This window comes from Dromiciops gliroides, chromosome 6 (assembly GCF_019393635.1).
Source record: "Dromiciops gliroides isolate mDroGli1 chromosome 6, mDroGli1.pri, whole genome shotgun sequence".
In the NCBI taxonomy this organism is placed as follows: domain Eukaryota; kingdom Metazoa; phylum Chordata; class Mammalia; order Microbiotheria; family Microbiotheriidae; genus Dromiciops; species Dromiciops gliroides.
In genome coordinates this window covers 158,815,693-159,058,375 of record NC_057866.1, presented here as the reverse complement: position 1 = coordinate 159,058,375, position 242,683 = coordinate 158,815,693, and the positions used below count along the sequence as shown (strand labels likewise).

General features: G+C 37.4%; 2 protein-coding genes across 2 annotated transcripts; one reads left to right on the top strand and one right to left on the bottom strand.

Annotated features, from left to right (window-relative positions):
- Positions 1 to 15,538: 15,538 nt before the first annotated feature.
- On the bottom strand, positions 15,539 to 43,383 carry ABCE1 (ATP binding cassette subfamily E member 1). The gene is made up of 18 exons (XM_043970905.1): positions 43,215 to 43,383; positions 34,951 to 35,126; positions 33,744 to 33,829; positions 29,062 to 29,159; positions 27,894 to 28,011; positions 27,158 to 27,295; positions 26,701 to 26,770; positions 26,158 to 26,254; positions 25,008 to 25,097; positions 22,095 to 22,216; positions 20,002 to 20,223; positions 18,790 to 18,849; positions 18,648 to 18,706; positions 18,401 to 18,511; positions 18,176 to 18,318; positions 17,913 to 18,035; positions 16,856 to 16,967; positions 15,539 to 16,072 (listed from the first exon to the last, which is right to left on the bottom strand). Exons 2-18 carry the CDS (start codon positions 35,051 to 35,053, stop codon positions 16,025 to 16,027), a joined length of 1,800 nt encoding a protein of 599 aa, XP_043826840.1. The 5' UTR covers positions 35,054 to 35,126; positions 43,215 to 43,383; the 3' UTR covers positions 15,539 to 16,024.
- Positions 43,384 to 49,314: 5,931 nt separating this feature from the next.
- Positions 49,315 to 161,831, top strand: ANAPC10 (anaphase promoting complex subunit 10). Its single transcript, XM_043970906.1, is given in 7 exon segments — positions 49,315 to 49,431; positions 50,421 to 50,465; positions 52,941 to 53,066; positions 58,953 to 58,963; positions 58,965 to 59,044; positions 79,957 to 80,077; positions 161,470 to 161,831. Coding segments are annotated over 5 exon segments (558 nt in total). The 5' UTR covers positions 49,315 to 49,431; positions 50,421 to 50,465; positions 52,941 to 52,951; the 3' UTR covers positions 161,701 to 161,831.
- Positions 161,832 to 242,683: the final 80,852 nt, after the last annotated feature.

The following is a 242,683-nucleotide window of genomic DNA, read 5'->3' as shown; positions in this document are numbered from 1 at the left end:
TTTGACATGATTTAGATTCTAAAAAGATAACATTGCACCAAATAGAAATGTATATTTTATTATGCAATGCCTTAGTCATAAACTGGGCTAAAAAATTCTCAGCCTACAACACTGTTGTCTTTGATATGCTTCCAACCCAAAGGCCTTTCATCTCAATATCTGTCAAACTTGAATAATGTTTTCTCTTTAATATTTCATATAAGGCAGCCGATTAACCTGTGTCTTAGAAATGTTGTACATAGTTCTTTTAATATTCATAGGGTATATTTTTGAATTTTAGAGCGATTTGTTGAACTTGAGATTGCAGGCAAGAATAGATATTTGTGGAAAAAAAAATAGGAAATTCAGTGATATGGCTGTTCCCACCAAGAATTCTTAGCACTGGTGTAAATATCATGGTGCCTACTCGAACGAAATGTAGATGCTATGCATTTTGAAAATAATTCTGCACCTGTTAGAACCGCAGAAATTTTTTAATGCCACTTTAACACTAATGCACTGACAGATACTAAATATTTTGTGAGAAGAGACATGTAAACATGAATATTTTTTTTTTAGCTTGACAAGTTTATATGGAGAGCTACTGGGTTTTTTTCATTTATTTTTTGTTTTGTTTTGTTTTTGGTTCTTCATGCACTGTCAGTTTTGTTTATCATTCTCCATATGCATATTCAGATAATTGGCTCTATTCTATAAAAAAGATGACTGTGACTTCAGTCCTTTTCTAGAGGATGCTGCTAGAAGATGGGTTTTGCTTTGTATTTTAAAACCAACTTGTTACCTTAGGTAGCATTTGTGAATGTGTGATAAGAATGTGTGGTTTTTGTTTGTTAATTTTAACCTTTCACTGGTCCCTCCAGTATTCCCATTTATCCCCTTTGCATGTTGCACTCTGTCCTCATTTGGAGATTTGACTCTGAATAACACAGTATTAGTCATCTGTGTTTCTTTGTAAAAAATAACTGTAGTTTATATTTTATATCTGTATATACCAATGTGAAACATACCCTCTTTTTTCATGTTTAAGAGATTATCTACTTTTTGATCAGGAAGCTTGAGTGAGACCATGCTATGCAAATAACATAGTGATTTCTCTTTGCATGCCATGTATAATGCCTAGCCAAAAAATTAATATAGTGGCTTTTTTTTCTTTATTAGAAAATACTTTTAAAAACAAGTGTAATTTATTTGAATTTGGTAACCTGAAACAGATCAGTTTTTTTTTCTTTTTTTTTTTAATAATTTTCTTCTGGTAACCTTCAGAAAAGTTCAGATGCTAGCTGGGCTTAGTGAATCTCTACTGTACTGTATTAATGGTTATTTACCTCTGTGCTATTTTAATTAGCCAAATTTCTTAAGTTTGGGTACTACCAATCTGAGTAGTGATTACATTTTATCTGTTATCTAGAATTTTGAGAGCACTTTGAAAGATAGCATTTTATTATTGACGGTGCTAGGTAAAAATCTTTAATGACAAATTGTTTTATGCTCCCAAAAATGCTTTATAGAAGCTGGTGGTGACTTCATCAGCCATTTTGTGAGCTAGAACAGTTGCTGAAGGTAATCCTAAAGTCTTTTTCCTTTAGTGTGTTGCGTGTATGGTTGAATTATGGAAGCAAAGTTAAAGCTAGAAAAATCATACCTTTATAGCCCATGCTAGTTAATTGACTACAGGTAATCTTCATGAAAGCCACATTTGTAGATAGGTTTAGATTGTTAGGTTTAAATAAAGCTAAAAGTTCCGATCTCAGGAGGCAAGGAAATGTCGTTTTTCATCCAGTCTTCTTCTGGAAATGCTTAAAAATTGGCTATAAAAGAATATTGTTCGTTTTTACACAATCACTAGCTGCCTTACAACACTTGAGTGATAGAATAGACTAGGTTGTAGTTTCTGAAGAAAACAGAACAACTATTTTCCATGCCCCATTTTGAAAGTATAGAATTGAAACCGTGTTGAAAGGGATTTTTTAGGAGACGGTACTTTGCTCAGTAACCTCTGGAATAAAGAAACTCTGCTTTAAAAAAAAAATGCTTTTATGATTTAACAATCCTTACAAGATGGAGATTTTTTTAAGATTTAGGGACTTTTTTCTTAAGCTGAGGTCAGATTAGAGTCAAGTATATAATTTCCTTCCTTTATTTCAACTTTTTTTTGTCTTGTAGTCACACACAAGTTTTTATGTGTGGTGGCACAACGTTACAGTGGTCTTGGGTGAGCAAGTTTGTGTGTAGGAGAATGGATTCTTTTATACTAACAGCTGGAAATTATGAGACTTCTCCATGTTATAGAAGTCTGTATCTTAAAGCAAAATTATTGAAGTACTGACCAAAGTTTGCCTATGAGCTTTTATTAAGTTAGGCATTGTCTCTGTGACTTGTTTTCCTACCCTCATTCCTTTTAGTATTACAGAGCTTTCCGCTATCCTCAGCAAGTTTCTGACCTGGGGTGAATTGGCTGTTTTTCATTCTAGTTCTTTTCTAACCAGCATATTGTTGGTGTCTTAGGAATCCTGTGCACTGCTTCTTCGCATCTACGTTGATTCATTTGGCATGACAGACCCAAGCTTGTGGTTTGCTGTGAACTACAGAGTTTGCCAGACCCCACCAACTGTGATAGAGCTTATGTGGCTGAATCTCCCTTTTCTCTTTCTCACTAGTGTATTAGTTGCTTTTCTGACTTAAGGTGGTTGTATTAAAATACCTATGAACTTCTAACTTGTTTCAGACTGGTGCAATAAAAGTTCCTTTCTAACCCTTTCTGGCTTAGAAACTTGATCAGCCATCTCATAAACTAGCAATATTTATTACTGCATCTTTTTTTGTTTTGCCTTCAGTTTCTGATAAAGTAAACTTTCTGACTTTCTCTTAGGGTACTAAGAAAGGTCCATAAAGAGTGTAGCCCAAGAGTACACATTTGGCTACACTACATTATCTTTGTTTACTGTATTTTGCCCCGGATTTTATGTCTAAATACTACTGTGTGTCTGTTTGCTTCAGTTGAAGTGATAGATGGTCCATATGTCAATTCAGTGAACTAAGTAATTTTGCCAGGTAGTAACAGCCATTTATTTTTCACTAATTGGGACATTTTCCCAAAGATAGATTTTTCAGAAACACCAGTTATAGAGTATCCTAGATGAGGGGTGGGTGCATGTCTTTTTGTGGGGCAACAGCAACTTTGGGGTTGAATTTACTTGAATGGAATAGAAATTGCATTGTTACAGAACTAGAAAAAAAAATCTTATATGTATGGAAAAATGATAATAGCCTTACACTGAAAAATAATACTTTAAGCATGTGAAGATGTGATCCTTTGTGATGTTACTTGTATAGAAATACACACACACACACACACACACACACACACACATATCTTTTGAAGTGTTGAAAGGAAAATAGTACTTTATATTCTTTATCATATCACTTTTTTGTAAGTGTTCAATATATTCCTGTTTATTTTTCTATGTTCTGTTTTGTAGCCTTAAGAAGTGTTTCAAAAGTATCTGAATGTATAAAATAATAGTAAATGCCCTACATGGTGTGATGCTGCATTGTACATAAAACTGTGCATATATTAAATTTTGTTTGTCTCAAAAGCTGCTTGAAAATGCTTTGATTTAGAAGTTTTAGCAGATAGTGTAGCAGAGCATGTCAGTACATTTTAAAAGGAATTTGACCTCTAGGAAAGGTTTTATAGTATTTAACTGGCTAAAGAGAAGTATGTGAAGATTTAAAAATGTATGGCTAGAAAAATGATTTTAATTTTATTTAGCTTTCTATTCAACTACATCTCTCCCAGAGGGCTTAAAAATTAGTTGGAAAACTAATTTTTTTTGCCATTTCTTTTTTGCCTGTATTTGTACTTTCTCGTGTTGGGGTTTTGTGTGTGATATTTTGTAAAGCTATTTTAAAATATAGTAACATGTTAAGAGAATCACACCCTCATTTCACATGTAAAAATTTGTCCTGTAACCAACTCCCCCTGGTTCCTCAAATTTGCTTTGTTCTCACCAACATCTTCAGTGTTGTCAGTTTCTACCTGTTCTTGCCTTTCTTATCCTTTGTTTGCAGTATAGAATTTGCGTAAAACAGATCTATATGCTAAAGAGCACCACCTAGAGAATGGGGAGTAAATTGTTTAAAGTTACTTTTAAACAATTATCTGTATAAGCAAATTATATATTAGAAGAGTAACTTAAGAATTTATAGGAGGGAAAAGTGGGTATTGAGTAGTGTATTGAGAATAAATCAGTGTGGTGATAAAGAACTTGAAACTTTTTCTCTGGAGGAAATGTTTTAAATAATCACTTTTTTCTTTAAGATCTATCACTATTTCTATATGTCCCTGAAGTCATGTACTTCTTTACTATTCTGATATTGTAAAATCACAACATTTTAGAACCAGAAATGACTATTTTTTTCTGTTTTAAGTTGTTGTTTGAAACTCACCTAAAAAGAGTTTCAAATTTTTCATCATTTATGAGTCAATTCCATTTTCAAAGTATGGAAAGATTTGCTGTAATGAATAAATTTTTATATACTGGGCTTAAATGCCTCAATTACTTTTTTGTATCTAGATAATCTATAAAATCAAACTAATACCTGGTTGCCTTTGTTGTACTTGGTATGACTGAGTAAGATTTTGAAAGGTTAAGGTGGTATTCTGCTCTGTTCAATTTGTCAGCATTATAAAGTCCTTAAACTTAAATATTTATATTACTTACTGGTCTGGCTTAACCATTTACCCCAAATATTGGGAAGAGCCTAGGATTCTGAGTCAGAAATTTCTGTACATATGAAGTAGAAGTGGTGATGATACTGCCTGAAAGAGTAATGTAAATGTGATAAAGTAGTGGTGATTATAGATTACACACCTGAGGGTACCATCTTTCAACTGATGTATTTTTGGGGGGGGAGGTCCAGGTGGGGTTGAGAATCTAACTGCTGTAGCCTTTAAATATATAGAGTAACTAGTCAGATCATGAATCACATGGCTTCTGGATCAGTGAAAGAAGTAAGTCATATCATACAATAGCTCTTTTTAAGTATGTTTACCTTTGCCTGGAATGTTACAAATCTTTTTCTCTGCCTACCATTCAATCAGTTGCCAAGTCCTGTCCTCCTCATTTGTCTACCCCTTTCCATTTCTGCCACTAGTCTTGTGCAGGCCCTTGTTAGCATCGTTTTTTGAAAGAGCTGTCTGTCCGGTTGGTCTTATACATGCTCTGCTCTCTTTCCCTCTTGCCAGTGTCTACTGTACGGTACTTTTATATTTCTAAATGGCACTTGGATCAGTTGTTTAAAAACGGTAAGCTCTGTTTCAACTGCCTGTCATTGCCTTCCATAGTCTGGACCCACCTGTTGAGCCAACCTTATTTCCCACTATTCACTGTCCTCTGAATACATCTTACAATCTGTTTCTTTACTTTGGCTAAGAAGCAACTAACTTGGCTGCTGTTTCTTCCACTTTCTCCCCCTGTCCCCTGCCCCCCTTCTCACCATTTTCAGCTCAAGTTCCTTTCCCTCTATGAAACTATTGATTTAAGCTTACAGAAAATTTTCTTGGTTCCTCTAGTGTTTTTCTGTAGTGGTCATTTGAAAAGATGCTGCCTTAAAAAACAAACACCAAAATCCTTTTTAATGCTTGTCAATAATTTTCAATTAAATCATAAAATTCTTGTAAACCAGTACTATTTTACAGATGCTTGCCACAGTGCCTGGCACATTATTAAACATGTAATAGATTTTTAGTGAAATGAGTTACATGGAAAAAGTGAAAAGTCACTGACTAGAGCTACATGTTTCCAGCAATACCTAGGGTAATAAATGAATGAAGATTAAGTCATGTCTTCTCTTTTGAGCATGGCTGGACCATTTCTGAATGGCGAGTTCAACATGAGATTGGTTAATTTGCTTTAAGTAGCGTAAGTATAACTGCAGCAAACTATGTGATTTTTTTTTTTATATACACCTAGGTAATCTATGCATACATAAAAAAATTACATAGTTTGCTGCAGTTATACTTTAATGAAGGGAAAAAACTTGTGGGAATTTGGAGAAGACTACATATATACTATCTGGTCCCCCTATTTCTGTGATTAAGGTCTGCAGGTAGAATATGGTTTTAATAAATAAGGAAATAAGTATAGAGAGGTTTTTACTTTCCTGTATTGCCATACCATCCACGGGGGAGGAAGATTTGACTCTTGTCGATCCATACTCATCATTTTTTCAACTGTCTCTCTTTATCCAATTTGCTGACAATGAAAGGTGAAGGAGAAGTATTACTCCTATAGAATTTGACCAGAGGTCTTTTAGTATTCCTTCAGTTAGGATGTGGACCTAAGGATGGCCTTAAAGCTGAATTCCTTTTCCATGCCATCTGGACTCTATCTGGGACTTTCATGCTTCCCTGAAACCTCCAGATAGCTCTTTCATCTTCCAACCCATTGTCAGGTCCCCTGGGCTCCAGGCTTGTAGATTGTCCTACAAAGATGTACAAAAGTAGCAAAACCAGATAGTTTTTAGTAAATGTTATAAAGTGATGAGTTTATTTTTTAACATTTATTCATGTATTTTTAATATTTTAGCAACAGCTCAACTTGAAGATTACAAATTCTTTTGAATCCTAAAAATACGTATTAGAGATTTTAAAAGTTGCATATATGGTGCTAATAGCAATATCACAACACTATGTACTCTCATACAAGTTAGTGTACCAAAGGCTCAGGCTGTTGACACCATGCCCTGGGTGCCATTCTTAGTGACTTACCTGATAGACCATGATGGGTAGCTGGAGACCAGGGAATTTACTTTAGCTGAATCAATTTCCAAATTATTGACACACATTTTTGTTGAATATCCTTGCCCTCCTATGGTTAAGTAAGTCTGTCGACTGCTGGATGACGTGAGTTTCTTGTTTTGTTCCAATGTTGAACTTAGACTCTCGGGACAGATCTCAGGCCATGACCATTGGAATGGTCGTGGAGGATTGTTATTTGGGGTCTAAGCAGGGAAATGGCCTTAAAAGACTGAACTGACCTCTGCTTTGGGTGGTACCTCTAGAGGTAATCATTCCCAAACTTTCAGAGATAGTAAATTAGCCCTTCAGCAAGGGGTGACCAATGTGAATATGCTCTTTGATTAAGAAATGTATCCAGGAGAAACTGGCAAACTGTCGGAGGCTGAATTTTAAGTTCTTGTATTTGAAGAGTGTGGTGGTCTCCAGGCCCATCACCAGTTGGTCTAGGTTCACTTTCCCCATACCACAGTCTAATTTTTAGTGTGACAAATTGTGCTGAAGATCTGCATGGAACTGTTCTGTGGCCTTTGGGGTGTGTAGTGCTTGGATTTTATTGAGAAGTGAATATTAATTTTAAAGGAAATTACCTAGTTCTCCCTAGGGCCTCAGACTATTCTGGAAATGGGGATAAGGACAAATGTACCAATTGCAACTCCAGCCAGTTGGCTAAGGATGGAGCACTGCATTGATGAAGGGGTTGTGTGACATTGAAGTTTCTCTGAGACTTCAAGGGAGGACCCCTCTAGAGTGAATGCCCCAGACACCCTTGAACACACCCTGGCAGAAATGGCTGCTTTGCCCTGGTATGTGGAAAGGGGTATAATGCTTGTTTCTGTTCCGGTAGCTAGTACCCTTAGTGCTCCGTGTTCCAGCTTGGGAGGAGGGGGTAGGACACATGATAATATAGAGACCCCATGGTGAAACTGCTCAGGAATGCAATGCAAGTTAGACTGGACAGAAGAGAGCAATATTCGATTCAGAATAGGGAACCCATTTGACTCTAGTTGTCCAAGCATGGACTCCTGTGGGCGCAATTGCCTTATCCCAATATAGGCAGACAGTGGTAGCATCCAAGATGCTTCAGGCCCTAGCACAGGAGAGGCACAACAGGTGGGCCTGCATGGCAAAATGGGAAGTGTTGAGGGCCATATTGGCAGGGTGCAGTGGAGCAAGCCCCAGCAGCAATGGAAGCCCAACAGTAGCAGAGTGGGCCCTGCAAAAGTAGGCCCAGTATATCCCCTTGCTTACTATAATGTTAAAACTGCCACCTCTACCGGTATCACACCCATTGGTCATTAGACAACTCATGCCCAGGTAGCACTAGAAAGACAAAAAAGTAGTATTGTGAGATGGTTCAGTTTCTGGCAACAAGAGTCCTTAGTGGCTGGCCTCCCACTTTGGGCATCCCTGGAAGAGAAGTCCTAGCTGCTGGGCCTGGGAGCATTAATTCAGTACTGGTACAGGGCAATTCTCCCTGATCTGTGGTGAATAGAGGTGACTTCAGGAAATATTCCCTGAAGCCCTAATGCTACCTTTTTTTTTTTTTTTTTAAGTTTCTCCCTTTGCATTAAGAGACCTACTGTGATTGGCAAAGATGTGTCAGATTGTTTAGAGCTGGGATTTGGTCTTTTTCAAGGGGGGGGGGTGCAAAGGTTGGAATTTCTGCTTGTCATTCTGCCATATGCAGTTAGCCCCTTCAGGGGACTATTCTGTTATTTTGTTTTTGCTTTGTTAGTTTTTCTTTCTCTCCAGGGGGTCAGGGTTGTTGTGTAATGGTCCTTAAACCACTTGAGTGGTGGGAGCTCCTCTAGATCTGAAGGACTTCACCACCAACTAAAGTGTCTGGTGTGTTCGGAGCCATCACCAGTCGTCCTGACCGATGTCTTGCTACTGGACTCTGATGACTGGAGGAGAAAGAGGCTGATGACTTTACAGGGCTCTGCCTCACTCAAATCCAATTCACTTGCAAGTCAAGACATCACCCTCCTGATGTCATTGGCCCCTTTCCAGAAGCAAGGGCAAACAACAGTCAGGTGCGGTGGGGAAACACCCTCAGTCTCCAAATTAGGCTATTTTTTCCTGGAAAGGTACTGAAGATACGATTGGCCCAGGGAACTAAACGCTCAGGCTGTTAAGGGCATTTCTTGGTTGCTTGATTTCAAAACAACCGTTAGAAATTCTAGCTGCTCTGGGATCTTGTTTGACAGACTGGTGGACAGCCCAAGAGAAAGGCTCCTGAATCAGTAGTTTTCTCCTGCTATGGGCAAGTAAATATTTTTGTTAATTGTTGATTCACCTATCAGTGTTTTGTTTTATTCCAATGTGGAACACCAGGGAACTGTCCTGGGTTGTCCCGAGACATATCACATGTTTAATATTGCCAGTGTCATATTGGAAAGGTATCAATACTCTAAGGGTCTACTACTTGCGGTATTTAAACGCTGGGTATATTTTCATCTGAGCCAGTGGTTTCTTGAGTAGTTTCTCTGCTAGGTTTCCTGACTCAGCAGGCTGTACGGTAATTCACTTGTCTCTGGAGGTGCATGTCAGCTTTAGATTAGCCCATTGACAAGGCCAGTCTGTGTAGATGGACTAGTGATTATTAATTGGATTGGATCACTGTGTAGTTGAGGCCATAGCACTTATCAGTCCTTAGAAACAATGGGGTTTTGGGGGGGCAGCTAGGTGGTGCAGTGGATAAAGCACTGGCCCTGGATTCAGGAGGACCTGAGTTCAAATCTGGGCTGTCACTTGACACTAGCTGTGTGACCCTGGGCAAGTCACCTAACTCATTGCCCTGCCCCCCCCCCAAATTAAAAAGTGGGTTTTACCTATTTTTGATGCAACTCATGCCATGTTTTTAAAAATATTCTGATAAATGATAACATTCAGCTGAAATCCTAATGAAAACCTCAAACTACCAAACAGGAGGGGGAAATTCCAGGTGGAATTCCCCTACTGGCCAAATTAAATATTTAAATTGTATAAGCACAATCACATGAACTTTAAAAAAAAATAAGTTTTCAGATGTGTTTATCCAGCCAGTGTCCAGTTTGTTTCAGGATAATTCACTAAACCATAAAGCAAACAGTGTAATTTAGTAAACTTTAATAGCATACCAAAATGCTTCACGATCAGTACTTCCTTACAAAAGTTAGAATTGCTTCAAAGATGGGTGGCTTGATTAAATATAGGTTCTTCTGTCCCAGCACATTCCATGCTGTAATAGATCTTCATCAAGTCCTGTGGCCGGAAAGAAGGTTGTCACCTGCTGTTCATCTTTCAGGGTGAAAAGCATGTTCTGACTTAGACTGATATAAAGAAGCATGCCCCAAATCTCAATGGGCCCATGGTCAAAGCCTTTCAGGATTAAGTCTTACTAGTGCCTTCTCTTGAGTGGCAGTCTTCAAGGACCCTCTGTCATGTGGTATTTAAAAGCTGGATCTATTTTCATCTGAGCCAATGATTTCTTAAGTGGTTCTCTGCTAGGTTTCCTGAATAAGCATGCTGTACTGTATATCACTTTCCTGGGGGGTAAAATGTCAGCTTTAGATCAATCCATTAACAAGGCTGGACTTGGCACTGGAGGAAGACTATACTGGAGAATACAAAATGAACAAAGTGAAAGGCTGGATGGACATACCTGAGATTCTCTTTGTGTTGTCCCAGTGCAGTGGGACAGGAAAAAGTAGTTAGAGGTGCAATGGTTCCCAATCTCAGGTTGCAACCTAGATTGGTCTACAGAAAAGATGGACAAGGGAAACTGTTTACTATATTTAGCAAAAACCCTGAAACTCTGAACATGATGCAGTATTACTGTGCTGTAAGAAACAAATACCCAAAAGCATGGGGGGACTCAACTGCTGCCTGAATATGAAAGTATGAAGAACCAGGAAAAAAACCAGATACAGCATGTAGAGGAGAAAAACCACCACCAAGACATGAACCAGTGCTGCAAGATAATGACCAAGATTAACTTCGGAAGAAAGATAGGAGCAAGCATCTTCTCCACTTCTTTGTAGGGTTGGGAGACCATGGCTGTGGAACACTGGATATAGCAAATGTTTTTATGTTTTGCTGAGTTCTTTCCCGGGGGTCTCCCTCAAATCCCCCCCCCCCAACCAGTTTAAGGAAGAGCTCTCTTGGAAGGGGAAAGCAACATTAGGAAATATGGGTGATGTTGGGGAAAAAAAAATTTTTTAAATAGAAGGAAAGAAAAAACATGTCCCAAAGTCTTGTCCAAACAGTGGAATAGTTATTTTTTTGGTGGGGAGGGAAGGATTGGCTGGAGGAATCCTTTCCCTTGGCCACTCCATTAACAATAGTGGTGGCCTACCTTTGCCAATTAATCCTGTTATCCACTGTCCCCGACAAATTGGATTATTTTCAAAGCCAATTTCTGGTACCGGTTTGCCTCAGTGTCTGACAGCTAAAGAGATACTTTTGTATTGTGATATAGGCCTGAGAAACTTTCAGTCAGATAATAACAAATATATATGGTGTCTTAAGGTTCAATTTGCTTCAACTTTAGTACCAGCCCTGGGTAATATGGTGGACATATAAAGACAATATTGGAGCAGTCCTTGTCTTCAAAGAACTGATGGGATAGAGAGATACAACCATGCACCAATGAATAAATAAGTACCAAAGAATATACAAAAGAACTGGGGAGATGAAAGGTGGTATGCAGGAGGTGGCTGCCTATTGAACTGCACTGTCAAAGAAGGCTAAGGAGCCTGAGATGAGGAATGAATTCTAAGGATGGAGTGCCACTTAAGCAAAAGCAGGGAAGTGGGAGACAGAATATTGTATGTAGGGAACATGAGCCCTGTTTGAGAGTAACAGTCATGTGATTGTCACTATGACATGACAGGAAGGATAGCTGGCAGCCAGACTGAAGGAATGTAAATGACAAATGCCCAGGTTTGTAAAACTTGCTTCATCATAGTTCTGTGGGACACCTAGTTTAAGTATAATTATCTCCATCATACAAATGCTGAGGCTAGCTGGAGTTTATAGTTCAAAGCCTGTTTCCTTATTCCACATTCTTAGCTTTCCCCATCTACACCACAGTCCGGTGACAATTTGTAAGTTGATGGTACTGTACTGACTTCCTTTAAGTGTCAGCATGTTAGAGTTTTGGCTAATTAGTGCTCCTTGGGAGCAGGGGCCAGTTGACTTTTCGATCTGTATCCCCAGTGATTGGTTAAGCATATTGCTTGGCATAGACAAAGTTCCTTAAAATGATTCTTAATCATTTTAGCTTTTAAGTTCGCCATGAATAAAGTTTGGAGTTCTAAATTTGATGAGAAAATCCAGAGTTATAGCAAACTATACTTTCAGTGCTCATCACTTTTTTAAAAAATTGTGTATTTTAGTAGTACTGGCTGCATCTCAGCTAGCTTAAAATGCTTTGAATATACCATTGAAATAAAACTCTGAACCTTTGTTCTCAAACAGAATTGTAAGTGCAAATCTCATGTACCTAAAAATATAATCATTACTTCCTTCTCCATTGTATCTCCACAGCTGTTAAAGATTCCTGATAAACAGGTCTAACCATGTCACAAAATAAAAATTTCTCAGCCCAGTGCTTAAAAGCCCTCTATGAGTGGGCTCTAGTCTTACCTTTCCAGATCAAATAGGATGTGTAAAACACTTTGTAAACTTTAAATGCTAGTTGTTATTACTTAGCTTAACATGCTGTTTCAGCCAAGCCTCCTAGCTGTTGTCCTGAACTCAACGCCTCTGTGCCTTGAGGAAGTCTCTTCTCTGTACCCAGAATGCACATCCCTAGCTTCCTTCAAGCTTATTAAATCATCTGTGTGTGTTGTCCCAGGATGACTTAAGCTGCTTGGGAGCAGGGCCATTTTGCTTTTCTATCACTGATACCCATCAGTGTCATACACAGTAAGTACTTGATATGTTGCCTTCCCATGTTCCTTTTTCATCAGTTTCAGTGCTGCACAGCTTTATTGGCATCTAATTTGTCACTGTGATAAAAGGCTAGGGAAGCACTGGAAAAATTTATACCATGGAAAGATTTACAAGTGTATAGTATAAATGAGAACAGTGTAATCGGAGGCTAGAGCTAGAATATGAATTATGAAACTTTTTAAAAGCTTTATTACATATACCAGTACATAAAATAAAATTAGGCTCATGACACATCCTAGAAGAGATCCTAATAAACCGCTTTATTTTAGTTGCACACAATTCATTAACGTCTTTAAAGTATTTGAGGGTGCCAGAAGTTAATTTTTTTTTATCCCTTGGCCAATTTCATTTACACCATTTGGTGAACATAAGAGGTCCAATTAAATTCTTCATGAAAAGCAAACTTTTTAAAGAATGGGATCAATCAGGCTTATTGCTTCCCATTCCTCTTTTCCCTTTATCCCCAATTACGTGTTTTGTGAATTAGAGCAATACTTGGTGTTACTGATATATAGGCATATATTATTAATTTAAAGCAAGTGTAGTTCTAATCTAGTTAGTAAAATGGTGATACTTGTACACAGGGTTGATATTAGGAAAATAACCAAATAATCTTTTAAGTGCTATAGACAGTTAAAAAAGACAATCACATGCTACTTCCAAATATACTGTATCAAAAATGTTAAATACATGTGTAAAAGCACTATGCTAGGCACTTGGCTAAATTTTGATGACCACATGAGGTTTATAGTTGAATATGGGGGTAAGACCCAGCAGCTAGAATACAGAGCTCTATTTGATAAATTTAATAGAATTTAAAGAGAGTGCTGTGTGAAGTGTGAAAGATTTTAAAAACAATTATAAAGGGATTTTGAGTTGGCTTTTAAAGAATTTCTAAGGCATCTGGAGGGAAGAGATAAGAGCCTATTGAGTCCAAGGCATGTTAAAGGAGTAGAGGTTGTGGAAATAAATCTGGAAAGGTTACGGTGGTGCCAAATTCTTGGGCTTTTAAAGCTGGACAGAAGTTTGAACTTTATTCAGGAGGCAATAAGCTGCTTAATATTTTTGTGCAATTATATGACCAGCTGTATTCCTAAGAAAGATCATCTTGACAATAACAGGATGGAGGTTGGAAGTCTACTGTATTAAAGTCCAAGCAACATTACACTATTGTAATTGAGAAGGGATGAATTTCAGATACGGAAATGAGAACAGTGGTTGAATAAACATTAATAGAAAGAAGAACAAGGCTTGAAAAAAAGTATTAGGCTACATTTTGGACCCTGGAATCTGAGGTGGTGAGGTCCTAACTGAAGCTGGAATTGCCGATTTGGAGTTCAGAAGAGTTGGGACATCTGCAACATGTTATTTCCACTCTCATTTTACAGCTGGGAAAAATGAAGCCCAGAAAGGGGAAGTAACATTATCTAGGACCACATCTGATAGGTGGGTGTAGAGTTGGGAATGGACTTCAGTTCCATTAACCACAAATTTAGGGCTCTTCTCAGGGTACCACACTATCACAGAGAGACTGCCCAGGAGAGGGCCAAGCACAAACCTTTCAAATACCCAAATAAGAGGTTGGGAAGAGGGTGAGAAGCCAAGAGATGAACAATTAAAAAAACAGGAATATGGGGCACCTCTGAAGAGTAGCTCTACCTCATCAGCAAACAGTATCAAACTTCAAAGGGTAAGAACTTAAGAAATGCAATTTAATTTGGTCATCAGGTCATTGGCAACCTTAAAGGAAAGTTTAGGAGACTAGAAGCCCAGGTTATAAGGGGCTTACAGGCATTTCAGTTATCTTATGCCTCCACTCATTATATTGGATTTCCTAGACTAAAACACGCTCCAGTTATCACTGCTGTTTTCTCCCCCATTAGAATGTAAGGTTTTTGGGGGCAGGGCCCTCCCAAGTACTTAGCAAACTACCAGGCATTTAGTTACAGCTTAATAAATGCTTTTTATTCATTTATTTAACAGAATTTTAAAAAGGGAAAAAAGTCTAGCAAAAGTAATGAAAACATCAAATAAATCTTGTGGTCAAGAGTGAAATGGAGAAGACAGAATGGTAGGCAAGTAGGCTAGGTGGATGAAGGCCTTTTAAAAACATACTAAAAGGGCAGCTAGGTGGCGCAGTGGATAGAGCACCGGCCCTAGAGTCAGGAGTACCTGAGTTCAAATCCCGCCTCAGACACTTAACACTTACTAGCTGTGTGACCCTGGGCAAGTCACTTACCCCCCCCCCCCCAATATATATATACTAGAGAAAAGGTGACAAAAGTTCTGGAGGAGGTTAAGAGGGTGGAGTTTTTGAAGTGAGAGATGGGGGGGGGTATCTAAGAAAATTCATAGGAAAGGACCTCTATTTCTTACTGAAATGGAAAGCTGGGTCATCTATTATGATTCTGGGCACAGAAGTATTGTAGGCAGCACAAGTGAAGCAAAGTTGCTGAGATAAAAGTTACACCATTGATAAATGTACAGAAGTGTCAAGCAACAAAGCCCAGCTAAAGTTATGTGTCATGGACTTGCAACATATGAATTCAGTCTTAAAAAAATTAAATTATTAGATGGCATCTATTATTCAGGAGTGTGTATTTGATCTTTGGATTCAGAATGATTGTTGTTTTGCAGGGTTTTTGGATCAATATAAATCAAATTATAAAAGCCTCACCAGAAAAGTTTTAGTAAACAATGTCTGGGTTGATAAACTGACCTATTTCCCCCCTAGAATATTCTTTCCTGGAATTTATAAAGGCATATTAACTGTATTCAGTGAAGACAAGACATACTCTCTACTTCTGATGGATGTTTATTTATCAAATCCTCACCTTAAGAGTCTTTGACTGGCTTTTTAAAATAAGAGCAGCTTCTATATTTTGACACACGTGGGTAAACCATATTGTACAGAAAACAGTTCTTAAAGATTTTTAAAATTGGAAACACTGGTCAGCATTTGGTACATGAATAAATTACACATATATTGAAAATCTCCCCATAAGTTTTGAAAATCTGGAGGTAATGCATATAACTTGAAATGTCTTCATCTTAGCACATTACAACACAAAGAATGGCTTTGTCAATGAGTACAGAAAAGTGGTAGTGTCTGATGTTTAGAGTCTAATAATATACAACTCTACTAGTTTCTGATGTTAGATAAAGTAAATCATATTTCAAACTCCAGATTATGTGGGGCATTCTAAAACCTGATTAAAGTTTTATACACCAAAAATTCTAATTATATTTAGTTGTAGAAATGTATTATCAATATTCTTAGTCAGCTTAATCATCCAGGAAAAAGTAGTTTCCACTCTTCTTTTGTTCAACATCCTATCGGAAAAAGAAAAACAAGAATCAATTTTATGTCTTGTACTTCATGAAACCTATCCCCCCACCAACACTTGTAGATGAACTCTTCTCATGGGGATGTTTATGGCTTATAGACTTAGATGGAACTTTTCTCTCTGGGAATCTCTCTCCAGTTGTGTCCTCTGGTCCCTCCCAACTACACTGTACAATCCCACCCTCTGCCTAGGTCTTTAAAAGAAAATGTTATGTAATATTTTAAAAAACTGGTCATCACTTTGCCTTTTTGACTGATTTGTATATGCCTTCATTAAGTTTTACACTACACATTAATTCAACATAGTTACTGATCAAATGTACAAGACAGTGATGCTAAGCATGATGGATCTAAAGACAAGCCACCATCTTCCAAGAAGCTCAAAATCAAACACCAAGTATCAGGACTTCTATTGCCCTTCCTTTCATCCTGTATCATCTTTTCAGTAAGTTCCATAATGACTATGTATTTTCCCAGTAATGTTCATATATTTGCCATGGTGCATTCATTCAATAAGTTTTCCCAAATGGAACCTGAAACTATAATCCTATCCTTAATAGGGAAGTGGATGGAGACATACATAAAAGGCTCAATGCCTAATGATATAAATGATAGAGTTGAACTAAAGTGCTTCAAGGGGCAGTAATTTTTTTTTAAAGAAAGTAGATAATTTTGTTGGGTTTAAATTTTTCCCCCCATTTAATTCTAAGTATTAAGAGCTCAAAGATAATTATATATAATTACCCCTCCAAGACAACGTTCCCACATACCTTGATTGAATTAAGTTTATTTATTCTTGGCCTATAGTTGTTTGGATCTCTTCTGAAAGTGATTTCAAGCTGAGACAAAAATTTATTCATACCGGCCAAAAGGGTTTGAGGACTGGGGAAAAAAAATTCATGACAAAATTTTACACGCATGAAGATGCCTAAATATTGACTTTTACTGAAATACAACTGCATCTTTGAGGTTCAAAAAAACTGAGAATATATGCTAAAGTCACGGCCGAATGGCAAATTTATATATATTTTTCAACTGATATAATCATTTATTATTTAATATAATCATGACCTGTGTTGTTCATCAAGATATAGACATATAAGATGCAACTACTTTTATTATTAAAGTATTTCAAATAAGAGATGTCAGAGCTTCAAATTCAACAATTTGTTTTAGGAGAAAAAGACAATATGATAGAAAAAAGGTAATAGAATTATTAACCTGGTTAATAACAAAACAGTTTTCTATTATCCCTGCCAACATGGTGGTTTTTCATGTTTTAATTTAGTCAACTTTAAAGTAAAACCCTTTAGAAATTTAATAGGTACTATGTAAATTGTTTTAATTTTAACATATTTGTTTCCTTGTAAGAAAACCCATTTCTTGAACTTAGCTCCTACAAATGACTTTTCTGAACTTTCATTAAGCTGAACAGGAATTGCAAAGATAGGGATGAGCATAGCTGAAACTTGATCCTGGTTGACACTAGAATATTCAACTAGAAGTTAAGAGACCTAGCTATATCAACAACTCACTCTGCAAACTCATGTAACTCCGGGTCTGTAAAAACAGACCTCGGGGTTTGCAAAATGGTCTTTTCTAGGCCCACAACTCTAGAATTTTAACTGGGCTGATTTGATCTTACACTGGTAAAACCTGGCATTTCTAGATGTGCCCAAGCACCTCCATTATTTTAACGAATGACCAACTAATCAAATTCAGAGACCCCGCAGGACTGATACGCTTTATCAATTTCTGGGAAGGTGTTAGTATTAGTCATCCACTCATATTTACAATAACTTAACTCATAAGCGTCCAACACTTTACCTGTTTGCAAGTGTGTTCTTAGATGGAATTCCATCAAAAACAATAACCCGATCCGCTAGGTAGGTGGCCATGATAAAGTCATGCTCTACCACAAAGGCTGTCTTTTTTGCATGGAGAATGAAACTAAAACAAAAAAAAATTGAAATTTTTTCAACATGGCTTCAGAAGAGGCACCAACGAAGCATATTCAAAGTTTTATTAAGCACTTTTGTGGATGAGTACACATACCCGCAAATCACACTCTAATGGGCAAGACAATTTACCGTTTGACAACTCTGGCTGCCATTAGACGCTGTTCAGAATCCAGATATGCAGACGGTTCATCAATTAAATAGACATCAGCAGGTTTGCCCAGACAAAGAGCTAAAGCAACTCGCTGTAACTCACCGCCAGATAATGTCTGCACCTATGTGGAGAGTTTAGTAAATGTGGCAACATGAGTATAAAAAAACAAAAACAAAAAACAAAACAGCTTCAGGGCTCAGTACCTCTTGATCTATGATGTTTTCAATCTGCAGAGGCTTCATTACATCAGTGACAAATTGTGGGTGAGTATAAGCATCTCGTATCTTCTCATGTAGTAACTGGCGTACACTTCCCTGTTTTAATCGTAAAGAAAAATATACATTTAAAGTCTATTTAACTCAAAATGGCCAAGAAAACACAAATCTGTAAGTAAGATTAATATCCCTAATGATTTTCTCTAATCATCAGAAAACAAAAAAAATAACTCACTGTTGATTTGGGACTGATCTTCTGTGGCTTATAGCTGACATTTAGAACTGGTACCTCTCCTAAAATAGAGAAAGTAAGTAATAAAAACGGTCCTGTTGACCAATTTTGAAATTGGGATAAATGGAAAAGATTTAAACATTACCTCCTTCATCTGGTTTAAGTCGGCCAGCAAGCATTCTGATGAATGTAGTTTTACCAGTACCTGGCAAAAATGAAAGCGAGGAAGATAATATAACATGTAAATAGGAATTTTATGACAAATAAGTTTTTAGTGAATTACTAATAAATTTACATTGGGCATTTCAAGTCAGACATTTGGTAATTTTTTAAAATAGGCAACATATACAGACATGTATAGGGTTTGTGGGTTACAGAAAAAAAAATACACTTAAATTTGTACTGTTCTCCATTGTCAGAAAGAACCACTGAATTTCAATCCTGATTACAAAACATTTTAATCTAATTGGGAACACCACAGGTTGAGCTTTGATTGTTTCAGACCAAAATATGAGTTTAAAAATATCTACTATAAACTTCTAGTTTTCTCAGGACTATTTCTTCAGGATTTTCATGCAGGGAATAAACTGTCATCTTCATAAAAATTCACTTCCATTTTCTGTAATTTAATAACTATTTAATAACATTATAATTCCTTTGATAGGAATCCAAATACCTACATTAAGTGGAGCTTTTAAATAAGTGTACTAAATTTCTTTTGCAACAAGAGAAATTTGATTTTTTGGGAAATTGTAAGATACATTTAAAAAGTCTGTGCTTTTTCCCCCCCAATCATAAAGGCAATAGAAAACATGTCTGTCAGCCAATTAATTTCATAGCTCCCCTCTCAAAATGGCAATCTAATGCTATAAATGTTGTCAATAAAACTGTCTACAGTGGTAGACTCACCTGAATTTCACATAAGGAATGCTCCAAATGGAGATGAACATGGAGTTTTTTTAAGCTGGGTTGCCTCTGAACAACCAATTTATCCATAATTTCCTAGTCAGTATCCAAGATGAATAACTTCCCTATCAATTTATACACAGAAAACTCAGCTCAGGAAAAGTATTTTCTTTTTAATGAAGAGGTTTCTTTCTTAAACGTGAATAGAAACTGGGTTCAGTGACAAAGATGTTACGTGAGAAGTTACACCGTCACAAAAAATGTGTAGCCAAAACAAGGTGATGAGATCAAGCCAACCCCCCATGCCCACATACCTCTGACCCAGCAATTAAGAGTATTTCTTATTAGAAGACTTTAAGAAGCATAAGCCTGTTGTGTGCGCGCACACACACACACACACACACACACACACACACACACACTCTAAATGATCATAAATTATAACACTTACCATTTTCTCCTAGCATCACCATGATTTCAGAGTCTGTGAATTCTCCAGCAATGATTGCGAGCTCAAACTCGCCCATCTTTTTCTTCATTCCTGGATATTTATACATACACATCTTTTTAACTTCTTCTTCATTTGCTGTCTCAGCCACTTTAAAAACCAGTGATGCATCTCTGAATCGTAAGTTTTCCGTAGGGACATAACCATCTAAGAAAATATTTATACCTGTTGGGGAAAAATAGTTATCAATAAAAGGAGTGAACTAATAAATCAAAATGCTATAAAGCCTTTTAAATTATAGGTGATAATTCTGCATGATTGAGAGGACTAAATCACTATGAGAGCATCAATTTCCAGTATATAGATAATATAAAGAATAAATAACACTAATTTTTTTGTTCACATTCTTATTAGAATTACTAGATAAGTAGTCTTAAAGTGAGGGAATTTTCTAATCTTAGTTTTTTTTAAAAACAGAAAGTTAAATAAAATTTGGGAAAAGGCATCTGCCAATCAACATTTCAGTAGCTTTCAGTTTCTAATTAGATATGATTAGGTAGGGATGGCATTAAGAAGGAATTAGTTTAGTACTGAACAAATTCATTAAGGATTTGTGCTGACTTGTGAGGTGAACTCAAGAGCAAGGGAAATCTTTCTACGTGTAATGCTCATAATACATCATATAAATGGGTTAAGTGACTTGCCCAGGGTCACACAGTAGATACCAGAGGAAGGGTCTGAACCCACATCTCTAAGACTCTAAATGAAATAACTCTCCACTACACAACACAGCCTCTATTCAAAATGATAACTCAGCAAAATTAAACTCGAGTCATTTTGGGAGAAATGGATGGGTCTGCATGTATGACAGGAACATCCAACTGATAAAATCATAGATCTATGACTGTTTGTGTATATATGCGTGTGTGTATTCATCACACACAGAGGCAAGCTTAATTAAGAAAAAGAGGACACAAGCCATGCATTTTAAAGTAGTGATTTTATATATGTAGTTTAAATATTTAAATATGTAATATTTTAAAGACCATTTTTAGCTAAATTTAAAAGTGAAAGATGTTTTATTTACCAAAGAGAAAAAATAACATGCATATAAAACTATTGATAAATTAACAGTTTTAATAACTGCCACTGTATACCAAGAATAACCATTAATCCAAATACCAGAAATTTAAATGGTTAATAAACACAATACCCTTATCAACAGATAAGCATATTTTCTTTGTGTATATTAACTTTTGAATTTTAAACCAGGTTAGTTCTAAATGAAATCAAATTATTTCAGTGATACCAAACTGAGAATCTGAATTCTTTAATGTCCCTCCTAATATTTTATGAATATAGAGTTCTATGTCTTTGCCTTCTTCCACGTATCAGAAAAGCTGTTTAATTTGTCAAAAATTCTTAAATTAGAACTCAGTTCACACTTACTAGCTGTGTGACCCTGGGCAAGTCACTTAACCCCAATTGCCTCACCAAAAAAAAAAAAAAAAAGAATGCTAGAACTCAGTTCAAAGGATGAAAAAAATGCTCTATACTTGTCTATTGTAGCCAATGCTTAATTAAGGCCTGATCTGGCTGCTATGCATTAATAAGAATACTGGTAGAAAATGAACCCAAGAGTAGTAACTGGCCTCTTATGATGTATTTATTAAAAAAAAATTACCTGGAAACTAAAATTAAATTTTGTGATTTTCCAAATCATTCAAAAAGCAAGTATGAAATTATATATCACATTTACCTACTCAGCCAAACAAAAACACTATACAGAGACAAGAGAATTTGAGGTCAAGATATCTTTTTCTATTGTCCTCTCAAACTAAGAACCTTAATATCAAGCCATTTACCCATCTGATGAAAGGTCAATTTTGTTAACAGATAAATTTTCACCAATTTCATTTCAGGTGAAAAATGTTACTGAGTTATTACCCCCCCCACACACACAAAGGAAATGGGTTAGAATATGAAGAATAACAAAACTGTTTTCTAATAGCTATAGTTATAATGCTAGAATCTTTATATTTTCTATCTTAATGGAAGACATCACTGGATACAAACAAGGAATTTTTGAAACTTACCTTCTCTTACGCTAAAAGGCATAGTGACTACACCATAAGCACTTGGCACCCCATACAAACAGCAGATGAAGTCAGAGAGATAATCTAATACACTTAGATCATGCTCCACAACAATGATATATCTGAAAATCAAAACCACAAAACATTTTAAGTTTTCTAACAACAAAATTTTTCTCTATAATATTTTGAAAATCATATTAAAATGAACATCTTTGTCAAGTCTCTTTAGACTAGGACCATCACTAGGAGAGAAATCTGAAACTTCTCTTTGAAAGGGACTTCAAGGAGCATAATCCAACCAGATTCATCAAATATCCATGAGTATATCATTTAGCTATATTTTCTAAATAGATGTATCATGTTGAAACGATGCTACCAGAGTCAGTCAGATGTGGCCTAAATTATGTGTACTATCTTAAAAACTTTTATTTGTGCTTTAAAAATATTACTGTTACTGACTCACCCTCTCCACTGAAGTCCTCCCTTGTAACCAAAAAGCTGAGTCAAGCCAAACAAATCAACAAATTGGCTATGTCCTAAAAAGAAATCCTTTAACTCTCCTTCACCTCTTTGCTGAGATGGACAACATGCTTTTACCAGTTTTCCTTTTACATTTTTGTCATGTATCACATAATGCATTATTTTTCAATGTCCATACTGAGCTCTATACTACGTGTATGACTTAATCTTCCCAGGTGTCATTTCCCTCATCTGAGGAGTGCTGTGCTAAATGCCTCTGAGGGCTTTCCCTACTCCAAACCCGTAATTCTACACTCCCAGCATTGGGGAAAGTACTGCAAAAGAAAGATTTATATGAATAAAACAACTAAAGGACAGAAAAAGACAGTATCTGCCAGGGTTTCTCTAAGGAGCTGCTTTCATTAAAAGTGACGTTGGAACTACCACCTCAATTTTTGAAGGGCTCTATGATGGAATGGAAATGAACATTTAAGGTGATGAAGCCTAGAAGACTGGACCAAATAAATCCATAAGAAATCTGTGGTGGCAGTAGCATGGTTTTAAATGCATGATTATTTAGAATATCAATATTCAGAAGTGCTAAAAGTAAGATTCCACAAGGAAGGAATTAGAGATGGGTATTGGCCACAAAAAGTGGTGGCATGATTTAGTGGATGCAACTAGTTATTAAAGTCAAAAGACCTGGTTCTAAGACCCACTTTTAAGACCTATGGGCCATGTGAGCTCAGGCAAGTAGCTCAACGCAGCGCCACCAGGCAATTGTACAAGAACGCAAACTGCTGAGGTGTCAGTCTGTATTGGTAGAGGGATTTTTCTCATTGGGAGTTCCCTATGCTAGCAAAATCACAGGTCCAGTTCCATCTAATTACCTACAAAAAACGTAGAATGAAAAGATACTAGAAATTGACATGAGAAAGGGTGGATGGGCTACAACTTATATCAGTGAAGTTAAAGAATTGAAGAAGAAGAATCTAATTATCAAAACGTATAATATAGAAAATATAGTGGAAATTAGGAAGTAGTACTGGTTAAAGCTAACAGAAAAAAATAAAGCTAATAGGATTCAAGAAGTTAAGAGGATTCAACAAATTTGTCTTATAGGACATAAAGAAAGAATAAGAACATGTAGTACAAAATAAACAGTGACATAGACCCATTCACACAGACCCTCAAGTTTAATCACCCAAACTTCAGGCTTGTTTGTGTGCACCCCAACTCCTTTCCAACTGGGTTAATCTCTTACTGTATAGACCATCATCACATAAAACTGTGCCAATTAGACATTTGTATCTCCCAGTGTTTTGTCATCCCAGTCCCCAAAATGGTGATGTTGTTCTAAGACTGGCACTGGCACCTAGAATTTACATTTAATTACGTTAATTACATTAACGACAGGGTATGACAGTCTCCAAAGTCTGTTCTAATCTTCCCTCTAGGGGGTGAATTTAAATCCTGGCTACTCCACTGATCCATCTTCACCCTAATCCCCCCGACCCGGTATGTATGCACACACAGATATAACTCTGACACTATCTTACAGCTTTGGGTAATAGAGAATAATAAATCGCTATAATATACGGTTCTGAGCTCTTCTTGCCTGGCACAAAACATCTATCGGCGAGACAGGTACAGTGGGGTTAGATTATAGAAGGATTAAGTAAAATAAAGAAGAATTTCAATTTGATCAGACATGCAACATAGAACCATTATTAAAGGAAAATGGTGTAATCGAAAGAGCACTAGACATAGAAGCAAAGGTCCTGGGCCCAAATCCCAGTTTCTACATTTAACTATGACAAAGAAAAAATTAGCTTATCTTAGCTTCCACATTTGCAAAAGAGGGACAAAAGTAATCACATTACATATCTTAGAGGGCCACAGTAAGCAAAATGTTTTGTAAATCTGAAAGGGAGCTACATAAATGCATTTTTGTTATTCTTCAATAAAGGAATAATATGAAAGTAGCATTTTAGTAGGTAGGACAGAGTGGATTAGGGATAGATGAGAAGGTAACTAGACCAGTGAAGAAGTCAATTATGAAGCTATAGGGTCTGGACTAGAATGATATGTTCTCCAAGTTACAAAATACTCAGGCTGACTGGAAATTGTTTAGTTAGGCCATAAAATAAATTGTTTATCTCTATAGCCTACAAAATTTAAGATTAGTATTAAACTAGAAGCTGGGAATAAAATACCATTTATGAGAAAAACAATGGCCTTCTCTTCTACTTTCTTTACTTGTACACATAGGGTACCCACATGTATGTGGTACTTTGATGGGCATGTGCTCGATGGCAGTTGTTAAGTGAATTCTATACACATGGAACTCTTAATGTGGAAGCATCCTTCCCTGATACAAACAGATCTTTAGGAGCTTAGAATTTAAAAAATAACTGAAAAATGTTTAAGTGCCTGTAAAAAATAGGTACTTACCTATCAGGATTTATTAGTGATCGTATAGTGATGGCAGCCTTTAGCCGCTGCTTAACATCTAAGTAGCTAGAAGGTTCATCAAACATGAAACTACAAATGAAAGAAAAAAACATACAACATTTTTGAAGGATAAAAATTATAAATCACATAAACCAAGATAGCTATTTCTCCACCTCTGCCTACCCAGTACTATCTTGAAAGCTACTGAAGAAAAAAAGGGATGTTTTTAGAGACTCTGTGGGATTCAGAAGTTGAAAAAAGATAAAAAGCAAAGAACAAATTAGGTGGAATTTTTTTTCTTTACTTTTTATATACTTTCCAAAATCCCAACAATTAGAGATTAACTGGGGTTAATAAACATCTTTTTTGAAACATCTGATTACCCTAATAGGAAGATCAGTACACTAATATGAATTAATTCAATCAGACCGTTGTTTTCTTTCTAATATTTAGTGGAGGCAAAAAATGGCAATACTTATGGGATTGTGGGAAGAAAAGGGTGTGTGTATAAGTGTAATTTCTTTAAGCATAAAATCCTTTAAAGCCTGAGTTGGATACTTAAAGGGAAAGAAGACAGAAGCATGATGGCAATGTAAAAGGGGATTTTGGAGACTGCTAAAACAAACTCCATGCCATGAAAAGAGGACATTCATTCCTAAATAGAATATTCTTCTGTTTACAACTTTAAGCTATACTCCAGTGTAACTACATTATGGTTTGTTAAACAGCTTTTGGGAGATTAGCTTCATTAGTGAAACAATAATTATAACATAGTTTTTCTGGGAAAAGGTATTCCCAGTACCAAACAACTGACTTGGAAATGAAATTCTAGAACACAAAGTATTAGTAAATTAGTGGCTGCATTAGGGGTGTCATATGTGAAATCTTGAAATTTCTTCCTACTTGAAGACAAACATCTGTCAAATGAGTAAATTTTATGCAAATGGGTATCTAAGTACTTCAACATTTCACCCAATGCAGAACTTTTAACACTCTTTTCTCTCATTTGTTTCTTAAAAAATACTGTAGTAATATGAAGCTTACATTTATGTAGGGCTTTCACATACATGATTTCATTTGATATTAAGCAAAATATAAATTCTCAAAATAGCTTAAGAATTAAGGTACAAGAAATGCTAAATTAACATACATATCTGCTTTCTGTATGCAAACAACAGCACAAGCAAATCTTTGCAACTCCCCTCCTGAGAGGTCCTCAACATTTCGTTCTTTGAGATGGGTTAAATCTATAACAGAAGAACAATGAATCACTACATTTAATATAATAATGGGATGGTTAACACACATAGTTTTATCTTGTTTGGAATTTATAAATGTATTTTTCACACATCGCTGTGAACTAGGGGGTACAAATATTATTTTGCCATTTGAAAGATGATGAAACTACAGCTTGGAAAAGATAAATGATTTATATGCAGTCATAGAGCTAGTGAATGGCAGGGGCAGGAATCAAACCCAAGGTCTTTCTGATTCCAAGGCATTGACCTCTATGCTCTTGAGGTAAATTCATATCTGGTTTTGAGTCTCTTATGTTTTAAATATATTAAAATATACAAAATTAATTCAGAGTTTTTAATTAGTATAGGCAATCCAATATTGTCTATTGAACACACTATTTTCTGTATGTGTTAATGCTCCAGATATATTTAAAAAAACGAAACAAAACACTTACCAAGCTGCTGACATACAATAGCTTGTGTTTTTGTTTCATCCTTCCGGTCCAAAATAGAACCCACAGTGCCCTGTGGGAAAGTATTAAAAATATGTATACAAACATACATACAGATTTGTTGTTTTAATAGCATGTGCAATACAATCACATATTTATAAAATTTCAGCTATATAACAAAGAAAAAAAATGAGAAGCAATAGTCCTTGTCCTCAAGAAGCTTACAATCTAACAGGGGAGATATCTTCTTCCTTGCCCCCAACACTATAAATAAGACTATAATAAAGTCAACAGTAAGGATGAGCATGGCATGAAAATGGTGGGTGTGTGGAGGACATCCTTGAGGTGGGTGGGTGGTGACACCTAAAGGGTTAAACAAACTTTCCCATAAAGCATATAGTGGTACTTTATTTATGAAACAATAATTATAGGACCCACATTCTTCCAATAAATGACTGACCTTTGCAGCTTTGGGAATCTGGTCCACATATTGAGGCTTGATAATTGCTTTTAGGTCATCTTCTAGAATCTTGGTGAAATAGTTTTGCAACTCAGATCCTCGAAAATAAGTCAAGATTTCCTGCCAATCTGGTGGATCCTTGAAAAGTAAGATAGAAAATGACTAAATCCTGAAATTAAAACTGTAAAGCACAATTGTTGGGAAAGGATTTGACTAATGCAGCAGCAAATAGATACAAAAGTCTCTTCAGAGTAAAGTATTTAAAGGAGTCTCACCAATGCAGAATACTTAAAAAAGGGAAGTTTGTCTTCTCTCTTCAGGGAGTGTGATATAATGGAAAGGGCCGTGGCTTTAAACTCAAAGGACCCAGATTTAAATCACGGCATTGCTAATTACTGTGCAACTCTGGGCAACCTGTCCCTGACTCAGTATCCTCATCTGTAAAATTGGGGTGAATGTCGGTTAGATGTTTGAGGTCCCTTCCAGTTCTAGATCTATCACCTCTAAAGCACAACCCAGCTCTAAATTCTACACCTTTAGAATGGGGAGAGAACTGATATGAAAGCAATGGTTAATAAGCTGATGACTTAGGCTCATGAGTCCCTGAAATACTAAGATGATTAGAAAAACATTAAGTACATAAAACTTGGAATTCTCTTGAATATTACAGACACTACATCAAAAGGCTAACAAAATGACCTTTAAGCTTTAATGTTCACAAAGAATCAATACCTACATCATATTTTCCAAGGTTTGGTTTTTGCTTTCCTGCTAAAATTTTCAAGGCAGTTGATTTTCCAATACCATTTGTTCCAACTAATCCCAAAACTTCACCTGGACGAGGGATAGGCAACCTGTGTATGTAAATAAAAATGCTAATACCAAAAAGCACAGATGCGGTCATGAGAAAGCTATAAGCTATTTCTGGATCACCTACTACTTTAAAGCATTTGTACCACACACACACGTGTCTAGTAACAAGCGAAAAGGTAAACTAGACATAAATGCCAGCTATTATTGGCAATTAGAAAATACAGCCAAGATTAACTTTAACTGTTAATTGTTAGCAATGCCTCCGTGACCAGCATAATTCCTAATTTTGCTTCATCAACTCTCTTTTAGAGATCACACTGGAACAATATACTTTATCCTAACATATAAGGCTCATTAATAACATGAAAAAAGCAAAATACTTTTATATAGAAAAATGTTATATGGCTGCTCCCGCCCCCCCCCCCCCCCCCCTTTCTGGCCTGCCACTTTACTTACAAGGAGGAAGTGCCACATCAATGAGACATTCCACCTCCTTCCCCCTGCAGCAGTGGGTCCTTAGAACTGGCAGGTTGAGAAATGGCTTTTCATTAGCAAATCTATACTACCATATTCAAAATATAAGTGCCAATCAGAAAAAAAATTGCATTAAGAACAGCATACTTTTTTGGTATGATTCAGTTTGTTTTATGTTTACTCTATAACTAAGCCTCTTGGATAAATACAATCAAGACCAATTTCAAAAAGGGATATCCCAATACTAGTATGACCATAAGCTGCTCCTAAATTTAATGGTCAAATCCCTTGTTTGAGATCTCTTTGAAAGATACGTACACTATAAATAACATCGATTATAGGCTGCACATATTCATGGAAGTCGTATTTCAGGTAAAAAAAAGAGCTGGCTATATTTAAATCAATATGGCATATTTTGGAAAGCATACTATATACTCAATGAAATGAATTTTCAGAAAGTTCCAATACTGTACTTCTACTTAGTATAATTAACAAACCTTTTTTCCATTTCCTCCTACCTGAGTATCTGAAAGGCACACAAATTTAATCAAATACATTTTATTTTAAAATATTTATGGTACATCAAAGTAAAAAAGAAAGCAAGCTTGGAAATATACCTGTGAAGTTTGAAGGCATTGGCACAGTATCGATGTGTTGTTTCTTTTTCAAGGTTGCTAGGTAAATTGACAATTGACAAAGCGCCAAAAGGGCATTTCTGTAATTTTAAAGTAAAAGATTCACTTATAAAATACATTATCACCAAATCAAATACAATTTAGCAACTTTCTTTCACATAGAGACGAAAGAATTATTGGATGTTCTTGGATTTATCCTTGCTTGGCACCTTAAAAGAAAGATCTGCCCTGAGGCACTTCTCTGATTGGTGACTCCCTTAAGGCACCACCATTTTAGGAAGACCCTCCAGCCATCCATCACTTCATTCAAGCCTGGACCCTCACCTGCCACTTAGAAGAAATTGCCTAATAAATGCCTGTTGACAGGCTGACTTCACAATTGGCAATTCCTTCCCTGAGAGTATTTTCAGAAAGACCCCATGTTCCACCCATACCTGGACTCCTGTTCACCTGCTGCCTTACCCATGTCTCTCCTCACCTTTTTTCTAGTTCTCCTTTATGTGTTGCCTTCCCTTATCAGAATGTAAGCTCCTTGAAGGTGGAAACACTTACCTACTATTTTTTGTATCCCCAGCTTAGCATGTCCAGGACACAAGTGCTTAAGAAATACTTTCTTTGTATCTTATCTATAACTTTTGGATGTCAGATCTTGGGAAAAATGTACCATATTTGGATCAAATATGGTACTGAAAGAATAGTTTCAGCAGTCTTAAGGCCCAGAATGAATTGAAGCTGGAGGGGAAAGCAAAGGGAATTTTTTTTTAAGGTACACTGGAGAACCATGGAACAAATAAGAGTATCTATTTGCTCCTTTTACTAATCACCTGGGCTGGATGAATTACATTCTCTGGTACTGAGGTAATCCAGGGTTGTGAATACAGAGTCATTTTCAGTGTTATCTGAAAGACCATGGAGAAGGAAAAGGTACAATTCTAGAGAAAAGAATGGTAAATAAAGCCCTTCTAGAGGGCTATAGAAGGTACTGATAAGAGATTAAACAGGTTGGTACAGGATGTGCAGAGTCTTACTGAAGTAAGGTATTCCTTGAAAATTAAATTGGACCTGATATTGATCAATGACAATGACAAGAGAAAAGAAAAGGTACCACATGACCAGAGAAGAATAAATATAATTCCAGTTTTCAAAAAGGGGGAGAGAAGAGAGTTCATGAATTATAAGCTAGTGAGCTTGACTTTTGGTTGCTAGGTGGCACAGTAGAAAGAGCACTGGCCCTGGATTCAGGAGTACCTGAGTTCAAATCCGACCTCAGACACTTAACACTTACTAGCTGAGAGAACCCTGGGCAAGTCACTTAACCCCAATTGCCTCCCCCCACCCCCCCCAAAAAGAACTTACTGAACATTTAGGAAAAGGAAACAGTAAGCACATTAAGAGTTAACATGGGGGCAGCTAGGTGGCGCAGTGGATAGAGCACTGGCCCTGGAGTCAGGAGGACCTGAGTTCAAATCCAGCCTGAGACACTTAACACTTACTAGCTGTGTGACCTTGGGCAAGTCACTTAATCCCAATTGCCTCACTAAAAAAAAAAAAAGAGTTAACATGACTTTAAGAATAAGAGATATGTCAGACTATTTCCTTTTTGACAGGGTCATAGAAAAGTTCTATAAATGCAGTTTAACTAGATGATAGAAAAGCATTAGATAAAGCATTTCATGCTATTTTTGTAGAGAACAGGGAGATATAGAGATGAGAAGATATGATTAGATGGATTTGGGAACTGGTTTGATGGCCAGCCTCTGAGAGTAGTCATTAATGGCCTGATGTCAACTTGGAACAAATTCTGCAATGGAGCACTGAGATCTCTGCTATCTTTGTGCTGCTGAATATCTTAAATCGACGGTTTGGAATAATTTTATTCATTCAATGATTTGGAAGAAGGCATAAATTTGTATGAAATTTGAAGATAATACAAAGTTAAGATGAATATCCAATAACATTAGACAAGAGTTAGGATCTCAAAATATACTGACAGGCTAGAACTGAGTTGAATCTAAGATGGCATTTAATAGGTATAAATCTAAAATCTTACTCCTGGGTTAAAAAAAAAACAACACTTCACAAACATAAGACGGGGGAAGGAATGATTAGACAGCACTTTCTCTGATTTAGTGGACTGAAGCTTAATAAGTCAGCAGTGTGACATGGCAGCCAAATACACTTTAAAACAATATTGTACTATATTAACAGTCAAGTTTCCAGGAATAAGAAGTTATTAGTTTTGATATATACTCTGTCCAAGTCAGGCCATACCTGCTTCAGTACTTCATTCAATTTTGGGCACCATATTATGAAGAGCATTGATAAAATGGAGAGTGTCCAGAGAGGGCAAGGAGAATGATGAGGTGGTCTTAAATCCCTGCTATCTAAGTATCAGTTGAAAGAACCGGAAAGGTCTAGTGTGAAGAAAATCCAGAATATGATAAGTGGCTGTCAAGAGGAAGAGGGATTGGTCTTGTTCTGTTTGACTTGAAAACAGAGCTAGGAGCAAGGGCAGAAGTTACAGGGAATGAATTTAGGTTTGATGTCAGGAAAAATTTCTCAACAAGATAGTCATTCCTTAAACAACAAAGAATAAAGATATACTGACAAATCATCTTTTCAAGCTTTACTATTTGAACAGGGCAGTGATTTTTTAGGCTGTTTTATCTAACTGCAAACATCCTATGAATCAGATTCTAGAGAAAAATATAGTTGTAGCAGATAGACTTATCTGGAGTTCACTTCATTGCCTTGCTACCTAAAAATGATTTCATCTTCATTGTATGAAAAAAAATGCAATTTTCATTAAGTTGAAAAACTTAAAAAAATATGAGAATGCTTAATCATTTGATAGTTATTGATTTAGACAATTTCTATTCCTGGCTTTTATATTAACATGAGAACAAATGCTTGGTATGGACTCATCATTTCATCAGTGTTAGGAGTTTTTTCTTCCAAGGCAGATCAATTACATTTACAGTCTTAAGACAATTGTCAGAGGCTCGGAGAAGTTAAGTGCCTTCCTCAGGGTGAGGCAGTCTTTATCAAAGGTGGGACTTGAACTCAGGTTATGCTGATTGTGAAGCCAGTTCTCTTATCTACCATATCCCACAGTGCCCTTCCCATAACAAATGCTATTGATTTCTCTATCCACCCAACTCCCAAGAAAAAGGAGAGGAAAGAAGGGAAGAATGGACTGATTATACTCCTTTGGCCTTTCTCTATTAACATAGATGCAGATACCCAGGTTTTATTAAATCCTTTCTCCTTTTAATCCCCTCATTTATAAACATCCTTCTGAAGTTTATTTTACTCGAGACTCTTCCATTTTCAGTTCCACTCTCTCCACCCCCATCCAGCCTCATTTCTCTGGTGAGTTTTATGCATTTCTAACTAAACAAACCTCTTTTTGAGTATGTTAAATTTTCATTTATTCAGTTAAGATTAGGGTTCACAAAATGCTCACTTCCTTCCTACCTGATGTTAGCATATCTTTCTTCTAATGTGCCCCAAAGATGAGTATTTTAAAGATTTCTCATTTCCATTCCCTTTTGTCCCAATACCAAGAGTACTGTAACTTAAATAATGAAAGATTACATTAAAAAATTTCAAAACTCAATAAGGATGAAAACATTAAAATATTGCTTGCTAAGAGTTTACCATCATCAAACATGCTGTTTATATGAGGAAACCAAGAGTATTAGTCATTTTGGCAGTCAGGGAAGTTACAAGGCAAAAAAAAATTGTACTCTCTGATCCCTATCAGAGATAGAGACCTTCTTAATTCTTCCCAAATACATACCTAAGGATCTAAAGACATACTATATATAGCTAAGTTCCCAACTTCTTAAGTTTTTCTGCTCAGGTTTTTGAAAATAAAGTAACAAGTTTTCAAATCCTTTATGAAACTGTAAAAGCATATTTAAGCCAATGTAAAATGAAGTATGTCATTAATTTGAACCAACACGTATGGTAGTTGTCATTAAAAAAAAAAAAAGCAGGTATATAGTTCCAAACAAAATCTTAATATTAAAGCCTTATATATTGATTTCTAGTATGTTTACAGAACATCAATCTTAAGGGAAAACTGTAATATTCACATGTAAAAATTTTGTAACATTCATATGTAAATGAAAAAAAAAATCAACAATTTGTTCCATTAATTCCATGGAGGTTAAGTTGATTTTTTGCTGCTCTAAGAAATTCACACTTTAAAAGAAAAACTACCAGTATTTCAAACTTTTATAATTCAATTTTATATTTACAGTCAACTCAGAATTGTAACATGTCCAAAAATTCTAGAGCACTCCCAAAGGAGATCCCTTTTCTCCATACTGTCCCCTCCCAAGATTAATAAAATTAAGACCATATATATATATAAACCAATAAAAGTTTATAATAGAAACGGTTTCATAGACGTATACGTGCATGTGTCTATACATATAACATCTAAATCTAGAAATAGTTTTCCCCATATATAATGAATACATTTCATACATGATTATTATATATGTGATTATCTTATAATGGAAGAAAACTATTACTATTATTCTGATGCTATCCTTTTTATTTTACTTCTTAAAAAGTGATATTATTCACAAGCTTTGACTTATTTTTGAACTTAAAGTTGCCATTGTAATAAGAACAAAGGAAAAATCATTTACCTTAATACATATACCACAACCAATGCAAAGTGTTTCAGAAATCCATGCAATTTTGCTTTGTGGTGTGACCTCTATACATAGTTTTCCTGGTAAAAGAAACAAAGCACAAAATATGTATGACTAGTATGACTACGATTGTACTTACTTATTCTGACTGAGACAATATGATACCAATTTAGATCTTAACTTTTAAATTTTGGGCAGAACTGGCTGGTGAGAAGTTCAGACATTGACATAATTGTCAAATAAAAGATTTACCACAACCAGGCTTCCAATGTATAACATTGCACATTGAGAACTCTGTGCTAGCCAAAGTAGTCTGCTAGTTGTTTTCCTATTTTATCTGATCTTTTCTTGCCTCTTCAGATTTCTTCTACAATTCTACCTCTGAAATCCTTTTGTTGACATAAGATCCCCTTCAATAGTCACATTCTTCATTTTGATTCTACCCCAGTAAAAAGTGATGCCTTCATCAACCCTCCCAATTTTTATTTTTATTCCCTATTTTCTCCCATGCCCTTATCACATCCCAATTTCTACTAGTTATTTATGTACAAATCACAAAATCTGATTGCTGAAAGGGACTTTAGTGGTCATCTTATCCAACTCATACATTTTTATCTTTTTATTAATCTGTGCTTTAGGTTTATTAAATTCTAAATGTATGCAGTATGTTGTAAATCTGCCTTGGAAATAACAGAACTAGGAAGGCTCTTTTTAATAATCTATTAAGTAGGTTATTCAACCTAACATCTACCTTATTTCTCCCTGCCTACTACTCTAATTTAACCAAACCTGGCAAGCAAAACTATTCTCAGAAATCTTGACCTAGAGGACAAGATGGGATTTCTCAGCATTTCAATAATTATAGACATGATAGGATTTGAACGTTTGCTTAAAAGTATTTATTGCACAATAAAACTGATTGTGCTTGCTGAATTTTAAAATGTAGATTTTTTTTCATTAGGCCAGAAAAGGGTTTTCTTTCCTATTAATCTGAATTCAAGCCGATTTATCCATTTTAATGAAAAACAATTTTTCTCTCAGAAAAGTAGGAAAAAACCAACTGATGAGGGTATTCCCTTATGTGAGAGTAAAACAATTAGAACAAAAATGTCAAGTCTGCACTCAAAAAAATCTACCCCAAATTATTAAGCTAAATTCTTTTATTTAAACTCTTCCTGAAATAACCTACAGAATAACTTACCCATTCGCACTACTGGACAACTCTTTTTGCACTCCTGTCGACATTTCTTTGGCTTACATTTGTCATGATTGACAATAGCAATTCTTGTTAATTTGTCGGCCATATTCGTCAGTGCAGGCTTATAATACAGCAATAAAGATGACTTTGTAAGCAACAGAAGCAGGAACCCAGGTCGTCTTGATTAAAAAAGGAAAAAAAAATACTGATTAAAAATGAATTTTGTTTGACAAAGAACTGTGAATGACTTTATTATTTGCAGTAATTCAATGATCTAAGACAATCTCACAGGACAAATGATGAAACATACTATCCACCTCCAAAGAACTAATATTGACTGAACAGATAGAAGCATGCTACTTTTCACCTTCTTCTTTTATTCAAGTTTTCTTATACAAAATGACTAATATGGTAATGCTTTACATAACTGCACATGTTTAACCCACATCTGATTGTTTATTTTATTTTATTTTTGTGAGGCAACTGGGGTTAAGTGACTTGCCCAGGGTCACACAGCTAGTGTTAAGTGTATGAGGACAGATTTGAACTCAGGTACTCCTGACTCCAGGGCCAGTGCTCTATCCACCGTGCCACCTAGCTGCCCCCACATCTGATTGTTTATTGCCTCAGGGAGGGGGGGAAGAGAGGGAGAGGAGGGATAAAATTTGGAACTGAAAACTATAAATAAAAGTTTATTATTGGAAAGAAATATGACAAACTACTTATTTGTCAAAATGTTAACATTAAGTATTCATATCTTCATATGAATCTTGTCATATCAAAAAGTCTGAGTGGGTCAAAGGTCCAACAAAGAAAAATACAGTGTGAAATACAGAATTAATAAAGGGGAATAAATAATTTAAATGAATTTTCTATAGCATCATTATCTACAGTGGACAAATTATGAAGCATTATGTCTGAATATGAGGATTCAGTTTCTGCAAAAGAAAGTAGGTAATATTCTTATTCATAATTGTAAAATAAAATATTTGAAGATATACTTAAATTCATGTTACTTACGGAATCAAAAACATAGCACTGTTAAATGCAGCTTCATTATATTTATCATATACTTTTTTATCTATCATAATACAGGTTAAAATAAAAGAGGGGTTTTTTTTTGTTGTTATTTTTTTTACCATTTCCAAGAGGACTTATCTGGGTAAAAATTAGGGGGACCTCATTATAACACTACTCACCAATAATAATTTTATGTTGGTATCATCAACCTAACTTCTAATTAAGTTCAAACACTTTGCTACACTGAAAAAAATTACTTATTAAAAACACATGGCACAGTGGATAGAGCACCGGCCCTGGAGTCAGGAGTACCTGAGTTCAAATCCGACCTCAGACACTTAACACTTACTAGCTGTGTGACCCTGGGCAAGTCACTTAACCCCAATTGCCTCACACACACAAAAAAAACCACAACAACAACAACAAAAAACACATGGGAGGGGCAGCTAGATGGTGCAGTGGATAGAGCACAGGCCCTGGAGTCAGGAGTACCTGAGTATAAATCCGGCCTCAGACACTTAACACTTACTGGCTGTGTGACCCTGGGCAAGTCACTTAACCCCAACTGCCTCAAAAAAACCCAAACCAAACCAAACCAAAAACCTCATGAGGCAGCTAGGTGGTACAGTAGATAAAGCACCAGCCCTGGATTCAGGAGGACATGAGTTCAAATCTGGCCTCAGACACTTGACACTTACTAGCTGTGTGACCCTGGGCAAGTCACTTAACCCCAATTGCCTCACAAAAACAAACAAAAACACATGAAAGTACCTACCAGTACTTCAACAAAAACAACAACAACAACAGGAACAAGGACTGAAAGATCAGGGTAATAAAACCCTACATAATGAACATAGATATTAAATATTGTTGAGGATGTATTCCTGAGATGCTCAACTGTGAACTTAACATTTTTTTGTTTGTTTGTTTGTTTTTGCAGGGCAATGAGGGTTAAGTGACTTTCCCAGGGTCACACAGCTAGTTAAAGTGTCAAGTGTCTGAGGTCAGATTTGAACTCAGGTCCTCCTGAATCCACTGCGTCACCTAGCTCCCCCCAAACTTAACATTTAAAAAATCTTGAACACTGAAATACAGTAAATGTTTAAAGATTTATACAAGGAAGAAAAATATTACATTATAGAATTTTGAAATACTGGACGTTATGGAAAAATAAATGACTATTGAATTGAAAAGGATACATGGTACATAAAAAAGGACCTGACATTTTGATATATTTAAGTAACAACAGATTCAAATATATAGTATCAGTATCAATGTAATAAAATACTAATACATTAAAGTTTAATGTATTAAGGCAGATATAAGGGATATTTTTAGAATGGTGACTAAATTGAACTATTCTGGCACCCCAAACCTGAGGGTGAACCATATCTCAAAATACCTGTGCAATAGAAATAGGATCCTAAAACTAGGTTTTTCTTATTGTCTGTATCAATAATCCCTGATCAATTGGTAGAATTGAATGAGTGCAGTCCAGGATATTTCCAATTATTTAAAAGAAATTCTCTAAATGCTTCAATATATTTTTTCATTTAAAAAAAATCTTGAAGTAGAGTGTTGAGGTCCCTTTTAGTTTTAAAAGCTGGGATCTCACTGCTTTTTAGTATTTGTTCAATACCTGTAACATCCAAAAAGGGGACTTGGTGATCTCTAAATTCCCTTTCAGCTCCAAATAGGATTTACTTGTTAATAAATCTTTTAAGCAGAAGCACTGTAATTAAGCCTTTTCCTTTTTGTCTTGTTCTAGCCTTTTGGTTTTTTTTTATTACCAGTTTTATCATTACTAACAATCTTTTCCATACCCTGAATTAGCCATAAGTACCTGAAACTCAACAAGTCTAAAATAACTCTTTTCCTCTCAAAATCCTCCCTTCTTCTCAACTTGCCAATTACTATCAAAGATTCCACTATCCTTCCAGTCACTCAGACACCAACCTTGAGGTTATTTTCAATTTTAGCTGTACTCTTATCCAATTTGTTTATCAAGTCTGGTCATTTCTATCTTCACAACATCTCTCCTATGTGTCCACTTATACAGCCACATCCAGTTCAGGTCCGTAATACCTCAGCCCTTGACAATAGCCTTCTGGTTGGCTTCCCTGCCTTAAGTATCTTCCCCATTTTAATCTGTCTTGGTAAATTCTTTACCAAGGTTAAATAATCTATAAAACTGATGACACTTAATTGCCAGGAATCTTGCCTACAAATTATATTGCAAATAAACCTACACTAAGAAGTAAAACTCAGTTGTCAAACTGATTTTCCTAACCATGGTACACACATCCTTCCCAACTAAAACCACTGGACTCCCTGTTATCTCCAAGATCAAATATAAAATTCTGTCTGGCCCTTTACAACCAGACCCTGATTAACTTTCCAGTAACATACTTATCTCCCCTCCACACCAAAGCAATTCTAGCTTACTTGCTATTTCTCATACACAAGTCTATTTCCTAATTCTGTGCCTTTTGAACAGTGGCCCTCATGCCTGAAATGTTGTCTCCTGGCTTTAAGACTCAGCTCAAATCCCACTGGCTGCAGATCTTTCCCTGATGCCCCCTTTGCTGGTGTCTCCCCTCTAAGATTATCTTCCATTTACTCTGTATGTCCATAGTTATTTTCATGCTGTCCTCTCCATTAGAATATGATTACCCTGAGGGCAGGAACCATGTTTTTGCACACTTTGCATCCCCAGTACACAGCACCATGGCTGGCACATAATAAAAACTCAATAAATGCTTGGTGACTGTTTCAGAACCTAAACTTCTGGAGGGCTGGTATTGGTCTCATTTGTGCTTTGTATATAGATGAGAAATGCTAGTTAAAGTCTGATACCTACTGTGATTACTTTAATTTTGTTTAAGCCTTAAAATACTAGATGTTGAGTAAATAAAATTTCTCTTCAGTGAATTTTTATTTTTTATGACATAACAGACTAAGGACTAGAGAAGGTATTCAGAGAATAGCACAATCACAGAAATTATATTTATAATGAGTATTTGTTAGTGTTATTTTACCTGAATGAAATTCTTAACCAAGCTTAAATATTCTATAAAATTGATGATACTTGATTGCTAAAAGTCTTTCCTATAAATTGTATTGCAAATAAACCTAAAATAAGCAGTATAAATGATAAATGTATGCTAATAGAGTCACTTTCCATGAAATGGTAATATTATGAAACTACTTGATCATCTGAACTGTACTCAAACAATATTCCTATTTTTTCAGGTTCAATAAAATGTTTCAAAACTTATATATATATATTAGTGAGGCAATTCGGGGTAAGTGACTTGCCCAGGGTCACACAGCTACTAAGAGTCAAGTGTCCGAGGCTGGATTTGAACTCAGGTCCTCCTGAATCCAGGGCTGGTGCTCTATCCACTGCGCCACCTAGCTGCCCCTAAAATTTCAATCTATGTAACAATACAGAAACAGAATTTGGAGGTGGTAAGAGGTATAAGCAGCAGCACGGGAGACTGGAAAATGATTTATGTACTCAAATAATAAAATGTGGCAGAATTTGGGCTAACAATTTTTAAAAATCTGTATTATTTCCACAGATCTGACAATTCAGTTGTGTGAACACTGTCAACTCATTCTTCTAAGCCTTCTGTGACTAACAAGCATTATTAAAACACCTGATATGTGCCAGGACCTGTTTAAGGTGCTTGGGATATAAATACAAAAATGAGACAGTCCCTGCCTTCAAGGGAGGCACTTACATTTTTATTTGGCAGATACAACACACTCACAGATAAGTTAATACAGGATATATACAAAACAAATGTTCGTGTAATTTGAAGAGGGGCTTTATCAAATGGAGGAATGAGTAAAAACCTCTTAAAGTAGGTAGCACATGAGCTGAGGTTTAAAGTAAACTAGGGGTTCCAAAAGGTAGAGGAGAAAAAGGCATTCCAGGAATAGGGTACAGCTGGGCAAAGGCCTCTGGGCTGGAGATAGAATATAGTATCGGGGCACAGGAAGTCCCAGTTTGGTTAGAAATGAGAGTGGAAGTGATGGAGAGTAAAGTGTTATCCAACCTAGAAAGATAGGCTAGAGCCTATGTGAAAAGGTGTAACTTGGGCAATCAACCTCAAGGAGCATAAAAGAGAGGGATCTAAACTATGTTTGATAAAGCAAGCAGAGTAGAAGGGAAGTACAAAGCCTATCATTCCCATAGCTGACATGAAAATGCAGACAAGTGGAAGCTGGATGCCAATACTACACACCAGCTAATACTAACAAGGGCAGAAAAAAATTAAAGGTTTTTTTTTTTTGGGTAAACACACCCACACACCCACCCCTCTTACATAATAACTACTGACATTTATATTGGCTGTTTTACAAAATGCTTTTACATAAGTTCTATCATAAAATTTATGATTATAGCTTTAGAGCTAGAAGGGACTTCAAAAAGACACCTAGTCCAACCCCCTAATTTATGGCACAAGACGATTTACACTGAGGAGCAGACCTGCTCCCAAGTTACACACGGGTAGTGACAGAGGCAAGACCCAGCAGTCTTTTCACTGCACCTCATTTGTTAATTCTCCATGCTTCAGTAAATAAGGAAGGTTGGTTATTATCCTCATTTTAATAGTTGATGAAACAGGTCAGAAAGGGGAAGTGATTTGTCCAGTGTCAGGGAGATCAAAAGAATGAGAGCCTGGATTCAAATCCAAGTCTTTCTGATTCTAAATCCAGTTTGGTCATCAAGTTATGAAAAAAAATTCAACAAAACTGATTCATCAAAGCAATTAGTAGTTTGGTAGCAGCCAATAAATATTTAATAATATTACACAAAAATCCACATATATCTATACGTAGCTAGTTATCACTCCAATAAAAGCATGTAACAAGGTGGGAGTGGTGTACAACTTTCAAAGAGTAAACTTTAGACATTTGTAGTGCCATGCCTATTTTGCGGGGTTTGGGTAAGTAGGGATTTCACAGATGTAGCTGCCAGTGTGGAAATTCCCTCTGAAGATGCAGATTGGCAACTCTGTAATTTACAGAGTTGCAGAGTGAACTCCAATTGAATCTAAGTTTCTTGACAGCAGGGTTTCATTTGTCTTTGTATTCCTAGTAGCTAGCATACAGTAGGCACTAAATAAATGCTTGATTAAAAGTGACTGTCATACAATTGAATGTTATCAGAGGCAGGACTCCTCATGCTATATAGCCCACATTTCTGTCCATTAAACCAGGCTGCCAATGGAAATGCACATAGTACAGGCTTAATTAAATGTTCACTGAATTTTAATAAAGAATACAAAAAATATTTTTAAGAAATGTCTTTCCCTTTAATTTCATAGTCATTTACAAATTAGGTCTTTCTTCAAAAATAATGTTTTATTCTGGGGTTGGTAAAGGAGGAGTCTTTCAGTCCAAATGTAACTCAAGATAATGACCAATCCTTGTTAACACGTGACTGTTTGGTGGATGGAAAGTGGTGCTTATCTCAGTATACACAGGTTCCCTCCCAAAGGGCAAGCAGTCAGAACCCAAAAGCCAGGATTGTGATTGCCTGGCAGTCAATGTGGCCTATGTGAAAGAATTTTGAAAAACAACAGTCTTGTAAGGAGAAGCTCCATGGCTTCTAAAGATATTTTCAGTTCATAATAAAAACTAAGTTCAAGTAACGAAACCCATTACTATTATGCCCACCACCATCCTCCTATTCATCCGGACTCAAAACCTAGGTGTCATCTTCGACTCCTGCCTCCTCATCCTCACACCCAATCTGTTGCCAAGTCCTGTTGTTTCTACCTTCACAACATCTGCCCCCTTTCTTCTCTGGCACGACTGCCATCCTGGTATAGGTCCTTGTCACTTCATGCCTGGACCACTGCAGTGACCTACTGCTTGTTCTCCCTGCCTGAAAGAAGCCTTTCTCCACTACAATCCATTCTAGACTCAGCTGTCAAAACACACAGTTCCGACCATACCAAGCCCTTATTCCATAAGCCAGCAGCTTCTTATCCCCCTCCAGGATCAAACATAAAACGTACTGTCTTTTAAAACCCTTCATAACCTGGCCTCTTACTGCCCCTTTCCAGTCTTATTCCCCTCCATTCGCTACAAATCCTATGCTGTTCCTTGAACAAGAACACCTGCCAATTCTGGGAATTTTCATTGGCCGGAGTTCTCTGCCTTCTCATCTCCCCTACTAGATTTTGAGCTCCACGGGGGCAGAGACTGGTTCTGAATTTCTTTGTACCCCCGAGCTTACCAGAGTGCCTAGCCCATAGTAGGCGCTTAATAAATACTTGGTTGCGTGACTTGAAGGAACTGTTAGAAGAGTGGGGGTGGGGAGGAGAGGACAGCTGTGCTAGATAGCTGTCTTCAAGCATCTGAATGGCTGACACATAGAGGAATCACACTGATTCTGCTCTACCCCAATGAGCAAAACCGGGAGCAAGTGGGTGGGTAGGGGAAAAGAGTAACAAAAAGGAAGATTAGTCCAAACGTAAGGAATGGCTTCCTTCACCATAAAGAACTACTCAAAGAGGGATAAGCAGCCTCAGAGGGGGGAGTGGGCGCCCCATCCCACGGAGAAGTTGGACCCACACGGGTAGAGTAAGAAGTGGAGAGGACGCCAGGAAGCGGGGAAGGAGACCAGCACCCCACCACGGCCCGCTGCGTGGGGAGAAAAACTCTTTCGATACCCGGGCACAGACTTTTGTACAAAGGGCCGCCGAGAGGTGGGGGTGCCGTGACTCATCCTCCGGACGTCGGAGCGCCAGCTGACTTGGGGAGGCCTGCTTTCCCAACATTCCCGGGTGGGGGATGGGGAGGATGGTCGTGGACTCTCGGGTAGTCTTTATTCGGGGCTGGGAGGGGGTTCCCATCGCGATCCTTATTAGAGTTGGGGCAGGGAGTTAGGTAAGCGCCCTGCCCAAGGAGACATGGAGGAGATTCGAACACGCGGCTGCCGGGCTGCGGGGAGGCCAGCGCTGGCAGGCGCGGGCGCGCGAGTCCAGCGGTGCCCCCTCCCCATCCCTCACGCTCCAGCCCCTTCCCCGACCTCCCAGTCTCGCGCCCCGGCGGTTCCAGCTGCGCTGCCGCGAGCCCGCCAGACACGAGCCGACATCGCCTGCCCCTGCCTCCCGGCCTACCCCTCGGACCCGCTCTTGCTTCCTCCCTCCGAGGACGGCATCTTTTTCCATCTCCGCTCGGCTCCGGATAGGGCAGCGGCCCCGCGCCCCGGCCGCCAACCTTACCTGGAGGAAAACGACCGCCCCGGGAGCGGGGAGGGCGGCGGCAGCTATGACCTAGGATCCGGCCTCAGGCTGTGGGCCGCACAACGTGTTCCTGCGGCCACCGGCCAAAATGGCGGTGCCCAGCCGCCGCCTCGCGCGCACCGTAGAGACCGGAGTGCGCATGCGCAAAAGAGCCAGCGGGGGCCCCCGGACGGACCGGCCCCGCCTGCGAGGAAGGAGGAAGGCTTAGGTGGACAAGAAGAGCGGTTGACGTCATCGATGTGCGCCACGAAGTGGCGTATGGAGGGCGGCGCCGGGGCTGTTGGGAGCCCGCGTAGGTCTGAAGACTGGAGACTAGTTACTCGGGCTCTGCTGTGCTGGGGCATCCGCTATCCACGCTCCGGCCTGGAGAACCGTAAGTGTGCGGTGTCAAGGAGGAACACATCCTGCCTACCCTTCCCGCTCCACGCCCAGATCTCCTTCTCTGGATCCTCGGGGACTCGGGAGCCGACCCCCGGCCGACTTGTGCCTCAGTATCCTACTGGCTTCGTGGTCCGCACCCTGGCGGAGCAACCTCTCAGAGAGAGAGGACCTGAGGTCTGGTCTAAGTGAAGCCAGGTCTGGGCTTGGAGTTAGGAGGACGTTGGTTCAAGTCTGGCTTATGACATGAGCCGTGTGACTGTAGGCATCACTTAACCTTCCTTACTTCGGTTGCCTCACCTATAAAATGGGAATAAATCTAGCCTACTCCTCCGGCTGTAAGGGGATCAGATAAGATAAATCATTGTAAAATGATTGGCAAATCCGGCTTCCTGGGTGCCCACTGGTACGCGATAATTAGGAATTGAGATGAATTCCATCTCATAGAAGAGATGGACTTTCCTTGTTTGTAGAGTAGTTAAAATAATCCCTGCCGGACGCCACCCTAATTTAAAAAAAAATAAACTTCATGCTCTCTTCTCTTTGTTGGTTGATTGTTCCTGATGCTATGGGAAGAGCCTGTGTGGCAGCGTGGTGGGGCTTCAGGGTGGGGATCCTGAACCGGCTACTTGGCACCTCACCCCTCTATGTTGGGAGGTGGCATCTCTTGTAGTTTAGATCCGAATTGGATTTTGTTTTTGTTTTTGCCGGGCAATGAGGATTAAGTGACTTGCCAAAGGTCACACAGCTAGTAAGTGTCAAATGTCTGAACTCGGATTTGAATTCAGGTCCTCCTGAATCCAGGGACGATGCTTTATCCACTGCGCCACCTAGCTGCCCCCACGAATTAGGATTTTTTAAAAAAATTCACTTTCTTGGTGATGTGGTAAATTGCCTATGAGTTAATGGAATTGAACAGGGTAGTAATTGCAGTTATATGTGAGATGCAGATCTTGAGCAGCACGATCAGTTAAGTGGCAGTGGTGTCAAGCTCAAATAGAAATGGATTCTTGCAGTCACATATTGACTTACAAAACTACAAATCGATATTATCTGTTTTATTATATTTTTATTTATTTTGTTAAACATTTCCCAATTACTTTTTTTTTTTTGCGGGGCTACTTGCCCGGAGTCACATAGTTAGTGTCAAGTGTCTGAGGCCGGATTTGAACTCAGGTACTCCTGAATCCAGGGCTCTATCCACTGTGCCACCTAGCTGCCCCCAATTACATTTTAATGTAGCTTAAAGGTACTGGGTGGTTTGCAGCCTGCAGAGGCAAGTTTATTGTGAGGAAACATATTTGGCTGGAGTACTATTTTGTTTTTATGAGAGAATTTTAACACATTATATTTTCTTTTCTTTGTAAATTCTTGGCTTCTGTCAGCCTGACTTCTTAATTTTGTGTTTAGATTAAAGATGAATCTCTTTAAAACTTAATTTTTATTTTTTTCAATCAAGCATCTATTTTCTTTTCACACTTCTGCCCTCCTTGAAAAAAGAAAAAAAGCCTTTGTAAAATATGCGGTCAAACAAAACAAATGTCCGCATTGGCTTTGTTTAGTATCTTGTTTTTCCCCAATTACATGTAAAAACAATTTTTAATATTCATTTTAAAACCTTTTAAGTTCCAAATTCTCTCCTTTCCTCCTTTGCTCTCCCCCCCTCCCTATTTGAGGAAAGCAGTTCCATATGTATTATACATGTGTAGTCATGCAAAACATTTCCATATTACTTACATTGTAAAAAAAACATAGACAAAAAACTCAACAAAAATAAAGCTATTCTTAGCAATACAATGATCCATGAGAACTCTGAAAGACTTATGAAATGCTAACCATCTCCAGAGAAAGAACTGATTGTGTTTGAACATAGATTAAAGTATAATTTTTTTAAACTTAATTTTTGTTGAGTTTTTCATATTCAACTCACACCTGTGCCCTCTGTCTATATATACTCCTTCCAACTTCCCTACCCTGTGTTTTTCCTCAGTCTGTATTCTGAGTCCATAATTTCTTAAGAAGTTGGTAGCATATTATTTCATTATTAGTTCTCTGATACTGTGGTTAGTGTAGATCAGTTTTCCCACCTGCTCTTTATAAAGAAGAAGTTGGTGAGAGGAGTGTGCCTAGCATCAGTGCTCTAGATCTGATGGAGTCTACTACTGCTTCCTCGCTCCTCTTTCCCTCATCTGGAGCTGGCTCACAAGTTCTTATCCTTTCTTTCCTTTTAAATAAATTCCTTTTCCAACCCACTGTCTGTAGTTAGTTTATTTTGCTTATGACCATTCCCTCCCATAATCCACTTTCTCTCTCTTATTTTCTTCTCTTCCTTCCCTTTCCTTGTTTTTGTTATTGTTCAGTCATTTCAGTTGTGTCCAACTCTTTGTGCCCCCATTTGATATTTTCTTGGCAAAGATACTAGAGGGGTTTGAAATTTCCTTCTCCAGCTCATTTTACAGATGTGGAAACTGAGGCAAGCAACTTCCTCAGGGTTACACAGTTGGTAAATGTCTGAGATCAAATTTGAACTCAGTTCTTCCCTGACTCCCAACCCTGTCCTCTCTATCCACTAGTTGGTCCCTTCCTCTTTCCCTACTGTTTCCATATTTAGTAAAATGTATTTCTGTATCCACCTGTGTATGCATAGTCCCTACCCTTTTCTCCATGTTAATATGGTTTTCTACTTAGTTACTCCAATTATATGAGATAAATTTCCCCACCCTTTCTCTCTTTGACTACTTCAAAGTATTCCTTTTCCCTTCCTTTTCTTCTTTTAAAATCATCAGAGCATAAAAAAGTAAAAAAAAAACATGCCCAGCCTCTCTTGTATAATTAGACTTCTTTGATAACCCATTATGATACAGTTCTGAAGGGACATGTATCATCTCCCCATAATAGAATGTAAAAAATTTGGGGGCAGCTGGGTGGTGCGGTGGATAAAGCGCCAGCCCTGGATTCAGGAGGACTTGAATTCAAATCTGGCCTCAGACACTTGACACTAGCTGTGTGGCCCTGGGCAAGTCACTTAACCCTCATTGCCCTGCTTCCCCCTCACCCCCAAAAAAGAATATAAACAATTCATCCTTGTTTAGCCCTTTGTGATTGTTCCATCATATTTCTTTTTTACATTTTTCTTAACTCCTGTGTTTATGTTTCAAAGTCTCTATACCGCTTCCGTCTTTAGGAATGATTCAGTGTGTTCTCCATTTCACTAAAAGTTCATTTCCCCCCATAGTTTCTCCAACAATTCACTCAATTCCTTATTTTCCTTTTGGTTTATCTTCCAGTTTGTTATTTGTGGCTCCTTTCAGCATAATGTAGTTGTTTTATCTACTTTTATGTTGTGAATTTTTGTTTTTGCTTTGTCCGACAGCCTGATTATAACTTCTGTTTTTTTTGAGTCACCTGATGTATAGTAAATTTTGTTCCAGGAATTCCTTTTTTTTCTGTGTATATCTTGGATTTTAAGATATTTTTCTTGTAAATAACAGATTGTATAGTTTTGTTTTGTTAGCCAACTTGTCACCCTTTTTCTGTTTTATTGGATTTAAAAAAATTCATTTGTATTTAAAGTGATGAGAGTTAGGTTTATATTTTTTCCCATTACTCTCATATATATATATTTTTTTCCCATTACTCTCATATATATATGTATGTATGTATGTATGTATGTATGTATATATGGTTTTTTTCCAAGTTAGGATTCCCCCCTCATTCTTTGTAAGCACTGTATTTTGTTTGTTAACCTATTTTAAAGCAACTCTATTTCCATAGACTCTCTTCCCATTCCCCACTGACCGCGCCACCCCTCTTAATAAATTAAGTTTTGGTTGACTTAAGTTTCTTTTTCTTTCTTTTTTCTACTCATGTAATTCTTCCCCTCATTTTTTCCTCTCAGTTAGTAGTTAAGTAAATTCCGCTTTTCAACTTCTGTTTATTAGGAGGCCTTTATTTCTTCATTTTTTTCTGTACCCTTTTTAAAAAAGGATTTCTTTCTGTCATGCTCTTCCTTTTATATTTTAGACTTCTATTATTTGATTATTCTTATGCTTGTTTATTCCTTCTTTAGTATCTGTATTCCTCATGGAATTAAAGTTTCTAATGTATCTATTTTGAGTTGCCTCTTCTAAACTGTTTCTATGTTACTGTCTTTCTAGATATTTTCTCCTCCCTGCTTCCCCCTCCCCCCCGCCTTGTGCTCTTCATTCTTTCAAGTGCTTGAAGGAGATAGCAAGGATGGAAGTATTGCTTAGTGGTAGAAATTTTCCTTTATATCTACTTACAAAGTTCATTATTATATCCTGCCTTCTCCATGATCCTTTTCCCCACATTTGTCATGAAATCTCTTCTCTGTGTCTATGCCTTCTCACGCTTGTGGGTATTTGTTAACCTCAAGAGCTATGATTCCCTTCTCTTGAAGCAGGATTCTGTCTTTGGAGGCATAGCACTCTCTTCAGGGTAGTGAGTGGTCTCTTTAAGCACCAAATCCCTTTAGATTATATTAATTTTAAGTTCCCATTTCCTGTCAATATCTCTTTCCCCACCTCGAAATGTTCTTCAGTATTGCTCCTTCCAAACACTGAATCAAGTTTTCCCTTTTCTTTACCCCTGTTTTAATCACATTTTTTTCTACCTCATCCATTCTCCTGTAGCCTGTCTTCGATTTCAGAGACTACATGAGTTATTATTGCTTTACTTAGGGTACATAACACAATCCCCTCTATCCTCTTCCATTTACCCATTTATGCTCATTCTTATCCTGCAGTTTTGTTCTGCAAAAGAGGATGTAAGGCAGGGCATGATGAATTTTAGTTTTAGTCCAAGATGGTTCAGGTCTATTCTTCCATCTTCTCTTTATTTAAGTTGTCTCTATGTATTTTGGGGGGGGGGGGACCAACCCTCTTAATGGTTCCTTTTGTTATTTTGTTGTTGCTGTTAACCCCATAGATAACTTTGTCTTTCTAAATTTTTTCCTCTTCTCTCTTACAGGTGTGTGTGGGGGGGCAGTTTATTTCAGTTACTTGTGCCTTTCTTGATTGCTTTATTTATCTTTTTTATGTTTCTCTTCTCTGGAGTGTTTGCAAAGTAATAAAGGCATACCTTACACACTGAAGGTTTGCAGCATCTCTGCCTCAAGCAAGTTTATTGGTGCCATTTTTCCAACAACACATACTGATAACTTGTTTGTGTCACATTTGGGTAATTCTTGCAATATTTCAAACTTTTTCATTATTATTATATCTGTTACAGTGATCTTCGATGTTACTATTATAATTGTTTTGGGACACCATGAATCCCGCCCATATAATACTGTGAACTTAATTGATAAATGTTATCTGTGTTCTGACTGGTCCACCACTGACCTTTCAGGGCCTCCCTATTTCCTGAGGCACACCAATGTTGAAATCAGGCCAATTAATAACTGTACAATGGCCTCTAAGAGTTCAAGTGAAAGGGAGAGTCAATCAATGCAGCAAACTTCACTGTTTTCTCATTTTAAGGAATTGCTACAGCTACCTCTCTGATCAGTCAGCAGCCATCAACATTGAGAGGAGATCTTCTACCAGTAAAAAGATTATAACTTGATGAAGTTGTAATGAAGATGACTAGCATTTTTAAGCAATAAAGTGTTTTTTAATTAAGGTATATACTTTTTGTTTTTTTTACATAATACTGTTTGCACACTTAATAGACTACAGTATCATATAAACACAACTTTTATGTGCACTGGGAAACCAAAAAATTCATGTGACTCGATTTCTTGTGATATTCATTTTGCCCTGTGGTGGGCTGGAATTGAACCTGCAGAATCTCTGAGGTATGTGTATAATTTATTTATGTTTCTTTTTTTCTTTAAAGCTGTTCTTTTATTTTTAGGAATGCTTACTTGTATTGAATGTCCATTTTTTGGATGATTAAGCTTAGGCTTACAGGGTATGTCAATTTGTGTTGCTGCTTGAATTCTTTTGCTTTTTGTAATACTTTCTACTCCACTTTGCAGTTTCTGGTGGGTCCAGAATAGTCTTATGTTATTCGAATTTCCTTTCCTTTATGTTTGAAAGATTCTCCTGATCCCTTGCAGAATTTGTTGTCTTTCATTTGTCTTGTTAAATTTAACTACTTTGTGTATATCTTGGAGTTTTCAGCATATTTTCTTTTCCTTTTCTGGTAGTATCCATATATTCTTTTAATAATGCTTTATTTTCGGAGTCTAGGAGAGCTCAACAGTTATCTTTTATTATTTCTTGCAATGTAGTGTTCAGATTTATTGACTTGTGTTTTTTATTTTTGTTATTTTAGTTATCTTCAAGAGCAGTATTTTTTCTTGTACTGTATAGAGATCTTATTTTATTTTTCACATTGTTGCTTTTTGCTTTTCTTTCTCTAGATTGTCCTTCTCTTTTGTGTCTGTATTCCCAATAATTTATTCTACCTTATATTAATTTGGAGAGTTTTGCCATTGTATATTTGTTTTTCTTTTCTGCCAATTATTTATGCTGTACAGGCCATAATTTATGCTTTCACAATTTTCAATTCTCTCTAGAATCAATCAGTAACATCCTTTTGTGGTTCCATGCTCACTTAGCAATTCACAGAACTCTCTTCCTCATCAGATATTGATTGATGTTACTTTTGTTTTGTAATATTCATAGATTTTTGGACTGATTTAGGGGTTCTGGAGGCCATCTTCCTTTTGGTTGTTAGTATTTTCCCAGTTGATTTGTCCGCTTGTCCTCATGGTCTTAAACTTCATTTTTTTCCTCTTGAAGTTACTCTTTTTCTAATCCCTCTCCCCTCTTATGGCAGGACCCCCAAGGGCCACACTTAGACCTGCCACTGCCTCCTTCCGTGGTGAGCATTTCACTTTTCATCACTTTTCACTTGTCTTTCCTATGCTTCTATGCACTCCTAAAAGCTGTGTCTGTGTGTTTTTGTGTATACAAAGTTAAGTTCTATTGTTAGTTGCCACAGAATGGTGGGGTGAGGAAAAGGGCCGGGGGATGTGCTGGTAGAGACTGCCAGCTGCAGCAAGAGAATTTGAAAGCACAAGCCTAATAGGTCTTGTGTAGTCCTGCCAGAGTGTGGAGGAGGGGATTAGATATTAGTATTCTCTTCTGTTATTTCATCAGATTGTTACCTACTTAAGGTTCTTGGGATCATAGCTGGTGGACATAGCTATAATGGTTTTAAATCTTAGATAAAATTCTTAGTTTGGAGAGGTCTTTTCTTCCATTTCATTGAAATAGCACTCAGGTTGTTAATCTGTTTGTTCTCATTCAAGTTACATGACTGGACTACATCCTTTCTAAGCCACACATTTCATGATATCATAATTTAGTGTACACTTAGGTCTGCATCATTTGCTCTTATTTCCTTCATTATTATTTTATTACTTTATGGTCTATAAAAGATACATTATTATTATTTTCTTTTGTTTATGATATCTATATTTCCTCAGTACATGATCAGTTTTTTTCCTTGTTCCATGTTTTTATTTTATTTTTTTAAAATAAAAATATTTTATTATTTTCCAGTTACATGTAAAGATAGCTTTTAGCATTTGTTTACATAAGATTTCCAATTTCAAATTTTTCTCCCTCCCTCCCCTCCTCCCCTAGACAGCAGGCAATCTGATATAGGTTATAAATACACACACACAGACACACACACACACACACACACATATACACACAGATACACATACATAACAACATTAAACATATTTCTGCATCAGTTATGCTATAAGAGAAGAATCAGAGCAATAAGGAAAAACCTCAAAATAGAAAAACAACAGGACCAAAAACAAAAGAAATAGTATAGTTCAATCAGCATCCACATTCCACAGTTTTTTTTTTTTTCTGGATTTGGAGAGCCCTTTCCATACAGAGTCCTCTGGAACTCTCCCTGTACCATTGCATTGGTGAGAAGAATCCAGTCCATCACAGTTGATCAACACATAATGTTGATGATACTGTGTATAGTGTTCTTCTGGTTCTCCTCATCTCACTCATCATCAGTCCATGCAAGTCCTTCCAGGCTTCTCCGAACTTCTGCTCATCGCCTCTTGAAGCACAATAGAATTCCATTACATTCATAAACCACAACTTGTTCAGCCATTCCCCAACTGATGGACAACCCCTCAATTTCCAATTCCTTGCCACCACAAAAAGAGCAGCTCTAAGTATTTTTGAGCATGTGGGTCCTTTTCCCTTTTCTATGATCTCCTTGGGAAAAAGACCCCAAAGTGGTATTGCTGAGTCAAAGGGTATGCACAGCTTTATAGACCTTTGGGCATAATTCCAAATTGCTCTCCAGAATGGTTGGATCAGTTCACAGCTCCACCAACAATGCATTAGTGTTCCAATTTTTCCACAGCTTCTCCAACATTTATTATTTTCCTTTTTTGTCATATTAGCCAATCTGACAAGTGTCAGGTGATACCTCAGAGTTGTTTTAATTTGCATCTCTCTAATCAATAGTGATTTAGAGCATTTTTTCATATGGAATAGAGAGCTTTGATTTCTTCATCAGAAAACTGCCTGTCATGATCAGTTTTTGTAAGGTACCATAATACGCTAAGAAATATGTATATTCTTTAATATTCCATATTCTGTTTGAATATAGTCTCAATTATAACAGTTATTTACAAAATGCATAGATGGAATTCCCAAGGTTTTTTGCTCTTGGAGTAAGATATTGTTAACTATATTTCAAATGTTTATGATAAGTTTTTCTTTTTTTTTCTTTTTCTTTTTGTGGGGGGCACTGAGGGTTAACGTGACTTGCCCATAGTCACACAGCTAGTGTCAAGAGTCTGAGGTCGGATTTGAACTCAGGTCCTCCTGAATCCAGGGCCAGTGTTCTATCCATTGTGCCACCGAGCTGCCCCCACGACAAGTTTTTAAGCTAGGCATGGACAGTCATCAAATCTAACCCTTTTATTTTGTAGGTAAAGAAACAGGCCAGGAGAATCATAGAAATTTTAGAAAGTTTGAGCTGGATGCTACATTAGAGGTTATCTAATCAAAGCCTTTATTCTAGAGAAAAGTAGACTGCTACTAGGGAGATGAGTGATGCAGGTAAAGCTGCACACCCCATTTAGTGACTAGAGCCTCGACTTTATATTCTGTTTCCTTACTTATCGTTCCCATGTTACCAGGATGTGGGTGCATTTCCAGTTATGAGGAATTTAAGCAACTATTTATTATGGTTTCCTATAAACTAACAGTAAAAAGATGTAAGTAAAGATTCTAATTTTTTCTTCTTTATTAAACCTGAAAAGGTATTTAGGTCTCTTTGTAATCTGTCCCTATTCTTTCTTTTTAGAATAGTGAAAAATGACCACACCAAACAAGACACCACCTGGTGCTGACCCTAAACAGTTGGAAAGGACTGGGACAGTACGTGAAATAGGTTCACAGGCTGTTTGGTCACTTTCATCTTGTAAGCCAGGTAAAATAATAATATTGTTTTGCAACATTAATACTTTTCTTTCTATACTGAGTTTAAAACTTGTTTGATCATCAATGAGAATGACATTCATTATATGGGTAGCTAAGGTGCTATATAGGTAGCTTAGGATATGCCATAGAGAAAAGTCTTCATTGTGTTGTTTGAATACTTTGGGGAATTTATGAAAATGTGAGTGGCAATTGCACAGACTGTGAAAACATTAAAAGGTTGTTGATACACACAGTGGATAAAATAGCCACTTGGGTCAGATTGAGGATCTATATAAGTATGACATCAAGCCCTCCTGTAAAATTTACATCGTGTTTATAGTGCTTTAGGAATGTGAGGAGGTCCATGATGTTCTTGTTGTTCCCACCTCAACTGTATTGGTGTTAATGTTATTATTGGGGGAATTAGACAAAAGTGTCCATAGACCTAGGGGTATTGTACCCTTTGCTATTAGGGAGATACCAAAAACATAACAGCTTTGTCCTTATAAATCATGACATGGTCACTTGGAGATATTGCACTAGAGAGAAAATAGACAAGATTCACTATTACTTTGCCAAATACCTAGCTTCATGTAATAGTGAATTCTGACATACAATGGATGGTGCTCCCATTTTTTATATAAGTTCTGCTGTTAGTAAAAAAAGCTTAGTAGAATGAAATATATAATTACCATCATCTTTAATTACTAAGAGTTTGGGGAGGGGGGATGTCAAACCTGTAATTGGTATCGAAAACTGCCAATGAGGAAACTCCTCCTACCAAAATAGATCAGAATCTGTTCTTCAGCTTACAGTCTTAAATTTTTCTTATCGCAGGGACAAGCACCTAGAGCTTAAGTGACTTCCACATGGTCATATTGTCAGCATGGTCAGAGGTGGACTTGAATTTGGATGTACCTGACACTAAGATTGGTTCTCTGGCCACTATTGCCATGCTACCTCATATTAAGGATAATAAACATTACATTAATATATCAAATTTGTTAAGCCATCAATTAATAAATAATCCCCTGTCTCCAGTTATTTGCCACTACAAAAAGAGCATGTATAAATATTTTTTAAAGGATCCTTTTATCTTTCTTTGATCTTTTTTTGGGGGAATAGACTCAGTCTGTAATATAAGGACTTATTGGTTCCAAAGAGTGTACACAACTGAATAATTTTTTTAGCATATTTTCATATTGTTATCCAGTATAAAAAATAAGACCACATAATTTTAAAAATTATTATTTTTTCAAATGAACAAAAAAAAATCTATTTTCTCTCCCTTTCAACTCCTCTGCTCCCATTGAGGAAAAAAGGAAAACAAAACCATTATAACAAATCACAGAAAACAAATTCCTACACTGGGTAAGGCCCCAAAAAGCATATGTCTCATTCTGCACTCAGTTCAGCACCTAAGAGACGGTAGCATGTTTCATCCTCAAATCTTCTTGAATTGGGGTTAGCCAGTGAATTTATTAGAATTCTTAAGTCTTTCAAAGTTGTTTTTACATATGTTATTATTATTGTATATGCTGTTCTATTCTACTTTTTTTGCTTTCCATCAATTTGTACATATCTTCCCAAGTTTTTTCTGAAACCATCGCTTTTTTTGTTCTTTGGAGTTCAATAGTATTTCATTACATATATACCATAATTGATTCAGCTTTTACCCATTTGATGGTTTGTCCTTTATTTTTTCTTTCTGTCTTTTTTTTAAGGCAAGGACACTTATCATACTTAATATTTTGTGAAGAGGGAAGTAGGGATGTCAATGTGCTTGCACAATTGTGACTTGGTTTCAGTGTTGATATGTTCAAAAATCCTAAGTAGAATAACTGAAAAAAAGAAAACAATTATTAAGAAAAATTTTGGACTAATATTTCATTTTTCCCACTTATATGTAAAGGCAAATTTTAATATTCATTTTTAAAAATTTGAATGACTAATTCTCTCTCATCCTTTATTACCCCCTCCCCTCCCTAAGACAATAGGCAATTTGTTATAGGTTATACATGTGTCTTCATGCAAAACATATTTCTATATTGGTCATGTTGTGAAGGAAAACACAGACAAAAAAAAAATCAGCCATGAAAAAAATAAAGTGAAAAGTAATAAGCTTCAATCTTCATTCAAAATCCATCACTTGTTTCTCTGGAGGTGGATAGAATTTTTCATTATGAATCCTTTGCGTCATTGTATTGCTGAGAAAGAGCAAAGTCAGTCACAGTCAAGCATTATACAGTATTACTGTTACTGTGTACAGTGTCTCCTGCTTCTGCTTATTTCACATTCCTTCCCCCCCCTTTTTTGAGTTCTTTGCCTCTACAAAAAGAGCTATCATAAATATTTTTGTACATATGAGTTCCTTTCTCTTTGATTTCTTTGGGGAATAGTTTAGGAACTATTTACTTATTGTTCCAAATGTTTTCCAAAATAGTTGGACCAACTCATGGTTCTAGCAGTGCATTAATGTGCCCGTTTTCCTACATCTCCAACATTTGTCATTTTTCTTTTTTGTCAACTTTATCTATCTGATGGGTGTGTGGTGGAAACTTAGAATTGCTTTAATGAGCATTTTTCTAATTATTAGTGATTTTATCATTTTTTCAAATGATTGTTGATATTTATTCACTTGAAAACTACCTATTCAAATCCTTTGACCATTTATTAATTGAGGAATGGCTCTTATTCTTAGAAATTTGAATCACTTCCTTATATCCTTGGAGATATGTTCCCTTATCAGACAAACTTGCTGCAAGGATTCCATGCCTGGCCCTCCCCACCACAACCCCTAATTAACTAGCTTCCCTTTTAATTTTAGCTACATTGGTTTTGTTTGTGCAAAAACTTAAAACGTTGTAATAAAAACTGTCCGTTTTATCAGATGATCCTCTTTTTCCTCTGGTTTCTTCATGAGTTGTTACCTTATCCATAAATCTGGAAGGTGAATTTCTTCCTTGCTCCCTAATGTGTTTATGATGTTAAATTATATATCTATATGGAAAGCTCCATATATATATATATATCCATCTTGATACATGGTATGAGATGTTGGTCTTTAATTTCTGCCAGTCTGTTTACAAGTGTTCTCAACAGTTTTTGTCCAATAGCGCATTTCTACCTGTTAGCTGGAGTCTTGGTTTATCAAACATTATGCTGCTAATGTTTGTTTTCTTCTGCATATTGTGTATTTAATCTGTTCCTCTGATTGACCCCTTGATTTCTTAACCAGTATCAAATTGTTTTGAAGTTACTGCTTTGTAGTATAATTTGAGACCTGATAATTCTAGGTCCCCTTTTCATTTTTTGGTGACTTTATTCTTTAATATTTTATCTCTTCCCAATTATATGTAAAAACAATTTTTAACATTCATTTTTCAGTGACTCACTGCACTCATAATTGGTGCCTCCAGTAGAGATGTCCTCTATGTACACTTGTTCTTATCTAGCTGCTTTTCCCAACTTTGTTTTCTTTATCACAGATTCCATCTACTGCTTCTATAAAGTACATATGATGATATAGTCCAATTGTGGTGACTGCTGCCAATAGTGAAAAAAATTTGTTTTAAATATCTTTGCAAATCTCATCAATTCTGTTTCTAATTCTCTTTCCATTTCTTCCTTAATATCTTCAGGGTGACTTCATATAATTGGATCTCCTGCGAATTTTATTAAACTGGTTTTACCTTCCAATGCTTGCCTATTTTATTCTCATGGTTTTCCATCATGCTTTTCCCTAGATTTTACATATGAGGTTTTTTTTTAACCAATGTTGCCTTAGGCTTCCATTTTTTATGTTTGAAAAGCCAGTACATGTTTTTTTTGTTTTTTGTTTTTTGTGGGGTTTTTTTTGGTGAGGCAATTGGGGTTAAGTGACTTGCCCAGGGTCACACAGCTAGTAAGTGTCAAGTGTCTGAGGTCAGATTTGAACTAAGGTCCTCCTGAATCCAGGGCCGGTGCTTTATCCACTGTGCCAATCTAGCTGCCTGCCATATACTTTTTATTGTTGCTCTTACAACTTCATGGTCTAAAACCGCAGTAAGCTGATTCAGGAATGACTTCTCCTTTAGCAATGAATTGTTTCCTGTCAAAATGCAATTAATTTCCTTTTTTGTTGTGTTATTTGGTATTCACTGTCTGATACCTTTTGTTTCTTTTAATGAATAAAATAAACACTAAGAATGGCAAAGAAGGCTTCTTTACCCTAGCCAAAAATCAATCTCACGCACTTTGGATGGGGAATTCCCTCAGGGTTTCTCAGTAAGGAAGCAAAAGGTGTTAAGCAGGTGTTAGAACTGTGATGAAATAATGAAATTAGCAGATACTCAAAGACCCCACCTGGAGATTAATCTAGACTGATTGAATCAAGTGAGAGTGATTAAACTGCTGATTAGCCTACTTCAAATTAACTGCATTGTAATCACACCTTGAGAACACCTTCAGAACCAATGTATTTGGATGATGCCAACCAATCAGCTTGAAGCAGTGTGTAAGGCCCGCCTCTGTTCCAGACCTATAAAAAGTCTTCCACAATCAGTTTGCTGGAGAGAGTTTGTGACTGAAGCAGGCTTGTGGCAGAGGACTTGAGGAAGAAGAACCAGTCCAGACCAGCCTGGAACTCTAGGCTAAATAGGCTTTTTTCTTAACTTTCTGAACTCCATGGGAATATCTGTATGCTTTAATAAATGTTTAATGCCCAAGAACTGGTGCTAAAGCTTCTAATTTAAGGTGACCACAAATTTAGATTTTAAACATCACAGAACCATAAGAATGAGAAGGATCAGGAACAGCCTTACTTCGGATATGGCCCTTGACTTGAGCCATGAGGGGATGTAGAGTTCTAAGATGCATAGGTGAAGAGAGTTAAGAGTGTACATTTGAGTTTTGTGAGACAATCTGTAAAAAGGCAGCGTTATGTTCAAGGAATAGAGATTATAGTGAGACGTAGTACACACACTTCAGAAGCTATAAGAACTACTCAGGAATATTTCTTAGGGGTTTATTAACTTAATCTAATGGGAAGTAAAAGGATACACCAAAGTTCATAGTTGTACTTTGTAAATTGATATTATGTTCAAGATATTAGTATACCATTATAGGAAACTTATCTACCATTGGTAGCTTTGGAGCATTAGTTTTCTCCTATTTATTTTACAAGCATTTTTATAAATTAAAAATAATTCAGACTAGTTTATGATTCATGGGAATTGATAGGGTTTTCCTCTGTGATAGAATATAGTAGTATTGCTAACTGAAAGCTCAGGAAAAATGGGATTCTAGTCAATTCAATTTTCTGAATAAGTAGCAATTACATTTTGGAGTTTTCCTTGCATTTTCGAAAATCTTTTAAAATAAATGATTGCTTATATATTGAGCAAAATTGGTTGTCTTTGATTAAAGATATTGATGGAGCTTGTCATCGTTATTGATTTCAATTATCATTGCATAATACTTTATAAAAAACTGATGTTCAGCGGTTAAATATGTTGTCCGGTGTTATAGGCAGCTAGTGGCATAGCTGTGGCTAGAACCTAGGCTTCCTAATTGACAATCCACTATTCTCTGTCCATTATCAGGCTAGCCTCAGTTTGGACTGAATGTTTACTGACTCTAGTACGTCTTGAAGGTGTGGGCTTTTCTTTAGTAGTGTTGATAATGGTGATTTGGGGGAAATTGTGTTTTAAATTCCTTATGGATTCATTTTTCTCTTATATGTCTATTTCTCCTAAAAGTTGAATGCTGGAAGATATTGGAGGGAGTTTTAGATATGGGAGGGTTCTTTTTAGTCTACATTTTACTATATTGGTGTCCAATTGACTATCATATTTCTGATTCTCTTTTGGAAATTTCCATTTTGAGATTATAGTCCTGTTGTTGTCTTCTTTATTAGGATTTGGAGTGGGATCAATTACGAGATGATAATCTGGAAACTTATTGGCAGTCAGATGGTTCACAGCCTCATTTGGTGAACATCCAATTTAGGTAATTTTTTGTTTTTCAATTTTTATGGGGTATTTAAGGAAAATGGTTATGATTTTAGTCACATTAAGTATAAAGATAAAAAATTTAAACTTAAACACTGAACATCATTCTTTTGAAAGCCTTGGGGTCTCTTCTGGTTATCTAGAGTGTAAATATCATGAAGGCATAAATACTGTTGTTTATCAAATGCCTCAAACTGGCAGTGCTTAGTAAATATTGGTTAGTTAATTTCTGGAAGTTAGTAAATCTCAAAAAGTGTGTTTTGCTCATGGCATAATACTTAGATTATTACTTCAAGCAGATCTGTAAGAATGGCAGCACATTCTTTAGGTGTTTACAAATCTTTGATTTGAAAAGGAAATGTTTACTTGGGATTTCTAACAGTTTTTTTTTTTTTTAGTGAGGCAATTGGGGTTAAGTGACTTGCCCAGGGTCACACAGCTAGTAAGTGTTAAGTGTCTGAGGCCGGATTTGAACTCAGGTACTCCTGACTCCAGGGCCGGTGCTCTATCCACTGCGCCACCTAGCTGCCCCTTCTAACAGTTTTAAGTATTGATATCTTCATGAGATTGGCTATAGTTCTGATCTGAACATGCATAGACAACTAAATTACTCATTTTATATTTTTAAAAAATCCCAGCATACTGATTTTAGTGTAGTAAAAACATATTTTAAATCTGTAAAACCAAGGCTATTGTTTAAGTTGCTATACTCTTAACATCATGAGTTCAGTTATTTTTTCCTTTGTAAAACTGATAACTTTTATTTTTATATCAATCATTGTGAGGAGACTCCCCTCCTTCCTTCCTTCCTTCCTTCCTTTATGTTTATATCCTTTGACTATCTATTGGGGAATGGCTCTTATTCTTATAATTTTTAATCAGTTCCTTATATATCTTGGAGATGAGAACTATCAGAAAATACTTGCCATAGCGATTTTTTCCAGTTTCTTGCTTCTTTTCTCATTTTAACTATATTAATTTTGCCTTTGCAGTGACTTTTAAGTTGAATGTATCACAATTGTTTTTTATTTTCTTTGATCCTGTTTGTAATTTGATCATGTACTCATCCTCTGTGCACAATTGTAAGAGGTATTTGCTTCCTTTTCTCTCTAATTTGTTTGGCCTTTTATGTCTAAGTTATATATTCATTTGGAACTTATCTTTGTATATGATGTGAGATGTTAGTCTAAATCTAATTTCTGCCAAACCATAGTTTCTCTGGCATTTCTTGTTGCTAGTGGGTTCTTGCCTCAGAAATTAGAGTCTTTGATCAGATACTATGCTACAATTTCCTTTTGCTCTGGTATATTATGTACCTAATCTCTTTCACTGATCTGATCTTTTTATTTATTTTTTTATCCAGGACCAAATAGTTTTGTTGATCACTGTCATGTAGTATAGTTTTAGATTTGATACGTCTAGGCCTCCTTCCTTTTCTACCTTTTTTTCATTATTTCCTTGAAATTTTTGACCTTTTGTTCCTTCAGATGAATTGTTACTATTTTTCTACTCCTATGATATCTGATGGTAGATTTTTATGGCACTGAATAAATACGTTAGTTTATGTAGAATTATAATTTTTATTATATTGGTTCAGCCTACCAATAGCAATTCATTTTTCTTCAATTATTCTAGCATGTCCTTATTTCTATAAGGATTGTTTAATAGTTGTATTCAGATAGCCCCTGTGTTGAGGTTCAGGTTTATGTGTGCCTTTTTATTTTGACTCCCAAATATTTATACATTTTATAGTTATAGTGAGTGGAATTTCTCTTTTTATCTCTTCCTTGGCTTTATTGGAAATATAAATCAAGGCGAATGACTTGTGTGGGTTTATTTATATCCTGTTACTTTGCTTGTTATTGTTTTAATTTATTTTAATTGACTCTCCAGTATTCTCTAAGTCATCTCTAAGCATCATGCCATATGCAAAAAGTAAGAATTTGTTTTTTAAAAAATCTATTCTCAATTTCTTTTTCTTATCTTATTGCTATAACTGGCATTTCTGTTACTATAATAGTGGTGATAATAGATATTCTTGCTTTACCCCTGGTTTTATTGGTGAGGCCTCTGGTTTATCCTTATTTCAAATAATACTGGCTCTTGATTTAAATAGATATTATTTACCATGTTAAGAAAAGGGCCATTTATTCCTATGCTTTTGGGGTGTTTTTAATGAAAATGGGCAGAGCAGCTAGTTGGTGCAGTGGATAGAGCACTGACTCTGGAGTCAGGAGGACTTTAGTTCAACTCAGGCCTCAGACACTTGACACTTACCTAGGAGTGTGATCCTGGGCAAATCACTTAACCCTGATTGCCTCAGACATCCTGGGCCATCTCTAGTCGTCCTGATCTATATCTTGCACTGGATCCAGATGGCTCTGGAGGAGAGAGTGAAGCTGGTGACTTTGCACAGTCCTCCCTCACTTTTATCCAATTGACTGCAAGTCATGACATCATTTCCTGATGTCATGGTCCTCTTTGATTATGAAGGAAAAACAATAATAAACAATAACAGTGGAAATGGGCATTGCTTTTTGTCAAAAGCTTTTTCTGATATAAATTCTACCTGATCATAGTGTATAATCTGTTTGTTTTATTTCTATAGTCACAATGTTTTTTATTTTATTTTATTTAAAAATTCTCTTTGTATTCAATAGGATATTGATTTGATCATTCATTTTTAATCCTTCCTTTATGGCCTTTTCATGGAATGATTTCTATTTCATTGTAGTCAGTCAAAGGATGTGCTTAATATTTCTATTTTTCTGAATTTATTTTTGAGGTTTTATGACTTAATAATCTCATTTTTAGTAAAAATGCCATGTACTACTGAGAAATATGTATTCCATTTTCCTCCTATTTTTCTGTTGAGTTGGATGTATTTCCAAATTGTGTGTGTGTGTGTGTGTTTGTTTTCTATCCTCCTTTGACCTGGTCAATGAAAGTGAGGATCAAGATATACTTGTACTCCTTATCCCTTTCTCCATGTTTGTATAGTGTTTGTCTGGGGGGAGGGGGTACTGTGATTATATAATATAGTAATTTTCTACCTTCTTCCCAGTTTTTTTCCCTCTTGTATTCATTTTCTCCCCCTACCCCCCCTTTTAAGATCATTAGACATAATAAGAATCACTCCTAGGCCTTCAGTCTTATTTAGTACTTTCCATTGTCCCAGATGACAATAGGATTCTGGAAGAATACTTGTCTTTACCTCATTGGAATATACACACTTCATTCCTGTATGATCCCTTCCTTTGCTTAATGGTATTTGCCTTTTTATATTTCTCTTGAATCCTGCATTTATCTTTCAGACGTTTCTGCTTTAGCTCTGTTTTTTTCATGAGGAGTACATGGAAAACTTCTTTCACTGAAGGGCCATTTTTTTTTTCTCCTGCAAGATTATACTCAGTTTTGCTATGTATGTTATTCGTGGTTATAAGACTCCATCTTTTACTTTTTGGATTAAGAGGCACTCAGAGGCTTGGCTAGGAGATAACAATAGGTAACATAGACAAAGGAGCTTCTCTCAGTTTAGTTAAATTTGACATTAACAGTTATCCTGTATAACTATTATAGGACAGTGGCTTCATGATAATCATAGACATTCTTTACCAAGTATGGAGAACAAAGTTACATATCAGCCTCAGCCTGGAAAATCCTTCCATCCCTGTAATTTCTTTGGCCACTGGTGAGTTCTTCTTGGAACTTCCATTTTGAGGACGTGCCTAAACTAGCCACGATCATTTCCTGCCCATCTCTGTACACTTTTCAGCTCCCTTTTATGTATTGTTTTCCTTTGTTAGATGTACGTTTGTTGAGGGCAGGGACTTTCTAACTGCATGTATTTGGATTACCAATGCTTAACACAGGATCTGACACAGTATGTTTTAATAAATTCTTTTTGATTTGACTTGGAATATTAAATTTCAATCTCTTCGCAATTTTATAATGTCACCTGCCAAATCAAGTGTGATTCTTCAGTATTTGATCCGTGCCGCGACATGGCCCCTGCCCCACCCCCCCCCACCCCCCCCCCCCCCCCCCAGCTCAGGATTTTGGTTATAATGTTCCCAAGAATTTTCATTTTTTAGTTTCAAGAGGTAATCAGGGATTTCTTTTTGTTTGTACTTTGCCTTTTGGTTCTAATAGATGTGGCTAGTTTTTATTCATGATTTCTTGGAATCTGGTATCCAGATTCCTTTTTTGGTTGTGGCTTTTAGATAATCCAATGAATCTTAGATTTTTTTTTCCCTCCTTTATCTTTTTCCAATTTGTTTTTGATATTAGAGTTAGCCAACAATAGAATGGAGAGTCTTAGAGAGGGCATTTGCCTCTAATTAACTGGAGGTTTACTACCTAAGTCAGATGGGATGACCACTTGTTTATGAGGTTGTAGGGAGGGGATTCCTGCATAGTTCTAGACTGGAGTAGATTTCCTTTTTTAATGTTCCTTCCAATTCTGAGATTCTGTGTTAACCCCAAAGTCTTAAGCTGTGGTTTAGATAAACTGCTGTTAGTTGTTTGGTGGTATCTTGGTGTGTCTCATAGTCTAAACAGGTTTCTAATGGACAATGGGTAACTTAGAGACTTAGATAAGCTTGCTCTTTATATTTACTGATGCTTTTTAAAATATATTAAGTTTTCAAAAGACTGTGAGTGGTTATTCTATTTCTGTCCCTATCCCCACCCAATGCAAGGTATTCATTCCTTATTCATCGCCTCATAGAACTCTTCTTTGTTTAAGACAGTTAGTTCAAGCACTGGTTTCCTTCTTTCTTCTCTCTTTCTTTTTTTAAATAAAATTTGATTCATATGTTCTGTTTTATATTGCCTAAATTGCTATTTGTCCTTTCATAGAGAACTATCCCTTATAATATAGAATTTTTAAAGAAAAAGAAAAAATTTTAAAAGTCATCAAAGTGATCAGTATATTAAAAAAATTCAACAGTATAGGCAATGTTCCACAAATATACACCTCTCACCTCTGCAAAGGAGTTGGGGAAGATGCATTCTGAGGTCTCTTCTTTGGGGTTAAGCTTGTTCTTTAGAATTTGGAACATTAACTTTTAGTGTCTTGTGGTTGTGCTTTCCATTGTTATAGTCATTGTGTATGTTGTTTCTTGGATCTGCTTACTTTAGTTCATATCATAGTTCATATGTCTTTCCACACAGCTCAGAATATAACCTAGCCTAGAGGCATAATGTCTCTTACTATCTTGTTTTAAGAGCTGTAACACTTTCTTGAAGAAGAGGAACAAGATTGCAGTGATGGAGGCAATTGTGGTTGTAACAGATGGAAACTGTGAGTGTGGATCAAAGACAGGCAATAGAATAATGACATGTTGCTTAACCAAAAAGAATCATTACTGGGCCAAGCAGTATGCTACAGGAATATAGCTGGCAGCTGCTACAGCAGAGGGATGTGCTCTTCCTTAGTCTTCTTGCTAAATCTTTGTCCAGGTCACTCCTGCTAACTTTGAGCGTGCCCCAAGGCTCTTTTTCCTCTATGATATTTCATTTGATGAATCTTATCAGATCTCATGGATTCATTTTTCTTCTCTCTGTAGATAATACTCAAATATATTTAACCTTAACCTCTCTCACTCCCAGCTGACTATTGAACATTTCAAATTTGATGTCTTATAGACATCTTAACATGTCCCAAATTGAACTTATCTTTCCCCCCAAACCTTTTTCTCTCTTCTTAACATCCTTATTACTGTTACTCTTCTCATGTAATACTCCAATCTCCTAACACTTGGTGATTTAACTGGCTGTCACCTATGCCTGAAATTCTTCATCTCTGCCTCCTGAGTTCTTGGGCTTTCTTCAGGTTTCAGCTATAGTTATACTTTCTACAGAGAGCCTTTTCTAGTCTCCTTAATATTAGTGTCTTCCCTCTGACATTATCCCAAATTTATCCTGTGTGGATCTTATTGATTTCTCATCCCCAGCTTTAGCACAGTTCCTCTCACACAAAAATGTTTAATAAGGGGCAGCTAGGTGGCGTAGTGGATAGAGCACCGGCCCTGGAGTCAGGAGTACCTGAGTTCAAATCCGGCCTCATACACTTACCCCAATTGCCTCACTTAAAAAAAAATAAATGTTTACTAGAACTTAGACTAGTTGATTGGTTTAAAGGAATATAGACTCCCAGATAATAGCTGGGCATTTTTCTACTCTAATGCTAATTTTCCTCCATCATTAAGGAGGTCTACCTCATCTTAAATGTCTAAACTTGAGATGTACCTGAACCTTCTGAGACTTATTCATGGTTCTTTTACTTTTGTGGATTTTTAAAAATTGTCAAATTTTAAAAATCAAATTTAAAGTTTAATTGTCATCTTATAAGGGTTGTTTTATCCCACTTTAAATATAGCTGAAAAGATCTTTCTTTAACTATCTGATTATCTTCCTATACTTTTTCTCATCTGTTTTGTGGTTTAGTGAAAGAGAAAAAACCTCAGGTAAACAGTGAGGTAACAACATCTTGTGTGAAAACTATATGGTGCCCTTTGACCAAATAGGCTTTCTTTGTGTTATCTACTCAAGTCTGAGTCTTTCATTTCTGTTTGCAAAGGACAAAATCACTTATTCTGCATTAGCTTGGTGAAGCTGTATGTTCTCTAGAACTGTTTATGGCCAGGCCTGTGGCCCACTGCTTCTGATTGAGAAGCTTCTATCCTGTATGGGAATTTTTTTATGTGAACTACAGCATCATTAATCAACATGGATATTTTCAAATCCAAGAAAGACAGAAAATGGGGATTGAGTATGGAATTATGAGTCCATCACCTACCATTGTTTACTTTTAAACTATATATTATATTATATATATTATATAATTTCAAAACAACTTATGAAATATTTAGACAGCATTTGACAGGACTATTAAGTAGAAACATAAAAAGTGTTTCCTTACACTTAGTATATGTATGCCATTTTTTTCTTTTATGCATATATATGCCTTTTCATTCTCCACGTGGTCAGGCTATTTAATGATAACAGGAATTTATGTAATAAAGTAGTAAAAAAAAAATTGCGCTTGATGCATATATGAAGAACTTTATATTTTTGTCATTCATTTGATAACCATTTATCAAATGTTTACTCTGTGCCAACATTATAAACCAGAGCTGACCAAGGCCAGTCTGTTGGTTTATAGCTACATTCCAGTTTTTAAGATTGGCATGAAATGAAACACTTGTGGAACATTTAACAATTAATAAAAGGAGGTTTCCTTAGCCATTGCATAGAAAGACTACTCAATAAGGATTCAGCACTCAACTTGGCCTTCATCATCTCCTTGCAATCTGTTCCACGAGGTAGTTTCTTATGACCTCTGTGACTGGGAGCCATCTGCCAAGTTTGAAAAGCTCTGACTTCTTTTGGGACCAGGCTCTTTTATTTTTTTAGGTGACCGGGGTACTGAGTGAGGGGGTTGAGTCTTAGTCCTCTGGGCTAGTTAGGTCTGGAGGTCCTTTTCCTTGGATTTTAGGAAGAAAAAACACTAGCCACATTTACTTGGTGGGGCCCCAACAGATGACATTATTTTCTTTCCCAGGCAGTGTGATAGAATTGTTCGGGGACAAAAGCTTACGAAAGAATCTGTACCTGCCCTAATGAAACTTGTATTCTATTGACAGTAAATAGCATGTACGTAGAAAAATAAATACAAAACATTTGTCTGTACAAAGTCAGCCACTTATACTGTCAGTCTAAGTGACTCTACGTTTAAATCTTGCTTAGACTTTGTGTAGTGCACAATCAGCCTGCAGGAGATGCAGGTTAGGAAATAATCTTGTGAATGTGCACTTAGACATAGAGAAGAGCTGACGGGGCAAAAAACCCTCATCTCCCTCTTGATACCCATATCAATCAACATATACTTTTGCCCTTATTTGGAAGTTGTGTACTCCTGTCTATAAAGTAGGAGTCCTACTGCTTGCTGCCTTAGTGTGCTAAATAAAATACTTTTGGCCTTTTCTTTTCCTTGAGTTTGCTCATTGACTGGGGGAGGTTCAAAATAGGGTTTTTTGGGGGTTTTTTTGGGTGAGGCAATTGGGGTTAAGTGACTGTGTTAAGTGTCTGAAGCCAGATTTGAACTCAGGTCCTCCTGAGTCCAAGGCCAGTGCTCTATCCACTGTGTCACCTAGCTGCCCCCAGATTTATTTATTTAAAATTTTTTTTTTTTGGGTGGGGCAATGGGGGTTAAGTGACTTGCCCAGGGTCACACAGCTAGTGAGTGTCAAGTGTCTGAGGCCGGATTTGAACTCAGGTACTCTCCTGAATCCAGGGCCGGTGCTTTATCCACTGTGCTATCTAGTCGCCCCACCTCCCCCATTTATTTTTAACATGTCTGTCATTGAAAAGCTTAAGTGAAATAATTTATGTTCTCATTTTGGCAATTGTTAGTTCTTAATAATAGGGTAGTATTTTCCCCTATGTTGCTCTATCTAAATTCTGTTCTGGACATGAGGAAAAGTATATTTCTCTGTTTATTCCCTGAAGTTTATCCATCTTTTCAAGTTTCATAGCAAGAAGATCATTTCATACCTAAGGAGACAAATTGATTTTGATTTATGACTTGTGTCTTCTGTAAACTTAGAGAGAAAATTAGATTCAGGATTACCCCTCAGTATGTTATGTAAACTTCTAATTTTTTTATTTGCATATATATTTATATATACACATATAATGTACATATACATGTAATTACTTTAAATATATATAATTACACATAGATGAGATTGGCTATGAAGCAGTCAGTAAGTTACATGTGTATAGGTATTGTTGAGAAGTGAGGTGTTCCATATAAGGGAATTTTCTAGATAATTGCAGCTTATTCCTTTAAGGACCAAAATAATTTTTTTTATTTAAGCTTTTCTAAAATGCATTATTTATTTTCTTGCCTTCTTAAACAGTATATGGCACAGTCATGACTTAAAACTGATGATGAAACATGTTTTATTCCTCAGTAGAGAGGTAGTAAACTATTGTAGAATATTACCAAACAAGGCAATATGTTGATTTATTTGACTTAATTGTATTTCTTTGTTTGGGAAAGGGTTCTGTTTGGGGGTTGGGAGCAGTCATTGGTGAATGACAGCAATACTTTAAAAAATATAATCATACTATTTTTTATCTTTTTTGGGGGGGCAGGGCAATGAGGCTTAAGTGATTTGCCCAAGGTCCCACAGCTAGTAAGTGTCAAGTGTCTGAGGCCAGATTTGAACTCAGGTTCTCCTGAATCCAGGGCCAGTGCTTATCTACTGTGCCACCTAGCTGCTCCCAATCATACTGTTTTTTAAAGAAAAAAATATGTGGGACATTTTTTTTTCACAATCCAGAAATTTTCATTATTGCTTAGTACTTTGATATAGTGATAGGTTTCTTGAGGTGTTTAGGTAGGTCTATTCCCCTCTACAGTAAATTGTCCCAGATTGCTGTGCTTTTAAAATTTTACCTCCTTTTTTTTTTTTTTTTAGTGAGGCAATTGGGGTTAAATGACTTGTCCAGGGTCACACAGCTAGTAAGTGTGAAGTGTCTGAGGCTGGATTTGAACTCAGGTACTCCTGACTCCAGGGCCGGTGCTCTATCCACTGCGCCATCTAGCTGTCCCACCTACTTTTTATAGATTTCTTTTTAAACATAATTTTTATTGATATGTTTTGTTTTTACCTGACTCTAATTTCCTCATTGTAACCTTCTCTCTCCTCTCTGCACAGCTTTCCCTTATAACAAAGAATAAAAAGGAGGGGGGAGGGGAAGCTTTGTTAAATTACCCAACAATATAAAAGTCTGACATTGTCTGCAATTCCATAGTTTTACCTTTAGCTCCTTCACTGTCAGACTTGTCACTTCTTACTGCTGTCAACATATCTGTTCCTCAAACTTCTAATTAGAATTTGCTTCATATGTGGATTGGGAAATCAGCCAGCTTAGCATTTAAATGATATTTAAAATGAGAGTAAATGAAGATTTGAGGATCTTTGCCAAGAAAAATATACATGAATTTAATGGCATCTATTTTGGCCACTTAGAGAATTTTTTTGCATTCTTTTATCCCCTTTCACTTCTATTAATTGAATCAAATTTTATTATAAGAATGTATAGGGCATCCCTGCATAAATGAGGCATGTTGTCAAAGAAAAGAGCGTTGAACGAAGTGTCAGGAAGATTCCAGTTTAGATACCAACTCTTGCACCAGCTGTGTGACTGTGGGTAAGTCCCTTAACCTTTTAGAGTCTCAGAAGAAATACAGTTCCAGAGGCAGAGCCAAAATGGAGAAGTGAAACCAGGAAGTTGCTTGAGCTCTCCCAAATTTCCCTCAGAAACATTAAATTAAGCCTCTCAATAGATTCTCAAGCTGCAAAGCCTGAAAAAAAACAACAAAAAACCCTAAACCAGAGCAAAACAATTTTCCGACTTAAGATAACCTAGAAGATCTTTAGGACAGGTCTGTTTCATCTGGGTAAAAGGGGAGCACAGCTCAGCACAGAGGGTGTCTGGGCCAGCCAGAAAAAGGCTCTTAGTCACACCACAGATCAGCAGCTAAGGACCCACGGTCCTAGCCCAGCAAGCTAGTGGCACAGTAGACCAGTTGTGAGGCCTCCAACCCAATGAAGAAGGCAATCTGCAAGCTGGGGTATTGGCTGCCCAACAAGCCCTAAGCTGGGCCACTCTAGTGCAGTGAGAAGTCACAAGCTGCTGATGCCTCAGAGCAGAGAGCTGGTGACTTGGCCTGCCAGCACCCAGCAAAAGAAGCTCTAGACAGTCCATGCTGTATCCCAGGAGCAGAACTCAACTTTAAAAGGCTCATAAGAGGCTAAAATAAAAATAAAAATATGAATAAGAAACAAAAAAGAAGACTCACCATTGACAGTTACAATGGTGATAGGGAGGATCAAAACATAAACTCAGAGGAAGACAAAAATGATAAAACAACTACATGTGAAGCCTAAAAGGGGAAGAAGACTTGGTCTCGAGGCCAAAAAGCCCTCCTGGAAGAGCTCAAAAAGAATTTATAAACCAAATAAGAGAGGCAGAAGAAAAATTGGGAAAAGAAATGAGAGTTATACAAGAGAAAATCAATAGCTTAGAAAAAAAAATAATGCCTTAATAATACAATTGGAAAAGGAGAATAATACCCTGAGAAGCAGAACTGAGAGATGGAAGCTAATGACCCAATGAGACAACAGGAAGAAGTAAAGCAGAATATAAAGAATATAAAAGTAGGGGGCAGCTAGGTGGCCCAGTGGATAAAGCACTGTTCCTGGATTCAGGAGGACCTGAGTTCAAATCTGGCCTCAGACACTTGACACTAGCTGTGTGACCCTGGGCAAGTCGTTTAACCCTCATTGGCCCCCCCCCCCCCCCGCAATTTATATATATGAAAATTGTAAAATTCCTCTTCAGAAAAACAGTAGACCTGGAAAATAGATCCAGGAGGGACAATATAAGACTAATTGGACTATCAGCAGGACCATGGTCAAAAAAAGAGACTAGACGGCATATTCAGGACATTATCAAAGAGGAATTGCCCCCAATGACTTAAACAGAGGAAAAATTAGTCATTAAAAGAATCCACAGATCACCTCCTGAAGAGAACCCAAAAGGAAAACTCCAAAGAATAGCTTAGCTAAATTGCAGAACTATCAAATAAGGAGAAAATACTGCAAACAGCCAGAAAGAACAATTTAAGTATCAAGAAATCAACAATCAGAATTACACAGGACCTGGCAGCTTCAACATTAAAGGATGGAGGACTTGGAATATGATATCCCAGAGGGCAAAGGAACTGGAATCACAACCAAGGGTGTACTACCCAGCAAAATTAAGCATACTTCTTTTTTTTTTTTTTTTTTTGGTGAGGCAATTGGGGTTAATTGACTTGCCCAGGGTCACACAGCTAGTAAGTGTCAAGTGTCTGAGGCCAGATTTGAACTCAGGTCCTCCTGAATCCAGGGCCAGTGCTCTATCCACTGTGCCACCTAGCTGCCCCATCATACTCTTCAGGAGAAAAGATGGGCATTCAATGAAATAGGGACTTTAAAACTTTCTTAATGAAAAGCCCAGAACTGAACAGAAAAATTCAATCTACAAATACAAGACTCAAGAGACACATGAACAGATTAAAAACATATTACTCAATAAGGTTAAAATGTTTGCATCCATACATGGGAAGAAGATACTTGTAACTCTTGAGAACTGTATCTTTATTAAGGCAGATAGGAGGAGTACACACAGACAGAAGGTGTGGGTGTAAGTTCATTCTGATATGACAATATTTTAAAAAATCTTAAGGGTAACAAAAAAGGATTATACTGGGAGAAAAGGAAAGAGAGGCAAAATGGGGTGTAAATCACGTTGCACAAAGAGGCACAAAAGACAGAGGGAAAAGAAGGAAGGGGTAAGCATTATTTGACCTTACCTCTTTCATGATTGGGCTCAAAGAGGGAATAACATACACACTCTGTTGGATATAGAATTTTATTTTATGGTATAAGGACGTGAAAGGAGAAAGAAAAGGCTGGGGTACTGATAGAAGGGAAGGTAAAACTAGGAGGGGAAAGGGGAAAGGACAAAAAGGAGGTGTGGGGATGATAGAAATGAGGCAAAACTAGGACGTTGAAAGGGGAAAGAACAAAAGGGGTGGGGGCCGATAGAGAACATTATAAAATGCAGCATGGATTGTTATGACTACATTAAAAGTTTTTTGCATAAATAAAACCAATGCAAACAAGATGAAAGGAAAGCAGAAAAATCAAAAACAATCTTTACAGCCAGTCTTTCTCCCCCACCCCCTTTTTTTCTATAGCCAGTGTTTCTGATAAAGGCTTCATATATAGAACCACATCAAGTAATATAAGAATACAAGTTATTCCCCAGTTGAGAAATGGTCAAAGGATAGGAACAGGCAGTTTTCAGATGGCAAAATGAAAGCTATCTACAGCCATATGAAAAACTGTTCTTAATCACTACTGATTAGAGAAATGCAAATTAAAACTACTCTGATGTACCACCTCCCACCTATCCAATTGGCTAATATGACAAAAAAGGGAAATGATAAATGTTGGAGAAGATGTAGGAAAATTGTAACACTGATGCACTGCTGGTGGAGCTGTGGAACTGATCCAACCATTCTGGAGAGCAATTGTAACCATGCCAAAAGGCTATAAAATTTTGCATAACCCTTGATCCAGCAATACCACTACTAGGTCTGTATCCCAAAGAGATCATAAAAAAGGGAAAAAGAACTGCATGTACAAAATATTTATAGCTGCTCTTTCTGTAGTAGCAAATAATTGGAAATTGAGGGATGCCTATGAATGGGGAATGGCTAACAACAACTTGTAGTATATGAATGTAATGGAATACTGTTGTTCTTTAAGAGTAAGAAATGATAAACAGATGGATTTCAGAAATTGATGCTGTGTGAAATGAGCAGAACCAAAAGAACATTGTGCACAGTATCAACATCATTGTGTTGATATTGACTATGATAAACTTAACTCTTCTCAGCATGCAATGATCCAAGACAATGCTAAAAGATTTATGATGGAAGGATGCTGCCCTCATTCAGAAAAAGAACTATGGATTCTGAATGCAGATTGAAGCATACTATTTTCACTTTTGTTGTTACGTTTTTTGTTATTGGTTCTTGCCTATTCTTTCTTACTTTTTTTTTCCTTTCTGATTCTTTTCTTACAACGTGACTAATGTGGAAATATGTTTAACATGATTGTAATCTATAACCTATATCAGATTGCGTGCTGTCCTCAGGAGGGGGAAGGAAAGGGGGGTAGGGAAAATATGTGAACTCAAAAAATCTTACATGGGATTGGAAAAATAATTAAATGAATAAAAATAGAAGGGAAAAAAACACCTTTTAGAGTCTCACTTTCTTCATCTGAACATGAAGATAGTAGTGCTTACCTCACAAGAATGTTATTAGGATTATAGTGACAATATATTTAAAAGTGGTTTGCAAAATTCAAAGCCATATGTAAAATATTGACTACTGTTTAAAAATTATTGTTAACAGAGATTGCTGGTCAATTACAGTAATATCAATCTGTAAGTTTTTATTGTCTACCTTCATGATCATGACTATTGTATACTTTGAAGAATATAGAAATATATCATGTGGCCCCTGCCCTTATGGAGTTTACACATGGGAAAAAAAAGATTCAGATACAAGAAGTAACACTGAAGTAGTATGATATAGTCTATAATCTTGCTAAAATTATGTAGTACATAGAATGAAATGCTGTTGAGCGTTAATAGAAGGGGCATCACTATGGGCAGGACAGTGAGTCAGGAAAATGCCATGGAAAATGGAATTGAAAGGAGGAATAGTTTGCTCAGTTCTCATTTATCTATGAAAGTAGGGGATTAGGATGTGTGAGATTCAAAATTGGATATATGACATTAAACCTCCCCCTTTTAACTTTCCCATATATATCTCAGACCACTAAGAAAAAGAAGCCTCTGGGTTTTAATCTGTGAGAGATAGTTTTTATTGCTTTTTATTTATTTAGTACCATAGAGAAGGGGGAAAAGTAGGAAGGTGTGGCAGTATGTCAACCTGTGAGAAATGAGTCCAAGATGAATAACAGTGAGTTCTGTTCATGAGGGCAGGTGACTAGAAGGTACAGGATCTTCTTAGGTGTTGGCTTTAAGATCTAGAGATAAGAAGTGACTGACATAATTAGGAGGTGAATGTGTGTTTCTGCTCAGAAGGCTGTCATGCATGTCTTGTGCATAATTAAAAACAAAATTCAATCAATAAAAGTCTACCTTCTTGTCCTCCCTTCATTGAGAATGCAAGAAAACAAAACCCTTTTACAAATATGTGTGTCATCAAGCAAAACAGATTTCCACAGTGGCTATGTCCAAAAAAACTTGTGCTTCATTCAGTATGTTTCATCATTAGCCTTGTAGAGTCGTGGTTAGTGGTTACACTGATCAGAATTCCTAATTCCTTCAAAGTTGGCTTGCTTTTGCCACATTTTATTATTGTATAAATTATTCTTCTAGCTCTGTTCACTTCATTTTGTATCAGTTCATGTAAGTCTTTTCACGTTTCTCTGAAACCATTTGCTTCATCATTTCTTAGAGCATATTAGTATTCTGTCTCATTTATTTGCCATAATTTAGCCATTCCCCCACATTGATGGGTACCACTTCAGATTCCCTTCTTGCCACCTTAAAAAGAGCTACAAATAGTTTTGTATATTTTTAGAGTTGTTCTGCCTTAGGACTAATCTCCTACTTAATCTGTCCTTCCTCTAATTCCTTCTTCCTTTCCCCTTTCCCTATTTCTCTGTTGAGTGAAATGTGTTTCTGTATCTAACTTTGTGTGTGTTATCCTTTCTTTGATGACTTCAGATGAGAGTGAGTCTTAGTTGTCAGCTGCTCCCTCCTCACCCCTCTGACTTGTTTTTATACATATCTGCTCTGATAAGAAAAATTTCCCCAAAACTCCCTCCCTGCTTCTCTTCTCTGTTCTTTCCATTCTTTTCTTGAAGATCATCAAGACAAAACCATGCCTGATGTCCTGGGAATAATTTGGGGAGCTCAGGAGGTGATTTGGGCCTGGCCCTGTGTCCTAGGGAGGTTGGGAAACCTAGGAAGTGACCAGAGATAGTTTGTGCTACTCCACTCACTTTATCCAACATTTTCTGATTTTGTTCTTGAAGAAACTATCATTGATCTATAGGCACAATTCTCTTATTTAGTTTACAGTTCTGGACTTTGTTATTCCTCACTCTTGATCCATTATCTTCCACTTTTTTTTGCCATCTTTTACCTATGCCTCCCTTCCCTTGGGAGTCACAAGAGTACCAAAGTATGTGTTGATTTAATTTGGAGATCTTAACAAGTCCTTTATACAATTTCTCTACCACCTTTACAGCAAATATTGACATTTAAACTGTATTTCTTTTCAATGGTCATCTTTTTTGCAAATGCTTATTGTGAGCACTGCAATTCGAAATGACCAAAACGTCCCACAAAGTATTGTCTTTGGACATATAACTGTTTCTTGTATTTAAATCATGTATCATTAGGTTCAAAATAAAAACTCTACCTGGTGGAGCCAAGATGGCAGAGGAAAGACATGAAATGCACAGAGCTCTTGACACAATTATCCCCAAAAAAGTAATAAAAGAACCCCTGAAGCAGCATAACCCACAAAAGACAGGCTGAGATTATTTTCCAGCCAAAGACAGATTAAAGGGGCCCAACACAGACCCCAGGCACACTGTGCCAGAGGAACTTACCCCCAGGCCTCCAAATCAGCTGCAGCACCAGCGTCTTCTGGAACTAAGGTTATGGTCGGGTGAGAGGGCTGAATGACTGGCTGGGGTGGGGGTGGGGGAATACAGGGGTGTCTGCAGGACCCAAGGAGGAATTCGGCTATCCGACCCCAGTGGGGAACCAGGAAGAAATTGTGAGTGGTCGGAGGCCCAGGTGGGGGAGGGGTACAGGCTTTTCTGAGCTAAGAAGCCCCACAGCACTCTGCTGGCTGGTTAATTAGCAAGTCGGCTTGAAGTTATCTTAAAACCAGAGAATAGGCCAGGTGAGAGAAAAACCTACTCTTCCTCAAACCAAAACACCTGGGACCTTCTGAAGTTTGGGACAGTGTACTTGAAGTAGGCTCCCCCTGTAAGAGGGAGTTAAAAGTCAAGTAAAAGGGCCAGCTAGGTGGCACAGTGGATAAAGCACCGGTCCTGGATTCAGGAGGACCTGAGTTCAAATCCAGCCTCAGACACCTAGTTGTATGACCCTGGGCAAGTCACTTAACCCTCATTGCCCTGCAGAAACAAAAAACAAAAAACAAACAAAAAACAAAACAAAAGTCAAGTAAAAGACAGTCAAGATGAACAAGCAAAGAAAGTTGCACATAATAGAAAGTTTCTTCAGTGACAAGGAAGATCGAGGTACACCCTCAGAAGAGGATAGCAACCTCAGGGCCCAGACATCCAAAGCTTCCAAGAAAAATATGAATTGGTCTCAGGCCATGGAAGTGCTCAAAAAGGACTTTGAAGAGAAAGTAGGAGAGATAGAAGGAAGATTTAGAGGTGGAGGGAAGAATGGAAAAGAAATGAGAGCAATGCAGGAGAGTCATGAAAAAAAGTCAAGAGCTTGAAAAGCAAATGGAAAAGGAGATACAAAAGCTCTCTGAAGAAAATAATAGCCTAAGAATTAGGATTGAACAAATGGAAGCTAGTGACTTATGAGAAACCAAGACACAGTAAAGCAAATCCAAATGAATATAAAGAAATTAGAGGAAATATGAATATCTCTTTGGAAAAACAGCTGATGTGGAAAATAGATCCAGGAGAGATAATTTGAAAATCATTGGACTACCTGAAAACCATGACCAAAATAAAAGTTTAGCAACTTCTTCCAGGAGATTGTCAGGGAAATTGCCCTGATATTCCAGAAGCATAAGGTAAAATAGAAATGGAAAGAATCCACCGATCACCTCCTGAAAGAGATCCCCAAAGGAAAACCTCCAGGAATATTATAGCCATATTCCAGAGCTCCCAGATCCAAGGAGAAAATATTATAAGGCAGCTAGAAAAAAGGAATTCAAATACTGTGGAGCTCTAATAAGTATAAAACAAGATCTAGCAGCATCTACATTAAAGGAATGGAGGGCATGGAATATGATATTCCAGAGGGGGAAGGAACTGGGACTACAGCCAAGATTCACATACCCCAACAAAGTTGAGTATGTAGTCTTTCAGAGGAAAAAATGGCACTTCAATGAAAAAGAGGACTTTCAGGCATTTGTGATGAAAAGACCTGAACTGGATAGAAAATTTGATTTCAAATACAAGACCCTAGAGAAGCATAAAAAGGTAAACAGGAAAAAGAATCATGAGGATATTAAAAGATTAAACTGTTTACATTCCTACATGGGAAGATAGTACTTCCAACTCATAAGAACTTTCTCAGTGTAACGATTGGAATGATGCCACCTGCTGGAGACTTACTGTAGAAGAGTTCCGCCCATGGAAGCGAAGGTCTTTGAGGGCAAGACCAGGAGTCTTTTCTTTGGCATCAGGAAGTGACGTGGGCTGGTGGGAGGAAGAAGGAAGAGACTGGCGGCTCAGTCACACTCTCTTCCCTTTGGACTCTGGTGGAGAGCAGAGCTAGAAATGTGCTGTCCCCTTTAATAGATAGGAATCTAGGCCTTTCTCTCTCTTTACCAAATTCTTATTCTCCTTAATAAATGCTTAAAAGTCTAACTCTTGCTAAAGTTTATAATTTATTGGTGACCACTCATTAGATATTTTAGACAGACTAGCTAGAAATTTAGCCTTTAACATCAGTATTAGGGTAGCATGAAAGGAATACACTTAGAGGACACAGGTCTGAACTGAAATATGAAGTGATGATATCTGTAAACATTTATTTTTTGTTTATCCTCATTCTTTGTGGGGCAAGCAGGATGGAGTATCTTATGTCTTGGGCAGATTTGGGCTCAGGACCTCTGGGTCCAGAGCTGGTGCTTGTCCACTGTGCCATCTAGCTAACCCATGAATGACATCTTTAAATAGGGTTGAGGGTAGGAGGAATAGACTGGGGAAGGGGGAAGGGGAGAGGTGGACTGGAGAGAGGTAGCTCACATGAAGGAAACAAGAAAAAAGCTTAAGGAGGGGAGGGGAAGAGGGGGAAGGAGTGGGGGAGTGAGTAAATCTAACTATCATCAGAATTAGCTCAAAGAGGGAATAACATACAAACTCAAGTGGGTATAGTAATATATTTTTGCCGTAATAGAAAGTGGGAGCGGGGGAGAGAGAAGAGGGGAAGGAGGGAAGGGCAGATTGTGGGAGGGAGCAATAAAAAGCAAAACACATTCAAGGAAGGTGAAGATGTTCTGCATAACTGCACATATATGACTTATATTGAATTGCTTGATTTCATAGGGAGGGTTGAGGAGGGAGGGAGGAAGAAAAATTTAGAGCACAGAATTAGCTCAAAGACCATAACCTCATCAGAGTGGAATCAAGGAGGGAATAACATACACACCCAGTTGGGAGGAACAATCTATTTAACCCTACAGGAAAGTAGGAGGGGAAGAGGATAAGGAGGGAAGGGTGAAAGAAGGGAGGGCAGAGCAAGGGAGAGGGTAGTCAGAAGTAAAATACTTTTGGGGGGCAGCTAGGTGGTGCAGTGGATAGAATACCGGTCCTGGATTCAGGAGTTCCTGAGTTCAAATCCGGCCTCAGACACTTGACACTTACTAGCTGTGTGACCCTGGGCAAGTCACTTAACCCCAATTGTCTCACCAAAAAACCAAAAAAAACCAAAAACCCCACACTTTTGTGGAGGAATAGGGTGAAAAAAGATAGAAAATAGAGTAAATATCATGGGAAAGGAATAGGATCAAGGGAAATAGTTATGATGATTGACTATAATGGCAAAATGTATGATAGTTACTCTGCTGAGCTATTGTGGAGAAAATTCTTTGTCAAGTTTAAGGTACTATATAAAAGTTATGATGAACAGGATGCTATCAGAAAAACCTGGAAAGACCTACATGAACTGAAGCAGAGTGAAATGTACTGTATACAAAATAACGGCAATAGTGTAAGATGATCTGTTGGGAAGCACATGGTTATTCTCAACAAGGCATTGGTCCAATATAACTCTGAAGGACTTATGACACTTGCAATCCGTCTACAGAGAAAGAACTGATGGTATCTGAAAACAGATTGAAACGCATTTTTTTTTTTTGACAATTCCTTAATCTGAAGTTTTGTTTTTATCTGTTTTCTCTCACAGCCTAGCTAATGTGGAGTTGTTTTCCATGACTACTCATGTATAATTTATATTGAATTGCTTGAGTTCTTGGGGTGGGGGGGGTGGGAGGGGAGGGAGGAAGAGAAGTTGGACACAAAGTTTAAAAAAAAAACTGATGTCAAAATTTGTTTTTACATGTAATTTGGAAAATAGAATTCTAAATAGAAAAAAAAGACTACCTGCGCTCATAAGCTCCAGTGAATTTTATTACAATCTACATGTATATCATTCTCAGATCTATTTATGCAGCCCTGACTTTTCTTCTGATTTTCAATTTCATATCTTTAATTGCCTATTAAGACATCTAGAGCTGGATGTTCTGTGGATATTTTAAAATACATGTCTTCTCTCCTTGGACATTACTACCACTCTGGGACAGGCCCTAGTCACCTCTCTGTTTCAATGTCCTGGTGGTTGGTCTTCCTGCTTCAGGTTGCCCTCTGCTTCAGTTCATCTTCCACTCAGCTGTCCAAGTAATCTTTCTAAATTTCGCTTAGGACTGACCATGTCAACACTGCTCCTATTCAGTAAACTCTAGTGGCTCCCTAATACCTCCAAGGTCAAATATAAAATGTTTTCTTTGGCTTTTAAAGTTTTTCATAATCTGACCCTTCCCTATCTTTCTCATCATTCAAATTGTGCCCCCTCCATGTCCTCTAAGATACCAGCTCCCTTGCTGTTCCTTCCACAAGACACTTTATCTCCCAACTCTGCATTTTTCATTGGCTGTAAACCCCGTGCTTGGAATGTTCTTCTTTCTCATCTCCATCTCCTGGCTGTCCTGGCTTCCTTCATGTCTCAGCTAAAGTCTTCCTTTTTACAAGAAGGTTTTTAGTCCTTAATCTTAGTGTTTCTCTCTGACATTATTCTCATTTTAGCCAGTGTATATCTTGTTTGTACCTTGTTGTTTACTTGTTATCCCCCATTCTATTGTCCTTGAGAACAGGGACTGTTTTTGCATTTCTTGTATCCCTAGCACTTAGCCAATGTCTGCCACATGATAAGTGTTTAGCAGTGCTTCTTGACTTGACTCTTTATTAGACTTTTTTCTTATACTGTTAATTTTTTAAACTTTATTATTCATAGAAGAAAAACAACAGTGAAGACATTATGTATTTATGCAGACTACAAATCAGATGAAAGCTATACTCCAAGCAAGATCTCCGTCAGAGTAGGAAATAATTTTCACAACCTTCAAGAAATCAGAGTAAGTCAATTACAGCTTTTCAATGTACCATATTTTCTTCAGTAAAGTATTTATAATGGTTATTTGATAGCCATTATAATAAGGAAATTTTAAAGTACTTTTAAAGATGCAAGTTTCTGCATGCTTTTCTTTCGGGCTGCTTTAGAAATATTTGTTTTCCTTTATTTTTTTATTTTACTTGATGATTTATGAGGCTTTTTTCAGAAAGACTATACTTTGAAAATATAAAATCAACAAGTTCATCATTCGCATTTTTGCTAATAAAAATAAACTAACTTTTATAAGTGCTTTACAAATATTATCTCATGTTATCTTCACAGAAACACTGGCAGGTAGGTGCTGTTATTACCCCCATTTTACATTTGAGCAAATGGAGACAGACACAAATAAGTGATTTGCCCAAGTCGCCACAGCCGATACGTGTCTGAAACTGGATTTGAATTCAGGTTTTCCTGACTCCAGTTTCCATTCTCCAACCAATGTGCCCTCACTGACTTTTCTTAGAAGGGAATTTGTTCTGTTTGAACAACCAAAATTCCATTTTCATTGAAGAAGCTTGCTACTCACCTGCACATAGAGAGTTCATTAACTCAGTTACAGATTGAGGATTATGGGTTTGGTTTTATTTTGTTTTGTTTTTGAACATAGCTAATATACATATAGGTTATTTTCTTCTTTGATTTATTTCTATAGAGAATTATGTATATATTTAACCCGTCTTTGATCATTTCCAAATAAGAATGAGGCCTATCTGGTACACACGTTCTCTCACTATTTCTTCCATTGTTTGTTGTATGCTTTTCACATACCCCAATTATGAGAAATCATGAGTTACACTCCCTTCTTCCTCATGTCTACACTAGTTATTATTTCTTTTACCCCTCCCTTCTCTTTCCTCTCTTAAAACCCTCAGAACAGCAACAATTCATTTCCCAAACCTGTTTTTCTTATTTAATTCTCTCAATATCCTTTGAAGACATTAAAGTTGAGATGGTTTCCTGTTACACTGTTAGCCTTATATCTGCATACATCTCCTTACATTACTCAAATTTGAAGTAAACCTTTCTACTCCATTAAAAGTCAGTTTTTTTCCTTATAGTTTTATATTCAATTTTACAGGAATAGTTATTCTGTAACATCTAGGTAGTTTTTATTTAAGATTTCTTGAAATATCCTGTCCAGGATGTTGTCATAGTTTTTAGAGAATCCAGGAATTCTTTTTTTTTTTTTTTTTAGTGAGGCAATTGGGGTTAAGTGACTTGCCCAGGGTCACACAGCTAGTAAGTGTTAAGTGTCTGAGGCTGGATTTGAACTCAGGTCCTCCTGAATCCAGGGCCGGTGCTCTATCCACTGCGCCATCTAGCTGTCCCGAATCGAGTAATTCTTAAATGATCTCTCCTTGACCTGTTTTCCAGGTTAGTTGTTTTTTTATGTCATGTAGTTTACATTTCTTTTTCTTTTTTTTTGGTAGGGCAATGAGGGTTAAGTGACTTGCTCAGGGTCACACAGCTAATAAGTGTTCAAGTGCCTGATGGCCGGATTTGAACTCAGGTCCTCCTGAATCTAAGGCCAATGCTTTATCCATTTACGCCACCTAGCTGCCCCTTCATTTTCTTTTTCAATCTTCTGATTTTGTTCTAGAATTTCTTACTATCTCAGAGTCCATTGATGTTTTCTCTTTTCTCATTTTTAGAGTATGTTGAGTACACTTTGCCACTTTGTTTTATACTGTTCTTTCACTTCTTTCCCCAGAGCTTTCATTTCATTTTAAAAAATGTTCACTTTTTTCCTCCTAGGCATTCTTGTAGTTTTTGTGGAATATCTATTTTTTTTTCTTTGAGTCTTTTATTGGCAGTCATTAATGTGACACTTGCTCTTGGTTTGCATTTTGGGGCCGCTCTGGATATAATTCCTTGTACAAGTAGATATTTTCTTTGATTTATTCATCTCACTTTGCTTAATTTTTAATTAGTACTTCATGTCAGGGCCAATTTCTGCTCCCTGTTGTGCTTTAGGTGGAGTAATTACCTTTGCTTGGTCTCTTCCTGAGTCACCTACATATCTACTCTGACCTCTTGCTCTCATTATTAAATGTGCCTGGATTTCTGAGGTTCAGTTTGCTTGAATCTTTAGGGCCGTCTCAGGACAGAATGCTACAGAACTCAGAATCCTGTGGTATCCTGAAACTCCTAGTACCTTCCAGTGCCCCTAATATGGATTCCTAACTGTCCCAGGATTTTTTGGTAGAGCCTTCTTTTTTCTGTTGCCATCAGATTAGAATCCTACAGGTTACACATGTCTCTGGCATCTCTGCTAGGGCTGGGAGGCTGCAGGCATAATTGCTGGAGATGCCAATGGCTTTGTGACCTCCTACTTTTCTGTTATCCTTGACATTCTTCATGGCTTTTTGTGTAGTTTTAGCATGTAAGAAGTCATTTATTGAAGTTTCTCATTAGACTTATTGATCTTTTCAGCATGATGGGATTTTAGGTTTTTGCCGGAGGAATTGTGAGATAATTTGTTTGTTTAGAAACCTATGTTAGCTAAAGACCCTGAGATGATTTTAATCTCTTTTTTGTTTGGATCTCATGTAGCATGTAGGCTTTTTTTTTCAGTTGTTGTTGTTCAGAGCGCTGTTACAATTGTCATTTAGTGGTGATTTATGAATAGTGAAAATAAACCAATTTTGAGTCATTTAGAGAGTTAAGCATGGACTTTTTGAAATGTCCACTAGATGTCATTGTTGTCCTTAATTGCTAGGCTTATGTCTTATTTCTAATAATCATTTTCAGTGGCAATGTTCTTATTTCACACTGGTTTGTTGTTTGTTTTTACACACACACACACACACACACACTCTTACTGTATGTGTATATACACGTATACTCACACATATAGTTTGTATATTTATGAATATGTATATATATGTATTTATGTACACCCATAAACATACAAACTTATAGACACCTATATTACTCATGTAATTTTTTAAAAAGAAATTTTAAGTATATCCCTGTGTAGGGTTTCTAGTTTCATGTATTAGAGAAAAGATTTTTGAACTCTTAAAAGCATTAGGTAACTTTTGATAGTAACTCAGTAATTCAAATAGTTTAAAACTACATTTTTGATACAGTTGTGAGAGGCAGCCTTGTTTTTATACAGTTTTAAATGATAAAAATAAAGTATAAAAAATTCAGAAAGCTATAGAAGAAAATTATTCTTTTTGGTAATTTCCTTAATTTTACCTTAAGTATGGCAGTACAAGTACACCACACACACACACAACACAACACACACATATATATGAACATGCCCATATGAATATCTCCACCATTTTCCTGAGAAGCAATAACACTAAACATACTAGATGGTTATAGAATTTTGTGTCCCTGCAGAGTTGGAAGAGCACACGCAGCCTGCTTGCCACTAATAGACCAGAACCATTGACTGCTGCCTACAGTGCTATCACTGAATGCTTTGGAGCTCAGGACCTTGTAGAGAATTTGGCTGGTATTTAAATGGCTTCCTTTGATGAAGTTGTTTCACCACTTCCCTGCTTTTATAAGTTAGGGAAGGAGAAGAAACAGCACTGTTTTCTTTTAAAAGCCAAGGTGAGGAGGGTACTAGGCTTATTTTCAAATTCTTCCACTCAAAGTTCTACATTATTTTGCTCTATTGCTGGTTGTTTTGACTCAGAGGCTAAGACAGGTCATTAAATTGGTGTGAACTGTTACAAGATCTTTTGAGCAAAGCTATGTAGAATCATTCAATTGGTTGTATGTAGGACTGATTAAACTGAATGGAAAATCCAACTAAATTTTTTTTATTAAAAAAAAAAATTTTCACCCACAAATACCTCCCAGTACACAAAATTTAGAGTGCATTATAGGTTGCTTTGAGTTATTTTCTCATCTAAGTCAAACCAAGAATTATTTATTTATCACCTACTATGTGCCTGAGCTTGGCTAAGCAATCACAAAAAAACCAGTCATCTTCTCTCAAGGGATTCGCAGGGTAATGCAGAAGTCAGCATGCAAACTATGTACAAACAAGCCATCTGTAGGATAAATTAGAGATAACCAACACAGGGAAAACATAAGCTTTAAGTGTAACGATGGAATGATGCCACCTGCTGGAGACTTACTGTAGAAAAGCTCTGCCATGAGGTGAAGGTCTCTGAGGGCAAGGCCATGTGTCTTTTCTTTGGTGTCAGGAAGTGACATTTGCTTGTGGGAGGAAGAGGGGGAGCCTAGCGCTCTGACTCTCGCTCTCTCCTGAGGATTCCGGTGGAGGAGGGAGCTAGAAATGCACTCTCCCTTTAATAGATAGATGAATGTAGGCCTTTTTCTTTCTCTTACCAAGATTCTTATTCTCCTTAATAAATGCTTAAAAGTCTAACTCTTGCTAAAGCTTATAATTTATTGGCGACCACTCATTAGATATTTTAGACAGTTAGCTATGAATTTTAGCCCTTACAAAGGGGAACTCAGAAAGGCTTCTTCTTCTTCTTCTTCTTTTTTTTTTTTTGCAGGGCAATGAGGGTTAAGTGACTTGCCCAGGGTCACACGGCTAGTAAGTGTCAAGTGTCTGAGGTCAGATTTGAATTCAGGTCCTCCCGAATTCAGGGCTGGTGCTTTATCCACTGCACCACCTAGCTGCCCCTAGAAAGGCTTCTTGGAGAAGTGAGATTTTAACTGGGACTTGAAGGAAGCCAGGAGTTAGAGATGGGAGGGAGAGAATTCCAAGCATGGTAAAGGGCCAGTGAAATGAATGGAAGCAGAAGATGAAGTGTCGTCTGTGAGGAGCAGCAAGAAGGCTCACCGTACTAGATTGCAGTGTGAGGAGACTGGAAAGGTAGGAAGAGGCCAGCTTAATTTGGACTGTAAAAGCCAAAGGGAAGATTTAAAATTTGATTTTGGAGGTATTAGAGAACCACCAGAGTGTGCTGAATGGGAGAGAGGGCGGTGACGTGGCCAGACCTGCACCAAGTGATGGGAGATGGATTAGAGGAAGGAGAGACTTGGGGCAAGGAGACCAACCAGCAGGTGATCACAGTCGTCCAGGAGGGGGGGGGGGGGATGAGGGCTTGTGGGATACTGATAGCAGTGTTAGAAGAGAGAAGGAAGTATAGAGGAGAAATCTCAGAAGGTCTTTGCAACAAATTAGATATGGGCGAGTAGAGAGTCAGTCAAGGATGATACCCAATTTGTCAGCCTTAGTGACTGGGAGGTTGGTCAGTCAGTAAACGTTTATTAATCGTCTGCTATGTGCGAGGCAGTGTGCCAAACTCTGGGGATACTAATACGAAAAAGAAAGGCAGTGCTTTCCCTCAAGAGACTTATAATCTAATGAGGGTTGACAGTATACAAAGAGGCTAGGAAGGCTCAGGATCCATCAGAGGGTACCCGAGTTCAAATCAAGCAAAGCAGCTGATGAAAAATGAAGTCACTGGAAAGTTTTGAGCACTCCATAAAGGGAGGCTTTGGGAGAAGTTTATTGCTTCTCCTGGGAGCTCTCCAATCAGAGGGAAGAGGCACCTGAGAGTGCTTAGGAAGTGTTAGTATCCAAGCTGAACCAGTTCCATGATGATGATATTTCAGGTGATGAGCTTATTTGGGGGCAGCCATGATGTTCCTGAAGATGAGCCAAGTAGAGTAGCTAATGGAAAAAAAGGATGGTGGTATCCTCAAACTGAATTGAAAAGTTAGGAAGAAGGGAAGTTTGAGGGCAAAGATGATGATTTCAATTTTGGATGTGCTGTTTACAATAGTCTACAAGACATCCACTTCAAGATGTCTCATAGGCATTGGAGATGTGAAATTGCAAGTCAGAAGAGAGGTTAGGGCTGGATAAATAAATCTGAGAATCATCTGCATAAATAATATGGGAGCTTTTGAGATGACCGGTAAAATGGCAGAGAAGAGAATAAGGAGTAGGGTAGAGTGATAGGGTATATTCACAGTGAGCAGGAACCACCTGGATGAAGATTCAACAAAGGAAACTGAGATTGAGCAGTAAAATAGGTCAAAGGAGAACCAAGAGAGAGTAGTGTCACAAAAAATCCTAGCTAGATGAGAGTATCAAGGGAAAGAGTGAGGTCAACACTAGAGGCATCAGGAAGGATGAGGATGGAGCAAAGTCATTACGTGTTTTTGGTCGTAATAAGTGTAGGTTCATATATGTAATATGAAATAAAAATTATCTTAGTTTTACTATTCATTGGCAATATTAATTTTTAAAATTTGTGGTCGGAGAAGAAAAAATTACTACCTATTTTTCCAACTCTATTTTTTGTCTAAAACAATTTCAACATAGTAAAACTAAAATATCTAGTATTCATTCTGCATTTTTTCCAGCATCCATGAAAGATTACTGCTCGAAGATCAAGCTATTCCATTGACAATCAAAAAACTGTGATGTCTCCCAGTGTTCCTTTCCAGATAACTTTAGAGATGGACTTAAAATGAACCTGAAGTCACAGATTTCCTTCACATTAATAGAAAGTTCTGTGAACTTTGCTAGCCCAAGTAGAGTGTTTTGAAGCAGTAGCTAACATGAGCATATTACATTCTTCTTCTTCCATCATTTTCAGTCATGATCCCTTTTGGAGTTTTCTTGGTGTGAGAATCAGGGTGCCACCCCACTACATTAGCAGAGATACTGGAGTGCTTTGCCATTTTCTTCTCCAGCTCATTTTACAGATGACGAACTGAGGCAGAACGGGTTAAGTGACTCCCCCAGGGTCACACAGCTAGTAAGTGTCTAAGGCCAGATTTGAATTCACCAAGATTAGTCTTCCTGACTCCATGTCTGGCCCTTTGTGCACTGTACCACCTGGCTACCCATGTTACATCTACTTCTGGTTTTCCAATTAACTTTTCCCATAAAGACCTTAGCTTAGAAAGGCCAAGGTCTCCCAACTGCATCCAGCGCCATCTCCAGTCATCCTGATCTATATCTTGCCATTGGACCCAGATGGGTCCAAAGGAGAGAGTGGGGCTGGTGACTTTGCATATAGTCCTGCCTCCCTTAAATCAATTTACTTGCAAGTTATGACATCACTTCCTGATGTCATTGGTTCTCTTTGAGAATGGACGACAAACAATGACAGCTTTCTCATAAGACATAGAAGTTAATGACTCAGGAATATCGTAAATGATATGACTGATATGTCTTGCTTGCTCATACTTCGAGTGTGAGCCTGGCCCTTCTAAGTGTATTTATCCAATTGACCCTTCAGAATATGTGATAGGGTTAGCTTTTGGCAAGTTACTTTGCTTTATCAGAGTTATCAAATAAAATACCCTTCTTTGAATTTTTAAATCCCTAATGTTTTAGTGATATCCTAGAGTTTCATTTTACATTTTAGAAGTTTGTGGTTTTTGTTCCTAGAAAGCAATACAAATGCGGGGAATAGTTTCACATTAAGAGTTAATATATGTCTTTAGTCAGAAAAGTCTGGATCTTTTAAAGGAAATTTTCCTCAGCAAACATCTATGGCTTCTTAAACTTCAGTCAAAATTGGCAGTCTTAAATGTGAATTTTTAAAAAAAGTCTTTGTGATTTTAAATCATAGGATCAAAGACTTAGAGCTTGAAGGGAAATGATATGGAAGAGAAAAAACTGTTGCCCAGATAGTCCAAGGGACTTGCTCAGGGCCACATGAAGAGTAAGTAGCAGAGCCAGGGTTTGAAATCAAGTCCCTTAATTCCAAACCTCTCACCTTTTCCCTGTTCCAGGCTACTTTCAGAATTCAGCATGTCATCAACACACTCTTTTTTTTTTTTTTTTTTTGCGGGGCAATGGGGGTTAAGTGACTTGCCCAGGGTCACAGAGCTAGTAAGTGTCAAGTGTCTGAGGCCGGATTTGAACTCAGGTCCTCCTGAGTCCAGGGCCGGTGCTTTATCTACTGCACCACCTACCTGCCCCCTAGCAACACACTCTTAAGAAATGCCCACCACACATTTCACTGTGCTAGGTGATGGAAATACAAAAATGAAAATCAATACAGTATTAGACCTTGAGTAGCTAAAAATGGTGATTAGAGATTAAGGAGGGGGGAAGAAAAAAACATGATATGACGTAGAATGTGTTAAGGGCAAAGGTGCTACTAAAATACTATAAAAATTGAGAGTACAAGAATATTTTCAGTTTTAGGGAGATAAGGAAGGCATGGAAAAGTTACTAGTACATTATCTGGGCCCTGAAGAAGAAAAGGATTTCAACAAACAGAAAATTGAATGCAAGAATTTCTGTGTATGGGAGAATGGCCTGCACAAAATTAGTCATCAAACATGTATTAATTTATCCCATTTTAAAAAATATTGAATTTAACAAATATTAACTAAAACAAGAACTTTGATATACATTTTAGAAAGCAAGAATTGAATGTGAAACTATGTACATTTTATGAATTTTACCTTCTAATTATATAATAAATTCAAAATGTTCCTTTCAGAGCTGTCTTTCTTGTCTGTTATTTCTGCCCTGCCTTTTATTTCCTTTTGTATATTTAAAAACATCTTTCAATGTCCTTCCCCCACCCAATGTCTTGTTCCCCATTACTTCCCAAAACTCCTTCCTCCTAAATTGAGGAAAAGGGGAAACCAAAACCTTTGCAACAAATATGAATAGTAAAGTAAAACAAATTCCCAAGTTGCTAGAATGCAAAAATGTATATCTCATTTTGCAACTTGGGCTCATCAAATATTGGTCAGAAAGGGTGTAGCATGTTTCCTGACTATTCAGTCCTCTGGTTTGTTATTGCATGGTCAAAATTCTTAAGTTTTCAGGTGGTTTGTCATTGTAATGTTATCTATTGTATAAATTATTTCCCTGATTCTGCTCACTTCACTCTGCATCATTTTGTAGAAGTCTTCCTGTTTGTGCAATACTATAATTTGTTCAGCCATCCTCCAGTTTTGGCCGCACCTCCTTAGTTTCTAATTATTTGAGATGACAAAAAAGAGCTAGTAGCAGTATTTTTGTACAGATAGATTCTTTTTCTCTATGATCTCTTTGGGTTACAAGCATAACAGTGGTATTGCTTGGTGGTGATAGACTGTTGAACCTGGAATTAGGAAGACCTATATTCAAATCCTTCTTTGCACACTTACAGTTATAACTTGGGCATATCACATAGATACTCAGCCTGAGTTTCCTCACCAAAAAATGGGGATTATAATAGCACTATAGCATACTGTAATAGCGCAGCAATTTCATAAGGTTATTGTGAGGACTAAATAACATATAAAAAGAACTTTGTAAACCTTAAATAGGGCCCTTTATATTATTATTACCATCATCACTGGATCAGAGTATATGTACAGTATAAAGACTTTTGGGGTATAATTCTAAGTTGTTTTCCAGACTGAGACTTGTATAAGCTATTCCAATAGTTTCTTTTTTTGTTTGTTTGTTTTTTTGGTGAGGCAATTGGGGTTAAGTGACTTGCCCAGGGTCACACAGCTAGTAAGTGTCAAGTATCTGAGGCCGGATTTGAAACTCAGGTCCTCCCTGACATCCCAGGGCCGGTACTCTATCTACTGCACCACCATAGCTGCCCCGCAGTAGTTTCTTAATGAACCTGTTTCCCCAAGACCCTTCCAACAGTTGTCATTTTCCTTTTTTTTTGTTATGGAAACTCCGAGTTGTTTTAATTTGCATTTCTCTAAGTATTAGTGATTTTGAGTCTTTTTATTCTATAGCCATTGTTCACTTGGATTTCTTCCTTTGCAAACTGCCTGTTTGTGCCCTTTCACTATTTATATGTTAGTGACAGACTCTTGTTCCAAATACATATTTTATATATATATATTTGTCTCTTGTATATAAGATCTTTATTAGAGTAATTTGTAGAAATTTTTTTTAGTTAAGTTTTTCCTTTCTATTTTTAATTACATTGATTTCGTGTATAAACTTTAAAATTTTATCTAATAAAAATTGTCTGTTTTATCTTATGTCCCTCTATCTCTTGTTTGGTCATAAACTCTTTTCCTTATTCATAGTTTTTTTGTTTGTTTGTTTTTTTAAAGTGTGGCAATTGGGGTTAAGTGACTTGCCCAGGGTCACACAGCTAGTAAGTGTTAAGTGTCTGAAGCCAGATTTGAACTCAGGTACTCCTGACTCCGGGCTGGTGCTCCATCCACTGCACCATCTAGCTGACCCTATTCATAGTTCTGAAAGGATTTATTTTTTTATTTAATCCTCTAATTTGTTTTATATATGACCTTTTTATACGTTAGTCATATATTAATTTGGGGCTTCTCTTGGTATATGGTGTGAGGTGGTGATCTCTACTTGCTTCTGCCAAGATCACTGTACAGTTTTCCCAACAATTTTTATCCAGATGGTAACTCCTTATTCTAAGAGTTGTGTTCTGTGATTTTTATCAAGCACTTTTTTCATTGGCTCTCCCTGTACTTCACTTATTCTAAATCTGTTTCTTCTCCCTCTATCCTGTCTACCTCTCAGTATTTTCCCAGGTCATTACCCCTACTTTGACTTCCTTTTCTTCCCTCTCCAACCTCAATTCAACATTTAACCATTTCAAGTCTTTCACTATCATCTGCTCTTGAATCTTTTGCCTCAAAGCCTCATCACCATCTTCCTCTTGGCAAATTTTAGCCCTGAGATTGCTCTTATTTTTGCCTTTCATCATCCTATCCAACCTCAAGTGGGCCCTCACTGCAGCAAGGCACTTTTTTTTAATTCAAATTTTTTTTTTGGGGGGGGTAACGGCAATTGGGGTTAAGTGACTTGCCCAGGGTCACACAGCTAGTAATTGTCAAGTGTCTGAGGCCGGATTTGAACTCAGGTCCTCCTGAATCCAGGGCCAGTGCTCTATCCACTGTGCCACCTAGCTTCTCCCAGCAAGGCACTTTTTATTCCTTTCTAATTGATTCCCCGACTTATTCCTACAGAAACTAAGAAGTTTGCAGAAGCCAGCTGTACCTTTCTCAAGCCCCTAATACCTTCTCTTTTTTCTTCTCTCAGTTGAGAACCTTATCTCTTACTTGACAGAAAAAATTGAGGTCATTCTATGTGAGCACCCTCTTCTCCCATTCTTTTCATATCAAAACTCCTTGAGATAATTTTCTATTCTCTCTAACTTTCTTCCAATCTATCAGAGAAGTGTGACCCTTCTAGCCAAAGCCAGCCCTTCTATATATATACTTGGTTCTAAGATTACAACTTCAATCATCACTCTCTCCCCAAATCTTCAACCTTTCCTTATTAAACTGTTTTCTTTCCTACTTCCTTTAAACATGTTCAGGTCTTCTCCATCCTTTAAAAAAAAACACACCTCTTCATTAGCCTTGCCTTCTCTTGTCCCCCCCAGCTAGCATCCTATATTCCTCCCTCTCCCGACCTTTTTTTAGTTACATTTTTGGAAAGAGTTGTCTATACTCATGTCCTCTTCTACTTCCTCTTCTCACACATTCAGGCTTCCAGACTCATCATTAATATAAACTGTTTTCTCCAAAGCTACATTGATCTCCTAATTGCCAAATCTTTTGTAATGCTTAATCCTTTTCAACCTACCTGCTGCTTACCTATCTTACTCCTACACACTTTACTATCTAGTGACACTGACCTTTCTATTTCTTCCTCTGACAAGACATCCCACCTCCTGATTCCATGCCTTCTCACTGGCTGTCCCCCACATCTGGAATTCTCTGACTCCTGGCTTCTCAGGCTTCCTTAAGTCCTAGGTAAAATCCCACATTCTACAAGATGTTTTTTAAAGTCCCATTTAATGTTATTGTCTTCTCTTTGTTGATCTATCTCCAGTTTGTCCTCCACTACAGATTATTTGTACATAGTTGATTGCATGTTGTCTTCCCATTAGACTGTGAGCTCTTTTAGAGAAGAAATTGTTGTTGGGGCTGGGTTTTTTGTTCTTTTTGTTTTGTTTTGTTTTTGGTATTTCTTTGCATTCCCAGGACTTAGGACAATAACTGGCATATATAAGTGCTAAATAAATGCCAGTTGACTGACTGACTTAAAATGTACTTTTCCTTGAGTGGTCTAGTGATCTGTAAAATAAGCCCCAATTTAATGCAGTGTGCATAGATCAATCTTGGGAAATATTTTAATCAACTAATTAAATATTTTAACATATTAACATAGAACAACATTTTGGCATAAGACATTTAAAATAATTTAACAGATTTTAAGTATTTTCTCTCCAAAATTATTGTGCATACGTACAGTCTTTGGTTATTTGAGATATTTGATATATAATGTTTTAGTTATATAATAGCTAGAACAAGACAGCAGCAGCCTCTTTTTATAAATTTTTATTTGCTTTATTTTTTAGCAGTTAATTATTGTAATTGTTTTCTAGTTTCTAATTTTTGTCCCTCCCTCTCCTCCCTCCTCCCTCCCCAAGATAGCAAGTAATCTGACATAGGTTATATAATACAATCACATTAAACATATTTCTGCATTAGTCTTGCTGTGAAAGAAGAATCAGAGCAAAAAAGGAAAAACCTCAAAAAAGAAAAACAACAGCACCAAAACAAAAGAAATGGTACGGTTTCAATCTGCATCCATATTCCACAGTTCTTTTTTTCTTCTGGATTTGGAGAGCATTTTCCATGATGAGTCTTTTGGAACTATCTTGTACCATTGTATTGCTGAGAAGAATCAAGTCTATCACAGTTGATCAACACATAATGTTGATGATACTGTGTACATTGTTCTCCTGGTTCTGTTCATCTCACTCATGATCAGTTCATGCAAATCCTTGCAGGTTTCTCTGAAATCTGCCTGCTCATCATTTCAGCAGCCTCTTTTTAAATCCCTTAACCTTGACTGGTCTATGTAGTATTGGGGCATAGTTTCTTTATGATAAATGTGTCTTACGATACATATTCCTCTATGATCTGTTTTTTTAAACTTATATTCTTTTTCTTTTAAAAAATTTTGGATACATTTTATTTTCCCTTCATTATCTTTTCTGGATACTTAATTTTAAAATATATTACCTTCTCCTCTCCCCAGAGAGCCATCATTTGCCAAAAAAGAACCAACCCTCCCCCCCCCAAAAAAAAAAACCCAAAACTAAACCTAAAGAGAAAGTAATTTTTAAAAAAACTTAACATATTAGCCAAGCCTAAGAATACGTTCCATACCCATAGCCCCCTATCTTCTTCAGAGGTGGGTGGTGCATTTTCTTGTTTCTTCCTTGGAGACAAGCTTAAACATTATAATTAATGCTTCAGTTCTTTTGTTGTTTCTATTTGCATTAATCTCAGATGGGTATAATATTCTCCTGCTTTTATTCACTTTGCATCAGTTCATATCTTCTGTATCTCTTTTAATTGTTTCTTTATAAAAATTTTATTGATACTTTTTTACAGCACTTTTATTCTATCCCTATTTTCCCTTTCTCAGAGAGCTGTGCTTTATAATAAAGAAGAGAAAAAAACCCCAAAAGGTTAGCAAAACTAACCAATTTGTCAAAGAAGTTTCTCATTAAGGGCAGGGTTCCCACACTGGCAGTCCTTTGCCTTTGCATAGAAGTGGAGGGAGGTGCCTTTTCATATATCTAGTTTAGGGCCAGCTGTTTAACTGTCATTATCATTTCACAGTATTAATTTTAATTGCTTTCTTGTTCTTTCCATTTGGATTTTTTTTTTTTTTAGTGAGGCAATTGGGGTTAAGTGAATTGCCCAGGGTCACACAGCTAGTGTGTGTGTGTTAAGTGTCTGAGGCTGGATTTGAACTCAGGTACTCCTGACTCCCTGGGCCAGTGCTCTATCCACTGTACAACCTAGCTGCCCCCCCATTTGGATTGTTGTAGTCATTTAAACATTTTCTCCTGGTTCAGTTTCCATTACTTTGTATCACTTGATATAAATGTTTCCATATATCTTAGTATTATACTATCATTTCTTAGAGCACAGCCTGTATTCCATTACATTCATGTACTCCAACTTTTTTAGCCATTTCCCCATTTGATAGGCATTCTACTTTGCCACGATAAAAAGTTCTATTATCATATTTTGGTATAGATTTTTTCTTTCTTTATCTTTGACCTCATTCTATTACATACTTACCAATAGGTATTATATACCTAGCAATAGGATTTTAATCACTTTTCTTAGTATTATTCCAAATTGCTTTCCAAATTGGTTGGACCCAATTTATAGCTTTGCTAAGAGCAACTTCGGTCTTTCTACAAGCTTTCCCAACATCGATTATTCCCATCTTTAATCATCTTTGCCTACTGGCAACCCTTACAGTTGATTTGATTTGCATTTCTCCAATTAGTGATTTGGAGCAAGTCTCTTCAGATGAATGTTAATATTCTACAATTCTTTGAGAAATGGTCATTCCTGTGCTTTGGCAGCTTTACTTTGGGGTAATTGAAGTTTTCTTCTTAGGGAGTTCATTAATGGCTTGATCAATTTCTTTCTTCTAATTTGTGCTTATTTAAGAATTTTATTCCTCTCTCAGTTAACCTGGGCAATTTGTATTTTTGTAATATTATATCCATTTCATTTAGATTGTCAAATTTATTGCCATACTGTTGGCAAAATAATTGAAGTTCTCTTAAGGAAATCTCTGAACTTTACCAATTTTGCTCTTCTTGAGATGTCCACTTTCTGATTATAGTTTTGGTAATGAAGCCTTAGAATTTGGCCCCTTGTTCCTTGCCAATGTCATAGATCCATGAGAAGTTGATTATCCCTACCTCAGTATTGTGTGCCATATGAAAATTTGTGAAGATATTCCATTGCTCAAAGATCCTCAGCACAATTCCCAATTGCTGACAAAGTAAGTTCCAAATCCTCATCCAGACATTTACAGCCTTCCATAATCTTAGATTGTTTTGCATCATGAATCCTTCATGGCAGTGAAGCCACCGTCAGACTATTTACTGCTCTCTGTACTTTCCCTGTTCATTTATTCAGTTGATATTTGACTACTACTCTTTACAGACCCTGTGTTAGGTGTTGAGGGGCACACAAAGATGAATGAATGAATGAATGAATGATGGTGGATTCTTGGCCCCCTAGTACCTTATAGTTTAGTTGGAGAAGAGAAGATGTATGTGGTGTGATTTATATACTTATGTAAGTTAAGATGTAGATTTAGTTCTTTGTGTATCTATCTGGATATCTATATTTACAGATATCTATATTTAGATATATAAATAAATAGATATCTATATCTCGATATACCTGTGTATAGCTAGAGACACACACAGAGGATAAGATAGAAAGAACTATATTACAAGATAATATTGTCTATGGCAGGGGTGAAGAAACCATTGCCTAAGGGGCCAAATCTAAGTTACCACCTATTTTTGTAGGGACAGTGAGGTAAGAATGATCTTTACATTTTTAAATACAATAAAACTTTATTTTAAAATAACAAAATATTTTTGCTTGCAGGCCATATTTCATTGTATTTTGCTGACCCCTGATCTATATTCTACTGTGCTATATTATGCTATACTATACTAATATTAATACTATGCTGTGTAATCCCATTGATATGGATACATTTCATCAGTGTGGATTACAAACCAACCACAGCTTTTTATCCTGTCTTGTCTTTTCATAGAAGAATACATCCATTGTGTTGTAGACCTTTCTCTAGTCATTTATTATTTCCTTCTTACCTGTAAAACAATTAGGCTTTCCCTATTTAATCTGGATCCTGCTCACTACACATCTGCCTAAGATGGATCTTCTAATATACTAATTCTGTCTGGGCAATAAATACTTTTCATCCCATTTGTTTTCTAGCTTATTTCATTTGAGCAACTATAGATTCATTGAGGAAATTTAATAGCATTCCGGAAATTGGAACAATTACCTGTTGTCATTTGTGAATGTTCTGAAAAAAGATTTTAAAGAGATGAGATAGTAGGTGTGTGGGTCAGTATTTCTGCTAATATCTTCTTGGTTTATTTCTTTTGGCAAAAGGTAATTTCTTTTCTTTTGGAATCTTGTTTTGAGAGCTTGAAAATATATCCCTAAATGCTGATAGAATTTTGTCACCTCCAGCAGAAATTTTTTTCTGGGTATTTAGTCAGATTCAGCCACTCTTCCTGACCTCATCCCCTTCAGGACTATTACCATACCCTCATATACTATGTTGTGTGCTAAAATGATAGTCAGGGATGGTGGTTTCACTCACAGCTCCAGTGAGAATAAATCATTGTAAAAATGCTGACATCATTGTTTTATATCACTTTAATCTACAGATACTTTCAGTATGATTTGCCTTAGGTAGATGTTAAGCCTAGTATATAGCTTTCCCCCCCTCCCCGTTTTAATTGTTTATCATCCTGTGAAGAAATACTACTTATAATTTCACCTCATCTTCCTTGTAATGGTTTAAAAATGAGCATGTACTTGAAACCATTTATTGGTCTTAGATGCTGTATATCTGTGCCCACAGGAAGATTACATATTTGATGGTTGTGATGGGATCTTTTGCCTCAGGTCTACTTTGCATCAGTTTATTTATTTATTTATTTATCTTTTTTTGCAGGGCAATGAGGGTTAAGTGACTTGCCCAGGGTCACACAGCTAGTAAGTGTCAAGTGTCTGAGGCTGGATTTGAACTCAGGTCCTCCTGAATCCAAGGCTGGTGCTTTATCCACTGTGCCACCTAGCTTCCCCCTCATCAGTTTATTTATTTATTTTTAATTAATTTGGATTTTTTTTTTATTGTGTCTTGATTTCTCATAAAGTCATTAGCTTTTATTTGCTCAATCCTAATTTTTTTCTTTCATGAGGCAATTAGGGTTAAGTGACTTGCCCAGGGTCACACAGCTAGTGTTAAGTGTCTGAGACTGGATTTGAACTCAGGTCCTCCTGACTCCAGGGCCAGTGCTCTATCCACTGCGCCACCTAGCTGCCCCTCATCAGTTTATTTTTAAGAAATACTCTACATTTTCTCCATTTCCTTTTTTTTGGAGCAAAAAAAAATTGACAAAAGGGGTTGAGTTCTTGCTAAGGTAATTGTATATATTATATTCTCATCTTTAAAATTTTTTCTCTTTTATTATTAACTTGTCAGTACTCTTAAAGAAACCTCTCAAGCGAAGGTTCAAGAACAACCTTCAAAGAACAAGATAAAAGATTGTACGACAAACTACAAATTTGTTATGTACATTTTAAAAGAAATGTTTATTAAATTTAACATGGTAGCACCAAAATTGTCACATTTGTGTTCCCTTCTATACTCTTTTTTTCCTTTTTTTTTTTTTTCAGGGCAATGAGGGTTAAGTGACTTGCTTAGGGTCACACAGCTAGTTAAGTGTCAAGTATCTGAGGCTGGATTTGAACTCAGGTCCTCCTGAATCCAAGGCCAGTACTTCATCCACTGTGCCACCTAGCTGCTCCTTTTCCATATATTTTTAAAAGTTTTGTTGGCACTTTTTTTTTTTTTGGCATGTCTATCATTATCTTATAACCTATTTTCTCCCCACCCTCCAAGTAGAAGCCCTCCCTTATAATAACTATTCATAGTCAAGAAAAACAAATCAACTTGTTGGCTGTCTAAAAAGGCATGTCTCACTTTATACCTCTATACCAGTAGTGTTAAACTCAAATAGAAGTGGATCCCCTGTAGGCTGCATTTTGACTTAGAAAACCACAAATTAATATCCTCTATGTTTTATTTATATTTATTTTCTTAAACATTTCCCACTTACATTTTAATCTGGCTCCAGCTATATTGCGAGTTTGATACCTCTGTTCTATACCATCATCTGCCTTCTACAAGGTGGGAGGTCTGTTTCACCTGTCTTTTGAAACCATGATTTGGCTTCTGCTTTGGGCACAATACTGAGATCTTACCAAATTGTTTCCCTTAATTTTTTTCTAGCAGTTACTGCATAACTTGCTTTCTTAGTTTTTCTCATTGCGTTCTATATCAGTGCATACAAGTCTTTCCATTTTCTGAATCTACATATTCATTATTATATAAATAAAATCCACTACATTCATAATCTAAAATTTGTTCAGACATTCTCTGATTGATAGATGGGCACCTATTTTGTTTCCAGTTCTTTACCACATCAGAAAGTGCTTCTATAAATATGCTTACACATGTAAATCCTTTCCCTTTCTTCTTTATGTCTATGGGGTAAATACCTACCAATTTTGTTAGGTCAAAGAGTATGTACATTTTATTGCCTTTGGGGGTATATTTTCAAATTGTTTTCTAGAGTGATTGAACTAATTAATAGCTCCATCAATAGTACCTTGGTGTGGCCTTTTTTTTTTTTAAATAAACAATTTCAATTTTCCTCTTTTTTTATTTTCCAATTTATTGGAGTAAGGTGGAACTGTGGAGTTGTTTTTAATTTACATTTCTATTATTAGTAATTTTTTGAGCATTTGCCCCATTTTTTCATTTTTTACCCTTCTTAATTTGTTATTGATTTGACTTTTGCTTGAGTTTACACATAGAGCTGATTGTGAAATAACTTATGTATGTAATTAGGAATTTTCTGTCAAGGATATAGTTTCTTTTTTCTTTTTTTCTGGGGTGATGATGGTGTTGTCCCATTCTTGACATGTTGAGTACTTTTTGACTCTTTTCTTGAAGAGGAATATTTGTGTAAGTAGACATAAGCTTCTGCATAGTCTATAGGCCATTAGTTACTTTCATTTCTTAATCTTATATGCACTTTCTCAAGAGTTATCACCATCCTCCCCATATCTGTCCTTGCATTGTAAACGAATGATTATCAAGATTTATTGTTGACTCAATTTGAAAACCTTGTCAAGTTCCTCATAGACTTTCTCTACTTCACCCTCTATAATTGATGTTAACTCATGAGCTGCAGTTACCTTCATGGTGGTCTTTTTGCTTATGTTTGTCATAAACACTAAGGTGACTAAGTGTACAGTGAAATGATGGTTTTTTTGTTGTTGTTGTTGTTGTTGTTTTGGCGGGGCAATGGGGGTTAAGTGACTTGCCCAGGGTCACGAGCTAGTAAGTGTCAAGTGTCTGAGACCGGATTTGAACTCAGTACTCCTGAATCCAGGGCCGGTGCTTATCCACTTGTGCCCCTAGCTGCCCCCAAAATGATGTTTTTTATTGTCCTCGACTGTATGATGAGACCAAGTCTTTTATTCCGTTTCTGTGAGTCACGCATTCCATTTAGCTACAGTTTTATGGCTTCTGGTTCCATTTATACCAATACTGTCAGTAGGAGTGTGGCTCAACCTCACCATTCACATGTAAACTTGTTTGCTGGTCCTTGGACAAATATCATCCATTAAGAAAACCACTAATTAAATGGATGTTTATAGTTTACTTAAGAACTGTATTATCTTAGCATCCTCTCCTGTCACATTCTAACATGAAATGATAGAATGGATTGAAAAGATAGAATGGAACCATATTTGGCCTTAAATGCCAAATAGGGAAGTTTGTCTTTTATCTTAAAGCAGTAGGGAGCTGCTGACACCCTTTGAGCAGAAGAGTGACATGTTCATATTTTTGCTTTAAGTATACTTATTTGGCTTTTACATTGAGAGTGGAGTAGAGAAAGTGAGATACTTGAATCAGGGAGACCAAAAAAGTTTGCTATTCCAATATTTTAAGATAGGGTTTTGAAGGCCAGACTAGGGTGTTGGGATAAAGGGACAAATGGAGATGCTATGGAGGTTGAATAAACAAAACTTGGCAAGTTAATTAAAGATAGAGCTAAGGGAGGGTGAGAGTTGAGGATGAACTCTGAGGGCTATGAACCTAATGGTAATTTTAACAGAAATACAGAGCTTAGGGGGAAATGATGTGAGTATAGGGTAAAAGATGAGTTCCATTTTGGAAATGTCAAGTTTGAGAAGTCTATGGGTTATTCAGGTGATAAAAAATAGATTAGAACTTACGAGAGAAAAGTTAGCTTATTATATAGATATGAGAGTTATTTGTATAAAGATAATAATTGAAAAAAAGATGATAATTTAACACATTGGATCTGATGAGATCACAAAGAGAAAATATATATAGAGAAAGACAGCCCAGTTCACAACCCTGGGATGACCTGAATATAGAGGAAGGCATCTGGATAATAATCCAGCAAAGGAAACTGAAGCAACAGTCAGATAAGTAGGAAAACCAGGAAAGAGCAGTATCATGAAAACCCATAGAGGAGAGAATATCCAGAAAGGAGGTTTGTGTACAGTGTCAAACATTGCAAAGAAATTAAAAAGAGGAGGGGCTGAAAAAAAGTCATTGGATTCATAATTGTAATTATCAAGTTAGAGTCATTTTGGATTGTGGTATGACCCTACCCCTTGCCTTCTCTCTCACGTTTTTATCTTGAACTTAAACACTGGAAAAGGGGGCATGATACACATAGGTCTCCATTTCCTACAACTTGCTTTAAAAGAAAAAGCATATAATAATAGGGGGCCAAAGTGGCAGATTAGGGGCAACTACCTAGCTGAACTCTCCCCACCATTCCCCTCCAAACAACTTAATGCCTCAAATCAAATTTTGCAGTGGCAGAACCAACAGAAATTGGAGGGAGACATTATTCAGCTAAGAAAACCTGAGAGATCAGGAGAAGTCTCTGATAGCAGGGCGTAGGCCTAGCCAGAGCTCACCCATGCAGTGTTGACGATAGCAGTGGCAGCAGCAACAGCAGCTTTAGGAACCTGCAGCCCAGAAACAGCTGGTCAGAAAGGAATTACAAGTGTGATGGGTAAAACTCAATGTGTGTGGTCACCTTACCCTGTCCCCTATGTGGGGAAGCTAACTAGGACAACAATTTAACAGTTTAAATATTAAACATTTATTAAACTATATTAGAGGTTAACAAAGAGAGAACAAGTGTCTCTGAAAGAACAGGAAAACCTAACCACCACCCCCCCCCCAAACAATCAAGCTCCACCTCTCATGAGATTCCAGCCACCAACTCCCAAAACAACTGCCTCACACACTGCTTCAAGCTGATTGGTTGAGGGTGGTCTCATGCTTACTCAGCAGGGGGGCCCTGATAATAACTATTCTCACACAGGGTACCTTTTGGCTGGGAACTGGGTATACCTGGCATATGGGCAACTCTTTTGCCCATATGCAGTTCTACATCACAGTTCTGGGGAGAACTGCTTGAGGTTCAGTAGTGAGGGGTTCTAGTCACAGTTCCAAAGCTTGTATGCTCAGACACTTGACACTTACTAGCTGGTCAAGTCACTTAAGTGATTGTCTAGCCCCTTCCCCCAATACACACACACACACACACACACACACACACACACACACACACATGCACACGCACACGCACATAGATATGTACATACTGTGGGGAGAACAGGATTATTTTAAACAAGAACGAACTTAAAAAAACACACACACGCACAAACAGGATCAGTAGGATCAAGGGAAAGGAAATAAAATGGGGAAGGGAAATTATACAACCTGAAAAAATACCAACCGACCAGGAAATCAGCTGAGAATACACAGCCCCGCTCCTGTCACCTTCAACTTCCATCTAGAGTGGCAACTTTCCCCATTCCCTGAAACCACACACAGCCCCCAACCTCAAATAACATATTAATCTTTACAATACACACACATATATTTGCATATATGCTTAAGCTGTAAAAATATATATGTATGCTATATATAGAGAAATACTCTGGTATTTAAGGAAGATAACAGGATTGTGAGTTTGGAGATCATGTAATCTAACTCACTTATTTCACAGATGAGAAAAGAACATATCTATCAAAGCAAAACGACCACTTGTTAAATTGAAAATAGGAGAAAGTCATTTCAAAGTGAAACATTTATAACAGCACTTTTTGTAGTAGCAAAAAACTGGAAGGAAAGTTGGTATCTATCAAAAGGGGAATGGCTGAACAAATGATAGTAAAAAAAAAGAATATAATGGAATATGAGAAATGAAATATATGAAGAATTGAGAGAAACTTGGAAGGACTCATATTAATTCACACAGAACAAAGCAAACAGAACCAGGAAAGCAATTGACATAGTAACCACAAAAATGTAAAGCAATTCTTAACCATTTTTTTTTTAAATCATGGGCCTTTTTGGCAATCTGGTGAAACCTGTGGATCCCTTCTAAAAAGGTTCTTAAATGTATAAAATAAAATACATAAGCTTACCTATGTAATCTAGGAAACCAATTATACTGAAAGATGTATTTTTTTCCCTATGAAAGTTCAGGAACTCCCTAAAATTTGGCCCAAGTTAATAACAGTGGATATGAGAGAAAACAAGTCATAGCCTTCAGAACTCAAATTAATGCTCCTACTTATGACTTTCAAGATTTGAGAGTAAAGCATGGCTCCTGTCTCTCATAAGACTGGTGGTGACCTAGTGGTATGGTCAGTAGTCAGCGAATATTTATTAGGCTCCTGTTCTGTGTCAGCTGCCAGGCACTGTGATAAGCACGAGGGTTACAAATATGGGGGAAAAGAAGGCAGTCCCTACCTTCAGGAAGCTTACTTGGGGAAGAAAAGACAGAAAACAAGGCTGTAAGTGGTGGAGGATGGTACTGAAGGAAGGGGCATGGTGAAGCCAGAGAAGTCTCAGAGTAGTGCAGCCAGGTATAGACAAAGACATACATTTTAAATTTAAATTTTATTTTATTTTTAATTTTTTTTAGTGAGGCAATTGGGGTTAAGTGACTTGCCCAGGGTCACACAGCTAGTAAGTGCTAAGTGTCTGAGGCCGGATTTGAACTCAGGTACTTCTGACTCCAGGGCCGGTGCTCTGTCTACTGTGCCACCTAGCTGCCCCCAAGACATACATTTTAAGACATGGCCAATGTGCTGGTTTGTTTTCTTTGACTATATTTATTTGTAATAAGGGAGGGTTATGTGGATGGAGCCACTGGGAAGAGACAATTATGTTAAAAAAAATCAATAAAACTTTTTTATAAAAAAAAAAAATCCATCTTTTAAGGCTGCATTACTATGTGCCAGGTACTCTACTTTACAAATACACACACACACACACACACACACACACACACACACACTCTATAAAGCAGATTTCTAGTATACAGATTTAATTTTCCCATTGACTTTTTAAAATTTAGTTGGAAATAAGTTGTTCCAGAAAAAAAAATCAGTGTCTAGGTGTGATAAAATTTCACTTTCTCAGCAATGGTAAGTCACTCTAATTGTGTCAGAAGGTACAATTTGGGGAAGAAGCAAAGAGGGCAAAATCTATAGCATATGTAGTTACTCTAAACAAAGTTGAACTGCCTGAGATTGCTCCAAAGACAACTTCCTGGGCTTCAGAGACCAGGTGTCTATAGTTTGAAGGAGTCATCATTGGGTGATGACTTCAGTACTTCCAAGAGAATAGTTGTGATTTAAATCAGATTAGCTGCTCCTCCCCTTCTTGACACATACTTAGAGCCCCATCCTCTAGTAGATATTGTACACACACTGTTGGGGCTAGCCTTCTAAGAATGAGCCCTTCCAGATATAGTTAGACTGAACATTGAATGGCAGGTGCATCGCTAGGCCCTGTGCTTGAAGCTGTTACATCTTGGGAAGACCTTCTCTATACCTTTATAGTTTACTGGCAAAACCTTTGTGACTGCAGTCAGTCATGCTGTTGTTTGTCCTTTCTTTTTGAAGAGGACCAGTGATATCCTGGAGTGGTCTTGATTCATGCATGAATTGGATTTAAGTGAGGCAGAGTTGCACAGTTGGCAAGCCTCACCTTCCAGAGTTATCGAGGTCCAGTGGCAAGATATAACTGATGATGGTGGGTAGCTAGGTGGCATAATATTTGGAGTACTGGCCCTGAAGTCAGGAGGACCTGAGTTCAAATCTGATCCCAGAGACCTACTAGCTGAGTGACTATGGGCAAGTTGTTTTAACCTTGATTGACTCAAAAAAGGGGAAAAAAAAAAAAAAGATGACTGGTGATGGTCCAGGATGCAGTGAATCCTGGCATTTTTGATGTCTGACCAAGTTGACGCCAGATTCAGCTGCCTTCATCTGCCCATTTCATCAAGGGAAGTCTTCATATGCTCGGGGTACACAACCCCTCCAACTCACTAATGGACTTGAGGCTCCCCTCAACTTGCTTTATCCTGTCTCTTGAGACAGTTTTACCAAGGTGTGACTGCTGCACATTCTATAGCTTCTTGAAGCCACAGGTGAGAGTTGAGCACCAGGTGGATACCAGAGGTGGATGAGCAGCTCTGAAAAGGGCTCAGCAGGCCCTCACACCAGTGGTGGTCCTCCTTGGACACCCATACACAACATTATGTCAGTCACATAATAACAACAACTAGCATTTATATAGAGCTTACTCTGTACCTCGCACCATGGTAAGTAAGCACTTTACAAATATTATCTCATTTGATCCTCACAAGAACCATGGAAGGTAGGTGTTATTATTCCATTTTACAGATAAGGAAGCTGAGGCAAAAAGGTTAAGTGACTTGCCCAGGGTTATATAGCTAGAAAGTTATCTTCAGGCTTGTTTTGAACTCAGATCTTCTTGAACTCCTTCCTGAGTGCCACATCATAGCCTGACAACTTATTTCTCTTTGGGCGAATCGAATAAAGAATACCCAGCAAATTAAAAACTATCCTTCCCAAGATCTTCAATTCTATATTACCAAAATATAAGTATATACTTACATATCTAATTCTTAGAAGACAACAGTATCATCCTTAGACACCAATATCGTTAAAAATTTAAGATTCTAAGCTCAACTAGAAACCTTTTATTTAAACATTCTGTTTTTTAAAATCCCATAACATTCTTTCAGAGGTATAATAGTCTAGAACCTTTTTTGGTCAAAAGCCTTATAGAAAGTGCCTCCTTTAGTTGAATTACTCTTTCAGAATTCATTAAACTGTGGAATATTATCTAGTATTTTAAATTTTGCTTGCTTAGAAGTTATTCATGCTTATGATAGGCCCATTAACATTGTTGGCGGAACAGGTTGGTTCTAGAAAATAAGTTGGAACTATGTGAAAAAATTCACTAAATGCTTTGACCCAAATAATCCCAGTACTACATCTATCCCAAGGGGATTAAAGATAGAAAAATCCCACATATGTGAGTTTGTGCATTGTGTATACATGTGTGTGTGTGTTTTAATAGCCCAATTTTGTGGTAGCAAAAAAAAAAAAAGTGAACAAAGTGAGAGCTCATTGATTGGGAAAGGGCTGAACTGATTGTGGTATATTGATGTAATGGGCTCCATGAGGTATACTGTATAGTGGAAAAGCAATGAATTTGAAGTCAGAGGACTGGAATTCAGATTTTACCTTGGCCCCTTACTACCTGACTGACTGGGAACAAGTCATTTAAATTTTCTAGGCCTCAGTATTCTCATCTGTAGGTTACACTTGATGACCTCTAAGGTTTATACATACACAGTGTGTGTGCACATGTGCATGTATAAGATTTTTCCCCATTAGTATATGAATTACTTGCAAGTAACAATTGTTTCATTTATTGCATTGGTATCCCAAATATCTAATACAATGTCTGATACATAGTATTTAATAAATATTTGCTAACTGATCCTAGCTCTAAATCTATGTTCTTATTCTGTTTTGCCTTAGGAAAAAACTTAGGAAGCTTTATATAAATTGATACAGAGCAAAGACACAAAGATTAGGAAAACATCGTATGTAGTGTAACAATAATATGTTCAAAAACAATACTAAGAGGCAACTTGATAATTCTTGGTCCCAGACAACAGATGATAAAACACACTTCTTTTCTCAAAGAGGTGGAAGACTATGAAGGTATAATATTGTATGTGTTGTCAGGTCATGGGATCATAGTTCTAAACCAGGGCTTCTTAAACTTTTTCCACTCATGACCCCTTTTCACTCAAGAAATTTTTATGTGACTCTGGATTTATAGATATATAAAATAGTAATGCATAATTTTTTTCTGTTGCCAAATGTTTAGTGACCCTTTATGGGGTTGCAACCCACAGTATAAGAAGTTAGGATCTAAACCAACTCACCCATTTTATAGATGGGGATACTGTGGACCAGACAGGTGAAATCACTTATTCAGAGCCACAAAGCAAGCCTACTATTTGCCAGATACTTTGTGAAATACTAAGGATAAAAATACAATGAATGAAATACTCCCTACTTTTAAGGAGTTTCTATTAAAATGGGGGAGACAACAAGGACATATAAGTATATACCAAATAAACATAAAGAGAATAAATAAAAATGAAGTTGTTAACTACAAAGGAATTTGAGAGGGCAGACATTTACAGTTGAAGAGACCAGGAGGGAGTACCTTGAATATAGCCATTTCAGAGGCATGGAAATGGAAGATGGAGTGCCATTACTCCGTCTATGAAGGGAACAGAGAACAGGCTAGTTTGGTTGGATCGCAAAAATGTGAGAATACGGTGGAGGTTGAGGGGGTGGAGAACAATAGCCAATGAGGCTGGAAAAGATATGTTCATGCCAGGTTGTGAAAGGCTTTAAAAACTAAACAGTTACTTAGATTTGATTCTAGACAAAATACAAGGTCCCTGAAATTCATTTTATTTTGGAGTGAGAAAGTCAAGTCTACTTTTAGGGGAAAATTATTTGGTAGCCATATGAAAGATAGACTGAAGTTGGGAAATTAAATAGAAGCCTGTTGCAAGGTGGAAGCTATGTGAGTAGAGAAAGGTTTGAGTGGTGAGAGAAATTATAGCGGTAGGGATGGCAATATCTGCCAACTGGCTTGCTATAGCGGGTCATGGAGTTTGAGGAGTTGAAAACATTGCTATGGTTATGAACCTAAGACACTGGAAGAGTGGAATTATCTTTAGCAGAAAGAAGGAAGTTTGGAAGAGAGATGGATTTTGAGGAAAGAAAATGAGTTCTGTTTGTAGACATGTTCAGTTTGAACTTTCTTTAGGACCTCCAGTTTGAAATAGATAATTGGTGATGCTGGACTAAAACAAGAGACACATGTGTTTGTATGTACATACACATACAGACATTGCTAAGTATTGGGTGAGGGGAGAGAAGTGGAGACAGAAAATCGCTTTTTTGTAAGAATTTGCCTGAGAAAGCCTGGAGAATTATAAGGTGATCACCTTAGGGTATGTATGGTAGGATCCAGTGAAAGTTTTTTAAGGATCAGGAAGACTTGGATGTGTTTGAAGGCAGTAGGGAAGGAACCAGTAGATGGTTGAAATTCACTGTTCTTTCTAATACACTTAGCTTTCTTGTGACTGTACTTCAGAATTTAGTAAGACTGTTTTAGTATGTGAGATGAATTTCAGTGAAGATGTTTCAAGAACAAATATCTAAGAACCCTTAGTCATTCATCATTTTGTAGATAATGAAAAATATTCAGATTAAACAACTTACTTAATGGTCACATAGGTAGTAAATGTCAGAGCTGGGATTTGAACTTAGGTCCCCAGTATCAAAATCCAACCTGCTAGTCACTGAACCATGTAGAGAGATATTTTCTCCATCATTACATTGTTATTTTGTTTTATTCATTTTAGATTTAAAATCCATACAGGATGTTAATTTGAGGAAATAATTCATTTGGGTATCTTTTAATATCTCATTTGAGGCCATCAGGTATAGTTTGCAAAATATTTAAATATTTAAAAGGTGTGGAAGGGGCAGCTAGGTGGCACAGTGGATAAAGCACTGGCCCTTGATTCAGGAGGACCCGAGTTCAAATCTGACCTCAGACACTTGTCACTTACTAGCTATATGACCCTGGACAAGTCACTTAACCCTCATTGCCCTGAAAAAAGAACAAAATTAAAAAAAAAAGAATTAAAAAAAGAGGTGTGGAAAAGAAAATTCTTCTAATTTAGCAAAGATAATATAATGGAATTGGAGGAAATTAATTTTTAAAATTGAGAATCTTTGTTTGCTTTATTGGGATATGACAGAAAAACCTCTATAGCAAATACATTTTCATAATTTAAAAACCTTATTTCTTAGGTTTTCAGTTGTTATTTTCTATATCAGTTACCTCTTTTTGTACTTTGGGATTGGTTCTGTGAGAACCAAGGGTTACATTGTGAAAGTCCCCTATTAACTAGGAACAGAAATATCAATAACATACAAAATAACCCTGTCTCATTGAACTCCATTTAACCTGAGATCCTAGTCCATTGAAGCTTGATGATACTCCCCCAGAGTCATATTGTACTCTACTGAACACAAAGTTCCCTAACACTGGATCATAATAAGAAACTTCAGTCAGTTTAAAAAGCTGTGATCTAAATTTTAATACTCAGATGAAGACATGTTTTAGGAGACCAAAACTAACATTTTTATATTACGTTTTGTTGTCTACTGTTTCCTCTGTTGACTCTTGACCATAACTTGCTGCCTACTACCTTCCCTTGGCTTTCTGATTATTGCTTAATCCATCTCCTTAATCCTTTGATACTTCTCAAATCAAGGTAGGGAAAAAGCAGCAGACTTGAATGTAATCAGAGATTTCAAACAGAATACAATTTTCTTCATTCCTTTTATATTAAGATATAAGTATAAAACATTTTTCAAATTGAGGTTCAACACCTCATTATCAGCCATGCCAACTGCCCTGAAAAATAGGGTCAACATATTCCATTCAGGTTATTCATTTGTGATATTATCTAAGTGGAGATTTAGTCCTTTTGGAATTATGTGATTGATTTATGACATATGGAAATGGAACCAATAAGGTAGCACTCCCATGTGCATGTGAACAGAATATCTGTAAATTCATTTGCTTAGTTGAGATTCATTGTGCCGGAATATTAGGATTGTTAATAGTTTGCCATTCTTAGATGTTTACTTAATTGTGGACTAGCTTTTACACAAATGTGATGAAAGATTTTTTGTTTCATTTCAGAAATAGACACAAATCCAAGATAGTTTTGAAAAGGTCTACACATCCTTACAGAACTTCTTTGGTTAAGTATAAGTACCATTTTAGTTTTAGAATAGCTTATCTAAATAGCACACTAGATAAAATGCAGAATGAAAGAAAACTATTTATGCCTAATTTAGACTGTTTAAGACATTTCCAATAGACAGTAAATGAAGGCTAGAGAGAGTCCCTACCATGGAGGAAAGTTGACAGGAGAGTGGGAGATGAGTAACTTACTTATGGAAATGTTTAGGGTATGCTTGTATTGCCTTAATAAACCTTTCCTTTTAAGACAGTTTGGCTTCAACAGTTGAACAGATCACTTCTATTTGAAAACATTTCTCAATGATACAAATGCTTGTTCTGGATATTACCACTTAAACTGTTAAGGGTAATCCGAATACAGTATTTGTCAGAACATATGTTTAGTTGGTAAAATGCTCCCTGGTTTAAACTGGCCTAAAATTTTAGCCTTTAAATGTATAGATTCCATGTAAACACAACAACCACAAAACCCAGCCCTATAACAGAATTTGAATCCCATTCTTTTGGTAGTTTCCTGAGATTAGATAGAGAATGTGTTTTCTTGGGGCAACTAAGTGGTATAGTGGATAGAGCACCAGCCCAGGAGTCAGGAGGACCTGAGTTCAAATGCGTCCTCAGACACTTGACACTTACCAGTTGTGTGATGCTGGGCAAGTCACTTAACCACAATTGCCTCACCAAAAACAAAAACAACAAAAAAAGAAAAGAGAATGTGTTCTCTCTTTTGAAGGTAGCCAAGAAAAACAGTAAAGTAGTTGAAAGATTTAATCCTATGCATGATAAGCAAAGAAGTGAAAGGTATAGTCTTTGCTGCATGTAACAGCCTTTACACTTCATTGTTACCTGATTGAGATAAGTAATATTTCACTTTGGAGAAGTAGTTGTATGTGTGTATGAGGAACAAGGCTTCTCTGATGTGTCCAACAAGCAATGGGGCACCTTCAATAAAGGAAGACTCATTGATATAAATTAGGCTCAACTGCTATCTTGACATTGATGTGATGGCATTGATATTAATATTGTAACACTAAATGTTATTCACAAATTGAATGTCATTCTTTGATTGGATGGCCTTGTCATTTGGCATGAACCCATTGTAGAGCTTTAGATTTTCTATACTGTAGTACAGTGTTGAGAGAAGATCTGATGGGAAGAGTGTTCCCACTTTGAAGGTTATTTCATGTTTTTTATGTTACCATTAACTTAATTTTAGTAGTTGGGTCTGAAAGCCCAAGTTTTGTAGTAGATAGGGTTCTAGACTTAAATTCCAGGGCTTCCTGACCCCAATTCTGCCTCACTTTCTAGATGTGTAGGCAAGTTACTTAGCACGTCTGAGCCCTAATATGTAAAACAGGGATGTGTACAAAGTTACCTACTTCACAGGGTTGTGGTGAGGCTCAAATCAGAGGATAGTACATATGATGCTTTGCAAACCTTAAAGCTCTTTATCAATTCCAGTTATTATTATTGCTCCTACCAAGTGGCAAACATACTATGAGAGGTGTTCACCTCTCTCCCCATGAATCACAGGTTATATGTTTCCTGAAGCTGAGCAGTGTATTTTATCTAAAATGCCACCCCCCCTTTTTAAGTAGAGATTCTCCATCAAACACTTAACGTCTTACATTTCATTCATAATGTTAATCCAATCCCCTTATTTTACAATTGAGAAAACTGAGGATCAGAGAAGTGAGATGATTTGCCCAAAGTGACATTGGTAGTAAGTAGAAGACTCCGAATTTGAATACAGGTCCTTTGATTTTATGTTTTGTTTTTTTTTTTAGTGAGGCAATTGGGGTTAAGTGACTTGCCCAGGGTCACACAGCTAGTAAGTGTTAAGTGTCTGAGGCCGGCTTTGAACTCAGGTACTCCTGACTCCAGAGCCGGTGCTCTATCCACTGTGCCACCTAGCTGCCCCCAGGTCCTTTGACTTTAAATCCAGCAGTCTTTCTAATATTCTACACTGCCTTGCAAATTGCGTTGCATCATTTCCTTTAATATTATAGGAATAGGGCAGCTAGGTGGCGCAGTGGATAGAGCACCAGCCCTGGAGTCAGGAGTACCTGAGTTCAAATCCAGTCTTGGACACTTAATACTTACTAGCTGTGTGACCCTGGGCAAGTCACTTAACCCCAATTGCCTCACTAAAAAAAAAAAATTATAGGAATAGCTCATCTTAGGAAAACCATCAAGATTCCATTCTATCAGTTTTGAGGAAGCAATATGTCTGTGACATACCACCAAAATAATTTTAAAATTTCTTTGGATAGCTGTCATGTTTACAATGAAGATTAAAGTTATAGGTTATGAAAGTTCTTGAATGATTTGCTGAGTATCAGGCAGAATGACCAATTAATTCAGTAGACCCCACATACTTTAAAAATGTATAAATAAAGTTTGCTTTGCTAAAAAATTGGAAATGAAGCCCCCAAAAGAAATTCTTATATCCTCTGTCTTGAAATGTATCAATTCAATCAATACTGTCTAGTAGAGGTGGGTCCTATGGGGGGTGGGGTTGTCTGGAAATAGGGGAGTAAAATATAAAAAAGGGGATGCAGAGGTGAAGGAAAAATTATTAACCAGGAAAGATAGGTGTGTGGGGGGATGGGATGGAATGGGGAGAGAAAAAGAAAAGGAGAGAAAGAGAAAACAAGGGAGAGAGAGAGCTAGAGATAGATATTTAAGAGTTGTGTCAATGGGTTAAAGCCACAGTTTTATAAAATTAGTGAATTAAAATAACTTTAGGCTACTTTTTAGTCTTTATTATTTTCTTGAGTTCCTTTGTATCCATGTTTTAGTTTGCCATTATTGAATTGAACCCCTTTCTGTAAGGCAAGAATGCTTGGTGGGCAAGCACAGTGCTGTAATGAGAGTGGAGGATATTTGCCATTCTGTAGTCTTGTCTAATTTACATATTTGTACCAAAATATTCAGCCATGCAACCTGTGACAGCACAGTATCCTTGAGTCTTTATTGCCTACTTTCCCACTGAAGATACATAAAATATTTTCTGTGGAGATTTGCGGAGAGAGGAAAAACATCTTAAGTAGCATTCTTATTCTTTTCTGTTTTTTAGTGTTGAGGACAGCTATATACTTAATCTAAGATCACCAAAAGCAATTTCACAATCTTTCTTCTGAGAAACAAGTCTTCACAGATGCCTTCAGAGCAGTGTAGTGAACCTACATCAGAGTTTTGTTTTAAAGAGTTTTGCGTAAGGTAATATGGCTCCAAAAAAATAAGCTATGGGAAACCATTCAGCAGATGTCAGCCTTCATTGTAATACTGTAAGAAAGTGATAATTTGTTTTCCTGTTGGCTTTTCTTCCAAAAAAAAGAGGCAAATTATTATCTTTTCAGTCTAGAAGAGACAGTGCAAGTCAGCAAATATGTGTCAAATTAAAAAAAAAAAGATTTGTAATGAAAAGAATTGATGGTATATTTCACCTAGAGTAAAAAAGACAATGTGTAATAAGGGATTTTGTGGCTTTACAGCTCAGTGCATGTGTTTGAAAGCTGTTCTCTCAGCAACGTGGGTGGCAGGTTATGCTACCATATAATGTATTGTAGTTGGCTCTCCACACTTGTCAGGGTTAGTGTTCAACCATTCGGAAAATTTTCCCATTGTTCTATCATGTGAACCAAGACTAGTGTTGAATTCCCAATAACCTACCAAAAAAGATTTAATTAGAAAGTCTGAAATTTAATGATTTTCTGTTTATTGTTTTAATACAGTATTTATATTACAAGTATTTTATTATCTGTAAATACAATCACTTTTAGTCCAAAAGGATACCAGGATACCAAACTCAGAACTTTGGTAGGGTCTTTTTCATCAGATTTGAACAAAAATGTGTATACTCAATACTGCCTTTTTTCTGTATTAACACTCTATTTCCATCTTAAACATGTTTGCTTTAGATGGACCATAGCTCTTGGCAGCTAGTTCATTTTTAGCAAATAATACTGTTTCTAGTAAGAGTTGCAGAGAGAAAAAAAACTTTGTGTGAGGTCCTTGTAAACTGAACCCTTGGAACGTTACTTTTATTTCTGTTTTTTTCCCCTTTTGTGCTTCTTTGTGTCATGGTTATAAATTACTTCGTTTGAACAGAAGAATTAAAAACATTTTATTTTGTGATTCCTGGAATTATAATTGTTTTTTCTTTACCTGTTATTTCAAAGACTGGCACACAGAGAAATAAGTAATTATGGCATTGAAATTCCATTGTGCCAGCACCTCCAGAGCATAATCCAAAAAAAACAGAAAATCGCCTGCTGGGTTGTATGCAGCATGCTTGTGTGAACATCAGTGTCTGCTGTTCACACATCATTTTTTACTGAAAGTTCCCCCTGGAATAAAGACTCTGTGTTTTCTGAGTGCAGTGGGACATTTGTTGGTTCTTAGGTTTTAAATTTTGTAGAAGTTTCTTTTTTTAAGGGAGATTTCAATAGATGTTTCATCATTATCAGTCTAGCCCATCAAAGGGTAAGGGGAAGTTTTTTGTATGCTTCTTTGTTTTTGTTATAGGGAAGCTAATTTTTCTCATACTATAAAATAATGACATTTTGTAAATGAAAATATGCCATGGAGGAGGAACTAGTGAAATAGAGACATCATAGCCATTTGTGAATTTATGTTTTTATGAACACATATATCCATTTGTATACTTGGGAGAAGAAGAGTATAAATATCACCTTTTACCGACAGAATAACTTAATACTAATTTCTTTTTTCGTGAATAGGTAGATATATTTTAAAAATATATAGGTATATTCTCTACTTGAGGTTCTCAAGTATGGTAGCTTCTTTACAACATTGTGTTTAGTTACATTTTATTAAATCTGGTATAACTCTAATCAAGGAATAGATAATAAAGTAGATTTAAGAGCTTGCATAGTAATCTTTGTGAACACCTTGTAATCCATGCTGTTGAGTAAAGTATGGAGAGAACTGGCAGCCCAGCTGGAAAACACAGTACATTGGATATTGGCAATTTCAGCCCTTCTACCCATATTTATGACACATCAAATCGAGAAACTGTATCCCAGATAATATGGAACACTAGGTTCTTCAGACTTATGTAAAATGGATCTGGTGAGTTGCTACCCACGCTGTAAGATTAATTTTTTAATTTGTTTTTTTATTTTTGGTTCATTCACTGTTACTGATTTCTTTTCCCCAGGTATTTCTGTTATCCAATAACATGGTAAATATGCAGATTTCCTTGTAGGAGAAATCAGATTTTTAAATACAAACCTGTTATTGGGAGCTAGGATAGGAAAAGTCATTCTAAATTTGGTTCTGTTTATGTGCTCCATTTAGTAACCTCTCTTAATAATAAGGGTGAATTTGTTTTAGGGTGCTTGTCATCCCTTTTTAGATTGAGATTGTTAGAAAGTATGCCACTAAACTGGTTTTGAAATTTTGTATTAATTTTGATGTATCTTTTATCTTTCTTACTAATTGTCAAAATACTATTGTAGTACATTTGGTGAGTAATGATTATTAAACATGATATTGCTAGAACGTTTTTGCTTATTAGTCTCTCTCATTCCTCAGATTTTCCTTTTTAATTAGTGTTCTAGAAGAGAAACTGTGCTTCAGGTAGGGTGGAACTCACACAAATCTTTTGGAAAGGAAGGAGAGATACCTCCGTGTCGATACTTTATCTGTTCTTTTAAAGACTAAGGAACTGGAGTGTTCTAATTTTTAGGCAACCTGGCACGTTGCCACTTTCCTACCAGGCTGGTGATTGGCTCTTATGAATAGGGAAAACAAAAATACTTTTGTTATCTACTTGTCACTGATTAAAGTTCTAGGAAACATAATTTTTCAAAATGACAGTTTTGTCCTATGACTAGACCTTGTGATATTTTTCCAAATGTAAGATGAATTCAGTGCTTTTGAAATTTATGCAAATAATTTTCTAATATTCTGAATGTATGCAAATAATTTGCTAATACTTGTTGCTTCAGACTCCAAATTTTTTTAGTTTGTATAATTTAACCTTAACTATGTCTAGACACATTTCCTGGATATGGCTAAACAATTTTGAGAGTAAATTATGAGCTGATTTTTTTTGCACATTCATAAACAAGATCTGTTTCCAGTATGTATGCTAGAAATGGAATAAATGGAAATTGCAGGCTGTAGAAGTGAAATGAATTTTTTTTCCAGTTTGTCAAACATTATTGACAACACTGGAGATGTTTTGCATTTTCATTGTCACTGGACTTGAATCAGATTTTACTACTCACTGCCTATTTGTGGTAAGACCTTCATTTGTTAGCATTGTATTGTATAGTAGTTACACTTCTGTTCCTTTTCTCTTTCAGTTACATGACTCATTAAAAGGTGTTTATGAAACAATGTAGAATTATATTATTTCGTGAATTTACTACATTTATTTTAATATATATCCTTCTCTTGTTTTCATTCCTTTTAGGCATCTTGGAAATTCCATTTTATTGTTTTCTTTTATAGTGTCATAATAGGAAGTTACATAGAAAATATTAAAGATAATTTTTTTAGTTCAATATATGATGAGCTGGTCGTGTGGTAAAAGTGAAGGGTAACTGTTGCATACATAGCTTGTGTGTTCCATTTATTATCATAATCCTAAGAAAAAGTTAGGAGGCCTCAGCACTTTGGATGGACCCCTTTGGTAAATTTGTGGCAGGACAATGTCAGGAGTCACACAGAATAGGCAGGTATGGATGGATTGCAAATTGCATTGTTGAATATGTTGGATACTATGACTTTTTAATAACTAAAGCAATATTCAGTTCAAGTGACAGATGAAAATCACAACATTATAATATTGCTAAGAGTCTAAGTTCCATGGTAGGGTATATAGCTTTTGTTAACATGTAGGTTCCTTAGATGAAGGAAATCATACAATTTTCTAGCTTATGTGGATCTTAGAAATCATCTAGGGGCAGCTAGGTGGCGCAGTGGATAGAGCGCCGGCCCTGGAGTCAGGAGTACCTGAGTTCAAATCCAGCCTCAGACACTTGACACTTACTAGCTGTGTGACCCTGGGCAAGTCACTTAACCCCAATTGCCTCACTTAAAAAAAATCATCTAATTCAGTCCTCTTTTTCTGCTGAGTTAATATGTACAGAGAAGTGTCACGATCACATTATTAAGCAAGTTAATGGCAGAATTAGGGCATTATCCCACACTATATTATAAGGAAAAATGTTATGAAATGGATCATTTTCCCAGCAGAAAAGTATCTTTTGTCACATATCCAATCAGTTGCCTAGTTTTGTTGACCATATTTCTCATACCCTACTCCTTTTCCCCACTCACAAGGCCACCTCCTTAGTTCAGGCCCACATCACCTCTAATCTGAACTATTGCAATAGTATCCTGATTGCATTATCTGACTTCTCTAATCCATCCTTCATATAGCTCTAATGTAATTTTCCTAAAGCACAGGTCTGATCACGTCACTTCCCTGTTCAGTAGACTCTCAAGTGCAAACCTCTTTGTTGAGTGATTGTCTCTCATTTAAGAAGTATGGCAGCATTCTGGGGCTTAATACAATTATCACAATGTCATGTGAAAACAGGAGCATATGAAGGAACTCACCATCTCTAGGGGTTCATATCTTTAGTTGAATTTTGCAGTGAACAATCCATTGTGATTGTAGCTAGCACCTTTGGCAAGGATAGGTTTTTTTTTTTTAACTTTTTTTTTTTTTTTTGCAGGGCAGTTGGGGTTAAGTGACTTGCCCAGGGTCACACAGCTAGTAAGTGTCAAGTGTCTGAGGCTGGATTTGAACTCAGGTCTTCCTGACTCCAGGGCCAGTGCTCTATCTACTGCGCCACCTAGCTGCCCCCAAGGATAGGTTTTTGTGTTAGATGTTTTGCTTAAATGTGAATGTTCAGAAAATCACTGAAGAAAATTGACTCTTGCATTTTTCATGGAATCTTGAGTTATTTTGACCTGCTTGAGACCCCACCTTGCAGGGGGAGGTATTTAGTCATTTTAGTCTTGTTTGACTTTGTGACCTCTTTTTGGGGTTGTCTTGGTAGAGATACTTGAGAGGTTTGCCATTTCCTTCTCCAGTTCATTTTACAGATGAGGAAACTGAGGCAAACAGGATTAAGTGACTTGCCCAGTGTCACACAGCTAGTAAATGTCTGAGCCCAGATTTTAACTTGGGTCTTCCTGACTCCAGGTGCAGTACTCTATCCACTGTATTACCTAGCAGCAAACCGTGAAGGAGAGGTATACATATCTTTGTATACTCAGTCTAACCAAACTGCCATTCTTATATTTTTTTTCACTGCCCTTTTTACTTAATTGTTTGAAATAGTACTTTTCTCAACCAAATCAGATGTATTTTTTATAGTTGACAACCAGCATAGCAAATGGTTTCTTGTATTCTTTCTACCTTATGTGGAAATTTGTGTAATTATAAGGTTGTGATCTGCTGTAGAACTTTATTTGGGAATATCTACTCTGAAATCTTCAACAAAGACACTCGTTGCATGCGTGGACTACTCTCATAAAACACTTATAGTGATGAGAAGATAGGCATATCAGTCAATAGCTATTGATGGATTCTGATACTTTTGGGGGGTGATAAATAATGTCTGTTATTTTTTCTTAGGCTTTTGGTGTATCCGATTTCTTGTATCCCTTGAGAATCAGTTGCTCAGAATTGAGTGGATTCCAGGTCAGCCTCCTCCGCTCAATCTAGCCATATTGCTGATCTCCAGTTTTGTTTTGTTTCTTTCACAACCCTCTCTGCTTCATTGTACAGCACATCTGAAACCATAGTGTTAGAGTTAAAATATAGTGCCTCTTCTATTCTGGCTAGTGAAAAGAGTTATAAAAATATTGATGGATCTTATCAATTTCTCTTTTCTTTGTCTTTATTTGATCATTCAGTGGCCTCAGGATAATTTTGCATAGTTTCTGAGAAAACTTTCTCTAACCCTATTTTTTTTCTTTCACTTGTTTCTTGCTATTTTTTTTGAGGAGATACTGCTTGTAACCTTCTCCTGTTTTCATCTACAAACTTTTACCAATGAGCCTATGACTATCTTGTCTCTACTTGGCAAGGAAAGCAAGTATTTGTTGGCTAAGAAAGTGTCCAGGCATTTTTACTCCTTTTATGTCAACTGATTTATATCAAATAAACTTATTTTGGAAATAATGTCAATTTCTGTTCTTTTATCCCTTTCCCATTTGTTGACATGAATAGCTTGTTTGAATAGATTAGGTTGAGTTGTCCCAATTGTAATTGTATATCATATCTTCTCACTTATATTTAAGTTCAGTATTGATTTTTATTATTGGTTTAATTCTATATAGGTAGCTAATTTGGAAGTTACTCTCAAATCAATAGTCATTTCTTGTCTCTTAAAGTAGAATCAATTTCATTTGGTGCTTATCTTGTCCACTGTCTACTCCTTTTAATTTTTTCCCCAATTTTATTTTTTCAATTTATTATTTATTTTTAGCACTCTATTAAACAAAGTTTTGAGTTCCAAATTTTCTACTTTCTTTTCACCCCCTCCCACCATTGAGAAGGCAAGCAATATGATATAAATTATATTTGTGAAATCCTGCAAAATGTTTCCATATTAGCCATGCTTCCCAAAAAAGCAGAAAAAAAAGTAAAGTGAAAAAATTATACTTTGTATAATTTGTACTCAAAGTTTATTAGTTCTTTCTCTGGAGGTGAATAGCATTTTTCATCATGAGTTCTTTGGACTTGGTATGGATTGTGGTATTGATCAGAGTAGCTAAGTTGTTCACAGTTGATCATCATTACAATATTGCTGTTAAACACTTTGTACAATGATCTCCTGGTTTTTATCACTTCACTTTGCATCAGTTCATATAAGTCTTCCCAGATTTTTTTGAAACCATCCCCCTCATCACTTCTTATATTACAACAGTATTCTATCATAATCATACACCACAACTTGTTCAGCCATTCCTAAATTGATGGATATCTCCTCAATTTCTAGCTCTTTACCACTACAAAAGGAGCTACTATAAATATTTCTGTACATAGAGGTCTTTGTGTGTGGGTGTGTCTGGGGGGGGTAATTGGGGTTAAGTAACTTGCTCAGGGTCACACAACTGGTAAGTGTCAAGTGTCTGAAGCCGGATTTGAACTTGGGTCCTCCGGAATCTAGGGCCAGTGCTTTATCCACTGAGCTACCTAGCTGCCCCCAGAGAGGTCTTTTTCCTTTTTCTTTGATCTCTTTGGGATACAGACCTGCTAGTAGTATTGCTGAGCCAAAAGGTATGCACAGTTTTATAGTCCTTTGAGCATAGTTCCAAATTGTTCACAACTCCACCAACATTGCATCAGTGTCCCTATTTTTCCATATCCCCTCCCCAGCATTTGTCATTTTCCTGTTCTGTCATGTTAGCCAATTTGATAGATGTGAGGTGGTACCTCAGAGTTGTTTTACTTTGTATTTTTCTAATCAATAGTGATTTAGGGCATTTTTTCTTATGACTGTAGAGAGCTTTAATTTCTTCTTCTGAAAACTGCCTGTTCATATCCTTTGACCATTTATCAATTGGGGAATGGCTCTTTTTATAAATTTGACTCACTTCCCTATATATGAGAAAAACAAGGACTTTATTGGAGAAACTTGGCTATAAAAAATTATTTCCCAGTTTCCTGATTCCTTTCTAATTTTGGCTGTCTTGGTTTTGTTTGTGCTAAACCTTTTTAATTTCATGTAATCAAAATTATTCATTATATTTTCTGTGAACTTCTCTGTCTTTTATTGAGTCATAAACTTAACCTCCTCTTTTCTTGAAGAAGGTATTCACAATGCTGCCCTGAGCCTTCTATGTAATAACTTTAGTGTTTCTAACTCCTAAATCACATTTTTAAAAAGTTTTTTTATTTTGAACATAAACACTTAAAAATTTATACAGATTTTAACAAAAGATTTTTAATGAAACAGAATTTTCATTTCCCAGCACTTAAAAAAAAAATTATAGTAAGTTCTACATGTTAGTTTGAAAACAGTCCTGTTGATTCCTTGTGAACCTCCTATGCATTTAAAAAAAGTATTCCAATAGCCTTCTCCGTGCCCCCATTAACCAACAAAAAATGGGGGAAAAAACCTTATAGCAAATAAGTCAAGCAAAACAAATCCAAACATGTCCAAATATATATATATATATATATATATATATATATATGCTCCTTATGTCCATTACCTCTCTCAACAATAATCTTTTTTTTTTTTTTGGCAAGAATAGAGATAAACTTTGCTATTAAAAAGAAAGTTCAACAGAAGACTGGAGAAATTATGGTCTAATATTATTAGAGAACTACACATAGCTATCATGTTAATACTAGTGGATGTCTCTACATATTAAATTCAGACCTAAACTATTGTCTATAAAGTACATATATTCATATTCAGTTATATTTTTTCATTTACTTTCATTCTAATTCATGATATGCTTTGACACAGAAGTAAGCAAGCCTAATAGTAGTAAAATTATAATCAAGAATTCTCACATTCAATTCAAGGGCCATTCTACTTATCTCAGTGTGCACTGTATTACTTTTTTTTTTTTTAAAGTGAGGCAATTGGGGTTAAGTGACTTGCCCAGGGTCACACAGCTAGTAAGTGTCAAGTGTCTGAGGCTGAATTTGAACTCAGGTCCTCCTGACTCTAGGGCCGGTGCTCTATCCACTGCGCCACCTAGCTGCCCCCACTGTATTACTTTTAAGTTTCCTCACAAAACTATCAGAAGTAAAGCAGAAACATAACCAAATCATATGACATTTCAAACTCATCCAACTGTCCCACTATCTTACTTTCCCCATTTGTGTATGGGTGCATGAAATACTTCCAGCATATCTTTGCTGTTATTTACATTTTCATGTTTTAATTAAATACTTTTGCTATTAGATATTTATGTCACTTGAATAGAATAGTCTTACAATAGAGAGTGAAGAATAGTGAATAGGGTCTTAGTCTCTGACATACATAATTTACTTCCCTCAAGGATTCATACTATACTGAGAATAACAAGTTTCCAAAATCATATATAAGACCAATGAGACCTGTGATATATCATGACATGGTTCATTAGGTGATTATATTCCCTTTTTCATATTTCTATTCTTTATCACATTGGGAAGTTTTCTCTTCAGTTCTTTTTATACTAATAATAATACATTATATTTGTACAGAAATCTGAAAATGCTTTGCACACTTTTTCCTGTGATAAAATGACATTGGGGGGAGTAGTAGTAGGAGTAGTAGTGGTGGTGGTGGTGGTGGTGGTGTTCCAAAGGTTGTCATGCCGGGGTGGGAGTGGGGATAAGCTCCCACTCTCTATAAAATGCTCCAATGGCGTGCATCTCAAATAGCCTCTGACAACCGAAGCCCAACTCCTGGCCTTCTTGTGGCAGAACTGTTTCCACTAACAGGAGAAGGGGTGAAGGCGAGTCACTGTCGCCTTAAAACCAGTCACTTCGGGCAGGTGGGGCTCATCAGCATTGGTAGGCAACCCGCCTAGGGGAAGGAAAACCCTGATTTTAAACCTCCGCCGCCTTGCGGCTATACCCATATGTGGGAAAAGCTTCGGGAGTTAACCCTGAGGAAAAATCAGGAGTCGGAGTCCCTTAGGCAGTTGGATGTTGGACATCACATCCCTCCAGAAACTCCTGCGGCAGCACTGGTGCCAAACTGTACTGGCTCTGCCTCTCCTTTGGATCTACCAATGTCACGGAGATGAAGACCTGCTGCATGGGCAGCAGCTTGTTTTCCATATTGATCTGCCCAGGCCAGCGCCCTGGAGAGGACACTCCAGCTACTCCTCATGGGGTAGATACAACACACAGCCACACTGTGGTCTGTGGCTCTTCAAGGCGCTGATCCATGGTCGTCAGCGACTGGTGGAGGCCTAGTAGTAGTAGTAGTAGTAGTAATATTAGTAGCAGAAGGAGCAATAGCAGCAGCAGCAGCAGTAACTAGCATTTATATATTATTTTAAAGTTTTTAAGGTGCTTTACAAATACCTCATTTTCTCTTTCATTTTATACATAAAGAGCACACATTCTAAATGCCAGGTACTACACTAAGTGCTAGGGATCCAGAGAAAAAGGACAATTAGTTTCCGTCATGAAGCTTGCTTTCAGATGAGGGAGACAGCAAATACACATATACAAACTGCCAACATAAAATAAACAGAAGATGAAAGGGACTTTATAGGGGAAAGCCTACTTTGGGGAACAGGAAAGGTCCTTGAAGAAAGTGTCATTTGAGCTACATTTTTAAAGGAAGCCAGGGATTCTTAGAATTGCAAAGTAGGAAGGAGAGCGTGTTAGGCAGGAGGAAGAGTTAGTGTAAAGGCACAGGGTGGGTAGATGAAGCACAGCGTAAGAGGAGAAGGAAGTAGGCCCTTGTAGGTGGACCATAGAATGCATGAAGGAGAGTAATGCAGTGAATCCCCCCAAAAGAGTTAAATGTGATCCTGCAGGTAATAGGGAAATATTTGTATTTAATTGGGCTGGGATTGTGTGTGCCAAGAGTGTTAGGACCATCCCTTTGGCAGCTGACTGAAGGAAAGATTGCCTTGAAGAGGGAATTGAGGCAGGGAATTCCAAATAGAAGCCTCATACTCTAACAACAGAAGGGAAAGAGATGATAAGGGTGAACTAGGATTGTGGCTTCTGAGTGGAGAGAAAGACACACGTATGAAAGATGTGTGAAGGTAGAAAGAACAAGATTTGGCCATTGATTGGATATGTGAGAGTGAGTGAGAGTGAGGAGTTGAAGATGACAGCGAAAATTACAAATATGGATAACATGGGAAGATGATCCTACCTTCAGTAGTATTAGGAAATTAGGTGGAAAAGACATGAGTTATGATTGGGACATGTTTAGTTTGAGGTGCTTTAGCAAATCCATTTTGAAATGTCCATCAGGTAGTTGGTCATATGGGACTGGAACTCTGGAAAAATATTGCAGCTAGATGAATAGTTCTGGGATAATCACTGGACCTGTTCAAACTCACGAGTTTACCACGTGAAAGATTACAGAATATAAAGAGAAGAAGGTCCAGGAGAGAGTTCTGTAAGATAGTCAGGACTAGTGAGCATGGCACAGATGAAGATCCATCAAATGAGACTGAGATTATCAATAGCATCAAATGCTATAGAGAGGTGAAGAAGGATGAGAGTTGCAAAAAGACCAGTACATTTGGCAGTTAAGAAATGGTTGGAAACTTTAGAGAGATCAGATTCTCTCAGGTTACGAGGGGAGAAGCCATATTGCAGTTAGAAAGGGATAAGAGAAGAAGTGTGGGCATTTTTCAAGAGTTTTTTCAATGAATTTAGCAGAAAAGGGTGAGAGAGATATTAATAGCTGGCAGGCATGATAGGATCTAGTGAAGGTTTTTAACATACTGTGTTCATGAGCTGCAGGGAAGAAACTGATAGAGATCGAAGATTAGATACAATGGTGGTGATGGTGGATGCAATATACTGGGGCCGTCAGGAGGGAAGATTGAAAGTATTTGTAGAAGAGTCGAGCTCAGTAGGCAAAAAAGAGACCTGATCATGAGAAGGAAGGACGTGAGTGAAGGAAAGAGATAGTGGGGTATGATATTAGAGGGATGCGAGGTGAGAAAGGGGGAAAATAAGAACTCCTAGTAAATGGCCTCAGATGGTGTTTTTTGTAATGTATGAGGTAAGATCCTTAATAAAGAGTAGTAGAGGAGGCTGGAGGACAGAAGAGGTTTGATAGTCGTACTTTGGGGTTGGCTAAATGTGCTCAAAAGTAGAACAAGGGATTTGAAAGCAGAGGAATGTCTAGAGTTCAGTGGGTTCACCAACAGGCTGAGATTGGGAAGGGAGGAAAATGTGGGCAGAGAAGAGATGATGGCCTGTGACAGTACTGAGGGCTGGAGAGATTGACAGCTAGGGTAAGGGCAGAATAGGGTTACGAGGAGGAGGCACATGGGGAGATGCAAAGAGAAAATACTGTAATCGGAGAGATGTTTTGAATGTGGAAGTAGAGTACTTGTGGGTGATGGCAAAATCATGGGAATGACCAGTCCTGTGTGTGCGGGAGTTGGAGTGGGGGAGTAGGCCATGAGAGCTGAAAAGACTGAGGAACTGGGGAGAGTTTGGGTATTTGAGAGAAATGTATGTATATTGAAGTCTCTAAGAATGATGGCAGAAGTTGTGGAGGTGGAGACTACGAGCCAGTGACTGAATCCATTGAAAAAAAAGGGAGATGTCTTGAGAGTGTGTGTGTGTGCAGGGGGGCAGTGTCAATGTATAGTAGCTACCAAAATATGAGTCATAGGATCAATGTGGAATCCATGAACTGGCAAGGAACAGAAAATAATGGTGATAGAGGGAGAGTCTGGAAATGGAATTTGGGGACAAAGAATATGACAGCTCCCTCACCACAACCATTGTAGAGGAAAAATTCTTGAAATTTGGATTCAGGGGTTCTTATCTTTGCTAGCCCTGTTACTATTGGCAGGTCACTTGACTTTTCTGGTCTTCAAGTTCCTCATCTGTAAAATGAAGGGGTTTGATCAGGTGATCATCGAGCTCTGAATTGATGATTTTAATCGGTCTTGGCCAAACTGTATTTCAGGGTTCTGAAAGAATTTATATGATTGCTGGCCTCCTTGAGGAATTGTGGAAAAGAAGAGAGATAATATAGGACTGAAATAAAACAAATGTTCCAATTTTCAAAGGTATGAAAAAAAGGATTCATCAGAGTATAGGCCAAGGAGCTTTACTTTGATTCCTGGCAAATTAAAAAAACAACAACACAGAACACTAGCTTGTTCAGCAGTTGAATGGTTTGTCTCATAATATAGTGAGTTCCCATTACTGGAAGGTTTTTAAGATAAGGCAGGATAACATGTCTGGGATCTCATTGATGGAATTTCTGAATTGTGGTCCCTTCCAACATTGATTCTTTTATTTTATGAGTATGAATTTCATTTTCAGTTGTGCACAAAATAAAACTTGCTATATGTTTGACTTTTTATTATTACTCTTGTGCCTAAACTTTATGCTTACCAGTTGATGGGTAGAAAAAAGACAAGTATAAAAATAATTTAGTAACAGTATTCATAAAGCAGAAAACTAGATATAATCTTTATATCTAGCAGCTGAACACATTGTAGTGTATGGAAGTATTCTACTATTCTTGTGTCCTAATAAATGACAAATCTGAAGAATGTTAAAAACTATGGAAAGACATGATGCAGAACAAGGAAAGCAGAATCAAAAGAACAACTGACTACCACTATAAATCATGATGTTATCATCAAAACTTGGATACACTAAAAATAAAAAAGGTTGAGAAGGGGATATGGCAACTAATGTGATGATCTTGTTATCAATAAATTAATATATAATACACATTGTATTTTAATTTTTTTTCATGCCATCGGTCTCTTTATTTAAAATATGTGTTTCTTGTATAGGGCAAATTTGGGCATATTGTTTTCTTATTCGTTCTGTCAGTCTTTCATTTTATTAGGTTGTTTAATCTATTTCTATTTAAGGTTATGATTTTTAGGCTTATGTTTTCTTCCATTTATTTTGTATTGCTTTTTACCTACTTTTAAGTCAGTATGTTGTTCCTGAGATTAATTTGCTTATATTACTTTTATACTAGTTTATTTCCACAAACTTTATTCCCATTTACCTGTCCCATCCCAACTTTTGTAAACTTACTTTAATTGTTAAGTTCGCTTTCTTTTTCTTCCTTCTTTTCCTTCTTCCTGCCCTTCCTATCTTTCTGTCTTTAGCCTTTTTCTTTCCCTCTTTGGTTAAGTGTGTGATTCAAAATCTTCCCTCCTGACCTCTGCTTCAAACTATGTTTTAAATAATATCCTTTGTTTTGCCCCTTTCCAAGAAGTTTTTCTTTGCTTTCCGTTCATTGGCATTTCTCTTCCCTTCTAGCATGTTCAGAATTCTGTTTTCTAGTTTACAGACCCTTTTTTTTTCATTTTCTTTGTTCCAGAGAGGTACATGAGGAACAAAAAGCCTCCATGAGAATGTTCTTTATGGGCACTCCTTCCTTTCTTTCCAGTTCTGGGATGAGACTTCTTCATGGTTTATATTTTGTTCTTTCACAACTATCTTGCTGAGAGACTAAAGGGGTTATCATCTCTTCATTGTTCACATATGGAGTAGTAGGTGGGAGTAAATTTCCAATTCCTTTTCTGTTATTTTAGCCTCTCCTCATTCTTGAAACTTCTCATTGTGTTACCCCTTAATATATGTATGTGTTTGTGTGTAGTTTTTTTTTTGGGGGGGAGATTCTCTTTCTTTTTAAATTCAGTTTTGTTTTTGGGTGCACATTCTCTTCCTCTCAAGAAAATTAAAACCTCTGTTACAAACGTGTAATCAAAAAGCAAAATCTTGAATTGGCTATGTCCAAAAAAAAGATATATCTTAATCTGTACTCTTGAGTCAATCACTTATCAGGAGGTGAGTAACATCATTAAATATATTGATTTACTTATAGAGGATCTTAGAATTTATTCCATGAAGTACTAATTCTGTTATTTATTCTAGACTTCTGATTCTTTGTTTCCTTTAAGTCTTTTTGTTCCTTGATCTTTTACCCTTCAGTTCAGTTCCTTTTTTGCTTTTTTAACATTAACCTGGATATATGAGAGAATCACTTTCTTTGCTTATATTTTCTTGTTAATTTTCCTTTCTTGTGTTGCTCTTGTTTGGGGCCTTTGCAAGCCAAATATTCTGTTCTATTTCCTCTCCCCATCTGCCTTGAAATACCTCAGATACCTGTCTTTTAAGGTTCATCTTTTTTCATTGATGATTAGTTTTGCAGGATATATTTTCGGTTACAGTTTGAATTCCTTTGCTTTTTTAGAATATCCTATTATTTTCTCTGATGTCTCATGAGTAAGGAGTGATTGTTTGAATTGATATTTGAAGGACTTTTTCTTGAGTACTTGCAAAATTTGTTAGTCAATCAGATTTTGAAATTTAATTACTATATGTTTGGAGTTTGTTATGATTGTGAATCCTGTTGATCAGTGCTTTATATTCAAAAGTTTTAAACTGTTTCTTATACTATAACCTGTAATATGATATTCAGGCTTTTTTTAGCAGATCTATGGTTTTTAAGTTGTCTCTCCATGCCATCTTCAAAATAAGTTGCCATTTGCTTTTCTTCTTCCAAATGTTTTTTTTTTCCTTTTTGTGGGGCAGTGAGGGTTAAGTGACTTGCCCAGGGTCACACAGCTAGTAAGTGTCAAGTGTCTGAGATAGGACTTGAACTCAGGTCCTCCTGAATCCAGGGCCAGTGTGTTATCCACTGCGCCACCTAGCCGCCCCCCCCCCCGAATGTTCTTTTTTTTTTTTTTTTTTGGTGGGGCAGTGGTGGTTAAGTGACTTGCCCAGGGTCACACAGCTGGTAAGTGTCTGAGGCCGGATTTGACCTCAGGTCCTCCTGAATCAGGGCAGGTGCATTATCCACTGCGCCCACTAGCTGCCCCCCAAATGTTCTTATAGCTGTATTTGTGTGTTTCAAATTTGTTCATTTTATCTTAGACTATTTTATGGAAAGGATATCTTATTTTTTAATTCCTTTATTCCTGTCTTTTAATATTATGAATTGTACAGATTGGAATGATGCCACCTACTGGAGACATGCTGTGGGAAGCTCCGCCATGAGGGAACAAATGCCTCAGCGGGCAAGGCATGTGGCTTTTCCTTGGCGTCAGGAACATGACGTCTTGCTCATGGGAGCTGTCTATATCAGGCTACCCAGCCAGTCACCTTGAGGAGCCCCTCCTATTTTCTGGGAGGAGACAGGAAGGAGGAAAGAGAGCCTGCGTGGAGAGCTCTCGCTTTTTTGGGTTCCTGACCTTGATGGTGGTGGTGGCGGCAGAGGACTTCACAGGAAATTTGAGGAAAGATAGGAATGCCAGGCTGTTGGAATGTGTTCTCAATCTTTTCCTTCTATTTTTCCATAACCCTTAAAAACCCCAAACCTAGTTTTATCAGTGATTTTAGTCGTTTCCCTCCAAAACTGGGGGGCACAGATTAGAATCCCACATTTCGAATCTTAACATTACACAGTATGAAGAAATCCTGATTTTTGACATGATTTCATCCCTGACATTTAACACATTTTATTTCTCTTTTAAACTATTAGGAGTTTCTTGAGTTTTCTCATAATCTTTTCAGGTGTTTACAGGTTTTCTTTTTGGTCAGAGGAATTCTGATTCATTTTCTTTCACTAGTTCGTTATGCTCTGGTCTCCTGAGCTTCTACCTCATTTTTCCCTTTTTCTTTCTGACCCTTTCTCTTGGTTTATCATTTTATCAGCTAGCTTTTTATTCAGCCTTTCTCCTCTTCAAGTTTTCATGTTTCAGCCTTTCTCTTGTATTCTCACCTTACTTGTCTCTGGTTTCCTTACTTCTTCCTTACTACACAGATCCTTATATGGACTGAGCAGTTTGATGCTCTTTGATTTTGGGGAATGTGGCAGCTCAGCCAGGTCTTGCCAGAGTAAACTCTAAGGGTTGGCACCAGTTGGCTTTTTAGGTCCCTTTCTGTCCGTTGGGCAAGCTCTTTCACTTCTGTTTGGCTCTGTGCTCCCTGCAGTCTTTGTGCTGCACCTTCTTCCCTATCTTTCTTGTGCTTGTATAGAATTCATATTCTTCTGCCTCTTATGAGGCAATGGGACACAGGGTTCAAGCTGAGTCACTGCCATGGGGAGACTTGGCAAACACCTTAAAGAGGCAGATTATGCAGTACATGTATATGAGTTTGCTGATGTTACTAGTGCCTGGTAGGTAGTCGTGGTTTACCGGGTGGGGATGCTGATTGGAACTTTAAGAACTAAAGTTCTCCGGTATTATTTCATGGGGTTTTTACCTTGTGTGGTGATTCTGTCTTCTTATCTTGTGAATTCAGCTTTAGTTGACTGGTTTCTAGAAATAATTCCTTTTGCTTTTGGTTTGCAGAAGTTTGTAGAAAACTATTTTGCAATCATTTTGCTGATGACACTATTTTCCATTAGATCTATAATATACTTTCAAAAACCAAACTGTAAATAAGAAAAATTTGTTGTTTCATGCACAATCATTTTAAATGATTTTTTTTCTTATTGTTGTGATGTTTTTATAGCTTATAATCTGTTTCTGTTACCAGTTCCTAGCCTCTTTAATGTTAACTGTTTGCTTAAATAATAGCTTTTTTAAAAAAATAGAGTTAATTTCTCTCTAAATAAAGTTTATAAATAAATAGTTTTAGATCAAGCAAACCTATCATTAAGAAATTTTATCTTATCTCCTGTGATTTCTTCATTCTTTTGTCTTTTAAACTATTCTTTGAATTTGATACTCTCTTTAACTTCATTCAGAATGGCTTGTGATATTGCATTTCCTTTCTTATTCTTCCTTGTTATTGTGCTGTCTTTTCCAGTTACATCTAAAGATTAGCTAAACTATGGAATCTGGCTGCGTTCCTTAAGGCTCTCCAGGAACTCCTGCTGTAGCTGTTTCTCAACAGAGAAACCTTCTCTGACCTACAGGTCCAAAGTGAATTTTTGACCATCTATAGCAGGGTGACTGATGATAACCACAAAGTCACCTTCTTAGGTGGTCGTATATTCACTGGGCCAAAGAGCTTGCTTTTCACAGTGGGTCCTTTGACTGAGTAAGCTTCTGTGTTTCTTGTGAAGCTGCTCTTGCGGTGTTCCTCTTTTTGACTCACTTGGAACTTCTGAAGTTTCTCTTGGATCAGCCCAAGTTTTCTTTTTTCTTTTTTTTTTCTTTTCTGGAACTGGTATATCATTGCTATTAACTGGTTCTCTTCCTTCCTAAGTGAAGAGATGGCTAAAGCCCTGAATGTCCTACTTGGTGTGTTGACAGTTTCAGTATTGGCATTACTCAGAATCTTAGCCGGGCTCAGCTGTGGAGCCTTTGTGGAGCAAGATAGAATTTGGGGGATGAGGTGGGGAGCATCACCTTTCTGAGAGCAAGTACCAAGCAGTTGCCTTTTCTCTCATTTATTGTGGAGGGATGTTTTTATAGCAACAAGGAAAGAAAACAATTTCCCTTATTTTGTAACTTTTTATTTTACATTTGACTGGTTGTACACTGATCAATTACTTATATATTTTGAAAGTAAGATTTATGCTGGATTTAACTCTTTTAACCATCTTCTTGGAACGATTTATTGTTTAACATTTATTCACTTGTTTTTCAACTCTTCGTGACCCCATTTGGGATTTTCTTGGCAGAGATACTGGAGTGGTTTGTCATTTCCTTTTACAGATGAGAAAACTGAGGCAAAGAGGGTTAAGTGACTTGCCCAGGGACGCACAGTTAGTATGTGTCTGAGTCCAGATTTGAACCGAGACAGATGAGTCTTCCTGATACTTATTGCATTAAAATGAGGCTTTTCTGACTCTTAAGTAAATAACAGAGTAGTAATGATAGCCACAAAATCCTGAGGCATTGTGGACAGAAGATGTAGTTATCAATCTGAGAGCTGACTTAGTGAAATGATTGCAAACTTTGGCTACATTATAATTTGCATGATTGTAAGGGGTGCCATGGTAGCAGCTGAACTCAGAGAGGGAATTAGGGATGTTGGGAGACTTGCTGCTGTTCAGAACTGCCATAGTATGGTTTGAGTGAATAGTGGTGGTGATTCTGTGGTTCCTTGCATGGCAGCTCCTGCCAGCAGGGAGGGAGAATCCCTGCCCTTCCTGGTAGGCCACTAAAAAGCACTTAAAAAGTAAATGTAATGAAATTGACCAAACGAGAGCATGGTCAAGCTAGCTGGGGAGATTTGGGGTGTGGGAGGAATGTAGTTTTAATTAATATAAGGAAATGTTTCATTTTGTCACACCTTTGCAGACTACTTTTAAATATTTGTGGAGACAAACATTTCCACTTGCCTAAAGAATTTTTATAAGCAGTACCCTGTCCTTTCCCTATTTTGTGTCCCTCTTTTCCATACCAGAGGTATAGATTTATAGCCAGAGACACACTGATTTTACCACAAACTTAGATTTTAAACAATTTTTTATCAAGGCATAATGGATAAAAAGATGTCTCAGGCTTGTTTCATAGTGCACTTCAATATGATATGAAGGAAAGAATAAAGAAGAAATTGATGCCATGGTGCAGAAATAGAAAGGCTGAGTTGATTAAAAGTATTGTTGGCCCAGCAGCCCAATTATGTTAGGCTTTCAGCATGTGTTATTCTTCAGACTTATTGTACTTTGCCCAAGTGAAAGCTCTAGCTGAAGGCAGTGTATCTGAATTGGATGGTCAGGAGTAAATAACACCTCTCAGCAGTAAGAATATCACTGTGTCTTTGTCACTGACACTGTTAATGACAGACGGACTGCTTTAAGAATCTTCCTTATACAAAGAATGGAAAGACAGGAATTCAGCCAGTAAGAATTCTGGGTACCATATTTTAGAACGTATGCAGTCAAGCTTCAGTGGCTTCAGAAGAAGGCATCTGAGATGTTGAGAAGGCAGAAGACCATGCCATGTATCCTGAAGGGGATATTTAAGCTGGAAGGCAAAGACTCAGAAGTGACATTTTCACTGTCTTCTGGTGTTGGAAGGTTGTCATGTAGAATAAGGATCTGGCTTGTTTGGCTTGGCTGCGAAAGAAGGGGTGGAGGCTGAAAGTGGCAAAGAAAAATGTCAGTTCCATAGAAGGAATCAGTTCCTAATGATAGGATGACCACTGGAAGAAGGAACTGCCACCGGAGGTGCTGGTTTCTGTCTCACTGGAGATGCTATTGAATAAGTCCTTGCTAATGATATCTTAGGAGGCAGCTGGATGGTTCAGTAGATAGAGCACCAGGCCTGGAGTTGGAAGACTCCTGTTGGCCTCATGACACATGCTAAGCTGTAAGACCTTGGGTCAGTCACTTAACCTCTGTTCGCCTTAATTCACTGGAAAAGGAAATAGCAAACTCTCTAGTATCTTTGCCAAGAAAACCCTAGGGACAGTATGGTCCATGGGGTCATAAAGAGTCAGACATGGCTGAACAACAGCGAATAGCATAGAGGGGATTCTTCATCAAGCGGTGATGTTATAATGTCCTATCCAGCTCTTCCTTAGATGCTTTGAATTCTCATTCCTTCTTCCTGCTGCCAAAAGCTTAAGAAAGGTGGTAGGGAAGGGTTCTGCTCCTGGCAGCTCTGTTTTGGAGCTCATTGAGGTGAGGGTTGAAAATTGAATTTCCTTTATTTGGAGGCAAGCCATAGTTTTGGGAAATAAAATCATATCGTCCATAGATAGGCGATTTAGAACCAGATTTGTGCCTTTTAATGTTGTTGGGATTTAGACCAGGCCTGCAGTGCACTCCTTCCCCCTTTGATCTTTTCCCATACCCTTATTCTCATTCAGTTCAGCCTGTTTGTACTTTGAACCCTCACCCCTTCTTAGTCCTTTAGAGCTTCCATTCCATGGCACAAAATGTATAATACCTGCTATTCAAGTGTTCAGCCTCCTAGGACACTGTTCTGGCTTTTATGTCAATTTGCATTATGCAAATTTGACTTTACATAAAGAATTCTGGAAGAAATCCACATTCCAAAACAACACCTACCTTAATTTTATTGCACAATACTGTGCTCTCTGTCTCCATTCCTGCTCCTTCATTCAATGCACCATGGCTCCCCCCCCCCAAAACAATAACACCCTCCAACTGAAAGAACTGACATGCTGTCAGTGTGGACTGCAGGCTTGACTTGAGCCTTTGCCCACTCTGCCCACCTGCAGCATGTCTGACCCTGGCTTATCACCTATCTTCTGTCTGGCTCCATGTATGGCTCCCACTTGTTTGCCCCTTTTTCTGACCAGGGCCCTTTGCATAGGTCTCCTCCTGTTCTTCTTGCTTCTCCTCATGTGTTCTTTTTTTTGAGGGGGAGAGGGGCAGGACAAAGAGGGTTTAAGTGGCTTGCCCAGGGTCACACAGCTAGTAAGTGTCAAGTGTCTGAGGCTGTATTTGAACTAGGTCCTCCTGAATCCAGGCTGATGCTGTATCCACTGCACCACCTAGCTGCCCTCTCATGTGTTCTTGAACACGGTGTGCCAGCCCCCTCCTTCCACAAGTGCCCGCCTTCCTCACTTCCTCCTTGCCTTTACCTTCCCCACATGCACAATTGCATTATGTAAAGATGCTTCAGAACTCACTTTTGTAAAGTGAGTACTGTCTGTATAAGCAAAATCACTTTTTCCTTTGGGCAGCTAGTGGCACCATACTGTACAGAGCATTGGGCCTGGCGTGAGGAAGATGTTGAATTCAAATCCAGCCTCACTAGCTGCTTGGCTCTAGACAAGACAATTAACCCACTTTGCTTCAGTTTTCCTCATCTATAAGATGAGCTGGAGAAGGAAATGGCAAACCCATTCCAGTATCTTTGCCAAAAAAGATCCCAAATGAGTCATGGAGAGTCAGGCGTGACTGAAAATAACTGAACAGTAGCAAACTTTTCCCTTTGCAGATACCTTCAAAGACTATTCTTTGCTCGGTACTACTTATACTCTCTGTCATTTGATAACCTCCAGTGTCACCTCTCTGTTTCCTCAGTAATATCAGCACTTAATTTACAACCTGCCTTATCATCATGGTACTAGAAAGTTGTGTGAACTTTGCTAGCCCAACTAGAGTGTATTGAAGCAGTAGCTAACCATGGACATATTACATTCTTCTTGTTCCGTAATTTTCAGTCATGTCCCCTATTGGGGTTTTCTTGGCGAAGGTATTGGAGTGGGTTTGCCTTTTTCTTCTCAGCTCATTTTACAGATGAAAAAACTGGGGCAAACAGGGTTAAGTAAGTTGCCGCGGTTCACACAGCTAGTACAGTGTCTGAGGACAGATTGAACTCACCAAGATTAATCTTCCTGAGGCCAGACTGGCCCTCAATGCACTGCACCACCCACCTGGCTGCCCCTGTTACATTCTACTTCCTTGTTTTTTTTTGTTTTTTTGTTTTTTTGTTTTAGTTTTTAGTGAGGCAATTGGGGTTAAGTGACTTGCCCAGGGTCACACAGCTAGTAAGTGTTAAGTGTCTGAGGCCGGATTTGAACTCAGGTACTCCTGACTCCAGGGCTGGTGCTCTATCCACTGCGCCACCTAGCTGCCCTACTTCCTTGTTTTTACAACTAACTTTTCTCATAAAGACCTTAGCTTAAAAAGCCAAGGTCTCCCACTGCATCAGGGCCTTCTCCACTCCTTCTGTTCTTATCTTGCCACTGGACCCAGATGGCTCCAAAGGAGAGAGTGGGGTTGGCGACTTTGCATATGTCCTGCCTCCTTTAATCTAATTTACTTGCAAGTCATCCATCACCTCCTAATGTCATTGCTCCTCTTTGAGAATGAATGACAAACCATAACCACTTTCCCATAAGACTCAGGAATATTGTAAAGACTAACAACTGTAACGATTGGAATGACGCCACTGCTGGAGCTCACTGTAGAAGAGTTCCGCCATGAGCGAAAGTCTTTGAAGGTAAGAGCAGGAGTCTATTCTTTGGCATCAGGAAGTGCGTCCTGCTTGTGGGAGGAGAAAGAAGAGCGGGGCTCTTTCTTGGACTCTTTCCTGAGGACTCAGCAGAGAAGGGAGCTAGAAATGCGCTCTCCCTTTAATAGATAGGAATCTAGGCCTTTCTCTCTCTCTTTACCAAATTCTTATTTTCCTTAATAAATGCTTAAAAGTCTAACTCTTGCTAAAGCTTATAATTTGTTGGTGACCACTCATTAAATATTTTAGGACTGTTTAGTTAGAATTTTAGCCCTTAACACATGTCTTGCTTGCTCACACTTCAAGCGAGAGCCTGGCTCTTCTAAGTGTTATTTCCCACTGACCCTTCAGAATATGTGATGGGTTAGCTTTTGGCAAGTTACTTTTCCTGAGCAAGATTATCACATAAAATGCCCTCCTTTGAATTTTTAAATCCCTTATGTTTAGTGATATCCTAGAGTTTCATTTTACATTTAGAAAGGACAACACACCAACAGCCCTATCACCTGCCATCACTTAGCAACTTTATATTCACTTCATGAGTATTATAATGCCCTGACCACATAATTGTTTGAAATTGAACTCCACTGACCTCTATCTCCTCAATAATGGGGCTTTACTTAGACTTGTCATCACCAGGATTTACTGAAGCTCTTCCTATCTAAGTCTGAAATTCTGTCAGACATTCTTCTCTTCTACTTCTGGTCGTCTGTGGAACTTGCTATTTAATCTTTATTATAATGGCCTTTTCCTCTCAGTTTATTCCCCTGGTTCTCATTTAACTTAACTCCCTGCTTAGCAGGACACCATGTCCTCATTTCAGTCCTGAATTCCAGGCCCCATCATTCCCTTAACTTTCCACCTGAGCCACCCTGCTAATCCCTAGCCTTGGATAATTCTCACCATCTGTTTTTTCATTTAGTGGTTTTGGATTATTGCCAGTTAAAGTCATGAAAACATTACTATTGGGTCCAGTACAAAATTATACTTTGTTCAGCCGGGTCTTCACTGATAGTAAACAATCCTTTCATTCATCTATTGCTAACTGCTATGTCCTCTACATGTTCCTCTTCTCAAGCCCACTCTCTCAATTAAAGCAGTTCACTTTTTTCCTTCCTAGTTTACCAATAATAGTAGCTAGCATGTATATGGGCTTTAAGGTTTGTAAGTTCTGGACATGTTGTTTAATTTTCACAATCCTGAGAGGTGTTATTATGATCACAGTGTATAGAGGAGGAAACTGAAGCTAAGAGAAGTTAAATTATTTGCCCAGGGTAACACAACTAGTCAATTTCTGAGGCAGAATTTTAACTATGATCTTTTTGACTTCAAGTACAATGCTTTATCCACACTCTTCCATCTAGCTGCCCACCAAAATGATGGAATCTGTAACATGAGATCCCTAAACTTCTTAATATATTTTAAAATTTCTTTATATTTTCACCTACTCTCTGTTCCTTTGTTATGGTCTCTGGGAAAGAAGTATTCCCTCTCCTTCTCAAAGTTAACCAATCCAGATAATCACAGAATTTGAGCTGGAACAAACTATATCTGAATAGACATCCCTTCTATAAAAACCCTGATAAGTAGAGTCATCCAATGTCCCTTCAAAGACCTTTTGTGACCTTCTGCTACCTCTTGTAGTAGCTCATTTACAATTTAGAGAGCCCTACTTTTCAGGAAGCCGTTTTATGTTTGGCTATGATCTGTAGGATTATTTGTCTAAATGAGTGTTGTACTTTGTCTAAGGCTTTTTCTGCATCTATTGAACCAAGTGGTTTGATATATTTGTTTTTAGTATTATTAATTATATTCTATTCTTGCTTTTGAGCCATCCTTCCATCCCCTGTATAAATCCCACTTAAGTAAAAGTCTCCAAGTAGCTTCACTAGCTTCTGTTTTGTCTATTCTAATTTTCTAAGGGCCTGTTATTTCAGGGGGTCTTTTTGTCCCTCTTTTGCTATGCTGTTAGAGGCAGCTGAGTGGCACAGTGGATAGAACACTGGCTCAGGAGGCAGGAAGACCGGAGTTCCAAATATGATCTCAGACATTTACTGAGATGTGTGACGCTGGGTAAGACATTTAACCCCAATTGCCTCAAATATACGGGACCATCTCCAATTGTCCTGATAATATATTTTGCTTCTAGACCCAGATGGCTCTAGAGGAGAGTGAGGCTGGTGACTTTGCACAGCCCTCCCTCTCTTAAATCCAATTTGCTGCAAGTCATGCTATCACCCCTTGATGTCATGGGCCTCTTTAAGAATGAAGCAAAAAACAACAACAACAATAACATCTATGCTGTTAATTCTCTTCCCAAGTCTTTTTTTCAGCTCTTTTTCAATATTTTCCTCATCCACTCTCATATATAAATTACACACACACACGCACACGCATGTATATGCAAAAGCTGAGACCTGGGAAAGACCTTAGCTTAAAAAGGCCAAGGTCTCCTACTGCATCCAGGGTCATCTCCAGTTGTCCTGATGTATATCTTGCCACTGGACCCAGATGGCTCTGGAGGGGTGGGGGTGAGGGAGAGAGACAGAGACAGACAGACAGAGACAGAAAGACAGAGAGATGCATAAAACGCCTCTGAAAACATACAGCACCCATTCCTATTGAAAAAAACACCACTAGAGAGCATAGGAATAAATGGAGCTTACCTTAATGGAGCTTAAAATGATAAGTAATATTGGGGCAGCTAGATGGCGCAGTGGATAGAGCACCGGCCCTGGAGTCCGGAGGACCTGAGTTCAAATCCAGATTCAGACACTTGACACTTCCTAGCTGTGTGACCCTGGGCAAGTCACTTAACCCCAATTGCCTCACCAAAAAAAAAAAGAAAAAGAAAAAGATAAGTAATATTTATCTAAAACCATCAGCAAGCAGCATCTCTAAAGCATTATTTGTGCCTTCCCAGTGCAATCAGGGATGAGGCAAAGATGCCCATTATCACCTCTATGATTTAATATTGTTCTAGAAATATTAGCCATAACAATAAGAAAAGAAAAAGAAATTAAAGGAATTAGAATAGGCAATGAGGAAACAAAACTATCACTTTGCAGATGATAATGATGTTATACTTAGAAAATTGTAGAGAATCAACTAAAAAACTACTTGCAACTTTGGCAAAATTGCAGGATACAAAAAACCCCACATAAATCCTCAACATTTCTTTATATTACCAACAAAGTCCAGCAACAACAGATAGAGAAATTCCATTTAAAATAACTGTAAACAATATAAAATACTTGGGAGTCTACCTGCCAATACAAACCCAGGAATAAATAAATAAAGTTGGATCTAAAGAATTGGAAAAATATTAATTGCTCATGGATATGCTGAGCCAATATGATAAAAATTACAATCCTACCTAAATTAATCTATTTATTTAGTGTCATATCAAACTATCAAAAAATATTTTATAGATCTAGAAAAAATTAACAAAAGTCATCTGGAAGAACAAAAACCCAAGGATATTAAGGGAATCAGTGAAAGAAGGTAGTCTAGCTATACCAGATCTTAAATTGTATTATAAAGTGGTAATTATCAAAACCATCTGGTACTGGCTAAGAAATAGGGTGGTGGATCAGTGGAATAGAATAGGTATGAATTACACTTTAGCAAATGACTATAGTAATATAGTATATAATAAACCCCCAAATCCAAGCTTTTGGAACAAAAACTCATTATTTGACAAAAATTGCTGGGAAAACTAGAAAACAGTATGACAGAAACTAGGTATAGACCAACATCTCATACCATAAACCAAAATAAGGCCAAAATGGGTACATAATTTACACATAAAGGATGATACCATAAGCAAATTAAGAGCTTGGAATAGTTTATTTGTCAGGTTTATGGACAGGGGAAGAATTTAGGACCAAGGAAAATATAGAGAGCATTACAAAATGTAACATAGATAATTTTGATTATATGAAATTAACCTTTTGCACAAACAAAACCAATGCAACCAAAATTATAAGGAAAGCAGAAAACTGGAAAAGAAATTTTGAAACAAGTATCTCTGATTTTTAAAGGCCCCATTTCTCAAATATATAGAGAACTGAATCATTTATGAGTACAAGCCATTTCCCAATTCACAAATGGTCAAAGGATATGAACAAGGCATTTTTCAGACTAAGAAATCAAAGCTATCTATAGTCATATGAAAAAATGTCCTAGATCATTACTGATCAGAGAAATGAAAATTAAACAAGGAAAATGACAAATGTTGGAGGAGATGTAGGAAAGTGTGGGAAAACCGGAACACTAATCCACTGTCCGTGGAATTGTGAGCTGATCCAACCATTCTGGAAAGCAATTTGGAACTATGCCAAAGAGTTATTAAACTGTACATACCCTTTAATCCAACAATATCCCAAAGACAGTTAAAAAAAAAAAGAGAGAGAAAGAGAACCTATTTTTACAAAAATATTTATAGCAGCTCTTTTTGTGGTCATTAAGAATTGGAAACCAGAGGGATTCCCACCAATTATAGAATGGCTAAACAAGCTGTGGTATATGATTGTAATGGAATATCATGCCATGAGAAATGACGAGCAGGATGATTTAAGAAAAACCTGAAAAGACTTACATAAACTAATGTAAAGTGAAGTGAACAGAAGCAGGAGAACATTGTACATGGTAACAGCAATGTTGTTTGATGAATAACTGTGAATGACTTAGCTATTCTTAGCAATACAATGATCCAAGACAATCCCAAAAGACTTAGTGATGAAGTACACAGACTGAGGCATGCTATTTTTCAGTTTCTTTCTTTCTTTTTTATTCAAGTTTTCTTATACAGAATGGCTAATATGGAAATGTTTTACATGTAAAACCTATATCTGATTGCTTATTGCCTAAGGGAGGTGTGAGGAAAGGGAGAGAGGGATAGAATTTGGAATTCAAAACTTTAAATTTAATTGTTTATTTTAAAAAATGCTTATTCCCACTATTGTGCTGTAAGAAATGATGAGCAGGAAGAGTTCAGAGAAACCTGGAGGGTCTTACGTGAGCTGATGATGAGTGAGATGAGCAGAACCAGAAGAACATTGTACACAGTATCATCAACATTGAGTGTTGACCTACTGTGATGGACTATATTCTTCTCACCAATGCAATGGTACAGAAGAGTTCCAGGGAACTCATGATAGAAGAGGATCTCCAAATCCAAGAAAAAAAAAGAAAGAAAGAACTGTGGAGTATAGATGCTGATTGAACCATATTATTTCTTTTGTTTTGGGTGCTGTTGGTTTTTTTTTTTCTTTCTATTTTGAGGTTTTGCATCACTGCTCTGATTCTCTTGTAACAGGATTAATGCAGAAATAGGATTAATGTTATTATGTGTATATATATGTGTGTGTATATATCTATATCTATATCTATATGTATATGTATAGAGATATATAGATATAACCTATATCAGATTACCTGCTGTCTAGGGGAGGGGGGAGGGAGGGGTGGGAGGGAGAAAAATCTGAAATTGTAAAGCATGTATAAACAAAAGTTGAGAACTATCTTTACATGTAATGGAAAAAAAATAAAATACCTCATACATAAAAAATGCTTATTCCCTTCCTACTTCTTTTGACTTTGTTTTAATATTTCTTGTGGTCCTATGAAGTCATTAACTTCTATTTGGCCTATTCAAATTTTCAGGAAGTTGGGTTTTTGTTTTTTGGTTTTTTTTACTTAGGTAAAGTTTTATACCTCTTGTGACAAACTGTCCATTCCCATTGCAATTCTTTCTTTCATGACTCTCATTTCTTTTACAATTTCTTCCTCTCCTGCACTTGTATTTATAAAAACATTTTCAACTTTTAAAAAAATTTGCTTTATCTCTTTCAGGAATTCTAATTGAATTTTTGCCCAAACTTTATTTTTCTTTGAAGCTCTGCTTATAATTATTTTGATATCAGTCATTCTTTTCCTCTGAGTATGTATCTTGTGTCCCAGTCTCTGTAATGGAGATTCTTTTTTTTGTTTACCCATTCTTCTAACCTTCTAACTTTTTGACTTGAGAATTTATGATTAAACTAGTCTCTGCACAATTCTAGGAGAGAATATGTAGCCTTAATTTGTATTTTTTAGGGTTTTGCTGTTGTTTCCTTAGACATATTAAATGCTCTTTTATTCCAGGCTCCTAGGAATATCTCAGGCTGTAGACTGGCAAAATTTCAATGCCCCCAGGGTGTTTTGATTGGGGCAAAGTCTGATCACTACCCTCTTGGTTTGAACTCTGCAAGTTCTTGATATGGGTTTGAGTCTGAGTGGCAGGCTTTTGGTTTAGCCTGTGGTTGGAGTGCCAAAAGAATGCTGTTAAACTCAGCATTATCAGCCATTCAGAAGGCTTAACTGGCTCAGAGCGGAACTTCAGGATCATCTGTGGTCTGGGTGTTTTGCCCTGGTTATTTCATCCTCACAATAATTCTGTGAGCTAGATGCTATTATTATCCCCATTTTACAGATAAGGAAACCGAGGTTGGGAGTTTGGGGAGTTGCCCTGAGTCACATATCTGGTAAGCATCTGAGAATATTCAAACTTTTTTTTCCTGACTTCCTCGACTTCCTGTCTAGCTTTCTATCCATCACATTTCCTAGCTATTTCATTCATATCCTTTTACCCTGTATATTCAGTCAGTTGTCAGATCTTGTCTATGGTACCTCTACAGGCTCTCCCACATACGTTCTCTTCTCTCTCCACTCTCATAGCTACCACCTTTGTTCATACTTTGATCACTTCTCACCTAGACTGTTTTGCAACAGCCTTCCAATTTCCCTTCCTGAACTACAAGTTTCTCTCATTTCTAGAACATCCTCCATGGAGCTACTACAGTGTTTTCCCTCAACTACAAGTCTGACCATGTCATTTCCCTGAAGAATGAATCCAATGGCTGCCTACTGCTTCTAAGGTCAAATATAAGCTTCACAACTTAGGTTCAATCTAACTTTCTAACGTTATCTTTCATTACTTCCCTTCTTGCATTCTATGGTTCAGTCAGTCTGGTCTTCTTGCTCCCTCATACATGATACTCTATATATTCTTTATCCATGCCTTTCCTTAGCTATCATCCATGCATGGAATATACCCTTAATTCACCCCTAGGCCCCTTAGGATTCAGTTTCTTTTTTTTTTTTTTTAGTTTATTTTTTTGGTGAGGCAATTGGGGTTAAGTGACTTGCCCAGGGTCACACAGCTAGTAAGTGTTAAGTGTCTGAGGCTGGATTTGAACTCAGATCCTCCCGAATCCAGGGCCAGTGCTCTATCCACTGCGCCACCTAGCTGCCCCCATTGTTTCTTTCAAAACTATATTGAAGCATCCAACATCTTCTTTATGTGCCTTTTTCTGATCCCTCCAGCTGCTAGTGCCATCTGCATAAATTCAGCTTGTTTTTATTTTTATTAATTTTATATATGCTTATTTATGTACTTGTTGTCACACACAGCACAATATAATTTCTTTTAGGAAAGGGTTTGTTTCATTTTTGTCTTTGTATCATCAGTACCTGGAAATATATTAGGTGCTTTTAAATGCTTATTGATTGATTGGTGGCAGTATTCTTAAAGAACTATTTATCTCTTTTATATCTGCTCAATTACCTGTCCTTAACTTTTATCTTTTATAGATGTCTCTTTAAAATCTAAATCAGTTGGATGTTATTAAATTCTTTTGTTTGTATATCATCAGGGTTTTATTCTTAAGACCTTCCCATTCTTCTCAGGCCACGTCTTCCTATAAAATTTTAGACCATATCTACCTATACTTCCTTTTTCCAGCCACTCACTGACCACTTAAGGTTCTATGGACAGATTGCAGGAGGGTGGGGAGGTCTTGGACTTAGAACTTTTAGTATTTTGATAATGTATTTCAGCTTAAGTGGTTTCCTTTGTAATCCTACATATTTTACTTTATGCGTTTAAAAACACTATTGTGAGAAGGTTTCACAACATTTCCAAAGTTGTCCATGACAGTACAAAAATATTTATATCACCTTTCTTTGTGACGGCAAAGAATTGGAAATCGAGGGGATGCCCATCAATTGGGGAATGGCTGAACAAGTTGTGGTATATGAATGTAATGGAATACTATTGTGCTGTAAGAAATGATGAGCACGCAGATTTCAGAAAAACCTGAAAAGACTTAAGTGGACTGATGCTGAGTGAAGTGAGCAGAGCCAGGAGAACATTTTACACAGTAACAGCAATACTGTGTGATGATCAACTGTGATAGACTTAACTCTTCTCAGCAATACAATGATTGAAGACAATTCTAAAAGACTCATTATGGAAAATGTTCTCCACAGCCAGAAGAAAAGAACTGTGGAAGCTGAATGCAGATTGAACCATACTGTTTCTTTTTTTGTTTGTTTCTTTTTTTTGAGATTTTCCCTTTTTGTTCTGATTCTTCTTTTGTTTGTTTGGTGAGGCAATTGGGGTTAAGTGACTTGCCCAGGGTCACACAGCTAGTAATTTTTAAGTGTCTGAGGTTGGATTTCAATCCAGGGCCAGTGCTCTATCCACTGTGCCACCTAGCTGCCCCTGTTCTGATTCTTCTTTCGTAACATGACTAATGTGGAAATGTGTTTAATGTGATTGTACATATATAACCTATATCAGATTGCTTTCTGTCTTGGGGAGGAGGGAGGGAGAAAAGTTTGAAATTCAAAATCTTATGAAAAATGTTGAAAACTGGAGCAGCTAGGTGGTGGAGTGGATAAAGCCCCTGCCCTGGATTCAGGAAGACCTGAGTTCAAATCTGGCCTCAGACACTTGACACTTACCAGTTGTTTGACCTTGGGCAAGACACTTAAGCCTCATTGCCCTGCCCCTCCCTCCAATGTTGAAAACTATCTTTATATGTAACTGGAAAATAATAAAATACTTTTATGATTTAAAAAAAGAAAGAAAGAAAACCCAAAGTTGTCTATGACAGAAAAAGGGTTAAGGGCCTTGCTTTAAAGTTATTACCAAATTATTCTTTAAAAATTGTACAAATAGAAATAATTTCACTTTAATTGTTTTTTAAAAAATCAATTTATCTACACAAGGCTCTGGAGCTACAAAGACTAAAATGAAGTAGTCCCTACCCTCAAGGACCTTATATTCTGTTGAGGGAGACAACATACACGAATATCAGCATATACAAAAATATAAAAGGTAAGGATGGTAGGGGAAGCACTAGCAGCTGGGGGTGGGGGGTGGGGGGTGGGGGGATCAGGAAAGGCTTCATGTAGATGTGATGCTTGAACTGAACTTTGAGGAAAACTAGCCAGTGCAGAGATATCTTTATGCCTTTTGTGCTTCTCATCTTCATCTCCCCAAACATTATTTCAGGTTTTCAAACAATCAGTTGTCATTGCTCCAAAAAACAATAGGCATCACTATTCTAAACAAAATGGGTACAGTTCATTTTAAGTAATATAGAATATGAAAATCTGAATTTGCACGAAGATTAAACTAAGGAATTCTTTCTTTGCCAGCTTAATCATTCAGTTCTCAAGAGGTTTTACAGTCAGATTTCTTTTCTGATCCCTTCTCTAATGTTAGTGCCTTCCATCTAAGATTACCTTCAGTTTATCCTGCCTTTATTTCTACCTAGTTGTTTGCATGTTCTCCACCACTAGCATGTGAGCTCAGTGAGTGGAAGGATTGGTTTTGTTGCCTTTTTTCATCTCTCCAGTGCTTTTTAGCAGAATGACTGCCACACATGCTTATTGATTTTACTTTTACTAACAAAGGGGATTCCCAGTTCATTTAAAAAACTTTTCGTATTGAAAATTGATCTATAGGAACACATCTATTAATTTACACATCTAAACAATTCAGAATGTGGAATTATCCATACAAGATGGAAGCATCAGTAGTCATCAGTAATGACATGTTAGGGAAAGTTAGCAAGGATGAAGTTATGGTAAGAAACTAGGAAAAAATCCACAGTGTTTATTAAATTAAATAGAAAGTTTGGTCGACTTAGTCTTTTCCCTAAAACAATGAAAAGCAGTCAAGCATCATCACATAATAGATAGAGCACTGGACTGGGAGTCAGGAAGACCTGGGTTCAGATCCTACTTTAGACACTTAACTATCTGTGTAACCCTGGTTTGACACTTAGCTTTGCTCTTCCTTATTTTCTTTAACTGTAAAATGAGAGGCTTGAACATAATGGCTTTCTCAGATTCCTGCCAGCTCCAAATTTGTGATCTTATGAACTTAAACTAGAGGATCTCTTAAGGTACATTTCAGCTTTAAAATTCTGTTTCTCTGTTCTCATTTATAATTTGTGTTTAACAAACAGGATTCAGTTCTTATTTAATGAAAAACATTACAAAGTATATATTTGTTACATCTTTGATAAACTATAAATCTATTGTAAATGATAATTTTTATCAACCTATCTCATTTTACTATTTATTGCCCCTTTGTATATTTGTCTATACAATATAATAGTATTTTGAGTAAGTAGATTTTTATTTTTAAGAATATGAAATTTATATTTTTCTTTAATACTGTGCTTTTGTTTTTCTCTTGGTTACTAGTATGGTTTTACCATAATTCCAATGACAATGAAAAGAGCTTTGGGCGTGTTTTTTTTTCCCCGTCCTTCCAGTATTTCTCTACAGCACATTGATTTTTCTTTTCTGACATGGTCCTTATTGCTCCCTACTGAATTTTGAAAATCAAATCCAAGCTAACTAACCAACCAAGCCAGAAGAATAATGCTGAGCAGCCCCTTTTTTGGCCTTTTGGCATGATTGTCTTCAGTGTAGCTTTCTGGGATTCATCCCATCTCCTGAACAAATGGTTTACTTCATTCTAATTTGAAAATACCAAATGAAATCCTTGCCATGTTAAACTCTTGTCTGAGATTTTTATAGAAAGAACCAGTGCTGTAGAATATGACTTTATAGAGACATACTGTCAATGCAAAGGGAAAGAGTAATTATTGGAATTAATTTCTTTTTCCCAACATGACTCCTCTGCCTTAATCAGTTTGGACTTTTAAACATTCTTCCACCCCATCTATACATTTAGGCTTATATACATATGTATTTTTCTTATTTTCCCTTCTTCGCCTTTTCCCAAGCTACTAAGTGGTTACCTTCATCTTTCCCAGTTGTTTCATATCTTTCATTTGCATCAATAGTCCTATTTCAGGTGCTTTTTTCATCTAATCACATCCTTTGTAAATCACTGATTTTATAATGCTTTGATCAAAGCATATTTCAGATTACTTCCCCTACCATTTAAATATTTTTGTATGGAAAATATTTGTGAAGATATCAGAAGTGTAAGAAATGAAAAAAAATTTTATGATCTTGAATATTTAAGAAAATTATTTTTCTATCAGTTGTTTTTATTACCTTTATTTTCTATTAACACCTGAGGGATTAAGGTAATTTTAAGAGAAGATAAAATGTGGCAGGCAGTATGAAAATCAGGAATTTAACCAACAATATTGACAAAAAAGCATTGGTCAAATAGTCAAGCCACAGGGATTTTGTTTATGGAAGAGGAGGAATTTATAAGAATTATTCACAACCACATCATATCTACCGGAAATTATAGAAGTATTATCCTTAAGGAGCCTGGTGTTCAATTGATTATGAAAGGAATAGTTATAAACTATGCAGCCCACCCTGAAAGTTATAAAAGTTTAGCACCTATTGAATACCTAACAAGATAAGACCTGCTGAATGGAATAGTACATTGGTAGTTTGCTGTCTTTCATGAATTAACAGGCTACAGATCCCTAAACTATAAATATGGACCTCAAGATATCCCTGAGAATTCAGCGAATCAATTCTACTATAACAAGATCATTATAACAGACAAGACTTATTGCTCATAACTCCTCGGGCATAGCAATGATCCATAAGAATGTAAGAATGTTTTAAATAGATGTCACCATGCCAAATGCTCGTAATTTCCAAGTGACATGGAATGAGTTTCAAATTGTAGAGACCTTGCAAAAGAAATCAGAATCTTATGGGAATAGAACGAAGTACCCATCATCCCCATGGTTCTATCTACTTCTAAAATCATTCTGTAGATGCCATTGGAAGCCTATAAAAGATGAACTTGTAATCCAGTACTTTTGTTCAGTTCAAAAACCAGTTATTTATGAATGATAGCAAGATAGCAACTTGCCCCAGCACCATTTATTAGCTAAACTCCATTTTAAGAAAATGAGAATAGCAATAACAACAAACATAATAGTAACAGTATTCTCTAAGACTGTAAGTTGCAAGGCAGGTGCTGACCTGCATTGGTGCTCCTCATCTAGAGTTCATTCACTGATGAAGTCACAAGTACATTCCTGAAATCATTTTAACTATTCCTGGTTATCTTCTGGATAAAGCCTAAGAAACTGAGATCCAAGAGTGGAACCAAAAGACTCCGTGGGCTACATGGACCCAGCCGGAAATATGGTGACAAAGAAATAGTGCACAAATTGATTGTACATTGAACAAGTTGATTGACTGTTAGTCAACAGGCATTTTTAAAGTGCATACTATATGCCAAGCACATTGTATTCCCAACTCCAGGCATTTTTATTGGCTATCACTCATGTATATAATGCTCTTCTTCACCTCCTGGCTTCCCTGAAGTCCAAACTAAAATCCCACCTTCGACAGGAAACCTTTCCTAATCCCTCTTAATTCTAGTGCCTTCCCTCTATTGATTATTTCCTATTTATCCTGTATGTAGCATATATGTGGATAGTTATTTGCACGTTGTCTCACTCACTAGATTGTGACATTCTTGAAGTCAGGGGGACAGTCTTTTGCCTTTCTTTGTATCATCAGCATTTAGCACAGTCCCTGGTACGTAATAGGTGCTTAATATAGTTTTATCAACTTACTGATTGACTGATAGATGCAAAGGAGCTCTCATTCTAATGGGAGCAATGCCCTGTAAATATCTCACTACAAACATGAAATGCATACAGGGTGTGCTGAAAGTCTTAGTGTAGTTCTATGCTTTTATAATTCCACAAGCATAAAGACTACAAATATACAAATACGTAATTTGAAAGTTTCTATTTAACTTTCTTTTACACTCATTTACTTTTTTTTTTTTTTTTTTGATGAGGCAATTGGGGTTGACTTGCCCAGGGTCACACAGCTAGTAAGTGATAAGTGTCTGAGGCCGGATTTGAATTCAGGTCCTCCTGACTCCAGAGCTGGTGCTCTATCCACTGCACCACCTAGCTGCCCCAACACTCATTTACTTTTATGAATTTTGAAAAATAAATTCTTAATTTTAACAAGATGGGGCACACTGTCTATATATTGCGAGTGCAACAGTTTCCTTATGACATTTTCTCAGACTAATAGAAGATCTCCTCTTGCTTGGCCACTTTGGCAACCTGATCTATCTCCAGTAGACTTTTTTGAGGGCTCACAATGAAATCTTATTCTTTGGATGATCTTAAGGCTAGGATTACAAATATAGTCTTTATAGTCACCAAGCAGCAACTGATGAAAGTGTTTTTACCAAGGTCAAAAAATCACCTAGAATGATGTATAGCATGATGGTGGTTATGTTGAGTTTGTGTGTGTGTGTGTGGCAATTGGGGTTAAGTGACTTGCCCAGGGTCACACAGCTAGTAAGTGTTAAGTGTCTGAGGTTGGATTTGAATTCAGGTCCACCTGAATCCAGGGCCAGTGCTCTATCCACTGCGCCACCTAGCTGCCCTGGTTATGTTGAGTTTTAATAAGAGGCATTAATATTTAAAATTTTTAATAATTTACCTTTTATATCTTTGTTTTTTGTAAGTTAGTGTTTATATTTTTGAAGTTATTAAAGCTTAAAACTAACTAAGACTTGCGGTCTGTTCAGAAGTAATGAAAGACAATTTCAAAGAGCAGCTGGGGGGAATTAAGAAGAGCATCTTGTGAAAATGGGACTTGAGATACCTTGAAGAAAGCCTGGGAAACTAAGAGACAGAGGGAAGGAGGGAAAACATTCCAAGCATGGGATGAGAGCCAGTACAAAGACACTGAAATGGGAGATGAAGATGTAAGGCCAGTTGAGCTGGAGTGTGGAGTCTTTGGAGGTGAATAAATGTAAGAAGGCTGGAAAGTTAGGATAAGCCAAGTCATGAAGGGCTTTAAATGCCAAATAAGGATTTTATATTTGGTCCTAGATGTACTAGGGAACCACTAGAATTCTTTTAGAGGCAAGGGGTGTGGTGGTGGGAGTTATGTGTGACATGGTCAGATAGATGTTTTGGAAATATCACTCTAGCAACTGACAGAGAAGAGAGATTTGGAGCAGGGAGACCAATAAGAAGGCTATCACAGTAGTCTGGGCCAGCAGTTTTCAAACTTTTTGTTCTCAGGGCCTTTTTACACTCTTAAAAATTATTAGGAACCCCACCTCCTAAGAGCTTTTGCTTATGGGAGCTACATCTATTGCTAATCACTATAGCAGACATTAGAATAACTTAACATGAAAATAATTCTGACCCCCTGAACCCTACTGAAAGAGCCCTCTAGAACCACCGGTCTAGGCAGAAGGTGATGAGGGTCTGAACTAGGTTGGTGGCTATATGAGTGGAGAGGTGACATATACAGGAGATGTCATGAAGGTAGAAACAATACAGTTTGTCAGTCTGTTGGCATTGTGGGTTGAATAAGGAAGCTAGACTGATGCCAAGGTGGTAAGCCTGGTTGGCAGTAATAGGGAAGTGCAAAAGGAAGGAGGACTTGGAGTGAAAGATGAGGGTTTCTGTTTGGGACACAACTGATTTTGCTATTCCTACAGGACATTCACACAGATCGTTTATACAAGTGGAGTGGGGTATGATAGCACTACAAGACCTGGCAATTGCTACAAGAAATTGCAGGAAGGTTTTCTTGAAGTAACTGTGATTTAAGTGGTGTAAGGAGCTCCCAACTGGGAAATTTCCTCAACCAAAGTACGTCTGCATCAGCTAGGCAGTCTATGGTTGTAAATAGTTGCCTGGGGACCCTCATCAAGAAACAGTCTGCCTACAGCTACACGAGTTTATATCATAAGGTCATAGATCTAAAGCTGTAACAGACTTCAGAGGCCATCACACTCAACCCTTTTATTTGACACAAAGAAACTGAGGTTCAGTGAGACACAGGTAGTGTCAGGAAAGACTTGAACCCAGGTCTTCCTTTCTTTGAAGCCAATTATTCTATTCACCATGCCATACTGCCTCATTCTTAAGTTATCTTTTTTTTTTTTTCTTGCAGGGCAATGGGGGTTAAGTGACTTGCCCAGGGTCACACAGCTAGTAAATGTCAAGTGTCTGAGGCCGGATTTGAACTCAGGTACTCCTGAATCCAGGGCCGGTGCTTTATCCACTGCGCCACCTAGCCGCCCCCTTAAATTATCTTTTAAACAATCGTACGTACTTTAATAGCCATTTCATCTGATTTCAGTTGAACTTATATGGTGTACTAATTTCCTTATTATCTTAAAGAAACAGTTTTGTTTAGTGGTCATATAAAAGGTGTGGCTTGAAATCATCCAGTGTGTATGTAACAGTGCCATATGGAAATCTTGCAGAAGATTTAGACTCCAGACTTAAATTAACAGTAAAGTGGTTTTAAAGAGTAATATGTAGCTAATAATAGTAACATAAAAGCAACATATACATATGTGTATGTGTATACACACATGTATAAGGAATTTTCTTACCATGGTGCTATGTACATAGGAGCTTGATAAATTCTTGTCAAATGAACAGAAGATTCATCTCATGTTGTCATCTCTTTTATAGTATCTTTCTATTGTAATGTTTCCCTGCCAACATTAAATGCCTGTAGCCTTATCAAAGGATGAAAACATATAGCCTTCATTTCTTTCAATATAAACAAAAATACAAAAGTATTGTCAGTCCTACACACAATGAGTTGCAGTTGTTGCTTTGTGTTATTTTGCTTCAGTTTTCAGGGAGAATAATTTTTGGTTTCTGTCTGTCTCCTATGTTGAAACAATTTATCAGGGTTTTTTTTCTTTTTGTTTTTTTTTTAAGTATATGCAAGCCTCTGACTTCAGTGACTGGTCTGGAATCAACTCACTGCTCTTGTCTAAGTGGGTTACACTTGAAAGTGACTTTTCTTCCACTTTTTTTTTGGGGGGGGGTTGGTGGGGCAATTGGGGTTAAGTGACTTGCCCAGGGTCACACAGCTAGTAAGTGTTAAGTGTCTGAGGCCGGATTTGAACTCAGGTCCTCCTGAATCCAGGGCCAGTGCTTTATCCACTGTGCCACCTAGCTGCCCCTTTCTTCCACTTTTACAAAAAATTGTTTCAAAGATAGGTGAAAAGCAACATCAAACATTAAATGGCCAGTAGGTTATGGACAGAGCTGATTTTGCATATAGAATAGAGCCTTAGTCATCATTTGTATCTCCCAGAAATGGGGACCTGAAAACAGGAGTGGGCATGGAATCAGAAAACAACGCTTCTACTTTTTAGCATCACCCTTTGAAGAAATGAATTTATAGATACTGATCATCTATTTATTAATTTAATTTTACTTACCTGATCAAAGAGTATTTTGTGGTGCACAGAGCTAAGTCAATTAATACATTAAACTCATGGAGTTTAGTTGCTAGGAAGGATTTGTTGCAATATCTTGAAGAAACATGCGAATGCATTACCTAGAAGAATATAACTTTTTGAAGTTTGTACATTTGCTCAAAATGACTGGTAATTTCTTGCAAAATAGAGCAAATAAACCTCTAAATTGCAGACTATTAACTAAAATGGTTCTTTTGGGGACTGTGATACAAATGAATAGGTATAGGTTTGAAAAGTTTGCTGTCTTGTAGCTAAGAATAAATGCTATTGTTGTGTATATACTTTGAGATTCAAACTACATCAAAGTTCACTGTTTTTACTTGAGTTGGCACGAAAGGGAGTAATATGAAATGTCTAGAAAGATGGTCAGGAGATAGACTGGGAAGAGCTTTAAATGCTAAAGTGAACACTTCTTCTTGTAGCAAGGAACTGGGGTGGGGTTGGGGGTGGGGAAGGTGAGAGCCAATCAATTGGGGAATGGCTGAACTGTGATACATAAATATAATGGAACATTATTACTCTCTATGAAATGATGAAAAGGGTGGAATTAGAGAAAACTGGAAAGGCTTCTGTGAACTGATTCAGAATGAAATGAGCAGAACTGGGAAATGATTAATATGAGCACGACACTGTAAAAGAAAGACTTAAGAACTCTGACCAAGGTGGTGAGCAATTGGAATTCCAGAAGACCCAAGATGTCATTTATATGACAATCTCAAGTGCCCTGTTTAACTTTTCAGTTATCTATGCTTTTAAGGCCAGGCACTGTATCTCGCATTTACTTTTACGTCTCAGTCCTAGCAACCTTGAGCACATAATAGTTACCCATTAAGTTCTTGCTGAAAGAATTAAATTAAGACCTGAATTCACCTTACTCTACCAGGCTTTTTTTCTTTTGCGCAAGGCAATTGGGGTTGGGTGACTTGCCCAGAGTCACATGGCTAGTGGGTGTCGGGTGTCCGAGGCTGGATTTGAGCTCAGGTCCTCCTGACTCCAGGGCTGGGGCTCTGTCCACTGTGCCACCTAGCTGCCCCTCTACCAGGCTTTTTAAAGAGTGGAAATGCAGACCTTTGGAATGTCTTATATCAATCTTAAAAGAACAGAAACCTTTCAGTTCCTTTTGCTGGGCCCAGGGGGTTACTGTTTCAAACAAGAAAACTTTTCATAGAGAATTTTCATTTTCAACAGATGGTCCTAGAAGCCTAAGAAAATTCATTTGGAGGTAAGGCTATGTAATCATAGAATCTTAGAGATGGAAGGGACACCCAATATTTCGTAGCCCAACTCCCTACTTTAAGCAAAAGGGCTCTAAAATATCCCTGACAAGTGGTCATTTCCATCTCTGAATAGATTCCAGAGATGGGGTATTCTCTACCTTTTGAAACAGTTTATTCCACTTTCAATCAATAATAAAAAAGTCAGCACTGTTAAAAACAAAAGTTCTCTGTTTTTGTTTTCCTTTGGTGCTGTCGCTTTCAGAAAAGCAGAAAAGGAAAGTTTTAGTTCATTGCTGTTTTGATAATCAGGAAAATGTTTTTAGTTTTTCACCATTCTTTGATAAACAGTTGGCTGTCAAATGAAAATTCACTCACTAAAAATATAGACTTTTTGCCAAATTACACGCATTCAAGTATTACACTTTCATTTATGATGTTTATACATTGCTATTATTTGCCAGTCTCATAAAGCAAATTAGAGTGACCTAGCTTATTTTACAGTTCAGTTTGTCAAGGTACAAGGAGTGTTTCAAAATATTTTGTTTAAGCTTTTTTAGAAATCAGAATTTTCTAAATGACATATTTGTAATATTTTTACAAAGCCTACATCTTTTTATGTAAATACTTCACCAACCCTCAAGGTAGAAAGATGTTAAGGGGGGGGGGAGAAGGATAATATATCTAGACTCTCCCATCTTTAATCTATCCTTGGCACAGCTGCAATATTAATATTCATTTTTCAAAAAAATTTTGATATTTATTTACATGTAACTAACATTTCTCAATATTCCCTTCTCTTCTATCCCAGATAGCCATACCTTTGAACAAAGGATAAAAAAGAAGAAAGATAAATCTGTAAAACTAAAGAGCATCTCAAATTTCTTACATTTTATGCTTATTCCCCTACATCTGCCGAGAAGTAGAGAGTGGGGAAGGTACTTCTCAGATATTTACTTTGGGGCAAAACTTAGTGATTATAATTTCATGGCCTTCGGTTTAGATGTTTTGCTATTTTTTTCTCCATTTATGTTGTTTTAATCATTCTATATGTTGTTTTCCTGTTTAGGCTTACTTCACTTTGTATCAGTTCACATAGATCTTTTCTCGGTTTTCTATATTTATTCTTTGGTTTTTAGAGTAAGACAATATTCCAATACATTTATGTAGCCCAGTTTGCTTAGCTATTCCATGGTTGATGGGCATCTACTTTGTTTCTAGTTCTTTGCTACTACAAAGTTTGATCCTTTTTATAGCCACAATATCTTACAGGAGTCTGCTTCTTCACTCACAAAGCCACCATCCCAGTTGAGGTTCTTATCACCTCTTGCCTGGAATACTGTTGTAGGTCTCCAATTTTGTCTCCTTGCCTTGAGTTTCTCCCCATTCCAATCCTATCCTGAGCACAGCTGCCAAAATAATTTTTGTAACTTTGAGTTGTGACCATGTCAGTCCCCTAATCAGTAAATTCCAGTGACTTCTTATTAGAGGACTTGAGTATAGAAAGTCTTCTTTTTGACATTGAATGGCCTTTACAACCTCATTCCTTTCTCCTTTTCCATTCCTCTTATTCTTTGACCCATACTAGTCTAATCCACAGTCCACATTGACACATAAAATGTTCCATCTTCCCTGTTTCCATGCATTTGCACTGGCTGTCCCCTTTGCCTGGGAAGCATTCCCTCCTCACATTTCTTCTTAGTTTCATTCATGACTCAGCCCAAGTGCCCCTTTCTTCATAAAACCTTTCCAGGTCCCCCCAACTGCTAGGATACTCGCTACCCCCCACCTACCTTGTATTCCTTCTTTTTTTGTTTGTTTGTTTATTTGTTTTTGCAGGGCAATAGGGGTTAAGTGACTTGCCCAGGGTCACACAGCTAGTAAGTGTTAAGTGTCTGAGACCGGATTTGAACTCAGGTCCTTCTGAATCCAGGGCTGGTGCTCTATTCACTGTGCCACCTAGCTGTCTCTGTATTCCTTCTTTATATGTGCATATCTCTGTGTGTGTGTGTGTGTGTGTGTGTGTGTGTGTGTGTATAGATAATGTTTCATATATACACACATACATAGACCTCTGCCATTAGAATTTAAGCTCCTTGAGGGCAAGGACTGTCTTTATACTTGTATTTGAATTCCCATTACTTAGCACAGTGCCTGGCTCAGAGTAATGCTTCTCTGTAATGAGATTTTAAACTACTACTGAGCCTTACCTCCTAACCTCCCTCCAACTTAAAATGGAAAAAGAAAGCCTTGCAATAAATAAGGATATTTAAGCAAAACAAATCCACAGAGTCTATGTCCAAAAATATATGTATCCTTTCCCACACCTTGAGTCCATCACTTATCTCTCTTTCATGAGGTAGATAACATGTGACATTATAAGTCCTCTGGAGCTATGGTTGGTCATTGTGTTGAATAGTGTTCTTAAGTCTTTCATTCTTCCTATACTTGTATAAATTGTTCTGGTTCTGCTCACTTCAGTCTGTAAATAGTTCATGCTTTCCATGATTCTCTGAAATTACTTCTGTCATAATTCTGGCACAATCCTTTTAAACATTTTTTCATTAAAAAAAAGCTCAATACATACAATACCCTATGCAACAATGCCATCTCAAAGTACTGGCTGTGGAACTCTTGAGGTTTGAAAAAGCAGGCACAGAAGACACATAACCTATAGAACTTTTAATGCATTTCATTGAGAAATAATTGTAGTTCTTTGTCTTATTCATACGAGATAAATGGCATGATTGCTTACTCCCCTTAGGCAGAGAACAAAAAAAAGAGACTTAACTGTTGTCAGAAATCTAAACAAACTTTGAAGTTAAAGCCTGGATCTGTGTGTGTGTGTATGTACTACATGAGTTCATGTGGCAGGTCACACACAACTTCCATTTCTCTCACTATTCACCTATTAGGGATATTCCTCCTCGTAAGACACTGGGAAGAATTATCAGAATTATACAATTCTCTGGCATCAAGATATTAGGTATCTTTAATGCTGAAAATAATTCAATTGGCAGTCCATTGATTTTTGTTTTGGGAATGGCATAGAAGTGAAAAGGGATCCAAATTTCTGAGAAGGAAAAAAATCCTATAATTTTCTAGGAAATTTTCATATTTCTTTTTAACACAATCTTCTTTACTACTGGAGATAGATAGATAGAGATATATATTCGTTATATTCATTTTATAACCTTGCAATCTTATCCACTGAACTTTTTGTATTATTTTAAATTTTGGTTCTAGAAAATAGCAAATACTTTAAAAAGTTATGGTGTCAAGAGATAAAGGGGCAAAAAGTGAAGCTATGTATGTTGAGGGAACAGGACAAGTTTACCCACTGTATATGCAATACATTAAGAGAAGCCTCTAGCCATAAAGGTTATTTGCTGTGGTTTAGTTTATTCAAGCTGCCTTGGATAGGACATGAAAATATAACAACTGTAACGATTGGAATGACGCCACCTGCTGGAGACTTACTGTAGAAGAGTTCCGCCCATGAAACGAAGGTCTTTGAGGGCAAGACCAGGAGTCTTTTCTTTGGCGTCAGGAAGTGACGCGGACTAGTGGGAAGAAGAAGGAAGAGACCGGCGCTCACGCTCGCACTCTTTCCTCTGGACTCTGGCGGAGAAGGGAGCTAGAAATGTGCTCTCCCTTTAATAGATAGGAATCTAGGCCTTTCTCTCTCTCTTTACCAAATTCTTATTCTCCTTAATAAATGCTTAAAAGCCTAACTCTTGCTAAAGCTTATAATTTATTGGTGACCACTCATTAGATATTTTAGACTAGCTAGAATTTTAGCCCTTAACACCAAGGAAAAAAAACATTTCAGTGTCAAAAAAATAATATGCAAACACAGATCTCTTGGTTATCATGTGAGCAAAGTTCAAAAGACAATTTACAAGTCATTCTTTCTGTATTTAAAAGTCATTCTACTGGTGGTAACTAGAAGAACCTCTACTAGCCTGAGTCTCTTTGCCATGAATTGTTTCGGTTCCTATGCTGTTGATTTGGGGATATGAATAAGTTTTCTGCTATATTACTGCTACTGGAGAACAAGAGGAGGGAGGTGGCATTGGAAACACTCAGAGGCACTGATGGACAGTTCAAAAATCACATCACCTAAACTTAAGCTAGATGTACCAAAGATACCTCCACTTGCATCCTTGTCACCTCCAGTGCTGGGGAATGGCCATGGTACCCACTGAGGCTAATGCAAAAGAAGTGGGAAATTCTGAAAACATAGCTGGTCCCAAGCCAGAAACCACTGAGCTAGAAAAAGCTGATTTCTGGTTTCCCAAATTCAAAGGAATTGGGAGCAGCAGAGATCATCATGTGTCTTATAGAAGATATAGTTAACATCGTTGGAAAACTCTGAATCACTGGAGACCCACAGACAGACATGCTGCTAAAACTGCAAATACCAAATCAATATTAGTTTAAAACTAAAATTGTGAATACTTCTACTGATGTTAGTATTAGCTTCAAAACATGTTGAACTAATTGTTGAGGTTTTCCGACTACAAAATCCAAATGTAGGAACCACTTGACTACATTCTCCAGTTTAGAAATCAGTGTGCCTTTGCTTGCTGTAGTTAAATTCTTCAACTCAAGTAACCCATTCCTTTATAATTTTACTAAATCCTGAATGGAGTTTACATAACTTTGTAAGTTATTATTTATATGTTACTAGAATATTCAAGTCTCAACTTCTGTGAAATATCCATAAAACCATTCATAAAAACATAGAGCTCTTCTTTGGTGAATAAACAGAGAATATCCACTGCCCTAAAGATTTTCAAAATTCAACGTATTTTACTATCCCTTTAGTCAGTTTGTCCTCATGATCTTTCACCTGTCACCTTGGTTAGAATTCAGTGCAGAGAATCTGTTCTGAGAAAATTCCAAATTCCTGCTTCTACTGTTTGATGCTCCTGAGTCAAAAGACCCAAAGGATGTCTTCCCTTGATCTCTGTTAGCCCTTCCCCGCCAAGTTGTGATTTTGGAGAAATTAGATGGCTTGCTGACATTAGTAAATTTACTCTGCTACAGCCAGAGGGTGGCAAAGGGTGGTGATTAATGCTAGTGCTGCTGCGGCTAGAGCTGACCCCCAGCCCCCTACCACACCTAGGCAAGTACTTGTTCAGCACTCTCCCAAAAGCACATAAGGGTATATAACAGCAAGAAGTGGCACAAGGTCATAGTTGAGGGGTGTGGGACCCAACTCTGTTCGCTCAGGCTACCTATTCTCCTTTCTCTGCTACCAGCATGGTGGGAAATGTCATGTATGATAATTTTCCATTAAAATTCGTAATGCCAAAATTAGTTCAGCAATTTCCTAATTAGTGATCACCCATTTAGATTTCATTCTTTGCTTTCCCCTTTTAATTCTCCTTTCAGGATCAATTTGTTTGCTTATACCCTATCCCTCCTGGTATTAGCCTCCCTCTGGCTCTCTCCCCTATCCTCACTTATTTCCTTGTAGAAAATGAAAAAAAAAAAAAGGCAGCTAGGTGGCACAGTGGATAAAGCACCAGCCCTGGATTCAGGAGGACCTGAGTTCAAATCCAGCCTCAGACACTTGACACTTACTTAGTTGTGTGACCCTGGGCAAGTCACTTAACCCTCATTGCCTTGTCCCCCCAAAAGGATGCATTTCTACAAACAGTACCTGTGTGTTCAATCCTCCTTTGTCCATTTCAGATAAGTGTAAGGTTTTTCTGATGTCTGCTCCCCTGCAACTCTTTTTCCACATTGGTACATTCTTCTTAGAAATGAGTTGTGAGAAATAACAAGTTTAAGCCCCTTCTTCCTTCTTTTTGTACTTTTGACATTAAGGTTTTGAAGGGACAACTATTTCTTCTACAGTTAATATTTTAGCACTGTGTCATCATTCTACCCTCTTTCTAATTACTTAAATAAGTATATATTTCTGATTTTTTCTTGAGCCTTGTGTTCGTATTTCAGAGTTCTTGCTCAGCTCTGGTCTTTGCATCAGAAATGCTTGGGGAAAAAGGAAATGCTTGAAAGCTCTCTATTCCATTAAAGATCCAATTTTTTCCCTATAGGATTACCCTTAGTTTTGTAGGACAAATTATTCTTAGTTGTAAACTCTTATCTTTTGCCATTTGGAATAACGTTTTCCATTATCTCCTTTATCGACTTGCAAGTGCCGGGTTTTGTATGATACTAACTGTGGTTCTTTAGTGCTTGAATTTGTTTCTGAATATTTGAATTTTTTTTCTTTTTCATGGCTGTGGTATTTGGGGCTTTTAGGGTTTCTTTCAGGAGGTAATCAGTGGATTTTTTCTATCTTAACTTTCCCCTTTGCCTCTAATAGATCTGGAATGTTTTTTGTTTATTATTTCTTGAAATAGTGTGCAGGCTTTATTTTTTTATTAGGTTTTTCCAGGAAATCCAGTGATTCTTAAATTGTCTTCCTCTAATTTGTTTTCTAGGTCAGTTATTTTTTATATTAGATATCTTCCCTTTTCTTCTATTTTTTTCAATCTTTTAATTTTCTTCTAATATTTATTGATGTTTCATTGCTGAGTCATATATTTCTGTTAGGTCTCATTTTCAGAGATTCCATTTTTTAGCTCTGTTTTTGCACTTTGTCTTCTAAGCTGTTTTATTCTTCTACTTCTATCTTCCAGAGCTTTTATTTCATTTTTAAATTCTTGCTTCATTTCTTCTAAAATATTCATATAATCCAATTCATCCTCTGTTAAGCTGCTATCTCACTTTTGTATTTGAACCCCTAGTGCCTAGCACATAGTAGCCACTTCAATACATTTTTGACCAATTAATATTTCTATTTATATTACAACTTGTCATTAAATAGATTTGGACATACATCTTGCATTCCGTGAAATAGTTACATTAATTTAGAATATAGGCTTAGTAATGCCCCCTAATACTAGTGCTATAAAGTACCCCATTGATTGGCACAGATGTACATGTCACTTATTCTTACCCATAAAGGGGAATAAACTGAGCCAAATGCACCCCCCAGATACCCATGAACTGATGGACAAAATGATCCTGTGTTCTGTGTGCTTGATTATAAGGCTTATATCTGGCTTTAAGGACTCATTACCAAAAGGGAATTATCTCTCTCATATAAGATTAGAATGACAGTTGTGTTGCTGTGGCATTTCTCTTAGATGTCAGGTAACTGTTATTGTTCTTCTTCCCATTAAAATCTTTGTTACCACTACTATAAGATGCTTTATAACAAAACTCATATGTAGTGTGATTAGGCCATCATTTGATAGGAACTATCCCTCCTTTAGGTCTAAAGGTATCTTTTACAGTGTTCTGTTTTTTTTTTGGGGGGGGGTGTTTTGTTTTGTTTTTGCAATATAGTGGTCATTTACTCTTGAATTTTAGGAAGCACAATCAATCAGTAAGCATTTATTAAGCACCTCTCGGTGCTAAGCACTGTACTAGACATGGGATACAAAGACAAAAGGGAAAATAATACATGCCTTAAAGGAACTTAAAATCTAGCAAGGGAGGCATGTACATACAGAGGTGTATATAAAACAGATACAGTAACTTGGGAGGGGAAAGCACCAGCATCTGGGCCAATCAAGGAAGGAGAAGCTTCATATACATAGTTGAGCCTCAAAGGAAATGAAAGGTTCTGACTAATGAAGGCGAGAGGGTCTTACCTGGTAGTACAGAGCCATAAAGGTGGGAGGTGTAATCCTCTGTAGGAGGAGCATCAATGGCTTGAATACGGAGTGTGTGGAGGTGGGTAACATCACATAAGGTTATAAAGATAGGTAAGGGCTAGGTATAGAAGGCCTTATATAGAAAATCCTCCTTGTAGGAAGCTAGATATTTTGGCAGCTATGTAAGTTTGGGGTTTTTTTGTTTGTTTTGTTTTTTTAGTGAGGCAATTGGGGTTAAGTGACTTGCCCAGGGTCACACAGCTAGTAAGTGTTAAGTGTCTGAGGCCGGATTTGAACTCAGATACTCCTGACTCCAGGGCTGGTGTTCTATCCACTGTGCCACCTAGCTGCCCCAGCTATGTAGGTTTTTAGGCCTCAAGAGTACTACTGAAGGGGGCAGCTAGGTGGCACAGTGGATAAAGCACCGGCCCTGGATTCAGGAGGACCTGAGTTCAAATTTGGCCTCAGACACTTGACACTAACTAGCTGTGTGACTGTGGGCAAGTCACTTAACCCTCATTGCCCCCCCCTCCCCAAAAGAGTTCTACTGAATGCATGTTTACTGTAATTTGCAAAATGATAGTATTAATGATCTGACAGGGTTAGTGCTTCTTTCAAGGGTTCTTATTTACTCCTAGGTACTAGTTACATAATGTATGACCTCATTTAAAATGAGTGATCCACTATTCAAAAACAACAACAAAAAAACCCAATCTCTTATAAAGCATAGAGTCTCTTAATAAAGATTTATTGAACTGAATAAAGTCACTGTTCCACAGATTTCGGTCTCTTTATATTCAACACCTGTTGCTCATGTCTGTATATGGTATAGTATATTAAAAACGTCATTGAGCTCAGAGTCAGAAGGCATGGCTTTCTGGTCAAGGTATGATTGACCTCTTAACAAATCAATTAATCTCTTTTTGCCTTAGTTTTTCATTTGTAAAATGGGGATATTAATGTTTGCTCTAGGTGTCTGAATTGTTTTGACAATAAATGGAGAATGGGATCATAAATGTGAAAGTGGTTGGTAAGAAAAGTATTATGTAAATGTGAGACCTTATAAAAATAATTCATAGTGCATCTTTCTCAATATAATTTGAAAAGCATACAGTGCTTGTTATCCCTTTTCCATTGCCATCAGGGTTTTTCTCTGTTTTGTTTTTTAACATTCAGTCTGCTTTTGGATGGATAAGAAGACAAGGCATTTGGAATATGAGAAAACTTGTCAAATGATATAACCTTTTCTCTCCACTCAAAAGTCAAAATAAAGACATTGCAGGTTTGAGGGTTGTTTTTTGGTTTTTTTACAATATTAATGTTGAGAAAAACATCTTTATGAGATTATTGAGGCCGTGCACTTTATCTTCTATTTATAATGAATAGTTTAAATTTTTCAGTTACAATAATGTTAATTACACTGATGAATTTTAGAATGCCTTAATGTAAAATATTCCTATTTATTTAAAGAATGCATTATCTATAATTTTTCTCCTTTTTTCTTGTCAGCAACTTGAATTAGTGGAACCTAGTGGTTGGATTCACGTTCCTTTAACTGATTCCCATAAGAAGCCAATTCGCACATTCATGATACAAATTGCTGTTCTAGCCAATCATCAGAATGGAAGAGACACTCACATGCGACAGATTAAAGTATATACTCCTGTGGAAGAGAGCTCTATTGGTAAATTTCCTAGATGCACAACGATTGATTTCATGATGTACCGTTCAATAAGGTGAACCTTTTAAAAAATGAAATAGGAAGCTAATAATGTGAAGTCTTCATTTTTCCTTCTTATTGATACTGTTTAAGGTATCTTCCAGTGGGGAAAAGGGTAGAGATTAAAAATTGTTAATTATATTGTATAATCTTGCATGTCTAAATGTTTTTGTTGTTTCACTTTAATAAATAATTTAAATACATTTTGGGTTGCATTTTCTTTTCTCATGTCAAATAACTTCATTTTGGATTTCTGTGAACTTTTCTTTTCAAACATCTTACATTGTAAAAAATGTATACAAAAAACCACATTTGCCTTCTGTTAGAAACATAATTGAAGAAAAGGCTTTGAAGGAATTTTTGTTTGCTTGTTTTTTCTTTAAAAAAAAAACAAACCCATAACTTCCCAGGTGATTACTTCATACAGTGGTTATATACATAAGGGTATTTCATTGACTTTACTACAAGTTTGGGATAGAATCCAAAAATGTGTTCTGTTAATAGGTATGGTCTTTAATAGGTCATAGCTATTACCTTTTTTTCCTGCCCAAAGGAAGTTTATTCTTTTAATAAGATCGATCTTTTAGCTGTTATAAGTTTTTTAAAGGGACTCCATTGTGGTAAAAAGCATGTTTTACTTTTGCGGAAAAGGTTATTATTTTAACTGGTTTAAGTGGGTTTCACCCTTCTACATAATTGGAACTGTAGTAATAATTTAGCAAAAGGAAGTGAACATTTATGAAACTATTCCATATGGTCCTCTTATTAAATTTGTATTCCATATGGTCCTGTAACTATAGCCTGGTATATAATGAAAGTGTTACACATGTGACTGGCATTACAAGGAGTATGCAAAACACATTCCTTTACTTCCTAGAATGATCCTCTATAATATCATAAAGTAGAAATATAAATTTAAAAAGAAAAATAAAACTTAACTTACTTGCCTCACTACTACCTGCTTCTTTGGCACTTGATCCAAAGGTAAGCCCACAAATATAAAAAATGGTTAGGGATTGGGACATTAAAAGATAATGAAGCAGAGTCATTCTACAGCCACCCTTAACCCTTAAGTACTGAAACGACCATGGGAAAACTGGACTGCCCATAGGTGGTACTTTCTTAGCTTGTGTTAAGTAGGCGAGTTGTCTAATTGTCATCTTAAAATGTAGTCAAATGAATTTTGCCATCTCTCTTCATGTTTTTCTCAGTGTTACATGAAAATTAAGACTCTGTGCTGACAGCAAAGAAATCAGACATAAACTCCTGTGTGATTCATTTTAGTCTTCTATTAAGTTCACAAGAATTACCCAGCAACATTTTAGTACCCACCTGAGGATGCCCTGAACAAGACACATGAAAGGAAGTAGTGAGCAAATGGTAGCTGAATGAAGTGACTCCAGTGGTATTCGAGTTGTTGCATTCCTAAAACTGAAAAGGTTTCACTTGCATGTTGGTCTGGCCTGTACCTTTGTCAGGTGTCTTCTCCCCTTCACCCTCCCCATACCCATCAGCAGTAGCCCTAAGATTTCGTGATGAGCATTCTAATCACACCTCAAGAGAGTTTGAATTACTTGTAGGGGAGAACTTTGAAATAGTTTTAGAGAGGGTTCTCCCTGTTAGGGAAAAACCTTAGCCAGAGAATTGGGGTTTGTTGATTTCGCTAAAGCCCTGTTTGGGGAGTAGTCCTAAGGTGACAGGATAAAAAATAAATGGGTTACATTCTTCTCCTCATTTGTGTCTGCCATAATTGAAGAAAAGGACATTCTGAGCAGTCAAATAATATGCAGGTATCTAGTGAATAATTGTGGTGGGCAGAAATTGGTAGTAATAGATGGCCATAAGCAAAAACAGTTAGTACCCAAGAATTCATTTGTTTATCCCTTGAGCTCAAGTGACTGATTTTTTCCACTTTTTCTTTTGTTCCCTTGTTGGTTTAACAACTATAGCTTCTCTTTCCTTCTACCACCTGCTGGGTCTTGCTGGACTGCTCTCTCTACATATACTCTGCATCTCTCTTATTTGACTGTGGGGGTAATGTCATTATTAGCCTTTTAATGTCAGTGCAACCTGAGTTAAGCATGGTTTCATTACACATGCTCTGTATCCAAGGCGATGCTTAAATTTATGATTAGGGCAGGGCAGGGGAAGAGAGGGATCAGTCAGGAGGGCTTGATCCACAGAGTGGTATGGGCAAAGGTACAAGAACAGAAATCTTTCTCCGAATGAGTATGAAGCCAGGAAATTGTCTAGGTAGTTTCCCGGAGCCAGAGGACAATAAATTTAGAGCTGGTTATTGGTCAAGAAATCCAGCACACTCTAGACCATACCAGACTGAGCTCCTGCACTTACCAGACAGTGGCCTGAATGATATGAAAATCAGAACCAACAAAGGGCCCTGAAATTTTGAGTGACTGCCTTCATTCCACTAGCTAAAGGACAAGATATATCCCTGCTGATTTCCCAATCAAATCAAAATCCATAGAACTGACCAGACCCATATTACCTCCCAGTAATGCTTATAAACACTGACATCCTACTGCCTGGAAATTGATGTTGGAGATCATTCATCTTAAAGGGTTAGTAAATATCAGAAAGCACTGGCTAGTCTTTGTGATGCTGTGGGAACCACTTGCTAGAATCAAATCCCTCATAAGAGACCAACGCTCTGTATCCCACCTTTCACCTTATCCACCTGTTCCCTTAAGTTTTACTAGTCTTTCCTTACTCCTGGGATCCATTTGCCCAGGTTTTAAGCAAACGGAGATACTGGCTTCCAGCTTCTCCCATATCTGCTATCTCTGAAATAAGCACATAACCTTTCCTGAGATTTTCTATAAAGTGTTTTGATGGTTAGTAATAGGGAAACCATAGAGGCCTTTAAAACAACAAAAGGGGGTAGTCATGAAGTTTTTAAAAAATCAAGCACATAGGGATAGCTCTAGCTTTCAGTGAAAATACAGGGCGTAACCTTGATCTTAACTCCTTTTACAAGCTTGGTAATTCTAAAGTTCTTTATAAGCATGAGTTTAAGTATGTATTATGTAGTGTAGTATAAGAGTCACTGGATTTAATGTCAGCTAACTTGGGTTAGCGTGCCAGCTGTGCTGCTTATGAGACATATGACCATATACAAATCATTTCAGTTCTAGGCCTCGATTTCCTCATCTGAAAAATGGGGACAATTCTTGCACTAACACAGGGTGGTTGTCACGGAACTGTTCTATAAACCTGTGGCTGGGGATTGAGGGTCCAAAGATTCCTTCTAGAGACTTTAGACCATCCTGTACTTCCCTTATGTCTATTTTTCCCTCCACTATCTCTAGCGGTCTTTTTTTTTTTTTTTGCTTTAATATCTTAGAAAACCTATATGACTCCTGAGAAAAGATAACTTAGAGGGTATATGATAGCTCTCTTTAAATATATCAGAGACTATTATGGGGAAAATTTGTGCTTTTTGAGAGGTAGAGTGGCCTCAGGGAGACCTGAATTCAGATCTCATTTCTGATGCAATACCTTTATTATGATGGGCTAGTCAAGACTCGGTTTCCTCATCTCTAAAGTGGGGATAATGATGCTTTGTGGTGTCCATATGCCCTACAAAGTTGTGAGACTCAAATGAGACAATCTGTGTAGGATGCTTTGAAAACTTTAAAGCATCCTATGAAGGTATGTTGTTTCTTTCCTCAAAAGACAGCAAGGACAGAAGGGAAAGCGACCAAGAAGCAGACATAGGTTTGTTGCCAGGAAGAACTTACAAGTTTGACTTGCTGATTAAGTGCTAAATGGCCTGCCTGGGGAGGTCTCCAAGATAGCAAGGTCTAGAAGTAGTTTTTGTTCAGGTCCAGGTGGGACCAGAGGGCCCTTGAAGTCCCTTCCACCTCTGAGCTTCTGTGCATCTATGATTATAAATTCTTAGAGTTCCAGGAAGACTAACTCAAGAAAGAATTTCCCCAGTAGCCAATTTGATCCCTGCATAGACATTCTCAGCTCAGGATTCTCTAGAGAGAAAACTCTGCCTTATGAGGTAGGAGATGAGTATCTCTACCTTGGTGCCCCATTGGCACTTTAAATTCATCACATACAAAATGGAATTCACCCTCTTTTCCCCTAAACCTGCCTCTCCTCTAAACTTTCATATTTCAGTTAAGGATCTCTACTGTTCTTCCAGCAACTCAGGCTGTAAACCTGGGCATCATTCTTGGCTCCCTTCTCTTTTTGTGTTGTTGCATCGCTTTTCCAGAACAGCTAGGTGGTGCAGTGGATAGAGAGCTTTTCTTTCCATGACATCTCTTACACCTTGATTCTGACTTCCAAACACACCTCCCTGCTTCTAGTAACTTCCATCTCCAAACAATCCTTTGCCCAGCTATGAATGAATGAATGAATGAATGAATGAATGAATGAATGAATGAACTTCCTAAGGTACATGTACATAAAATCATAAATTTAGCCAATCATACATCTGGAGCTGGAAGAGACTGCAGAAACCATTTAGTCCAACCCCCTTATTTTATAGAAGGTTGTCCTCAGGACCACTCTCCTCAGCAGCCTGTTGCTTCTAAGATTAAATACAACCCCCTGAGTCTGGCATTGAAGAACTCTGGATTATACGGCTCCTCAACTACCTTCTAGCCATATTATTAGTCTTCCCCTGCTTTATGATCTATCCAAACTGGACGACTAGCTGGTCACTGCATTCAACATTTTATCTTTCATCTACATGCATTGGGAAACTGTCCAGAATGTGGCCTGTCCTCATTTCCATTTCTTAGGATGCCATCTTCAAAGCCTCCACCCAGGTACCACCTCTTCTACAAAGTGTGCCTTCTCTCACTTCTCACACTACCTTGTGTTTACCATTTTGTGTATATATTGTAGGGAGTAGTCAGATCCAATGGCAAAATCATAGATCCTTGGAAAAAACGAGGTGTCGCATCGTTTTTTAAAAATTTAACAAACAGCAAATATAAATTTGTCATTTTAATGGAGACATAATTATTAGATTATCTGCCCTATTATAATACTTAGGTTTTTATTTTATGTCCCTTTAAGATACATTTTAAAAAATCAACTGCAAATGTGAGGTGGGGCAGGGGGAAGCATGCTACCCACACCAAGTTTCCACATTTCAGCAATGCTTTTGTTTATGCATTTAGGAAGGCTTAAAAAATGTCATACTGACACGTGCTTGAAATATCTATAAGCATTTTCATTGATGCTCATGATGTGGCACTGGTGAGATAAACAGCAGAAAAATTGGGCTGTCAGTGATCAACTATGGAGGCACAAGCTTGCTTCTCACAGGAATCACCAATAGTGACAGGTTAGGATCTTCAAAGTCACACCTGCAGAGCATCTGGCATCATCACACCATGTAGCTAGATGCATCTGCCAATGCTTGGCGTCATTCAGTGTACTGTCTGTCAGAACTTTAGGCACTTCTTACTCAATAAGGATTCAGATTAAGGCAAGCTCTTGGACTAATAACCTTCTGAATATAGAGCATTCGTCCACAATAATTTATTGAGGTGACATTTTTCCTGTCTTATCTACAGTACTTTCGGTCTGCCCCCATCTCCTATGGTATGTCTTTTTGCACTGATGATGTGGTCATTTTAAATCATGTTCTTTTACTGCTGAAGTTCACATTTAATGAAAATGCAGAGTCTGCATCTATGTCTTTCTTCCCTTTTTGCACTCATGGTTAATCATTTTAAAATCAAGTAATGGTTTGATCGTTTTTGGCCAATTCCTTTTCATTCACCTGTGTGATGTCATAAGACTCTTTGAAACTGATGGATTTGCTATCATTAAAAGCAAGCAGTACTGCCATTTCATATGTCATCACCATGGCCACATAGGGTTTGGATAAATGATTCATTTTAACTTCACCTGCACAAAGATTATGTAACTATATAAGTTTCCTTCCACTGAAATGCTGACTGTAAAATAATTCAAACATCTGTATGCTTTTTTCCAGTTCCTGAGTGATGGCAAATGCACTGGCCAAATTGATTACAGTGCCCTAATTTTTATAAAATTGTTGAATGTAGGGGCAGCCTTGGATTCAGGAAGACCTGAGTTCAAATCTGGTCTCAGACACTTAACACTTACTAGCTGTGTGACCCTGGGCAAGTCACTTAACCCCAATTGCCTCACCAAAAAACCAAAAAACCAAAACCAAAAAAAAATTAAATTGTTGAATGTGTTGAAATCAACACTGACAGTCATATATACATTTGAAGGAGTTTCCTTGTAAACTCATATCCACTGTAAACTCATTCCCAATATCTATGTTACATAACTAGTACTTGTTCTTCAGACTCCAGAATTCTCTTATGCAAATGGCATAGGTCTTCTCCAAAAAGATTTTAGCCTCTGTGCAAAGTCTTTTTCAAGAGGTTCAGGACAGGCCACACATAAAGCATCAATGTCTAAAAAGCAATCAATCATTCAAAGTTGCTCTTTCAACATAATCCGACATGACAACAGTTTTGATTATCATTAAGAGTGTGTTCCATGCTTCATCAAAACCCACTACTCTTGGTTTGAGGGACACTGTGGGAGATTAGTGTTGAAATCTGGAGAGGATGGGTGGTGGACCAGCCCCCTCCTCATGGCGCTGCCATGAGACTGTCCTGCAGGAGGAGGGAAGGGGGCAGTCCAGCAGTGCCCACCAGGGCCAGGGGCACCCCCTCACATCACTTTTATTAAAAGTTAATGCTGGGGGCAGCTAGATGGTGCAGTGGATAAAACACTGGCCCTGGATTCAGGAGAACCTGAGTTCAAATCCGGCCTCAGACACTTGAGACTTATTAGCTGTGTGACCCTGGGCAAATAACTTAACCCCCATTGCCCCGCAAAAAAAAAAAAAAAAAAGAGAGAGAGAAAGGAAAAGAGGAAAAAAAGAAAAAAGTTAATGCTACATACATGGAAAAAAATTAATCTTTACTTTTAGCATTTGTGTAACTTTATTTTCTTCTGATCAAATGAAATAAATGTAAAACACTTTGTAAACCTTAAAGTGCTATATAAAAGCTAGTTATTGTTATCATTCTGTGCCTTCTCCCTTTATATCAGAAGTTCTTTACCCTTTTTGTGCCAGGGACTCCTTTGACTGTGAGATGAAACCTACCTATCTTTTTTTAAAATAATATTTTAAATGCATAAAATAAAGTATATAGGATTGCAAAGGAAACCAATTACAATGAAATAATTAGCAGGATAGTTTTAAAAGTTCACTGACCCCAGGTTAAGAACCTTTGCTTTTTGTTAATTAATAGCTATATCATTATAAAGTGAATTGAATAAGGGAGCAGATGATATGCTCATCAAGTTTACAAATAACACAAAGCTGGGAGGGATGGCTACCACACCAGATGACAAAGTTGGGATTCAAAAGAATATTGAGGGGGCAGCTAGGTGGCACAGTGGATAAAAGCACTGACCTTGGATTCAGGAGTTCCTAAATTCAAATCCAGCCTCAGATACTTGACACTTACTAGCTGTGTGACCCTGGGCAAGTCACTTAACCCTCATTGCCCTGCAAAAAAAAATAATAATATTGACAACATAAAACTGAATTGAATAAGATGAAACTAAATAGTGATAAATGTAAAAAGTATTGCATTTGGATACAGAAAATCAACTCCACAAATACAAGATGGGGGAGGCATACATAGCACTTATGAAAAGGATCTGGGGATTTTAATGTGCCACAAGTTCAACATGAGTCAGCAGTGTGGCGTGGCAGCCAAAGGAACTCTCGGAATCTTGTTCTGCATTAGGAAAGACACATCTTCCAGGAACAGTGAGGTAAGAGTCTCACTGTACCATATTGTGTCCTTTTCAGACCTCATCTAGAATATTCAGCTTAAAAAGCAGAGTGTCCGGAAGACAACCGGGATGGCAGAGGGCCTGGGGCTCTTGACATACAAGGGTCGTTTGAAGGAAACAGGCACATTTAACCTGGAAAAGAGAACACTTGGGGGGTGGGGAGGGGGAACACATAATAGATGTGGTCAAGTATTTGAAAAGCTGCTACTTGGAGATGGGATTGGACTTTCTCTGTTTGGCCCCAGAGAGGAGAACTGGGAAAAATCAGGTGAAAGTTGAAAAGAGTCAATTGTTAGGCTTGATGACAGAAAAAAACAACTTGCTAAGAACTGGAGCTGTCCAAAAGCAGAATGAGCTGCCTCCGGAGGTGGTAGATTCCTCTTCCTTGTAGGTCATCAAGTTTAGTCAGGACAAGATACCCACTGGGAGGGTTATCTTCTTCCACTTGAGGGGTGTGATTCTTATTTTTTAACTTACACTCTAACTGCTGTGGTCCACTCATTGTTAGTGTTCTCTCTTTCTCTCTCCTCATAAATAAATCCCCAAACTCTTTTCACAGGCCTTATCCTACACTAGCTGTCCTCTTTACTCTGGCACTCATCTACATCTGGAAATCAATGTTCTAACAAGATAGTTCCTGTTATTGCTGTAGCAGTATCAAATCCCATTCAATTTCCAAGGAGCAAATTGTCCAAGAAATTGAAGCAAAGAGTTCCTCCAGGTTGTAAGAATCATGTGTCAAATAGATACTTAAGACCGATTGATGTTCTTGAGGGGAATAAGGAGAAGAATGGTAGTTATTTGAGTAAAATTATGACGGGTGGCCGTCTCATCATATTAAATGATAACAATGAATATTTACCAAAAAATAAAGTGAAAGAATTTTAATTTATTCCTGATTATAATTAGATTCCATTTTTCAAAAAATCATTCTATAACTAGTGATAGATTCAAAGAAATTCAAATAAATTGCTAATACTTATAGAATAAATAGGCTACAAAATAGATCTTCAACAAACAGGGTGTGTTAAATTCACTACTAAAACCAAAATGATTTTGTTTCTCTTCTCTCACTGTTTTCTAAAGTTTACGAAGACTGTAGGGAGGTCACAATTCTGCCATTCTATTGAAATAGGGACACATATATATCTTTATGATTTTCCTCCCTCACTAACTCCCAGCCATGTTTTGAAAGAATACATTGATAAAGCACTAAAAATTCATCCTCTCAGGGGCAGCTAGGTGGCACAGTGGATAAAGCACTGGCCCTGGATTCAGAAGGACCTGAGTTCAAATCCAACCTCAGACACTTGACACTTACTATAGTGCCTTGTGACCCTGGGCAAGTCACTTAACCCTCATTGCCACCCGCCCCCCCCCTTCAAATTATCCTCTCACTCAACCCTTTAATTCCATTTTTCACAATATCTAGTTCAACAGACAGTTGTCTCTTTACTAGGAAAAGTTTAGTGAGTAGGGTAAAACCAGATAGCAGAGGTCCCTAAAAACTAGAGACCCAATAGCTGATCACATCCTGTGCTTTCAAACATCACAATGCTTTCACTGAATTTAGAACATTATACTTAAGTGTATATATCTTTTTTCCTTTTTCTAATGTAATGTCTTAATGCACGTTACCTATTTTAAAAGAAACTTTCTTCATTCCTACATCTGGCACATCTCTATTTAGAGACACTTTGCTAACACCTTAAATGCGACACAATCTGGAAGTTTGGAGGTGCATCTGAAGCCATCTAGTCCAACTTGTAACTAAAAAGGAGCTCCCTTTATAACATTCCCGAAAAGTGGTATTTCAGCCTTTAATTTAAGACCTCCAAAAAAGGAGAAACACACTACTTTCCGTACCTCTATTTATTTTTAGTCCTTTTTTAGCCTTTTTATGGCCTGAAAACAATTCATATTTTCTTGGAACCTTTGGATGTAGGAGCTTTGACTTTGTTATCTTCTTCTGAGGATGTATTTTGATCTTCTTTGTCACCATAGAAACTTTCTAGGGTCAGCATTTTTTTGTTTGCTCATTTTCCCAGCATATTTCTTGACTTTTAACTCTCTGTTAAAGTGGGGCACTGCTTCCAGAGTGGAGGGTTCACTGTCCCAAGCTTCAGGGAGTTTGAGCAACTGTTTTCAGAGATACTTCTAGGAATTTGTAAGTCCTTAGTTCTTCTAAGGGGTTATGATTTAAGGAGAGGTATGTTTCCTACTCAATTGGCCTGTGCTCTGATCTGTAAACAACCACAGGCTTGCTTTTCTGCCCTGGAACTATGAACAGAATCCTGCATCACTGTGGCTATAACCTCTTGTGTGCTTGTGGACCTCCCCTGCCTTAGACACTGACCCAGATCAGAGTATGGGCAAAACATGAGCCCTGCCTCAGTGCTAGCAAAGAGGCTCCTATAATCTCCTTCTGGCCAATTGTTTGACCCCCTTACCATCTATGGGCTGAATTCTAGAAGCAGCTGCTACTGCCACTGATTCAGAAGCTCTGGAGGCCAGAGTCAGCTGAGTCTGAGTCTGCGCTGGTGCAGCCTGTGCTGGGTTGCACTCCACTCTCACCCCAGTGTAACAGACTTTTCCTTCTGCCCTTCTAAGTTGTCTTTGGCTAGAAAATTATTTTACCCTTTCCTTTTGAGAGTTATGCTGCTCCAGCAATTGTCTTATGGCATTATTTGAAGGTATTTGAAAGGGTATTAGGGAGAGCTCAGGAAAGTCACTACCTTTCCTCCACCATTTTGGCTCTGCCCCAACCCACTTCTTTCTTTTCTTTTCTTTCTTTTTTTTTGGGGGGGGGGTGCAGGCAATGAGGGTTAAGTGACTTGCCCAGGGTCACACAGCTAGTAATTGTCAAGTGCCTGAGGCCAGATTTGAACACAGGTCCTGCTGAATCTAGGACTGTTGCTTTATCCACTGTACCACCTAGCTGCCCCCAACCCACTACTTTCTGAAACAGTTCTTTCCACTTTTGGATAGCTGATTGGTATGTTTTTCTTAAAATCTAATCTTCCCCTCTGAGTGCCAAGCAGAATAAGTATTCTCCTTAATCCAAATGATAGCCATCTCCAGAGTCTCTGTTCTTGTGTAGAGAGACCAGTACTTTTTCATGATGATCAGAAATTTAATTCTGGTAGGTATACATAATTAATATAAAACAATATGGAAGAATGGCCCATTGAGCTTTCATCTTGCTTTTTGGTTTTGCCTTTAGATTTATTTGCATGCTAATCAAAGAACATTATGATACCTGAGGAGAGGGTCTTGTCACCTTAAGCCCACACAGCTTCAATGAGGTTTTATTGAGTCAAGTATCCAGAATAATTTGGGACACATAGACTAACAGGAGATCCAAGGGGTTTTTACCTCAATTCAGATAGTTGGCTTGGGTTTAGGACTTTGAGTCAACTCCAGAATAAGTATATCAAAGGAATACACTTAGTTTCAGGTATTGTGTTGGCTAAATATGGTAGCTCATAGAACTTGGATAATCACTAAAAGAGCTGAAATCTAGTGGCTATACAACAAGAAATAGTCATAAAGAAGCAAATAGTGCTGAAGACCAGCAGATGGTAGAACAAGAGGTCAGTGACCACAAGATCAGCAGAGACACTTAACCTGAGAGCAGACATCACATCTGCAGAGATGATGCAATGAGGAGCAGAGCAATGACTTATTGTTAATGCTGCAGTGTCAGAAACATGAATTGTCCTGGCCATGTTTATTTCTTTGTACCTTTCATATATCCCCTTTCGTGTGTTTTCTGGCCACATGTGTTCTATACAATGTGCCTTTTTTTTCCTTTTTGCATTTTCCCTGATCATAGGTTTTCTGTATGTATGTCCTCTTCTACTAGTGGTGTGGTAATCTGTGGGGGCCATACAACATGTGTGCATGGGGAGGAAAGGAAAAGGATCTTTTCTTCCCACTTGATTATGATATTCAGTTAAATGTCCATTGTTCTGAATTAATGTGTCCTCTGGCCAACATGCAAAAGTAAACACCTTGGTAAAAATATGGATGAGCTTATATTTGAGTGGATGCTGACCCACAAGGTATCTAGAACTTGAGCTTTTGGAATACCTAAAAGCAGGGGCTCAGCCTTCTATTTACTTTTCATCTTTCTATTCAAATTATTAAGTGCCTACCACACAGCAGAGTGATAATTGGTAGTATTCCTTGGCACTTACTTTGGTATAATGCTTTAACAGCTATCGTCTGAATTTCACTATATCTCTAGATCATAATTTTCCCTTTTTGGATTCAGTTATTTCTTGTTGAAGTTCTCTGTTTAGTCCCTTAAATTTTCAAGTTTCATAAGGCCTTTGAGAGAAAGTATGGTGTCACTTATTTTTAATAGCATCCAATATAGTCTAGTGAAGAATATTGAATAGAAATGGAAACTATACATTAAAACCTCTGCATGGAGTTCTGAGGGTAGAGTGAAACCAGGAAGTTGCTTGAGCTCTCTCAAATTTCTCTCAGAAATAACATTAAATTAAACCTCTCAACAGATTCTGGAGCTTCAAAACCTCCAAAAAAATGGAACACAGAAGATCTTCAGGAAAGGTCTGTTTCATCTGGGTAAAAAGGAAGCGCAGCTCTGTGCAGAGGGTATCTGGGCAAGCCAGCAAAAGGCCCTTAGCCACAGCACATATCAGTAGCTGAGGACCCAAGGTCCTAGCTAAGCAATCTAATGACACAGGAGGCCATTTGTGAGGCCTCTAGTACCAATGCAGAAGGCAATCTGCCAGCTGGGGTATCTGCTACCCAACAGGCCCAACTAGTCTGGGCCACTCCAGTGCAGTGAGCAAGCTGCAAGCTGCTGAGGCCTCACAGCAGAAAGCCAGTGACTGGGTTCCTGGCCCCCAACAAAAGAAGCTTGAAAGTCCATACTATACCCCAGGAACAGAACTCAACCTTAAAAGGCACAAAAGAGGATAAAATATGAATAAGAAACAGAAAAAACCACCCTTACCATTGAAAATTACTATAGCAACAGGAAGAATCAAAACATAAACTCAGAGGAGGATAACAATGAGACAACCCCTACATGTGGAGCCTTAAAAGGGAAGAAGAATTGGTCTTGAGACCAAAAAAATTCCTTTTGGAAGAGCTCAAAACAGATTTTATAAACCAAATAAGAGAAGTAGAAGAAAAATTGGGGAAAGAAATGAGAGTTATGTGAGAGAATCAATAACTTGGAAAAAGGACAAAAATTGACTGAGGAAAACAATTTGTTAAAAAATGCAATTGACCAAATGGAAAAGGAGGTACAAAAACTGATTGGGGAAAATAATTCCATAAGAATCAGAAAGGGGGGAAGGGGCATCTAGGTGGCACAGTGTATAAAGCACCAGCCCTGGATTCAGGAGGACCTGAGTTCAAATCCTGCCTCAGACACTTGACTACGTGACCCTGGGCAAGTCACATCCCCCCCCCCCCAAAGAATCAGAATTGGGCACATGGAAGCTATTGACTTAATGAGACAATAGGAAGAAGTAAAACAGAATCAAAAGAATATAAAAGTAGAAGAAAACGTAAAATATCTCTTTGGAAAAACAACAGACCTGGAAAATAGCTCCAGGAGGGACAATATAAGACTAATTGGATGATCTGAGGACCAAGGTCAAAAAAAGAGCCTAGAGAGCATATTTCAGGACATTATCAAAGAGAACTGCCCAATGTCTTAGAACCAGAGGGAAAAAAATCATCATTGAAAGAATCAACTAATCACCTCCTGAAAGAGACCCTAAAAGGAAAATTCCAAGGAATATCATAGCCAAATTCCAGAATTATCAAGTAAAGGAGAAAATACTGCAAGCATCCAGAAAGAAACAATTTAAATATCAAGATACAGCAATAAAAATAACATGGGGGGGCAGCTAGATGGCGCAGTGGATAGAGCACCGGCCCTGGATTCAGGAGGACCTGAGTTCAAATCCGGCCTTAGACACTTAACATTTACTAGCTGTGTGACCCTGGGCAAGTCACTTAACCCCAATTGCCTCACCAAAAAAAAAAAAATAACATAGGACCTGGAAACTTCAACATTAAAGGATGGAGGACTGGGAATATAATATACTGGAAGGCAAAGGAACTGAGATCACAAGCAAGAATGTACTACCCAGCAAAATTAACCGTATTCTTTCAGGAGAATAGATGGGCATTCAATAAAATAGGGGATGTTAAAACTTTCCTAATGAAAAGCCCAGAACTGAACAGAGAATTCAATCTACAAATACAAGACTCGAGATGCATGAAAAGGTAAAAAGGGTAAAAAACAAAACATGTTACTCAATAAGGTCAAAATGTTTGTATCCAAACACAGTAAGAACCCTTGCAAACTGTATCTTTATTAAGGCAGATAGGAGGAGTACACACAGACAGAAGGTATAAGTTGATTCTGTTGTGACAATATTAAAAAAACAACAAACAACATTAAGGAGTAACAACAAGGATTATACTGGGAGAAAAGGAAAGGGAAGGCAGAATGGGGTAAATCACATCACATGAAGAGGCACAAAAGACCTATTACAATAGAGGAAAAGAAGGGAGGGGTAAGCATTGTTTTGACCTTACTCTCTTCTGATTTGGCTCAAAGAGGGAATAACATACACACTCAGTTGGAGATAGAATTTTATCTTACCCTATAGGGAAGTAAAAGGGGAAAGGGTAAAGAAAAGGGTGGGGGTACTGATAGAAGGGAGAGTAAAACTAGGAAGGGAAAAAGAAAAGGAAAAAAGGAGGTGGGGCTGATAGAAGGGAGGGCAAAACTAGGAGTTGAAAGGGGAAAGGCCAAAAGGGAGGTGGGGCCGATAGAAGGGAGGGTAGACTGAGGTAGGTGGTGTCCAGAAACAAAACACAAGTGAGAAGGGAGAGGGGGAAAGGAAAAAGTACAAAGGAGGCAAAAAAATAGGATCCAGGGAAATACACAGTAATCATAACTGTGAATGTGAATGGGATGAACTCTTCTATAAAAGGGGAGCAGATAGAGTGGATTAAAAACCAGAATCCTACAATGTGCTGTTTATAAGAAACACATTTGAAGCAGAGAGAAACACACAGAGTAAAGGTAAAAGGCTGGAGCAGAATATATTATGCTTCAGTTGAAGTAAAAAAAAAAAGCAGGGATAGCAATCCTTATCTCAGACAAAGCAAAAACAAAAATTAACCTAATTAAAAGAAATAAGGAAGGAAACTACATCTTGCTAAAAGGTACCATAGATGATGAAGTAATATCAATACTAAACATGTATGCACCAAGTGGTACAGCAACCAAATTCTTAGAGAAGTTAAATGAGTTACAGAAATAGAGAGCAAAACTATATTAGTGGGGGAACTCAACCTCCCCCTCTCAGAACTAGATAAATCTAACAACAAAATTAATAAGAAGTTAAGGAGGTGAATAGAATTTTAGAAAAATTAAATATTATAGACCTCTAGAGAAAACTGAATGGGGATAGAAAAGGATATACCCTTTTCTCAGTGGTACATGGCACATACACAAAAATTGACCATGTATTAGGGCATAAAAACCTCACAGTCAAATGCAGAAAGGCAGAAATAGTAAATACATCCTTTTCAGATCATGATGCAATAAAAATTATGTGTAATAAAGGGCCATGGAAAGATAGATAAAAAATTAATTGGAAACTAAATAATCTTATCCTAAAGAATGAGTGGGAGGCAGCTACGTGGCACAGTGGATAAAGCACTGGCCTTGGATTCAGGAGGACCTGAGTTCAAATCCAGCCTCAGACACTTGACACTTAACTAGCTGTGTGACCCTGGGCAAGTCACTTAACCCTCATTGCCCTGTAAAAAAAAAAAAAAAGAATGAGTGGGTCAAACAACAAATCACAGAAACAATCAGTAACTTCATCCAAGAGAATGACAATAATGAGACAACATATCAAAACTTATGGGATGCAACCAAAGCAGTTCTTAGGGAATATTTTATATCTCTAAATGCCTACATGAATAAAACAAGAGAAAGAGGAGATCAATGAATTGGGCATGCAACTAAAAAAGCTAGAAAAAGAACAAATTAAAACTCCCTAATTATATAACAAATTGAAAATTCTGAAAATTAAAGAGAGATTAATAAAATTGAAAGAAAACTATAGAAATAATAAATAAACTAAGAACTGGTTTTATGAAAAACAGCAACAATAAAATAGATAATAAACAATAATAAAATAGATTTGATTAAAGAAAAGAAAGAAGAAAACCAAACTACCAGCATCAAAAATGAAAAAGGTGAACTCACCACCAATGAAAAGGAAATTAAAGCAATAATAAAGAGCTATTTTTCCCAAGTATATGCCAATAAATTTGACAATCTAACTGCAATAGATGAATATCTGCAAAAATATAAACTGCTCAGATTAACAGAAGAGGAAATAAAATCCTTAAGCAATCCCATTTTAGAAAAAGAAATTGAACAGGCTATCAATGAGCTCCCTAAGAAAACGTCTACAGGGCCAGACTGGTTTACAAGTGAATTCTACCAAACATTTAAAGAACAATTAATTACAATGTTTTACAAACTATTGGAAAAATAGGTGAAGAAGGAATCCTATCAAATTCCTTTTTTAAGACAAATATGGTACTGATACCTAAATCAGGAAGAACAAAAACAGAGAAAGAAAATTATAGACCAATCTCCCTAATGAATATTGATGCAAAAATTCTAAATAGAATATTAGCAAAGAGATTACAGCAATTTACCACCACAATAATACACTATGACCAGGTGGGATTTATACCAGGAAAGCAGGACTGGTTCAATATTAGGAAAATTGTCAAAATATTCGACGACATCAATTACAAAACTAACCAAAATCATATGTATGAGTATCTCATTAGATGAAGAGAAAGCTTTTGACAACACTAGAGAGTATAGGAATAAGCAGAGCTTTCCTTAAGATGATAAACAGTATCTATCTTAAACCATCAGGAATCATTAAATGCAATGGTGATAAGTTAGAGGCCTTCCCAGTAAGATCAAGGGTGAAATAAGGATATCCATTATCACCATTATTATTCAATATTGTACTAGAAATGTTAGCCTTAGCAATAAGAAGAAAAAGAAATTGAAGGAATTAGAATAGGCAAGGAAGAAACAGAATTTTCACTCTTTGCATATGATATAATGGTATAAAGAATCAACTAAAAAACTACTTGAAGCAAAAACTTTAGCAAAGTTGCAGGATATAAAGGAAAACCACATAAATCATCAACATTTCTATATATGACCAACAAAGTCCAGCAGCAAGAAATAGAAAGAAAAATTCCATTTAAAATAACTGTAGATAATAAAAAATACTTGGGAGTCTACCTGCCAAAGCAAACTCAGGAACTATATGAACAAAATTACAAAACACTTGTCACATAAATAAAATCAGATCTAAACAAATGGAAAAATATAAATTGCTAATGGGTAGGCCATGCTAATATAATAAAAATGACAATTCTACCTAAATTAATTTATTCAATGCCATACCAATTAAAATGATCAAAACATTTCATAGAGCTAGAAAACCCCAAAATTCTAGCTTTCAGGATAAGAACTCACTAGTTGACAAAAACTTCTGGGAAAACTGGAAAATAATATGGAAGAAACTAGGCATAGACCAACATCTTATTCTGTATACCAAAGTAAAGTCAAAATGGGTACATGATCTTGATGTAAAGAGTGATACCATAGGCAAATTAGAAAAAGAAGGAATGGTTTACTTTTCATATCTATGGAGAGGGGAAGAATTTATGACCAAAGATGAAACAGAGAACATTATAAAAGGCTTCATATCTAAAATATACAGAGAACCACATCAAATATACAAGAATACAAGTCGCTCCCCATTTGAGAAATGGTCGAAGGATATGAACAGGCAGTTTTCAGATGACAAAATTAAAGCCATCTATGGCCATATGAAAAAATGTTCTCAATCACTACTGATTAGAGAAATTAAAACTACTCTGAGGTACCACCTCCCACCTATCCACTTGGCTAAGATGACAAAAAAAGGAAAATGATAAATGTTGGAGAAGTTGTGGGAAAATTGGAACACTAGTGCACTGCTGGTGGAGTTATAAACTGATCCAGCCATTCTGGAGAACAATTTGGAACCATGCCCCAAAGGCTAAAAAACTGTGCATACCCCTTTAACCAGCAATATCACTACTAGGTCTATATCCCAAAGAGATCATAAAAAAGGGAAGGGGGCAGCTAGATGGCGCAGTGGTTAAAGCGCCGGCCCTGGATTCAGGAGTACCTGAGTTCAAATCCGGCCTCAGACACTTAACACTTACTAGCTGTGTGACCCTGGGCAAGTCACTTAACCCCCATTGCTCTGCAAAAAAAAAAAAAAAAAAAAAAAAAAAGGGAAAAGGAACCACATACACAAAAATATTTATAGCTGCTCTTTCTGTGGTAGCAAAGTATTGGAAATTGAGGGCATGCCCATCAATTGGGGAATGGCTAAACCACTTGTGGTATATGAATGTAATGGAATACTATTGTGCTGTAAGAAATGATGAGCACGCAGATTTCAGAAAAACCTGAAAAGACTTACATGAATTGATGCTAAGTGAAATGAATAGACCCAAGAGAACATTGTACACAGTAACAACAACCTTGTGTGATGATCACCTGTGATAGACTTAACTCTTCTCAGCAATACAATGATCTAAGATTATGCCAAAAGATTGTGGTGGAAAATGCTCTCCACTTTCAGAAAAACAAACAAACAAACAAAACAACGAAACTACGGAGTCTGAAGTATGAAGCATACTATTTTCACTTTTGTTGTTGCTTTGTTGTTGTTGTTGTTATTCTTGTGTTTTTTTTCTTTTGTTCTGATTCTTCTCTTACAACAAGACTAATGTGGAAATATGTTTAACATGATTGTAATGTATAACCTATATCAGATTTCTTGCTGGCTTGGGGAGGGGAAAAGGGAGGGAGCTTGGGAGAAAAATATGGAAATCAATAAAATATCTTTAAGTGTAATTGGAAAAAATTTGAAAAAATAAAATTTGAGGGGCAGCTAGGTGGCGCAGTGAATAGAGTACCGGCCCTGGAGTCAGGAGGACCTGAGTTCAAATTCGGCCTCGGACACTTGACACTTACTAGCTGTGTGACCCTGAGCAAGTAAGTCACTTAACCCAATTTGCCTCACAAAAAAATAAATAAATAAAATTTGAAAAAAACCAACTCTGTGGGCTCTATATTGACTTAGGAAACCTCATTTGCTCCATCATATTTTTATTTATTTTGTTAAATATTTCCCAGTTAAATTTTATCCTGGTCCACTTGGGGGAGGGGTGTGAAATAGGGGAAATATGCCACATGTTTGACATCTTTGGGTTAGAACAGCATTTTCCCTTAGCTACTTTTTGCCTGATTTTTATCCTTCTAAGAATAAGTGAGAAACGCTTTAAAGAAAGACTTCATATTATTTCCTTTTACTTTTCTCAGTAACACCACACGACTAGGAAAGCACAGACTTCCAGTTCTGCATCCATTACTTGGGCTATGTGATCCTTGACTTGTTTTTGTAATGCTTCTGTCTAGAAAATGGAGATTCACTATGACAGAACCAAATTTAATTAAATTCTGTTTAATTAAATTCTAATTAAAAGAAGGACCTATAGAGCCAGAAAATGTATTTTTTAAAATTCCAAAGAATAGAATTAAAAAATAAGTTTACCAATGTAATTTGCAGGTAGCATATTTAACTATACTAATTGCATTTCTTAGCCCATTGCACAATGTTAATGTTCTTATTAATACCACTCAATTACCTGAGCCTTTCCCTAAAAGAGAAGACATTTAATAAAAATTTCTAACACCGAAAGCTATTAATAGATGTTAGTTTAGCCCTAGCAAAGTCCACTTACATTTCTGCTCCTAAATGTCTCATGATAAGCTATATTAAAATTTTTTTTTAGTTCTGCTTGTCTATCCATAATTGACTATTTTTCTTTTTCCAAATTGTTTTCTCTATTTAAAAAAAATCAGAGATGGTCTATTGGAAAACATCGTAATAATATTTAAGCATAAGTATAGTATAATGAAAAGAATACTGCATTTAGAGTCAGAAGGCCTGAGTTCAAATCCCAGCTCCACTACTTACTACCTGTATGACTTTGGCAGCAAGATATATAGAGAGGTGGCCTTGGAGTCAAGAAGAACTAAATCCAAATCTAGCCTCAGATATTAACTGTATGACTCTGGCTAAGTCACTTAGCTTCTGACTGCCTCAGTTTCCTCAAATGTAAAATGGGAAGCACAATAGCTCCTACCTCTCAGGCTTCTAGGAGTAAATGAAACAACAGCTGTAAAGCTCTCATGGTGCATGCCTGGCACATAATAGGCACTATATAAATGCTCCCTCTGCCCTTGGGCAAGTCACCTCAGTTTCCTCTTTTCTAAAATGATGATATTATGGGCTAGGAGACTGGGGAGGCATGAGTTAAGTGTCACAAGCAAAGAAGTTGTGGAACAGATCTGTTGTAATCTGGGCTAACTTTGCTTATATGTAGTCTCTGAACAGAGAGAATATAAAGAAGTTTTAGGAGACAGCTCCTGAGATCCCTATAATCTCCTCTTTTAACCTTCATGCAACAGCTTTTATCTGACTTTGTCTTCCTGAATTGCTTTTAACAACCTTCAGATCTCCTTCTACCTAGGAATGTTGGAATGTGTTCTGTTTTGTTTTTAGTAAAAAGGACTCTGAATAATTCGGCTCTGAGCAAGCACTGCACCAGATGCATAACTGTCACCATCACCAAGTGGTTGAGTGGATGACTGCCAAAGTGTCCTTTTCAACTTTGAGATTATGCAATATAGTAGAGTATGATCATACTAAATTTTCACAGAAGAGGGATATTATCAAGCTGTCCATGTATTCCACTAATTTGGGTATCTAGATCTTGGGTTAGAATAATATTTTTTTTCATGCCTCTTTGTGGTTCTCTTCTATTTTTCAGTATAACTTAGATTCACTAGTTACCAGTTTTCTTGGCACAATGACCATTTAGCTGTTGGCATAAGCAAATTACTATTTAACATTATTTTAATCTGATGAATTCCATTTTGTACAGTCATTAGTCAATCCAGGTGGTCTTGTACCTTACTCCTTCATAAACCCTTTCATCCTCATTTCAACTTCCCCTCACTCTACTTCTCCCTGCTTTTTCAAGCTGTCATTCTTGCTCTGGCCTCTCTTTCCTTCAAAATTTTGACCCTTTAATTTACCAGTTTGACTTATTACTGTTCTTGAACCTCAGATGCCTTGCCTCATTATGTTTTACACAGGTTCCAAAATATTTCTAAATTGCAGGTCAGACCATAACTTTCCTCTGCTCAAGAACCTTCAAAGGCTCTCAGTTTTCTTGAGGATACAATTAAAATGCTTCTTTGGGGAATTAAAAGCCCTTTTCAATATGGCACCAGCCTATATTTTGAGGTTTATTGCACTCACTTAATTTATGGTATAACTAAATTGACCTGATTTCTATTCCTAATACAAGATATGGTAGGAACAACTTCTGCATCTTCAGTGCCATTCTCAACTCCTTACTTGGATTCACTCCAGCATTAGGCAATTGGTTGCCGAGTCTTGTCATCTGTACCTCCATTACCTCTCTTACATACCTCCCTTTCTTTTTAAGCCTGTACCATAGCCTTCTGGTTGGTCTTCCTGCTTCAAGTCTCTCTCAACTCTAGCCTACCTTCTCTCAGCTGCCAAAGGGACATTCCTTAAGTGCAGGTCTGACATACTACTCTCCTGCTCAAACTCTACTGGCTCCCTATTACTCCTAGGATAAAATAGAAATCCATCCATTTCCCTTTTAAAGCTCTTCACAACATGGCTCCTTTCTACCTTTCCAGATTTCTTAGACTTCCATCTACATCCTCTACCATCCATCAACACTAGGCTCCTTATTCTTCACACAAGATTCTCCATTTCTCAACACTATGCCTTTTCACCAGCTCTCTCCTATGCCTGAAATTCATTCCTATCTCATCTTTGCATTCTGGCTTTCTTCAAGCCTCTGATCAAACCCTACCTTCTGAAAGAAGCTTTTCCCAGTTCCTTTCAATGCTAGTGCCTTTTCTCTGAGAAACCACCTCCACTTTACTCTGGATATATCTTCTATGTTCATAGTTATTTGAAATGTCTCCCCCACTAAAATGTGAGTTCTGTGACAGTCTGGACTCTTTTTGCCTTTCTTTGAGTCTTTAGTGCTTGGCATGGTGTCAAGGACATTGTAAACCCAAAATAAATGCTGTTGCCTACTAGTGAGTAGACTGACCTTCTGTTAAGTAGGGGAATGACATGGCATTTCTGTTTGACTTTTAAAAGTTCTTTACAATCTGATTTCCCTGTACCTTTTTTGGTTTATTACACATTACTCTCCTTCACTAACCCTAGAGTCCAGTCAAATCAACCTGCTTCCTTTCCCAGCAAACAACATTCTGTCTTACATCCCTGTGCCTTTGCTTAGGTTGTCCCCGCCCCCATGCCAGAAATCTACTCTCTTTTCACAGGTTTTCATACAGTCCCTAACTTTTTCCTTCAAAGATCAATTCAGGTGTCACCTTCTACAGAAAACTTATCCTTATCTCCTAGTTGCTAGTTTTCTCACCCTGGAAAATTATTTTGTATGAATTTGAATTCATTTTTATGTATTCATGGGGTTTCCCCCATAAGACATAAGATCTTTGAAGATGAAGTGGCTTTGTTTAGTCTGTTTACCCCCAACACCATGCACAGTATCTGAAATAAAATAGGCACTGAAATGAATCTTTGTTGAATCCTTAGATTGAACATTAGTTCAGTGTAATCTCTGGGTTCGTACGAAACTGTTCCCTATTAAGTCCTGAAAGAATATCTTGAGATGCGCCTTTTATACATATAAATGGATGACTAATTATGGTTTACAGCAATATTACTCATTATCCACTTTTCTTTGGAAACTGGAAAGACAGAGTTCATCACCCTGTTATGTAACTAGGCACCATCCCTTAACTTCCTTGAGCCTCAATTTCCTTATTTGTAAAGTGAGGAGATTGGATGAGATGACCTCGGAGGTCCATTCTTGAGCTAAATCCTATGACACTGTGCTATGCCGCCTTGTGTGCTTTGACACTACAAAAGACCTGTAATCTCATTGGTGTGAGTGCTCCAGAGAGGCAGATCACCACCCATCCATTCCTTTTTTTTTTTTGTCTTTTTGAAGGGCAATAAGGGTTAAGTGACTTGCCCAGGGTCACACAGCTAGTAAGTGTCAAGTGTCTGAGGCCAGATTTGAACTCAGGTCCTCCTGAATCCAGAGCCAGTGCTTTATCCACTGGGCCACCTAGCTGCCCCCCCATCCATTCCTAACCATCTTGTGTGACCCTTGTGTGTGTCTGTCTCCCTATAAATTCTCTTGGGGACTTTGGCACTCTCCCACTACATTGGGAGGCTTTCATCTACCTCCTGGCAGTGCATGCATACAATGAGTCATTCATTGGTTACCTTTGGCTATTGCACATCTCTCCAGTACCATCCTTTACAAACTTCTCCACAAGTCATCTGAAGTGTGTTGCGACCTGCTTACTACACACAAAGTGTACTTTTTCCATTGACCTATGGCTGACCCAAGACTTGAATTTTTCTGTGGTATTCTATGACTTGCATCCATGCTGAATCCCTGAAAGAATATCGTTGAAAAGATCAGCTTTTGAGGCCTCAGACACTTGACACTTACTAGCTCTGTGACCCTGGGCAACTCACTTAACCCTCATTGCCCTGCAAAAAAAAATCAGCCTTTGTTTCAGGAAAAAAACCCCTGGTGTCTTTTAATGACCACCCAATTTTCCAAAGGCAATCCAGAATGCTTACTTAGCTATCTGTAAAATTACTAAAGGGTTTAAACCTTCACATTAGCACCTATTTTTGCAATGTTTGAAATATTTGTTAACCTAAAGAACCTGTAGGTGCAAATTCATTGAGGACCTTCAGTAATATGTGAATGGGGAGTTCGTTCCTTGGGTCATCTCTCTATTCTCTGTTATAAATGGCATAAAAGAAAATTATGTAAAAACTTCTGCTGTCTTCAGGTTCCAGGGCAGAATGTTCTTTGGCTACAGATAAACTCCCAAGATAATATGCCTTTGCTTTCAGTTACAAGTGACCTACTTTCCCATGAGACCTCTGACCCTACTTAATGAAGTAGAACCATCCTCCTACAGAGCAACCTTGATTCCAGTAGCTGCAAAGGTCTTAGTGAGTTGAGGAGCAGGGGGTGGGATAGAGAAGGGAAAAAAAGAAGCCTCTTTGCTATTCTCCCTGTACATGTTTCTGGCACAAGAAATAAACATAGGGAATAGTCCTTAATAGGAGATGATAACATATAAAGCCAAAGGAAACCTCAGAAATCATCTAGTCCAACTCTTTCTTTACAAACTAGTAAATCAAGACCCAGAGAGGTAGAATGGCTTGCCCAAACAGTGGACACTGCTTCCTGGCTCCAAATCTAGGGATATTTTCCTCCACACTATGCTTCTAAAAGACCACTATTTAAAATATAGCTAGATAATAGATATCTTTTGAGTTTTTTACATCAACTTAATTCCTAAATATATCTTCCTCCACCACCACCACTACCAACCTCCCCAACCCCTAAACTCCCAGTAATCCACCCCTTATAATAATGAAAGAGAACAAAAAGCAGTTCAGAAAACTAACCAACCCATCACCTGAGCCTAACAGAATATTAGTACCTTGACCTTTTCAAAGAAAGGAATTCAGTACATTGTTTTAGCTCTTTTCTGGGGCCCCATTCTGCACTGTGCCTGGTTTCAATTCTACAAACATGCCCCTCCCAGGTGAGCTCATTACCTCCAATATCACCACCAAGCAGCTAACTCAAGCTTTGCTTGACACCACTTTTCTCAGCCTCCTCCTCCTCTGATAGGAGGGTGGAGTATAAGCTCTTACCAGTGCCTTCCTTTATAGAGGAAAGAAATTGCACTCTTGGTTCCCTCCACTTTACATTTTCTGATCTTTCTGCTTTCAACTCCAAGCAACAAGATGCCTCCCCCCCCCCCCAGCTGTTGTATCCCCTTCCACCTTCTGCCTCCTTTTGTGTAAGGTCTCTGCCCATTAGATTGTAAGTCCCTTGAGAGCAGGGACTGTCTTTTTTCATTAATTGTACTCCCAGCACTTAGCACAGTGTCCGGCATGTAGTAGTTACATAATAAATGTTTATTGGGGCCAAACTCAGTATTCAAAATGGCATGATGTTTAATTTTTTTTATTCTTTCCATTGACATTGTTGTCATTGTGTTTATCACATTCTTGATTCTGTCTACTTCACTCTGCATCCATTTATATCTCATGCCTTCTAGAATTCTTCATACTCATTGTTCCTTATAATAAAGTACCATTGTATTATATTTATATAAGACAATTTGTTTAGCCCTTCCCCAATCCACGAACATTTACTTTGTTTCTAGTTCTTTACCATGACAAAAAGGGTTGCTCTGCGTATTTTGGTGTATATAGGACCTTTTTTAAAATGTATTTAACCTCCTTTGGGATATATGACCAGTAGTGAGATCTTTGGGTGAAAGGGCATGGACATTTTAGTAATATACTTAGCATAATTCCAAAATGCTTTGAAAAATGGTTCAACCAAGGGACAACTAGCTGGTGTAGTAGATAGAGCACTGGCCCTGGATTCAGGAGGACTTGAGTTCAAATCCAGATTCAGACATTTGACACTAGTTGTGTGATCCTAGGCAAGTCACTTAACCCTCATTGCCCCACCAAAAAAGAAAGAAATAAAGAAAGAAAAGAAAAGAAAAATGTTTGAAACAGTTCACAACTCTATCAACAATGTGTAGTGATGTTTCCATTTTTCTTCAGTCCTTCCAACAATGAACATTTTTCTGTTTTGTTATCTTTTAAGATTTGCTGGGGGTGAGATAAAATCTTTGGTTTTGATTTGCATTTCTCTTATTATTAGTAATTTGACCAATGTACAATTCTTTTGAGAACTGTTTGATCCTTTATCCATTAGGGAATGACTCTTGGAGTCTCTTTTATTTTACAAGTTTACTTTGTCTCAAATTTAGTTTACCTTCCTTCATCAAACTGAGGTGACTTAAACATTAAATGTCATGAAAGCTAGGACACAGAATAATAAAGATTATTTTTAAAAAGCAGATAGACATTATGCTATCAGTTTTCCTACATGAATAGTCTGCTACATTTAGACACTGAATATGGTGCTAAATTTTCTGCTTCCTAAGGGAAATGTGTTGGAGAGCATAATTTCAACTTTGTGATCAAAGAAAGCATACAAATCCCTCCAAAGAGGGATTTTTTCCTGAAACTAAACTCAAGTAGACCTCATCCTATAGAGGATATTTCTTATGTTAGAAGGTATACTTTCAATCCCCTCTCCCATCATTATACCTGCGTATTGTACTGCTGCCATTTGTAAGTGCGTGTAGATCTGGAAGGGACCTTAGAAATAATTTGTTAGTTTCATTTTACAGATGAAGAGAAATGGAAGCTCATGGAGATTAAATGACTTATCCAAGGTCACACAGTTTGTAAATGACAGGACTGGTATTCATACTAAGGTCCTCTGACTCCAAATCTAGTATTCTTTCCCCTATATCATGCTGACTCTAAATTTAAAAAGAAAATCAGAACTGGAAGAATACCTGTGATCTCTACTAACCAACTGAGCTTGAAGACAGTGAAACAATATAAGAATCGCCTGCCTCTCCACAAAATAAAACACCAAGAAAAATAATTCACAATACCATATTCAAGGAAATAATGCTAGGAAAGTTACCTGGAAATATTGGAAAGAATGAACGGAGGGATCCATGAGACATCATTAGTAGGGAAACTCAAGTTTAACTCAACCAAAGATGCAATCACCAAGTTCTGCAGTGGGAGCTGGTGAAAACTGGTCCCAGCTCCCAAGATGAATGTACACTAAAGCACAAGTGACCTAGAAACTGGGCACTGCCTCCCTTCACTTGCTTGCTATAGCACAGTTAGAGGCAAATTTCCTGAGTCCTTGGCCCTCAATCTTCATTCTTTAGGAGAAAGCTCAGAATACTGTTTAGTGGATAGAGTGCTTGACCTAGTCATCCCAACTGCCTTGCCCTACAGGTAACAGACAGTGCCATGTCAGCTTTTTGTCGAATACTCTATTTAAATTTTATCCCTTAATGGCTCAGGAACTGAGACCAGAGGGCACGACTTGTGCATTCAAGCTACGAGCCTGTTTGTGGAACTGAGGGTAGTGAGATGGAGTGGTCCATTATGCTGTTTCCCACTGACATCTGTTTTCCGTCCTGGAATAGTTACTGTTCCTGTATGGCAATGCTATGCTTTGGGAATAATTCCCTTCCTATTTGCCCTTCACAGAGATTTAATATCAAAGAGAGAATCTTGAAAGCAGCCAAGAAGGACAAATTCACATATGAAAAAGCACCAATTTGAATTGCATAGAATTACTCATCAATTATGTGAAATAAAATACAAGAGTGGACTATGAAATACTGTAGCAAAAAGTAAGGAGACTAGCTTATGCCTCCAGATATCATATCCTTCCGAGCTGAATATATCCTATCATGAGAAAACATGTTTATTTTCAGCAAGGTCACAGATTTTCAGTCATTCTTCCTAAAATACATCAGGATTAGGCCATGCATTTGATGTGAAAATTTGTCAAACAAAAGAAACTTAAGGTAGACAAGTAATAAGAACAGACTATGCAAAGGAAAGATAAAAGTGATATGCTTTTATTATTAGTTTCATTTGTCATTCTTTTATATCAGTAAAAATAGAATTGAGAAAGTAAGAGCCACTCTGTATGTGAAGGCAAAGACTAGGAAAAATTGTTGCACTCCAAACAAACCATATAGAACTATTTTGATAATAAAAAAATAACATTAAGGGATTTGATAGAAAGAAAAAGACAATCATTATAACTATGAATGATAATGGACCAGACTTGCCCATAGAATGGGAAAGTTTTAGACTGGATTAGAAAATAAAATCCAACAATTAGCTGAACACAAGAAATAAAATTAAACTCTATACAGATTTATGGTGAGGGCATAGAATACAATTATTATACTTCAGCTGAATCCCCAAAAGTAGTAGTGGAGATCATGGTTTCAGATAAGGCAATAATTATAACAGATAATATCAAGAAAGGCTAACAAAGAAATTACATTATACTTAATGGTACCATATTGATAATAAATCAATATGCATATATACATATCTACATCTATATTTATATTTATATATCTGTATACACACAGACCCTACTATATAGCAACTACTTAAGTACTTAAAGGGAAACCAAAGTGAGTCGTAAAAAGATCTAGACAGTTTACAATGTTGATATTCTTGTTCAGGACTTTATGACAGACAAATAGAAAACAAGAAATTTGAGCAGAGTTTTGGAAAAATGGGATTTCGTAGGTGTATGATGATTTTTGAATGGTAATCAAAGAGTATATTTGTTTTTCAGGGTCATATAAAATCTGATTAAGTTAGGCTATACATAACATAAAGTGCAAAAAGAAAGAAACATTAAACACATCCCTTGCATATAAAAACAGCTAACATGCATATAGTTTTTTTTTAATTTGCAAAACCCTTAGTATATCTTATTTGACAATAATTAATATGACACTGCTGTACATACTTTAACCAATAAAGAAAAAATGACCGAATGATGTAGGTTTAGTGGAAAGAGTGCTTGACCTAGAATCAGGAAGACCTGGATTCTAATTTTGCCTCAGACACTAACTGTGTTACCCTGGGCAAATCATAACCTCTGTGAGCCTCAGTTTCTTCAACTGTAAAATGGGAGGGTTTGACTTGATTACTTTAACAAGTCCCTTCAAATTCTAACCTACATCCTAAATCATAAGTAGGTCAAAGTAAAATTATAGAGCCAACAAAAATAATTAAAGAGAGCAAGTGAAACAATATTTCAGAATTTATAAGCTGCAAGAAAATTAGTCCTTATAGAAAAATTTATATCTTAGAATACCTATTGAAAGAGAAAAGGAGAGGAAGAATGGATTTAGCCTGCATTTTTTTTGGGGGGGGGTGAGGCAATGAGGGTTAAGTGACTTGTCCATGATCACACAGCTAGTAAGTGTCAAGTGTCTGAGGCTGTATTTGAACTGAGGTCCTTCTGAATCCAGGGTCAATGCTTTATCCACTGTGCCACCTAGCTGTCCTAGTTTTCAACATTTTTTTATAAGATTTTGAATTCCAAACTTTTCTTCCTCCCTCCTCCCCAAGACAGAAAGCTGTCCCCAGCCTGCATTTTTTTAAAAAGGAAAAACAACAAACAAATGGTTCCAAAATAAGCACAAAAAATAAAACTTTAAAAAAGATAACAATAAAATTGGAGGAAAGACTGTAGACTTTTGAGTTAAAGAAAAATAATTTTAAATTGATTAAAATTGCCTAATTTGATTTCTTAAAGAGGAAAACAAAATTGCCAAAATAAAAACTAAAAATGAGGTAATTTTCAATGAAGAAGAAATAAAGTTATCAAAAACCATTCTACCCAATTAAAATGTAAAACTGAAATGGACATGCCATATTCCCTGAATTATATGCCTTGGTAAATGTTTTCAGTCTTTTGGTGGTGGAGAAGAATTGTAAATTGAAGAGGTGCCCATTGGGCAATGGCTGAACAAGTAATGGTATATGAATGTGATGGGATACTAATGTGCCATAAGGAATGATGAAGAGATGGTTTCAGGAAAACCTAGGAAGATATATATGAAGTGTTACAAAGTGAATTGAGCGGAACCAGGAGAACAATTTATACAGTAGCAACAACATTGTAAACATAAACAACTTTGAAAGACTTAGAAACTCTGATCAATACAATGACTGGTCACAGTTCTAAATGACTCATGATGAAACATTTTATCTGCTTCCAGATAGAGCTTATGGACTCAGAGTACAGTTTGAAGCATAATTAATTTCTGTCTTTTTCAGGGGATGGGGTGATGAATGAAGTATGGTTAATGGGGGAATTTGTTTTGCTTGACTATACATATTTGTAACAGGTTTTGTTTTTCTTGCTTTCTCAATGGGCAGGGAAGGAGAGGTGGAAGGGAGGGAATTCAGAACTGAAAATGAAATAAAATTGAATTTTTAAAAAATGTAAGTTTCTAGAGGACGTAGGACATCTCATTTTTGTATGTGTATCTCCTGTGCCTCAACCAGTATGTGGCACATAGTTACCACTTAAATGCTTATTGATGGATCTATTTATTCAGATAATAAGTAGAATTCTTTCTTTTTAAAAATCTACTTTTAATAAAGTTCACTGGGAGCCAACCACAACAGCAAACTTGGGCTTGAAGTTATTGGAAGATAATTCAAGGCCATAGGAGATCTATTATTTAGGGAAGAAATGACCATTAAGAACCTGCATTGATTCATCAAGAGCAGGCTGATTTCATTGGCTCTTTTGAAAGTTACTAGATTGGTAGATCAAGGAAATGCCATAGACAATACCAGCAAGGCATTTGTTAAAGTCTCTTTTGCTATTGAGATGGGGAAGGGATAATTCATGTCTGGTTAAATGATAGATTTCAACATGTCCATGAACTTGGAAAAGGAAGAATTTTATAGTTATTTCAATCTATAGGTTTTCTTTTTTAAAAAAATTTTTGTCAGGGCCGTGAGGTTTAAGTGACTTGCCCAGGGTCACACAGCTAGTAAGTGTCAAGTATCTGAGGCCAGATTTGAACTCAGGTCCTCCTGAATCCAGGGCCAGCGCTTTATCCACTGTGCCATCTAGCTGCCCCTATAGGTTTTCTTTATAATTTTCTGTATTTTCTGTATTCAGAAGCATTCTTCTTAGAAGAGGTTGATCAAATTGCAAAAGGGGCCCATGGCAAAAAAAAAAAAAGGAAGAAAGAAAGAAAGAAAGAAAGAAAGAAAGAAAGAAAGGAAGGAAGGAAGGAAGGAAGGGAGGAAGAAAGGAAGAAAGAAAGAAAGAAAGAAAAAGAAAGAACTCCTGCTCTGGAATGTAATGTTCACAAAAGGAATTGGTGTTAAATAAAATTGGGTGTGTAGGTAGGGTTAAGCTGTAGTCAAGCTGATAAGCATTTATTAAGCTCTTACTATGTGCCAGGCATGTACTAAGAGCTGGGTATACAAATAAAGACAAACAAAGTCTTTGCCCTCCAGAAGCTCACTATCTATTGGGAGGAAACAATATGCCAAAATCTATGCAAATAAGATAAATACTGGAAAGTTTGGAAGTAGTCTCAGAAGGGGGATTTGGAAAGATCTCTTGAGATTTTATCTGAGACTTGAAGAAAGCCAGAGGAGTCAGGGGGCTGAGATGAGGGCCAAGAGAAATTCAGGCATGGTAGGAAGCCATTGAAAATGCAGGGAATTGGGGGCAGCTAGGTGGTGCAGTGGATAAAACACCAGCCCTGGATTCAGAAGGACCTGAGTTCAAATCTGACCTCAGACACTTGACACTAGCTGTGTGAACCTGGGCAAGTCCCTTAACCCTTATTGCCCTGCAAAAACAACAAAAACCAAATGAAAATTCAGGGAATTGGGGCTGCTGCTGGTGCAGCAGATAGAGCACTAGCCCTGGAGTCAGAAAGAGCTGAGTTCAAATCCAGCCTCAGACATTTACTAGCTGTGTGACCCTAGGCAAGTCACTCAACCCTGATTGCCTAAAAAAAAATAAATAAAAGGATTGGGATATGGATTATTTTATAAGAAAAATAGCAAGAAGACCAGTGTTACTGCATCAGAAAATATATGGATCAAAGTAAGATGTAAGAAGCCTGGAAAGGTAGGAAGGAGCCAAATCACCAATGATTTTGAAACCAAACAGAGTGTAAAAAGATCTAACCATTCTGGAGAGCAATTTGGAACTATGCCCAAAGGGCTGTAGAACTGTGCATACCCTTTGATCCAGCAATACCATTATTAGACTTATATCCCAAAGAAATCCCCCCAAAAAGAAAAAGACCTTTTTGTACAAAAAATTCTTATAGCAGCTCTTTTTGCGGTGGCTAAGAATTGGAAATCAAAGGAATACCCACTAATTGGGGAATGGCTAAACAAGCTGTGGTATATGATGGTGATGGAATATTATTGTGCTATAAGAAATGACAAGCAGGATGATTTCAGAAAGGCCTGGAAAGACTTGTATGCGGTGATACATAGTGAAGTGAACAGAACCAAGACAACATTATACACAGAGATAGCAATATTGTTTGATGAAGAACTGTGAATGACTTGAATGTTCTCATCAATACAATGATATAAGACTATCCTAAAGGACTATTGATGAAACATAACTGTCCATCTCCAAAGAAAGAACTGATATTGATAGAACACAGACTGAAGCATGCTATTTTTCACTTTCTTTCATTTTTTCTTTTATTCCAGTTTTCTTGTACAAAATGACTAATATGGTAATGTTTTACATAATCATATATGTATAACCTATATCTGATTGCTTACTGCCTCAGGGAAGGGTGAAAGGAGGGAGGGAAGGAGGCATAAAAATTGGAACTCCAAACTATAAATAAAAATTTTATTACTGAAAAAATTGAATTAAATTTTTAAAAAACAGAGGCTTTTAAATATTTGATCCTGAAGTTCATGGGGAGCCACTGGTGTTTACTAAGTAGAACGTGGATGTGATCAGACCTGTGTTAAATTTAGAAAGAACACTTGGACAACTTAGTGGAGGTTGAGACTAGAGGCGGGGAAAGACTTGAGACAGGGCAATAACCAGCAGGCTATTGCTATAGTCCAAGTGTGAGGTGATAAAGGCGAGGGTATTGACAATGTCAGAGCAGAGGACGTTATACATTGGAGAGATGTTGCAAAGGCAGAATCAACAGTACTTCACAACTTGGATATGGGGGGTATGAGACAGTGAGGACTGAGGGTGACACCTAGGTTGTAAGCCTGGGGGACTGGGAGGATAGTAGTGTCCTCTGCAGTAATAGGAAAGTTAGGGAAAAGGGAGAGTTTTTAGGTAAAGATGAGTTCAATTTTGACTTTAAGATGCCCTTACTGCTTATGGGCAGACATCCAGGTAGCTGGAGATGCAAAACTAAAGAGCAGCAAAAAAGGTTCAGGCTGCATGAGTAGATTTGAGAATCATCAGCATGGAAATGATAATTATATCCATGGGCACTGATGAGGTCACCAAATGAAAATCTAGAGGGTCTTCTGTTTTTCTCTATATATTTTTGGTGGTGGAAATGAGAATGCAAAGGCAAGGATGTATGTGTGAGTTGTTCCAAAGGAGTAGAAAGTAAGTGGTGATGAAATATGGTATATGAAAGACAGGAAAGTATCCTTGTTGTTGAGTCATTTTGGTCATGTCCAACTCTTTGTAAACCCATTTTGGGTTTTCTTGGCAAAGATCTGGAGTGATTGCCACTTCCTTCTCCAGCTCATTTTATGGATAGGGAAACTGAAGCAAACAGGATGAAGTGACCTGGACAGGGTCACACAGCTACTAAAGTGTCTGAAGCCAGATTGTTGTTGTTTGTTCATTGTTCTTGAAGAGGACCATGACAGACGTCATGATTTGCCATGAATTAGATTTAAGCAAGGAAGGGCTGTGCAAAGTCACCTCCAGAATCATATGGGTCCAGTGGCAAGATATATTATTAGGAAAACTGGAGATGGCCCCATATGTTTAAGGCAATTGGGGTTAAGTGACTTGCCCAGGGTCACACAGCTAGTAGGTGTCAGAGATCAAATTTGAACTCAGGTCTTTCTAACTTCAGGGTTAGTGCTCTATCCAGTTGCCCTTCCTTGCACTTAGCAGCTACTTAATGAATGCTTATTGAATTGACATCCCTTCCCTCCTCTATGTCTCAGTTTTCTTTCTGGTCCAATGAGGTAGTTGTTCTTTAGGCAATCATTTTCTTTCTCCTCCATTATCCCCTCAGTATACAGATGATTAAAGGTCACATGATTCAGGCTAAATAAGATGTGTTTAAATCTTGCCTCTGACAGTCCCCGTGTTATGTTGGGCAGCCATTTAACCTCTCAGGGCCTCAGTTTCTTTATCTATATAATGAAGGGGTAGGATTAGATGTCTTGTGACATCTCTTCCAGTCCTAGGTGACTCTGATCCTATGATACTTTGAATTATGTGGGTTTTTCCAGGACCATTCAGTACTTCATACATACTTTTTTTTTTTTTGACTATGGTGTTGCAATGCAATTATATTCACATTTTGAGTCAAATCATGAAGTCACCATGGATAAAATGTGACTGATCTACATTGATGGGGGGAATCGCTACACTGATAAATCATGGGTCAATCAAAAAGAAAACAAAAAAATTCTATATAGTGAATCCATCTATCTATTTGTCTGTCTAGCTGCCTGTCTGTCTATCTATCTATCTATCTATCTATCTATCTATCTATCTATCTATCTATCTATCTATCTATCTATCTATCTATCTATCTATCCATTCATCCATCCATCCATCTATCCATCTATCTTTTTATCTATCTAATCTATCTATTCAAGTTCTAAATATTCCTGTCTTAGTTGTTGAAGTAAAAGGTATATTGCTATAAATTGTTATGTGTACATGGATTTATAAGACTTTAAGATAACACAAATTTTACTAATGTTCACAGTGGGACATGACTCATAGGTGCCCAGGACAGAAAGCTGGAAGGGACACCTACTCTAATTCCTTCATTTTGAAAATGAATTTTAGGCCCAGAGGGATTAGGTAACTTTTTCAAGATCATATAAAATAGTATGGGATTTGAACCCAGGTCATCTGACTAAGGAACCAGTGCTTTTACTACTATACAAGTAATTATATAATATAATAATATTGAGCACTACTTTGAGTAATGTATCAATCTCTTCTACTGACAAGAGGAAGTAGCCTTTAAAATTGTAGGGACAAATAATTCTATGCATGCATACCCAGGGTAAGACTATAAATGAAGAAACTATATAATGCAACTTAAGGAAGAAAATCAAGAAAATTTTTCATTTCAGAAGACGAGCTATAAGTGAGCTATTATTTTTGTTGTTGTTAGAGCCATTAACATGTGAAGGTGAGAAGAAGGGATAGAATTTGGGACTCAAAACTTTAAATATAAATATTAAATATAATAATATATTATATTATAATAATAAATATAAATATTAAAAACATTTGGAGGCATAGTCAGGATAAATATCTGGAAAGTTGGCATAGATAGTATCCAATCACTTCTTGCTAATAATTTAACATTCTTGTGCATCAATGGGGTGGCTGGAATTTTTAATAGAGCATGGAACTTTATATATTCCTAGCCATAAACACTAGACAAGGCAAACTTTCAGGTAAATAGATGGACAGTCAAAAGGAATGATGGGTAATTAGAGGAAAAGCATAGTTGGAAAATTGGTTACAATAGATTGCCTGAGGCTGGGGTAGAATAACTCTTGGTGTTGATGGTATGTATGGATAAGTTAGGTATGTGGCCTCAGGTTTTGTTTGCTGTAATACCAAAGACTATTGAAGGGAGAACATTGTCCTGGACCCCTCACCTTTGACCTAATCAGAACTTAATCTATGAAATCTCTACTCTGTGTGTGTGTGAGACAGATGCTCACTAAGAAATAGATGTGAACATTGGCAGTACCTCATTGTTTTACTTTTTCTTTCTCAATGAGCTGGTTGCCTATGTGAAAAAAAAAGGGGGAAAATAATTTAATTTGAAATAATTTAATTTAAAATTAAAATATTCCCCCAAGCAATTAGGAAAATGCTTATAAAACTCATTTGTTCTGCATATTATCTTAGAATAAAGCTATTTAGATGATGGGTTATAGGATTTGAAGAGGTCCTTTTGGGATCATTTAGTCTAATGCTTTGATTTTAAGTATGAGGAAACTGAGACCCAGAAGCAAAATGATTCACCCAGGGTCCCATAATTCAAATACATTTTTTATTATATTTTTTGCTATATTCTGAGAGAAATTCAAGTTTTCCCAAGTATGGCCTTGGACCACTTTTTAAGCTTCCATCTAAGGCATAGATTTCATCATTCAGGATTGAATTAAGCAATTCTGGGCCTAGAACACTCCAAAACTTGAGGGCCTTCATTCTGAATAACTTGGAGTGAATCATAAATAACTTCTGTATTAAAATAATATATTCTTGACCTAAGTTAATGCTACAATCTTCAGACTAATCTTACTCTAGGCTTATTACTTATAGAGTTGACTCTTGGAAGAGTGGGAGGAAGAGTTAAGAGAGTTATTTTTTGGGGGGGAAATTTCTCAGGTGTCCAAAAACACTGGAATCAAGGAAAGAACCATTCTCAGGACAAATGACTTGGGAATAGCCGACATATACCTTTGATATTTCAAACTAGAACCATTCCTCAGGTACCACTTCCCTTGACTGGTGCTCTAGGAACCCCTTGTCTTATTCTCCTTCTTATAATGTTGCTGATAAGAGTGATCAAATGATGGTATTACTGAAAATCCTATCTATCCCCTTGTGTGCTTTTTAAAAATGAAGACTGGGCGCAGGTAGATGGCGCAGTGGATAGACCACCGGCCCTGGAGTCAGGAGTACCTGAGTTAAAATCCGACCTCAGACACTTAACACTTACTAGCTGTGTGACCCTGGGCAAGTCACTTAACCCCAATTGCCTCACAAAAACAAACAAACAAACAAAAAAATGAAGACTGATTACTTTTTTCCTATTTCCTAAGCATATAATAGAAATATCCTTACCTCTCTGAGGTTCAGGTTCCTAATTCATAGGATAGGGTAAATAATAAAATTATTCCTCACTTCATGGGGTTATGAGGAAAGCACATAGGAGTATTTGCAAGAGCTAGATTAAAAATTAACTGCCCAAACTATTTAATAAACACTAATGTAGGTTGTATTTATAGGTTGCCTAAAAATTTATATATTTAGGTGGCACTGATAGATAGGATCTGAAATCCCATCTAGCTTACCCTGTCTCCAAGAAAGCAGACTGCCTTTACTTCTTTGTGAGAAATGGGAGGAGGGTCAGGATTCTTTCATTTATGTCTTTGTATCATGCTTATAGAATGAATGAATGAATGAATGAATGAATGAATGAATGAATGAAAGACAAGTACTATACATTCTTGGTCATTAGTGTCCTCTCTCACAGTATGTATAGTGCTGTCTTAAGTTCATCACCACAAAAAGAGATTCAACAACATAACCTATCGAGGAGAGAATGCTTAGAGTCAAGATTAACATTTGAGAAGTGAAAAACAGTGATGCAGAAATATATTCTTTTTTTTGTTTTTGTTTTTTTAGCGAGGCAATTGGGGTTAAGTGACTTGCCCAGGGTCACACAGCTAGTAAGTGTTAAGTGTCTGAGGTCGGATTTGAACTCAGGTACTCCTGACTCCAGAGCCAGTGCTCTATCCACTGCGCCATCTAGCTGCCCCAGAAATATATTCTTAATTCGTTGCCTAGGGATGGAACCATACTTTTTACATCAATGAGACAGATGTGGCGGGAGCTGACTCATCTAAACTTACTTGGTATCCCTGCTCTCACATACTGTACATAAATAGTCTCATTGAGAAATAGAGTTAATGTCAAGTGTGCCCAGGGCACAGAGAGGCTATTCTTAGTGCTGATTGATTGTGACTTTCTAAACCACTGTTTGGCATTACATTTTGCAAGAATCAGGACAAAATAATACTCTAACAGAATGAGCAAAGAAAGTAAATTTCCCAGTAGTATATTGGATCCTTATAAAGGAATAATATTTAACAGAGTAGTTAAATAAATTGAGAACAAACTCAGTACAAGGTCTGGTTGTTTAATTTGTCACTAGCCTAGAGAAAAATGTAGAAAAATCTCATTCCCAAACTACCATTTAAAATGGGATAAGAACTGAAGCAACAGATTTAAAGAACTTGTGAATATTTATAACTAAAAAGACCCATTATGAAGTATTTCTGTTAGCCTTTGCCAATGTTTTAATAATCCATCAGGTATTTCTGAAAAGGGGAGTATTTGAAATTAAATGTAGACTTAGAAAGCTGAGGGGCCAGATATTTGACTAAACTGACTAGGGCTAGATAGTTCTGGGTGTGAAAGGAAGAAATTTTCGTGATGGATTTGCTTTCAAACTTTCCCCATGTTTCATTTGGATAAGCCCTTTAAGGTTCCAGGAATCATAGGGAGAAAAAAGGCTCAAAAGAATTTAGCATCAGAGTTTAACCCTCTGTCGCATTAGAAGGACAGGCTTTCAGCTGCTGCTTGATCAGTTAGTCAGTCAGTGAGCATTCATTAAGCATCTGCCAGGTGCCACATACTGTTTATCCAAACCTTGAGAAGTTCCAAACCAGGACTATCAGACTTTCAGGGAAAAGTTTTTTGGGGCCCACTAAGACTTCAAATATAACATCTTGTTATTCCTTTATGATCCACCTTCCCTTCCCACCCAAGAAGCTGCAGGGAATGGTCCAACATGACACCCATCTTTTTCAGGGAATTTTAGTTTTGGTGATTCATGGACAAGAGTATTTTGTGCCTTCTCTGTTCAGTTTTGTTCTGATTTTCCTTTTAAATGTTTTGTTGCTATCTTTTGCTCTTTTCTTTCATTTTCTTCTTTTTAGATCACTTTCCAATTTCTATTTTGTTTTCTGTGAACAGAGATGAGACAAGATATGTTTGTTCATAATTTTCAACAGTTCTGTAGAAGGATGTAAACTTCTTCTAGGCAGGGACAGGCTCATTTTACCTTTGTATCTACACTACAGTCCCATGGCTGGCACATAGTAGGTGCTTAATAAATACTTGTTAAATTGAATCCTTATCCACTTATAGAATGTAATAGTTTAATAGCCTCTAGGACCACCAGATAGCTTTGTCCTCCCTCTCCTCCAGCTTATGAATGCCAGACAGCTATCTGGATATTCTCCCTTCTTTTCCCCCAGTGTTTAACTATAAGTGTTATTTGTAACAATTTTGTAGACCCCATTAGTGTGAATTCTATATGTGCATTTTATTCTTATCCATATGACCATTTCATTTTCAAACATACCTGAAGCAGCATGGCAGCCTCAGAGATAGGAACACCTAGGTTCAAGACCTGCCTCTGAAACTTCCTGACTGGCTGGGAGCAAGTTACTTCTCAGTGCCCTCCAATACCAGAAGTTGCAGAAAAGATTCTGACCTGCATGAGTAAATGGAGTTTCCTATACCAATGAAATCACAACTGCAGTCCCTATAGGTGACCACATGAAGCAAATAAATGGTAGTGGAATTTCAGATTCACAGGATCACAAAATGTTGCATTGAAAGAAAACTTAGAGATTACCTGATCCTCACTTCTGACCAAGATGACTGCCTGAACTGGAGGTAGGCTGCCCACTTCTTACATGGTTTTTCCTCCCATTAAATTATTTTTTTTCAATAAGCAAAAATATACCTCCCACCCCACCCCTACCCAATTGAATGAAAGAAAAAAAAATCTCATTACAAACAAGTCCTTTCGGATCATAGTTGATCATGCAGCTGATCATAGTCCTTAAGAGTTTCAGAATTATTCATTTTTACAATGTTGATATTGGAGTAGAAATTGCTTTTTCTGGTTCTGCTCATTTCACTGCACCAATTCTCTCAAGTCTTTTTGTGTCTCTTTGATCTTCTCTTCCCTCCTTCATTACAGAATGATAGTACTCAATTATATTTGTCTACCACAGTATCTTCAGCCATTCCCCAATTACTCAGAAATTCCCTTTAGTTTCCAGATTTTTGCTACCACAGAAAGAACTGCTATAATTTGTACATATAAGACCTTTTCCTAATTCTTTGATCTCTTTGGAGCATAGACCTTGTGGGGGAACAGGGTAAAGTTTTGTATGTCTTGTGTTAAGCTGTTCATTCTCTTTCCAAGTTTCTCTGTCATAGCTTATTTCTGTTTTGAAATAATATTTTATTTTCTTTCAATTACAAGTATTTTGTTTTAAAATTTTTATTTATTTAATTCAGAACTTAAGAAACAAGTATTTTCATAACATTGTAGGATAAAAAAAGATGATTACACATGAAACTGCAAATCTATTATGTGCAACTTTTTATTCCTTTTAAATAAATAATAAAGTTATAATGTAACTTTCTCCCCTCCCTTTTTCCTTTCCCCCCAATTTGCTTTGGGTACCACCCATTATATCTAAATAATATGCCCATTTTGACCTTATCTTGGTATATGATGTGAGATATTAGTCTATACCTAATTTCTGCCACACCGTTTTCCAGTTTTCCCAACAGTTTTTGTCAAATCATGAGTTTTTGTCTCCAAAGCTTTGGATCTTTGGGTTTATCAAACACTAATTCCTATGGTCACTTACTACAATGTATTGTGAGCCTAAACTTTTCCACTGATCTATCTCCCTATTCCTTAGCTAGTGTCAGATTGTTTTGATGATTATTACATAGCTCTTACTTCTTTTTCCAGTTCTTTCTGCTCTCTCTCATTTCACTCATAACGTCATTTTAAAACTCCTTTTTAAACTTTTGCATCATTTCTTCGAGGGAATTCTAGTTGATCTTGTGGACAAGTTTCCCCCCCCCCCTAAGAATTGTGATTGTAGCTGTTTTGGTTATTCTCTTCTTCTGACTTTGTGTCTTGGACATCACTAAAATACATTTTCGTTGTCATTAACTCATTTTTGGTGTTGAGACCTCAGGAAGTAAATTCTAGGTTTCCTTTTGTCTGAGGATCAGATCAAAGTTATTACCTTTTCCTTTGCCCTTGGGACCTTTCCTTCACTCAGTGGGGTCTTTCCTTTGCTCAGACACCCCCTTTCATTGAGAGTCAGACTAATTAGTGCTCTGTCCTTTGGCCTGTGCCCTTTCCTTCACTCAGGACCTGGATGTTCTTCTCTTCTGGGATCAGTCATAATTAAAGCCCTTTCCTTAGGAGGGGTAGAGAGATGAAGAAGAGATCCTTAATCCAGAGCCAACTCCATGCTTAACCCTATGATGGCAGAATGGACCTAGCTGAGACTTTTTCCTGGGTTGGGAAGGGGGGGTCTTTTTATTTATTTCACTAGGTTGAGGTCCTTTTCTTCCACAACTGGCTGGTGCCTCTTCTCTACCCCACCTCATTTCCACTGAACCCCCACCCCCCAAGCAATGTTTAGACAGAACAAAGGGTTTTTTGCTTTCACTTTCATCTTTCTGAAGATCTGGGTCTGGTCTATCAGGTCAGATCAGATCAATCTGAATAGATCATAAAGGGATGTGTGTGTGAGCCTGGTGGTTAGTGGTTGTTATCTAGTAGTAGGGAAGAGCTGAGCTGGACCATTTCTTTTTATTCCACCAACTAGAGTCTTTTCCATCAAGTTTTAATTGGTTCTTTTAATAGGCAGCTAGATGGTGAAAGGAATAGAATACTAGACTTGAAGTTAAGAAGTGAGTTCAGAGGGGCAGCTAGATGGTGCAGTGGATAAAGTATTGGCCCTGGATTCAGGAGAACCTGAGTTCAAATCCAGCCTCAGACACTTGACAATTATTGCCGAGTGATCCTGGGCAAGTCACTTAACTCTCATTGCCTCATAAGAAAAATTGAGTTTAAATTCTGTTTCAGACTGCATGACCCTGATGAAGTTACTTAACTCTCAAGCTCAAATGGGGATAATTATAGCAACCTATTTCATGGAGCTATTATAAAGATTAAATGACAGATTATACATAAAGTGCTTTAGAAACTTTAATGCACTATATAAATGATAGTTATTACTATTATTATTCACTCAGGCTGTAGCCTATTGTCTCTCATTTTTTATACATCCATGGCTCCCGTCTTTCTCTGGTCATGTGTATTGTAAACAGTGTCTTTTATATCACATACAACATTATTTATTTGAACCAGACCTCTGATTTCATTGATTTAGGAAATTGATGTTAAGGAAAAATTTCTACCAATTCAGAACAGCACCTCTTTTTATAGTCTTAAAATAAACTTTTTTTCAAGTACCAAGTATTTTATTCATCTGTGTCTCCCACTGTACCCCCAATAAAGCAATTAAAAAAACAAAACAAAACAATATCTCTCACTACATTTCTCCATAGTCCAGAAAAACAAATTTCTATATTATCTATGTTTGAAATTGTTTGTATCTTTCTGGATTTTAAACTTATCTCTTCTCAGATGAGTGGCATGTTTCATCTTGATTTTTTTGGACTCATGATTATTAATCAGAGTTCTAAAGTGTTTCAAAGTTGTTTATCTTTATAACACAAATAATATATAAATTGTACAAAGTGTATATAAATTTTGCTCAATTCACTTTGCCTCAGTTAATAAAGATCTTCCTAGTTGCCTCTGAAAATTTTCATTTCATTATTTCTCCCAGCATAATAATATTTGATTATTAATTCATGTACCACAATTTGTTTAGCCATCTCTTAATAGGAAGACAATCCTTTAGTTTCTGATTTTGCTATCATAAAAAGCTATTCTTATGGTCTTGAAGAGCTACCTGGGGAAATGTGACTTTGCCTAGGGTCCTACCTGCAGTATGTCAGAGGCAGGATTTTAACTTCAGTCTTCCTGATGTAGAAATGTGTTCTCTGTCTTCTTTCACATGCTCTCTCCTTTTCTGCTATGCAAACCATCGTTAGAAACAGGCTGACAATCTGTACTCTCACCGTGGGACTTTCTGTTTCTCCTTAGGCTACTTGTAACTTTGTTCCTTGCTAGAATGTGCTGTTTCATAATTGGAAGCCACAGGGTAACATTCTATTCTTTGTTAACTGCAAAGCCAACTTCCCTGCTAAAGCAGGGCCCTTTCTTTCATGAACCTTTTTAATATGTAGGATGCTTATGGTTTATGCCAGCAGGTATATGTGTAAAAATATATCGAAAGAGAACTACCATATGTAATTTTATTTCTTTGAATAACTCTAAATTTCAGCACTTAGATTCCATTCCAGCTCGAAATCCTTGGTCCTATGATTTTGTGATCTGCAATCACTTTCTTTCCTCCTTAATCATTTCCCCCCCTCCAGACAGCAGTCTTGTCTTTACACTCAACCCTGAGAGGGTGAATCCAAAACAAAGACTTTGGACTCTTTGCTATATAATATATTGCAAGTTCTCCAAGGGCAGGGGCTGTATCCGTTTTCCTCTTTGTCTACCCAGTGTGTCTAGTGCAGTATGTTGTACCTGATGGCCCTTGGTAAATGCTTGTTGAATTGAATAGCATCTATGGGCATTTGGAAATGGTCAGAAGTACTTGGCTTAACTTGAAACTTTTCCAAAATGGTGATCATCTATATCACTTATCTTCGATGATTCCTTTGAGCTCACAAATCAAGTCTGCTGAGCCCTGCGTGTTGGGCAGGATTTGTTTGGGGAGGTGGTGAAAGAGGGGAAGCAAAGAAAAAACAACCCCCTGACAGGTTTATGGCCAGCTTGTTAAATGAGAGCCTCTGCCCCACACTGTATTGCTTTCTTTTCTGGGTGTGGGTTGACAGGCATTGACGAGATGCCTTATGTTCTAAGTCAGAATGCCTGGTGACAAATTATAACTTTGACATTCCAAGGTTATCAACATGCCCCAGGGTGACTCTGAGGACTCCAGAAGGCAGCAGCCATTCTGCTGTCTTCTCTGGGCTGCTGTGATTTAACAGGAGCACACTTGATCTCTTCACCTCTGAGGAGGAGATTAAGTGCTTCAGTAAATACAGCATTAAGATACTTCATTGTACTAAGTCCATTAATACACACCTCGAGTGAACTGGGCAACTGAGCACTTTCCACCACCCAAGGAATATGCTCCTGACCCAAGAAAATGTCCCAACCCTGTATTTGAATGTGCTCATGATTAAATATGAGTTTTAAAAATGATTTTGAAAAAGTTTTTGTTTTTACTTCCCCCTGTTGATTTGAATAAAACCAGAATTGGAGAAAGTGTCAAATGCAAAATTGAATGATTCCCACCACTGCCCCTTCTTACATCCTTGTGACTCTGACACTGTTAAACCCTGGGCCTTGGATCTTAGCCAGCCTCTGGACTTTGGCACCTTTTCGACACTAACTGGGTCCCTTTGAACTTTTGTTTTTCCATTAGAGATGCAAAATTGTGAATTGTTTAGTGAATATATGGACTGCTAGTATATACTTCATCTGTAGCTGCAAGGTCTGCTTTCGGGAGTGGTATTTTAGAACGGCTTTCTTATACTAATGCATTTCTGCACTTTACTTACTGCATATGCCTGCATATATCAGTAGAGATTAGAATAATGGCATCATGGGGTTTTAAAACTGGATGAGAAGTACTTTTTTTTAATATAAATTTATTTTATTTCTTTTTAAAAGATTAATTAATTAATTTTTTCCATTACATGTAAAGATAGTTCTCAACTTTTGTTTATACAAGCTTTCCAATTTCAGATTTTTCTCCCTCCCTCCCCTCCCTCCCCCCTCCCCTAGACAGCAGGTAATATGATATAGGTTATATATATATATATACATATACAGATAATAACATTAATCCTATTTCTGCTTTAGTCATGTTATAAGAGAAAAATCAGAGCAATGAGGAAAAACCTCAAAATAGAAAAAACAACAGCACCAAAAACAAAAGAAATAGTATGGTTCATTCAGCATCTATACTCCACAGTTCCTTTTTTTTTTTTTTCTTGGATTTGGAGATCCTCTTCTATCACGAGTTCCCTGGAACTCTTCTGTAACATTGCATCGGTGAGAAGAATATAGTCCATCACAGCAGGTCAACACTCAATGTTGATGATACTGTGTACAATGTTCTTCTGGTTCTGCTCATCTCACTCATCATCAGCTCACGTAAGACCCTCCAGGTTTCTCTGAACTCCTCCTGCTCATCATTTCTTACAGCACAAAGCCATTCCCCAATTGATGGGCACCCCCTCAACTTCCAATTCCTTGCTACCACATAAAGAGCAGCTATAAATATTTTTGTACATGTGAGTCCCTTTCCCCCTTCCATGATTTCTTTGGGGAAAAGACCCAAAAGTGGTATTGCTGGGTCAAAGGGTATGGACAGCTTTATTGCCCTTTGGGCATAATTCCAAATTGCTCTCCAGAATGGTTGGATCAGTTCACAGCTCCACCAACAATGCATTAGTGTTCCAATTTTCCCACAGTTTCTCCAACATTTACTATTTTCCTTTTTTGTCATTTTAGCCAATCTGATAGGTGTCAGGTGGTACCTCAGAGTTGTTTTCATTTGCATCTCTCTAATCAGTTGTGATTTAGAGCATTTTTTCATATGGGAATAGATAGCTTTGGTTTCTTCATCAGAAAACTGCCTGTTCATATCCTTTGACCATTTCTCAATTGGGGAATGACTTGGATTCTTATAAATTTGATTTAGTTCCCTATATATTTTAGAGATGAGGCCTTTATCAGAAGTACTGGCCACAAAAATTGGAGAACTACTTTTTAATAAGGGGTTCCCACCATGCTTATTTTACTCCCAATGATTCGTGTAAGTCAGCTAGGTGTCACAATGGTTGAAAGCACTGAAGTTGGAGTCTGAGTTCAAATCCTGCATCAGACCCTTCCTTAACTTTTGTTAGCCTCAGTTTCTACATCTGTGAAATGGAAATAATAGCACCTATTGGTTGCTGTGAGAGTTGTTGTGAGGATCAAATGGGATAGCGCATGCTAAGCATTAAGCTATAGCATTCGCTAGCTATTATTATTATTATTTTTAGTGAGGCAATTGGGGTTAAGTGACTTGCCCAGGGTCATACAGCTAGTGAGTGTTAAGTGTCTGAGGCCAGATTTGAACTCAGGTGCTCCTGACTCCAGGGCCGGTGTTCTATCCACTGCGCCATCTAGCTGCCCCGCTAGCTATTATTATTATTACCATTTCTATGCTTCAATTTCTTACTAAGACCTTGCCCCAAATTCCTCCTCTCTCCAAGCGAATGAACATTTTATGAATTGCCTACTGTATACTAGATGCTGTGCTAAGTGCTTTTTCAGCTCCCCTTTATGTGCTGTTTCTCCCCATCAGAATGTAAGGTCTTTGAACTTAGGGACTGTCTTTGCTTGTACTGTTACCCCTTCCATTTCACGAATTTCCCCATTGAAGTTTCGCTATCACATGGCTGGCATAAGAAATGAAATTGTTCTTTGGGGGGAATTTTGCAGAAGCAGCAGATGCCACATGAAAGCCAGCAGATGACACAGAGCTATGGCAAATACTTAACCCAAATTTTATAATATGGTAAACACCCTATAAAAGAGAAAATCCAGACTTCTTCTCTGGTACAAAGGAAAGGTCAAAAAATTTTACATGGATTTTCTAGATCGTGGAAATGCCATGCTCCTAACCCCCATAATATGGAAAAGATTACTATTTCAATCCTGTAAACTTAGTGCAGTGCCTGGAAGATTGTCTGTTTGTCTCTATCTATTCATCCATCCATCCATCCACCCACTCATCCATCCATCCATCCATCCATCCATCCATCCATCCATCCATTCACCTAATTTAATTTGATCTGGCCCTCTCAGAAACACCGACTGGAAGGTAGAAGGACCTCAGAGATCATCTAGTACAATTCACATCTGATAAAGAATTCCTGCTGTGATATACCAGCCAGGTGGCCATTTAGCCTTTGCTTGAAGTCTTCAACTTGTAATGATTAGAATGATACCACCTGCTGGAGACTTACTGTAGGAAAGCTCCACCATGAGGAGAAGGCCTCTGAGGGCAAGGCCATGCAGCTTTTCTTTGGTGTCAGGAAGTGACATTTTCTTGTGGGAGGAAGATGGGGCAAGACCAGCTCTCTCGCTCTTTTTCTCAGGACTGAGGTGGAGAAGGGAGCTAGAAATGCACTCTCCCTTTAATAGATAGATGAATCTAGGCATTTCTCTTTCTCTTCATCAAATTCTCATTCTCCTTAATAAATGCTTAAAAGTCTAACTCTTGCTAAAGCTTATAATTTATTGCCAACCACTCATTAGATATTTTAAACAGACTAGCTAGAATTTTAGCTCCTTAAAAACTGAAGGAGAACCTACTACATCTTAAGGAAACTTATTCCACTTTTGAATTGTTCTAATTGCTATGTGGAAGAAAAACAAAGTCTATTCTTTTATTTAACCCAAATCTGCCAGAGAAAAACTTTTATTAATGTACAAACATTCTACTGGGAGAGTTTCTAACTGGCAGAGTTTCTCCCACTAACTCAGAAAAGACCACCATCCTCAAGTAATGTCCAATTTATATTTTATAAAAATCCTGAAACCCCAAATGAGGAAATTATTCAAAGCTGATAAATTTTATTAAAAAAATGCATGGTTTCAATTAGAGTTTAGATTGGACTACCCCAAATGAAAGTACTCTAACAGCTCCCTCTTTGAGTGTAATCTATTGTAAACAAAAGGGACACCTCATTTGATTTGGTTAACAAAAAGACATTCCTACTTAGTTCAGTCAACCATAAACAAAGCACCCTCAATTTGGTCTTTTAAAACTCATTCCATGAATTTGGCTACTAGCTTTCTCTAGTTTATTTGGGGAATTAAGTTTACATCTTATTTTGATTGTTTTCTATCCAAGGAAGATTGATTGGATTTTTTAATCCAAATTCCAGGTTAAAGTTGAACAATTCATTCATATTTTTTATAACACAACTGAGGTTTCAGTGCTGTGTGCTTCCACAAATAGGAGGTTGATCCTCCTTCTGGCTTCTGGGACCAAGTAGAACAAGTATAAGCCCCTTTCTATACCTGAAGAAAGCTCTCATGCCCAACTTGGTCAAGGCTTTTTAACATTTATTTTGTAACTTGGATCCCTTTGGCAATCTAGTAAAGCTCATGGATCTCTCCTCAGAATCACGTTTTGAAAAAAACTGAAATAAATAGAATATAATGATGTACTTCCTCATCCCTATTCAAGTTTAAGGATTTTCTGAGGTTTAACCTCAGATTTCTCTGTGGATCCCAGTTTAGAATCCCTGGTTCAAGTCTTCACTTCTCCAAGTTAAACATAAACACTGTGTTCAATTAAACTTCATGTGACATGCTTTTAGGGCCCATCACCATAATGATTCCCTTTCTATGGCTGGCTTCTAGCTTATTAAGACTTTGAATAGATCAGAGTACAGTAGGCTATCACCTCTGACTTGCTTATATCACAACAATACATAATAATGCCATACACAATAAACTATTATACAATGCCTGCTAAGATCTCATTTACTTTATGGACAGCCATTCCTCACTGTTGCCTCTTGTTGAGTTTTCAGTCCACTAAAAACTTTCCAATCTTTTGCAGATGAATTGCTATCTAGCCACAACTCCTTATACTTATATAGTATTTTTTATGCTTGTGAAGTTGATTTTTTAAAAAACTAAAGTGTATGATTTTATATTTGTCCCTATCAAATCTCATTTTATTTGATTAAGTCCACCATTCCAACTTGTCAAGATCATTTTGGATCCACTGTGCTTGCTATCCCTTTGAGATTTGTGTCACCAAAACCTTTAAAGACTTACATGAACTGATGCAGGGTGAAGAGAGCAGAACCGGGACAACATTGTACACAGTAACAGCAATACAATGATCTAGACAATTCCAAAAGACTCATGATGGAAAATGTTTTTCACATCCAGAGAGATTCAAAGAATGCTATTTTCACTTTGTTGTTGTTGTTGTTGTTTTTTGGTTTTTATGTTTTTTTCCCTTTTCTTCTGTTTCTTCATTTGCAACATGACTAATGTAGAAAGATGTTTAACATGATTGCACATGTATAACCTATATCAGATTGCTTGCTGTCTTGGGGAGGAGAGAGGGTAGGGAGGGCTAAACATTTCTAACTCAAAATCTCATTAAAAATGAATGTAGGGGCAGCTAGGTGGCGCAGTGGATAAAGCACCAGCCCTGGATTCAGGAGGACCTGAGTTCAAATCTGGCCTCAGACACTTGACACTTACTAGTTGTGTGACCCTGGGCAAATCACTTAACCCTCATTGCCCTGCCAAAAAAAATGAATGTATATTTGTGTCACCTTAATATTTGATAAGGATACCATCTATACTTTTATTCAGGATGATGCTAAATGTTACACAACCAAGAATAACTTACTCAGCAAGAATGAGTATAATCTTATAGGAGAAAAATGGGTTTTTAATGAAATAGAGGATTTCTAAGCATTCCCCAAGAGTTCTCACCAGATCTGTGGAAAAACTTTGAAGTTCAAACACAGGAGTGAAGAGAAGTATAAAAAGGTAAACATGAATGAACAATGATAAAGGACTACACAAGGATAAATTGTTTACATTCAAATATGGGGTGATGATACATGTGTTCCCTTTAAATCTTATCATCATGGTGTTCATAGAAGGAGCACAATTAGATAAGACTTGGGCATTGGTCTGTAATGTCTTGATCTTAAGAAAAGAATGGAAAGAACGGGGAAGAGAAATACACTAAAGGAGAAAGGAAAAGAAGGTTAGGGAAAATTATCTCACATAATCAGAATGCTCAAGTAGATATTCTTATAAACAAGGATGAGGGGTGGGGAAACAGCTGACACTTGAATCTCACTCATCTGAACTGGTCAAAAGAAAAAAATACATGCACACATATTTGAGTATAAAAATTCATTTCATTCAATGGGAAAATAAGAAAGGGGAGTAGGGAGAAAAGGAATTAGTGGGAGTTGAGATTAAAGGGGAAGGATATAAACTATATTTATAACTCTTTTTGAGGTGGCAAGGGGTGAGAACCTGAGGGAATTGCCCATAAATTACAAAATGGCTGAACAAATTATGGTATATAAATGTGCTGGAATACAACTCTTATTAGCATAATGACCAGAGGATTAATGATGAGAAGTGCTACCTACCTCTCAATAGAGAGGTAAAGAACTCAGAATGCAGAATAACATTTGGGGGGGGGGGAGACATGGCCAAATTGGGCATTTGTTTTGATTAACTATGCACATTATTTTTTTTGGTGAGGAAATTGGGGTTAAGTGACTTGCCCAGGGTCACACAGCTAGTAAGTGTTAAGTGTCTGAGGCCGGATTTGAACTCAGGTACTCCTGACTCTAGGGCCGGTGCTCTATCCACTGTGCCACCTAGCTGCCCCAACTATGCACATTTGTAATGGACTTTGTTTTTCTTATGTTTTCAATAGGGGTGAGGTGGGAAGTTTGGGATGGGAGAATAAGAAGACAGATCTTGGCAGATAAAAAACAAATAAAATATTTTTTAGAAACCTCTTTAAAATTCTTTGTCATGTGACTAATAAGATGGAGGACTAGACATTTTCTTCAATCTTTGTGTCTTTGAAAATCTCTCCAAAATAGAAATAAAACAATTTCAGCTGTCTCTACCAAGAACCCTAGATACCGGCGGCAGCTAGGTGGCACAGTGGATAAAGCACCAGCCCTGGATTCAGGAGGATGTGAGTTCAAATCCGGCCTCAGAAACTTGACACTTACTAGCTGTGTGACCCTGGGCAAGTCAATTAACCATCATTGTCCCACAAAAACTAAAACTAAAACTAAAAAAGAACCCAAGATACCAAAAACCCAAATGAGGAAATAATTCAATGAACTAACAGTAAATAAGGTCTACTTACTAGCTCTTAATGTACTCACTCATCACCCTTCCCGTACCCCTACCATGCTATTACAGCAGCAAGTCTGCACAATCCCACTCATGGGCTCTACCCTGCCCCACCAGTGCCAGAAATCCATAAGAAAGAAGCTTAAACAGGCTATAACAGTACAGTGCATTGAGTGCTCTATGCCACAACATAGCTTAGCAAGAGAACTGAGGAAAAGAGAGAACTGGGACAGGATACACATGTGAGTCTGTGTAACACTCTACTAGGCCTTGAGACAAAAGACCTAGCATCCTGCTGGGAGCAGGTCTCTTTCTGAGGAAGTCACTTGGGGTAAGAAACAGGGCTGATGAACTGATGAGTTGCCCAGATTAATAGGAGACTGAGATGGCTTTGATGTTAGTCCCCAGGAAAACTCCACTCAAAGAAGAAGGAGTTAGGAAGTAAGCTAAAGGGGGATGAAGAACAGAAATAAGAAAATGGATATATGCGTGTGTGTGTGTGTGTGTGTGTGTGTGTGTGTGTGTGTGTGTGTGTGTGCTTTTTAATATCCTCTTTGGATTAGAAATAGTGCTACAAAGAGTTTCATTGCCTCCTCAGGGAAATTGATGCCCAGAAGTATCAGATTTATCTTTTCATATATACTCTATCATCACTATTGCCATGATAACTGTTTATTTTATTCATTCATTCATTCATTCATTTATCTATTTGTTTATTTATTTATTTTGGTGAGGCAATTGCGGTTAAGTGACTTGCCCAGGGTCACACAGCTAGTAAGTGTCAAGTGTCTGAGATTGGATTTGAACTCAGGTCCTCCTGACCCTAGGGCTGGTGCTCTATCTACTGCACCACCTAGCTGCCCCCGATAACTGTTTATTTTGTTGGAAAAAGATAAAAAGCAGAAATTGTAGTGATCTCTCTTAACATTTTTTTAAAACTTTTTTTTCCCTTTTTGTGTGTGTGTGAGGCCATTGGGTTTAAGTGACTTGCCCAGGGTCACACAGCTAGTAAGTGTCAAGTGTCTGGGGCTGGATTTGAACTCAGGTACTCCTGACTCCAGGGCCAGTGCTCTATCCACTGCGCCACCTAGCTGCCCCTCTCGTAATATTTTTAATGAATTATTTTGGGAAAATGGCACTTTAGAGAAGTAAGTAAACCATATTTTATTCTTTTAAAACTTTGATTTAAATTCCTATAATTTAAATTAATCTTCAATTAATAAAGAAAGTTTCAGAAAATTAGAGAAATACATAGTATTACCAATTCAATAAAGTTCAAATTCCTTTTTCTTGATCTTCAAGGACTTCCATAATCTGACATTTTGCTTTTCCAGCCTTTTCTCATATTGCCCTTTCATATCCCTTATATTTCTGCCAAACCGGACTGCTATGTTTTCCTTGAATATGCACAGTGCTCTCTTTCCCATGCACCTTTGTTTATTATACCTGAAAATGTCATCTTTCCTTTCTTCATCTGTTGAACTTCTGCTCATTCTTTTGAGCTTGTCCAACTTAAATGCCACATCCTCCATGAAACCTTCCCTGATTCCTCTACTTGGTGGTGATTATTCTTTTAATGATCTTTTAAAGGAGCTTTGTACCTTTCTAAAGCAGTTTTCATATTGTGTCTTATAGTTATGTGTCTATTTTCCTGCTAGGCTGTAAGTTCTATGAGAGTGGTATTTTAAAAATCTAATTTCTGTATATCCCTCACTATTTAGCATCATGTTCTTTGTATTGCAGCCACTTAACCAATATTTATCAAATGAAAATGACATAAAATCTTTTTCTGATTCACTTTATATTTTGTGAATTGAGGTATTTATGCCAATTTCAGGGAGAGTGGGAGAGTATTTCATGATAAAATTCTAAAAGTATATTCAACTCTTATGTCCAAAGGGCTATAAAGCTGTGCATACCCTCTTACCCAGCAATACCAATTTTGGGTCTTTTTCCCAAAGAGATCATAAAAGACGGAAAAGGACCCACATGTACAAAAAGATTTATAAGTGCTCTTTTTGTAGTGGCAAGGAATTGGAAATTGAGGGGTTGCCCTTCAATTGAGGAATGGCTGAACAAGTTGTGGTATATGAATGTAATGGAATTCTAATGTGCTGTAAGAAATGATGAGTAGGAGGAGTTCAGAGAAACCTGGAAGGAATTGCATGAACTGATGATGAGTGAGATGAGCAGAACCAGAAGAACATTATACACAGTATCAAAAACATTATGTGTTGATCAACTGTGATAGACTAGATTCTTCTCACAAATACAATGTTACAAAAAAGTTCCAAAGGACTCATGATGGAAAAGGTTCTCCAAATCCAGAAAAAAAAAGGAACTGTGGAATATGAATACTGATTGGACCATACTATTTCTTTTGTTTTTGGTGCTGTTGTTTTTCTTTTTTGAGATTTTTCCTTTGTGCTCTGATTCTTCTCTTATAACATGACTAATGCAGAAATATGTTTAATGTTATTATATATGTATAAAACCTATATCAGATTACCTGCTGTCTAGGGGAGGGGGGAGGGAAGGGAGGGAGGGAGAAAAATTTGAAATTTGAAATCTTATATAAACAAATGTTGAAAACTATCTATACATGTAACTAGAAAATAATAAAATACTTTTATTTTATTATTTTTTAATTATTTTTTTAGTGAGGCAATTGGGGTTAAGTGACTTGCCCAAGGTCACACAGCTAGTAAGTGTTAAGTGTCTGAGGCCGGATTTGAACTCAGGTACTCCTGACTTCAGGGCCAGTGCTCTATCCACTGTGCCACCTAGCTGCCCCTACTTTTATTTTTTAAAAAGGAAAAAAGTATATTCAACTCAATCAGCCAATAAATTAGTATGTGCCAGGTATTGTACCAAGCCTTGGGGAACAAAGAAAGGAAAAAAAACAGTTCTTGCCATGGAGGAACTCATGTTCAAATGGGGGAGACAACATAGGAATGTAACAGACATTCTGACATAGTTTGGACTTGTTTCCTTGCAGGGGGCCTAAATCACTAAAGACCTAGAACATTATTTTTCTTCTCACCCAGTCCACCAAGCCTGGGTGAATGAGAGGCAATTGTTAATCCTTAATATAATGGGGAAGTTTGGAAGGGAAAAGAATTGAATGGGGATGATAATGTATTTTGCTTTTGATATGTTGAGATGCTTATGGCATATCCAGTCAAGATATCCAGTAGGGGGTTGGTGATGTAGGACTGGAGTTCAGGAAAGAAACAATATCTGGTTCCATAGATATGGAAATCATCTGCATAGAGATAGTCATTGAACTGACTGGAGCCAATGAGATCAACAAGTGATATAATATAGAGAGAAATAGAACAAGACCCAGGAGAGCCTTGGTAGACACTCATGTTTAAAGTAGGCATGACATGGATAAAGATCCAGCAAAGAAAAATGAGGAGTGGTCAAAGAGGTAGGAAGAGAAAAAGGAAGAAGAAAAGGAAGTATTCAGAAGGCAAAATTGATCAAGAATCTCAAATACTATAGAGAGGTCAAGAGCATGATGACTGAGAAAAGGCCATTAGATTTTGCAATTAATAGGTCATTGATAACTTTGGAGAGAGCAGTTTCTGTTGCATTATGAGGTAAAAAAACAGGTTCCTAAGGGTTTAAAGTCAGAACTGTAGAAATGGTGGCACTGACTACATGGATTTTTTTTAATAGTTTATCTGAGTCAGGAAGGAAAGATATAGGATGAAAGCCACTAGGAATGGTAGGATTAAGTAAAGGTCTTTAAAGATAGGGGAGATATGTATGTATAGGTAGAAGGCAAGGAGTAGTAGATGGGAAAAGATTCAAGATATGAGGGAGAATAGGGATGATAGTGGGGACATTCTGCTGGAGAAGATGGGATGGAATACAATCAATGGTCCACCTAGAAGGACTAGACTTGGTAAGGAGAAGGGCCACCTCTTCATCTCAAGCTGGAATGTGGAAGAAGCCATATGAGTGTTGTGAGATGAGGATGGAAGAAATTCTCAACAAATTAACTACATTCTTTTTGGTGAAGTTCCAGACTTGGTCTTGAACTCAGATAGTGAAGGAGAAGGAGTGTCATGGGACACTTAAGGAGAAATGAGAAGAACCTCTACTGTGCTTAGTGTGCTAGTGAATCACTGCGGTGGGAGTAGAACAATTATCTTGCTGCAGTGAAAGCTCAGTTGAGATTAGATAACATACATTATAGTAGACCAAATCAATACAGTTTTGTCATTTCCTCCAGCTCTTTTCAGCAGCATATGAATAGTAGGAGTGAGTGGAGTGAGGGAGATGTATAGTAGGAACAATCCAGGGTTGACATTTGGCTAGGTGTGATCAGTGATAGGAAAAGGGGCAAGTGACCTGATAGTAAAGAAAGTGTTGAGTTGCATTGATTGACTAAGAGTTCAAAGATGGAAAGGTAAGAGTGTGGTCATTGCATATGTGAAGACTCAGGAAAGACTTGAGGGGTAGAGGCTAGGCATTATAAAGCATAGAGAAAGAAATGTCTGAGTACATGGACATGGTCATGCAATACTTGTGGATGATGGTAAAATCAAGGGCATTACTATCTCTGCATAGCTGATATAGAGTGGAAGAGTTGGTCATGGCAATTAAGTGGTCTGAGGAACTGAGAATCAAGGGTATTTGAGGGACCATGAATAGGTATGTTGAAGTCTCCTAGTATGAGTACAGGAGTTGGGGTGGAAAGGTGAGCCAGGCACTGAATTTATTGAGAAAAGAAGGAGAATTCTTGGAGATTGATCAATAATGGCTAGCAGGGTCTGGACTGGGTAAAATTTTGTGATAAGATACATCTCAAAGGAAGGAAAGAATGAGACAAATATTTATTAAGCATTTAGCATGTGCCAGGTATTGTGCTAAGACACTCTTCTCAAAGGAGAAAAGTTACTGAATGATAGTTGTACAGAGAGAATCTGAAAGGGGAAAAAGCAATATTTCCATGCCCCCAGTACAACCAGTGAATTTAGGGTGATGAAAAAAGTGTTGCCAGTTCTAAAAAGAATGACAAAGGAAGCAGTGACATCAGAAAGGATGGTCATTATGGAAGATGGAAAGAGTGAGAAAAGAAAAGGTTTAGCATAAAAGAAAGTTTATTATGGAGAAGACATTCTAGAGGGCATAGTGCAAAGGGCTGGAAAATCTAGAGTGGAACATTGGAAGGGTATGGTTGAGTGGGTTGGAATGGGGCAGGGAACTAAATTTCTATTGTGATGTTTAAAATCTAAATGTGGGTCCTAACCTCCCCTCCCCCCCAGTTTTTTTGGGGAAGCTGGCTAAAATCACTGATAAATTCAGCAAGAGTTTAGGCTTTTAAGGATTTATTCAAGTGTATTAGAAGGTAGTGAAGAGAGAGTTGGTATAGCCAGACTTGCTTTTCCTAGCAGTTCACGTGAAGTCCCTCACCACACCAAAGTCCTGGACAGAAAGGGGGACCCTCCTGTTCTCTGTCTCCTGCCACCAAGTTCTGGACCAAGAGAGGCTGATTCAGCAAGTGAGCCTCACCTTCCTACTTCCTGTCTCCCTCCCCAAAAGGGGAGGTCCTTCAAGCTGATTGGTTGCAGGTAGTCTCCTGCTGATGTCAGTGGTCCACAGGCTCTGAGCACAACACCCCACTCGGGGTCAGCCAGTCATGGTCTCAATTTAATCATTCTTAAGTAGGTACTCAGTCAGTTTCTTAGTCTCACCCAATTCAAACAATTCTAAATCAATCTTCAGGTAGGGCCCCTGGGCGTCTGCCAAATCCCATTATTTTATCACATTATACAGGTAACCAGAGGTTCAGAATCCCTGGGCTCTGGACAGTGTAAGTGAGTGTGAGTATGCTAACTAGAGTCTAGATAGATGTTGGCATTTCCAGCAACTTAAATACCTGCTAGCTGTCAATTTGAATGAACAGATGTTCTTGTTAGAACTGAGCCCCAGATCTGATAATAGGGGGATTTCAAAGAGACCCCTAGGCTCTCTTCCCTTTTCCTTTACCCCTATTTTTCATCTTAAAATTTCCAGCCCTGTGAACTTTTCTTTTTTGTGACAAAACCCACTAATTTTTTTCTAAATAAAATAGCTTGTGTTTGCCTCTTTGTGTTGTCATTATCTTTATCACTCTCAGTCCCCCACTAGCAAGACGCTAGCAACATCTCTATTACATGTTGGGTTACATAATATAAATCAGGTTAGCACAATCCTTGACTTCTAGGAGTTTATAATCTCCCTCCCCCACCCCCAATGATATTACATTGCTCTTGAAAATGTGATTTTACTAAACATTCCATTCGGCTTTTAAATATGTGCACTTTCGCTTGCCTACCTATATTCAGGAAACTTTTCAATTTATGGCAGCACCAATGTTTGGCCATTACCAACCTCATTGTATTTAAGTAGTGCATTATTTCCTACTTAATGAGGCAATAATGGGTTGTCATGGCCAAAGAATGAGTTATGAAGTGGCCAGCCTGATGGTGATGCATCTCTCTTTATTTAGCTAGCTTGGTCTCTTTAAAAGCAGCCAGAAACTGTTACCAGGACTATACTCAAAGCTTTTCTCACAGGAATAACCTGTTAGTACTTGTATCCAACTGGAATAACCTTTGAGACCATGATGACACATTGGAACATCTGTATTTAGAAAACATGTAGGCTTTTAAGCAAGGGCAGGGTGTGCTGGGGTCAGCTTGAACAAGCTTGTAAGAACCAATTGTTAAATTTTCAGCATAAGCATTTGTACCATAGGGATTAGAAAATGCTGCACGTCAAGGCTTGGTTTATTGTGTTGTTGAAAGTTGAGACTTAGGAAGTGTTGGAAAAAATGTTAATAATTTAGACTAAATTTTAAAGTGTGACATGTGTACTCCCCCCAGTGCCAAGAGAGCCTATTGTTAAATCTTTTTTTTTTTTTTGGTGAGGCAATTGGGGTTAAGTGACTTGCCTAGGGTCACACAGCTAGTAAGTGTCAAGTGTCTGAGCCGGATTTGAACTCAGGTCCTCCTGAATCCAGGGCCAGTGCTCTATCCACTGCACCACCTAGCTGCCCCCAACTGTTGTACAATCTTTATCAGCACACCTCTTTGTAATGGTTATTCTACAAGAGATCATATCTTTACAATCACACAGTTGATTGAAAGATATGGAGAATATAAGATCTTTGTTGATATATTCAATTGAGTTAAACTCTCTTCCAACAAGGAATATGTCAGAATCATATATCTCAAAAGAGGTAACAACAGACATAGCTTTGATTATCTCAAGTGAAACATAAAATGAGAAGACGTATGTTCATCAGAGGTGTTTGTCACCATCATGAGAGAGGTCCAGAATGAAGTCCAAGTCCTATAGTTTGTGGGCTCCTCTAGGTATTCTGATTCCTGTGTGCTGATTTTGTCAAGTCCCAGAATGTTGTAGTACTTCTTATTTTTTCAAATCAATGAATTTTTTATTCACGTGCAATTATGTAAAACATTACCATAGTCATTTTGTACAGGAAAACTTGAATAAAAGAAAAAATGAAAGTGAAAAATAGCATGCTTCAGTCTGTGTTCAATCAATATCAGTTCTTTCTTTGGAGGTGGATAGTATGCTTCATCATTAGTCCTTTGGGATTGTCTTGGATCATTCTATTACTAAGAATAGTTAAGTCATTCCCAGTTCTTCATCAAATAATATTGCTGTTTCTGTGCACAATGTTCTCTTGGTTCTGCTCAGTTCACTATACATCAGTTCATACACGTCTTTCCAGGCCTTTCTGAAATCATCCTTTCTGTCATTTCTTATAGCACAATAATATTCTATCATCATATATCACAGTTTTTTAGCCATTCCCCAATTGCTGGACATTCCTTGATTTCCAATGTACAACTTAAATGACGTTCATAATCACTTAAGAGTTTGATTTAAGTATTCATATAGGAAAACCCAAGGCGCTGCAGAATGGTTTTTGTCCAGATTATAACGTATGGTTTGAAGAACGATCTGGAAAGCTTAGCTTTTTTAAAAAAGCTTATTTATCAATACATGTAGCTGAGAGAGATACTGAAAATGGACAATGACCCAGGCCCACAACTGGACAAGAGGAGGAAAGCAGTCCAGATTGCCTTTGAGAATTTGCTCAGTTCATTTAATGTCCTCTACCCTTTCTCTGAAACAAAGGGTTATCTCTTGGTGATGTTGTATGGCTCTGTATTATGTAATACTATAGTCTCTGGAACACTGCAGTTGAAGATTACCTGACGGGCAATAGAGAGGGTGGGCAGCTGTTGCCCATTACAAGTGAAGAATTACTAAGGAGACATAGTATACAGCATATCATTAGCAAAATATATAAGCAGAAAAAAATGATGGGCCAATCATGTAGTGAGAATGAGGAAAACCAGCAGACAGCCTGCCTTCTTCACACAATGTCAGGAGAATTGAAGAAAGACCCTCTACTTTGAGTGAACCTCTTTTGGGAAATTTAAGGGAAAACACGGAAAAGGGTCCCCCAGGATAGACAGGCATTCATTGGTTATGATCTGCATCATTGTAAGGAATACTTTATATTGATGATGTTACAATCCTTTAGAGAAGTAGTAAAACAAAATTTTTCTTCTTTCCTTTCTTCCCTCTTTCCTTTCTTCCCTCCTCCCTCCCTCCCTCCCTTCCTTCCTTCCAATTTATTTCTTCTTCTGTTCTGGCTTTCTCCTTCCTAAATCCTCTATCTCTTGTACATTTAACTTTTTATTCTATTTATCTTTCTCCTTTTCTAATGTATAGAAAATATTTATATTAAAAAGCAATATATAAAATGAATTTCTTCTTTTACTCCTTTTTTCTAAGGTTGGGGTGGGGGCTGGGGGTGGGATTGGACTAGATGACATCTGAAATTCCTTCCAACTCTATCTAAGCTTTGGTGCCTGAACTTTTATAATGTTTATAGTCTATATTATAGAATTTAGCACTTTTTTGATTTAATAAGCATTTTAAATGCCTATGTGATAGACTCTGGAGATTACAGAGACAAAAATGAAATAGCCCCTGCTCTCAAGATATTTACATTTTATGGGGAGGAAAACAATATGTATAAATATAAGTAAATTCAAAATATAGATATGATGGGACACTGGCCAATGAGACCTCAATCCTTATATAACATGTCCTATATAACCCCCCACCCCCACCCCAAATGTGGATTGTAAAGAATGTGCAAATATGCTATGACTCTTTTCTGTCTGCTTACCATGTGGTGAAGAAAAGGTCTTTTGATTGACTGTTAAGCTGGAACTGAGTGTGTGCTAATGGGCCAAATCAGCCTCTCTTTCCTGGTGGCAATCAAGGCAAAACATGTGGTAAGCCTCTGGGTGAGGAGAGAGAGATGCCTCTAGCCTTTCTTTCCCCATTCTGGTTGTATACGGCTTGTTGGCACAAGGCTCAGCTGTTGCTTCTGTCTTTGTTGTATCTATGTTTTTCTGTTATTAAGTGTTGGGATATTAGAGATCTCTGCAACCTTGTGAAGTGTGGAAGTCCATACTCCAGTTTGCTGGTAGCTGAGTCTGATGATTCACCAGTCAGTTGCTTGACCCAGTGCAGCAATAGATCAATGGTGGCCAAGAGGGATCAACTTGTCCATTGACTACTACGCATTTGGAAGTGAACTTGGTGCTTTATAGCAGATGTTCTAAGTTTGAGCTGATTCTCTCCAAGGAACAAGGTCCTATAGGGGAAAGTGTGACCCAAAGTGTTAGGGGATGATGCTTTTTTTCTGGGGCAATGAGGGTTAAGTGACTCGCCCAGGGTCACATGGCTAGTCAGTGTCAAGTGTTTGAGGTCGGATTTGAACTCAGGTCCTCCTGAATCCAGGGCTGGTGCTCTATCCACTGTGCCATCTAGCTGCCCCCTGGGATGATGCTTTTTAACTTCTATTCTTGCTATCTCTTATCAGTAAATATTCCTTTATTAAAAGCTAATTGGTATTAATTGGTTAAATGATAGTAGGGTGCTAATCAAGAGTATGAACAATATTGAGAAGATATTAACTACACTGTTTAGATGAAATTGAATAAATAACTGTGTGACTGATGGTAGGGGAAACACACCAGAATGGGCACTTGAGCTGATAACCTTAGAAAGATATCACACTGACCTTTGTGGGGTACCTATAGAATCCTTGACCACTAGGTGGTGCAGTGGATGGAATGGCAGTCCTGAAGTCAGGAAGACTCATCTTCTTGAGTTCAAATATAGCCTCAGACACTTACTAGCTTTGTGACCCTGGGCAAGTTACTCAATAATATTTGCCCATTTCCTCATCTGTAAAATGAGCCGGAGAAGATGGTAACTACTCCAGTGCCAAGAAAACTCCAAATGTGGTCACAAAGGGTCAGACACAACTGAAAAAACTGAACAACAACAGCAATAATGACAAATCCTCAGGGGGAGAAATAACCTTCCTTCCTTACTGTGGAGGGTCCAACTTGTCAGTAAGAATTGGGATAGGGGCAGCTAGGTGGCACAGTGGATAAAGCACCAGCCCTGGATTTAGGAGGACCTGAGTTCAGGTCTGACATCAGACACTTGACACTTGCTAGCTGTGTGACCCTGGGCAAGTCACTTAACCCTCATTGCCCCACCAAAAAAAAAATTGGGATAAGGAGGATAGAAGTTGGGATAAGGGTGCCTAGACCTTGTAGGAACTACATAAAGGAAATAATGTTTGAGAAAGGAGGGGTGTTAGCAACTGAGAGGCAGCACTTGAGTTTAGCTTTGAAGGAAGCTGGGATTCGAAGAGGTGTTGAGGAGGAAGCATTCCCAGGTCCTGAATTGTTGACTTTTTCAGATGTGCCAGTTGAATTTTTCCCACTTCATTGTATGCTTCCAGAGGGCAAGGGCAATGTAATATATATTGCTTTTATATGTCCCATAGCACCTGGTAGTGTTCTGGGTACACAGTGCTCAATAAAGACTTGTGGATTTCTTGATTGATTCAGTGGTATTTTCTATGAGCTCATGTGCCCACAATTCTGGCTTCAAGTTAGGTCAATGATTAGGAAAGGAATACTTAAAGCCGCCCTTAGAGCTGATAGTGGGGGTGGGGGAGTGAGGCAAAGACCATGGCACTGGTTTCCATAACATCTGGCATGGTGCTCAAAAATGTCTGAGGTTTTCATTCATATCTTTACAGCCTGCAGGAGCAGCCCTCACAATCAATGGGCAAAATCTGGAGAGCACATTTTGATTTTTGTTTGTTTTTGTCTGGAAGTTTCTTGTCTGACTTGCACACAGTAGGCCCTTAATGAATATCGAATTGAATTACAATTATGCTCTAGGACCTTTCCTACACCCCCAAACTCAATCCTGCTACCCTCTCCACCATACCATTTACTTAACTGTCCCCACCCCACTCCTACCAAGAGATCTCAAATTCCATTGTCTTGGCAAACACCAGAGGAGCCTACTACCTTAGCTGAATTCCTCTTAAGCTTTTTTTTAGGACTTGGTTATTATAAAAACTAATGAAGAAAACATGAGAGAAAAGTGGCATTGTTTTCCTTCTCAAAATCTTTTCTCTCCAGTTCTATTAACTGAATCAGGCAACTACTTTTTGTATCAGGGCCAATTTAGCTGCTGTTAGTAATACTATAGTTCTTTGTTAAAATTATAGCATATTATCTCCTGGCTTGCTCTGAGGCCCCAAGGGATTTTGGCAAGATTCCTCTTTAATACCTGGTGAGCTGATGACAAGGCATTAGAGTAGAGCGTAATGACACGCATCAGGACCCGACCATGCTTAGTCATTCTGTGCCGAGGAGCGAGTGTGTCTATATGGATGGGGAGGGGGTGGTGGAGAGAGGAGAGAACAGTATATGTAAATGAATGAGTCAATTGACATTAATTCAGCGCATGCTTAAGAATGACCAAAGCATAATAAAAATAAATGTAAGTTTAAAAGCAAAGGAACACTAAACACTCAGTTGATTTATGGCCCAGCATAGTTATTTTATGATTTTGTTTAATGCGCACTTTAACTAGAGCAGTGTTGTGCTCCCCTTTTTTTTATTAAATACTGTAGGTGTTTGCTGGCGTATGAGGTAATAACCCAAATACAATTAAAGTGTCCATAAAATTAAGGGTCGCTCCATAGTTTTCCAAAGATGGGTCTGTTTGAGGCTTCTAGTCACCAGCATTGGGTGGTCTCCCGGTGGTGGAGAATACTTAAATGGGGCTTTTTTCCCCCCTTAGGTCTATAAGGTGTTAAGGTGTTTTTATAAAACCCCATAAACCCTCATTAAACACTTTTTTTCCCCATAAAGTAAACTAAAATCTTTCACTTGACGTGTTTTCTATAACCTAACTTGGGCATTTTAACAAGCTCTTTTAAGAATCACCCTAATAATTGCTCATGGTTTTTTTTTTTTTTTTTTGGAGGGGGGGTGGTGTACATGTGTTCAGGTCTGTGTACATCAAACTGCCTAAATAGCTAATCAGCAAGTCCAGAATTTCAGTCTATTTTAATTTAATGTGTTGGGGGGAAAGATCAAATGAATCTCCAGGTGGAGAAAGTTATGCTAATTTAGGCATTACATATTAAGGGAAGGAAAGGAGGGCCTAAATGCTGCCTGAATGAATTGTGAAACAAATATATTTTAGATTTTTATTATATTACATTCCACACAGGATTCCGTGAACTAGCAGGTGGCTGAAACTTAGCTCAGAGGGACAACTTCTACATGTTGCTCAGAACTTTCTACTTAAGCCCCTAGTTGTCCATCCCTTAATATTGCAAGCTACAAAATGTCTGCAGAGCTTGGAAACAGCAGAATAATTATGCAAGAGATTCCTTTCCCCCATTGTTAATGCCCTCTCCCTCCATGATACTTTGCCTTTATTTTGCATATTATTTATTTCTTTGCAAACAGGTTGCTGCCTGCTGTCCCTAAAGAACAAAAACTCCTTGGGGGCAGGGTGTACTTAGCTTTTGTCTTTGTCCTAACATAGTGACCAGCACTTAGTAGGCACCTGATAAGCAATGGAATGTTCTGGCATTAGAGTAACATTGGCCTGATGATGTCACGAAAAAATATCCTGCATTTTGGATATTTATGGTAATTGTCCCAGACTATTAACTTTGTGTTTATTTTGGACTTACTTTACATTTACTTACTTCAATGTAAGTAGGACCTTGGGCAAGTCACTTAAACCCCTCAAAGCCTCAGTTACCTCATCTTTAAAATGGGGAACTGAACAAGACAATCTCTGAAGCACCTTCTAGCTTTAAAACCTATTATGCCATGAATTTATATTGTATCACTGCTCCCTCCTCCAGAACAAGGTAGCTCCTTGGATTTTTGATTGACTAACTTTTTTTCTTAGCATCTCGACTAGTACAGTATTTTGTGATAGTAGCTGCTTAAAGAAATGCTTGTTGAATTGAGTTGAATTTGGAAAAAATGTATTGACTCTTCTCTTTTTTTCCCTTCCTTCACAGCCATAAGGTACACATGTAGGTACCATTGTTTGATCGTTTTGGACTGCCATGATTGTCCTTTCACTTATGTTCTCTTCTCATGCCTCATCATGGTGACCTTGGGTTCTCCAGTGGAGCACAAGTTCTGGGGAATTCTACCAAGATGAAAAGGCTCTGGGAACATACCCAACCCTGGAAAGTCTGTCTGTTGACCAAGGACCAGTCAAAATATGGAGAGGCTCATCGGTCTCTAGAGAACAAATTTTTGTTGCCATAGCAAGTCATGAAGACTATCTATTGTAGCAGCCTCCTCCTCCTCTTCCTTCTCCTCCTCCTCCTTCTTCTTATTTTGGTGGGGCAATGAGGGTTAAGTGATTTGCCCAGGGTCACAGAGCTACTAAGTGTCAAGTGTCTGAGACTGGATTTGAACTCAGGTCCTCCTGAATTCTGGGCCAGTGCTTTATCCACTGCACCACCTAGCTGCCCCTTCAGCAGCCTTCTAATTGGTCTCTTTGCTTCCCATCTTTACCCACACCTATCTACCTTCTACAAAAGTGCCAAAGGGATCTTCCCAAAACATAGGTCTGACCAGATCACCTTCTTATTAATAATACCTTGTAGCTCCCTATTATTACCTCTCAGATAAAATATAAACTCAGAGGAATTTAAAGCCTTTCACAACCTGACCCCCACTCACCTTTCCAGTCTTATTATATAATAGTTCCCTCCATTGGCTGTGCTTTCCATCCAAATTGAACTTCTTGTTCTTTCTCACACTCAGTACCCCATCTCCCATCTCCATGTCTTTGCATTGTCTGTTCCTCTTTCCTGAAATGTACTGTCTTTTTACCTCCACTTCTTCTTGTTCTTGTTCTTATTCTTTTTTTGCAGGGCAATGAGGATTAAGTGACTTCCAGGGTCACACAACTAGTAAATGTCAAGTGTCTGAGGCCAGATTTGAACTCAGGTCCTCCTGAATGCAGGGCTGGTACTTTATCCACTGTGCCACCTAACTGCTCCCTTTACCTCCACTTCTAAGACACCTTTTAACTTCCACTTCAGATACCAGCGGGTAAGGCTTTTCCTGATCACCCATAGTGCCCTGCCTCTCAAAATTACTTTGTATTTATTTTGTATATATTCTCTATGTACTTATTAATTAACATGTTTTTCAGAGACAGTTGGGGGTGCAATGGACAGAGAGCTGGGACTGGAAAGGCCTGAGTTCAAATTTGGCCACAGACACTTATGCTCTGTTTGCCTCAGTTCCCTCAACTGTAAAATGGAGATAAAGATAGCACCTACCTCTCAGGGTTGTTGTGTGGATCAAATAAGATATTTGTAAAACAAAACAAAACAACCAAGTGTTTAGTGTAATGCCTGGCATTAGTAGGTATTATATAAATGCTCGTCCTCTTCCCTTCCCCTTCCTTTCTGCAATAAAGTATAAGTTCCTTGAGGAAAGGGGTTGTTTCATTTTGGTTTTTATGTCCTCAGTATCTAACAGGGTTCTTATCATGTAGCAGATATTTCATAGATACTTGTTGATTGATTGAGCTACCAGAGTATGGATAAACTAGCATCTGGGTGGGGGAGCAAATAATCACAGCAATAAAATCCTGGATCCTTGAAGGACTGAAGGAAATAATAATGATCATGGTTAAACAATGATGTCTTACATTTGAGGATCACTTCATAATTTAAAAAAACAAACACCTTTCATGAACAGTGATTTCACTTGTAGTAGAAGTAAACAAACAAACCCAAAAAAGAAATGAGAGCCAACATAATCAAATGTTCCTGAGCTGTATAGATGTCTTTTGAACAACTGGAACCAAAATTTCCAGAATTATTGACTCTTGCTTTATTTTTATATGTCCACTAGTTTTCTATGAAATCTAGTTTAGCCAAAGACAGTTTTTCCCCAAGCTCTGCAGAATTGCACATGGTATTTTGATGGTATACTTTAGTTAAACGAGTATTGCACAGAACCACAGAATTTGAGAGCTGGAAAAGCGTCAGTGACCATCTATTCCAATGTATACATGAAAAGAATCCCCTTTGAAACACACTGAATAAATGGTCCTCCACCCTCCACTTGAAGACCTTCAAGCAAGGGGAAGCCAACACTTCTTGAGATAGCCCATTCCCCCCTTTTGCAGCTCTTGTTATTGGTCAGTTGACAAGCATCTATTAAGGTCCAACTACATGCTGGGCAATGTGCTAAGCATTGGAGATACAAAGAAAAGGAAAAGACAGTCCCTGCCTTCAAGGAGCTCCCAGTCGAATGGGGGAGACAACATGGAAACAACTATGTACAAACAAGATATATGCAGGATAACTTGAAGATAATTGATAGAAGAAAGGCAGTAACATTGAGGGGGATCTAGACAGGCTTCCTGGGGAAAGAAGGATCATAGCTGGGACTTGATGTAAACCAGAGAATCAGGAAGTGCAGATGAGGAAGGAGATGATTCTGGAAATGGAGAACATCCAATGGAAATGCAAGGAGATGGGAGATGGATTGTCTTCTGAGAGAATAGCCAGGAGTCCAGTGTCACTGTATTCCATAAAGGGTCACAGACTGGAAAGGAAGAAGGAGGCTGGGTTATGAAGGGCTTTATTTTTCCAAATCTCAATGTATTTTTTTTTTTTGTAATTTCATTCATGATCTGCCCTCTATGGTCAAACAGAAGTCCAACCCCACTTCTTCACAATCATACTTTCAATACTTTAAGAATGTCATCATCTCCCCTGGGTCTTCTTTCCGCTAGACTAATTATCTCCAATTCCTTCAGCTGATCCTAACATGGCTTAAACTTGAGGCTTCCCCATTTCACTTGTCCTCCTCTAGATCCTATGTAACTTATTAGTATCTTTTCTAAACTTTGGTATGCACAATTGAATATAATCTTCTGGATGTGTTCTGGTGAAGACACTATACAACCAAACTACTCTCTCCTTTCTGGAAGCCATATCTTTCTCAAACAGAGCCCAAGATTCCATTCTCCTAATTGATGACGATACTCCATTGTTGAGTCATCATTGACCTAGCAGTCTACTAAAAAATCCAAATCTTATTTTTTTTCCAGAAAAATTGGTCTTACCATGCCCCCATTCCCAGGCCTTATACCTCACTGAGCAAAGAGGCCATTTGCTATGTGAAAGACATACTATTTTGTTGACTTTTAATTGTTGTGCTGTCATCACTGAGATGTAGACAGACCTGTTCCCAAAATAAGTAATAAGAAAATGTTGTGATTCAGTATCACTCTAATGCACTTGTGCTTTGTTTTCTATGTCTGCTGAGATTAGAACAAGAGGAAATGGGCTTCAGTAGCCTTTGGTAGTAGAGACCAAGAAAAATCCAAAGATTTTTCTTTTTTTTTCTTCTAAATATATCCAATCAAATCTCTTCAGTGCAGGAGAGAATGGGATGAGAGGAATGTAACAAATGACTTCTAACAGGAGAGGCAGGATGGTGTAGTGGATAGAATGGTGGACTTGTAATCAGGAAGAGCTGAGTTCAATCTTCCCTCAGATATTTACTAGTTGTGTGACTCTGGGCAAGTCACTTAAACTCTTTGCATCTCAGTTTCCTCATCTCTCAAAAGGGCATTAATAATAGCACCTTATAGCACTAAATTTGTTGTTGCTCAGTCATTTCAGTCGTGTCCAACTTTTTGTGACTCTAACTAGAGTTTTCTTTGCAAAGATACTAAAGTGCTTTGCCATTTCCTTCTCCAGTTCATTTTACAGATGAAGAAATGGAAGCAAACAGAGTTAAGTGACCTGCCCAAGGTCACATAACTAATAAGTATCTGAAGCTGGATTTGAACTCAGGTCTTCCTGACTTCAGGCCCACTGCTCTATCCACTGAACCACCTAGCTGCCCCAAAGTATTAAACAGATATGAGCCATTATAATTAGAAAGTATTTGCTGTGTCAACTCTAGAGGAGGCATCTTAGGTAAATGCCTTATAGCCTAAGGTGGAAAGGACTAATATGTTCATTTAAAAAAGATCTTTAAATACTTTTTCGGTGTGAAAATAAGGCACTAACTGACCTGTAGGGGTTAATAAATCTCCCTCAAAATTAGCAATCCATTTTTCTTTGAACAGTAGGATTTTTCCTATCCATGACTTCAGTATATTCCCTCAGAACTCAGTTTCTGAAAAGGAATAAGCATTTTCACTTTTCTCACAGGCAACCATGGAGTCCATAGACTTCTGTTGTGGAAATTAACATCATCTACTGCACAAGTGACCACACTGGGAAATGCTGGGTAATTGAGCAGGCACATCTCATCACATTAATATAATGTTGTGATCAAAACCAGAACCCTATAGGCTGGGGCTGACATGTTATGGTTTGAAAAATGCCAGGATCTGGGTTTTATTAGTAGCTTAAGTCCCCCAGCTGGAAACATGTCAGCTCTACATCCAAAATGTAGCATAATGTGGGATCTTGGAGCTCTACATTACACTCATGTAATTTAAGAGCATAATGCTTTAAATGAGGCCCGTATGGATATAGGGCATATTAGCATTAAAAGGAACCCAACTCAGGCATGCAAATTAGGGGCTCCCTTTCCCCTCATTCTCACCCTCCCCCTTTAGAAATTAGGCTAATCTTTGAGGAAACTAGACTCCAAATAAGGTACAATATTTAATGTCACTTGAAATTAATGCATATTATCCTGGGCCACTGTCCTTCAGGCTGCTGATGTATATGTAATTACAGAAAAGCTAAGGGAAGGTGCTTGCCCTGGTTAAAATATACTTACTACATATATGTTTAGAAACATCTGGGAAAAACCATGAATACATTCATGTACAAATATACACAGGCGTATATCCACACAGACACACACAAGGCTATATACTTTTAATCTTAGCAAAAACTTTTCCTTAGCCTTTTTCTGCAGCCTGAAGGACAGCAGTCAAGGGTAACATATATTAATGTCTTTTTAAAATTTTTCATATTTACCCCCAGTCATATGTAAAAGCAATTTTAAACAATTGATTTAAAAATTTTTTTGAGTTTCAGATTCTCTCCCTCTTATTCCCCCCCCTCCCCACCATTGAGAAGGCAAACAATTTGATATAGGTTCTACATGTGCAGTCATGTAGAACCTATTTCCATGTTAGTCATGTTCTGAAAGAAAACACAGACCAAAAAACCCCAAGGAAACTAAAGAAAATGTATGCTGCAATCTATATCCCGACTTCATCAGTTCTTTCTCTGGAGTTGGATAGTATTTTTCATCATAAATCCTTGAGAACTGTCTTAGATCATTGCATTGCTAAAAATAGCCAAGTCGTTCACAGTTGATCATCATACAATATTGCTATTATTATATACAATGTTCTCCTTATTCTGCTCATTTCGCTTTGTATCAGTTCACATAAGTCTTTCTAGGTTTTTCTGAGTGCATCTTGCTTGTCATTTCTTATAGCACAATAGTATTCCATCACTATTGTTCAGCCAGTCCCCAATTGATAGATATCCCCTCAATTTCCAATTCTTTGCCGCCATTAAAAGAGCTGCTATAAAAATTATTGTACATATATTTTGTTTTTATCTCTTTGGGATACAGACTAGTAGTGGTATTGCTAGGTTAAAGGATATGTACGCTTTTATAGCCTTTTGAGCATAACTTCAAATTGCTCTACAGAATAGTTGAATCAGTATACAACTTCACCAACATAGCATTAGTGTTTCAATTTTTCCATATCCCCCCAATCTAATAGGTGTGAGATGGTAGTTTAGAGTTGTTTTAATTTGAATTTCTCTAATAGTAATTTAAAGCACATTTTCATATAACTATAGATAGTTTTGATTATTTCATCTGAAAATTGCCTGTTCACATCATTTGGCTATTTATCAATCAAGGAATGGCTTTAATTTTTATAAATTTGACTCAGTTCTCTATATATTTGAGGATAAAATCTTTATCAGAGAAACTTGCTGTAATTTTTTCACAGTTATGATTACTTGCTTTGTATTTCCCTCCATCCTATTTTCTTCCTATTTATCATACTCTCTCCTTTCAAGCTGACTATTTTTTTTTCAAGCTGACTATTTTCAAAAAGATTTTGCTTCTGACTTTTACCACCACCAATCCACTCTCCCTTCTATCTCTTTTCCCTTTCCCTCCTACTTCCTTTATGGTAATACAAATTTCTTTACCCAACTGAGTGTGTATGTTATTCCCTCTTTGAGCTAATCAGGATGAGAGTAAGGTTCTCATGCTCCCCCCAACTTCCTTATATTCCCCTCCACTGTAAAAGATCTTTATTGCCTCTTTGTGTCAGATAATTTACCACAATACACCTCTTCCTTTCCCCTTATCCCAGTGCATTCATTTCTCACTCCTTAATTTTTAATTTTTAAGACAATTATCCCATCATATTCAAGTCGCACCTGTCTATGTATACCCCTTATAATGGTCCCAATAAAGAGAAAGATTTTTAGGAGTTACAAGCATTATTTTCCCATGTAAGAATGTAAGCAATTTGATCTTACTGAATCCCTTATGATTTCTCTTTCCGGTGATTTTCTCTTTTTGGCTTCTCTTTAGTCTTATATTTGAAAGTCAAATATGTTATTCAGCTCTGGTCTTTTCATCAGGAATGCTTGAAAGCCCTTTATTCATTCAATGTCCATCTCCTCCCCACCATAAAGAATTATGCTGACTTTTGTTGGGTAAGTGATTCTTGGTTGCAATTCTAGTGGGGTTTTTTTGCCTTCTGGAATATCATATTCCAAGCCATCTGATGCTTTAATGTATAAATTGCTACATCTTGTGTTATCCTAACTGTGTCTCCATGATATTTGAGTTGTTTCTTTCTGGCTTCTTGCAACATTTTCTCCTTAGCTCTGGAATTTGACTATAATATTTCTGGTGGTTTTCATTTTGGGATCTCTTTTAGGAGGTGATCAATGGATTCTTTTTTTTTTTTTTTTTTTTTTAGTGAGGCAATTGGTGTTAAATGACTTGCCCAGGGTCACACAGCTAGTGTTAAGTGTCTGAGGCCGGATTTGAACTCAGGTCCTCCTGAATCCAGGGCCGGTGCTCTATCCACTGCACCACCTAGCTGCCCCTCAATGGATTCTTTTGACTTCTATTTTATCCTCTGGTTCTAGAATATAAGGGCAATTTTCCTTGATGATTTTTTGAATTATGTTATTTAGGCTCTTTTTTCATCATGGTGTTCAGGTAGTTCAATAATTCCTATATTATCTCTCCTGGATCTATTTTCCAGGTCTGTCGTTTTTCTAGTGACTTATTTAACATTTTCTTCTATTTTTTCATTCTTTTGAATTTGTTTGATTGAATCTTGATGTTTCATAAAGTCATTAGCTTCTACTTTCCAATTCTAATTTTTTTTTCGGTGAGGCAATTGGGGTTAAGTGACTTGCCCAGGGTCACATAGCTAGTAAGTGTCAAGTGTCGGAGGCCGGATTTGAACTCAGGTCCTCCTGAATCCAGGGCTGGTGCTCTATCCACTGCGCTACCTAGCCGCCCCTCCCAATTATAATTTTTAAGGGATTATTTTCTTCAGGGAATTTTTGCATCTCCTTTTCCATTTGGCCAAGTCTACTTTTTAAGGAGTTCTTTTCTTCAGTGTTTTTTTTTTAATCTCTCTTTTTTTTTCCATTTGGCCAATCCTGCTTTTCAAGGTATTCTTTGCTTCATTGGACTTTTGTGCATCTTTTACCAGTTGGCCTATTCTGTTTTTTAAGGTCTTGTTTTCTTCAGTATTTTTTGTGCCTCCTTTGCCAAGCTGTTGTCTCTTGTTTTCATGATTTTTTTTGCATCACTCTCATTTCTCTTCCCACTTTTTCCTCTACCTCTCTTACTTGATTTTAAAAATCCTTTTTTGAACTCTTTCATGGCCTGAGACCAATTCATATTTTCCTTTGAGACTTTGGATATAGTAGTTTTGACTTTGTTGTCTTCTTCTGAGTTTATGCTTTGATCTTCCCTGTCACCATGGTAACTTTCTACCATGGTAACTTCACTAACACTGGGGGTAGGACTCTGTTGCATTCTCCATACTTGGATCTGAGTCACAGTGATCTTCTTCTGCTGTTTGCTCATTTTCCAGTTTATTTCTTGACTTATAACTCTTTGCTAAAGTGGGATTCTGCTTCCAGAGTAGAAGGGCCACTGTGCCGAGCTTAAGGTTTTCTTGTGTAGCTATTTTCAGAGATAATTTTGGGGACCTGTAAGTTTTTAGTTCTTTCAGGTTGGTGTGATCTAGGGAGAAGTGTGCTTACTACTCTTCTGGCCTGTGCTCTGGTTTGTGAGCAGCCATAAGCATTCTTTTCCACCCTGGAATTGTGACCAGGGTCCAAAATCCCCTGAGGCTGGCAAGCTCTGGTGTGCTAGTAATCTTCCCTACCCTTGGACTGAGACCCAGCACTGTAACCCAGATCCAAGTATGGGGAATGCAAAAGAGTCCTACCCCCAGTGTTAGCAAAAGGACCCCTGAAATCTCCTTCTGACCTGTTGTCCTCACTCCTTACCATCTGTGGTCCAAGAGGTCCAGAAATTGCTATTGCTGCCACTTATTCAGTTGTTCCCAAGATTTACTGCTGGTTTGCTGGGGCTCAGCCTTCCCAGGACTGTGTTCTACACCTGTGGTGCAACAGATTTTCCTGCAGACCTTCTAAATTGTCTTGGGCTTGAAAATTGTTTCACCCTGTCCTTTTGTGCATTCTGCCACTCCAGAATTTGTTTTGAGGTATTATTTAAAGGTATTTGGAGAGTTTTTGGGGAGATAATTCCCTGCCTTTTCTCAGCCATCTTGGCTACCCCCAATGCCATTCATCAGCATGTATTAATTTTAATGGTATTAAATGTTGTCATTTGTTTGGAGCCTGGTGTCCTTCAGTTATTGTTTAATTTCTCTCTAGCCCTGGTAGTATTGTTGGGATTATATATACGCACATGTGTGTACATATGTGTACATATGTATGTATAGGTGTATGTATATCCACACACAAATACATATACATATATCCATACATATACCCCATATATGTGTGTATATGTATACATTACATCTCTCTTTCTCTCTGTCTCTCCCTCTCTCTCTTTCTTTTTTTCCCCCCTCTATCTTTCCTAGTCCTAGGATTTCATAATGTGGGAGAACTCCTAATATAGAGACTCTCTTCATTGATGTAGATTAGTATGCTCAGAATTGAAACACAGATTTGGATATACACATATACATGCCAACACATATGTACATACACACATATATTTTTATAGTCTTCTTATATATTACTTTCCTCTAAATACTCTATAATCCAACCATATTGGCCTTCTTGCCTTACGCTACTACATAAAGTACCCTGTGCCTTTTCATAGGCTATGACCCATGCCTAGAATGCTTTACCTGCTCACCTCACATTCTCGCTGCTCTGGCTTCCTTCAAGGTCCCCCTAAAGTCTCACCTTCTGCAAGAAGCCTCTCCTAGGCTATCTTAATGCTAGTGCCTGGTTTCTGTGATTATTTCAAATTTATTCAGTGAATATCTTACAAATAACAGTTATTTGCATGTTGTCTTCCCTATCAAAATGTAAGCTCCTTTTAAGAGTTTAATAAATGCTTGTTGATGAACACAGACACAGAGAGAGACTGGCTAACAGATTAAACAAACTGAAAATTTCTATAAAGTAGCAATAATATCTTTAAACTATAGTGATTTAGGTAGTTCCTGGTGCATGGCCAATGCTTAATAAATGTTTATTTACTATGGACTGTCTATTACCATGTTCTATTTGCAGATCCGAGGATCAATGGTCTTGAACTTGTTGATTTCATGGGTTGCAAAAAGGATAACTCCAAAACATCCTTCATTATTTATAGTTTATTTTTTTCTTCTAAGGGAATGAAAGAAAAATTCTAAGGAAAAAAAAAACCCAACCAGTCAGTGGAGGCATATTTCCCCTAAAATTTTACATTTCCTTTCATGGAAATGCAAAGTAATGCCCATTTATCTTTTCCATACAACAAGACTTTGACCAACAAGCAGCTTGGCTCAGTTGGTCTAGCAGAAGCAAAAAGAAAATGAAAAAAAGAAGGAACTTTAGGCCTGTCATTTTTTTCTGCTCATTCCTACTTGAAAATCCGGTTTCGATTTTTCCTTAGTTACTGAATTATATGGTAAACATTTGTACAGAATTCTTCTTTCAAAAAGATGTTTCCATAGAACCACAGAGCAAGGGAAACCCCAGATTGTAGATGAGGAAACTGAGGCCCAGACAGGTTGAAATACTTCTCAAGGCCAATGGATAGCTAATGACAAAACTCAAACTAGTCCCAGGACTCTAACCACAGCAAGCATTTATTAAGCACCTACTGTGTGCAAAACACTGTTTTAGGTATTGGGATACAAAATATGAGGAAAAATAGTCCTGACCTAAGGGAGCTACCTTTCTAATAGGGGATAAAACTTATGAAAAGATAAATAAATGAATGGTGATTTGAAATAGGAGAGAGGGAGTTCTAATGACTGAGGGGAAGGAAGGAGTAGGTCAGGAAGAACTTCAGAGAGTAAGTGGCATCTGAGCTGAGTCTTAATGGAAACTCAGAATTTTAAGAGGCAGAAACGAGGAAGAGAATGCATTCGAGGTATGGGGGATGGGCTGAACCAAAGGATGGTGATGATTTCAGAGCCGTCATTCAGTATGTGCCAGGACTTGGAAATAAGACATGTCCACAGGCAACTAGGTGGGGGCAGTTTTGGACCTGGAGTCAGAAAAACTTGAATTCAAATCTAGTGTCAGATTCTTATTAGCTGTGTGACCTTGAGCAAATAACTTACCTCTCCATCTGTCTCAGTTTCCTCAACTTTAAAATGGGAATGATAATAATAGTACCTACCTCCCAAAGCTGTTGTGAGGATCAAATGTATAGTGCCTAGTGTGGTGTCAGGCCCATAGCAGGTGCTGAAAAAAAATGCTTCCTTTTTTTCCTTCCTTCTTCCCTCCTACCTTTCTTTCCTTCCTCCTCCTCCTCCTCCTCCTCCTCCTCCTCCTCTTCCTCCTTTTTTTTTTGTGAAGCAGTTGGGGTTAAGTGACTTGACCAGGGTCAAGTATCTGGGGCCTTATTTGAACTCAGTTCCTCCTGAATCCAAGGTTGGTGCTTTATCCACTGCACCACCTAGCTACCCCATCCTTCTTTCCTTTCCTTTCCTCTCCCTCTTCCTCTTTCCACTACATTTCCATTCCCTCCCTCTCTCCCTTTCTTTTTTCCTCTCTTCCTTTTCTTTCCTTCCTTCTTTCCCTTCCTTTTCCCTCTCCTTTTCTCTCATCCTCTCTCCTCTCCTCTCCTCTCCTCTCCTCTCCTCTCCTCTCCTCTCCTCTCCTCTCCTCTCCTCTCCTCTCCTCTCCTCTCCTCTCCTCTCCTCTCCTCTCCTCTCCTCTCCTCTCCTCTCCTCTCCTCTCCTCTCCTCTCCTCTCCTCTCCTCTCTCTCCCTCTTCCTTCCTCTATTCCTTCCTTCCTTCCTTCCTTCCTTCCTTCCTTCCTTCCTTCCTTCCTTCCTTCCTTCCTTCCTTCCTTCCTTCCTTCCTTCCTTCCTTCATCTTTCCTTCCTGGCAACAGGATCTTTTAGGCTTCAGTTCAGTCACTGTACCATATTGCTTCAATCTTGAATAAAGTAGAAAGAGAGTTTTAAAAGAGGCGATATCATGGAGTAGACCAAAAGGAGGCTCCTGAATCGAAGTCAAGAATTCCCAGTTTTTTCTTTTGATCAAAGTATTCCCATTATAAAGGAATCATGATGTGAATTATATAACTGGCTTGGATTTCACTTCCCTATTGAGATCTAGAAGAGCCATTTTGTTCAGTTTTCTTGACGGGAAGTCAGGATAATAGTATTTTCTTCAGGGAAATATCACAAGAATTTATGAAGTCAAGTTAAATAAATGTGCCAACTATTATTCAGTCATATCAGTCATTCAGAAAGTGATCACAGGCTATCCTTGGTTCTGTTTTGTTTTGTTTGTTTGTTTTTGGTGGGGCAATGAGGGTTAAGTGACTTGCCCAAGGTCACACAGCTAGTGAGTGTCAAGTGTCTGAGACTGGATTTGAACTCAGGTCCTCCTGAATCCAGGGCTGGTGCTTTATCCACTGCACTACTTAGCTGCCCCCTTGAGTCTGTTTTGCTGCACCCTCTCCCTCCTGTGGGCCATTAGCAACAAAGCCAAAGAATAGGGAAAAAGTCCAAAGAGTCCTTGGAAGGGAATTTAGAGATCATCTGGTCTAACCCCATTAGTATACAAATAAGGAATCTGAGAAGTCTGGAAAAGGGATGAGATTTGTCCAAGGTCACACTGCAATCTAGTGGCAGGGCCAGAAGTAGAATTCTTGACTCCTGGTCCTGTACTCTGGGGAAAGAGCAGAGCAGGGAGGAAGTAAACAATGTTGACTCAAATAAAATGTTGGCCTTTACCTGAGACTTTCAGTCATATAAGTTGCCCTTGTTCCGTCTTGCCATGGATACTTTAAGGGGGTGATTGTTGACACAAAAACATTACAATGAAAGAAATCATGACTGAATACAAGCTGATGTGTTTTCAGCCTACGACTTAATGTTATATAGGAGGCAGCAAGTTAGTGAAATAAAACATGTCATAAATTAAAATGTTTCTTTAACACTGTACATTTAGAAAATGCTTATGCTCATCTATAGTCATAGTAAGGTTATGTTTTATAACACTTGGTGAATGAGGAGCTCTTAGTCTGAATGCAATGCTTGTTTTGAAATTTAAATAATAAGCAATATTTTATATATATATTTGCTTAAAATCACATTTTGTCAGATTTGCCCGTTAAGGCATATGGGGGAATCAGCAGATGTCTATCCAAAGGAAATATGACCAGGACCACACAAAATGGTTCCACTGTGTCATTTCTTTCGATGCTATTTCATAAAAATAAACCGCCCTTACCACAAAAACTCACTTGTCATTTCTCATTCCTTAAAATGATCACACGGAGCTTCATTTCTCTCCCCTTGTCCTTTTCCTAACTGTTGTCTACTCAAAAATATAGCTAAAGACTAGTTTATTTTCCTTTTTTCCCTTTTCCCCTCATCATTATTGCCCATTTGAACCACATTTTTTTTTTTTTACTGTAAAATGCTCATTATTGAAGCATGTTGAACCCTTGGGAAACATTGATGTTTGCAATGGAAGTCTTCTGACTCATTCATTTCAGTTTTTGTGGCACTGGCTTTAAAAAAATAAAATATGTGATATTTCAGTACCTGTTTTAGCTTCTCTTGTAGCAGATCATTGAGAAGACTCTTAATCTGAGGATAGCCTGTATTTCCATCATTTTCCAAAATACCCGACTCAGTGCTATTTTCCTCAATGCTTCTTTCAGCCTGCTCACCACTATGGACATAGGTAGAGTGCTTGTCATCCTGGCATCTTAACACTTCTTGAAATTAACTGAAGATGCCAAGTACTATTTAAAAATAAATGCAGGTGAGTATCCTAGCCATTTTGTGAGTGGGAAATAGAATTTAAACCTAGGTCCTTCAGTAAGACTAGGGGATAATCAGGAGTTGATCTTATTTCCAATGACATACTACTTGGATTTTGACACTTTTGTGGATCTATGATCTCCTCATTATGAGTACATATTTTTTTTTGCTACTTTTCCTGGGTGATTTTTGTCCATGTCTCCTCATCAGCTTTCCAAAAAGGATCTATCCCATTCTCCTGAGGTTCCACTTTAACCACTCTATGGCAACCATTTTTCTCTTGAGTCACCTGTTATTCACTGCTCTTAGTGAATGAGCATCCCACCTCCTTTTCTAATCATACATTTCCCATTGGTAACTTTTATGTCACCTGTATGAAAGTCATTGTCTTTGGGACTATGCTGCAGCCTCCTCTCTCCACTGCCCTTTGGGTCCCCCACAATTTTTATTGTTCAGTTATTATGATATTTAATGGTTTGCATCCATAATGGTGGAGAATGGGGATAGGAATAGGAACTGGACCTGTGATTTCATTAGTATAGGGAACTCCCAGATAAGAAAACTTCTTCCATGCAAATTAATCCATTCTCTGAAACTTAGAGTCTTAGAGAGCTACAAAGGACAGTGAGGGACTTGATCAGTCACACAGAACTCAAGTCTTCCTGGTCCCAAGGTCAGCACTCTTTCCACCGACAATGTTACCTCATCACTGCCAGAATATTAGTGCTAAAACACTTTTGGATGTGGCCAATATGGAGATATGTTTTGATTGACTATACTTACGTTTTTATTTTTGACGAGGCAATTGGGGTTAAGTGACTTGTCCAGGGTCACACAGCTAGTAAGTGTTAAGTGTCTGAGGTCGGATTTGAACTCAGGTCCTCCTGACTCCAGGGCTGGTGCTCTATCCACTGTGCCACCTAGCTGCCCCCACTATGTTTATTATTTAAACAAAATCTTTGTTTCTCTCTTTTCCCCCTCAATGGGGTGGAGGGAAGTAGTGTTGGATAAACATTTTAAAAAAATAGTATTTTATCTTATTTTAACCCCAATTACATGTAAAATTGTTTTCAGCATTCATTTTTCAAGATTTTGAGTTCCAAATTTTTCTCCCTTCCTCTCTTCCCTGCCCCTTCCCCAAGACATCAAGCAATCTGATATAGGTTATATGGTACAATGATGTTGAACATGTTTCCACATTAGTCATGTTGTGAGAGAAGAATAAGAACAAAAGAGAAAAACCACCAGAAAGAAGAAACAAAAAACCCCCGAAAGTGAAAATAGTATGTTTCAATCTGCATTTAGACTCCATAATTCTTTTCCTGGATGTGGAGAGCATTTTCCATCATGAGTTTTTTTGGCATTATCTTGGATCATTGTCTTGCTGAGAAGAACTAAGTCTATCACAGTTGATCATCCCACAATGTTGCTGATACTATGTACAATGTTCTCTTGGTTCTGCTCACTTCACTCAGTATAAGTTCATGTAAATATTTTCATATTTTTCTGAAATCTGTCTGCTCATCATTTCTTACAGCACAATAGTTGAATAAGCATTTTTTAATCAAGTTGGTTAGTGACTCCCATCTCATCCAGGACATTTGAACAGTCAGGTACCCCAGATCAATTCTGCACCTTGGAAGAGGGCATAGAGTCCTCTGTGGTGAGTGTGGTGGTGAGTATTTTTGTGACTCAATGGTCCCTACAGGGTTCTGGGATGGTGGACAGGGGCAGGGCAAGAGGTTGGAGGGGGGAAGGGCAGGGGTAAAAGGTATATCCTGCTATGATGAATAATTATATTTTCTGATCCTTTCACCTAGAACAGCAATAAAAATACCAACAAGCTTTTGTGTTGATTTCTAGGGACACTGTATCATAGAATCCCCCAGGTCAACATGGCACTACTGAAAAATAACCCTTGGATATGACTTCCAAGCTACTTATTTGTTCACCCCACAAGAACACAGTCAAAGTCTAATATTCCTGACTTCTGAATGACAGTGTTTCTTAGGGGAAAGAATCAAAAGCCACATTGAAATCAAGATATGTTCCATTGATATTTCCCCCTATATTTCTGGGACCTATCAGTTTTTCATGGGAGGAAATTAAATTGGTCTGGCAAAATGTATTATTCATAAAGTCATATTCGTTGCCTGCTAGTTTTTTATATAGGACTGTGTGTGTGTGTTTGTGCACGTGTGGCACACGGTGCCAGGTCATGCAATTCTGCCTCTGTTTGGCTTCTTGGAAGGGAAAACTCTAGGCTATCTTCCCTAAAAGTGATTAGAGACTTTCTCTTATTGCACAGTATAGCTCTGTGTAGTTTGTGCTACTCAGTGAAAGTCAAGGCTGGAGGTATTGGCCAAGACCTGTCAGTAAATGTCATTCTACAAACTGTAGGTCTTTTTCTGCTAAGTTGAAAATAGTACCATCACAAGTTGATGGGGTCCTTATGTCCAGGGAATCCCATTCTATGCAAGATCAACAAGCAAAATTAATTCTTTTCTACATAGGGGGCAGAGAAGGATATGTGCTAAGCCCGTGGGGAGACAAGTTGTCCTATACCTTCCCTGATCCCCCTAGGGGTGTCCTCTCTTGATAAGGGCTGCTTTGATAAGAGTCAGGATGGGCCAGAGTGTGCTTTATCTTGTCTGAGCCTAGTAAAGTGCACATCTTGTAGTCTCTGCTGGAAGGGGGAATCTAGACACAGTATTTGCTTACCTTACATGCCAGGATTTCCTATCCAGCTGGAGTTCTAGCAGTAGCCACTTTGGAGTAGCCAGAAGATTACCCATGGTTTATAGGATGGCACTTTAGTGTTGACAGGTCTTGGCTGGATATTTTGGCCTTTTTCTAAATGCATGTCTGCTAATGGAAATATACGCACATTGCCACGTAGTGGGTGAATGATACGTTTCTTTATGGGTATCATATTGAAAATATATGCTGCCATGATGACAACTCTTTCAAATATGCATTAATTTATGCTTGGATTTTTCCTATGCTTTTGAGATGATGCATGGTGACATTTGGCATAAGGTAGACCGTCTGTATGGCACTGGAGCCACAGAATATCAAATCAGACAGATATTGGGGATGAACTGCTCTTATCACCCATACTTTTTTTTCATACTTTCTTTTCTTTTCTTCTTTTCTTTATTCCAATTTTCTCAGACATCATTTCCCTATCAAGATTATTCTCTAGGTGTTACTATTTGGTTGTAAATCATGGAATATAGTAATTTTGAAAGAATCAATTACTCTGGAAAATAAAAAATCAAAATGGTGGGTTTTCCTTCCCTTCATGGAGGTTGCAACATATATAGCTTTAGAGATGAAAGGTCATCTATTTGAACACCTTCATTTTATAGATGGGGAAAACTGAGTCCCAGAAAACTTAAATAAGTGAATTTAAAGATTGTGGGTTCATAGGATTTTAAGTTGGAAAGGACTTTAGCCATCATCTTGTTTAAATGAATCCTAGGATTATAGACTTACTACTA

Excerpts from the sequence above, each read along its gene's own strand:
- ABCE1 (XM_043970905.1), bottom strand. The coding sequence starts at position 35,053 with ATGGCCGACAAATTAACAAGAATTGCTATTGTCAATCATGACAAATGT. Across the intron at positions 33,830-34,950 it reads TTGTCCAGTAGTGCGAATGG|GAAAACTATGTATAGAGGTC; the intron begins GTAAGTTATTCT and ends TTCTTTTACCAG. Across the intron at positions 18,319-18,400 it reads AAAACATCATAGATCAAGAG|GTGCAGACATTATCTGGCGG; the intron begins GTACTGAGCCCT and ends CTCTCCACATAG.